The sequence below is a fragment of the Pleurodeles waltl genome, chromosome 10 (assembly GCF_031143425.1).
Source record: "Pleurodeles waltl isolate 20211129_DDA chromosome 10, aPleWal1.hap1.20221129, whole genome shotgun sequence".
In the NCBI taxonomy this organism is placed as follows: domain Eukaryota; kingdom Metazoa; phylum Chordata; class Amphibia; order Caudata; family Salamandridae; genus Pleurodeles; species Pleurodeles waltl.
In genome coordinates this window covers 107,774,489-108,062,846 of record NC_090449.1, presented here as the reverse complement: position 1 = coordinate 108,062,846, position 288,358 = coordinate 107,774,489, and the positions used below count along the sequence as shown (strand labels likewise).

Genomic DNA, 288,358 nt, shown 5'->3' with positions numbered 1-288,358 from the left:
TATACCTAATGTTACTCTATGGGCCAACCTTTGTCCTATCCCCATTGTTACTCTACAAGCAAGCTACATTCAGATACCCAGGATCACTCTATGGGTCAGCCATTGTCGTGGCTAATGTTACTCTCTGAAGAGACTGTCACGACCTGAACGCTTCTTACCACTGTAATCTGCCAGTCTCTGGGCACCACCAGGTTTCTTGCTTGTTCTAGAGTGACCAAGGTAGGGGCGACCCTTTCCAGTAGCCACAGCGCTGCCGATAATAGAACACCAAGCAGGCAGTAACCTCCAGAAGAAGTCCCAGAGGAAAAAAAACAAATTTGGAAAAAAACCTCAGATCAAGGAACTTGTAAAAAAAAAAATATATAAGAAAAGAAAAAGTGAGGCACAAAAAGTCTGGAACCAAAACTGCAGACAGGAAAAGCAGGTGAAGTCCAAAATCACAGGATAGAGGAGCGAGGAGCACAACTGGAACCAAAGTGTTTGCAACACAAGGAACAGAAGACCAACTCTGCTTAAATACTGACATACAGGTAGTGACATGCAGGAAGTAATGAAGACACCATTTTGGATTGGGAAAAGCCACATTAAAGCAAATGGAAAAATAGCTGTGGTATAAAAAGTAGGGAGCAAAGCATGCAGGGAAGGAAACACAGACTCCTGGGAAAGGGAAAATATGGCCAAGAAGAAACAAAAAAGAAAAAGAGAAAAAAGAAGAAAAGAAGAAAAACAGTAAAAAAACAAGTAAGTAAAGCTAGGGGGGGTAAAAGGTGGGCACAGCGTGAAACAGAGACCAAAAGGAAAGTTTCAGTTCGCGCTGCGGCCCACAAAACAGGTTGCGACCCAAAAAGCAGCAGATATGGCAGTCCCAGATGCGGACCGACGATCTGACCGTGGCACGCAAGTGGGACGCCGCCGGTCTTCACAGCGTCACAAAGACATTGAATTTGCTCAACACAATGTGATCCCTAGTTCAAAGATTTCAACTGGCTCAAAAGCTTTTTGGGTGAGTTCACGACCTGCAGTCAATAGGGCAGAGGTGCCACAGAACAAGAAACATTTCACCCAGTTGCATTTCATTTTTGTTCTGGGTGGAAACTCAATGGTTTATGACCATGTGCTGTAACTTCTAAGAAGACACTTCCAGTATCTTATCCATTAAACCCACCAGCCATACTGAATTGGGGGAGGGGTCACATTCACGATCAAAATTAAATGGGCCAGGTCAGGCAAAGTCTCAATGACCTGTTAATCCGATTACTGATTTTCTGAGGTTCTGCTAGTCTGCATCCATGCAGTGCAGGGGCAGCTGTGAGAGGTTTAAGAGGTCTCAAGTGAATATGGGGCAGGGCTGATGGGATGAGTAAGCGCCCATGAAGATGTGCCCCGGGAGTGCCAATCTTGTGCGTCCCTATTTAAGAACAGAAAGCCCATGGTCAGGATGGTTCCGTTAGCAAATACATCCTTGGGACCTAGGACACCTTCTGGACTCGCTGAGTCTACAACAGGGACTGGGAACTGGGGTATAAAGTGGACCTAGAATGAGAGGCCTCATTGGGTGGGCTTTGCAAAGGTCATATGCTCACAGGATTTTAATTTGTTTAGGCTAGAATTGCTTAGGTCAAAACATTAAATCTGTGTCTCTGTTATGAGATGTTCTGTTTATTCTCTGTTGGTGGCCCCTCTAGTCCCAGGCTTCCTCTTTGTACCACGTGACTGGATTTTTGACTTTGCTGCCCCCTTTCCAATCTCTCCTCAGCTTCTGTCCCTGTAGCCCTGCCATCTTTAGACACAATTGGGAGGGCTCTACTGGGCATACTTGCAGGGACTACCCCATGCTCACATCCTCTTTTTATGTGTTTATGCTACAATTATCACGGGCAAAACAGTGTCAGTCATGGTTTATTGTATGTATATTCGGAGATGGGCCCTCTCTACTGTTTTGTGCTTCCCTCTGGTTCCAGACCTCTACTTCACTTTGCTTGATGGAGACTTTGAGTCTCTACCTCCCCTTCCACCAACCCTCTCCTCCCCCTGTCCCTACAATATTTAGGCAGGACCCAGAGGGAGCAAAACTATTGTATAAGTGTAGCACACAGCCAGCAGCACACAGCCGAGAGGTGCCTTTCATTTTTAAAAAGCGTACTCTTGTGTTCTTGAGCTTTATTTTACTTCGTGCTTCTTGTGATCTATTTAAGTTTTACCACTTTGTGCTGTAGGAATGCTTTCTGTTCCACCACAGTCCATACCGTTTGAGTGGAGAAAGCCTTACTTATTGTCTGCCATTACTCTCAGGTTAGCAGTTCAGCTGCTCTTTTCTGGCCAGCTACTAAAGCCGATGCTGGCGACAATGGGCAGTGGATGCCCGCAGGCAGTGCACCAAAGGCAAGCCCATCTGCGCCCATCCACACATGCTCTTCGCCAGGAGTCCTGCCCTTCCCACACCAGGAGATAGATACCCCACCACACTTACTGATTCATCTAAACCCTTACTAAACATTGATTTCAAAATAGAGTCTGTGCGCCCTTAGGTAACTGTTGTAATGCCTCATTTCCACCATTGTTAGAAGGCCCTGTGGCATGCTTACATTGCTCAATTCATTGCCATATGATTTACGAACTGTTGCTCACACATTTAGGCCATCGGATATTTATTACTCACGCATGTCAATGCATACTTCTACAGATGCACTGAGCACAATACCCCTCACTTTAGACTCCTACGCCAATACCCATTTTAACAGCTTCCTCTGCAATGTTAGGTCCCTGCCTAAGCATGTATTTGAATCTGGGATTTGCTCTCCACATTGTCACCAGAGGTAGGCTTTCTAACTGAAACATGGCTGAGTTCCACCACTCTACCAGACATCACTTTAGCTCTCCATTACTACTATTGCTTGCTTAGACTGGACAGAGAAGACAGGGTAGGTGGTGGAATCGCCATGGCTTATAAAGACTCGATTAATCTCTTTTTAATAGATATTTTACTAGGTGACTGGACCGAGCCATGCATCTTTAAACGTGAACTCTCACCCAATGAATGTTGGAAATGCGCTTCAGTTTATCACCCACCAGGCACCAAAAAATATTTTAGTCAGCTCCTAACAGAATATATATTGCCACCTATGTCATGACACCTCAACAGTTTCTTCTGTTAGGAGATTTTAACCATCATGGAGAAGAGTCTCTAAACGTGGAAGTTGTAGAACTAGTTGAGGATTTAGCCACGTGTGGCTTATGTCTGAAAGTTAGTGAATCCACACAAACAGCAGGGCATACTTTACGTCTAATTTTCACTAACTCTGTATTTTTTATATGTGACCCTCCCAAAACCCTACTTTGTACTGATCACTCAATAATATATTTCCAGATTCCTAAGGCAACATAGGGGGAAAAGCCCATAATGAGGTATCTAGATATTGGCGAAAAATCACATCTGACTAATTTGCTGAGAAGTTTGAGTTTAATACTATTTCCTCAAACTCAGATGTTGATCAAGCCCTGCAAGATTATCTTAACACCGTAAATTCACCTTTTGATGAGATTGCACCTCGGAACGCAGGCTATGCTAGTAAGCATCGCCATCATGCGGCCTGGTAAACCACTAAATTAGGGAGAGAGAAAACCACTTGTGAAAGATTGGAGAGACGGTGGCGTCCCACTCACACTCTACATGATAAGGAGGCCTACAGAGCATCGAATACAAACAAAGAAGGGCTAATATGTCGGGAGTGTTTAGAGAAAAGTTGGTCCTGTGTACGGAACTCCCATCATAATACCAAAAAACCAAAAGTACACAGTTCCCTAACCCAGGGGTAGGTTATCCACCCGGTGGCCACACAAGCAGGTTGACTATACAAGCCTGGGCCACTGATGCTTATCGCTATCCCGATGGGCCCATCCTTTAATACAAGGAGGGTTTTTGTGGTACGAAGAAATCCTGTATTGGGTTATAACATGTGGATTAGGTACGTTTTTTGGTCCTGACGAATCGCACCGATCTTAACAGACATTTTTTGCGAGAAACATGTTGACCCCGATGATAGAAGTATAGTTAGTTCTGTACTCTAACTCTCCACATTCCCCTAATTCAGGGACTGACAGTTTTTTTGTTTCTGAGGGTGGACTAGACATTACTTCTAACCCTTAACCACACTCTGTTTTTAATTATGAAAGGGGTCTGGGTTGATTAAATACAATATTTCCAGACCTCTAGCCATTTTTATTTTCACATACCCATATACCAATCCCACATACTAGCACTCAGCTACCGGCATTCTTTACACTCAAAAGATCTCCGGCAAAGAGCCCCCACGAGGGGCCAGTCAGGCATTGCAGTGCCGGCCTGACGAGGAGCAAAAGCCCGATGATGAAGCATGTCACCATTTGGTGAGTGAGGGCTCTTGTTCTAATAAGAGCAGACTCATAGACTCGATTACTTACTATTTACATTTGTACTAGTCTATGGCTGGAACTGTGTACTTTTGTTTTTTTGGCCTACAGAGCATCCCTATCAATGTATCGCAGCAAAATTAAAAGAGCTTGTAAAGCTCATATCTCCTATCAGATTGATCAGACTAGAAACTCACCTAAGGAGTTCATCAAATCACTTAATATTTCTATAAAGCCTAATGCCTCATCTTAAGAAGTTCATGCTTCTCAAGCATTATGTGATTCCTCGATCACTTTAAGAAAAGAATTGAAACTATATATCAGAACTTTTCCAATTCTCTTGAGCAAGCATATGTGGAGAATAATCCTAATACATCTTCCTCTAATGGTGTTATCAGTCTAAGAAAGTTTAATACCATCTTGACTGAGTCTGTTCAGAAACCTCTTGCATCAGCAAAATCGGGATCTCCTCTGGATATTTGCCCTCTAAGGATCTCTGCAATCCTTTCAAAACAGCTTGTCCCCTATATTTGTTCTTTATTCATCCTTTCAATTGATTCTGGGAAGATTCCCCAGATCCTAAAAGCAGCACAGGTCAAACCTAATCAAAAGGTGGCTCATATGCCTCCTACAAATCTTACTATCGACCTATTTAGCTGTTTCCTTTATTAAGCAAGTTGTTAAAGGGACACATCAACAAACAAATTATGGACCACCTAGAAACAAACAAGATTCTTGACCCAACACAATCAGTGTTTAGACCTCATCATAATACAGAGACATCCCTAGTTGCTGTCATAAACCACATCAGACGTTCTCTTGATGTGAATATACCATCCATACTTGTGCTGCTGGATTTATCTGCAGCGTTCGATACTTAGTCTCACCCTAGGTTGTTCCATAGATTACATGAGATCAGAATGCAAGGGAGAGCACAAAAGTGGCTTGCTGACGTTGACGTTGTAACAAATCAAACTCAAACCATGATTCTGGGCTGTTATCAATCTAGCACCAAAGTGCTGGACAAGGGGCATGCCTCAAGCATCTTGTCTTAGCCTTACACTCTTTAATATCTTGTTGCACCCCTTGCTAAAATAGTCAAGCCTTTTGGATTTGAAATATTATCCTATGCTGATGATACACAGCTAATAATCACTTTTAATAAAGAACTGAACCAAGCTAAAAATCACTTTTCAGCTGAGATGAAATCAATTGCCACTTGGATGACTGATAACTGCCTTCAGTTAAATACTGGAAAAACAGAAATTATGTTGTTTGGTAAGGCCCAACAACTTTGGGCCCCGGATTCGTGGCCTTATGAATTTGGCACTGCCCCTACCCCTCCACAGGTAGTAAAGAACTTAGGTGTACGAATCAATCAATTTCTCACTATGAAAGAGCAGGTTCTGTCCATCACAGGTACCTGCTTTCATACCATATTCCTGCTGAGGAGAGCTTTCCCTTACCTCCCTCTTTCGGCGAGGAAAACAGTGGTACAGGCTCTTGTCATTTCCCGTTTGAATTATGGCAATGCCTTATTGGCCTCAGTAGATGAGATTGTCCAAAACATTGAAGCTCTCCATTTGGGGTGGTTTCGACTCCCCTTCTACACTCCTTACATTGGCTACCAATTGAGAAAATAATTATCTTCAAAATTTGCTGTTTGACCCATAATTCTTTGACTGGGAAAGGATCCAGCTATCTTAATTCACGGCTCACCCATCATCTCGCATCTAGACTTCTAAGATCAAGTGACAAGGCTTTACTTACTGTCCTTCGGATCAGAAAATCTCACACAGGGTGCAGATCCTTTCCCAGCCCCCTAAATACTGGAATAAGCTGCCTTAAAATTTCGAACTTGCACTGATCATGCCAAATTTAGGAAACTACTGAAGACAATATTGTTTTAAGTTTTTCTTTCTTTCTACCTTTGTCTCAGCTCTGTGCTGGGATACCCCTCCGGGGGTGATTCATGTGCACTATAAATTAAACTAATAATAATGATAATAATATAAGCTGTAAGATGTCCCTCATGAGGAAATGGATGCTGAGTGCACCAATATGGAAGTAGCATATTGACACATGGTCTTCATGTGTTTAGGGTAGGCATGGTTAGGGAAGAAAACTTGTGTGCATGATAATTTATTATGTGTCCATTCTGATGTAGGATATTTCTACTCTGTTACTCTGTTGTTACTCCTCATCAGACCTCAGCCTCCTCTGTGCCCTGTGTGAAAGGGACTTCAATCTCCTCCTTCACTTCAGCTCTGGCCCCACCATCTCTAGACGTTAGCACCTACCCTCCCTTTGGCAGCGCCAGACCACTTAACTTACCAGAGTGTCCAGGTAAATGTCGGAGACGATATGGTCTTCTTCCATGATTGGCTTTGGAACGAGTCAAGGTCATAAATGCAGCTTATAGTATCCCTATATCCACTCCATTAACAGCTCTCTCTTGTTCCTTTCACGTTCTTAACCTAACTACTAATTCAACATGTTTAATGAACAATATCCCCTCACCCAGATCCAACAGCTCCTTCTCCTGCGGAGAACCAAAGGACATTTAATAACACTAGCTGTATAATCACCATTCCTATGGGCTACTCCATGTCATTCCTTGATGACTCTGTATAGCAAGGAATTGACTGGTTCTATAATGCCCAAACACACAACTGGTACGTACGCCGGCTGGTCACATAATGATCACTTCTCGGATGCCCTATGGTTGACCCCTTAGAGCCAGATGCATAGTTTCAGTTGGCAACAATTAGGGTTCAGTGGGCCCCTCAGGCCTCTGGGCCCACTGAACCCTCATTATTCATCTATTTAATAGTTGGAACAACAGCCAGAATGCCCATTTCCTTCCTTGCACTAAGGATCATGACATACTGCCTACACTACTGATTAGAGCATATACATGGCTGGTTGAGTGCTCCCTAATGCTTTTGCCTGGACTCCTCATGGCTGCTTCCATAAAGCCCATTCCTATGGGTTACTCCCAGCCTTTCCTATGGGTGGATCCTGCCACTGGTGGATCAACCCCTATGACCAAGTACAGCCACTGGTTGTCTAACACCCATTCCTGTGGTCTGCTCTCCGACACTCCAGGTAGGACTCCTCAGACTAAGTATCATGCCGATTATATAATGCCCATTCCAAAAAGATGCTCCTCAAGAGCTCCTGAGTAGAACCCCCAAAGAATATACTATGCTTGGGAGTACAAGGGCGATTTATTTGAGTTACTCCATTGCTGTTCTTGAGTAGATCTTGAAAGCATATACTACGACTTGTTGCATATTGACTACTCACTTGGGATGTTCCTCTATCACTACTGTGTGGACTGTAGGATTTATACTTGAATCAAAGGAAGCATGCACCCTAAAGGAGTGCTTCATACTCAATGTGTATGATGTAGTGTACTCTAAAATGGTATGTATCAGCATGCTTGCATAATTGTGTCTGTTCTCAAATGTTTCATGAAAACTTGCACTAGTGCATCCTCACACTTTTGGTGACACGAGTTGAGCTGTCTCTGCAATGTGTACATGACACAAAACACTTCCCACACAGATCTCAAAGCATTTACACACTGTCCATTAATGCACCCAATCTAATTCCTAAGTGGTCTATCTCTTACTTCTTTTAATCTCAGCATCACGCTTATCTAAAGCGAAAATGTTTAATCTGTGTAATCTTAGGGATAACTATTTTATTTAACCTCTTTGATGCATTGTCGGCCATTGGCCAACACTGGAGAGGGTTGGAAGGGCCTCCGTGGTGCTCTGTACTAGAGGGTTTCCCTTTATTCCCCTCAGGTTCAGACTGCTGGGGAAGAGCTTACCGGGTAGCATCAGCTTTTTTTTGTATGAAATGATGATCATCAAACAGAGTGCGCTGATGTTATTTCATACAAAAGTGAAAGTAAAACAATTCACTGAATTAGTGCTTAGGGGAAACCTCAGCTCCCGAGCACTGATTCTTATTGGAGAGGTATTGTTGAAAAGGGAGAATATGCCTTCCAATGGTACCTCTGTCCAGTGGATCCCTGTTTGGGGATCGTCACAAGAGGGCGATCCCCAAGCAGGGATCCATCCACTAGACACCAGGGAAAAGGGGAACAGCCCTTTGAACAAGGGCTTGTGATGACCCTTAATTTTCTATACCAGCCTTTTTGCGCCCCCGCGGGGCAGAAGTGGGTAACTGCTCCCACTAGGCTACAGGACTTAATTTTTTAAATAATTTATTGGAAGACTTAGTGGAATGCTGAATGGAAGGATGTTTGTGGCTCTGTGTAGACTGCAGAACTTTCCATCACAAAAATGTTTCACACATATGACCCCTTGCCGAATTCAGAATTTTGACCACTTTTCAGAAATATATAGCTTGCCTGGATCACCCATGGATATCACACTGGTTTCCACCGCAAACTGGTAGTAGGTTGAGAGCACAAAAAGTAGGGAACATGTACTGCATCTTTGAAAAATGGCAAAACAGTTTTTTTTTTTCAGCTGTGCATGTTACTGAAATCTGGGAAGATGGTAACTTTAGCACAGCAAACTATTTGTTAATGTCATTTTTATGAAAAATACACTTTTTTCCTATTTTTCCAAAAAAACTCAACATTTAGCGATATTTCAACTATTTTCTCGGTCACCTCCAGGGAAATCCACAAACCCCTGGTACCTTTAGAATCCCCAGGATGTTGGAAAAAAAGGACATACATTTGTTGTGGATACCTTATGTGGACAGAAAGTTATGGATCCCTAAGCACAAACTAATCCTAATAGCCAAAAAAGAGCTCAAGCATGGGGGGAGAAAGGTCCAGCTTCTAAGGGGTTAAATATGAGCCTATATCTGTAGACCCCAACTCTGTTTTTCTGTGTTTGTGTAATTATGAAGTCAGCATAAAATAGTTCTAAAAAAGATGTTTTAACTGACTAGTTTGTTGGTTATTGTTACAGGCATGTTTGATGATAAAAGGATGTGTCACTGTGCTTAAGGACAGCCTGGGCTGATTAAATTATGCAATTCTGTGGCTGTGGTGTTTTCCCATTATTATGAATTTGCCACACTTACCACATTAATCAATCAACTTCTGAATAATATGCAGATTTTGACAAATACATTTTTTCCAGCTCAAATGGATCGAAAGTTACTAAGAATGCTGCTACGCATGCTGCTGCACAGTGGCAGACCTGTGCTGCAGTGGCAAGTCATTTGTCAGTCGCTGATTGCTGTATTTAGGAGTTATAATGATAATTATGAGATCAAACATTTGCCCACACAGTATTGACAAGTGTAAAAATAACAAAATAGTAAAGTAATACAGCCACAAAAAAGTGCTGCCTTACACTGCATGCGTAACATGTCCTTGCTGCTTAATTTAGGCGACTCTGCTGCTTAATTTGTTCCACCGTTGCCACATAATTCCAGTGGCCCCGAGGATGGTCCTCACTGCTCCATGACATTTACTTTAATGTTATCTGTGTCAGATTAGATAGTTATTTTCCCTGTTGTGGATCCCATGTCTGTTGATTTGATTTACAGTGATATCATCATCAGGTTAAAGCTTGTGTAATTTCACGTGACCACATTATTAATCAATCAATCAACCTGGATTAATAAAGCACAGCTATTCACCCGATAGGGTATCCAGGTGCTTGCAGGTCCCGTAGGTTTATTCGAACAGCCTGGTCTTGAGGGCCATTCGGAATTCCGGAAGTGAGGTGATGGTCCGGAGGTGTGTGGGGAGGCTGTTCCAGGTTTATGCTGCAACATGAGAAAAGGCATGTCCACTTCTGCTTCAGTAGTTGTTTGGAGTATGAGCAAGGGAAAGGGAGGCAGAACGTAGTCTACTCAGCAGTTGGTGGAAGTTCAGGCGGTGGTTAATGTACACGGGTAATTGGTTGTGTAGTTCTTGCAGCAGCTTGAATTTGCATCTCTTCCATGTGGGGAACCAGTGGAGTTGCCGGAGGTGGGTATGATGCGGGTTCGTCAGGGAAGGTCGAGGATGAGTCTGGCTGTGGTGTTCTGTATAGTCTGAAGTCTCCGTAGGAGATGTGAAGAGATTCCTACATAGAGGGCGTTGCCGTAGTCCAGTCGGCTGGTGATGAAGGCATGTGTGACAGTGTGTCTCGTGTAGAGGTAGCCACTTGAAGATCTTTCGTAACATGCGCAAAGTGAGGAAGCAGGTGGAAGAGATGGTGTTGATCGGTGATTTTATGGTGAGCTTGTTGTCCCCGAGGTTTCTGTAGTGGTCGGAGGGAGTGGGTCTTAGTTCTGATGACCACCAGGAGTTGTTTCTTCTGTTGCTGCTCATGCTAAGTAGTAGTTCAGAAACCAGACAAATCCTCTTTTTGGCTCCAGGTGTTTTCAAGTATGATACATCCTTCTAACGATTTAGTTGACAGGTATGCATCCATCAGACCTGCAAAGGAGAAGCAGCTGAATGGGGCTTGGGCAGTAGGGAGCCCACAAGAAGAAAATGGCAAAGCTCAACGGAGCCCTGGAACACACAAAAAAGACACTCTACCAGCATTTACTATTGTATGCCACTTGTAGTTATGCCCCAGCACGTGACATTGGAATCTATGGGCCAGATGTAGGTAGTTAAAAATTAGCGACTCGCAAATTGCGATTATTTGCGACTCGCAATTTCAGACTCGCTAACTGCAATGCAGGTAGAAAGTGCAAGGACAATTTGCGGCTCGCACACGGAGTCGCACCGCAGATAGCGAGTCCGCTTTTTGCGACCGCGCAAAAAACGGACTCGCAATTTGCAAGTGGGTGTCGCAAATAGCGACTGTGCTGAAAATTGAATGCAGGTGCTGCAGAACACTCTGGAAAACACTTCAGAACACTCTGGAAAACACTTCCTGTCACATGATGATGACATCACAGCCAGAAAGTTTACAAATACACCTGGGAGGAGGGAGGACCACACCCATTTCAACTTCAGCACAGCAAACAAACAGAGCTCCTGCAACCATGGCTGAAAATCTAAGGAAGAGGAAACTTAAGTTTGCTGAAAAGGAGTTGGAGGTGCTGACTGATGAGTGCTGTCAGCACCATGACAAGCTGTTTGGCAGGGCAGCCCTCACCGTGCCAGAGACAGAGAAGAGAAGACTCTGGCAGGAGATCCAGGACAAAGTCAACTCCCTGGGGGTCAGCCACCGGAGTGTGGAAGAATTGAAGAAAAGGTGGTATGACCTTCGCTCCCGGACCAAGGAGAGGGTGGCAGAGCGGCTCCGGGAGATGAGAGGCACAGGAGGGGGACCATCGACCACCACCCACACCCCTGGAGGAAAGGGTAGAAGAGACCCTAGAGCCTGAGGCTGTAAGCGGGATGGGAGATCTGGACACCTCTGAGCCAGGACCATCAACCGGTGAGTACCATGTGACATGCATGTACCCTCATCAATGCCATACCCCCACCCACCTTGTACACAGGAGCATGCACAACCAAGATAGCTCCATTTCAGAGTAGCAAACACCAGACTGATGCATTATGGGCAATGTAGTCAAGAAGGCAGTTCATAGGCAATAGTTTATTAGGAAGTTGATAACAGATAGTAGACAATGACAGTGTGTTCCCTATGTCCCACAGGTCTCCCACAAGACACCCCCACCAGCCCAAGCAGCCAGGGGTCACTGGTCAGCCAGCACACACAGGAGAGAACAGGACCAGCCACCACTGCTACCTGCACCACCGACACCATGTGCCCTCAGGAAACACCTGTTGCAGTAGTGGTGTGTGAGCCTGCACCACGTACGAGCCAGAGTGCCACAGGAGACAACACAGGGCCTCCACCGCTTCGCAGGCGACGTGGAACATCAACATCAGAGCGGCAGGCAGAGTCAGGGCATGCCTCCACATCACCAACCGAGGCCGCACTTCTACGGGGTCAGCGCCGGCAAAACCAAGAATTAAGGAGGATTAGTGGGGCATTGCGGCGCTTTGAACACAATCATGCCAACAGTATGCAGCAGGTACAATCGGAGTTGCAGGTGATCAGTACCAACGCGGGTGACCTTGCACTCTCCATGCGCCAACTAGTGGCAGGACTGCTAACGCAGACTGACAGTGCACGGCGCAGGGACCGCCTGCTGCTGCAACGCCTGGACAGGATGTCCTCCTCTATAGCAAGGCTGGCTGTGAACACAACAGGGCTGTCTAGGCACACAGTCAGCCTCCAGGTGGACATGGGCCACTTTGCTGGTGACGTGGCACGGGGACTGGGCCGTCTCAGCCATGCAATAGACCTCATGGAGGCACGGCAGGTGGCCAGGGGCACAGGCGACACGCCACAGGACAGTGAGGAGGGCTCCACTGCTGACAGTGGAGGCCTCCTCACTGTCAGCAGTGTCTCTGCCGGTGACACAAGGGTGCTTCCCAGTGGAAGCACAAGGCAGAGCACTGCTGACCCCCCTAGTACCAGCCAGGCTGGCCGAGCCCACCGTAGGGTGTGTGCTCCACACTGTCCTTGGGGTTGGGGCACATGACGTCAATGTGTCCCATGCCAGGTGGACTATTGAAGCCCCTGAACTGTTCCTATTGTACATAGTTTTGTTATTTGCACTTATTAAATCACTTGTTCTTTCCACTTAACACATGGACTCTTTGTTTGTTACATTGGTGAGTATGGTAAAAGTTGGCATGTACCTTCCAAAGTATTGGTTTGCAATGTGTTCCCGTCTCAGTCTGCCTTGATTTGCGATGCTCCTATCCCCATGATGGCGATGTGGTTGCTCTTGCTCTTCATCCTCCGAATCTGGGTCTTCAGGGGTGAGAGGTAGCCCACGTCTGGTGGAAATGTTGTGCAGTATAGCGCATGCAACAATTATTTTAAAAGCTGTTATTGGGGTATACTGGAGGGAACCTCCACTTCGGTGGAGACATCTGAACCTTGATTCAGCAGTCCAAAGGTACGTTCAATTATGTTCCTGGTCCTCTTATGTGCACTGTTGTATCGCCTCTCTGTCTCATTGCTGGGTGTTAAGTACGGAGTTAGTATCCATGGACGTAGTGCATATGCACTGTCACCTGTTTGGCACAAAAAAGTACAATGTTAGCTCGGCATGGATGGTTTGCACCTTGACCTGTGTGCATGTCTTCAAGGTGTATTCAGCTCTACCTAGGAGGTATCCGTCTCCAAACTCCCCATGTTCATTTCATAGCGTTGGTGTATCCCACTGTGCCTAAAAATGTAGGAGTCATGAGTACTGCCTGGAAATTTGGCAACCATGTCAGTGATGACATAATGGGCGTCACATACCACCTGTATGTTGAGTGAGTGGGTACACTTCCTATTGCGGAACAGATATTCCAGGTTTGCAGGAGGGCATATTTGTATATGTGTCCCATCTACACACCCTATGACATGGGGGAAGTTGGCAATCCTGTAAAATTCCAACTTGGTGCTGTTGATTTCTGCCTCATTCCTGGGTAGGTATATGTATCGGGACATGTGTGTGAGTAAGGCATCTAGGAAAGCCCTAAAGAACCGTGATAGTGCACTTTGGGATACCCTACCTGCCACAGCAATGACCCCCTGATAGCTACCCGAGGCCAAGAGGTGCAGTGAGCATAGCACTTGCACATGCGTAGGGATGGCGCAGCCGCGCACAGTCTGGCGTTCTAGCTGTGATTTGAGTAATTCTATTAAATCTAGTATAGCTGCGCTGCTGAGTCTGTATTTATCATATATTTCCTCCTCAGTTTGCTGGAAGAGTGTCTGCCTTGTTCTGTATATCTTCTCCTGTCTCTGGCTCCGCCTCCTCTGCTGGGCGACATAGGCTCTCCTCCTCACTGCTACCAGGTACATCTCCGCAATCTTGAGTAACCCAGATGCCTTCTGGGTCCTTTTTTATACTTTGGTTATGGTTACCACCTGCTCTGAGTTAGTGGTAAATTGGAAGTGCAAAATTGACTTTTTGCGACTAGTCGCAATTTGCGAGTTACTATTGCATATGGTTTGCAACTCGCAAATTGCGACTTGCGAGTCGGTAACAGCTTGCGTCGCATTTTGCGAGTCGGAAATGGGATTATTGCATCCCATTTCGATTTTGCGGGGTCACAAATTGCAAATCGGGCCATTTGCGACTCGCTAAAGTTTGCTTCAGCTGGCCCTATATACCTGTAATAATGCTGTCATGAGGCAACCATCTGTATCAAACAAGACTATATAAAAGGCTTATTGTTTGCAATAGTAAATGTCTGATGAGCCTATTTTGCACGTACGTGTGTATTTACAATAGGACACCCAGTCATACTGTTTGATAACCTATCGCGCTAGTCCTGCTTAACCTCTTGGGTGCCTTGGACGAGATGATCTCGTCCAAGGCTACAGTTCCCCTGTGCCTTGGACGAGATGATCTCGTCCATGGCACAGGGGAACTTGGGGGCGCGCTAGCGCCCCCCCGTGCACCCCCCTTCCCCCCCCCAAGTCGGGGATGGAAGGGGAAGACCTTCCCCTTCCACCCCCGACCCCCCCACCCCCCCTGTGACGTCAGCGCGCGCGCGCTGATGTGTCACAGGGGCCTCCCTCGTCGCGCTGGAAGCTCTGCTTCCAGCACGATTGAAAAAGAAATGCAAAAGCATTTCTTTTTCAATCACTTGGGAGGCCCGGAGGGGCTTCAAAGGGAAGGAAAAGTATTTCCTTCCCTTTGAAGTCCCTCCGAGGGTTTCAAAAGCCGGATTGCTTGCAATCCGGCTTTTGAAACCCCACTAGACACCAGGGATTTTTTTTTTTTTCTTTGAAATTGACAAAAGGGAGCGACCCCTTGGGCAAGGGTCGCTCCCAGGGGGGGCATTTTTTTGAAAAGGCCTTTTCTGCCCCCAGGGGGGGCAGAAACCTCTAGGCACCAGGGACCATTTTATTTTTTTTTTATTTTTTTTTTTGTTTCATTTTTTTTTATTGAGGTGGGGAGCGACCCCTTAGGCAAGGGTCGCTCCCCTTGGGGGAAAATTATATTTTGGCCATTTCTGCCCCCCTTGGGGGCAGATTGGCCTATTTTGATGAGGCCAATCTGCCCCCAAGGGGGGTAGAAACCACTAGACACCAGGGATTTTTTTTTTTTTTATTGTTATTGACAAAAGGGAGCGACCCCTTGGGCAAGGGTCGCTCCCAGGGGGGGCATATTTTCGGGAAGGCCTTTTCTGCCCCCCCTGGGGGCAGATCGGCCTACTATCAGGCCGATCTGCCCCCAGGGGGGGCAGAAACCTCTAGGCACCAGGGACCATTTTTTTTTTTTTTTTTTCATTTTTTCTTTTTTTTTGGTGGGGAGCGACCCCTTAGGCAAGGGTCGCTCCCCTTGGGGGAAAATTATATTTTGCCCATTTCTGCCCCCCTTGGGGGCAGATTGGCCTATTTTGATGAGGCCAATCTGCCCCCAAGGGGGGTAGAAACCACTAGACACCAGGGAGTTTTTTCTTTGCGTGAATTTCACGCAAAGGGAGCGACCCCTTAGGCAAGGGTCGCTCCCTGGGGGGGAGGGCAATTTATTTTAGGCCATTTCTGCCCCCCCTGGGGGCAGATCGGCCTATTATTAGGCCGATCTGCCCCCAGGGGGGGAAGAAACCTCTAGGCGCCAGGGCAAATTTTTTTGGGGTGTTTTTTTTTTTTGTTCTTTCTTTTTTTTAGAGATGGGGAGCGACCCATCAGGCAAGGGTCGCTCCCCTGGGGGGCAAATTGTATTTAGACCATTTCTGCCCCCCTGGGGGCAGATTGGCCGATTTTAGGTCAATCTGCCCCCAAGGGGGCAGAAATCACTAGGCACCGGGGATTTGTGTTTTGGCGCCAATGTCACGCAGGGGGAGCGACCCCGTAGGCAAGGGTCGCTCCCGGGGGGGGGGGGTGGGGATTGGGGGGGGCTTATTTATTTTAGGCCATTTCTGCCCCCCCGGGGGACAGATCGGCCTATTATTAGGCCGAACTGCCCCCGGGGGGGGGGGCAGAACACTCTAGGCGCCAGGGCAATTTTTTTTGTGTGTTTTTTTTTTTTGTTGTTTCTTTTTTTAGAGATGGGGAGCGACCCATCAGGCAAGGGTCGCTCCCCTGCGGGGGCAAATTGTATTTAGACCATTTCTGCCCCCCTGGGGGCAGATTGGCCAATTTTAGGTCAATCTGCCCCCAAGGGGGCAGAAACCACTAGGCACCGGGGATTTGTTTTTTGGCGCCAATGTCACGCAGGGGGAGCGACCCCGTAGGCAAGGGTCGCTCCCGGGGGGGGGGGGGGGGGTTGGGGGGGCAAATTTATTTTAGGCCATTTCTGCCCCCCCGGGGGACAGATCGGCCTATTATTAGGCCGAACTGCCCCTGGGGGGGGGGGGGGCAGAACACTCTAGGCGCCAGGGCAATTTTTTTTTTGTGTTTTTTTTATTTTTTTGTTTCTTTTTTTAGAGATGGGGAGCGACCCATCAGGCAAGGGTCGCTCTCCTGGGGGGGCAAATTGTATTTAGACCATTTCTGCCCCCCTGGGGGCAGATTGGCCAATTTTAGGTCAATCCGCCCCCAAGGGGGCAGAAACCACTAGGCACCGGGGATTTGTTTTTTGGCGCCAATGTCACGCAGGGGGAGCGACCCCGTAGGCAAGGGTCGCTCCCGGGGGGGGGTGGGTGTTGGGGGGGCAAATTTATTTTAGGCCATTTCTGCCCCCCCGGGGGGCAGATCGGCCTATTATTAGGCCGATCTGCCCCCGGGGGGGGGGGCAGAAACCTCTAGGCGCCAGGGGAATTTTTCTTTTTTTTCTTTTTTTTTTTTCTTTGGTTTTTTTTTTAGAGATGGGGAGCGACCCATCAGGCAAAAGTCGCTCCCCTGGGGGACAAATTGTATTTAGGCCATTTCTGCCCCCCTTGGGGGCAGATTGGCTGAGTTTAGGTCAACCTGCCCCCAAGGGGGCACAAACCACTAGGCACCGGGGATTTGTTTTTTGGTGCCAATGTCACGCAGGGGGAGCGACCCCGTAGGCAAGGGTCGCTCCCGGCGGGGGAGGGTGGGGGTTGGGGGGGCAAATTTATTTTAGGGCATTTCTGCCCCCCCCCCCCCTGGGGCCGGCTGAGCTACAGGCCAAACACCACAGGTAGGCACCTTGCAAAAAACACCTCTGTTTTCTGTGAAAAAATATGTTGTGTCCACGTTGTGTTTTGGGCCATTTCCTTTTGTGGGCGCTAGGCCTACCCACAGAAGTGATGTACCATTTTTATCGAGAGACTTAGGGGAACGCTGGGTGGAAGGAAATTTGTGGCTCCTCTCAGACTCCAGAACTTTCTGTCACCGAAATGAGAGGAAAAAGTGTTTTTTGGGCCAAATTTTGATGTTTGCAAAGGATTCTGGGTAACATAACCTGGTCAGAGCCCCGCAAGTCACCCCATCTTGGATTCCCCTGGGTTTCTAGTTTTCAAAAATGCACTGGTTTGCTAGGTTTCCTCAGGTGTCGGCTGAGCTACAGGCCAAAATCCACAGGTAGGCACTGCTTTTTATAAAAAAATGTGATGTGTCCACGTTGTGTTTTGGGCCCTTTCCTTTCGTGGGCGCTAGTCCTACCCACACAAGTGAGGTATCATTTTTATCGGGAGACTTGGGGGAACGCTGGGTAGAAGGAAATTTGTGGCTCCTCTCAGATTCCAGAACTTTCTGCCACAGAAATGTGAGTAACATGTGTATTTTTAGCCAAATTTTGAGGTTTGCAAAGGATTCTGGGTAACAGAACCTGGTCCGAGCCCCGCAAGTCACCCCTCCTTGGATTCCCCTAGGTCTCTAGTTTTCAGAAATGCACAGGTTTGGTAGGTTTCCCTAGGTGCCGGCTGAGCTAGAGGCCAAAACCTACAGGTAGGCACTTCGCAAAAAACACCTCTGTTTTTTTCCAAAATTTAGGATGTGTCCACGTTGCGCTTTAGGGTGTTTCCTGTCGCCGGCGCTAGGCCTACCCACGCAAGTGAGGTATCATTTTTATCGGGAGACTTGGGGGAACGCTGGGTGGAAGGAAATTTGTAGCTCCTCTCAGATTCCAGAACTTTCTGCCACAGAAATGTGAGGGACATGTGTTTTTTTAGCCAAATTTTGAGGTTTGCAAAGGATTCTGGGTAACAGAACCTGGTCCGAGCCCCGCAAGTCACCCCTCCTTGGATTCCCCTAGGTCTCTAGTTTTCAGAAATGCACAGGTTTGGTAGGTTTCCCTAGGTGCCGGCTGAGCTAGAGGCCAAAATCTACAGGTAGGCACTTCGCAAAAAACACCTCTGTTTTTTTCCAAAATTTAGGATGTGTCCACGTTGCGCTTTGGGGTGTTTCCTGTCGCCGGCGCTAGGCCTACCCACGCAAGTGAGGTATCATTTTTATCGGGAGACTTGGGGGAACATAGATTAGCAAAACAAGTGCTATTGCCCCTTGTCTTTCTCTACATTTTTTCCTTCCAAATATAGGAGAGTGTGTAAAAAAGACATCTATTTGAGAAATTCCCTATAATTCACATGCTTGTATGGTCACCCCGGAATTCAGAGATGTGCAAATAACCACTGCTCCTCGGCACCTTATCTTGTGCCCTTTTTGGAAATGCAAAGGTTTTCTTGATAGCAATTTTTTACTCTTTATATTTCAGCAAATGAATTGCTGTATACCCGGTATAGAATGAAAACGCACTGCAGGGTGCAGCTCATTTATTGGCTCTGGGTTCCTCGTTTCTTGATGAACCTACAAGCCCTATATATCCCCGCAACCAGAGGAGTCCAGCAGACGTAACGGTATATTGCTTTCCATAATCTGACATTGCAGGGAAAAGTTACAGAGTAAAACATAGAGAAAAATTGATGTGTTTTTCACCTCAATTTCAATATTTTTCTTTTTCAGCTGTTATTTTCTGTAGGAAACCCTTGTAGGATCTACACAAATGACCCCTTGCTGAATTCAGAATTTTGTCTACTTTTCAGAAATGGTTAGGTTTCTGGGATCCAGCATTGGTTTCATGCCCATTCCTGTCACTGACTGGAAGGAGGCTGAAAGCACAAAAAATTGCAAAAATGGGGTATGCCCCAGTAAAATGCCAAAATTGTGTTGAAAAATTGGGTTTTCTGATTCAAGTCTGCCTGTTCCTGAAAGCTAGGAAGCTGCTGAGTTTAGCACTACAAACCCTTTGTTGATGCCATTTTCGGGGGGAAATCCACAAGCCTTCTTCTGCAGCCACTTTTTCCATTTCTTTTAAAAAAAACGAAATTTTCACTGTATTTTGGCCAATTTCTTGGCCTCCTTCAAGGGAACCCACAAAGTCGGGGTACCTCTAGAATCCCTAGGATGTTGGAAAAAAAGGACGCAAATTTGGCTTGGTTAGCTTATGTGAACAAAAAGTTATGAGGGCCTAAGCGCGAACTGCCCCAAATAGGCAAAAAAAAGGCCTGGCACAGGAGGGGGAAAAGGCCTGGCAGCGAAGGGGTTAAGAAATCCTACAGCAAGCCCATGAAATATCAAATTTCCCCTGGCGAAATGGCAATTCAATCATCAGAGGAAAAGGTACTGTCACAGCCTGGAGGGGGAAATGTTGATGATACACATGGTGAATGAAGAAACATCAGAGTCACGACCGAGAAATGACGCTGACATCATCGACGTGCGCAGGCGGGCACACGGGATACACCGGCAAGTCACTGTCAGCTGACAAACTAGGGACGTCCTCCGCGCTCTGGAAGCGGCTCGGCCAGAAGGGTTGAAAAGGGTAGAAAATGCAAGTCACCGTTTGGGAAAGAGTGTGATTCTACCAGTAAAGCCGCTGGACCCACCAAGGGAATCTATTGTATTGTGGCACGCGCAAATATGATTTCCGTAGCTGATCTTTAAATGTTGTATTGGACAGGTACAAAACACCTAGCAAAGTACCATGGTACTGTGGATGTCTACAGTACAAATGCGGAAGCCATGTTTGAAGGCCACGAAAGATGACAGTTGCTAAGATTTTCTGAAGCTGTTGTACTGGAATCCGCATCCGTTTTCCAAACACTTTAAGAAATTGTCGATATTCTTTATAGTGTATCTTATTTTTGTTTTATTCACCGTAGCATTAGATTTAGGTGTGTTTAAACATTCAGCAATTATTATTCCATTTTGTGTCTGTTTTTCACGAAACCCGTTTACCCCTTCGTGGTGTACACAGTTTATTATTTTGACCACGTGGGCACTTACCAGTCAAGGGTGGCCAGCGTATGTATTCACCTGACGTTCAGTCTTATTTGTCCTTTAACGACATTTCTGGCTAGGTGTGCCTAGGACGCGGACGTTCTCGTTGCCATAGAAACAGCTAAACAATTCTGTTTGTCACCCTCACGGTTGACGTCATTTGTGCGACGTGATACAGCAGAGAAGGCGTGGCTGCCCAGCAAACAGCGGCCCTGGAAACAGCTGGAATGCTCTCTGTGTATGTGGATATTAAGTTTGCACGAGCTATGACTCAGCACATGCGGATGTATAAATGCAGCAGGCGTGACAGTTTCGGAGACTACAGGCTCAAAAGAAGAACGAGGACTTTCAGCAGCCAACTGAGGGCAGTTTCCAGGTTACCCCGTCTAGAGACATCGATTAGGATCTCACTGTACACAGGTAGACTTTCAAGAACGCGCAGCTTGGAAGACCCGAAGCAGCCTGACCATCATACTAACAGGGGTGAGCTTCTTTATAGAGTTTTTTTTTTTTTTTTTAGACGTTATTGAGCTGAGCTATTTGTAGGTGGTATCTCTTTTCTGTCTGCTTGCCGAATAAGAAAATTAATGTAGCAGCAAAAATGTATATATTTTTTAAATCCTCTCCCTGTAGGCATATTCTCGTTAACCAAAGTTATACTGGGACAGAACAGAAAAACTTTCTCTAGAGGACTCCCTTCGATCTAGAAAAGTCACTAAAATACTGGATGTATTGCTATTCCAGAAGGGGAACCTACTTACCTATTCATTATGTATGTAATGTATGTATGCATGTATATATATATATATACTACAATTCATTCTGTATGTGTTTATATATAGATACACACTATACAACAGTATTCATAACATCCACGATATATTAATTTCCTAAAATAAAAATAAAGGAATGGTTTAAAAAATATATTTAAAAACTAACAGAAAAGAAAGGAAAAAAGGAGACAGAAGCAATTATAAAATGGAAAAAACTGTCATACAATGAAACACTGGAAGAAACTATGCAAGTAATTCTCGTCTCCAATTGGGATGGATATATATATATATATACATATACATCCGAGAAATTAAAATAAAAGTTGTTTCTGCAAATGAGAATGTTGTTTTCTTACATTGCTTGTTTTAAAACAGACCAATGTCTTAAGGCAGGCAGAATGCTATAAGTTGTCTATAATATGTTCGCTATTTGCCTTAGCGACTCATCTTCAGACGTAGAGTAGGATATCTGTGCAATTCTGTAGCCAGTGTCGATACTACTTTAAGCCATAAATTAAGGATGGAAAGCCTCTGCTGCTGGAAAAGGACAGGTACACGGTCCCATAAAGGATGTAATGGTACTAGGCACGGTACAGATCGCCACACTTAAGGCCCTGGAGTGCTCCACTTCAGGTGCTTGATCTGTGGTCACCTTGATGCTTCTGGGTTATATTCTGGTGAGCTGAGCAGCAAAGTCATCATGGCGTCTAGATGACTCACATCCTCAAAACAAACACCTCGCAGACCTCACTTGGCTGGAGCTTGTTCTCTGTCTGAAGGCTACTCAACAGGCAGTAATGTCTCCCTTCTTCAGTAGGTCTTCGCCTTACGTTCTGGCCTGTACCTGGTGGTAAGAGAAAAAGTAAACAGAAGGTTCGTGGTTCATAAACCTTACTGAACTGGTCCTTGGCGTTTCCATCAGGAGTCCCGACTAATGGGTGGATGAGGCCAGTATTTATCCTGCTTTGGCGACACTGGCAGGAAGACAGGGCCACTCATGTTCTGTGGCCTGCTGTCACAATTAAAGACGTTTAGTGTGTTGGGGCTGTTCTACTCTTAAACCACAAAATGGGTAAATTTAAGGGCAAACTTGTTTCAAAAAGTAAAAAGCCCTTCTCTTTGGACACCATGCATACTCCCAGGATTTCCAGAAGGGAGTGCGGTGCTGCTAACATCTGGGCAGACAGATATGACTGCCTCAGCCAAACCCTTGTGGTTGTTCAGTGACATGAGGTGGGAGGGGCGTCCACCTGCAATGACAGGCACAATCGGGCCAGCAAGGAGGAAGATGTATAGTTCCCCAGCTCAGAAGACATACAAAAGAGCTCTGGGACGAATCGTCCAGACAGCAGGATGCGGGTGTTCACCTCTACATAGGACAAAGGACGTATTTTGCCTAGGCATTTACAATGTTCTCCGTTTCCACACTACATACAATTTCCCAGTCACATTCCACTGCCAAACATGTATGTTTCTATCTCTTCAAAAATAGATGAGGATCGACACCAGTCGATTTATTTATTGTTTTCAAAAGTGTCGCGCATGTAAACTGCCCACAGGTAAATGGTATTGCACCCCTCAGCCTTGTGCACCGCTAGTGAATGGCGCAGAGTTCTGGCCACTATAGGGAGAAAAAAAGGCGGGCCAGAAAGTGTGGAACTGGTTGGGGCTTACGCCCATATTTATACTTTTTTAGCACCGCATTTGCGCTGCTTTTTGACGCAAAAAACGGCGCAAACTAACAAAATACAATTGGGGCATATTTATACTCCGTTTGCGCTGAAATTGCGTCGTTTTTTTTGATGCAATTTCAACGCAAAACTAACTCCATATTTATACTTTGGTGTTAGATGCGTCTAGCGCCAAAGTCCATGGAGTTAGCATCATTTTTTAGCGTGGACACCTACTTTGCGTTAATTATATGCAAGGTAGGCGTTCCCGTCTAAAAAATCGACTCCGAGGCATGTGCGTGGGATTTATACTCCCGGGCAAAAATCACGCCCGGGAGTGGGCGGGTCAAAAAAAATGACGTACGGCCGCTTTTGCGCCGTTTTTTAGCGCCTGCAAAAGGCAGGCGTTAAGGGACCTGTGGGCTCTGAAGAAGCCCAGAGGTGCCCTCCCATGCCCCCAGGGACACCCCCTGTCACCCATGCCCACCCCAGGAGGACACCCAAGGCTGGTGGGACCCATCCCAGGGACATTAAGGTAAGTTCAGGTAAGTGTTTTTTTTTTTTTTTTTTTTTTTTTTTTTGTGGCATAGGGGGGCCTGATTTGTGGCCCCCTACATGCCACTATGCCCAATGACCATGCCCAGGGGACAGAAGTCCCCTGGGCATGGCCATTGGGCAAGGGGGCATGACTCCTGTCTTTGCTAAGACAGGAGTCATTTCTATGGGGGTTGGGAGTGAAAAAAAATGGCGCAAATCGGGTTGAGGCGCAAAAATTGCCTCAACCTGACTTGCCCCATTTCTTGACGCCCAAGCTCCATATCCCCCTACGCCGGCGCTGCCTGGTGTACGTCGTTTTTTTTAACCCACATCAGACGGCGCCGGCGGCTAATGTCATTCAATAAATACGGCGCCCGCATGGCGCTTCAGAATGGCGTTAGCCGGAGCTAATTTTTTTGACGCAGTTTTGCGTCAAAAAGTATAAATATGGGCCAATTGTGTTTTGTAAGTTTGCGCCGATTTTGCGTCAAAAAACGACGTAAATGCGGCGCTAAAAAAGTATAAATATGGGTAATGTTTTCTTGCAGTCTGTGACTTTTGTTCCTACATATAGGATTAAATATTGGAACGCGCTACTGATACCCTCTTTAACACTATACAAAAGTTGTGCTTCTCTCTTTTGTCAACAGTACGAGCTGGTCCCGGGCAGTCTCTGATTATTTTAAGGAATTGTCTTCAAGGGAGAAATCCGTATCAAGGATGAATATGAGCAATTTTGCATTTGGGGAAAGTTGATGTGCGAATCTGTCTGTTTCAATGACAGATATGGTTGCTGGACTTGCCAGTTGCTAAAAACAAAGAAGAGGAATACAGCCCTCCTTTGGTCAGATACACACTTAACATGGCATTTTATTACAACCTATCAATATCAAAGCCTACAATTAACAACATAATTTTTAATCTGGATTCCACAATGCAGCCACACACAGGTCTTTTATTTTGTCTGATTCAAGAATATCTAATTTAGTATTCAAGATTTTTATATGGGTTGCTTCTGCCTACAGTGCTTTGCTCATGAATATACCCCTTCACTGAGAGTGCAGTAGGCTCCAGTGCTAAACATTGATCAATGCCAGTCATCGGCACATAAATGCGGATCTTAAAATGTGTTCTTTAAAAGTGTAAATAATATACTGTTAGTCTGCTAACATAAATTCTGAAATATAGAATGCCTGATTGAGGGTTTGTTTGTTTTTGTAGGGAACTTGTGACACCACCCATTTCTTAAAGAGGACCAAGGGAGTCTTCGCAAAAACTTCTCTTAAAATGGAGTTTCCAGACTTGGGAAAACATTGTTCAGAAAAGACATGCAAACAGCTGGGTAAGAAACTGTAAACTATATACATAAACACTTCTACAAGCTGTAACAAAAAAATGTTCTCTTAAACACATATTCTGGTACTCATGCGAGTATCATAGACATTTCTGCTTCCATACTAACCCAAAGTGGAGCAGTTCAATTATTTATGTTGAAAAGGGTGTTGCTCGTACAGGACTGGCATGAACGTTTTCCCAGAACTCTACTCATTTAAATGTTCTGCCAGTGACTATGACGAGCGAGAGAAAAGGGAAACGGAATGAGGAAAGGGGTAGATGGTGCTGAAAAATTCAAGTGCTAATACCTTTGATATAATCTATATTGCAAGTTTATTATTTTACCTTTCTGATGCAACCTCACCTGTAGGTTTAGGCCTTCAGATGCCTGAGGGCCCCCCAAAAATATTGTGGCCTGGATTCCCCGTCAGCAACACTACGTTTATGAGCCAAGTTCCTGCCTGAACACCTTATGTGATTTGTACTGAAGGGGCAGTGGAAATCCACTGTTCCATTTAAAAGAAGTGCCTGTTACTGAAACATACAGTTTTGGGTTGCTACGTGAAATGCCCCTACTATTTCTTCAATCTCAGAACCAAAGAAATCAGCACAGAACTCACCAACAATCTCAACGCTTCCAGAAACCCTCAGCCGACCCCAGCAAACTCAGAAATTACCACCCCATCTTGCTATTTCCATTCCCCACCAAAGTCATTGAGAAGGCAATCAATCACCAGCTCACCTAACACCTTGGAAAAATATAACTTGCTCAACACCTCACAATCAGGCTTTTGCACTGACCAGAGCACCGAGACTGCCCTGATCGCCTCCACCTACGACATCAGATCACTCCTCGACCGGGGTGATATTGCAGCCCTGATCCACCTCAACTTCTCAGCAGCATTCATCACCATATCCCACCACACCTTCATCAAAAGACTCCACCACATCAGCGTCCAGGGGGACGCCCTGAAATGGATCGCATCCTTTCTCGCAGGACCGAATCGAGGAATCCACCTACTGCCCTTCACCTCAGATTTCAAGAGCATCATCTGTGGGTTACACCAAGGATCAACCCTCAGTCCCTCCCTGTTCAAAACCTGCATGACACACCTTGCCTATATCATCAGAACCCATACACTCAACATCATATCCTACGCAGACGACACCCAATGCATCCTCTCGCTCGCACCGAATATCCCTCCACCAAACTTCCTTAAAGCCATGACCAGTGTCGCCAACTGGAAGAGGACCAACTGCTTGAAGCTCAACATGGACAAGACAGAATTGATGATCTTCAGAAAGAACACCTCCCCATGCAACACCTAATGGTCCACTAAGCTCAGACCCACACCCACACACCACGCCCATAACCTCGGCATTATCCTCAACAGAAAACTCACTATGAAGCAGCAAATCAATGTAGTCGCCTCCTCCTGCTTCCACCCCCCCCCCCCCCCACTTGCACTGAAAAATCTTCAGATGGATCCCCATCATCACCAGAAAGACCATCGCATAGGCCTTCATCACCAACTGGTTAGACTACGGAAACATGCTCTACATGGGTATTGCGGCCCAAACTCTTCAAGAGACTCCAGACCATATGGAACGCAGAAGACGTCATTCTCAACCTGTCTAAATGGACCTGCATCATCCCCCATCTCAGGAATCTCCTTTGGCTTCCCATCCAGAAAGCTGCCAGTTCAAGATACTGACATATGCCTACAAGGCCCTACATGACCAGGGACCAGCATACATCAACCACCACCTGAGCGTCCACCAACCTGCCAGACACCTGCTCTCCGCCTTTCTCGCAGGCACCCCACCTTCGGCGAAGCCACAGCAGAGGTCGTTATTTCTCCTACCTCACCGCCAAGGCCTGGAAGGACCTACCCCTCCACCTACAAACGTCGCCCTCCCTGGCAGAATTCAGAAAGGGAGTCAAGATCTGGCTTTATGACTGAGACCATCAAAACCTCATCGGCTGGATACCCTCCAGGGTGAAGAGCAGTGCTTTATAAATAATGATTGATTAATTGGTTCATTGACTTAGTTTTAATATTTGCGGCGGAGAAGCATTATTTCATAACATTAATCAATTAATTTGCTTTATTTTTGCAGATTTTCTGCCCTTTAAATGTGATGCATGCAAAGACGTGTTCTGCAAAAATCACTTCAAGTATGACCAGCACAAGTGCATCTCTGCATACAAGAAGGTAGCATTGCCAAAGCTTGTTGGCTCATCCTATTATTTATTTGTCTGTACTCAGATTATTACGAAAAAGGAAACTCCACAACAAATGTTTTTTAAGGTACAATCTTCTCGCAGCAGGAACTTTTTCATGGCTTGCACGATTAAATGTTTACATGTAAATGCATTTAACATACATGGCATGGTAACACTGTACAAAGCAGTGCTTCTATGTTCTACTACATCTTAATAGGGCCCACCGCCATCAAATAAAGATCCACCTTCATAAATATGTTTTCTTTGCTCTTATACCAGTTTGTTCAGTAATCAGAATTTTGCTTACTAGTGATTAGTATTTAGCTCAAATAGCACTTTCCCCAAGGTGGGGTTAAATGTTGTGGAATACACCTGGGTAAAGCCTGGTTTGTATCAGGACATGCTGGGCCTTATGGCCAATTTTGAAGTATAAAACGTGTAGTTGGCACAGTCGCAGCCATTGAATTATGAACCCCTTGATTTCATCTTTACCTTTTAAGATCTTTCTGAGTTCCAATACCAGTAGGCGATTATTTTTATTTTTTAGGGAGGGAACAGCTGAGGGTGCGACCCATGTACTGTGTTAGGGGTACCGGCAGTGTGTATATCTCCTACACACGCAAAATCCTGACTGCACAAAATTACGAGTTAACTTCGTAAGAAGTAGTTTCTGGTCCGTTACTAGATAGTACAGCAATTGCAGGCTGGAAATAGTATACCCAGTGGATTACAAATTAGCTTAAAAGTAAACTTATTTTTTTAATTGAAATACCGATTTTGGGTTGGACATACATATGAATTTCATTATTTAGTCATCCATGTTATTATCTTCCAAAATTGTAAACATTGAAGTTAAGTCCCTAAAACTTTGAATAGCCTCACAATTTTTTATGTTTATGGCTAAATCTAGCTGCTATGTTTTGTACCAATTCTTAAATGCCAGAGAATTGCAAGTCAGGCTCCCATATTATTGCTTTTTCAATGTATAGTTAGTCTCTTTAGTTGAATAGATTAGGATCAGAATGATTAACTGTTTTGCCACTGACCTCCTCGCCTACATACTCCATTTATAGTCTATTGATTGCAATGCAAATCCTTCATTCCCTGTCGTTGTAAACAAATCAAAATATCTTATTCCATTTAACAAATACAACCATAAAAGAACATAAAACATTAAATAAACAGCCATGCTTCACATCTTAATAAAAAAAAACAGATAGTTTGACAAAAAGACAACAATCCCAGCACAGTTATGTCCCTTATTAAAGGTTGCTTTAAAATAAATTAAATAAAACACAATGACGACTAAAAGCATATCTCCCTAAAAGAATCAGGCCACATTTCCTTCAGCTATTTCCGTGGGCTACATAACAACCCATAATTTTCATGCTTTTCAAAGAAATTTTAAAAAACGGCAAACAGTATGGAAAACAGATAGCCTATCAAGCCGCTGCAAATACAAAATAGCGTCTGTACACCTATAAAAAGGCCAGTAATTTCAGAACATGTTAAGGACAACTAAGAAAGAAGAGTCTATAAAATTTACAAAAAAACAAAGTGCATCAAAGACTGTACGGCCGTCCCGTCACAAGGGCGGGCGGCAGTCAACTCCCCCCAAGGATTTAAATCTTCAGTGAAACACAACAGACGCCAGACTGTACCTGACCTGAACTTAAAAAGAAGTGACGTTTCCCAGCGTGAAAGTTCTAGGTGCAAATGAGAAGCCATTTCACAGGAGGCTTGAAAAATATAATAATCTAATTACACTTGTTAATGGCACCCGCCATTCTTAATGAACTACTGTACTCTTCATAATAAGATTTAACTAGCTTCTTGTAGGGCTTTTGTAGGTTAGTTGGAGTTGTAAACATTTCATGGACCCCAATATATGTAAGTGCCTTATTGACATATTTCAGCCAAGGTATTGACAGGCTCTTTTCAAGACTGAGACAGTCCATGATAGCCTTCCTGTTAAACTTTTGTTCCATGCTAGTCCTTACTTTAAACCCACAACAGAAGTGGTGCCAACTTAACTCCGTCAGAGACGTAGCACTGATTAAGCTCTGAATGCAGAATGGAATTAGAAGTAGTTGGGGGAAGATTAAGGAGCCGCCTGCAAATCCGATTTTCCTCCACTTGTATGGGAGAGGTGTTAGAGGAGCCCCACACCCCGTAATATGCTGTGGGGACACACTGCAAGTTATACATTTTTATGTAAGGAGGGAAAAGACCTCTGTGAGGTCAAATGAGGCTCCTGCAACGCTGCTTAACCTTAAACGGGTGGCGCAGACCTGAGGCTGCCAAGAGCAAGAGGAATCAAAGATGACGCCCAGAAAACTGAAGTTTTGAACAGAGCTCATGGACTGATCTAAGATATTAGGGACCCCAAACTTCTCTTCCCTGGGCAACATGCCATTATATGGGATTTCCCAAAGTTTGTTGTCAGATTAAAGTTCTCCATAAAACTAATGAAGGATTCAACTAAAATACATGTGGCTTTCGGAGTGCAGGCCATTAAAACGGCATTGTCGGCATACAACAACACAGGGACTAAGACATTAGCTATTTTAGGTACGTCTGTGGTAGCTACCCTCAGGTAATCACTTCATCCATGTATGTAAATTATCAACAGCAAAGGGTCCAAAATACACCCCTGCTCCACTACCCTGCCTAAGGGAAAACACCTCTGTGATATCCCCTGACCAACCAAATCTAACCCTCACCCCTAGATTCTCATGGAGGGTGTGGAAGACGTTCACCAATGGAACATCCACCCCCAAATCTAGAAGGGTTAACCACAACTTGATCCTGCCTACTTTATCAAAAGAGATGGACAGGTCTATATAGGCAAGATAAGCAGACAGCACTTGGCAGTAGCTTACTTTCCTGATCAGATGTAAATTTAGACAATGCTCCACTGAACCTGACACAGGTCGAAGACCGTACTAGCAGCGGGATAAAATGTAGTTGAGGTTAGCCCAGGTCTGCAAACGGTTCAAAATTACTCTTCCCAACAATCTTCACGTGCTGTCAGTGAGATGGGGCGGTAGCATTATGATGATCCCTGATCTTTTATTTTTTAAAAAGGGACTATGATTGCTGGAGCCCAGGAATTGGGTATCTCGGTGCATAAAGCATTATTAAACAGATTTGCCAGTAGAGTGCCCTATAGTTCAATATTACATTTTAGGAGAGATTTTAGGAGATCCATGGGTATCCCATCTGGCTCAGGGCTATTCCACCTGAGTTGTGTTTGCTACCTCTACATCCTTAAGAGAGGTCTGAAATGGAGGGGGAGTGCTCTTATCCTTGGCTAACTGATAAATTGAGGAAAAGTGCCTGACCCATTCTGCGGCAGGAATATGACAAACTAACCAATCAAAGGACGGTACATCCCTTTGACGTAGTCTGTTGACTTAGCGACCTGTTGTAGATAGTTTGTGAGGTTCAGCTCAACCCACTGATTGTGATTTGAGCATGCAAGTGTCCTTTAAAAATCCTTTCTTGCTATTGGTTAATATGACTCTTTGTCCCACCTTTTTTTCTTTTTGGTCTCCTCACAGGAGATCAGACCAACCACTATCTAAATACACTTCTCATCATTTAATGATGTTTTCAGGAACTATGATCTTTCAGCTCGAGCACTGGAGAGGAGTGCTGTCTTTCCGAGCTCTGTTGTAAACAGGGCTGTAAATCTTTGTTGCAACATCTCCCTCCCAATGCCTCTCAAGCCATAAAAGACCAGCTGTTGTGGCCCAATCGGAACTACTGCGAAGGGTGCTCTGTAGCTCAGAGAGGGCAGGCGAGCTCTCTTTTATAAAAATCTCTAGGTATACCTCAAGTTTCTTTCATTTTTTTTTTTTAGATATATTTTAGAATAAATATTCTTAGGATCATGTTATTGCGTTCAGAGTAATACTTTGAAATTACAAGAGCAATCTGGAGATTTAAAAAAAACTCCAACATGGTTCACTTTTTTCTTATTAACCCACAGGGGTGTCTGCCCAGCTGACACAAAGTTGACTGGTAATTTCACTAAAGCAATCTGGAGATATAAAATATCCCCGACAAGGTTCATTTTTTTTTACTAACCCGCAAAGATGTCTGCCCAGCTGACACTGAGTTGACTGGTAGTTTTACAAACACAGGTATATGCTGTTAGGAGCCCAAATGCACGAGCCCGGCATTCTACCAACCATACTGTGCACGCGTCTGTCTGCTGAAAGTTTTCCTGGCAGACTTCATTACCCCACCCCCCTCTCTTTCGCGTTCAACAGATGGTGAGCGGTGACAGCAGCTGTCGGGGTGGAGGATGAATGGTCCAGCCTTCCCCATCTTCGACAGCAAGGAGAGAGCTCTGAAACTCGGAGAGAGCTTCAAGAAGAAGCCACGCTGTGGCTTCCACACCATCCGATGTAACAATCCATCAGAAAGTCATTGACATTGCTTTAAGAAAGAAATGCAGCACATACACACCAGTTATTGTTATAACAAGACACTGGCATATTATGTTGAGGTACAAATATATCATTTTAAAAGTACATGTAGTAGTGATATGTGCCAGTTAACCCTGTTTACATGTGCATTGTGAGTGAAGCTTTATTTTGGATGTGGAAAACATAAGAAATGTCCTGCCCAAGTCATATTTGCTGAGTCACTCCACGGATGAGTAGATGGTTTGGCATTGATTATTGGCTGATTTTGCTTTTCGGCAGCTTGTTGGGATCCTCCTCTTCTTTTTTTATTTATATTACGCAGTTTATTCCTGTTTTTAAAAAGCTGCACAGCTTCCCATATTTTTATTTAATTTGGTGTAAGCTTGTAATGTTTTAAAAATAATGGCTTTTTCACATTTTAAAACTAAGGATGTCTTATAGTGTATTTTTAACTTTACGAAATAAACAAATTTAGGGAGAAAACAAACAAACAAACAACTAATATTGAAGACAACTGCTTCCCAGCTTCAAAACTAACGTAGTCTCTGTGGGACGTTTGAAATCATGTTGTTTATAGTAACCTACTCAATTTGTATTCCACATATGCTGCTGCAACAAAGATAGGGATCTTTACAACAAGGCTAATTTGTCTTTATTATCCTGTCGTGGTTTCCTTTTGGGGAACGTTGCAAAACTATTGAAAGTTTCTCATTTACGCATCTTTCTTTTTGTAACAAAAAAAAATAGCGAATGGATTACAAATATTTTGACCTGTTATGTTTAAAATCAGCTTTTGTGTAAGTCAAAGGCAGCACTCATTTAAACGTATGTATTCTTTAAGTAGCACTTGTTGAAAGGTGCCCACATGACACGAGCAGACAAAGCAGCTGGGTACAAGACATCTGTTACTGCTGTTCTTTATTTTATGTATCTATTTTGGTCTCAAAGGGTTAATTTATTTTAGAAACAGAGCGTGTGGGCAAATTTTTTTAATAGTTATTTTACATGCACTTTAATGTAGCAATGCTTTATTTTGAAGTTGCCTTTGTTTAATACCCTTAATAGCAACAACAATGGGCTTGGCAGCTTCATATATTTATTTTAGTCTCTGAAGCAACCTGAAAAGAAAGTGCTGCTACATGGTAGTACAAAGAAAATAGCGAGTACAACAATGTTAACAGCACTGTTTTGGTTAAACATTAAGGGCTTAATTTACAAGAATCGACCCACAATTTACCCACATAATTTCACTCCACACCACATACATACACTCCAAACCAATACTCATTTACAACGCCAGTAGCTCTAATTTCTGCAAATGCAAAACCTATTCCATTACCTCTAAATTAAAAAAAAAACCTTCTCCTACATCATTGTAACAAGCAATCTATTTTATATTACACTCTAGTACTATTGTCCACAATGTCTTGGGTACTTTCCAATCCATATCATATGATCTCTTTTCTTTCCCCACTCCTCTGCTCCAATCTATCATAACTACAATATTCTCATCCCAAACATACAATAATCTTGAATGCCCATCTGATATTTTCACATCTACTTCTTTAATACCTCCAAATGTAACTTTTATATGATAGCATCTATACTTTTAATACCCTACATCACATCCCCTTACATTGTCAATAAATAGAAACTGGAACACATTTGGAGTTACTTTAAGATCACTTTTATACACAGCTTTTACAAAAGGGATAGAGATCCCATTTCTCGAACTAATCACTTGGTTACTATTATGTTTTTTATCTAAAGGTGCCTACTTATACTGCTCTCAAAAAAGCCTTTATACATCAGGTGTCTTCAAAAGTTTTGGTAATAAGAAATAGTTATATTCAATAAAAATCATCAAGAACTAGTAGTCCTATTACTTTTGTAGTACTAACTATATCAAACAAGATTACATTAGTGGTCTTCATATACCACATTACTACCAGCACTAATCACCACAATGCATCAGTCATTTTTACCAGCAAAACGTTTATAAAAAACGGTAGCAATAAGGAATAATTTATCATATGTAATATATATCAGCCCTAACTGTAATACTTCTAGTACCAAAATAGCACCATCTTTAAAAAGATTCACCAGTGCACATAATTTATCAGGCAAATTATCAGCTTTACATATATTTTGGAAATCAAGCCACAATGCTCTACAACATGGCTTCCGCCTCAAGTTCATTCACCAGTTTCTAAATAATCTACCTATCCCTCTCTATTTTCCTTTCTAGCTGTACTTTTCTGTGAGGGAAGCTTGCATTGTACCTTCCCTGTGAGCAAAGCTTGCATTGTACCTTTTATGTAAAGGAAGCTTGCATTGTACCTTCTATGTAAAGGAAGCTTCCACCAGTACCTAAATAAAATACCTATCCCTCTTTTTCTACCTTTCTATTAATTCTGTGCAGCTCTCACCCATATATATATCTTCACCATGCCACATAATTCCACTACACAAATACACTCCGTACCACACAATTCCACAACTAACAATTAAAATACAAACTACATATTTCCACTCCATACCACATACACCCCCCCCAACACTCCAAACCAAAACACATAAATAAAAGACAGTCATTTACAACGCCAATAGCTCTAACTCTCGCAAATGCAGGAACTATTGTTTTGCAAATGGTTGTTCTCTGAGGCAGCTCACTCTAATAGGCCCCAATCCCTGTTTAAAAAATTATTTTTTGATGACACAATAATAGCCTCTTCCGGCCTCCCGCGCCACCATAGTACCCCTTGGCTGCTCAGAAAGAGACTTCCTCAGGCGATGATTAGCCACAGAGCACAGGCCCTCGAACCAATGTGGGTATCTGGAGTTAGGGCGAAAGGGTTTTAACAAAAAAGTCTTAATACATAAGCAAAAATGCTGAAAAAACACCAATAGAGCATCACCTGTGTTTTCAGATAAACACCCCACGAATACTGGCAGATGTCTTTTTAAAAGAGAGCTTAACATGGCCTTTGGATCCTTAAGTGACCATACGAGTCGCAAACCATCACTAGAGTGTTGGTTAATTACAATGCCTGCTACAGGCCCATTATCCCCACCAATGGAAAAGTCCCTTCTAGGCGTAAGTCTATGGTGCATTTAATAAGCCATGGACAAAAGCTTCTTGGGGCAAAGACGTAGTCAATGACCAAAGACCGCCCAAGACTTTTTTGTTAAAACCCTTTCGCCCTAACTCCAGCTACCCACATTGGTTCGATGTCCTGTGCTCTGTGGCTAATCCTCGCCTGAGGAAGTCCCTTTCTGAGCAGCCTAGAGGTTGTCCTAGATGTGGCCTGTTAGATGCTTCCTTTCTACACTTGGCCTTGTACTGTAAGATGGTACCAGGATACTCGCAGGAGGTAGTTGGTAAAGTAGAGGAGGTAAGAGGATTGGGGCTAGAAGTAATGCCTGTGACATGCCTTCTAAGAGTGGTGAGGAGGCCGCGGGGCAGGACTATCCCATACAAACTCACACAGTTGGCCTTGGTGTTGGCCAAACACAGGGTGGCCATTGGTTGGATGAGTGCCCGGTGCCCTTCCATCCCTTGCTGGATCTGAGATTTGATGGAATGGGGTGCTGCTGAAGAACAATATATGCGCAGGACATAGATAGGGGAGGGGGCACTTATGGATGTGATCGCATGGGGGACATTACTGGTTCGGTTCACTGGTGTTTGAAGAGTTAAGTACAGAGCGGAGTATGGATGAGGATGACTGTTTAAGTGCTCCTTGTTTTGAATAGAGGAGCAACAACCAACTGTGGTGAGGTTGCATATATGGGATTCGTAAGATATGTAAGACTTGGTCTCAGGTAGATCCTTCTCGATGGGTAGGTGGAGTGTAATTTCTGCTGCAGAGGGTGTTATAAATTCTTATTCCAGACTGTGTGTTTAATCCGTCCTATGGAAATGTGATAAAAATTAGAAGAGACTGTAATCTTTTGCATTGATACGCACTGAACTGTAATGTTTTTGTTGGTTACGTTTTCAAAACTCAATAAAAACAGAGTTATAAAAAGAAATATCACAATTCTGATGGCTATTTGTTAACCTCAGCAGGTGTCTTTTTAAAATGTATTAATATTGTTTTATTTTAATAGGACATACAGGTTCCAGTTTGTCCAATGTGCAATGTCCCCATCCCAGTCAAAAAGGGTGAAGTGCCAGATGTTGTTGTTGGAGAGCACATTGCTAGAAGCTGTAAATCGGATTCTCAGCGTAAACATAAGGTAAATAATGTTATCATTTGCTGCTGATTATGTGTTTATGATTTCATGCAGAATTTGGAGATGTTGTATTTTATGGATCAACTGTTTGTTTCATTTTAAGTCAAATACAAGAGAAAAATATATCCTTGCCTACAACCCGGAGGCTGGCCCATGATCCACTAACCCCGACACGCAGCACATTCTTTTAACTATAGGAAGGAAATGGCCCAGGCAGGCCCAGTCTCGACAGGGATACATTTAGTTTCTGGACCAAATCTCTGAGTATTGCTGCAGTGGCAGCCCATTCAGTCACCAAGCCTCAAGACATAAGTATATACCAGGGCACACCATGTACATCCTATTTGCTTCCGTATGTATTAATGAAGAGTCCAATTCGAAAAAAATGTGTGGTCGCGTTTATTGTTCATTCAAAAATATTCCATAAGGTAGTATCCATCATACATCAAGAGAAACAACAGCCAACACGTGTTTCGTCAACATGACTTCCTCAAGGCAGTGGAAAATGAGTTTCCAATTATCAAAGGTTTCGAAGAAGTAAATTCGAATGCACCAAGGCGTCCTATTGGTGCAATTCTTGAGACCAAGACTCGAGACTTGGCGATAGAACGACTTCACATACACTGACAGGCTTATCATGGTCGTGTCCGTTTCATTTAAATCTACCTGACTCCTACCTAATTATCATTTTCGAATTGGAATCTTCATTGATACATACGGAAGCAAATTGGATGTACATGGTGTGCCCTGGTATATACTTATGAACTTTCCAGCATCATATGTTTTTCATATGATGCTATCTGCATTCTTGGTGGCTGAATGCTCACCAGTTGGACACCCATCAAGTTACCTGTTAGTAACATATTGACTGAGTTATCTTGATTACAATACATATATGTATAGGAGGTGCGAACATTGTACACAGCCAATTTTCTTTGTTGTTTACCAAGCCTCAAGACCTTCAGATAGTTTGGGCCATGAGAGGTCTCTCAATTTAGAAAGAAGAAGTTGAAAGTTGCCCTTATTACCCGTAATGCCTTTTTATTTGTTTTTGGAGCTCATTGGAGTTGCTATATTTTAGAGGCAAACTAAAGATTTTTCTATTCAGATATGCACTTGACTGAGCTTCAGTATTATTCTATTGTCGGCCTTTTCTTCTTTGATGCTTCACCCAATGATTTTGAAGCATGGACAACATCTGCCCCATGAGACTAAGATAACACCAAGTAAAGATCTTAAGAAATATGCCCTAATTTGGGTGATTTTTGAGCCACTATCTGTGATGAGTAGCACATAGGTTTCTAACATTCCAACATTTTACTGTAAAGAAAATGAGAATAAAGCAGGAGTGAATGATGCAGTTGACATACTGCATAGCTTTAACATTTAAGCAATATACATGAAGCTCAAGATTATAGGTCCAGAAGAGATGAATGTTGTTGTTTGACAGGTATCTCATAGTCAGTAAACTAAATTCTCTCTAGGTGACATTTCCGTCTGTATTCAGAGCCTGCCTTTAACTGGTTGTGAAGTAGCCTGTGGGTACTCTGGTCTGATATTATTTGTGAGTTGTCCGGTTTTAGTGAACTAGGTTACCAAGATTGTCAAAAAATGTAATTGCATCAAACAGCAGAGAAAGGTTTTGTGGCCTAGCCATACAGGATAGTCAGAATGTATACTTGTATAATCGAGCCGGCATAAGGGCGGTGCTACCAGTGCCACTGTACCTGGCGCCAGGGGGCTGGGCACCAAAAACCTTGCAGTGGGAACACCGTTGTCCCTCCTTTATTTCCACGGTGTTGGTCCTCGAGGAAATAGACTGACAACAGTATTCCCGCCATCGCGGTTGACGTAGCCTAAGCGCCAGCCAATGCGCTGCACTGCTGTGTATTTACAAAATCACAGACCACCAGCTTAGTTTGAGCCTTTTGCAGACCGGAAAAAGTGGTGTTCCTTTCCGTGATATGATTAACAGCAAAGGCAACTCCGCTCTTGGCGGTGCAGATATTGTCAGTTTGATCACTTAAATTGCCCAGAGTGTTCACATGACATCCACCTGCTTCTTTTTGAATTCCATTTTTATACTTCTAAAATGCAACTCCACTCGCAAAAAAGCTTTCTAGAAAGTAACGTTTTAGTTGGTGCAATTTTTCAGATTTGTGGCATGCTGTAAGACAGTGGTTCCCAACCTGTGGTCCGGGGACCCCTGGGGGTCCGCGAAGCCTCCTCAGGGGGTCCGCAACTGCTTAGAAAATTAAATAATATCAACATATTAGGTCCTCAGCTTTCAGTAGCGGGGTCCCCGGATTCCAAGAAAGATTCAGTGGGGGTCCCCGGGCTCCAGTAATGATAAAGTGGGGGTCCGCAAAATTAAAAAGGTTGGGAACCACTGCTCTAAGATGTTAAACCTGTGCATTAATGCCACATAAAACGGTAAGATTACAATTGCATAATTGTACAAAAAAAAACGTTGTTTCCTGTCTTGATGAATGGCTTGTAAGGGTGACATCACATGTTGGCCTCTATTGCTGTAGCAGACATTTCAATAAAATGTGACCTCCCAAACACCAGTAAAATTTGATTCCTGAGGTTTATTTTTGCTATCCCCAAACAGTAGAATACAAAAACACCCTCATAAAAATTGAGAGAAACAACATATATTACTAACAAATGTTAGATGCTGTTGTTACACAAACTTTTAGCCAACAGACTAATTATTTGCTGATATTAATATGACATTAAAGTACATGCTGGAAGGATCGGAGTTTTATCTAGTGACAGCTTTTGCTCACCATCAAGTAGTGCAGAGAGACGGTTCATATGCCTGCTTAAAAGAACGTGTTCCCCGCAGATCACGGAACTGTATTATGTGGCTTGCTCAGTGAGTTACTGCTTTTGTCACAGAGATGCTTTTGTTACTTGCTGTTGATAAGTTACAATCCTAGGATAGCACAATAACCTCTGAACCGTCATCAAGGAGTTCAGATGCATGTAAACTGCATGGTAAGGGTTAGAACGCTATGTTTTTTCCCTTAGTTTTTCATTGTACTAATGTTGCTAAAAAGGGTTTGTGTGGGTAGAAATGCATTCTTATTAGTAAAGCCTACCTCAACCACTGTGGTATATTTTAAATCCTGAGCTTGTGTTATTCAACACCAAACATTCTTAAACATATACTGGATGCTGGTATAGGTGACATGTGATTCCTACACAATGTAATCCTCCTTGTGTGTATAACATTTCCTATAAAATGATTTACACAAGATTCATTGTTTCTGTATAATGAGTGTGTGATCTGAGGTGCTCTAACACTTACACTGGTATGACTAGAACAAAACAAATGAAATGAATGTGAGAGGGCCTATGGAGAGATGAGGCCTCGTTGGATGTTGGCAGCGGGGGATTCCGTGGAGAGGGAGGTTCTTTGTGGGCGTTGCCAAAAGGTCTGTTGCGCCACCAGCGCTAAAGCCACTCTTGTATGTAGTAATCTTACAGAAATGTCTGCCTTCGGTTTGATGTACGACTAGTTCACTTACTACCTTAAAATGGTAATTTAAAAGATGAATTGTGGTTCATGCATATGTCTTTGATCACAATGCTGTTTCTTTCATCAGTAATTATTATTATTAAAGAACCCAGCATTATAATTCACAGTAAGGTATTTGAAATGTGCTCATGAATCTGTTCTCTTACTACCTTTCTGACAGATCTTCAAGAACAAGTGCTTAAAGCCAGGGTGCAAAAGGAAAGAACTCATCAAAGTGGTATGCGATCACTGTCAAGAGAATTTTTGTATTAAACACAGACATCCATCGGATCACAGTTGCAGAGGCAGCATTCCTCCTCTCTCAAAAGCAGGGTGAGATTACCTGTAGTGATTGTTGATTTCTAGGGATTATTAGCCCCGCTGATACTCTCACCTTTAGATTTTTGCTGGCTTCTACTGGAAAGTGCACTATCTTAGTGACATCTTTGTTTTCCAGACGTGCAGCTATAGTGAGAGCAGAAGCAACCTCTGACGCAGCATCTGCAGTGCGTGAAACCCCCACTCACCAACCATATCAGCCAATCAGGTATAAACCAATAGACTTTACCAGTTGCCTCTTTTGGGTTGACCCAAGCAAGCTGATCTCTCTTAAGATTCGTTAATGATTTGGATTAACATGTTAGGCTGTTAGAAACTATTTATTAATTTTGTAGGTTTGGACGTTCTACAAGACAGAATGAAATATTTTAAAACTGAATTCATCTGAAGGATATTAATTGCCAATAATGTTTCCTGCATGCAGTTCCCAATGGGTTGCTACTAGTGCTTATGGCATTCGATGTGACTGTGACTAAATATATAAAATAGCTTTTGCGACTTCTTCATTGACGTAGGCACTACATGTGCATATTATGTACTCTCTCTATAATGGGACAGTCAAGGGGTGGGTGTTGCTGGAAATTATGTAACATGTATATTTCTAATAATGAACACAGCTCTCCCTTCTGCTTTCAGTGCTTCAGTGTTGCCCAGAAGCTGTGGTATGTCGTATGCTGCCACCTGGCAGAAAGGATTGGTAAGTGCATCCTAATCTATCCGCCTTCTCCTTGAGCTCCACTGCAGTGTGACATTGTGCTTTATCTTCTAAAGGGGCAGCATCGATGCTCCACTGGGACACCAGTGTGTAAGAGGCGAGCACTGCTGTGCCCTGTCAGTGAGGACGCCTGGGAGGCAGTGCACTTCTTTTGCTTGCCTCCGATGCTGAAATGAAGAATCTGGGAGAACCCCATTCTTAGTTTCACTCGAGAACACCGTTACAGATCAAAGTTTTACTAACACACGATGCTTTTTGATTTAAAAAAAAACAAAAAAAAAACACATTGCAGGTCAGTGGCAGCATTGGACTCCTTAGATGCTGGATCAAACCTTCGCATGAAGGCTTAGTAGTTAGGCTTACCTGAGAATCGACCATCAAGTATTCTCGTGCAGAGAAGTGCAAGTACTGATCCCTACGTACTCTCCTCGCATCGGTGTTCAATGAACATTTCCCAGTGGTCCTTTTGGGCTCAGCCTGCAGAAAAGCACCTAGCATCTATTTATACGAAACTTGGAGTGAAGTAAGCTGCCCCTTGGCACCTGAATTTAAGAACATCAGGGGCAGTACAACCAAAAGGATCAAGCGGCATCAGGCCCTGGGCAGAGGATGTTCTATACATTTGTTGAGCAGACTTAAGTGAGGAGACTGGTACTTAGTACCTTACTAAAAAGCCTAAGGTCCAACGAGGATGGGAAGATGCAGTCTCTATTCTGTAATTTATGGTCTTGCACTGGAATGATTACAGTTTTGGTATGAATAAACTATGAAACAGTTCGGATTTTAGGGTTCGAGCTGGGATGTGTGTAGGTGTACTATGATATGTTTAGGAATAGGTAGGGTATAAAGGTGGTAGGGTTTTTAGGGGTCTGGAAGGGTATATTTACATAACATCTGTAGCACGAACTAAAGTAATCCAAACGAATTGGACAATTAATCTGAAGTAAAGCATCCAATCTAACCATATGGGAGCTAAATGTATCTGATCAGATGACGTAATCCTATCTCAGCTTTCCTGTGATCAAAAATATGATGTAATTTATTAGGGATTCGGAGACGACAGGTTAAATAGTTTCTTGGATTTAAAACAAACCCGTCTATCTTGAGTCAAAACCATGGATGTGTTCTGTGAACATCCACCATCTTTCCTTCACATAAGGTGACTGTGGCTCTAGTGCGAGCTTCCATATCGGGCACAACAGGTACATCAGTAGTGCAAGCTTCCTATAGAGACTAGGTGCATGCGTCGCAGGATCAGCTAAACAAGTTTGTCAGCAGCCGAAAAAAAAGTTATACTCAGCACCTGTGTTTGAACGATTGTGGTTTTAAAACGTGTATGAGTGCAAAAAGAAGGTCTCAAACTTATTTGTCTACATTAATATGAAAAGGTGTTTTTTTAAAGACAAGAAATTGTTTTTCTGATCATCGAAAGTTAAACAATCTCGGGCTTTTAAAAATGAGTAAAGAAGCGATCCTCATTCGATAGCTCAGAAATGTGGACGCTGACAGACTGCAGAAGCTCCCACATTTGAAACCGTGTCAGGCTGTAGCAGATGAAGGCTGTGGAGGGGCTGGTTATTCTTTTTGGACTATAAAAGGGGAGGTGAGCAGTGGTGGCCAGCGGTGGAACTGAATCATGCTCTTTGGTAAGGAGAGTAGGAATGAAGAAAAATAAAACTGCTGTAATTGTAAATGAGTGTGACTGACCTGTGTTAAACTATCTTTTCTAGAGTGAAGAGGAAGTGCTGAAGAGAGTCCTGGAGTTATCCCTTGCAGAAGCCACACAGAGTCATTCGCAAACACCTAGGTACAGACCTGAAAGAGATTGCTGCTGCTTCTCTAAATCATAATTTCCTCCATATAAAAAAATCACACAATTAATGAGTCAGTTTCTTGTGCACCTGGGGTTAGTCAGATTTGTGGTATCCGGGCATCATAATTAACAGACTGTTCAGGTCTAATTGCGTTCTGATTTCATGCACTCCAAAAAAGGCTTTTTCTAGGGTTCATTACCTCCATGAACTCACACTGACTCTTAAAATAAACTTATTTGTCTTTTTTCTCTTCTGCCTCACTCTCTTTAAACTGCCAAAATCCATGAGGCTAGATCCACTGTTGCGCTATACACCAGTAGTCGCAACTCTCAAAAGCCACCTTTAGATTGTTCAGAAATCTCTTTTCTGACATCCAACACGAACACCCCATTACTAGTTGGCCCACAACCAATGACAATATAGTGCTAAATACCCAACAATAATCATTGCACCATGTTTGACTCCCCAGGTACCAAATCATGACTATCCAATTGTGGTATGCGACACTCGAGATGAACGACAACAAAAGAAAAATCTATCAACTCTAGCTGCACTGGCCCCAACTCGTGCAAACAACATCTCTAAGTTGACTTCTGTGTCAATACCATTGCCCAGCAGCTCAGTGAGATCAAGGAGCTCAAACATTTGATTAATACCCTCCAACATTTTGTATCTTATCCATATCTTCGTACCTTATTCTAGGTCAGGCTTGGTACCAAAATAAGCTTGCAACATTTAACACTTCCAGCGCTTGATTTAGATCTTGATGGACTGGGTTGCTCTGTCACAAACGTCGTGGAGATCCCTTCCACAGTATTACGATCCATTATATCCTATGGAAATTGTGATATGGTAGACGGAATAACCGTCACGTTTGTGACAGAGTAATCTCATCTACCAAGGTCTAAATCAGGCCCTTAATCTAATAAATCAACACTTCCCCCCCCGTTCCCCTCCGCCTTTACAACCAAAGTGTACTGTGTTGCATCCACCATGCGACATCCTTCTCTGACACTGAAAATTCAGACCATGAACCCACTTGGCCTAATCAACTCTCAAAAAGAGATTTATTTTTTGATTCCCCGTTGATGGCTCCCAGGTGCCATGTAGTCCTCAACATCAACTTCCCTCTCAATATTTTCTCTCCTCGCTAAAAATGGTCTGGCTTAAAAATCACAACCCTACCTCCCTCCTTTGGTGACTGATGAATTACTCAACTATCACTGCATTGCTCACAATCTATTACAGTAGGAACAATACAGAGAATGGCAACTACAGAGCCACATGGATTCTTCAAACATGAAAAGCAGGATTTAACCCTTGTTTGAACATGGAATCTGCAAAGATCTGGGTACCTACCAGTGCCCTCAAGGATCGCTTACACCGAGTGATTCTCGGCTAGTAAGCAAAAACAGTTTTTATGCAGTGAACACAATAAGTAATGCTGCTCGTCAATCAAGAGTGTTGGACTAGTTTTATGCTGAGACTTTGCCAACCTTAAGATGTTCAGGGTAAGAAGCTATTGTGCAGCACTATTACCACACCACTATCAGTAATGGACGTGAAGCAGCTGCCTGTCATTAATAATTCTAAAGCTCTTCCTTGTATTTTGTGTTGTACCGTGCACCATTTTCTAGAAGGGAGGTAGTATTATTGAGAATTTAAATTTGAAATTAAGTATTTTGTCTAATTTGAAAGTAAGCATTTTAACTAAGTCAGTTTCTTATTCCACAGCTTCCAGCAGGAAGATGCGGCATCCCAAGTTTCTTCTACCAGTCTGGATGAGTGCATACAATCGCAAAGCAAGAAAAAAGCTGTGACGGGAAAATAGATCTGTCTGGCCATCAGCAGATGACAGAACTCTGTACATATTTCTTGAAGACACGGCTCGGGCTGCTGGACTTTCCACAAGTGCCATAATGGATCCGTGTAATATGCGACCGGACTAAGGACTGGCAGCATTTATCTGTACATAAGGAAAGAGGCCATCCACAATTGGCTAGTCTTTGATTTTATAGTCCTCAAATCAGCAACTCGCCTATTATTAGCTAAAAAGAGGAAATTATGCTGCTGCCTTAGATACTCATGTGGAATCTGTTTTCTATGTACATAAGCATTTTGGGAACCCACACGATAAACAAGAACATATGTATTTTTAAATGCATTCCATTTCTTGTTGATTAATGCATTAGAGCTATACATTTGGATAAACCTTTTTTATTTTTTTTATACAGTTCAGTTTAAACCCAGGGGGGTTTCAGGGCTTTGTATTACATGTATTAGTCGCATTGTTGTACAGTGAAAATTCGATGACGTGCAGAATATATGGGGATAGGGGTTTGTGTGCATTCCGTTTTAAGAAAGATAATATGATTTTAAAATAAATCCTTAAAAGTAATTTTAAAAAAATCAGTGTACTAGTGTTTGATTTAATAGCCAGCAAACATCCTATTAAGAAATGGTATATAATGTAATGTGAAATACTCTTTTGCCATTCAAATACTGGTGGCTAAGAAACTGTTTTTTTAACTTGCTTTGAGGTGCAAGTGCAGAAGGCCTAACAGTAATTTGAACTGAATTATTGTTATGCTGCTTATTATGAAGCTGGTAATCCATTTGTGTACATTTCTAAGTCAAATCTGTCAATAACCAGATTTGTGATTTGTGTTACCAACAAAGACATTATTTCATGAATCAGCCAGATCAAACAAGCACACTTTTATGGATACTCGTGTGAACTGTTTCTCAATTTGAAGCAAATATAATTATCACACAGCTTTTGAAACAGAAATGTAGAATTGTCTGTTCAGAATAAAATGCACCAATCAGATTTGTTTTTTTTCCTTTTTTGTACAATCTATACATAAAAAAATCTTACTATGAAACAGTTCATAAACTTAAAGGGAGATATTAGATCTCTTGGGAAGGGGGCGAGTGAAGTGACACAGTTCAGTGTGCCTCGACTGTCAAATATGATAGTCCACCACAGAGAAGGCAGAGTTCTCCCCACATACAATTACCGGAGTAGTGAAGGTTTACATTATTATAACAGATGCTTAGAAAAGCCCATGAGCCCACAGTGGCTTGGTGCGCGACCAAGTTTTGTTTCTTTTTCAAATTCTCCTAGTATTGATGTTCTGCCACAATCACACGGGGTGGAGTTTAGCAAAACCTCCTTACCCCTGAAACAGATTATCCTACACTTGTTTCGTCCTTTAAGAAGTGGGTATCTGGAACAGACAGTCTTTGCCTTGGCGATAATATTGATGTGACGATGAAAGCTTTGTCTGAAGGCATCTCAACCACACAATAGGCCTCTGTAGACCTTCTCTTGCGCGGTCTTCCTTCCAGCAAGAACGGGGTACCCTTCCGGTTTCAACTTGCAATTTAAGATATCGCCAGTGTAGTTATATTTTGTAATCAGTGACTGCCCCATTTGAAGTAACAAATAGATGCAAACATTGAATTAGATTCTTGCTGTCCTATATCACACTGCAATCATATAATATGCATACTTCACGTGTTCCACAACGTGCATTGAGCCTTCACAAATGTTCACTCTTTCTGCACCCTGTAAAAATATATTTACCTACAAGATGTTAATTACAAATTAAACTTTTTTTTTTACCGTGAAAATCTTTTGTTAATGTTTTTTATTTAGAAAATATTGACTACAGATCTCTTCCAAGAACAGTTACCTGGAATCCACCACCAGGTACAGGCATCTAGAATGTTTCCTCTGAACCCTTTTTCAAGCACAGGACGTTGCACTTCTTTTAAAACCAACTGTCAATGGGGGATGGAAAGCATAAGGTTAAGAAAATGTAACTTCGGTTTTCCAGGTAAGTCAAAATCATTAGTTGTTGGTGAATACAATTTTAAATAGTAAATATTTATTTCATTCTCTTGTGGAAGAAAGCTGTATTTTCTGTACCAGTGGGATCTCATGTGTAATATGTGTCAAAACATCCCGAGAAAACGCCACATAATTTGCCTTTATTTGTATAATAATACGCCTCTCCATGTTGTGTAATCTGTTCCGCAGTATGACAGTGATGTGTTTTCCAGGAGCGGCGGAGCGTGCTCTCTTCCCTTATTCTGGTTGCACACTAGATTGAGCACTTGTCTCAGTCAATTGATTTACCTTTTGGTGAAATCTCTGTTGGGTAATAACGATTTGCCAATCTATTTGGTAAAGTGTATCAGAAAACACAAATGGGAGAATAAAACAAGTGTTCCCACAAATGCTTTAAGAGATGAGGGACCCCACATATTATATGTATCTATCTCACACAAACTAAACCAAGCAATATCAAGAATGCACACCCCTCCGGACATCCATAGCCCAAGTATAGAGAATGGCTTGATTGGTCAGGGGCATTTGCTTAGGTTTTTCACCTCCTCTGCCTCTTCTACCAGTCAGATAGAAGATGCTCCAAGCCTTAATGGCAGTGGTCCTAGGTGCTTCAACATGGGCCGTTCAGCCCTAGTTTTCCTTCTGCTATAGATGGCAGAATATCAGTTGTGCAAGTTATCACAGTTAAGTCAAGAGGGAGTCTAACTTTCAAGGCCAAACCTCTAGAAGCTAAATTTTGCAATTTAGTTAATTGAAGTTTTCAAATGAGTGTATGGACGTTTTTAGAGAAGCACCATACCAATCTATTAGGGCATGTTGTGCTCTAGTAGTTGAGAAAACTTTTACGCAAAACAATGTATGACAGCACATTTGGACCATTTTTGGTATTAAAGAAAGCCAGACTGATGAGCCCATTTGAACTGACTTGGTGCCAGTTGTAGTAGATTTATAAGATGTCCTGTGTCCATTTTGTAGATTTCCTGTCATAGAGACATTCAGCTCTCAAGAGTAGCTCTTCAGGAGCCATCTTTGAACTCGACTGATTGATTGATTAATGGGCTCATCATTTGAATGGCTGTACTTGCATTCATTGCACACGCTTACATGGAAGGGGGTTTTCTTGGTGGCAATAAGTTAATTGTGCAGCGTCATGAGGTTTCAAGCTTTTTCAACGGAAGAACCAAGTTTAATACGGAGGGTGGGATGGTGATGCGTACTCGCATAAGCTTTTTTCCTGCAGGTGACCTCGCCATTTCTCAATCTATTAAACTACTAATGTTTTTTACTGATCCACGTAATGTGGCATAAACTGATTGGACTAGACCAATTAAAAAAATATAAATCGTTTAGAAAAAAAATATAAAGTTATAAACATTAATTTAAAACAGCTAAATCTAGTCCAGCGGGCAAAACAATTTAATGCAAGATGAAGCCTATGTCCCTGTGCATTATTGGTTTTAGGTGACGTGATCACGAGTCATTCGGCGCATGCCCAAACTGAAACAAAAATATTCAGAGAAAAATACATTTTAATATTCCGAACTCAACACTAGATGGCGGCACAGTGCATGGCATTTGAATCAACCACAGTAAACATTACAGATCAGTTGTTAGAACTTAGTAGTTTCCTTTTTGAGGGTCAAACAGTTATTGTGCATATAACGTATACCACTTAAAATGTATGAGAAAACAAGCTTACATGTAAACATTTATAACATTTATTGTAATACATAAGTGACTTTTTATTCTGTGACATCACAGCTATTATAAAAATGTGTCTTCGATTTCGAGTTTATTCTATGTTCTCAAAAAAGGGTTACTATAGGCAACCCCTTTCACTAAAACACATCCCTGCAGAAAAATATTCTACAATTGATATTTATTACCAAGTGTCTCAATAAGCATTACTTTAGGATTGAAGACATCCGACGGTAAGGTGCAAAATGTTAATTCTTTTTCTAAACTCAGTATCCTTTTCAAGTACCTGCCAAATTTGAACACTGTGATGTAAGCATAAATAAAACAATATCCACTGTACCTTTCTGCTTGACCAACCCCCAAAGTGGTGATCCCTTTTTTTGCTATTTGGGGTAGTTTGGGCTTAAGGCTCCATAACTTTTTCCCCACATAAGCTATCCATGCCAAATTTGCGTCCCTTTCTCCCACAAAAACCTGGGATTCTAAAGGTAATCGGGGTGTGTGACCAAGAAATTAACCAAAATACAGCTAACCTTTGTTTTTTTGGGGGGAAAATGGGAAAAAGGTGCTGCAGAAGAAAGCATCTGTTTTTTCCCCCTGCAAATGGCATCAAAAAGGGGTTGTGGTGCTAAAAATCACCATCTTCCCAGCTTCCAGGACAGGGAGACTTGAATTAGAAAACCACATTTTTCAACAGTTTTAGCATTTTACCGGGACATACCCCATTTTAACTGTTTGTGCTTTCAGCCTCCTTCAGTTAGTGACAGAAATGAGTGTGAAATCAAAGGGGGATCCCGGACAGCTATACATTTATAAAAAGTAGACAATTCTGAATTTAGCAAGGGGTCATTTGTGTAGATCCTTCAAGGTTTTCCTATGGAAAGTAACAGTTGAAATAAAAAAATATTGAAAATGAGTAAAAAAAACAGCCATTTTGGTCTACATTTTTATCTGTTATTTTTTCCAGGTGTGGCCAATTTTCAAAAGCAATACACCGTTTTGCCTTCTAGACACGTCTGGTTGTTGGGATATATAGGGCTTCTAGGTTCAAGAAGAACCAAAGGTACTCAGAGCCAATAAATGAGCAGCACCTTGCAATGGGTTTTCATTGTCTACCGGGTGTATAGCAATTACTTTGGTAAAATATAAAGAGTGAAAAAGAGGTATCAAGGAACCCTAAACATTTCTAAAATGGGCACAATACATGGAGTTTAGAAGCAGTGGTTATTTGCACATCTCTGGATTTGGGGGTCCCAATATTAGCATGTGTACTATAGGGTATTTCTGAAAATGACTTCTTTCGTATATATTGTCTTAAATATGGAAGGCGAAAATACAAAGAAGGACAATTGATAATAACACTTGCTATTCTGTGTTCCCCAAAGTCTCCAGATAAAAATGGTACCTCACTTGTGTGGGTGGGCCTAGTGCCCGTGACAGGAAACGTCCCAAAACCCAACTCTGACACATCACATTTTCCCACTGAAAACTGAAGTGCCTAGCAGTGGATTTTACCTTATACCTCATCCGGCTCCTAGGGAAACCTGTACATTTTTTAAACTAGACACTGGGTAATCCAGGATGGGGTGACTTGTGGTGCAGTCACCAGGTTCTGCCACCCAGAATCCTTTGCATACTTCAACTTTTGTCTAAAAAACAAATTTTCCTCACATTTTGGGGCTGCAAAGTTCTGCAATCTGAGGGGAGTCACAAACTTCCATCTTGTGGGGCTCTCACCTGGTTCTACCACCCAGAATCCTTTACAAACCTCAACATTTGGCTAAAATACAAAACCTTTTTCTGCACATTTCGGAGATGGAAAGTTCTGGAATCTGAGGGGAAACACTAACTTCCTTTCTCCCTGCATTTCCCCAGGTCCCCTGATAAAAATGTTACCTTGCTTGTGTGGGTAGGCCAACTGCCTGCGACAGGGAAGGATCCCAAACCTATTGTGGTGATAATGATAACGAAGGTCAGTGTACTAATTAGTCCTGGGATCGGGAACCATTTAGGGAAACCAATCAAACCCAGACATTTATGAAAAGTAGACATCAAGGGTAGTCTAGGGAGGTATTGCTTGTGAGGATTCCCCAAAGTTTTTTTCCACAGAATGCCCTGCAAAGGTAAAACATTGTATAAAAGCACTATTTTTCCTTGCATTTCTGTGAACTACAGAAATTTGCAGGGATCCACAAACTGCTTACCACCCAGCATTCCCCAACTTATCCTGATTAAAACGCTACCCCACTGGTGTGCCCTGGCTTAGTGTCCATAATAGGAATGGATGACACAACAGTTAATGGTAGTCCTTACATCAGGGCTACTGTTGACCCTTGGGTGATCCATTCCTGACGCAGACACTAAGCACAGGCACACAAGTAGGGTAGTGTTTTTATCAGCACAAACGCTGGGGGGGGGGGGTAGGAATTTTGTTAATCCCTTCATATTCCTGTAGTTCGCGTGACAGAAATGCAGGAAAAACAGAGTTTTTATTCAACATATCACTTTTGAAGGGTATTTTGAATAAGATAATTTTAGGGAATCCACACAAGCCACACCCCAGTGGACTCCCACAGGAGTCTAGTTTCCAGAAATGTCTGGATTTGGCAGGCTTCCCTATATGGCCGCCGAGCCCAGGACCAAAAATGCAGGTGCCCATCTTACAAAACCAGGTTGTTTTGTGACAGATTATTTTGATGTCTCCACAATATGATGTGGGCCCGTGAGAAGATGGGAGTTACCCAAACCACGCGAGTGGTTCAGTAGGACTGCAAGGTGGGTTTCAGCACTAACCCTGTTTTGAGCGTAAGGCCCAAAAATATCTTCAACTCTGCCAGTGCAGTGGGAGTCCACTGGCGTGTCCTAGAACAAGGCCCTAGAGTGCCTCCATGCTCCCCCAAAAATTGTTTGCCCCACAAATTGCTGAAGGTAGTCAGCATCCAAAAAGAGATGGACATAGTCAATTGGCAAAAAGTTGTCTATATCTACTTTACAACCAGTTTCACCAGTAAAAGGTGAAATTTGGGGCAAAACTAAATTGGGGGCTGCCAAGAGAGCACTCTGCCTGTGCTTGCCGCCGCATGCACTTGCTCTCTGGGTTGGCCTAACCCACTGTTGCCCCACTGCACAGACTGTGCTTGCAAAGGAACAGCACAACTGTCCTCTTCGTCTCACTCAGAATCACAGGAAGAGGAGTCACCGGATGGGACTCCGCTGACTGAAAAATCACTCCCAGAATTCTGCTCATTTGTCCTCTCCCTCAGATGCTGTCGCAGCATCTGCTGACTCTGATCCTGCCTCAGAGATGTCCTCCATAACCGGAGTTTGGGCTTGAGCAGCAGCCATCCAAACGAGACACCACCTCTGCTACTAGCTAAACTGTCGCTCTAAAACACTAACCTACGTAGAAGACAGATAAGGTCAGAAAATTGCTGGTGGGTGTGCGTGATGTGTGCAGCAGTAAATGTCAGTCACCCTACCTTCGCTTCTTCCTTCAATCAGCAGGTTCTCTGAAGACACTGAAAAAACCCAAAAAAGACACACTAACTTCACCTTGCCACATACCTATCAAAACAGCATTTAGCGCTGGTGGCCCCCAGTCCCCAACAATTTTTGGTGCTCCCACTCCCATGACCTCCAGATTCCCTCACTATCACCCGGCAAAAGTGCCCTTCATCTCTCCATAGCCCTCCTCGCACATACATTTCATTTGTTTTGCAGCTCAGGTAACGACTGGCTTTACTAATCCACTCAGCTATTCACATAAAATACAGATCTGTTCTTTGCAGTAGGCATATAAACCACCTGCGCTACTTTATGGCATCAAAACCAAGCGTTAACTTGACATTGTTATTGCTGCCTAAAAGCTAGGGTCGAAAGGCGTCAGTTGGAGTATGTGCGTTGCTTTGCATTGAGAATTAATAAAATTGGTGATGGAAGAAATCCCTGGAGTGCAGCATTATTCTGGTGATGTGTACATGTTACAGAGAAATGGTCGCCCTCCCAGGGGTAAATCCTTGGCATCTAGTGGGGTTTCCTGGACGTGGATCACAGCCGGGAAACCCTTTCAGGAAGACCTTGTTTGAAACAAAGCACCAGCGGATTTTTAAAACCCCTCCCTGGAGTCAGCTAATGGTCATGGCCCGCCATTGGCCGACACACACATCGATAGTTAACTTACATTTAAATTTGTAAGGCTTTGTGTTCTGCATTAAAAAGCCTTTTGCCAGATCATCTGGGATTTGCATCAATCAGAGTAAGATTTTCACTGTTTCAGTACCTGAGCACACAAATTAACAGTTACAAGGTGACCAGTTAATATTTACAAAGTTTATGTGAACTCCAAGATTTATTTTTGTAAACATTTTATTAGTTTTAACATAAAACAACCACAGGTACTGTGCAGCATTCCACATTTTATTGGAATCATACAATATTTGTTAGGAAACAAGTTAGTTACTGAGGTGCAAGATCCAACAGAAGGGGCTGAAACATAAATTTTTCTTAACTTGCTTATTAGTTTACACCCTGCAATACTAGCCCCACTATCTTAATCCTAGATTAAATCCTTGTTGGTGTTTGCAGGGACAAACCAGCAAACACCTATGTTTCAATTGATGCAGAGGTGCATTCTCTTCCAAACTTGCATCTATGGGAATTTCTCCCCACTCCACTGGGCTCCTGATTTGCACACTGCCCCTTGGCTTTGTTATCCCCATCACCATTTAAGACTGCATGGGTCTTCCTCTGCTGTTTGGTCCTTCATAAGGCCATTTTGAATCCATTCAGCAAGTTCGAGTGGCATTTCATTAGAGAGCGAGATACTGACTCTAGACTGTACCTTTCCTTTTTTGATTTTACCAGATCATATCATCTCAAGAGTTCCCCAATCCTCTCTTACAGACTAATCTGTTTGTTCCAGAACTGCTCCTAAGCTCGCTTCCTCCACACAGGAACCAAATCGGGTCAGTTTCACTCTCAACATGGGGGCACCTTACATATCTTGTCCCTTCTTTCTACTCACTCCACCAAACATCTGTCAAGTCCTCTGGAAGGCCCCAGTTACTTAGGAGCAGTCTTCTTTCTGTAGCTGTACTTACCAACTCCAACAGCCTTTGTAGGCAACAGCCGTTGTGTGGGCACTATCTTAGCCCAGAGGCCAGGTTAACAGGAACTCAAATACCTCTGGGGCAATCCCAACCATCTGTCAAAAGGAACAGTGGCCTTCAGCCACTGAAATAGGGGTGACCTGCATGCCTAGATGGAAAACCTGATCTACACTTGACCTCTCCAGGTGAGCAGAAATTGGTATTTTTCACCTGTGGCCGTAATTAAAACATATTGAAGTGGAATTCAAGAGTTCAGTATATTTGTTCTGTAAGTTGTTTATTTTGCAATCTAGGTATGATGTAACAAGGAATAGTTTATCAAGGTATATGTTATCCAGCAATAAGCTGAGCTTTGGTTGCCAAAAAAGATGGATGAAAGTTAAACTGCACTGCACTGCGAGTTGTTGTAGACCTTGAAAAGCTTGACCAATGCATGGTCTTTTTAGGTCTGGCCTAGATACAACTTTAATAGTGTTGCAAGGTCATGTAATAATAAACAAAATACTACATGAAATACACAAATATATACACAGGAGTTTTGGGGTAGCTATCTTCATAAATTGCTCTGTTCTACTAACTTCACATTTTACATCTACCTAAAGCAATGGACCAGCTATGGCCATTGTCTCTTATGCACTCTTACTGACAGCATCATTCCTGATCACATTTACCTAATAGAAGTGCACTCCAGTACCAGGTCTCATGATTCAATACCTTGTTTTAAAATGGCACCATAAGGAGTCACTGAGTAAACAAGACTTACCATCTCTACCACTTACTATCTCAAGTTCCATGTAATGGGCACTGTAATTCATTGTTACAGGAGAGTCCTGAAAGCACAAGAATTTTCTTGAGCACATCAGCAACAACAACTGAAAAGTACATCTCTTTATTCGCGCTTACTTCTTGTGGACATTCATGGGCTTCCAATTAGGGTAATGAAAGATGAAATACCACAACAGTCTGCCAGTCAACTTTCAAAACGTAGACATTTTTTGCTACAATTCTAGAGCCGCATTTTGTTTTGTCCTCTGTGCATATTCCAGTTCTTTTTATACATATCTGTGTTTGGAAGAACTCTTGTACCAGAGGTGACCGGACATGCTGTATTGAAGGTGGATGGTTCAGACGTACTCTTTGTAAATCCCCTCTGACCTGTCGCCACTATAGACACTCTACTGCTCTAAAGCATTTCTATTACATTAGAGTGAGCCTGACAGTATCAAACCTAGAATGATAAATTTACTCTTCTACCACTTTTTAACAAATTAGGACCCAAGTCACACCACTCCCTATTCCACACAAAGGACCAGTTTCTCATTGAATTGAGTTAGCTCTCAGGACAGCCAAGTCATATGTTGACACCCCACTTCCATCTCAGGATCCATTTTAGATAAAATTTTGTGTGATCTCAAGATACTTAAATCGCATAAGCCTGAAACGAATGTCAAGCCATTTCCTTAGTGTTACTGTTCAACATGTGTTCATTCATAATATTCAAACGCAAGCCCAAGCTTTTCCCCAATTTCTCACACAGTATGTATGTATGTCATATTCATAAAGCGCATTCCGACTCACAAAGAGCATCGAAGCGCTGGTATCAAAGGTGAGGAAAGAGGAGAAAAAAAAAGACAAGAAAAAGGAACCCCCCCGAAAGAATAACCAAACAAAAACTAGAAACTAACTAAGGAAAGCAGGCCAAGAACCAAACAGAAGCTATTGGGGATATAGCCAAGTTTTGGCCATTTAGGCCAGTAAGGTTCACAAGATTCAGAAATTCCTCCTCAAGGCTCCTCATGTTAGCAGCAATCCTAAACCTAACCACGTAATTAAGAAATGTGCCTAATAGCGCCAGCCTATTGCCACTAAATTAGCATACATTAAGAAACATTTGCCCCACAAATTCTATGCCTTGCAAAATAGCTCAAGTATCTCAGAAGGCTGCATGGACCACCAGCTGTGATAGACTATCAGGCCCACCCTCATCTCCCAGATCCCTACATATACTTTTGAAAACCCCATTCTCACACTACAACACACTTTAATTTTTCAGCCTACTATAAAATCTGCAGAAATCTTGAGCTCCTAATCCTCCTTTTCATATGGGAACCTGAGGTGTGGAACGTTATGAAATATCTACTAGTCCAAAAGACAGGATGTTTCAGAACTTCACTTACTCTGTCAGAAAATCCACTTGTGCTTCAAGAAATGCTGTGACAAATTGATTCTAAGCATGTCAAAGCTCTGATAACCTCTTTGTTGGGTATCATATTAAATCAGGGCCTATGTTCAAGGCTCTGATTTTCTACCCTCCCACAATTCTACATGCAGGGGTTGGAAGTAGGCGGGTAGCAGTATTTCCAGGGTTGGAAAGGCCTGGTAGTCAGTGCAAAACAAGAAACTAACATGTTTAAGGGTATTTAATCAATTCTCTTCAATCACTTCCTTCACAGGAGAAAAAAATCTGAAATGTAGTGTTAACACGGGTAGGAGTAAAGCTTGTTTGCAAGGTGGGAAAAAGGCAGTGTAGGGAACAAGAATTTGCAATTGCTTCGCAGACTTTCACATCAGTAACTGTTGTGAATCCTAGTTTGTTTTAATGGGAAACAGGAGTTAGCTTTGCCTTTGGCTTGCAGACTCATGCCACCCTCACCTAGTGACTTTTACCCTACTTAGCTTGCTCTGTTTTAGCACATTTATTTAATTATATCTTTTATGATGGCTGCCTTATTTCTAGTTAGGCCAATGTTTTAGTTTCACGTTATCAGTGCCACCGCGCTAAGGCATCAATATCAAGCGACAAAGATAAACGAAAACTAGGTGTTCACATTATGTACTTTCCCTCTTCACGCCTTTGAGGAAATTGTTTACATAAATTACCATCCCAAGCATGTCATGTTATCTATTGTTTGGGAACAAATCTACGTTAGGGGTGCAAGCAGATCTGTATAAATGCACCTCACTTAGATACTCAGAGGGATTCCGACCAGATGCCATTGCTGCTATCGATGCGGCAAGTCACCTAGACGCTGACCCAGTCTTCATATTCTCAGGGAGTCTGAGCTAGAGACCTCATTTCAAGGTAACGAGTGTTGGGGGGCTCTTCTCATGGATACGGCATTGGCAGATTAGGTATAACACCTAACTCTCTTTTAGGTAAGAGATTAGGTTCACATTATTAGGTTACTAGGACATATATTACATCTCATGTCATTGCAAGATGGTGGGGGTCTTTGTATTGATGACTCGTCTTTACCATTCTGTTTCTTGCATTATTTATTATACTAATCATTGCAGCCCATGCAACTTAATCTCTGTTTAACCACGACACTCCCTGAGATGACACACTCTTGAGTCTATGCGTAAAGGCTGCCACAAATCACCTTTTACTGTTTGGGTTTTTGGTGAAGTGCTGCTTGTGAGCTGGGAGGATTGGGACGACAGTTGCGATTTGTTGTACGATGGGCACAGTCGCCTACAAGCATAAGTACTGCCATCCTTAAACCAGCAGTCTTGCCTAGAGCATGCTATGAATATGGTTTCCAGCCTTGCTCCTGTAACCTCTTGTAAATTTCAGAAAGTTGCAAATCTGCACCAATGCAAAGAAACCTTTGAATTCATGTTTTTGTGACTTTAAGAAACCAGTATCAAATTTATTTTAATGCTGTCATTATGGTTTAAGACACATTCTCCATTATTTATCTTTATTTTAAATACTGGTCTGCATCACACTTGCTTTGCTAGATAATACCTTTGGTATTGTTATTTGACATTGCACAATAGCATAGAAAAAATATTTTTAGGTGCTATTTTTTGCATGCATATTACTTTGAAAGGAAATCTTGTTTTTTAACTATGCATGTATTTTCCGGTAATCAGGATCCCTTCTGAGTGCATGATAAATAGCTTACATTTTACAAATGTGTACATGTTGTTTACTGGATCCGTGATCAATAATGCAAGCTGAGCTCACAATATTTATTTAGTGCACCCTAATAGTTAAAGTTGTGAATTAATGAATCATATATACACTTATGAACAGATCATACATATGGATACAAACCTTTCCTGAGTTGCAGACCATCCTTTCACAGACCTGTACTGTGGTAATGTAAACTGGCAGCAAACGGTTTGTGCTGCAGGGGGGGGACCAGCCTACTTATCAAAAAGAGAAAATATATATGAAACCTTGTTGTCCTTGATCAAAAACAGGATGGCCTGGGTCTTGGACAACAGGAATTCCTTTCTGGTATCATATCTGACTATACTCAAAACTGTTTGTGGGACCAGCGTAATCTTGCCAACTAGTTAAAGCACAAATACAGCCCAGAAACATCACCACCAATTTTGGTAACCCTCCCTCAATGCTCAAACCTAAACATATCCTACTCCTCCTCTTAGTGTATTTGGTCCAACAAGAACTAGAACGAGACTACTTCTACATTCAGCCCAGGTGCTAACTATGCCAATCCTGCACACTCTGAAACTGGAGAAGGGGTGATTTAGATAAATGAACTTGCAGACCAGAATGATACAAAGGCCTTCCATCACCTCCATAATGTCAGGTACAGTATCTACAGGATGATAAGCTTATAAAAGTGTGGTTGGCTTAAAGAGAGAGATGACAGGCTTGATCCCCGATGCTGCTTCTCATCAACTCATCAACTCTGGTTAAGAGGTCAACAACTAACAGACAAGTGGAGAAAATTGGGTAGCCTTTGTCACATTCCCTTATGGAAAGTCCAATCATAAGAAGCCATTGCATTGGTTTAATATTTAGCTTTCTATGCATAAAAATTGGCTCAAATACCATAATTTTGCTGAAAATGTATCATACAATCAAGTCAAAATACTTTAGGGCATCAGTGATTAAAAGGGCATGAGTAGGTTTTCAAATGATCTAGTCCACTACTACAATGAGCCTGCACAATTTGAGAGTGATCACCCGGCATACATCTTAGAATGATATATTCTTCACCTATTATCAACAGTGGCTGATAAAACCCACATTCTAAATGATTATGCTTAGTTTTTATACTAGTATTGTGATGGCTTCCCTCATGGAGGACGGCAGCTCCCATCTCTTCATTCCTTCACTGTATATATTAACTGCTGTTGAATTAACAGGTTGTTGAAAACATCATGGAAATTCATCAGTAGCCATCCCAACACAGGGATTTTCCTCCACTCATATTTTGTACAGCTCAATAATCCCCTTCCTCTGCGATGGCCCTTCCTGTTGCTTATTCTGTTGTGACAGCAACTGCAGAAACAAAGCCTCCTCCAAGAAAAATGTGCTCAGGGCCTAACCAAACACTTGGCTATACATTTTTTAAATATCTTAATATAGTCAGATTTTTTTTTTGGGGGGGGGGCGTGGCTTAGGAAGTCAAGATAGCGGTCGCACTCTAAAAGTGCTCACAGAGCCCTCCGTCATCTATGGTGCCATGATTTGTGCCCCACTCTCCCCTCACACTCTCCTGTGTCATTTTTTATTTTCAATGGCGAGGCAGCCCTATACATCGGCTCCCCTTGGAGGTGAATGTGGCCGTCTGAACATGGCTGCCGGCAATCACTAACTGCAGCCTCATGTAAACGAAAGAGATTACGGCGAGAGACTGCTGTGCCGCAGGTGAGGGTACCTGGGTTCCAGCACCCCTGCAGAGGCCTGCAGACGTCTGGGAGATTTTCTCCTCCGGTGCTGCCCACTCTCTGCTCTAACCACTGCTCCTGGTCGACGGATCAGACCGGGGACTCCTCCCCAGTGAGTGTGGCCCCCGAGAGTGCCCAGCTCCCCCCCCAGCACAACACCACTGGCTGCCTGTGGGAGGCAGTGGAGGGGTAAGGAGAGGCCCCGATCGCTGCCAAACTGTCTGCTTGCCTGCCCGCCATACACCTTTCGGCCTAATTAGTGGCTTTGAGCCCCCGACTGCCCTTCCTCCTTCCCGCAGCATCTTTGGGGATCCTGTCTGGCTGGAGGGGAGGACTCGTTACAGTCTCAATGCGGGGGGAGGGCCTCAGTTGAGACCTTGCTAGACCTTTGAGTGATGAGGCTGGACGTGGGGAGCCAGGGCTCTAAAAAGTTGTCAGTGAGAGGCCCCCTTGCACAGCGTACTATGGGACACATTTTCTGAAACTACTTCAGCCCACCCTTTCACCGCTGCACAACACGGACGTTGGGGTGAGCTGCAGTCCCGGCACCACAGAGGTGAGGGGTATGGGCCTACCTAGTCACACACCTGATTTTGGAAAAGAGGCTGCCTCAGACAAAACCGATTGGACAGACTTATGGGATGGCGCTACTCCCCTCTCCCTTCCCCAAAGCTCTCGGAGTGGCTGGTCAGGTAAAGAGGCATCAGTGAATTACACATGGGCACCCTTTGCTCGCTCCTATGACGCTCTGTCATAAACCTGGGGTTCACCACCACAATATGGACCTGCTGCATTATCTCCGATTGCTGCTACATGAATATCCTCCTCTCGCATTCCTCTCATGTGGCGCTGCAAAGTGAACCCTGCACGGGGCCCGGCAATAAGTTCAGTACGCTCCTCACTTCTGGCTGATTGGGCATAACTACCTTCTCCGGCATCCTCTTCTGAACTACACAAGGAAACCAGGAGCCCGAGGCTCTAAAGACAAGATGCCAGCCAGTTGGGCATTGCCTCTCCCTTATCCAGCAAGAGTCCCCTCCTGGATTCTCGGCTGCTCATGCTGCCACGACAAGCAGGCTGAGTCTTTGGAAGACGAGACCGTAAGCCATGTACAAAGATATATCAGCGCGTTCAACGTCCTCACAAACCCACATGGACCAATACATCACTGGCCCCACTGCTGGCGCTGCTGGAGAAGGCACAGTAGGGAAAGCGCTGGCGACCTTGCCACCATCCTCCAAGCCATTCAATCCTCCCAGTCAGTAGAATAAACTAAAATTGGTGAGGTACGAGAAGACGTTGTCTTACTCTGTCAAGACCTCCGTAGCGCTGCAGCAAGGATCACAGAGACTGAATCCCAGCTTTCCACAGTAGAGAACAAAGTCACAACTCTTAAATCCCAAGTGACAAGCCTTCTCGCACGCACAATGGAACTTCATCGTCGTGCTGAAGATGCAAGGAACTGGTCCCGGCACAACAATATGCGACTGATCAGCATACCCAAAGGCAAGGAACCGGGGTAAGCTGCTGACTTTTTAGAAACCTGGATGCATCCGATCATCTGTTGCCCTTGTTTGCAGTCGAACAAGCCCACCGAGCTCTGGCTCCCAGGCCACCCCAAGGTGCACTTACTTGGCCGGTAATAGCCCATATCTTTAATTTCTGTATCAGAGATGTAATTCCTCCAGAGGGCTGCGCTCACCTGCAGCTTCGTTGTGGGGATACTAAGGTCCTCCTCTTTCCTGACTACACTTGTGATGTCCAACAGCGACGCCGCTCGTACACAGTCAAGCAGAAGTTGAGGGAAATTCGGACTCCAATATCATCTCCTCTTTCCTGCAAGGCTCCGAGTGATCCATGCAAACAAAACTCACTTCTTTGGTACCCTGAGACTGCCTGGCAGTGGCTCACGGAGGAGCATCCCCACCGAGAACCTGCAAAGGTCCCCACATAAACTTCCAGCATTCCAACATCTGCTGCCGATGGGCCGAAACCCAGACCGCAGCCCAGGCAGACCTGCTCACAGAAGCGGCACCATGGCCTGGTCTAACTCCTCCTCACACTCTACACGAGCTGGAGGCAGACATCTGTCCCAGTCATTGACAAAGCAAATACCCAACGCGTAAGAACGCCAATCACCCTGTGAAGGAGTCCCCAATGAGACACCACCTGTACCAATGGACCGCAGTGATGAATCTGATCTTTCTCGCAGTCCTACATTCTGACTCTACCGCAGTAGCCCATTTGTGGGGGCACAGAATACTATCCTTAACTGAAACCCTTTACAATTGTAATCCGATCTGACAGTTATCCTTTATAGAGGAGGGGTCCAACACTTCCCTGTTAGTTCCAGTTTTTAAAGAGGGGCCACGGATGCTTCTGGGGGTAAAGTATGGGGTGCGTATTGGGACTCAGTATAGGTTTGATGTTTCATTTGTTATCAGTACAGCCTTGTTTATCAGCTGGTTTCCTCAGTTTTATTTTCATGCAGGCACACTACTGTTCCTACACAACTCACATGATGCATTCTGGGTTGCACCGGGTGACGCGTGCTACCACTTTGCCTACCACTTGCTGGACGAGTTGAGATAATCTATATCTCCTCGTCCTGCTTCTTTGCAATCTACAGCATTCCCACCATGGCAACCTTCAGAGAACATACTTAGAATGTTAATGGTCTTTTAGACCGAGTGAAGCGCACAGCAGTTCACACCTTTGAAAACCAATACTCTCCAGTTGTCCTAGTACTACAGGAGACTGACCTCTTGGGCAACCACTGTCCTTTCCCAGCCCATAAAGGATATGATAGGGTCTTCCACACGAGATATAACCGAGGGATCCGGAGCGGTGGCTATAATGTTACAATGGTCCTTTCACATGGTCTCCCGCAGGGTGAGGGACCCTCTTGGTCGCTTTTTGGCCCTTACGTATACACCTGAAGGGTGCATCATCAATCTAGTGAGTATATGGCCCTTCATACCTTCCTTCAAGACCTCGCTACACACCTACTAGATCTCACGCAGGGTTTGACCTTGATATGAGGCGACTTTAACGTGGTCCCTGTCCCCGAATTTGATGTCTCGGGACCCCGCTCTGCATTTTGGCACCCTGGCGCTTGCCCTTTCTGATTGGGCCAACTCACCTGTCCTGTGCAATGTGTGGCAGATATGGCACAGAGGCATTCGCAATTCACACGTGTCTGCAGCACATCACACTCACTCTCGAATTGATCTGGTTTTTATGCCCACACTAGGCTCCCACAGTGTCACCCAACTCCAAATTCTGTCAAGAGGCATTTCTGACCATCCCTGATTCTCCCCCTCAACTTGGCTTCTCCAGCGGCAGCGTGCATCTGTTGCGACGCCTCAATGCATGGTATTTGCAAGACAAATCATATGTTCGCACCTGTGGTGTGGAATTTCAGACTTATTTTAGCAACAATGAGGGCTCAGTCTCTTCTGCCGGTACTTTCTGAGCCACCAGCAAAGCAACCCTACGAAGATTTGCTAAAGAATATCTAAGTATACATGAGCGAGCCCACTCACTTCATATCACCCAATTAGAGGCTCATGCCATCTGCCTTGAGACTCGGATCGCAGCAGGCCCAGGCGAGGACACAACCCGAAAACTTTGCTTCTTAAGAGACGAAATACACCATCAATCTCTCAAAGCTGCCAAACGTGTAAGGCACGCCACAACAGCTAAAATATATGGTTGGGGAGACAGAAACGGTAAACTTTTGTACTGGCTCACCTCCCATGACCAAACTGCTAGGATTGTGCCTGAAATTATTGATGACCGGGGCAATGAAGTACACACACTGCCTGAGGTGACACAAAACGGTGACACTAAACTTTTCCCAATACTGTCGCATACTGTATGCGGCCCCACCCAGGGAAGACGTTGACTTCTCACAGAATGACCCCCCCCCCCCCTCCCAGCCAACTGTCCCGGAGGGCGGCTCAGTTGGGCATACCTTTCACAGCCGTAAAAATAGCCACAGCTTTATCAGGGATGACCCGGGGGCAAAACTCCTGTCACGGACGGCTTTCCTACTGAATATTATACTACCTTTAAAGAAATTCTATCCCTTAAACTGATTGTCCTCTATACGGAGGTAGAGCAAGAAGGCACCTTCCCACAAAAGTTAGATACAGCGACAATCGTAGTGACCCAGACAACTTAACTCCCTCCACCTCCTGTGCAGCTTTTCGCCTTATCTCCCTCCTAAACTGTGAGGTCAAAATCTTTGCCACCACACTAGCTGTTCAGCTTAAACGCACCCTTCCCACTTTGATACATCCCAATCAATGCAGCTTTATGCCAGCCCGCAGCACAAGGCGTTGCATTGGACGTCTCCACATTGCCCAGGCCCACCAACATCGGCACACCGCTGACCTAGCGCTACTTTTCCTTGATTTTGAAAAAATGTTTGATATGGTGGACTGGGGCTGTCTGGGAAACAGTATTGGTGCATGCTAGACTGGGACCCCGTTTTTACAAAACTTGTTCAAGTCCTTTATTCTAACCCTACATCGAGGGTATAAATTAATGGGACCCTATTGCACGCCTTCCCTATCGGGCTGGAAACCAGGCAGGGTTTCCCCCTATCTTCCCCTCCCCCCTTTTTGCTCTCAAGCCATTAGCACTCCTGATCCACAGACGCTCAGATCTAGAGTTGGAAATGGGGGCAGGGAAATTAATACTGCATTGTTTTATATGCAGACAATGTCCTTCTCTACCTGGCTAACCCTGTCTCCACCAGTCCCTGGTGTCTTCACATCCGCCATTGCTTTGAGGTGGCCTCAGGCCTTCGAATGAACTCCTCCAAATCAGTGTTGATGCCCTTGGCCCCATCCCGGGACTGCTTTGATTGCCAAACTGATATTCTTATCTGCTGTCTTAGCATCAAATACCTAGGCATCTGGGTGACACTGCACCCTGATCTTACCTGGTGTTTAAACCTAAAACCTCTGGTGAGGAAAGAGAAGCAGAACCTTGCCAAATGGTAGTCTCTCCCTTTAAACGTAATGGGCCCTATTGCTCTCTATAAAATGCTGATCTTGCCATGGTTCCTCTATGTATTTTAAAATACCACACTTACCATACCGCAGGTGTGGTTCAGAATCCAGGACAGGATTGCAGCCTCATTCCTATGGCAGGGCTCTCAACCACAAATTGTCCTAGGACGGAGGCCTAGGGATGACCAACTTGTACCTATATTATCTGGCCTCCCATCTTGTGATCCACGACTGTTTTAATGAAGGCTGATCAGAACCACCTATTGCCTGCAACTGGCCCTCATGGGTTTCTCCCAAATTCTAGCTATGTTTTATGCTTCCCTGAACATACTGCCGCAGTCACCAAGACAATTTTGTTGGTCTGGAGGGCTGCCTTGCACCATACTCAATGGGCAAATAAACTACACAACAAACACCTCACTGGCATGGCACCTGGATTTGTGAATCTGCAGGATTAAAAGGCTTTGAGAAATGGGACCTCATCTGACTGTCACAGCTGAGGGGCATCTGGTCAGGGACACACAAAAGATAATGTCAAGAACATCAACATACTTACGCACTTGCAACTAAACAATTTTATAAATATTTTCAGCTATGTCACGCCATCCATATTCAGGTCTCCTGGACTGACCCACTTCCGGAGGTCAGCCCCCTAGATGCCAAACCCCTCATGGGGTGACTAGGCAAAAGAGGGATGTCCTAAATCTACAAGACGCTGATCATAAATACCATGGGTAACCTAGACCACCTCAGAACTCGGTGGGAGGACTGGCTAGGCCCCTTTGAGAATGATGAGTGGAGGGACATATTAATGGCACCAAGGACTCTTATTTCCTCCAGTCTGCACCTGATCCAGGCTTATTATTTATACACTGCTTACCTCTCCCTGCTTAGACTACATCAAGCACATCTTCTGCCTGAGCCTGTTTGTCCCTGCTTAGGCACTGCCCCGGCCGACTTACCATATGGTTTGGGTATGTCCTCAGATTCAAAATTACAGGTCCGCTATAGCGGGTAAGCCATCCCACCGTCTCCCCTGGTGATTTTGTTGGGGGTTCACATTGGCGTTGGAGGTACAAGAGACGATCAGGCGTTCTGGGCATGGCCCTGCTGATAGCCAAGTAGGACACTGCAACTCACTGGAAAGCCTGTGCCCCTCTCATAGTGGCACCTGGGGGTTGACTGGTGTGCCCAACAAGAAAAATCAGTCTATGAGGCTCGGGCTGCCCCAGTAAACATGGTCGAGTATGGGGGGAAATGGCTGGGACAAATATCTTAAGGTTGCATCTGTTGAAGGATTTGATGTGCTACCTGGTTCTACCATATTTTTTATTTGATAACTGTGTTCCTTGTTATGAAAGGTAACAGCTTTGTCCCATGTGCTGCCTGAATAACCCAGTTTTTATTACGAACAGCTTAATAAAATTTGTTATAAAAATATGAGCTGGATTACAGCTTCCTGTTGACATTTCACAGTTGCATCCTGTTGCCTCCCCAGTGTGATCACTCTAGTCACCATCTTTTGCTATCAGCTAGGAGAATGCCCCCCATACCTCTATGTTGCTAACCTAATGCATTATCTAACAAAGGCTCACAGTTATGATATTTTCAGCTATTCAATTCACATTATTAGGTTTGATGAAAGTCCTGCTAATGTTAACAAACATACAAATAATAAAACATGCAAACAAATTACATAGAAAACTACAAGTACCTTAAAATTACATCTGAAGAAAATATTTAAAATACTTTAACATTCTATAGCTACTTCGAATTTAACACATTTTAAAGCTTGTTAGAATTAATATCCCACTAACGTATGTTAAAAAAAAAAAGTCAAATTCTTTAAGGCTGAGCATACAAATAAAATGTGTCATTTTCTATACTACCAGACTGTCTCTCAAAGACTATAAGGGAGCTCATCAGCCTTTTTTACTCTTCAAGCGATTCCAGCAATTTCCACTTTTTAATCTTGTTCTTACCATCTTCATCCAGTTTCTTCCGGATCAAGAACTATTTAACCTATGCCATTCTCACCACATGAGGAAGACAGAGCTTATTTTAGAACATATAATCAGTCGGAGTATGAAGCAAAAACTGCTCATTCAAGCCCAAGACCTTCCAAGATTAAATCAATAAACATTGCTCAACCAACTGCTGTTACACTCCAGAAATACTTTCAATTCGCTCCAAGCATCTAGCAATGTGCTAAAATCCCATCCACAGCATAGTAAAACATTGAAATGGTAAGAAGCACATCTCTCATGATGGAAGAATCTAGGCTGGTCAATGATTGGAGCATTGACATTAGAAGTGAAACCCTATAATTGTCAAGCACCCAACACTTTCAAACACACCTCCTTGTTTCATCGTTGAATATTTAAAGGCTCCATTATTACTAGAAATTAGAAGTTCCTCAGAATATGACAACATGTACCAGGAAACATGTAAAGGACACCTTTTGGTCTTATGTCAACGGAGAGCTATTGCATAGCTCATCGATTGGTATTTTGACTTTGGATTTTTTGAACATAAAAGATACACCTAATTTCAAACAATTTTTGGATGAGATCGGTCCTCCACTGGCAAAAACACTATACTTACAGTTTAGGTATGGGGTCTTACAGACTAATGCATACACATGCAATTGGGGAGGGGTAAAAGGTTGTGAATTGTGCACTCTCTGTACTCTAGGGGCTAAAGAAGATGTTGTTCATCTACTCTTCTTTTGCCCAGTATATAAGAAACCAAGGGATCGTTGGATCAAACCCGTTTGTAAATATGTGGGGGTTAGATCCTACAAAGAAGCAGAGCGCATATTCCAGTCTAATACTTCACAATTAGTGGTGTTTGGCACGAGTAGATTTTTATTCAATGTGTACCTTATTAGAAAACGACTTGGTCACAAACTGTAATATTTTGTTAGGTGGCCCGCTCTTTCCCTTCATTGTATAGGTATATGATGCACTGTTCCTTCGAGCCAAGTTAATTAGTTTTTTAGTTCTGGCTTTTAATTAATTTATAAATTGTTATTTATATTTTTATATGCGGTACTGCTTAATCATGGAGACATCCATATATTTCTTGCCAATTGTATGTATTGTATCTTATATTTAATTGTGAAATGTATATATGTATGTTGTATTTATCTCTTGTCTTGACTTTTATGGCAATATTTGCCGAAATAAAGTTTAACGAGTTACAACGAGTTACTAGAAATTAGCAAGCCGTCTTCCATGTCCCCTTGAAGCTTTGATGCTTCCTTTCTTCAGAGTTCTATACTGCAGTATAAGGACCCGCGCATTCGTCCTCTGCAGAAACTACAAAATATAATTTTTTTCTATGGTCTTATTTAGGCTTTCTGTCAAATAAGAACTGTAGTATATCTGGAACAAATATCCTTTCTGAACATGCCATAACCATTCCTTACACAGGAATGGTTTCAGTTTTCAGTGTCTCGCCAGGTCACCATAAATCAGAGCTTTCCTTATCAATGAGCAATCTTCCAGGAGACAACACATATGGCAATTGTTTTTTTTACCCTATTACACTCCATCAACCGTAGGTACAGGTTCTTGTTTTTTAACCTATAAGTCAAGTTATAGAGAGATAATATTTCTTTTGTATAGCAACTCCACTGCATCATAGTAGATTCATTGCTTTTCTAGTCAAAGATCTTGGAGCTTGGGGTGAGATGGCTTTTGATGTTCTGACAGAAATCACTCACAGGGTATAAACATGTTTCCTCTGTGCAGGTGGATGAGCTCAGCTGTTGATGCTTCACAAATGATGGTTGCATCCTGAGGTTGAGCAGCACATTTTTAGACTGTGGTAAGAATCCTGGTTGCATCTTTTCACCACAGTCGAGTGCACCCTGTTAAACCTTCTGTGCACTGGTGAGCCTAACAAAAGTCTATCATCGTGGGCACCACATATCTGAGCGCAGGAGCATTGCTTTTTAAGCTTCCAGATCCAGTATGGCACCTTGGGGTATTCTAAAGGGGTGTAATCTGGAGTTAGAAGTATCCATCAGAAAGTTTATTTTCATCCATATGAGATCTTAATAGCACCTGTTATGTCAAATGGAGGCCAAATGAAGTCTCCTGGAGCACGACACAATGCAGTCAGTAGACTGTTCAGTGCCACTTAGTCACAAGCTCTAATATGGTCTCCATCCAGGACAGTGAAACTCATAAGGCCCACTGATGTTCACTTTACAGATGCAAACAACCCCTCCCATCTGTATGGTAATGATGACATAGTACTGACCATCTCAACCAATGCAATTTCTGTAGCCCCACCTATAAGCTGTTTTCCACTCATGGCTTTTATCTGGGTCAGGAAATTCGACATTACTGTTGGATTAAGACACTGGATACTGCTGGAAACCGGAAGTTCATACCTTTCTACCAAACCTTTATAGCATTAAAACAATCTCTCTGGCGCTGTAACTCATAAAAGTTATGATAGCTTAGCGATTCTGAGAAGCCAAACTGAAATTTACTAGAATAAAACAAAAAAATCAGTTCCCACACATCTGCCTGGAAAGGCTTCGCAGGAGCTGTCATTTCGCTATGGAACTCTAACACTCATGCTATGGAAGCAAGAACACCTGCTCTGGTTTTCCTTACAGCTACAAATATTCCTCTTCAAACTTGTTAAGGACATGATCTACATTTGAAATTCTGCACTGCATTTTTATATATTTTTTCCTGCTTTTTTTTAAATCCTATCTCAGAGTTTGTTTTAGAAAAGTCATATTTATCTTGAGTTTGTTACAATTAAATAAGGACAGCCACTCTGTACACTGCATCCACAAGGCTACATATTAACAGTCCAGATTGGGTACTGCTCCCTCCATTAAACTCTCTTAATCCTCTTCTGCTCTTAAAATGCTTGATGTCAGGGTGATGCTTTCAAATTTGGCTAGCCATGAGCAAGCTACTCCCATCCACAAACCACTAAACACAACACACAAAGGAAGCATTCCCTCTTCCCGGTCCCGGGCGACTGCTCTGCCGGTAGGTCTTCACCCGCCCAAATACACAATTCTCACAGCTAAACCTTCCAATGCACATGTCAGAGTTTACACATTCAATAATATGGTGAAGTAGGCAGATAGCTTCCATAAACATAGAAGGAATCACTCTGAAACAGACCAGGCCCAATGCCCCCACTCTGCTCATGATACTCTAGCAAATCATTAGAGGTAAAGGGCAGCAAATCAAGCAAATGAGCTTCCCTTCTTCTCTTGCTGTGTTTGACGGTTTAAATCTGATTAGTCTGCATATTTTAATTGTACTTTTGCAGTGTTACAGAGCAGTGGAAAGCTAATATCCGTTGCCACCATGACCATGCTCTGTGTGGTTGTACCTTCTCAAGCGTAGCCACCATGACCATGCTCTGTGTGGTTGTACCTTCTCAAGCCTACGGGTTGCAGAGGCCATTTTGAGCACTCCCACTTGCAGAGATGGCCCTGAGGATCATTGGATTTGCAGTTTCAAACATACTCATGAATGAAAAAAGCACTAGGGAACTTCTGCAGATATATGAAAAAAGGCAAAATGAGACAGCTAGTACACGTAGATGGAATATTTCACTCTCGCTGACACTCTGGGAAACCAAGGTGTGCATTCTCACAACTTCAAAGAGGATACTATATATCATTATTTCTGGATTACTGCCATGGTACCTTTCTTTGCTTCATAAGTTTATTGTACTTTCCCCGTAATTGAAGAGTATCACAGAACACCGCTATGTAATGAATTTGCCAGGCTCTTTGAGACTCAAAGGTGTGGTAAGGGGAGGACACCTAAATGGCCTTACACCTTATGATCCAACTTCACATGTTAAACAACATTTCAACACCTATTTCTTATTTAGTACTTTGTTAAATTTATTTAGGTGATGCTGTCTGCCCAAATTTAGGCTTTTTAATCTATACTTTTCTCCCATTCCTTCTTGCTCTGCCTACTTCTTTCTCTTGTGTGAGATTTTCATCTGAATCTTCTGAGGAACAGGCTGCTCACACGGTGCTTCATTATTTTACTTAGATAATTTATGTTGAAACCACGTGTCTTGTCCTATAAATGTTCTCCAAGGACAGAACGGCTATTACACACATAAATGTGTTCCTGCTGTTATTGCACGGCTTGTAGTGCTAGGGCCTCAGGACAGCAATGCCAGAAAGCTGCATTGATCTCACAATATTTCTGAAGACTGCACAGTCTATCACCATTAAGAAGTTCCTTGAGCACAGGTCCCTAGGAACAGTAAGCAGCCATCTTCAAGGGCATTCCACTGCAAGCACCCTCAGAAGGTGCAAGAGCTCAGAATTCCCGAAGCTTAGCAGCTAAATTATTTTGTATGTGCCTCCATCTACAGACCAAACTATCACTTAGATATTGAGGAGGCACTTGGATCCAAGTGTCCCTGCCTGGAACAGAGGATCAAGGGAAAACATAACACAATGGAGAGCCATACAGAGAGATAAGGCACAAGATAGGAAACCACTACACGACTTCAAGGTGCTGCTATCTTAACAGGTATACAGAGATGTCGGGTAGTAGGACTGTATGCCAGTGTTCTAGGACGAATATCTGTCACAAATCTCTCCACATCAAGATTTTGTGTTGTCTACTTAATGAAAACAGTAGCAACTGAATTACCAAAACATCTCATGCCACCTCACTGCCAACACTTAATTCAGGAAATACAGAAGACGTCTTACGTACCAAAAGCTTAAAGGCAATATTTGATCTAGTCATACCGATTGTTCTGAGCAACTCCTCCATCAGGCAATGCAAAAACCATTTGGAGGAGAGAATTCGAGGTTGTCTGATACAAGTCCATTCACTAAGCCAGATTTACAAACAAGATTTTGTAGTATGTAAAGTAGCAGTACTATTATTTACATGTGTAAATCTCCACTTCCACCTCTACCATCTGTTCTATGGGAGCATCCTTCCACAGGTAAGTTTACTAATTTTAAGCAAATGTGGAAGGAACCAGGGGAGTGGCTGGAAAGAGATGCATACATATTACCATTTTCTTTGGGGGGGGGGTGGGTTGGGGGTGAGGGTGTGTGTAGAGAGTAGTAAGGAGGGATTTTTAAGGAGGGGCATACTCCCACCCAGAAAAGAAAGACTATTGTAAAACAGTTTTCATTTATTAGACACTAATTATTAATTTAGGTGCATTGGTTAGCATGGTTGGGCTGCAATTTGCTGCCCTGAACATCTTTCATATTTACGGAAAGAGAAAAGTGTCTGTTTATTGTACGTGTACGTACTTTCCTCTGCATGTATCTTAATCCAGAAAATCTCGGACGTTACTGCCTTAAACAAGGCCTTCTGCTAATACAAATATAATGATTTATTTCCCTCCTGTAGAAGATGTTGCTTTTAGTACAGATCCTCAATGCTGCTTAGCCGAAGCTCTGCATTGAAGGAAAAGAAAACCATTGTCCATAATGTGCAAGCTCACATCCTTAATTATGCACTGCCCTAACCAATAGGCTGTAAAAGGAAGTAGGTGTTGCAGGGACGTCATAGAAACTAGTCTGACAGAAGCAATGGTTCAGCTACAATTGCCAAAGTAAAATTATGTTATGAAATGTGTGTGCTTTCTGTAGCAAAATTATTATAAAATGACCTGCTATTTCGAGATGAGCCAGATATTTTACAATGTTTTTTTCTGTGGGAACATTGCTCTGACTATCTTTCACTGTAGATTTGCTTTCAGACTCTACTAGCAGAGATATTTGCTCTATCTGAGACCTTTGACTTGAGATTTATTGTTCTGCCCTGACAGCTGTTTGAGCTTTTCTTTGGAGACAGAACTGTCAGCCTGCTTGCTTATATAAGTGCTTTACTAACTACTTTGCTTTCTGCCACGAAACTATATTTTTTGAATAAACACGAGAGGATAACTTTAAGAATTTTGTAATGTGCAGTTCCTTGCATGATTCTTTCCACACCATTGGACACGGAGCCCAAAACAAATGTGTGCACCACCAGTGAGCAGATCTCGATTTTGGATATTTTATTAAATGTCAAAAAGCTACCACTTTACGGCACAGGGAAATGGGAGGGCAGTGAGGAATCTGCATTTAGATATTTACCAGAAATAGCCTTACCGAAGATCAGTAACTTATTCTTCTGCTGGACACTTCTAACCGTGGATTCCTCACCTGTAGGACAGACACCAAAACAATACCTTCCAAGGGTGGAGGGTGGGGTTTAGGGGTCTGTGTAATGGGCTCAGACATAAAAAAAAGTCCTGCAGGACCATCGGGAGAAATCCCTTTCCCATCAGACTTGGCTGTCAAGGCGGTAGTGTTTCATGATCATGTGCACCTATGCCCATGCCCAGTGATGGATTGCCCAACATGGAAAGGATGCCATGACTTTTGGCAGAAAGGCTGCTAGAGTCCTCATCACCAACTTGTCCACAATACGTGTGTACAGCGATTGTACCGAAAGAGCCAGGAGTCACTCACACAATGAGCTGAAGTGGTCACATTAAGGAAGACCGTCTTTAGTGTCAGAAGACACAACAAGCAACTGTGCAGCAACTTGAAGAGATTACACATGAGAAATTAAACTGGTGTCCCAGGTGCTGGGCTCACTGAGATGTCTTATTCCACTGCAGACCCCACATACGCCACCCCGTGTAGTAGACAAGCAGTATGCAGGACGCTAACAACTGCTCTAACCTAGTTTCAGGACCAAGGATGAAACATCGGGATGATAGCCCGAATGTCCTAGACTCACTGTGATAGAGGAAAGACCCTGGAATGCACTCTCCTTTGTAGCTCTAAGTCTTGGAGGAGTCCGGTGCAACTTTGGCACGTTGATCAAGAACACAGATGCAGGAGGTTTGGCGTTGTCTGGAGGGAGCCCCCGACTGACTGTAGCAAGCCTGCCTTCAACAGCCAGTCAGAGGTAGTGGAAAACTGGTACCACTAACCTCTAAAAATGGGAGGCTACCACTGGCATCACTTTAGTGAACACCTGAGGGGCGTTGGTGAGGCCGAAGAGGAGCACAGCAAACTGAAAATGCTCTTGGCCTACCTTCAAATGCGCATAACATCTGTAAGACTGGCGTAAGAAAGTACACATCCTGCAGGTCCAAGGCCACCATTCAGTCTCTCAGGTCTAGGGCAGACAGAACATGGGCATTATGAACATTTTAAATTTGCACTTCTTTAGGAAGGCGTTCAGAGGGTGGAGATCTATGATCAGCCAAGCCCTTTATCCTTTGCCTCGAGGAACTAACAAGAGTAAAAATTCATCCTCTTTTTTTTACCACGAGGAAATAGCAAGAGTAACAATCTATCCCCCATTCTGAGTCTTGAACCATCTCCATAGAGCCTTTGGAAAGCAGTTAGCACTTCTATCAGAATGGATAGGTGCTCCTCTGAAAAATGCTCAAATGTCGAGAAAGTTGCGGCGGGCGGAAAGAAACAGTAAAGCATAGTCTTGCAGAACAATCTAGAGAACCCAGCTGTCGATTGTGATGGATTGCAACCCTGGAAGAAAGAGCTGGATCTTGCCTCCCACAGGGTGGTTGTGCACCACACTAATGGCAAACTAATGTGGCTTGGAGAAACCATAGGGGAGGGAGCTGGGAAGTCTGGTACCCATGGTGAATTGCGAGTTGCTTGCCAGTTCCACAGTGATGAAAGGACTGGGGTGATTGCAGTGAAGGCTTGGATGGCAACCCTCTAAAGCTGCCTAAGAAAGTCTGCAACTGATGAGCAAACTTTCTGGGAGTGGTTGACAGGCCCAAGGAATGCATGTAGCCCAGTTTTCTTAAAAAGTACAATGTCAGAATCAGATTTTCACTAACAAGGTTGAAACCATCAAAAGGCATATCCATAAAGGATTCCTGTACATCACCCAAAAAACCTGTGTATCGCACTCAAGCACAGCAACAGAGCACTACACTAGTGCCAACTGCTCAACACAAGCAATCTGTAGTATATTGGCTTCGCCAGCATTCACCATATTTGGGTGCAACCAGACCATCTTGGTTTGAGGCAAGAGCCCTTAAGTTTACCCGGGACCAACGGCAAGATCTTACTGGGTCTGTCCCAGGGGCTAGGCATATACTGACCTAATCAGCAAACTGAATTGACAACTTTATGGTTAGGCTGGCTGAAGAACACATTTGTTTCCCACTGCCTTGATCATTTTTGACTTCCTGTCTCGAGGATTGTGGTGGCGGTCTAGTCTCCGTCATGATGAATGTATTATGGTTAGACTTGCTTGTGGAGCTTAGACCACCAAATTCTCAGGAGGATGATGCTGCGTACGAAAATCAGGTTTGCCGGATGCTGGTGTATGGCATCTTGCAGTCATGACCGGAGACCAAGCACTAAAGCCATACCTCATGGGGGGTCCATTACGGACATCTGTTTTTAGCAGTCTTAACATGAAGCCTGTAGTTTTAGGATGGGCACTGTTACCGTGCACAATGGATTAGTTTGGAAATTGGTCAAATACTGATAAGAGTGAGCAGAGCTCTGGATCTGTGTCCAAAGGCACAGAAAGAAAGAAACTGATGTTGGATCATCTACTCGCACTTAAATACAAAGTCAATGCAGAGCTGCACTGTGCCACTGAGTGGTGGGAGCACGGCTCTGAACAGCTTCAGGATCCAGTCTGGCACCTAAGGAATATTCTACAGATGAGGAATCTATGGTTAGAAGTATCCATCACAATTTACTTTTTTCAATTTGGCAAATTTGCAACACCCAAAGTCACTTTCCAACTTACACTAGAACCACATACCAACTGGACAGTCTCAAATCTTATCAAATGGAAACTTTATGTTGAACAACAAATGAGAAAGAGAGACCTCTAACATCTGATGGAAATATCCTTGCAAAATTAAGGGACAAAATGAACGTCTGAGACAGATCCTGTAAGCTGAGCAATGCTTCCTTCTGAAATCTGTGGTTCATGCATTAAAAAACAAACTCAGCTAAAAGTTTAAAACAAGCAACCAATTAATTAAATATTGTAACAAAAAAAAATGAAGAAGAGTCTCAAAAGATATGGGAGAAAAAACACTTTTTAGTAAAACTGAGGACCCTTTTCATGAGTTCTTAAAAGCCTCTCTATAATATAACAAATACATTTTCATCAGTATTGACTCGCACATTGTTACTTTGAAACATTTAGTTACAAAAACATTTAGTTAGAAAACATTTAATTTGGAAATAGACATAAAATTCCAACTTTAATCATAGCATAACTTAACAGAATTACTTAATAGACCTGTTTTAAAACTAAATGTAATGGTTCACAATTCTTATCTATAAGGTCTCACTAAATTATTCAAACTACATGAATCCCAAAGTTAAAGTGTAGGAATGTCAACCTGTAGTTAAAAAAAAATATTAAAAAATCTGTTTATAGGTCCAATTTTATTAGGACATGTGGCATTGCCAGTTTAGTTCTGCAGAAACGTCTTCTCTTATAACAAATGTCCATCTGAGCACAAATAAAACTCAAATTGATTATACATTACATTTTGTTCTAAGGGCCTGTGACCATTTTATTCTTCAATACTAATGGAAATTATTATAATACAAATAAGCTTGAATTTGGTGGGATCCAACTCTGGCTTCTAAGGCTCTAAAACAGCAGTAGGATTCCTTAATGGTTTGGGGACAGGCTCCTAAAGTGACAGAATTACCTATAATTAGTATATACTGTGAGCCTACAGGACAATGCATTTCTTGACTACAACTACCAGACATGGGCCGAAGAGAGCGAAGGAGGAATCACACAAGTTTCTTTTTTATTATGGAAATCCACCTCAGCCTTCTCAGTAATAGGATTTCTGGTGACAGGCATGACACTTATGAAGCAAAAGTGGACAAAACCTTTTTTCCAACTCTGACAATAAGATACGTTATGAAATCTACAACCTGACTGTGATATTGTGCAATTGTAACAAGTCACTATCAGATCAGAAAACATTAACGACTTTGAGACTGTCTGCATATTGATGATGGTAAAATGGTTTTTATTTTCAGCAAGCTGAGGATTCAAAATAATTTTTCCACCTTATTCCAAAACTGACGAGCAGCATGTGATGGGTTCATTCAGACAGGAAGAAACTGCAGTAAATCTGTATCCTTCCATAGTGAGACTGGCACCAAGGAAAGCCTAAGTCCAACACCACATTTGTTTCCAAGACTTAAAAATCTATTTAAAGTATGAATGGAAACTTCCACATTTACTAAGTCCTAAGGAAAATCTTGGTTTCAACGTCTGCTTGTCCTCCTTCCCGATGAGGGGGCTGAACCTCTCCTTTCTCTCTGAGATGTGGATGGGTCTTTCTGAGATGTGGATGGGTCTTTCTGTGATGTGGATGGCTCCTCTGACGGTTGCTGTGGAGGATGCTGGGAATCAGAACGAGCAATGTCTGCGTTAAAAAGAGAAAGAGTTTGTTACTCTTTGGGCTAGGTTAATATTCTAATTCTAAAGACTGAAAAGGTGGAGTGGGAAGAAATCACCTAAAATTCTTTCTGTGACAAGATTATTTCTATTCCATACATTAAAACCTTTAGTCCACCTTGCTGTCCGGATATTACTTTTTCCCCCGTCTCTTATTTGTGAAGACGTTGGATCATTTGTTCATGCCATTTGTCTTCTTTGTCAAAACTCATAAATAAATGGATTTCCCCTTTGTCAGGCCAGCTAAAGGGCCTGTGTAACTCAGAGGCAGTAAAGTAATCCGTGTAAGAAAGATTACTACGGTAATTGGAAACACAAGAACTAGGAAATACTGCAAGCTCAGTGAACTAACTACCATGACCCTCCTCTTTTAGTTTTGACTTTCAGGAGGCAGCATAGCAGAACAGTTAAAGGTATTTCTTGAAGGGTGGAAAATGGTAAGGAAGGCAGCACATGCATCACTCACTATAAAAATATCAAGCCCTCTTAATATAATAAAAAATAAATTAAAAAAAGGAACAGCACTTATATTATCAAGTCAACATCAATACGGCCAGTAACTTCAGTAAGTTGTATGGTATTAACATTTTTCTCTGAATGCTATTACTATAATACTATTTCACTGTCCCTGGTCAAGGGATACAATATTAGGCTAATCCGACCGCTACGACCACCAAGCAGTGTCTGGTTGTAAGCATTCTTTATTGGCAATGTTTGATACATTATTCAGGCTTCAGGATGGCCTCTTCAAACAGCTTCAGAGGAGCACACACAAGCACCAACACTACTTTTCAGCAGTCACACAGTTCAGTGTCTGCCTGTTGTAGGACTGGCAGTCAAGGCCGCACCGGAAGAGCAAAAAAAGGAGTGGCACAGGTACGAGATACAGCAAGAGTGTCTACTCCGTGGTAAAAGTTCTTAGGTACAACATGTCTTGCTTCATCTGAGGTGCACAAAAAAAAGAGTAGTAATGCAGTGTGTAGCACGTAGGATTGAATGGACATCAGTCACAGAAGAATGTACAAAGTAGGCTTTGGGAGGCTCACACAATCTTCGTTTGTTTGCGAAGTAGCTCTCAAGCAGGAATAGAAGGCTGAAGTACAGGCCCTTCAGGAGCTGCTCACAGGTGTAGGGTGTACCTGCAGGTTAGTGATCCATACAGGCTCTATGTCTCAGCCATTCATAAGGCAAGATTCAGGTGGAATTTGGGCTCTGGCTGAAAATGAAGATAATCTACATACAAGTTGTCCACTTCTGTGGCAGCAACGGCAACATTTTTAACTCAGTCCTAAGGAAATAGTCCATAACAGGGGCAGATGGAGGAATATGGAAGTGGTGAGGCGTAAAACCAGTTAAAGAGCTTTGTTGAACAAGTCAGCTACCTAGAGGAGAATTTTCCAGTACAATTTCTGTAATGCAAGGTCAGCAACTAAGGGGCAGACTTGGTTAATACGGAAGGCAGCAGTCTACTTCAAAGCGGTCATATCTCGTAATGAATTCTCTAAATAGACATGAATAGCCAACATTAGTCATTATAAGATATGAGAGTGCCTTGAAATACAGGACCTCAGGATGTGCTTTTTGTGTACAGCACACATATTCCAATGTGCTTTCTTATGGAAGAAATTGGGGTATTAGTTGAGGGTGGTGAGAACCCTTGTCAAATACTCATCACAATCCTTGTCAGAGTGAACATTAAAAGTCACTAAATAAACCTCTGCTGAACCCTCTAGTAGCTTGGCACAAATGCCATCAGGCTTAACTTAGAGGCACTGTGTGACGTATTTATGTAGCACACAATAATAACGTAATAAAATGAAAACACAACACAAGAAAAATCCCAAACCTATTAAGAAAAATAGAGTAAATTTGAATAAATAAAATGACACCTACATGTAAAAAATTAAGTATGTAGAACCGAAGTTATGAATTTCCAAAAACTTAAGGTTCAAAACAGCATCAAAAGGTATGAAAAGCCAACTTTGATATTTGATCGGGCGGGACCAGGCTAAAGCTACAAGTTCAGGCTAATCTCATTTGAGCGCAGGCCCAGGACCAGGTTCATCCGCTGGAAGTTTTACTTTCTAAATTCCATGCGAGGTTGGTGCAGCTCTTCTTTGTTTAACGTAGGAACTCGTGAGGCTTTTGGGCAGGGGCTGCACAGCTCTGCATTGGTATGTGCTGGTTTCGGGGAAGCCTTCAGGGAGAGCTGTGTGGCGCAGCTGTCATGGGCCCTGCGTTGTATCCGGCGAGGCTTCCGGGGGGAGCTGCACAGCTCAGCACAGCTCTGCACTGCATCCGGTGACACCTTCGGGGAGGAGCTGCCTGGCTCTATGAGGCTCTGTGCTGGATCCAAGTAAACCTTTAGGTAGGCTAGGAGGAGTGCACTATGACTGGAGCCAAGGGACCAGGACCCATGAGTCAGTCAGTTGGGGGTCAGGGCTCACAGAAGCCAAGAGGGGGTCAGGTTGGGTCCAGTTAGGTCTAATCAGCTGGGAAGCAGGAAAGGCATCTATAAATTTATCAATCATTGGATTCACTTCTGGGACCCTGGGTTCAAGGCAAACAGTCCTCATCTTACCTCAGGCTTCAGATAGCAGGGCAGTTCTTCTTCTGAGTCTTCACAGGTCCAGCAGTGTTCTGATTTCAGTTCTGTTACTTTTATGTCCAGTGCCAGCCTCTGCAGCAGGGACACCCCTTTGTCTAACTCTTAAACTGGTTTTAGTCAGTCATACCCCCCCCCCTCCTTTCCTCTGGGGGTGTGGCTCCTACCTGGCTAGAGAAACAAAGGCACAAGCAGGCCTGTTGTCAGGTTCTCCTGGGTGGACCAGGACACGCTGCTTTGAAGAATAATCAGGGTAGGGGCACAGCTCCTCTACAACCATCATGCCAGGAAGCCCCTCACCTCCCCACACCCAGGTCCTTTGTCCACTGTCTAGGAGGAATATGCAGCTCACACCAGAGAGCCAGCAGGGGTCAGTTAACACTTGGACACTGGCAGAAAGGCAGTTTTAGGTTTAGATAGAAAAATGCCAACTTTCTAAAAATGTCATTTTAGAAATAGCATTTTAAAGTCTGAGTTTACCATTAGGCTGGATTTTAAATTCCTATTACAATGAGTCCTTGAATCTTATTTCTAGCTCCAATAAGGTATGCATTACAAGGAGTTACTTGCAGCATTTCATTTTCAGGCCCCAGGTGCACAAGTACCATATATTAGGCACTTTTACCAAGTTTAAAAGTAAGAGAACAAGCAGTCAACTGCTGCTTAGCATGAGTAGTGTGGAGGGCCCTATGGCCAACAAAAACAGTTTCAACTAAAGAAGGCAAAAATCTAAGGGAGAACAAGGCGAAAATGAAAATTTCCCACAAAAGCTTTTTTTTGTACAGCGCACATCCTGAGCTCATGTATTTCAAGGAGCTCTTAGTTCTGCTTATGAAAAGGATTACTTATTAACAACACACATTCTGATATGTATGCATCACTTTGCACTTGTGAGTTTTACAGGTGGGAAAGCCACCGAAGGCTCAAACTAGATAACTGACTGGCTCAGCTTCAGGTCCTCTTGAACTGTTGAGCTCAAAACAAGCCGGACTTTCATGGAACTTGTGCCTTGCCACCGCACTATAAAGTTGCACACCAAGCAATAAAGAAAATGCATTAACTCTCTATAGGCGAACAAGATACCCATCTAGAGGCTAAATTGCTCAATGTGAAAGCCCAAAAACTGGAATCAACCCTGGCTTCCCTACTTGACCACGTTGTGTGATCGGAGGCAAATGTTATTTCACCAAGCCTTGTTTTTTATATCATCACATAAGGGAGCACCTTCAAATAAATGAGTTCAGGAGGTGCGCTGTACAAAAGCCGCTTGCGTTTGAGTTCATGGATTATAATGTTGCTGCCTGTATAATAAGAATCAAGGCCGCATGCAGGGCATACATAACAGACTTGCCTTTTCACTCACTAGTGGCATTGCTGTCAGGTGGGTGGGAATGTCTAACTGCATCTCCAAAAAAACATCACTTTTTATAAACGTCTTTCAATGCAGTTAGATTTTCTACATACTAAGGTGAAAAGCTCGGCCACGCTGAAGCAATATACTTTTTGAATTTCGACGAGACTTCCATAGTTTTACCTGCTACTCGTGGCACTATTTACATGGTAAACCGTTTTAGAGCGTGATTCATGAACAGGCTCCTATAGCCAAGCCAAAAACACGGATGTGCGCTACACAAAGAGGAATAATTTTCATTAGCACATACGGCAGCGCCTTGAAACACATGCTCTCAAAAAGTACGGCACGATAAGGAATCCGTTTTGTACAGCGCACATCCTGAGCTTGTGTATTTCAAGGCATTCTCATATCTGCTACGGAATGCAGGCGGCAGAGGCAGGCAAGAGGGCCCCGTCGACTTTAGCGCTGGTGTCACAGATTCAACACACTAGTTCAACTCTGGAGCTCTCGCTCCAACTGCTCAAATGCTGTAAATGGATATATCTGATGCAGCAGAGGCATCCACTGTGTATATGTATACAGCATACAGGTAATTCGAGTCGGGATATGAAAGTCTCATCACTGATGTCAAAGCACATGCTCATCACGGGCTGGCCGCCCCTTGCACACAGGCCTTCTGTAACCTCACCCATTCCTACCTCATCTTGCATGGCGGTAAGAGTTATGCTCGCTGGCAACTAGAAAGTGTGGTGTGGCAGCATCACAGCCACCAATGATTGACGTGTACCCAAGGGAAGTACAGGGCTGATGCCCTAAGTGCCCGGGCTCCTTTAAAATGTGACATTGATGCACATCATCAGTGGGTGGTGCCTGAGGACACCAAAGTTTTGTAGGGCAGGGCCATCATAAGATCAGCCCTTGGCTGCTTAAGAGAATCCCACACAATAAAAGCACAATACTTGCACATGTTCATTAGCATATGCGAGTCTGAAAACTGCCTGGCTAACTGCCGTGTAAGCAAAAGCATGACAGTCAGATAGGCCCAGACACTATTTTAATATAAAGTGGATGGTAATTCCTATTAGCAATTACCACCCCTATGACTCAAATAATTGCAAGGGTGGAGCCCACACACCCAGTATAAGCAGCCACCATGGTCCTTACTCATAAGAGTGAAACAGCCAAGACTACTACTAGTGTGTGGATCTCCCCAATATCAAAAGGGAAGGAATAGTTTCTTACCTATAACTCCAGTTCTCTCATAGGGGTATTTCCAAGATAGTCATAATCGGTGAATACTTCCGCCTGCCTGCGGGGACCCCGGAGCACTTTTTCCAATATAACTTTTTAAGTGTTCATGTTCGTCTTACTTCAGGGAGGCCTTCAAAGTCACTTAAGAATGTCCATATGCAGCCTAGAGGAAAGGCTACAGTGTCCAAATTTCTTCATCTAGTTTGCTTTAAAAAGGAGAAAGTTAAGGCACATGCATTCAAATGCATGAATGAGTTGACAATTTAGGAGAAAAAGTATTTCACAAACCTTTTTTATAATGCAAAACAATGATGGAGGAGTGCAGGGCAGTGTAGTCCATAGGCTGCCATTATCAATGAAGAAAAGGAGACTGACTAAGAACAGCCAGTCCTAAGGCATCCCATCATACCTAGAGTTAGGCAGTTACCTCAGTTCTTTTTGTAGGCAGTCATCGCTGAAAGTCGTGGTATACCCGAGATATTATTCGGTCTACTCCACTGGGGAGGAGGGAGGGTTGCTTATGACTATCACGGAAATACCCCTACGAGAGAACTGGAGTTACAGGTAATAAACTATTCCTTCTCTCGTAGGGGATTTCCATTTATCGTCAGAAGCGGTGAATAAAATAGCAAGCCCATCCCAGAAACAGCAGGGGAGTAGACCGAAAAATATAGGAATGCGCTATACAGCAAAGAGGGTCCTGAGAGAAGCTTGTCCCACTTGAGCATCTATTCTGGCATCAGAGTCAAGACAGTAATGTTTAGTGAATGTGTGAACAAACTTCCATGTCGCAGCCCTGCAGATATCTGCCAGAGGAACATTCATCAAGGCGGTCGTGGCCGAATTGCCTCTGGAAGAATGCGCTCTTGGTTTACCAGCTAGAGATTTGTTAGCTAACTGGTAGCAGTAAAGAATACAGGAGACAACCCACTGAGAGACTGACTGTTTAGAGGTGGCCAGCCCGGTACGAACCGGCCCATAATTGACAAATAAGTGTTGTGATTTTCTAATAGATTTGGTTTTGTCTAAATAGAATTTAAAAACCCTCTTTACGTCTAGAGAGTGTAGTGCCTTCTCAGCTGGAGTTTTGAAAAAGTTGGTAAGGAAATTGTCTGGTTGACATGAAAGTCAGAGATAACCATGGGTAAGAATTTAGGATGTGTACACATCATTACTTTGGAGGAGTGGAACACTGTGTAGGACTCATGAGCACAGAGAGCCTGAATCTCCCTAACTCTCCGTGTTGATGTCACTGCCACAAGGAAAGCCGTTTTCCAAGTGAGGTGTTGGAGAGATGATTTGTGTATGGGCTCGAATGGATGATGCATGAGACGTGAAAGAACCACGTTCAGCTTCCATGGTGGAGAGGACGCCTGAGTGGTGGGAAAACATTCTTTTGTCCCTCTAGAAAACCTTTTATGACTGACAAATGAAGGAAAGAGGTTTGTGAAGGACCTTTTCTGTATGCAGTCAAAGCTGCCACATAGACTTTAACAGAAGAGAACTGTAAACAAGATTTTGCTAAATGTAACAAATATGGCAGGATGCCATCCTCCTAGCAAGATGCAGGGTCTATCTTCTTGGATGAACACCAGATGCAAAATCTCTCCCATTTGGAGGCATAAGCAACTCTTGTGGAAGGTCATTTTGCCTCTTTCAGAATTTCCATACAGTCCTGTGGAAGATGTAAGGGCCCCTACTGCACTAGCTCAGGAGCCATGCTGCCAAACTCAAGGAGGAGAGATTGGGGTGTCTCATCTGACCTCCGAATTTCGTCAGGAGGTCTGGTCTGCATGGAACCCTAAGATGTGGTCGGAGCAACCGGTGAAGGAGGTCCGGGAACCACCATTGCCTCTGCCATTCCAGGGAAATGAGGATCATTCTGGCTGAGGTCACTGAGGACTGCTGGGATCAGGGGAATTGGTGGAAAAACGTACAGAAACTTGTTGGACAAGTCTATCCACAGAGCATTCCCCAGAGATTCTGGATGGTAAAATCTGGCGGCTAAGCCTCAGCATTTTTGGTTGTCCGCTGTGGCGAAAAGGTTGATAGAAGGTGTGCCCCACAAGCAGAATACATCTTGAACAACGTCTTGGTTCAGGACCCACTTGTGGTTCTCGTCTAAAACCATGCTGAAGGCATCCGCTTGCATGTTCTGAACTCCTGGAAGGTGAGTTGCTATTATCTTTATATTCCTGGCCAGGAGCCAGTGCCATATTGTCTGGGCCTCTTGAGACAAGACTCTGGATTTGGTTCCCCTCTGCTTGTTCAGGTAATACATGGTGATTGTATTGTCAGTCTGGACAAGCAGGGTGTCAGTGTTGAAAGAAGGGAGAAAGGCTTTGAGGGCAAGGTGAACCACACGTAGCTCGAGGAGACTGATGTGGTAAGACCTTTCCCTCAGAGACCAGAGATCTTGTATTTTAAGGTGATCCATACGAGCTCCCTACCCGAGGAGAGAAGCATCCGTGACGATGGTCTGAGACGGAGCATGTGGACGAAAAGGCATTCCTTGTTGCAGACTGGTTGGAAAGCACCACCAACTAAGAGATTGGAGTGCATGGGTGGATAGACTGATTCTGTCTTCCCAGTTTCCGTCCGTTGATTCCATTGGTCCTCCAGGCACTCCTGGAGAGGTCGCATGTGGGGGCGAGCGTTGGGAGTTAGGCAAATGTAGGAGGCCATGGAGCCTAGAAGTGAGGAAACTGTGGGGCGATGGAGTCTTGAGCACGCAGCACTTCTGTAGTATCGATAACTGTTGTTCCTCCGAAGGATATATACTTTTCCCTGCAGCATGTCTATGGTAGCTCCTAAGTAGTGCAGTATCTAGGCAGGTTTTGTCGTGGACTTGGAGAAATTGACATGAAAACCTAGGCGATACTGAAGATCGCATGTCCAATTGAAGTGCAGATGGGCTTCTGGAAAGGTGGCTGCCTTGATAAGCCAGTCCCCCATTTATGGGTAGATAAACATTGGGTGCTTTCGAAGATGTGCTGCTACAACAGCCATGCATTTGGAGAAAGTTCTGGGTGCTGACTTGAGACCAAATGGAAGGACAGTGTAATGGTAGTGTTGTTTCCCCACCACAAATCGCAGGAACTTTCTATGTTTTATCGCAATGTGGATATGAAAGTAGGCATTGTGTAGGTAGACTGAAGAAAGCCAGTCCCCTTGGTGAATTTGGGGATATATTTGGTTAGGGCCAGCATCCTGAACTTTTCCTTTTTGATCTAATGGTTGGCAACCTTCAGGTCTAGAATGGGTCTGAATTCCTTTTTGTACTTTTTTAGGACCAGAAAGTATCTTGAATAAATGCCTTTTCCTCTCTAGGTGGGAGGAACTGGTTCTATCACTTTCTTTTCTAGCAATATGGAAACTTCCGCCTTTAGGAGGGTGAGGTGAAAAGTGGTTGCCCTTGGCGGAATACTTGGCGGTGGAGTGGAAAATCTGAGACGATAACCATTCTGCATAATGTTTACGACCCAAGTGGCTGTTGTAATTCGTTGCCACTCCAAGTGACTGGTGAAGGCCCTATCATATCTTCCCAAGAGGGCTGTTGAGGTTGCTGCTTTCGGATGTTGCCGGAGAACTACATACTTTGCGGCCTGCCAAATCCACCTTTCTACTCTCTTTGTCTGGCGGAGAGGTAGCGGACGGAGAAGTGGCGTGAGATTTACGGGCTGCAAGGATCACCACTGAATCAGGTGAAGGGTCGGAGCGCAGAAACAAAGGGTCTTGTTCAGGAGGAAGGTACTTTTTTAGCAGTCTGGAAGGAGCAGACTTTGTCGTGGCCAGTGTATGGAAGACTTCCATGGCAGGTTCTAGAAGACCCGGTACCAGAGGAAGTAAAAGTCTTGAGGCCGAACGTTGCTGTAGCGTTTAAAAAATGACTGAAGTAGTTGTTGTCGGGACAGCCATTGGAATGTTAAGTTTTGCTGCGCCTCAAACTAAGATTTCCTGAAAGGTATTAACGTCGTCCACTGGGGACGTACAAGGTTTGAGGTGAGTCAGATAGAGTAGGTGAATAGTTTCTGGCAGACGATGAGGAGTCTCCGTGGTAGCGTCAGAAAGAACGTGACCTTGACCTTTGTCGCGATCTGTGATAAGTGCCTTGATCTTGTAGAACGGCCAGATGCATGATAGCTATGGTGTGAACAGTGGCGCGATCTTGAGTGCGGTCTAGGAGCTGGAGTGACGCTAGGTGCTTGAGGCACCGAAGTGGTGTAGGTGTCTGGAGCAGCAGAGAAGCCAACAATGGGGCAGGCAGATCTTGAGGATGCAGAGTTGCAGCCTGAGGAAGAGAGGTAGTGGGAGGTGGAGACGGAGATGAAGGAAGGAGAACCAGCGAAGGAGAAACTTCCCTGCAACGCTGTGACTCAGACAAGGAATAAATCCTTCTCCTTTTAGAAGTTTTGTGTCCTCACCGTCGAGGGACTCTTCGACGTTGACCTCTCCGTTCGTCATCGATGTACCGACAGCAACCTAGACTTAGACGTCGGACTGTGACGGCAACGTTTCCTTCATCGTGACGTCGAATCTACCGATGTTGACACACTCCTCGAAGTCGTGCGGCGAGCATCGAGTCCTCGACATCATGGTGCGGTGTCTTGACGTCATGCACTCTCTTGACATCGTGCGACGTCGATCCAGACTTGGACGGCTAATATGTGGGCGCCGTAACTACTCTCGACGTCGATCTCGTCGACGGGGACCGAAAGCATTTTCTGCTTTAAAAACACCTCTCAGACCTTCCACGTTCACTGGAGGCTGAGGGAAGAGCTATGGTGGAAGACTGACCTTCACCTCGCCCAGAGGTCCCACTGGCTTCTTGCTGGCATAGCCTTTGTGATTTTCCTTGAAGGCGAATCTTCTCCCTGTCGCGCAGGGTACGTCTGGAAAATGTCCTGCAGATATTACAAGGCAGGAAGGTGTGAGGATGGTGGACAGATCAAACAGACATTATGCAAGTCTGTTTTGGCTTTTTTCCTGCCACATCTTGGGCATTTGTCGAACGGAGAAGGCATTTTTTCTGAGAAAAAAAGCCTTATTCCAGTCAGAAAAAGACCAAATTGAAGAAAGAAAGTCAAAAGATGTCGAGTGAAACAGTTGTCACTGAAAATTTCACAGATTTTTGGGAGAAAAAACCTAAAAAGGTCGAGCTCAAAGCTGTCAGTAAGAGACTGAAAAAAGAACCGAGGTAACGGCCTCACTCTAGGCATGATGGGATACAGGAGGACTGGCTGTACTTAAAGTCACAGTCTCCTTTTTCTTCATTGATAATGGCAGCCTATGGGCTACACTGCCTTGCACTCCATAATTGTTTTGCATTATAAAAAGGTTTGTGAAAAACTTTCTCCTGAATTTTCAGTTCATTCATGCATTTGAATGCATGTGCCGTAACTTTGTCCTTTTTTAAGCACACTGGATAAAGAATTTTGGATACTGTAGCCATATCTCTAGGCTGCATACGGACATTAAGTGACTTTGCAGGCATTCCTGAAGTAAGGTGAACATGAACACTTAAGAAGCTATATTGAAAAAAGTGCTCTGGGGTCCCCGCAGGCGGGCGGAACTATTCACCGCTTATGACTATACATGGAAATCCCCTACAAGAGAACACGGTTATGCTGTAGGGGCAGTACAGAGGCTGCTAGCCAAAATCCAGCTATCTAGTCAAACTGAAAGTCAGTTCTAAACATTTCAGGGAACCACTCAGCTCAAAGTCCATTTTCCTGTGCCATACCTCCTTGGCAACCAGCTTCAGGTACAACAAAACTCCTTCCCAGTAGTGTTCTCAGACTGCTCCTTCTCAGCAACAGAAGCTAAAAGATTTGAGAGGTTCTTCTCTGTAAAAGGCATGTAGTCTTTGCCCTGTCTTCGAGGCATTCCTCCCTCTATTTATCGATGTGCACAGGTCATGAGCTTGCCTGCAGAAAACGGCTTTGCACAAGTCCATTATCCTCTAAGAAAATTCAAGCAAGAGTTGCACATACATTACAGAAGGAGGGGATATTCTAAGGAGCAGCACATGTGGGCATTCAGGGAAAAGGAAAAAATAGAAATCTTTACCATCACTACACCTATTGGCCACCCTTACAGTCTCAAGAGCTACATACACCCAGTGAGAAACGCAAAATGGGTCTCCACTTCATGTACCAGGGCACTCTTATGCACATTCCAAGAACAAACATGAGGAATGAGGTACCTCATCCTGAGATGGTACATGGATTTACCTGGGAAAAAGAGTAAGCACTCTCCTCACAGGAGCTCTTTCAAAAACAAAAAGACATGTACTCCACTACTATAATCAACTGCCACCAACCATTATAATGTCATAGCCTGGTCCTGGGGCAGTGGCACGACAACTTACAAAGTGTACACCTTTTGGTTGATCCCAATCCCTCACAGATTCTAGTGCAGTGGCAGTGAGCAACATGCCAAAAGTAACTTGCGATATAAGTCTCCTGCACAAGAAACTATAAAGTGCCTATCAGAATTATAAAATGAGCAGCAAGTTGTTGTAAGGACACAGTGATTGGAACTTTCCATTGTACATTGCCTGCTGAAACTACGCACATCATTCTTGCTAGTTAATCATATATATAAACGTGCCTCGAAAATTCTACTCGCCATGGCAGGTCAAATTTTATCAGGTCGAGCTATTTTTAGGATCCACCTGACTCTTCTGGTGAGTTGACATTGAACAGGTGTTCTGTTCAGTCAAAGTGGAGGAGGCCTTTAAATCTTTTTCTTGCCACATTTGATCTGTGTTCAGAGGTCAAGTCAGTTTGTCTTACAATTAATTTTCATCCTGACTGCAGAGCTCCAGGATTTTGAGAGTTTTTTCATAACACACATTTAAATAGTTAAGTCAACTGTACAAACTTTTCAAAATATATTTCAGTAGTTGTAAAAGCCCTTTGTTTATACTTGTGTGATGAAAAAAATATTTTAATTGGAAAACAAATCAGAACACTGAACTTGATCATGTGCAAAGAATAAATGTTTTCCAAGCCCCGATTTTCACGGATTTGTTAATACATTAGATTGTTTTATCAATGAAGCTGCAAGTCAGTGGGAAGTTTTTGGACATTTCATGGAAATGTTCTCTCCATAAATGACACTGTGCAACCACATCATGCTTCAGAAATAAATGTATTAAAAATTACTGTTTAAGCGCAAACCTAGAAACACTCCTGCCCTGGTAGCAATGCTAGTAGCAAACTAAGAGACAAGTAATGGATCATGTGCCCCCCATTTGTGGGCTAGATTTTTGTTTTTATACATGGAGCAAACGTTTAGTACATTTAATCAAACAAAGAAGTTTTCTGTACAGCAGGAATGCTGAGCTCACACATTTGGTGTTACACTATGTGAGAATGAAGAAAAAGGTGACTGTAAAGAATTTGCCCAGGATCACACATTTGAAACCTGTTTACGGGTCAAAAACATTACAGTTACACTCAAGTACAATATTCAAGTTACTTGTAACATTTTTATGATTTTTCGAGGCCTGATACATAAATATATATATATATATGGAAAATGTCACTTACCCAGTGTACATCTGTTCGTGGCATGTTCCGCTGCAGATTCACATACTGTGCACTGTTCCTGCCATCTAGTGTTGGGCTCGAAGTGTTACAAGTTGTTTTTCTTAGAAGAAGTCTTTTCGAGTCACAGGACCGAGTGACTCCTCCCTTTCGTCTCCATTGCGCATGGGCATTGACTCCATCTTAGATTGTTTTCCCGCAGAGGGTAAGGTAGGAGTGATAGAGTGAGAATAGTAAAGATGTACATGCAATGGGATAGAGATGTATGTACAAAGTTGAGGTAAAGGAATATTTATTTACATATGTACAATTTTTAATTGCAACTTAAACAGCTACAGTCTTCAGGGGAGGTGGAAGGGCGCATGTGAATCTGCAGCAGAACATGCCACGAACAGATGTACAATGGGTAAGTGACATTTTCCGTTCAGTGGCATGTGTAGCTGCAGATACACATGCTGTGTATAGACTACAAAGCAGTAATCCCCCCCAAAGCGGTGGTCAGCCTGGAGGAGTTGAAGTTGTTTGAAATAATGTTCTTAGTACAGCCTGTCCTACTGTGGCTTGTTGTGTTGCTAACACATCTACACAGTAATGTTTGGTAAAAGTATGAGGTGTGAACCAAGTGGCTGCCTTACAAATCTCTGTCATTGGTATGCTCCTTTCTTTTTAGTGGAGTGTGCCTTTGGTGTAATGAGTAGTTGTCTTTTAGCTCTCAGGTAACAAGTTTGTATACATTTCACTATCCATCTGGCTATGCCTTGTTTGGATATAGGGTTACCAGTATGGGGTTTCTGGAATGCGACAAACAACTGTTTAGTTTTACAAAATGCTTTTGTTCTGTCGATATAATACATTAGAGCTCTTTTTATATCTAAAAAAAATATGCAGTGCTCTTTCTGCCACTGAGTCTGGCTGTGGGAAGAAGACTGGGAGTTCCACTGTTTGGTTTAAATGAAACAGTGAAATGACTTTTGGTAGAAAATGTTGATATGTGCGAGAACAACTTTATGTTTCTGTACTTGTATAAAGGGTTCTTCAATAGTGAAAGCCTGTATTTCACTAACTCTTCGTAATGAAGTGATTGCTACTAGAAATGCCACTTTCCAAGTTAAGAATTGGATCTGACAAGTGTGCATGGGTTCAAAAGGTGGACCCATGAATCGCGTAAGTACAATATTAATATTCCACGAGGGTACTGATGGAGTTCTTGGAGGTATGATTCGTTTTAGTCCTTCCATGAAGGCTTTAATGACTGGTATCCTAAATAGGGATTTTGTGTGTTTAATTTGCAAATCAGCCGAAATTGCAGTGAGGTGTATTTTGATGGATGAAAAGGCTAGATTTGCTTTTTGTAGGTGTAGTAAATATCCTACGATGTCTTGTATGGACGCATCCAACGGTGTGATGTGTTTTGCTTGGCAGTAGAAGACGAATCTTTTCCATTTTTTAGCATAACAATGTCTGGTGGTAGGTTTTCTTGCCTGTTTAATGACTTCCATACAATCGTTTGGAAGATTTAGATAGCCAAACTCTAAGATTTCAGGTGCCAGATTGGTAGATTGAGCATTGCTGGATTGGGGTGTCTGATTTGCTGTTTGTGTTGCGTTAACAGATCTGGTTTGTTTGGAAGCTTGACGTGAGGTACTACTGAGAAGTCCAACAGTGTGGTGTACCACGGTTGGCGTTGCCCACGTTGGTGCTATAAGTATTAGTTTGAGTTTGTTTTGCCGCAGTTTGTTGACTATAAATGGAATGAGTGGGAGAGGGGGAAAAGCATAAGCAAATATCCCTGACCAGTTGATCTATAGAGCATTGCCCTTGGACTGAGGGTGTGGGTACCTGGACGCGAAGTTTTGGCATTTTGCATTTTGGTTTGTGGCGAACAGATCTATGTCTGGTGTCCCCCACTGACGAAAGTGTCTTTGTAGTACCTGGGGATGTACTTCCCACTCGTGAGTTTGCTGGTGATCCTGACTGAGATTGTCTGCTAATTGATTGTGAATCCCTGGAATGTATTGAACTATTAGGCAAATTTTGTTGTGAACTGCCCAATGCCAAATTTTTTGTGCTAGGAGGCAGTGTTGCGATGAGTGTATTCCCCCCTGTTTGTTTAAGTAGTACATCGTTGTCATATTGTCTGTTTTGACAATGTGTTTGTGAGCCAGAAGAGGTTTTAGTGCTAGAAAGACTGCTGACAGCTCTAAGTGATTTATGTGTAGCTGTTTTTGCTTTTTGTCCCACTGTCCTTGTATACTGTGATTGTCGAGGTGTGCTCCCCACCCAATCATTGATGCATCTGTTATGAGAATGGCGTGAAGCACAGGGTCTTGAAAAGGCCGCCCCTTGTTTAAATTTGTGGGATTCCACCACTGAAGCGAATAGTGTGTTTGGCGGTTCATCAACACTAGATCTTGGAGATGACCCTGTGCCTGCGACCATTGTTTTGCACGGCACTGCTGTGAGGGCCGCATGTGTAACCGTGCGTTTGGGACAATTGTGATGCATGATGCCATCATGCCTAGGAGTTTCATTACAAATCTGACTGTGTAATGCTGATTTGGTTGCATTTTTGTCACCACGGTGTGGAATGATTGCACCCTTTGTGGGCTTGGACTTGCAATCGCTTTTTGAGTGTAGCTCCCAAGTACTGCTGAATTTGGGATGGTTGCAAGTGTGATTTTTGATAATTTATCGAAAACCCTAGTGTGTGTAGGGTATCTATTACATAACGTGTGTGATGTTGACACTGTTCTTGAGTGTTGGCCTTTATTAGCCAATCATCGAGATATGGCAATACATGCATGTGTTGTCTCCTTTTATGCTGCTACTATGGCAAGGCATTTTGTAAATACTCTGGGGGCTGTTGTTATCCCGAAGGGTAATACCTTGAATTGGTAATGTTTTCCTTGTATAACAAACCTGAGGTATTTTCTGTGAGATGGATGGATGGGTATGTGAAAATACGCATCTTTTAAATCCAGTGTTGACATGTATTCTACCTGTTTCACTAATGGGACCACATCTTGTAGTGTCACCATGTGGAAGTGTTCTGATTTGATGTATAGGTTGAGAGTCCTGAGATCTAACATTGGTCTTAGTGTTTTGTCCTTTTTGGGAATAAGGAAGTACAGGGAATAGACCCCTTTTCCTTTTTGTTGATGAGGTACTAGTTATATGGCTTGTTTTGTTAATAGTGCTTGCACCTCTGTTTGTAACATTGTTAGATGTTGCGACGATAGTTTGTGCGCTTTTGGGGGAATAGATGGAGGAAAATGTGTGAATTCTATGCAGTAACCATGTTGGATAATTGATAGTACCCATGTGTCCGTTGTGTGTTTGACCATTGATTGTGGAACATTTCCAGTCTTCCTCCCACAGGGGATGGGTGTTGGGGAAAGGTGATGGCAAAGTCACTGCTTGTTCTTAGTGGCTTGCTTTGTAGTTTGGAATTTCCCCCTGGATTTAGGAAATTGCCCTCTGAAGGTCCCTCGAAACCCCCCTCTTTGATATTGTGATTGATATGAGGGCTTTGTCTGTGAGGTGGGTGGTTCTGATGGCTGTGGCCTGAAACCCCCCTATACTGCGGCTTCCTAAATGTCCCTCTGTATTGGGATGAGTAAAGCGCTCCCATCGCTTTGGCTGCATCCGTATCCTTTTTCATTTTTTCTATGGCTGTGTCCACTTGTGTGCCGAATAGCTGTTGCTGGTTGAATGGCATGTTGAGGACCGCCTGTTGAATTTCAGGTTTAAAACCTGATGATCTAAGCCATGCATGGCGTCTAATTGTAACTGCAGTTTATTGTTCTTGCGGCAGTATTAGCTGAATCTAACGCAGACCTTATCTGGTTATTTGTTATTGCCTGTCCCTCCCTCTACTACCTGCTGAGCTCTTTTTTGGTATTCTTTTGGGAGATGTTGAATGATGTTGCTTATCTCATCCCAATGAGCTCTGTCATATCTTGCGAGGAGGGCCTGTGAGTTCGCTATGCGCCACTGATTGGCTGCTTGTGACGCTACACTCTTTCCTGCCGCATCAAACTTTTCACTCTATTTATCTGGAGGGGGTGCATCTCCAGATGATTGCGAGTTGGCCCTCTTCCTCGCCACGCTTACCACTACCGAATCTGGGGGCAGCTGTTGCGTGATAAATACCGGGTCAGAAGGTGGTGGTTTATATTTCTTTTCTACCCTTGGTGTTATGGCCCTTCCTTTAACCGGCTCCCGAAAAATCTGTTGGGCATGTTTGAGCATACATGGGAGCATGGGTAGACTTTGGTAAGATGTATGTGTTGAGGACAACGTATTAAAAAGAAAGTCGTCCTCTAGTGGTTCAGTGTGCATGCTTACATTGTGGAAAGCTGCAGCCCTAGCCAAAACCTGTGTGTGTAGGAGGTGCTATCTTCAGGTGGAGAGAGTTTAGACGGATAGCACTCCGGGCTATTGTCTGACACAGGGTCATCATAAAGATCCCACGGGTCTGTCTCTTGATGTGACTGCACACTGTGTGTGGGTGACTGTGCAGTGGGTGTAGCAAGAGGAGAAACAGTTCTTTAAGGAGAATGAGGAGGAGAATGTGCTGGGGAAAACTGGCGTGGCGGAGATTGCTCTCCTGGCACTTTAGCCTTTGGCTGATCAGTGTCCAAACGTCCTTGGAAAGCCAGCTTCCTTTTAAATTTGAGGGGCGGTGCGGTGAGGATCTTGCCAGTATCCTTGTGGATCTGTATCCTGGCTTGTCTGTCATCAAATTCCTCCATTTGTTGAAGTTCTTCCTCAAATCTGCGGCTTTCTTTCATCTGTTTAGAAAGTCCATGTTCCTCAGTATATGAGACTCTTTTCGGTACCGAAATGCCCACGGTGATAGTAGGCCTCAGTTCCAAAAGTGTCTTTCGGGGTTTCGATTCGACGAGTCGATGTCAAACTTTTTCGGAGACTGTGTCTCGACTCGAGTCCGAAGACTTCGATGTGGGTGTGGCCTTTTTCGGTGCCGAAGGTGTTGCTTGATCACCGCTTGATTTCATCTGGGTAGAGCCATGGCCTTCCGGCAGTGGCATCCCCGAGGCCTTTTGTTTGGTCTTGGTTTGGGTTTGGGTTGGGGCAGGCGTACTTACATGCTGGCCTGCTGTCGTGGTCGGTACGTGTCGGTTTCGCCCGAATCAGATTCTTGAATGGAGATGGCTATCTCCTCTTCTTCAGCGTCGAGGTGTTCGGTGCTCTTTGACACCATTTGTAGTTGTCTCGCTGTTCGATCCCTCAAGGTCTTCTTGGAACGGAAGGACCTGCAGGCCTCACAAGTATCCTCTCGGTGATCTGGTGACAAACACAGATTACAGACCCGATGTTGATCAGTGTATGGATACTTTGCGTGGCACTGAGGGCAGAATCAGAACGGGGTCCCGTCTATGAGGCTTCAACGCTACTTGTGGTCAGGCAGACCAGGCCCAGGATGGGCGCGGGTGCCCCGAAGGGCAACCGAAGGTGTGTTTCGCCAGTGCCGAGATGTCGATGCAAGAAGGGGTGCGATCGAGAACAATACTGATGATTTTCGGCGATTTCTGAAGTTTTCCGAATCGAATAACCGGAGCGAAGAGGAACACGTTCGAACCCGATGGCGGAAAGAAAACAATCTAAGATGGAGTCGATGCCCATGCGCAATGGAGCCGAAAGGGAGGAGTCACTCGGTTCCGTGACTCGAAAAGACTTCTTTGAAGAAAAACAACTTGTAACACTCCGAGCCCAACACTAGATGGCAGGAAGAGTGCACAGCATGTGTATCTGCAGCTACACATGCCACTGAACATATATATATATATATACACACACACACATATATATATGTATATATAGCATCGAAAAAAATCATAAAAATGTATATAGATATATCTATACATATTTATCTAGCATGAGTTATTAAGTATGAACCATGCTGAATAGAAATACGATGAGTGACTGAAGAAAGCCCCAAAACTATCAATCAGAATTTTAGGTGTGTAAAAATGCCCATCCTACAGAGACAATCTCCTGAAGGGAAGGACCCAGAAAAATACATTGTCAAATCATATGTGACACAGCCTGATTCCTAATATAGATGACAAACCACACACACAGATACACACAATGAATACTAAACTATTTTTAATATAAAAATATTCTAAGTATTCATGGCTGCGTTGTCAGCAAATATATTGCCAATGTAATATGCTACATGTATGCATCATCCACAGCTTAGACCAGACTAAGCTACTCACATTGGTTGCATATAGCTTGAAAATTGCTTTTTAACATTTTTAATAATAGCTGAAATATATACGCACTAATCTTGATAGGTAAAAATACATTTAATAGCACGACATACAGTGGGCTCAGGGTTACAATTTTCCAGTCAATATATGCACTATTAAAACAAAGTCAAGATAGGTGTAATTTTACTAAAATTAACCATGACCATATATATTTTGAGAATAAGATCTCCTCCAAAACAATAAGGTTAAATCGTGATATTGAGGCACAATCCCTCCCAGTGGTATCAGGAGAAGACTGAAACCGAAGTGTATACTTGTTCATTCAATTGAACATGAAACTTTCAGATACAATTTCATTTCTTTTAAGAAAATTAAAAGCTAGAAAGTAGACACTGCATCAATGATGACCATGTATTATGATAACATATATCTTGACAGAACTAGAACAACACCTTGCATGTGTAATTTCAATATTGTTTGCCCCTGGAACAGTAACTGCCGCAAACCATCACTCTCCTCTGCCACCTGTGTGTTAACCTCTCTATAGAAACCTTTTCCCAACAGACTGGACGGACATAGATAGGAACTGAATGATAATTAGCACATCATATCCAAGCATGATTTTCCTTTATGCTACTCTTTCCTGTGTCCTTACATAATCAAGCACTACTAAACATTCCCTCTGGTTACAGGCTGAATTGGTCAAAATCCTCTCAAGTAGTAGTCCACTTGTCCTCTCTCATGCCACATCCCACAAGTAGCCAGTGTACTCATTTTCCAACGTATCCAAACTAAGTTTCTTATTTTGACACCTTCATAATAAAAAGTAAATCCTGGTGTGAAAGTTCCAGTTCCACAGTCAGAGTGCCTCCTCTATGCTGTCTAGTGCAGGATTTGTTAGAGTCGCCATACCACCATCTATGTCCACGGATACTGCCATTTATTGAGCCCTCCTTCCAAGTTTTGTTCATGCAACAGAGTTCAAAGCACTTTCACAGACACCATCCCAACAAGTTTGAGTCTTATAATATCCTTCTTGAGATACCTCTGGAACATGAACGACATAAAAACTGCTGAAACTAAAATCCTCCATCTTGGCTGCTTCTGCTCTAGGAACAGCGTATCGCCACACTTACTTCGAATAAATGTTGAAGCATCAAGCAGGAGCTGGATTCCAATCCTCCACTGTCATCAGTACACTTTTTAATTCCCGTTCAAAACATTCACAGCCCCAGTGGCCCAACTTCAGTACCCCAAGTAATTTTCTCACTCCCAACATGACATTCATGATAAAAGACCCTCCTTCAAAAGTATACTGCGCTTGTGCAGTATTCTGCTACTGGAGACTCTTCTTGTTCTACACAGCCCAAAATCAATCCTTCATAAACTTCGTTCAAACTACAGGCCTCCTCGGCATCGAACTGCCCACAGTGCAAGATCCTAACAGGTGTGTCTGTGCACTGTTTCTCCTTAACACATTTCCCTTTGCCAAAACCCAGTTCTGTCACTGGGGTAACAGGTTTGTGTAGCACCTAGGAGTAACTGCTGTGAGTGCCAGACCCAGCATCCAATCCCCATGATTTCTCCATTTCCCAAAGGGTCACCCCCTGCAGGCAGAGGAACCTTTCCTGTGTGCTACTTCGTAGTCTCCATGTTTGTCATCTGCAGGACTGATTCACCCATTGAAGGTCAGGTTTCCATGGTAAGCATCCCATTTCTGAGACTCCTTGGTTCCCGGATAACACTGGTGGTCTGCCATTAAGTGCAGGTTTCACTCTCCTTCGGGTAGCCTAAAGTTTCAACATTTACAAGTGGCCTAATGGTCATTAGGCCTTTTATATCATGCAGTGAATTTCAAAAGACCAACTTTTTGATAACTCAACAACGTAACAGTTCCAATTTAATATACAATTAAAAGAGGAGATGCGCAATTTCTGTAGCTATTTAAAAGTTACTCCAAAGTTACAATTATGCACATAGTCAACTTGCCCTACTAACCAGTATTAAGTTCTAGATAATAGTGGTCCTCAACACGACTACCTGGCTGAGACAGCAGTGCTCTCCTTTCCTGTTACTTATTATCCTGTCCTGCTCCTACTGCAGCCAATTTAAGATGAATTAAAATTATTTGTGTTTATGAAGACCTGGCAAAGCTAATTCATATTTCTGTAGCTAAAACTATTCTTACCACTAAAGTAAATAGTATATTAGGTAAGTTAAGTAAGTTACCTATACTCTATTCAAATGCGGGCATGAAGATCTCAACTATTTGGCTTTTTAGACTGAAAACAAATAATTGGAAACCTTTATCTCAATATAGGGATGTTTAAAGAGATCTTCACATTATTAGAGATTTGACTTCCAAATAATTCTCCACTCCGATTCCAACTATTTTTGTCCTACATACAGTGGGCTTCGTCTTACCATTTTGCAGACAGTGTACAGACCATCAGATTCACTGGCACTAAAATATACACCAACAAAACAAAGTCTAGGTAGGTGTAACGTTACTAATATTAACTCTCCCATGACCATGTTTTGCAGTAGATCCTATTCTCACCATATATCTGAAGGTCGAATTGCGATACTGAGGCATAATCCCTCTCAGTGGTATCAGCAAAAGAGTGACACCGAAGTGTATAGGTGCTCACTCAATTGAACATAAAACTTTCAGATAACAATTTTATTTATTTTAAATAAATGAAAATCTACAAAGTAGATACTGCATCGATAATTACCATGTATTCTGATAAAATAACCTGATTTCCCTAAAAATTGATTAGTAGAAAAGTGAGATTTCTAAATTGTATTTCAAACCCAATTTTAACAAACTATGTCATGCAAATGTTTCAGTAACCATGTATTTACCGTATGAAACAGAATGGCATTAACGTTTGTCGCAACAGGACACAACAAGCATTTGCAATGTAATGGGTCTCGCGTTTGCTCGAGTTAAAGCTATTAGTGTTGTAAACTCCTAACCGGACTTTTCTTGCCTCAAACTGAAAAGCAAAACAGTTTCACATAAGCAAGCCAACGGCCACCATGAGCGTAAAGCAAACACACAAAAGTAAACAGAAGTTCGCTCGCAGTGAAACCTATCGGCAAAAGTGCAATTATCTATATAACTGGCAAAAGTGTGAATATACATGTAATAGGGTCAATGTCATGCAAAGCGCTCTACTACTGCCTAGCGAGATCGCGCTGCCTAAGAAATAAAGAGAAAAAGCAGTCCAGAAGCGATGCGGAAAGCATGGAGCCTTGTATGTTTTCAGTAGTTGGCTGGTGTGCTCAAAGCCGGGTAAACACTGGAAAAGGCACGAGTTAGGCATGCTTTCACTAATCAAGTCAAGCAAATTTATAAAGGCAGGCCCACGAAACCAACCAAACCAATGGGTTTGACATGAGTGTGGTTAAAAGCCCATAGAGAGATTACACCAAGGACTGAGCGCTTTGCACTCAACCCTAAACGTGTTGCAAGTATACAGAACTGTTATCAAGGAATCTTTAGGCCACAAAAGTTATACAACCAAAGCAAATTCGTAGTAACCAGCCCACTCATGTGGATCACGTTGTCACTCATAACTACATTATCTTCCAATACCACAAAAAGAATATCAACAAGAATTATTATGACTTGTTTACTTCATAGACTTGGCTCATAGTAGGTTAAGCAGTGTGAAACGGCTTATCATTGTTTGGATTTCCAGTCGGTGATAAAAATCAACAAATGAACTAAGCTTTTAACTTACCTGGGATCTCATGAGGCCAGAATTCACTGCAGCTTGGACAATGGGGTTCAGTTTGACCTTTGAAGTATTTGGCAACACAGGGCAAATGCATTTGGATGCCACAGGTCTCGCAGGTCTGCCTCTGGAAATAATCAACATTCACAATGTAATAATGATTCCTCAAAAATCTCATTAAAATACTTTAATCTTACAACCAAAATAACCCATCTCATAGGAAATCTTAGAACTGATGCATAACAATTACACTTAAACGACTACAACATTCTACATTCATTTCATAGGCAGAGTTACAGTAATGAAGTGGAGTAATGAAGAGTAATACCCAAAAGCATATATAAACAAGCCATCATCCTTTAATGAAACTACAACAAATTGATATTTTTCAGTAATCACTTCCATATCTATACAAGACAGTTACACTACAGCAGACCCTTACTAGTCACCCATACACTCACCAGTTGTTGAACCACACACGAAACAAATGCACGTTATTTTATTTTTTTAATTTATAACACCCCGCTGCTACCCTCAAAAGTGCATCTTGGTGGTAGAGATTTAGCTAATTGAGGAGAAAAGGGAGATTAGCCCGGTTTAAAAAAATGCAAAATTGGAGATTCAGTGAATTATGAATAGTGAGCGGATTCCGGGTTTTAAAAGCTGGGTAGGAAAAAGGCCGACTGCTGGTGCTGCATCAATGGATGCAGAAGACAACTGATTATCAGAACTTAACATTTATGAAGGTATATGGGCGTTAAGCAGTTGCAGAAGATCATGCCGGCATTATATAAAGCATAGGGAGCGAAACACAGGACTTTGAATAAGGCATCCCTTTGCACTGGGAAACAGTGCAAGCTCCTGAGGTGCTGCGATAAGTGAGCACCTGCAGGCAAGTTGAAGATGGGTCCAGAGAAGTAGCTTTGAACTATCTGAAGACAGTGCTTAAAAAATCAGAAAGAGAGAGATACATTGAATTGTCATAATCCAGACATGAGGAAATAAGTGCCTGGACTGAGGCAGACTGGAAAATATTTTTTGTAGCATTTTCAAGAGAGTAAAGCAACTGTGGTGACTTTCTTTGACTTTATTAATCAGAGAGATGTTTGTCCCTAGATTCCTAACAGGTTTGACAGGGGATGGGGTGAAAACCCATAGCTCTTTGGGCCACCAATGCATTGAACATAAGGCACATACATTGCTGATCATGAGGATCTCGGTCCTGCCCCTCTTTAAAACAGTTTGATTTCGTCCAAGGTGTGATTGATACCTTGCGGGGTCTATATATCTAAAAAATTGTTAGAAATAGATGAGAATCATCTGAGTGTCATCTGCATATGGAAGAATGTCAAATCCAAATGATCTGAAAAGGCTGGGTAGAGTGGGGATGTAAACGGGTGGGGCTGAGCAAAGAGCCATAAGGGATTCCCCACCTGCTAGGGGTGGGTGGCAAGAAATAATGAAGTACAGAAATATACTATAGATCTAGAAAAGAACTGGATAAATTAAAAGCGTCCTTGCATATTCTCAAGTTGAAAAGTCGTCTTAGTAATGTGTAATTCAACACGGCAATGAATGCCGCCCTGAGATCGAGGAGGAAAAGGGTGCTACAGAACCCACTGATCCAATAACTTGCAGAGATTATCTGTGGCAATTACCAGTGCAGATTGTCCTACGACAGTCCCCGTACACTGGATTGAGAGACAGAAAAAAAGAGCGAATGTTACACAAGCAAATCCTGTAGTACTGAACAGGCAAAATGCCCATCCCAATAGTATGTGGCACCAGTGGTGAGGGAAATGCACATTGCTGCTTTACACCACTCATACACTTCTCACTAGGGCGGGTTTGGCAGATTTTGCTTTGGCAGAGTGAGCTTGTGTTCCCTCAGATGGCTCCCTCCTTGCTGCAGCGGAGCACACCTTTATGCATACAAGAATTAAATGAGAAAATGGGCTACCTTTCCGTTCTTTTTGCCGGTGTAACCTATAAAGATCTGATCCCCCTCATCTGATCTCTTTAGTGCAGTCAATGTAGATGCTGGACATACATCTAGGGTCCAGCCTGTACAGTCTTTCTCTTCATCCTTTTTTGGGGGAGATGGGGGATAAAAAAGTGGGTAGGGTAATAGACTGACTGAGATGGAAGAAAGACACTATATTTGGTGGGAATGCCACCGTAGTCCAAACAACTAACTTGCCTAGGAAGAAACATGTAAAATGCGAATGATCACTCAAGGCCTACAGCTCGACAAGGCAACAGCAACTAACCTTACCATTTTGAAGGTTAAGAACCGCAAGTGGGGACCTTGTAAAGGCTCAAACGGAGCCCCCATCAAGAAAGTTAAACCTAAGTTCAAGTTCCATTGGGGGACAATGAAAGACTGGTAGAAATACATTTGTCACCACTTTTGAAAGGAGAATGACGACCAATGACTTGAATAAGGACAGCTAATCTGACTAGCTTAAACAATCCCCCATGGCTCCTTGCAATGGATACTAGAGGGCAGAAAACAATGTGCAGTGGAAATAGGAACACCTGGTAGAAACATCAAAAACATGTTCCAAACATCCTAATCCTCTGTGGGAGGATAGTATCTTCAAATACTGACCCTAAGAACAGGAGGCACTGGGAGGGCTCCAGGTGAGACCTGCCTACATTGATTAAAAATCGCAAGTTGAAAAACAAAGATGGTGTTCCTTGTAAGTGGAGCACCAGCATCTGCTTTCAGCAGTCAGTCACTGAATTAAGGATATACAGCAATTCCCGAACTCCTGAGATGAGCCGTCACCACCTCCACCACTCTTGTGGTGACTCAGTCGATATTAGGCCTAATGGAGGGAATGCAAACTGGAAGTGGACCCACTATAACAGCAGGTACTTCTTGTGTGACTGCAGGACTGGGATGAAAAAAAAAAGGCATCCTACAAGTTGAGAGACTATGTAATTTTCTGCATCCAACACCTGAAGGACCTGATCTCAAGACAGCATCTCAAATGTCACCATTGATAAGAAGAGATTTAAGAGCCTGAGGTCAACGATCAGAGGAAGACCCTCCTTTTTGTAATCAAGAAGTACCAAGAATAGCACCCCTGTTCTTTTTCCTGCTCTGACACCGAACCATTTCTTAATTCTGCAGCAAGGCTACCACTTCCTGCTGCAAGATGCTTAGTTTTGCTAGCACCAGGGTAGGGTGTACACCTTTCCTATATGTGGTAAGGCCCATAGGTCTGTAGTAATTGCCCCATGGCCCACAGAAAATAAGTACCCTGTCCTTCCACTGGATGTACATGTTCCTTACGACCAAACAGCTGAGCCTTCCCTCTTGGTGCTGGACAGGAGGACCAAACCTCTGTCCTTTTCCTCTTCCTCTGTACTGGCACATAGTAAGATTAAGTTTCTGATTTTGGGAGGTCAAAGAAATCTGGTGCTGTTTGTTGACATAGGCCTAAGAAAAATGGTTTTGGTTTGCAAAATGTGTCCTTCCTTCAAGCTTGGAGGCGTAATGATCTAGCTTTAGATCGCCCCTTCTTGAACTATTACAAAGCAGCGCCCACCTTCGGGTCAAAAAGTTCCATCAAAAGGAAGGTCAGTTTAAGTGTTTTGGACGTCCCTGGAATAGCTGGAAGAATGGAGCCAAGAATGTCTATACAGGGAGATCGAGACACTCATGGACCTAGCAATGGAACCTGCTGTGTCCAATTCAGATTTTACTATGTGATGGGTAGCATCTAGTCCGCTGTGAACTACCTCAGCAATTGTTCGAGGTTGTCTGGTAGGCTCGGAACACCATTTCCAATAGGGCATTTGTGCAGCAGAAAAGAAAACATGTTACATTCAAGGATCTAAACCCTAGAACCCCTAGACTCCTAATTTTATTGGTTGGAGTTGATCTTTTTAGTGCATCTGTTTAAATGATAGGACAATGCTCTATTGAGGGAAGCAGAGGTTCTATATTATTTGCCGCTTTTTCAGAATTGCATTAAAAAAGGCTATTCCTGGTGAAGCTGGACATAGGGCTGGATCTACGCCTGTTTCAGTAGGAAGGTCAAACCCACTCCTTCATGAAGAGCTGCGAGGTCTGTGGAACCAGAAGTGGGGAAGGGTCTGCAACTTATGCCCGAACATAATCTTGATCGGTCAGATCAAAATGTGGTTGCAGTAAACAGCAGGTGTCCTCTCTGTACTGTTCCTCCTCAATGAGTTTTTGGCTCTTCAAGCTTGATTTTGGTTTTCTGACTCGGGGTGTAAAGCGGGATGGAGTGAAGGTCGTACCCTAGTCCTGAGGATGAATTCAGCATCAGTGCCGGTGCTGGGATAGTAGCAGAAGGCAATGTAGCATTGGAAACCACCTTCTGAAGGAAACGTGCCAATGAAACATTTGTCACCTGAAGACAGCCAAATAGAGTCCCATATGGGCCAAAGGGCCCTGGAGGTGCACCAGAGGATGCAGCTGCCTTCTGAAATATTTCTAGCATCACTTAGAGGAGTGATGTTGGATCTGTTCCCTGTGCCGGAAACACAGGGTAGTCCAGTGTCGTTGCTTAGAAAGGAGGAGGCGGGGGTATGTTCCGTTAATGCCAATAGTTGGAAAAGCCAGTTCAGGGCACTAGTTGTGGCTGTGGAGAAGACTGGGTCTAAGGAGAAGTCCTTGGAGGAGTCCTAGCCTTTGATTTGGCTCTCCTGAGAGAAGAATAAGAGTGCTTCTCCTTTCTTTTTCTGATGAATACTTTTTCCATTCAAAGATTTTGATGATACATAGGAACCCAGAGGAGGGCTTTGAACTTGATGCTCCAGTGAATTCTGCGGTCTTTTTTTAGCCCTAGACATAAAAAGTTTCCCCACTGCTTTTTCACTGCCTTTGGATTCATCTTCAAGCAAAGATTACACCTAAACGAGACATATTTCAAACTGAGACACCACAGGCAATAATTGTATGGATCTGTAATGGACATTTGTGTACCACATCTTCAACAGTGTTTGAACTCTGACTTTTTAGGGTGATGAAATTATCACCTGTACTGCATCAAATCCCTTTCCTCCCATGAGCTGGAGAGCAGCTAAATTCCTCGTCAAAATGGGCAGATCAAACAGAACTCACATGGAGAAGCCAGAGAGCTATGGTAAAAACTTTTAGATCCAGTCTGTGCCTGAGATATTCAAAGGTGAAGAATAAGCAGGTAGGGTTATTCATCAGAAAACATTTTTTTTGCAAAATATGCTGATGCATGCCTTTAGCTATAGCCTGTAGGAAATGGATCAAAGGCTATAGTCAAAAATCCTTGCAAATATCTTTTCTAAACCAGAAAGGAATCACCAGTTAGTGGCAAAAGCCCACTTCCAGTACATCTTTGATTTCTGTCCAGCTGTGTTGACTGTCCTTGACTAGTTATTGCAACTTTAGAGAAAACAATATCACTGCCACCCCTTGACTTATCTGCACAAACCTAGTCAGTATTAAACTTAAATGGTTAAATCGTTTTGGGGAAAAGTTTCACAAATGTTCATCATACTTGGTTAAAACTATAAGTAATCCAGAAACAATTAATTTAAAATGAAACAAAAACTACAACGTTGCTATCACTTCAACTGCAACTCACGCCCTTACCCCTACTGCATGTCACAAATGACATCATAAAATCACGTAATTGTTTTTTGTTCTAACTGAATCATCACACAGGACATGGACTTGTTCATAAACTTTATGTAGCATACATGTGGTACGGTTTTTATTGCAATACCCTTCACATTCAAACAATCCATTTGCACATGCCCTGTCCAATACCCTTGCCTGCAGTAACCTCAGCCATGACATCTCCACAGTCCCCTTGGCCAATCGGTGATTTGTAAGAGTAGTATCTCCTCTAATCCACAACTGAAACAATATAGGTATACCGGTAAATAAGGCAGACCAAAAAACAGATGCCTCTAGCTATAATGAACCCTAAGCAGGTGAAGTAACTGGGAGGAACGTTTACCACAGAAAACAATAATGGCGGCGTTAAAGGTGTGTGATGTTAGTCTGAGCTAAAGTTTAGTAAACCATATTTTAATGAAGCGTACACAAAGCATTATACACTGGACACTTAATGCAAAAGTCCACTGTGGCATTCTGAACTCAGACATCCTTTCTTCGTTTGCAAGTTCTTTTGAACTATTAGCTTTACACTACGTGAATTCAGATTTTGAGGGGATGTTGTATGTATTTGTCCCGCTAGCAGAGTTCTAGACTCTGCTGCTCTGGAAATACTACCTTGTTTATAGCAAGAGTAGGCTATGAACCTCTTCAGGTTGTGGAGAGACTTACTTTTGGAGGCAACTGGCAATCGAGGCATTTCACCTCCCATCTTGGAGAAGCACACAGTAGGCTGTGGCACCCACCTTCATGCATCGGCTGATGGTCTATCCAGGTTTCTTTTGCTGAGCGAATGTTCCCTAACAATTTTTGGTGGAAACTATTTTGGAGACACCAACACTATAAACTCCACCCCTTGATTAATATGTGTGAACCTTTACAAATTCAAACTTGGGTAGGTATGTTTTTTGGAAAGAGTGGGGGAGCTGAGGGGTCTTTTGCAGATTCGACAAGCAGGAAATAAAGCAAGATAAGTCTCAGACAAGAGTGTCTTTGGCCAAATAAATTTTAAGCACAAAAACTTGGATGCATATTCATTGTGTTAACACAATCGGGCGAAGATTTTTTAAACATCAAACATTGGAAGTCATTTTTACATGTATGCATGAATGGGCTGAGCCAGGCAGATGGAATAGAATGGAAAACAGATCGGCATATAACATTGCTGTAAAATCAAATATTTTGTCACAGCCAATGGAAGAAACACCATCCTCTGTACTGCAAACATCAAACAGCAGTGTAAGAAAAGAGGAAAGAAAATGAAACATTCAGAGTATTGTTAAAGATTAACTGAGCAAGCCGCTGAAGAATGTCCGACTACACAAATCTAATCAAATAATGGTTAAAATGACATCCGACATGCTACAGTGCTGATGTTCGGCTTGCACGCCACTTTATGGAAGTTGGACTCACAAATGTCAGATTAATAATACCTACACTTATGAACTGATCTTCAGAAATTAACTTTCTGGCAAAAATGAACTGCAGACCTCTTTAAGGGAAAGGACATTCCTCTCAGTTTTCTTGCCTTCTGCGTGCCAGTGCCACCCTTGTTTGCATTCCCCCTGAGGAATGAAGTGGCCGTTCCCTTAACAGTTACCTCCTCCTCCCACACCCCCCATCATGTTTGTTCATTTTGTCTTGTTAGGAACCCCTGCCAACCATTCTTTGCTCCCCTCCGTTTTTGCATCAGACATTGTTCCAATCCTCTTTCTGCCCCTTACCCAGTGTCTTTCCCCACTTCAGCACCCTTTTCCCTTTCCTCCTTACATCAATTTCTTAGGCGCTTTACTTATTTCCTCTGGCTCCTCTGATTCTACTTCTCGCAAAGATCAGTATATGCACAGAAAACAAACTACCTGGGATTATGTTACTAACCAAGCAGCTTGGATAAGTTACACGTAGACAACGCACCCCAATGTACCGCACAAGTTACTTTTGGTCGCTGATAACACAAACAACACTGAAGAAACCACTGCTATCAGTAAATATTACATTACCATTGCTATGATTGTCACAGTCCCTTAAAATAGTTGTTATAGCGTGCTTCTTCAGAAACTAGATGTCCATGTAAAGAAGAATTAAAAAATAAAGGCTGTTGAACTTCAACACACTTTTAGTTCATACCCTTAAACCTTTAATGGCAGCTGTAAAGCTGAACCTGCAGTACTACTGACAACATACAGTTATCCCAGCAATTGATACAGACAGAAAGGCGGCTAGATTTACACTGTCACCAAATTAATGTGGAAAAAAGCAATCATTTGGAGATTGATGGATGCCCACCATGTCGTCGTTTTGGAAGTGATTTCACCAGTCAGCACATTTGTAATGACATCAAGTTTAAGGTTATAATTCACCCCCCAGTTCCCCCCACAAATATGCATGATAAGTCACTACATTAAGCCAATGCTTAGGTATACTTTTTGGGAACATTTAGTGCAATCAAACATGGCCACGTATATTAGGAATCAAAAACAAAGTACATTTTCTGTGAAGCATTCATTTCAATCATAACTACTTAGTTGCCCTGGTCTGCATGTGTGTCTCTACTTGCGTCAAGCTCTGTCTTGCTCTTTCGACCGAAAGCAGCTGCACCTTAAGTAGCATTGGAACTCGAAAAACAGGATAATCAGACCCTGTAAGGGATAGTTATAGCAGTATTGGGACGGTGCACCCGTGTGAATAATTGGCCAAGACCAAACGTGCTTCACTGCAACAATTCAGCAAGTGCGAATATTAATTCTAGACTGGGGTCTCCAATCGTTTCTTAATAAGAGAACCTCAAGTGGAATGAAAGTCATACTGAGCTGCTGATATTTGAGTCCACCTCAGATAAGATAACAGTGGCCCTCTAGTAAATTTAGCAATATTGTCAGCAGTGATTACCTCAAAGAAGGATTGCAAGAGATAATGTAAAACAAGCATTGCCAAAGCTGATATGTTTCGCGTGTGCGAATTTTATTAACTTTGACAATGTTTTTCACATATTGCAGAGCAGCTGAGCTGCAGTGAAACATGGCTGAAAGTTAGAAGAAAAGTGCTACGAAATGGACAACAATGCTAGCAGTGTCAGTGTTTTTTCTTTATTATAAGCCATGTTGCACGCAACTCAACTGCTGTGCGAAATGTAAAAAGCATTGACGAAGTCAACAGATTTCCTATAGGCAAAACCTATTGTCTTTGCCAGTGCTTGTTATAGTTGCATAGAGCACACATGTAACTGTTATACTGCTCACAGAATCAACGTCTGAGTCTTAACAGCTGCTCTTTAATTCTTACATTTGGACACTGAGTTGTGAAGATAAAATACATATTTAATTTCCTTGCAGGCATAAAATATTTATGTTTACAAGCATGTTTTCACATGCACAAAAGCACCACATGCAGCTGTAATACCCGAATCGTTTGAATAGGATAACATTTCTCCATTTCATATTAATGCATGTCCTGTGAGACCTTATATGTCTCATTTATCTCATTATTTTATACAAACGCTCTCATCAGTTAGTTCAGGATTATAATTAATTAGCAGCTTCACAGTACTTATTTGTGCTCGCGCAAACTTGCAAACTCGATTCCTGAATTTAAAAATGAATAATTATTTGAGCTATCTCGTACTTAATTTTGAGATGCATGTTTTAGAACATCACATACAAGCGCGGGCGACTGCAACTGATAGATACAGAATTTCAATCGTACTTGGGTTTTTGGTGTAACAAACTTTGTATCTTAATAAAAAAATGCTTTAGTTATTTCATCTCTTTATAATGCTTCAATTACGTTTCTTTGTATAAAGATCATTTCATTGCTTGAAAGCAGGCACGAAACGTGTTGTGCCAAACAATTCAAAACTGAAACATTTATCTTGTCTTACTCATGTTCAACATAACTACCAGCTGATGTGTTGATTTTGTACATCTACTGGGTCTCCATGCATTCACCAGGAGACTTCCGAAAGAAAATACATTTTTTTTTAGACATTTACCACATACACTCAGTTGAAATTGTATGCCTTTTCTTTGTAGAACTAATATTTTTTCCTTAAACGTTTAAATAGTTTTGGTCTTCCCCTTTCACATACATTAAATGCACTACTTGGCCAGATTAGTAATTACTTAGACTAGGAAATTACACACAGAGCTGGAACATTTCAAAATACCTGCATTTGAGTCTTGGCATCACCATAACATATGTTGATCTTAGGCAGGTCACACTTTTAATGGCCCATTCAGTCAAAACTTCTGCAACTGTTGGCACAAATGATAAACATTTCTTCACAGGAAAGTAAAATCCATTCTTTAATACAATTCTCAACAGTGCTTTGCATCGTATTTGGCACAGACTGTCAAAGCTAAACTATGTGCTTTGAACATCAAAGTGAAAATGCGGAAGGCAAGCATTGTTGAGATTGTGTTAAAGGATGGATACCTCTTTTTTGTGAAGAGATCTTATCATTTGTTTCAACAAATTCTTAAGTCTCGACTGTGAATGAGTCAACAGTGTAAAGTGTCCAAGATCACCATACGTCAGCTCAAATGCGGGTTTTGTCCTTTGAAATGTTTGTGCTTTGTGTGTGATGTTCCAGTCTGTAAAGAGTAATTACTAATGTGGCCTGGAGTGCATTTAATGTATGTGAAAGGAGAACCAAAAAATTGAAAACGTATACGGGAAGAAAGATTATAGCTACAAGGAAACAATGGTGGTGCAGCGGTGGGATAAGACACTTGCAATTGCCTTACCAGTCTGTCACTGGTAACTTTCCACAGAAAAGTCCACCACCAGTCTATAGGGCAAACTACACTCATGACGAGGATCACTAGACTTCTAGTTTAAGAAAGTTGGGGAGTGTGGCATAGCCGTTTCTCTATACCCTTTGGAAAGTCTAGTTACTTAGAGTAGGTAGGTGCACCCACACTACTCTAGGCAAGAATGTCTTCAGACTCAGTATGAGGGATATACCTTCCAGGAACTGAGGGAGATGTGTGATTCCAGGAAGCTGAAGATAGGGAGAAATCCCAACAAGTCTCTCCTCATAGGATTGCTTCTCCAGGCTGATGACCCAAACCCTGCAGACCAGGTGTGAGAGGAGGAAGAGACCGACCCCCCAGTTTTAGATAGGGTAGACCTAGACTTCACTGAGGGGGGTCAAGAAGAAACTGTGGAACACACCAGTCCACACCAGAACACACTGCACTCATGGCAGTGTAAAAGGGAGACACACCAGAAGGTCCATTTTCATTCCCAGAAGCTTGGTGCAAAGGATCTCCAGGAGGAAGGATAGGTCCTTCTTAGCTGTCTAAACCCATGTCTCTAGGACCTCTCATGAGGGGTCCCTAGATCGGGAATACCACATGCTGAAGTTCGACCAGGTCAAACTGAGAATGCAGCAGCAACAGTTAGCACTAGAGAGGGTGGCCCTGGCAGAGAATTTGGGGCTAACACCCCATGGTGGTAGCCACACCTTTAGGGACACCAGGGTCACGGAGGCCTCCTATGACTCCAGGAACCCAAGCAAAAATGTCCCACCTTACAAGGTTGGTGATATCCACAGGTGGTTCACTGACTTGGAGAGGGCCTGTAAAGTTCAGAGGGTCCCTCAAAGACGGTGGGCAGCCATCTTGTAGCTTTCCTTTTCTGATAAAAGCAGGGACAAACTCCTCACTCTCAGAGAAGAGGATGCAGATAACTATGAGGCACTTAAGAATGCACTCCTTCATATATTTGGCTTGACAGAGGAGTACAGAATCAAACTCAGGGAGACTAGGAAGGAGTCCTCTCAGGATTGGGTAGATTTTATAGACTGCTATGTCAAGTACCTGGAAGGTTGGCTACACAGCAGCAATGCACACATATTCAGGGCTTGCATAATCTTCTTGTGAGAGCACATTTTTAATAACTGCACATTGGATATACTGCATCAGTTCCTGGTGGACTCCGATCTGACCTTTCCCCAAGAATTGGGTAAGCAGGCAAACAAATAGGTTTGCTCCAGGAAGGGTAGGAAAGCTTCCACAGGGGATGACCTCAAAAAGAAGGATTCTTCCAAGAATCATGACAAGGGTGGGGACAAATCTAAACAAAAGAAGGTGTCTTCACCAGGCTGACAAACCTCTTCTGGGGGTCTAAGTCCTCTTCCTCTTACCACAAGAAACCTTGGTGCTACCCATGTGGACAGAAAGGCCAAAGGGCAGGTGACAGCACCTGTCCTAAACCAAGCACCAAGCCTGCTACTACAACTATCATTTCTACTTCTAGTACCCCCCACTTTTTGCCTGTTTTTCAGTGTGTTTAGACTGTCTTCACTGGGATCCTGCTAACCAGGACCCAGTGTTTGTGCTCTCCTACAAATGTGGTTATATATAAACACGCTTTATTCGGTCCATTGGCCTTCAAAGCAATATACGACAGTACATAATCCTTAATTAAATACATCATCAATATAGTATAATATAAAAATAGTAAAAACATTAACATACAAACCTAAACAGTACAAATTACAGTTACAAATTCAACTATTTTTGGTTAAAATACGTCGTATATTCCAAGCTGCAACTAAAAATTTACTAACTGCTAAAACTAAATCATTAGATTTATTGGGTTTTAAAACCCTTAATGAGTGATTACAGCTAGTTAAGCCCAATTCTAAGCAGGTTTCACGGATCCACTTTGACCGCGGGATAAAATAAGCAGGGCAAAAAAACAAAGTGCTCAATGGACTCTTTCGCGCAATCGCACGCAGGGCACATATCAGTTTTAGAGGGCTGTCCCCATTCACTCATCAAGGATAATAAGGGCAATCCTCCAAATCGAAATCTTGCATATAGACTTTTACCCAGTAGATTTGGTATAATATCAAGATAGGGCTCATACTGCGGGAACCACTTAAAATCAAGAAAGGAATCCGTCAACCGACCATAAGAGTTACAAGTTATGTAATTGTCCCTGATATAGGACCAATAAGTTGTCTTCAGGACATTTTTATGTGGTTGCTTTGGTACCCTTTAAACCCCACAAATGGCATACTGGTGTATTCCCTGTATGTTCCTAGTATATGGTACTTTGGCACCCAGGGCACTGGTGCAACACGGATCCCCATGGGCTTCTGCATGTATTAGGACACCCAGGGGAGCCTATGCAAACTATGTCTGCAGGCCTGCCATTGCAGCCTGCAAGAAAAGGTGCATGCACCTTTTCAGTGCTGGTCCCTGCACCAGGTCACTTCAAGTCACCCTTATGGTAGGCCTTCCTAGCCCAGAGGGTAGGGTGCAGGTGCCTGTGTGTGAATGTGACTGCACCCCTGCATGAGCAGATATGCCCCTATGAACTCCAGTTCCTACGCACTGGACTTCATAAGTGCCATTTTACCCGTGTACTTGCCACAGGTCCAGGTCCAGGTCCTGTGGTCCAGCTACATAATGGTAACTCTGAACCTAGTCATGTTTGGTATCAAACATGTCAGAATCATACACCCCAAAGCTAATGCCAGTATTGGTGGCATGATTTCATGCACTCTGAGGACTCCCCAGTACTGCTCCTGCCAGTCTTACAGGGTTTGTGGGCAGCCTACGCTACTGCAGCCCCTCAGACAGGTTTCTGTCGTACTGCTGCTTGACCAGCTCAAGCAGGGGAAGGCAGAACAAAATATGTTGTGTAGAAAAAGGGAGGCAACACTCTCTCTCTCTCTCTCTTGGAAATAGGTGTTACATGGCTGGGGAGGGGTAGCCTCCCCCACACCACCAACTTGCTTTGAAGGGAACATTTGTTGTCGTCCTTTCATAATCTGGTTTGCACTAATCTAGGAAACGCCAGTCCCTGCTCTTGTGCAAACGCACCCAAAGGAAAGGGGAGTGACCACTACCCTGCCATCACCACCCCAGGGTTGGTGCCCAGAGCTCCTCCAGGTGGCCACTTGATTCTGCCATCTTGAAAACAAGATGTGCAGCGATCTCTGGGAGCATCTGGTTGGTCAGGACAGATGAATGACATCAGTGACCCTCTTTGATAGGTGGACACCCTGCAAAGTGACCAATCCCCCTGGTAGGGCTATTTGGGGACTCCCTTGCGGGCAGGTCTCTATATTCGGCGTGCAAGGTTCCACCAGGACTTCTCTGCAACAACCTCTTCTGGCCACCGGAACCACTGCTGGACTCTTCAGGAACCAAACAAGCCAGCAACTCCCAAGACGACCTCGCCTTGCAACACTGTTTTTCTGGCTCCTTCCAGCAATTGCAACATTTTCATGGCAGCCGGATCCTCTGGGGTCAGCAGGACTTCAGTTGCACCAAAGGAGCAAGAAGGAATCTCCCTTGGAGTGAAGGAGTCACTCCCCTGCATCCACAGACACCTAAAGCAATGACGACTGGCTGCTGGGATCTTCTGCCATCCGGCTCCAGGAAGAATCTTCAAAACAGGTGGTGGGTCTGCAGCTCTTCCTTTACTCCAACTGGCATTTGCCAATGCTTGTTGGTGGTCCTCCAGAGCAAATGCAACCCCACAACCTACGCAAGACATCATCCGCATGACTCCAAGGTCTTCTCTGCAGCTCCTGGGCTCCACAGCTGACCTTCATCTTCCCTCATCAACCTGGTTCTTCATCCACAGGAGGGTGGGTAGCGGCTCCTGCCTCTCCTGTTTGGACTGTCCCCTTCTTTTCCAGTAACTCATCTTCCAGAATCCACAGCTGGGTTCCACCGGACTGGTCCTGGTCTTGCAATCTTCCTCTTTCTAAGTACTCTTGTTAGTCTTTGGGAAGACCAGGTGTAGGAAACTGGTCCATTGTTTGCAGTACCCCTTCCCATTTTTTGCATTATTTTTTATGCTAACTTGACTGAGTGTGTGCTGGGACCCTGCTATCCAGGCCCCACCACCTGTGTTCTTTCCCTAAAACTGTGCCATTGTTCACAATTGGCAGACCCCTAGCCCACAGCTAAAACCCTTGGAAAAAGTACCAGTGGTACCAAGGGCCCTGTGACCAAGGAGGGACCCTAAGGTATGTAGCATATATTATGCCACCCTAAGGGACCACTCACCAAACACATGCACACTGCCAATGCATGCCTGTATGTGCTGATGGGGAGAAAAAGGTAAAGTCGACATGACACCCCCCTCAGGGTGCCATGCCCACAACCCACTGGACTGTGGCAGAGGTAAGTTACCCCACTAGCACGCCCTACAGCCAAAAGGCAGAGTGCACTATACCACAGGTGAGGGCATAGCTGCATGAGAAATATGCCCCATCAGAGTCTAGGTCCACTCTAAGACTTTGTAAGTGCAGTGCAGCCATATTAAGTACATGGGCTGGGAGTTTGTCATCACGAACTCCACAACTCCATGATGGCTACAATGAAGTCTGGGAAGTTTGGTATCAAACTTCTCAGCACAATAAACCCTCACTGAAAAACAAGGAGTGACCACTTAAGCTGGGACCACCCCTAAGGTGTCCAGAGCTGAAGTGACCGCTCCCAGCAGAATCCTCCATCTTGGTTTGGAGGACAGGGACCAATAGGGTCAGGTCTGTGTCCCCCTCCCCAAAGGTAGTGAACACCAGAAGGGTACAGTCACCCTCAGGAACAGTAGCCATTGGCTACTGACCCCGGACACGCCCCTAAACCCAGGATTTAAGGGCCTCCCTGAACCCAGCTCACCAGATTCCTGGCGACCTCAAAAAGAAGAAAGAAGTAAGAAAAAGGACTACTAAGCTGAAACCCAGCAGAGAAGACTCAAGACACCAACTGACTTGGCCCCAGCCCTACAGGCCTGTCTTCAGCTTCTGAAGCCCTGCTACAAGAGGAGACGGATCCTGCAAGACCAGCAACCTCTTCAAAGCATCAAGAAGACAGCCTGCACCCAGGAGGACCAAGATCTTCCGTGGACAGCGGCCCTGTCCAGAAAGCAACTCCAACAAAGGACTCCAGAACTGCCCTGGATCAGCGAGTCCTGCCCACTCTGCACCAGAGGTCTGCTCTCTTAAGATGCGGGTACTTAACTGCAAGCAGGCCTGATTCAGAGTGCCCCCAGCCTCTATATTAGCCCATGTTAAATCAACCTCAACTTTGACCTCTGCACCAGGCTGGCCATATGTTGTGGGTGTTTGGGGTTACCTTGAACCCCAACCTGTGGACATCCTAACCCCCAGAGACTGGAACTGTAAGTCTTGTATATAACTTGAAACTGTGCTAACTTTTGGTCCTCACTAGAATTGTTTCTGAAAATTGCACTGTCAACCTTTAAAACTGATTATTGCTATTTATTCAAAAACGTTTTAAGTTGCCAAATAGAAATAAAGTGGTGTTGTTACATATGTTTGATACTTACTTACAAATGTACTTACCTGCAAACTGAATATTGTGATTCTAGAAATAAAGTAACAAAATATATTTTTGCTATATAAAACAATTTGCCTGGAGTTAGTCACTGAGTGTGTGCTTTATTTATTGCCTGTGTGTGTACAACAAATGCTTTGCACTACCCTCTGATAAGCCTAACTGCTCGACCTCACTACCACAAAAGAGAGCATTAGTATTATCTACTTTAGCCTCAGTTAAGCTTCTGGGGAACCCCTGGACTCTGTGCACACTATCTCATTTTGATGTAGTATATACAGAGCCAGCTTCCTACACCAGGTACTTACCTCTGCTCTCCTGGTCGCTGGGGGTCACTTCGGTACTCACCTCGTGGGGTCCCGAGCTCTCCCAGCTCCCCTCTAACTACTCCATATGCTTGGGTGGGGGACTTCACTTTGCATTCCACAATTTTAGTATATAGTTTGGCCCCCTATAGGGCTGTAACAATTTTTCACTAATTTTTGCCAATGCTTGTTGTTTATATAGGTTACCGCCTAATAATTAATGTGTATATATGTGTGTGTGTGTATATATATATATATATATATATATATATCGAAAATGTCACTTACCCAGTGTACATCTGTTCGTGGCATGTTCTGCTGCAGATTCACATGCTGTGCACTGTTCCTGCCATCTAGTGTTGGGCTCGGAGTGTTACAAGTTGTTTTTTCTTCGAAGAAGTCTTTTCGAGTCACGGGCCCGAGTGACTCCTCCCTTTCGGCTCCATTGCGCATGGGCATCAACTCCATCTTAGATTGTTTTCCCGCATAGGGTGAGGTAGGAGTGGTATAATGAGAATAGTAAAGATGTCCATGCAATGGAATAGATATGTATGCACATAGTTTGTGTTAAAGGAATGTTTATTTAGATATATACAATTTCTAATTGCAACTTAAACGGCCACAGGCTCCCTGGGAGGTGGGAGGGCGCATGTGAATCTGCAGCGGAACATGCCATGAACAGATGTATACTGGGTAAGTGACATTTTCCGTTCTATGGCATGTGTAGCTGCAGATACACATGCTGTGCATAGACTGCAAAGCAGTAATCCTCCCAAAAGCGGTGGTCAGCCTGTAGGAGTTGAAGTTGTTTGAAATAATGTTCTTAGTACAGCCTGTCCTACTGTGGCTTGTTGTGTTGGTAACACATCTACACAGTAGTGTTTGGTAAACGTATGAGGTGTAGACCAAGTGGCTGCCTTACAAATTTCTGACATTGGTATGTTACCTAGAAAGGCCATTGTTGCTCCTTTCTTCCTAGTGGAGTGTGCCTTTGGTGTAATGAATAGCTCTCTTTTAGCTTTTAGGTAACAAGTTTGTATGCATTCGACTATCCCTCTGGCTATGCCCTGTTTGGATATTGAGTTACCAGTATGGGGTTTTTGGAAAGCGACGAACAATTGCTTAGTTTTACGAAATGAGAGCCTGGCTGTGGAAAGAAGACTGGGAGCTCCACACTTTGGTTTAAATGAAACGGTGAAATGACTTTTGGCAGAAATTTGGGATTTGTGCTGAGAACCACTTTATGTTTGTGTACTTGTATAAAGGGTTCTTCGATAGTGAACGCCTGTATTTCGCTAACTCTTCGTAGTGAAATGATGGCTATTAGAAATGCTATCTTTCAAGTTAAGAATTGGATTTGGCATGAATGCATGGGTTCAAAAGGTGGACCCATGAGTCGTGTAAGTATAATAGTAAGATTTCATGAGGTCACCGTTGGAGTTCTTGGGGGTATGATCCTTTTTAGTCCTTCCATAAAGGCTTTAATAACTGGTATTCTAAAAAGTGATTTTGTGTGTTTAAACTGCAAGTAAGCAGAGATTGCAGTGAGATGAATTTCGATGGAAGAAAAAGCGGGATTTGCTTTTTGTAGGTGTAGTAAATAACTCACAATGTCTTGTATGGAGGCATCGAAGGGTGTGATTTGGTTTGCTTGACAGTAGAAAACAAACCTTTTCCATTTATTAGCATAGCAATGCCTTGTGGTAGGTTTTATTGCCTGTTTAATGACTTCCATACACTCATTTGGAAGATTTAGATAGCCAAACTCTAAGACTTCAGGAGCCAGATTGCTAGGTTGAGCGTTGCTGGATTGGGGTGTCTGATCTGTTGTTTGTGTTGGGTTAACAGATCTGTTCTGTTTGGGAGTTTGATGTGAGGTACTACTGAGAGGTCCAACAGTGTGGTGTACTACGGCTGGCATGCCCACGTTGGTGCTATGAGTATTAGTTTGAGTTTGTTTTGACTTAGTTTGTTGACTAGGAAAGGAATGAGTGGGAGAGGGGGAAAAGCGTAAGCAAATGTCCCTGACCAATTGATCCATAGAGCATTGCCCTTGGACTGAGGGTGTGGGTAACTGGATGCGAAGTTTTGGCGTTTTGTTGCGAACAGATCTATGTCTGGTGTCCCCCAGTGGTGAAACTATTCTTGTAGTATCTGGGGATTCATTTCCCACTCGTGAGTTTGCTGGTGATCTCGACTGAGATTGTCGCCTAATTGATTGTGAATGCCTGGAATATATTACGCTATTAGGCGAATGTTGTTGTGAATTGCCCAATGCCAAATCTTTTGTGCTAGGAGGCATAGTTGTGATGAGTGTGTTTGTTTGTTTAGGTAGTACATTGTTGTCATATTATCTGTTTTGACAAGAATGTGTTTGTGAACTAGAAGAGGTTGAAAAGCTTTCAGTGCTAGGAAGACCGCTAGCAGTTCTAAGTGATTTATGTGCAGTTGTCTTTGTTGACTGTCCCATTGCCCTTGTTTATTGTGATTGTTGGTGTGCTCCCCACCAAATCATTGACGCATCTGTTGTGAGAATGGCGTGAGGCACAGGATCTTGAAAAAGCCACCCTTTGTTTAAATTTACAGGGTTCCACCACTGAAGCGTATAGTGTGTTTGGCAGTCTATCAACACTAGATCTTGGAGTTGACCCTGTGCCTGCGCCCATTGTTTTGCAAGGCACTGCTGTAAGGGCTGCATGTGTAGTCTTGCGTTTGGGACAATTGCGACGCATGATGCCATCATGCCTAAGATTTTCATGACAAATCTGACTGTGTAGTGCTGATTTGGCTGTATGTTTGATACCATGGTTTGGAATGATTGATCTCTTTGTGGGCTTGGAGTGGCAATTGCTCTTTGTGTGTTGAGTGTTGCTCCCAAGTACTGTTGTAGTTGGGATGGTTGTACCTGAGATTTTTGGTGATTTATGGAGAACCCTAGTTTGTGTAGGGTATTTATTACGTACTGTGTGTGATTTTGACACCGAGTGTTGGCTTTTATTGGCCAATCGTCGAGATATGGGAATACGTGCTTGTGATGTCTCCTTATATGAGCTGCTACTACAGCGAGGCATTTTGTAAATACTCTGGGTTCTGCTGTTATCCCGAAGGGCAATACCTTGAAATGGTAATGTTTGCCCTGTATGACAAACCTGAGGTATTTTCTGTGAGATGGATGGGTATATGGAAATACGCATCTTTTAGATCCAATGTTGACATGTATTCTCCCTGTTTTAGTAAGGGGACTACATCTTGTAGTGTGACCATGTGGAAGTGTTCTAATTTGATGAATAGGTTTAGAGTTCTGAGGTCTAAAATTGGTCTTAGTGTTTTGTCCTTTTTGGGAATAAGGAAATATAGGGAATAAACCCCTGTTCCTTTTTGTTGGTGAGGTACTAGTTCTATGGCTTGTTTTGTTAATAGTGCTTGCACTTCTACCTGTAACATGTCTAGATGTTGCGCCAACAGTTTGTGCGCTCTTGGAGGAATATCTGGAGGGAAATGTGTGAATTCTATACAGTAGCCATGTTGGATAATTGATAGGACCCATGTGTCCGTGGTTATGTCTGACCAATGTTTTTTGGTAAAATGTTAGTCTTCCCCCACTGGTGATGTGGGTTGGGGAAGGGTGACAGTCAAGTCACTGTTTGTTACTAGTGGCCTGCTTGGTGGGCTGAAACTTTCCCCTTGATCTTGGGAATTGTCCCCTGATGGAGCCGCGAAACCCCCACTCTTATTGGGACTGGTAGGTGGGTTTTGCTTGAGAGGTGGATGCCTATGAAGGCTGTTGTCTAAACCCTCCCCTAAATTGCAGTTTCCTGAATGTTCCTCTATATTGACAGGAGGAGAGCGCGCCCATGGCTTTGGCCGTGTTAGTGTCCTCCTTCATCTTTTCGATGGCAGTGTCAACTTGTGGCCCAAACAGTTGTTGCTGGTCAAATGACATGTTCAGTACTGCCTGCTGTATCTCAGGTTTGAACCCTGAGGACCTTAGCCAAGCGTGCCGTCTAATTGTGACTGCAGTGTTCACAGTTCTTGCGGCAGTATCTGCAGAGTCCAATGCGATCGACTTTGATTGCTGGATATCGCTTGCCCTTCCTCTACCACCTGTTGAGCCCATTTTTTAAATCCCTTGGGGAGATGCTGGATGATACCACTCATCTCATCCCATTGAGCCCGGTCATAACGTGCGAGGAGGGCTTGTGAATTAGCGATACGCCACTGGTTGGCAGCCTATGACGCCACTCTCTTTCCCGCAGCGTCAAATTTGTGACTCTCTTTATCTGGAGGTGGTGCATCTCCCGATGATTGTGAGCTGGCTCTTTTTCTTGCAGCACCAACCACTACAGAGTCCGGTGGGAGCTGTTGCGTGATGAACACTGGGTCAGACGGGGGTGGTTTGTACTTTTTTTCCACCCGCGGTGTGTTGGCTTTTCCTTTTACTGGCTCTTGAAAAACTTGCTGAACATGTTTCAGCATGCCTGGTAGCATAGGCAGGCTCTGGTATGAGGCGTGCGTGGAGGCCAGGGTATTAAAGAGGAACTCATCCTCCAATGGCTCAGAATGCATACTAACATTATGGAATGCAACAGCCCTGGCCAAGACTTGGTTGTACGAGGTGCTATCCTCCGGTGGAGAGGGTTTTGAGGGGTAGCACTCAGGGCTATTGTCCGAGACAGGGGGATCGTAGATGTCCCAGGGGTCAACATCATCTTGCGTTTGCACAGTATGTGTGGGTGACTGTGCAGTGGGTGTACCAATTGGTGACCTTGTCCTTTGTGGCGAATGCAGGGGAGAAAGTTCTGGTGAAAAATGGCGGGTTGGTGATTTTTCCCTAGCCACTTTAGCCCTTGGCTGATCAGTCTCAGTCTCTGATTGTGTTTGGAAAGCCAGCTTTCTCTTGAATTTTAGAGGAGGGGCAGTTTGGTTCTTTCCAGTGTCTTTATGGATTTGTATCCATGCCTGCGTTTGGTCAAACTCTTCAATTTGAAGCTCCTCTTCAAACCTGTGCCTCTCTTTCAGCTGTTTAGAGAGCCCATGTTACACTGTGTAAGAGGTCTTTTTCGGTTCCGAAGCCGGTTTTCTCGGCACCGAAACGCCCATGGTGATGGATGGCCTTGGCTCCGAAAGGCTCTTTTGAGGCTTGGTCGATTCGAGATTTTTCGACACCGGGTTCTCGGCTCGAGTCGGAAGACTTCAGCACGATTTTGGCCTTTTTCAGTGCCGAAGGTGTTGCTTGATCACCACTTTGTTGTTTATGGGTCGAGCCATGGCCTTCAGGCAGTGGCGTCCCCGAGGCTTTATGTTTCTTCGGTTGACTGTGGGGTTGGGTCAGGGCAGGCGTACTCACTTGTTGGCCTGCTGTAGGCAGTCGGTCTCCATCGGAGTCGACTGAGTCCGATCCCTGGATGGAGATAGCCATCTCCTCCTCTTCGACATCGAGATGTTCCAAAGATTTCGACGCCATCTGCAGCCGCCTCGCCCTCCGATCCCTCAGGGTCTTTTTAGATCGAAAGGACTTGCAGGCCTCGCAAGTATCTTCCCTGTGCTCCGGTGACAGACACAGATTACAGACCCGATGCTGGTCTGTATATGGATACTTAGCGTGTCACCTCGGACAGAAACGGAAAGGGGTCCAGTCCATTAGGCTTCGACGACGTCTGTGGTCGAGCCGACCAGGCTTCAACTGGGCGCGGAAGCCCCGAAGGGCCACCAAAATGGTTGTCTCGTCGATGTCGATGGAAGATGTTTCCCGATCGTAAACAATACCGACGCTTTTCGATGATTTTTATTTTTTCCCCGATTCGAATCACGGAGTGAAGAGGAACACGTCCGAACCCGATGGCGGAAAGAAAACAATCTAAGATGGAGTTGATGCCCATGCGCAATGGAGCCGGAAAAAAAAAACAACTTGTTAAACTCCGAGCCCAACACTAGATGGCAGGAACAGTGCACAACATGTTTATCTGCAGCTACACATGCCATTGAACATTATATATATATATATATATATATATACACATACATACACATATGGTGTGTGTACTTACCTCCAGTTGGGGGACTGCCTACGAGTAATCTAGTTCAGTGTTACTATAATAAAGTACCTTTATTCTTGCAATACTATGTGGTTCCTTTCAGGTGTGATAAGTTGCTGCGTGACTGCTGAGGTATTGCAAGTGCTTTACACTCTTCCTAGTTAATTCTCGGCTGCTCACCAAAACGACTACTAGAGAGACCTGGCTTCCTAGACACTGTTCTTATTCACTAATAGCGGCTGCCTGGACCTGGTATAAGGTGCAAACACCATAGGTGACCACAACACAAGAGGCCAGCTTCCTACATTGGTGGCAGCGGTGGGATGTCCTATTGCCTTGCCTCTTCGCCTACAGGGAAGTTCCATAAAAGGGAGTGGGCTACAGCCCCTTTGAGCTTTTGTTTGGACATCCTGTTAGGGGTCCACTTGCCCTTGTGAGGGAAAGTTGGGAGCAACCCCCCCCCCCCCCCCCAGCCCCCAAACAGGACATAGATCATGTATTGGGCCTCAGATCCAGGATGGCTGAGTACATGAGGAGGGCATCTAAAAACCTTGAGGCCAGCCAAGAACTGCAAAAGCAGTGGCATGACCGAAAGGCTGTACTGGCTGTTTACCAGCCAGGACAAAAGGTATACGTCCTGGAACCTGTGGCTGATAAGCGGAGTGGTCCTCACACTATTGGAGAAGAAAGGTGAGGTCACCTACTTGGTGGACCTAGGCACTCCTGGAAGCCCCCACAGAGTGCTTCATGTGAATCGCCTAAAGCCTTACTATGATAGGGCTGACATGACACGGCTCCTGGCCACTGATGAAGGTCAGGAGGAAAAGAGTGACCCTCTAACTGACCTCTTCTCCCACAATCCTGTAGATAGCTCAGTAGAGGTAGTAGATCTTGCCAACTGCCTCTCTGACCAGCCAAAGGATGACTGTAGGAATCTCCTGGGTCAGGTCTCTAAACTGTTTTCCCTCACTCCTGGTCAAACAACATGGTGTGAACACACCATTGACACTGGTAACAGTCTGCCTGTAAAAAGTAAAATATATAGGCAGCCTAATCATGTAAGGGACTGCATCAAAGCTGAAGCGCAAAATATGCTCTATCTAGGAGTCATGGCGCCTTCAGACAGCCGCGGGGCTAGTCCTGCAGTCTTGGTGCCCAAGCCTCACTCTCAAAATGGTAAAAGAGAGGGGAGGTTCTGTGTTGCATACAGAGGCTCAATACAGTCACCAGGACGATGCTCATCCCATCCCTAGGGCAGATGAGCTGATAGATACTCTGGCTGCTGCCAAGTATCTTAGCATATTTGATGTGGCTGCTGTATACTGGCATTTCAAATGATCAGGGGATGCCAACCCTAAAACAGCATTCTCAACACCTAGCGGGCATTATCACTTCACAGTGATGCCCTTTGGTTTGAAGAATGCCCTTGCAACATTTCAAAGGTTGGTGAACAAGTTCTCAAAGGCATGGGAAGCTTTAGTGCAGCATATCTAGATGATATAGCTGTCTTTAGATCCACCTGGAAGGATTACCTAGTGCACCTTGGAAATGTACTTGTGGCCCTGAAAAAGACAGCCCTCATTATCAAGGCATCAAAACGCCAGATAGGGCAGGGCAAAGTGGTTTATTTGGGCCACCTGGTAGGTGGAGGACGAAATCAGCCACTCCAGGACAAAATCCAGACAATCTTTGATTGGGTTGCCCCTACCACTCAAACCCAAGTGAGACCCTTCTTAGGCCTGACTGGATACTAGAGGACGTTCATTAAAGGTTATGGCTCCATTGTAGCCTCCTTAAATGACCTCACATCCAAGAGGATGGCAAAGAAGGTCTTGTGGACAGCTAGCTGCAAGAAGGCCTTTGATGACCTGAAACAGGCCATGTGCTCTGCTCCCATTCTGAGAAGCCCTGATTACTCCAAACAATTAATTGTCCAAACAGATGTGTCTGAAGTAGGATAGGGGGAGTTCTGCCACAAATGAATGAAGAGGGTCAGGATCAAACTGTTGCTTTGATAAGTAGAAGGTTGGCCCCCAGAGAGAAGTGTTGGGCAGCCATTGAGAGGGAGGCCTTTGTTGTGGTATGGGCCTTTAAGAAGCTGAGGCCATACTTGTTTGACACTCACTTCCTTGTTCAGACCACAAGTCCATCCCTATGGCTTAAACAGATGAAAGGAGAAAACCCCAAATTGTTGATGTGGTCCATCTCCCTACAGGGAATGGACTATAAAGTGGAACATAGACCTGGGAGCAATCACTTCAATGCATTTGGACTCTGCAGATATTTCCACTTAAACAATGAAGTCTCGACTAGGCAAGGTTAGTCTTATTGTCCTTCATTTGGAGGTTTTGTGTAGGAAAGTCACTCTTTTTGGCATGGTTACCCCCACTTTTTGCCTGTATATCGATGTGTTTAGACTGTTTTCACTGGGATCCTGCTAACCAGGACCCTAGTGATTGTGCTTTCCTCCAAATTTGGTTGCTTTGGTATCCTTTCCACGCCACAATTGTAACTGGCAGACTGGTGTACCCGTGTAAGTCCCTAGTATATGGTACTTAGTTACCCAGGGCATTGGTACACCAGGGGTGCCATGGGCTGCAGCATGTATTATGCCACCAATGGGAGCCCATGCAAACTGTCTGCAGGCCTGCCATTGCAGCCTGCGTGAAAAGGTGCAAGTACCCTTTCACTGCTGGTCACTGCACCAGGTCACTGTAAGTCCCCCCTACGGTAGACCTTCCTAGCCCAGAGGGTAGGGTGCAGATGACTGTGTGAGGGCACCAGTGCATAAGCAGAGATGCCCATTACGAACTCCAATTCCAATGCACTGGACTTCGTAAGTGCGGGGAAGCCATTTTACCCAGCTCCCGGGCTGCAGTGTATATGTTAAATCCCAATGTTTAATTTTTCCCATCAGAAGTCTCTTGGTGAATGCATTGAAACGCAGTAGATGTAGAAAATCAATACGAAATAGACACCCGTTCAAATAATTTGTGCATTACAGTTGCATGCGGTGCTTTTGCAAGTATGAAAACGAATTTGCAAACAAATACTTTGTCTGCAAAGAAATAAAACATGGATTTTATATTCATAAATCGTGGTGTCCAAAATTAAAGAGTAATTCGAATAGCAACTGTTAAGAATCAAACCGGAACTCCACGAGCAATGTAACAGTTACATGTGCTCTCTTTGTAACTATAACGACATGTTCCAAATGCAGACACCACTAGAAGCTTGATATTCTAATGAATCCAAAAAAGAAATTCTGTGAGTGAGAACGTGAAAAAAATAATCAAATGAGTACACAAGAAATATATATAAAAAAAGGTGTGTTTTGAAAAATGCAACCCTTGCAGACACCAAAGAAGCTGAATAGTAAAAAATAATCTACATAAGATGTTTAAAAGAATCCAAGCAGTGCAGCTTCACAAATAACACACAGTCAACAAACTAGCATGAAGACAAAGAAAAGAGTAGGTCCATGAAAAGGGCATAAAAGCTTAAAAAGGAAGGAGCAGATGGTCCAGGCTCCACCGTAAAGAAAACTAGACAAAAAAAAAAATCCCAGCAAAAAAAATCCCACAGCCAATAAAAGCTAGGAAAGCAGAGTGACAAGCAGACCAACAAACAGTAGGTAGGGGCGAGCTGCAAGTCCCTTTAAAAAATAAAAATAAATATATATATTTTTTTAAATTACAAGAGTTCACAAGCACAGGGCAAGCGTGGTGCAGGTGAAACCTAAAAAGGCCTAAACATTTGGAAAGCCTTTACATAGGTAATACGTGACACAAATAGCTGCAATTTCCCAGGCACCAAAGTGATACTAGTAGTCTCCTTAATGCCACCTGATTTATTATTCGGATATTAGTTATACATTTATTGTATAAAGTTAACCATTTTTGGCTAAACATCAGCTTATAGGTTCTGAAAATAAATACATTTCCTTCTCAAATACAAGTTTTTGAGTTTAAGTATTCATATGTTAATTCAACCAATCAAATTCAGTGGACTGGGCTGCACACAGAAGAGCTACTATTATCTCACGATTTGCTCATTGGAGAAGCCTGTTCAAGACAATATAATGAGAAACTAATAGTATCAGATTTCATTTATGAAATGGGAAGCAGGGAGGGAGAAATAGTTTATCTTCAGATGCCTGGACGACTTATTGTGAAATGAAAATTGTAAACATACCTGAATTACTATACTGTGGCAGATGTTGCACATTCCGACTACATCTTGATATGCAGTGCGGATGTAGTGATCCATCTCCATTATGCAGCGAGTACTTAATGTGTAGTCTCCTTCTTTCTAAATGAGAAACAGTAAATGTGTATTATTCCGTGTTATGTCCTTTTTTGGTTATTACTCCTGGAAACAAGAACTTCATTGAAAATAAATTATACACAATGACTGCGTCACTCGCTTTCCATTCTGTTTCATAGAACATGTTTCATTCCAGCACTACGAGTGCAACATCTGCTAAAACTGTTCCTGGTAAACAGACGATATTTTTTTTTAGAAGAAAGATACTAAACTGGTGAAGAAATTTAAATTCTGCCCTTAATGGTCAAAAGTAACAGGTTTCTTTACCTGGAGCACAAAGGGGTGTAAAGAGGTTACCAAACTGACTTCCACTGCCTGGAGTGAAAAAAATGGCCCCAAGCCTGAATGCGCTTCTCACTGTTGGTTAAATCACATACCAAAGGTGGCAAGTCAGTAGCCCACTATGTACTTTATACATTCAACAAATACAATAAAAAGAAGGCAAATTCATGCTATAAATCAACTGCTAAATACTATACAAGAAAACCTTTTCTCGTGGGAATGGTTTCTGGAACAGTCATTGAATTCTGGAGGTCAACCTGAGCTAAGTAACTGGGCAGCAGGGCTACAGTTCAGGATGCGGGCAAGCGGCAGAGGTGAAACCCCGACTGTAATGTGGCTCTAGACTTTTTAAGGCCGTGCGGGTGTGCCAGTGGGAAAAAGTCAAAGCCAACCCTTTATTGCCAATTAGCTGGACAGAAATGGTAGAACTATGCAGCCTATCGAGCTCATACGACTTGTCCTGTGCTCGTTGCCAATTCAGTCAGTACTTGTAGCTGACGGGTACCGAGATCCTGCTCTCCGCAGAATGGCACATGGCCTTGATTTCCGGTTGATGAAAGGAGGCCTGCAGTTTTCGGTGATCTCAGTCCGACACCTTCCACAAGCACCAAGAGTAAACTCCAAAATAAAAGGGAAGGAACTGCACAGGGACACTCACTTCAATCAGCCACTTATCTTGCACAAAGCTCTGGAGGACTTGCTCAGCTTCCTTTTTCTTCATTTTCTTAGTCTGCAGTTGGTCAGTTAAATTCAAAATGCTCGTAGAAGAAACCAAGCCGTTGTCAGACATGATTATAAGATCCATCTGAAAATACACAACATGAAAACATAAGTTTTGTTGAAATGCAAAATTATGTTGGTATGATAAGTATAAGGTGCAAGTACTTGGTCTTCAGCAGGCCGGGTTTGGTGCAGTCACATAACATTTGATTTCTCAGTAAATCAACAGACACGGACACAATCCAGCATGCTTAAAACTCGGGGATGTGCAAAACTTGGGAGATTGTTAAGATTTAAGGCACTTTCACTTTGACATTATCCAAGTACATTACATTACACTTCTAATGTACATTAAATGTAAATGTTCTCATTTATACTTCTGTGTGGAAAGGAAATTACAAAAACTATCTCATTGTGGCTAATGAAATGTCCTGATAAAGACGGTCGCTACTCCTTAATGTTGATGGGATTATGAGTGTGTTGCTTTACATTTTTATAGTTGTTCAGCTGTCGAACTCGCTGCGCGGGAAGCTAGATCAGGTATGACTCCCCAGAACCAAGGCAGAGAAGAACACAATGGTACCATCATGCTGTAGTAAGCTATGCAACTGGGAAGAAAGGTCCATGCCCCTGTTCCTCTCCAGGACATGACATCACTTAAGCAGCCAGGTGGGAAGAGATAGGAAGCACAATTCCTGACTCACAGAGGACATGCAACACGTTAAACAGTAATAAAATAGAAACACAACACAAGAAAAACCTCACACCAATTTAGGACAAAAAGAGAAGAATTTCATAAATTATTTGAGAAGAAATCGATAAAAAAAAAACAGTAGAACTGGAGATATGCAATATTAAAGATTTAAGTGGAAATAGTACATAAAATTACAAAGCGCCAACTGGTGCTATCCGGTCACGCCAGACTGGGACCAAGTCATAAGTTCAGGCCAAAAAACATGGAGTGCGGGCCTGTCATAGGGACCCAAGATAGGCACACTGAACAAACTACCTTAAATCCCGGTGTGCGGTCAGAGCGAGGCTTCTCGTCAACTGGCAGTGGTTTCAATGAAGCTGTGCTGTGAGGCTTTGCGTTGGTTCTGGTGAGCTGTGCAGCACAGCTTGGGGCTTGGCAGGGGCTTTGCGAAGAGGGGCTTCATATGTTGCTTGGGGACCACATTTGTTTTGTGCTGACCAAGCACATTCAGGCCCGCTCCATGGGTCTAGGACTAAGGTTACACCACTTTTGGTGGAGAGGGGGGTGGGTGAGGGGGGGAATACAAGACACAGCACGCTGTTTTCAGATGCAGAGTTCAAGGTGGTTGGAGCTTTTTCTGTTTCTGCAGGCACCAAATGGATTGGAGCAGTAAATGGCAACTTTCTAAAAGTGGCATTGTCACAATTTTGAGCTGGTTGAAATCCAACTTTACCATTAAAATGGGCTATAAACTACAATTCTTTAGACACCAACATCTACAGTCCTAACTGCTCTCAATTGAAAGTTATCACTTATTAAATGTAATAAGCTACCACAATGTTATCCTATGGAAGATGTAGGCCTTATAGTAGTGAAAAACAAATTTAAAAGTTTTTCAGTACCAGGACATGTAAATGTTACAAGTGCAGGTCTAACATTTTACTGAAAAACTCTTAAATTTGTTTTTCGCTACCTTATGAGCTACTGAAGATCTAACCTGTCTGACCACTGAGTCTGCACTGGTCTCAATCTCAGTTTTAATTTAAAATTTGATAGGGCACAGTACAAGGTACAATACAACTGGCAAAGCACTACGGCCTGGCTCACTGGCTGCATGATTTAATCAATCCGAGACTCACTCAGTCTGGCTGCGGCCTCTGAGATACCAGTGGTCTGTTACTGTGGTGCATTATCACAAAGCAGTATCCACACGTGAATTCGGGGGGCAGAGCTTTGCCTGTTATGTCTGGCAAGCCACGCCTGCCCACTGTGACCATGCAGAGTGATTGACTCTTGATGCAGGCACTGGCAGCGGGTGACAGTTTAAGGTTTTGTTTTTCCTGGTGCCAGCCAGTGCGTGATTCAAGTGCGTGATTTCATGAGGTGGGACAGAGGTGTCACAGTTTGTAGCCACACAAGCTGTATGTCAGAAGATGTATGTTTTAGTTCTGAAGGACAACCCAGGCACTGGCAGGCAATGATTGCAGCCGGATCAAAAAGGGAGGATCACCATGTGACCTGCTCTCATGTGGGAGTTGTGTGGTACCCGGTTGCTGCCGAATTTCATAGATCACCTCCACCTGACCTGCCCATGTGTTGGGGGTGGAGAGGGAAGGCAGAAGCATATAGTTGTCGTCTGGTTACACCGGTCTCTGGAGCACTTCACTGTCTTTAAAGACAGCCACTACCTGCTCTGTGACAGATTCCTCTGCCGCCCTCAAAGATGACCATAGATCAGCGTTGCAGGCAGCAAGCAGTCACCAAACTGAGTCCTAGGCCAAGGAAGGAAAAGAGCATTTGCAGCCGCCTCATAGCGTGATGTGAGCAGCAGAGCACCAGCTTTCACTGAGGCCACAGAAGAAGCACAGAAAGACAACTATGTACGACTGATGCCTGCATCCAGCATTCACATGAAGCCGGTAAACTGGCAGCAGCCTGCTCTCCTCTGAGAGAGATTCAGTCTCTGCCTACAGAGCAATACCAGCAGAGCAGCACAGTAAGCACCAGCAGCAAGACCAAGTTCAGATAAGGATATACATGATTCTCTTGAAGCACTTTGTGGGGAACCAAGTAGGTATGTCAAATGCTTAGTGCATTAAAGTCAAGTAGTAGTATAAGATACTTCGGCCATGAGGTGCAGCTTCCATGTGTAATCCTTTCTGAATTATGCGTGGCCTTATTCCACACTGTGGTGTTACTCAGAGGTGTCTGTATCTATAAAACACTGTATACTTTAGCAGTTGACACACAAACGAAATGACCTATCAAATGTGTTTATGTGGATGCTTTTCCAATTTGAACCTTCACTTGAAAAATCTTGGCCAGGATAAAGTAGTTATCCTTTAATGAAATTGGGTAAACAGTTTCTCAATCTTCATTTATCCTATTTTTAAAAGAAAGTAGACCGTGCTGCCTTCTACTATTGTTCAAATGTTCACAAGATAAAGCATTTTGTGCTGTTAGTTTACAACTGACTGACTAAACTGATTTTTTTTTTTTTTAAACACCACATTAAAGAAATATTGCTTCCTCTTTAAAGGTCGAGCACATAATTGAAGTTACTTGACCTGCATGTTATGTAATATTTTAAAGATTTTTATGCCTTTTCTGGTCTAAGGTCAGCCATTGTGGTTAGTGACCTTCCACTTCAGGGCCTTTACAGCAGTTTCAGGGCTTTTTGGAGCTTTCCAGGTCTCAAAAGTGGGCCATTTGAGATATTTCTTTCTTTACATGGTAATTATTGCTTAGTTTTAACCATGACCGTTCACTCTGACAGCAAAATGTCACTCCTACACACACTAAAATCACTGGAATGTCGCACACAAGCAATCTGAAAACGTAGCAGCTATGTGCCACTCATTGGTTGTCACCTCACCAGCCAACTTTGGTCCACTGCGAGATGCATGGGAAGGAGATTGGGGGGTCCACTAATGGATGATGGCTGGAGAGAAGCACATGCTTCCGCTCTGGAGACAGCTATAAGTTTGCAGTTTGAGGTTATACAGTTTATGTATGTACATACGGCCTACTATACATGCAATAGGCTGTGGAGAATGGAAGTGGTATTCTGACATTTGTAGAAAAGTGATCCCTTTTGGGAAAGGGTGCTAGCATGCCTGGAGAGGGAGCTGGGCTGGAAGCTCCGCAGAAATCCACAATTCACTTTATTATACATTACAACCGATATAGATAGCAAAAGGCACAAATTGGTCCTGCTGTAGCAGGGTCTAGTAGTGGCCATAAGAGATATCGCCAGAGTTTGAAGGAAGCAGAGACCCAGTTACTGGAGGGGCGAGAGGGGGAATGGACCATTGTATCAGCCTGAATAAACCTATATACAAGGCAAGATGGTGCCCACAAAAACATCACAACATTTTGTCAGACTGGTGCCATCACAGAGGCATCTTTCTAGAAGCGAGCAGGGCCAGCTCCAACATTTAAGAGTGAAATCATGGTTTTGGAACATAGACATCCACATGTCACCATGGAATGTTTAAGTATAGACTTTGCACTTTTCTATTAGATGTGTTGTGCGCATAAAGTAGTTTCAATATCTAAATATCACTTCATTTGCATAATGTGACTATAATAATCAAATAAAAAAAAAAACTTAATGATAAAGGATTCCCAACCCAGGCAGGTTTATGATAAAGGATTCCCAACCCAGGCTTGTGGTATTGTTTGGCTGGCCCTATACAAAGATATCTTGGACTGTTCAGCAATCTGAATAGATGAAACTCCTATAGTAGCAGGCGGCTTATAAAAGTCTGTGTTGTAGTCTCATTCTTGCATCTTGTACAGATGATCCACTAAAAATGCACCTATTTCCATGTCACCAAAAGGTATACTGTGGGCTCAGTCCACGACATTAAAAACTAACAAGGCACTGCCAAAGGAAGATGAGCAGAAGAGCTCTTAGACACTCACTGAAAAGGCAAAATATGTACAAAGCCTGCAGCTTGTCAATGTGGTGACTAACATCCGGATTAGACTTGACTTTTTAGTTTCTGAACAACTAGAGGAAAATTACTTTTCGAAATAAGTATTCACTAACTGTGTGTGATAGTCATTCCTCATATAAGAAAAGAACATGCTAACAGCAAAAGAACTAGGATTTCAGTTGAATCCTCCAGTGACTTCTGGTCTATTACCACCTTCAGCGAAGTCAACAATTAAAGGTAAGTAGATAATGATTTATAACTAGACCCGAGAGGTATCCAGGTGCAGTTAAGAACACAGATTAAATAATAAGTACTAATTTATGCGGACAGACAGGACAACGTAAAGATTTTAGTAACTTTTCTGAAAAAGAACCATGCAGAGTGTTCTCCTGTAGCAAAGAAAAGAGGTTCCCATACTTTTGTCACAGAATATAACAATGCACATGTTTTGCTTCATGCACAGCAAATATCAGATACAGGTGCCAGAGACTGACTGAGGAGGATCAAAGAGTATCTTACTGCTCAATTTTTTAAAAAGCCAGGTTGGCGTAGTGCAAGACTATTTGTCAGCTGAAGATAGTTCATGATGTTAAAGAAGGCAGTGAGTTTAGCGTGTGGTGGGGTATCTCATCACAGTATATAAGGTGAAAGAACTGTGCTTCAGTGTTCTAAATGTTTTGTTGCTTCTCCAATGTGTTTCTCCAAGTGTACAGCAATTCCACTGTTTATCCATGGCGATATTGTTGCCCGAATAAACATTTGCTTGCAGCTAAAAGAGCGAAGAGGGAGGATCATAAGCAGGACCTTTAATGAGACAAAACATCTGAAAATCATTATTTTCACCGGGGATATAAACGCTATAAAGCAATAACAAATGAAGCCCCAATTAGGACCAAAGAGAAAGAGGTTACGCCTGAGGCATGTCAGAAGACCACGCATAACTTGACAAGGAGTTGGATGTACTATTAACAATCTTAATGGTGTTTTGAGGCATTAAGACAGTAGATGCCTGGAAGCGGTCAATGAAGTGAAAGTAATGATGTACAACTTACTTACCTTTGGTAACAAAATATCTGGTAGAGAGATATTCTAGTTGCAGATTCCTTACCTTAGAATTTTGCCCCAGGCATCAGACTGGATCCGGAGATTTTTCTTCAAGCAATACCCTTGCACGTCAGTAGGTGGCGTCGGTCGAATCCGCAGGCGTTGTGGTCGCCGTGATGACATCGGGAGAAGTACGTAGACGCCGCCCTCGCGCAGCGACAGCAGTTTCTTTTAACGACTTTCCACACCACAGCGCAGAGCCGCAAAGAACACTGAGATTGGTGCTCCAGAGCTAAGGACCTGAAAGGGGGAATCCCTGTCCTAGAAATCAGTTCGCAAGCGGGGAGGATGGGTGGGCTGTGAGGAATCTGCAACTAGAATATGTCTCTACCAGATATTTCGTTACCGAAGGTAAGTAACTTGTACAACTGATATAGTTGCAGATTCCTTAGAATAGATACCCAAGCAATGCCATCCTCAGTGGTGAGCTGCGAACCGAGATCATAGTAGAAAGTCCTACAGGACTGAATGACCAAAATAGCAGTCTCAACGGACCTGACTATCCAGGCTGTAATGCTTAGCAAGCGTGTGCAGGGATGCCCACATAGCTGCCTGGCAGATATCCAGGACAGGAACTCCGCGTGCTAATGCAGTGGAAGCAGCAGTTGCTCTGATGGAATAAGCACACAAGCCTTCAGGAGGTTGCTTCTTGGCCAAAGCGAAGAACATTTTGATGCAACAAAGCACCCATCGAGAGATGGTATGCTTTTGCACCGCCTTCACTTTTTTTGCACCCACATAGCCAAGAGTTGATCGTCCACCCGGAAATCTTTAGTATGATTGAGGTAGAACACCAGTGCTCTTTTTGGGTCCAGACAGTGGAGTCTCTCCTCCTCATGGGAAGGATGTGGGGGTGCATAGAAGGTAGGCAAAGTGATGGACTGGCCTACATGAAAGGGCGTAACCACCTTAGGAAGGAAGGAAGCTCTAGTGCCTAATACTACTTTGTCAGGGTGTACAGACAAGTAAGGAGGCTTTGAGGAAAGGGCCTGAAGCTCACTCACCCTGCGAGCAGTGGTGATAGCGACCAGAAAGACAGTTTTGAAGGTGAGGAGCTGCAAGGGACAATTATGCATTATCAAAGGGGGTACACATCAAATAAGTAAGTACAAGATTAAGGTCCCACTGAGGCATGATAAATGGAGTGGGGGGAAATAAGTGGGTGAGCTCTTTTAGGAAGTGTAGGAAGTTGGCTCTGTATATACTATTTCAAAGTAAGAAATAGTGTGCACAGAGTCCAAGGGTTCCGCTTAGAGGTAAGAGAGTGGCAAAAGTAGATAATTCTAATGCTCTATTTTGTGGTAGTGTGGTCGAGCAGTAGGCTTATCAGAGGGTAGTGTTAAGCATTTGTTGTACACACACAGGCAATAAATGAGGAACACACACTCAAAGACTTACTCCGGGCCAATAGGTTTTTATATTGAAAAATATATTTTCTTAGTTTATTTTAAGAACCACAGGTTCAAGATTTACAGTTAATACTTTAAATGTAAGGTACTTCACTTAGATACTTTAGGACCTTTGAATGTAAACAATATCATGTACAGTCTTTGTAAAAATGGCAATAAGCTATTTTCAAAGTGGACACAGTGCAAAAATCAACAGTTCCTGGGGGAGGTAAGTAAAGGTTAGTTTTGAAAGTAAGTAAAACACTTACAAGTCTCAAGTTTGGGGCATAGGCCGCCCACAGTTGGGGGTTCAAGGCAACCCCAAAGTTACCGGTCAGGTGCAGAGGTCAAAGAGGTGCCCAAAACACATAGGTGCCTATGGGGAATAGGGGTGCTCCGGTTCCAGTCTGCCAGCAGGTAAGTACTTGCATCCACGGGGGCAGACCAGGGGGGTTTTGTAGAGCACCCGGAGGAGGGAGGGAGGGTGGGGGGCACGAGAAGGCACACAGAGTACACCCTCAGCTGCACAGGGGCGGCCTGGTGCAGTGAGCAAAGCAGGCGTCGGGTTTTAGATTGAAAACAATGGAGGGACCCGGGGGTCACTCTAGTGTTGCAGGCAGGAACAGGGGGTCTTCTCGGGACAGCCACCACCTGGGCTAAGCAGAGGGTCGCCTGGGAGTCGCTCTTGCACTGATGTTCGGTTCCTTCAGGTCCTGGGGGCTGCGGGTGCAGTGTTGGTTCCAGGCGTCGGGTCCCTTGTTACAGGCAGTTGTGGACAGGGGGAGCAGCCTCTGGATTCTCTCTGCAGGCGTCGCTGTGGGGGCCCAGGGGGGTCGTCTCTGGTTACTCACGGGCTCGCAGTCGCCGGGGAGTCCTCCCTGAGGTGTTGGTTTTCTGCAGGTCGAGCCGGGGGCGTCGGGTGCAGAGTGTGAAGTCTCACGCTTCCGGCGGGAAACAAAGTCTTTGGAGGTTGCTTCTTTGTTGTGAAGAAGTTGCAGGATTTTGAACAGGGCTGCTGTTCACGGGAGTTTCTTGGTCCTGTAGTCCAGGGCAGTCCTCTGAGGCTTCAGAGGTCGCTGGTCCCTGTCAGATGCGCCGTTGGAGCAGGTTTTCGAAGTTGGAGACAGGCCGGTAAGGCTGGGGCCAAATCAGTTGTCTTCTTCCTCCTTCTCTGCAGGCTTGTAGGTCAGCAGTCCTCCTTTCTTCAGGTTGCAGGAATCTGATTTGCTGGGAGCCCCTAAATACTGAATTTAGGGGTGTGTTTAGGTCTGTGAGGGCAGTAGCCAATGGCTACTGTCCTTGAGGGTGGCTACACCCTCTTTGTGCCTCCTCCCTGTGGGGAGGAGGGCACATCCCTAATCCTATTGGGGGAATCCTCCAAACTCAAGATGGAGGATTTCTCAAGGCAGGGGTCAACCTCAGCTCAGGACACCTTAGGGGCTGTCCTGACTGGCCAGTGACGACTCCTTGTTTTTCTCATTATCTCCTCCAGCTTTGCCGCCAAAAGTGGGGGCAGTGGCCGGAGGGGCAGGCATCTCCACTAGCTGGGATGCCCTGGGGCGCTGTAACAAAAGGGGTGAGCCTTTGAGGCTCACCGCCCGGTGTTACAGTTCCTGCAGGGTGAGATGAGAAGCACCTCCACCCAGTACAGGCTTTGTTCCTGGCCACAGAGTGACAAAGGCAATCTCCCTATGTGGCCTGCAACATGTCTGGTTGTGTGGCAGGCTGGCAGGAACTGGTCAGCCTACACTAGAAGTCGGGTATGTTTTCAGGGGGCATCTCTAAGATGCCCTCTGGGTGTATTTTACAATAAATTGCACACTGGCATCATGTGCATTTATTGTGCTGAGAAGTTTGATACCAAACTTTCCAGTTTTCAATGTAGCCATTATGGAACTGTGGAGTTTGTGTCTGACAAACTCCCAGACCATATACTCTTATGGCTACCCTGCACTTACAATGTCTAAGGTTTTGCTTAGACACTGTAGGGGCATAGTGCTCATGCACATATGCCCTCACCTGTGGTATAGTGCACCCTGCCTTAGGGCTGTAAGGTCTGCTAGAGGGGTGACTTACCTATGCCACAGGCAGTGTGAGGTTGGCATGGCACTCTGAGGGGAGTGCCATGTCGACTTAGTCATTTTCTCCCCACCAGCACAAACAAGCTGTGAAGCAGTGTGCATGTGCTGAGTGAGGGGTCCCTTCCCAAGGGTAACATAAGACATGCTGCAGCCCTTAGAGACCTTCCCTGGCATCAGGGCCCTTGGTACACGTTACAAGGGACTTACCTGAGTGCCAGGGTTGTGCCAATTGTGGAGACAAAGGTATAGTTTAGGGAAAAAACACTGGTGCTGGGGCCTGGTTAGCAGGGTCCCAACACACTTTCAAATCATAACTTAGCATCAGCAAAGGCAAAAGTTTTAGGGGGTAACCATGCCACGGAGGCATTTCCTTACAGGAACCTACTCACAATAGCAGATTTAAAGAGTGAGGGCTGATCAGGTAGCCTAAGAAAGGCTGAAATGGCAGATAACTACCCTTTAAGGGTGCCCAAAGCAGAGCTCTTCTGGGCTAAAGAAAGAATGAACAGAAGAACTTCTGACAGAGGGGCAGAAAGGGGATAAACAGATTTGTTGGTACACCATGCCACAAATTTATTCCGACAGGCATATACAGTTTTAGTCGATGGACGCCTGGCTGCCAAGATAACATTGCAGACTTCGGGTGGAAGGGTAAAAGCCGGCAACTGTTGCCGCTCAATCTCCACGCATGAAGGCGGATGTTGGACAGGTTCGAGTGAAGAACCGTCCCCTGTTGCTGCGACAGAAGATCCGCCCGAAGAGGCAGTCTGAGTGGAGGATCGATGGACATGCTCAATAGCTCTGGATATCACACTCCTCAAGCCCAGTTCGGAGCCACCAAGATGACTTGGGCCCGGTCGTTCTTGATTTTCTTGAGAACTCTGTGCAGAAGAGGGATAGGCGCAAAGGCGTAAAGGAGGCCAGAGCGCCACTTGAGATGAAAAGCGTCTTAGCGAGTGCCGCCTTGGAAACTCAAACTAGCAAAACAGCTGTCATTGCGCGTTCTCTGCGGAGGTGAACAGATCTAACTAAGGCTCTCCCAACTGCTGAAAGAGACCTTGCGCCACCTCTGGATGGAGACGCCATTTGTGATCGGCTGTGCATCGACAGCTGAGTTCGTCTGCTCTGGCGTTGAGGGATCCCGCCAGATGTTGAACCATCAGGGTAATGCCCTGATCTTCCAGCCATGTCCAGAGGCGTAGTGCCCTCCTGACAAAGGGTCCAGGACCCTACTCCACCCTGTTTGTTGGAGTACCACATGGCGGTAGTATTGGCCGTGAACACCTGCACTACTTTCCCTTTGAGAGAGGGAAGGAATGCTTTCAACAAAAGCCTGATCGCCCGGAGCTCCAACAGGTTTATATGGAGCCCGGACTCCGCCGGAGCCTCTCCCATGTGGCCACCCCAACCCAGAAGTGACTCATCTGTCACTATGGAGAAATCTGGTTGGGGAAGGGAGAGGGATATGCTGTGGACCCAATTTGGATTCGAAAGCCACACTGCAGATTGTTCGCAGTTCCGTCCGAAATCTGGACCAGATCGGATAAATTCCCCTGATGCTGCGCCCACTGGAACTTCAGGTCACACTGCAGAGCCCGCATATGCCATCTGGCATGTGTTACTAGCAGGAGGCTATGATGCCCAGACGCCTCAGAGTCAATCTCACCAAAACCCAAGACCAAGGCCGAAAGATCAGAATCATAGCCTGAATGTCTTGGACTCGTTTGTAGGGAGGATAAGCCCAATACTGCACTATGTCCAGAACTGCCCCAATAAAAGGGAGCGACTGAGAGTGAGTCATGGGTGACTTCGGCACGTTGATAGTGAAACCCTGCCTGTGTAGGAGGTTCGCCGTAGTCTGAAGGTGGGAGACGACTTTCTGGGGCGAGTCCGCCTTCAACAGCCAGTCGTCGAGGTAAGGGAAGTCTGAAAACCCTAACCTGTGCAGATGAGCTGCAACCACCGCCATCACTTTCGTGAACACCCAAGAGGCACTGGTAAGGCCTAAGGGGAGCACAGTAAATGGAAAGTGCTCATGAACTACCACGAATCGTAGGTAACGTCTGTGGACAGGCAGGATGGGGATGTGGAAATGAGTGTCCTACAAGTCCAACGCTACCATCCAGTCTCCCGGGTCTAAGGCAGACCGAACCTGAGCCAGGTGGTGCCATAAGGCCACTGTCGTAGCAACCGACCTGCCCAGAGAGTCGGTCGAATCCAGCCCACAACGGATTGTGAAGTTGGCCGTGTCTCTTCCATCGTTCACTGCATGGGAGACTATAGCACGGGCCTCCTCCAGTATCTGCGGCAGGACTTGCGCAACCGTATCCCACAAGGAGTGGGTATAGCGGCCCAAAAGGCATGCGGTGTTCACAGACCACAGCGCTAGACTGGAGGAAGAAAACAACTTCTTGCCAAACTGTTCCAGCCTTTTGGATTCCCTACCCAGGGGTGCGGAAGGGAACGCGCCTGAAGAAGAGGACGCCGAGATGACAAGACTCTCAGGCGTGGGGTGTTGGGACAGGAATTTAGGATCGCTCGGAGCAGCGTGCGATAGTCCTATTCACAGGAGCCCCTGTGTTGGGTTTGGACCATGTACCCAAAAGGACATCGGTGAGGGCTTCATTAAATGGCAAAAGGGGTTCTAAAGTAGAAGCCCAAGGCTGAAGCACCTCCGCCAGGAGATTAGACCTGACCTCTACAGTAGGAAGCTCAAGGCAGAGGACCTCAGCTGCCCTACTGACCACCATACCATAAGTTGCTCCCTCCGCCGTAGCCACAGTAGGAGGAGACAGCACGCCAGCGTCAGGAGAAGTACCCAGACAACTGGCTTCGCCCAATTCCTGTGCCCAGTCCATAGCAGGGTCATCCTGGTATTCATAAGGGTCAAGGGACCCCTGCAAATCCTCCCCATATTCGTACCCATAAGAAAAAGGGTCCGAATCCGACCTGGGGCGAATAGGCCCCACCGAAGCTGAAGTCGGCCGACGCTGCTCCGACTCAGTCATCGGGGTTAAGAATTGGGTCGACGTCGATCGTGGGCACCACCGACGTCGGGAGCGTCGATAATCGACCCAGCTCCGGGGAAGGTCTCAAGGGTGCGGCCGGTGCAGATCCGCGCACGGATCCGGAGGTGACCTTAGTGGCCGGGGCCGAAGCAGCCGGCACGGAACCCGAAGGTCCCTCAGCCGAACCCCTTGGGCCCGAAGGCACCGTATTAGGGTCAGTCTGCCAAATATGAAGCGCATGGCCTTGTAAAACTTAGTTGGGCGGGGGTCGTTCCGGCCCTGGGAAACTCGGGGAAGCGCAGAGCCGACCCAGATGCAGGCTCCGAGGACGGAGGCCTAGTCCGTGGACGCTTTTCCCGTGTTGCATCGGCCGAGATCCAGTCTGACACCTGGGGAAAAATTCTAAGGTAAGGAATCTGCAACTAGAAGTCTCTATCAGATGATCAGCTGTGCATCCAGGTGAATACAGTGTAGAGAATATTTAGTTTAGCTTTAGAAGTCAAAACAGAAGGTCCTAATGAGTCGTGCTATCACAACTACATGAAAATTAAAAAACACTGGGCTAGCAGAAGCACTGTGTTGGAGCTTCAGTTTGGTTAAAAAGTTGGGAGATTAACTGGTGTTGCCTTTAAACTGACCTTTGATGAGGCACTTACTTTATGTGTACCTAATTTTCAGCCTTTGCCACCTTAGCAGGTACACTGACTGTTTATTTGGGACGCCTTAGGTTTCTCACACAATGACTAGACATGTAGGTTCTTGGAGTGGAGTCTTTATTAGGTAATTTATTTTCTTGAAGAGGGCTTTCTAACCTTGGTGTATGCCACAGGGTGTTCAGCAGCAGGTGTAGCTCCTACGTCTAGCATCAGGAAAGCCTCCCAATTCCCAAAAGAACTTCCTCTACTCAATATTATTACTCATATTCTCCTCTTTTTTTGAGGGTGCCCCACAATCACGGTCAGAGTTATTTACCCGTTAATTAAGTCACTACTTAGCCTGCATAGACCTCTGCACACTGGGAGATGGTCTCAGACTTTTTCACTCCATTCTCCGGGACAAACTAATTCCAGGTTATGTGGACCACTTTAGAAACAGATCGACAGAGGCAGGCAGGGAATTTGTATGGATATGTATGTCTGTGTCCAAAAAGGATGGAATGCTACGGATGAGAAACTAACACTGGCCTGACAGGCTGGGCTCAGATAACTGCATTACCTGGAAACAAAATTACAAAACTAAATTTGTAATGACAAACACAAAGCTAAACAAATGTAAAGAAGCAGCATCTGCCTATTTTTTTCAGTTCACCACTTTCCCTCTTTCACTCCCAGTTGCTATAAATGTCAGCCCTACCGCCACTGGCTCCTATTCTGTCAAAATCAGGATCCACCCATCTTAAATAAATTGGTATCCAGGATGACCACCTCCTAGTGGTCACAGAAAACACCCGGTCTGAAAAAGACTGCAAGTAGAGAGTTCACTGAAGTTCTGCAAGTCACAGCCCTCTCTTCTCTTGAATGCCAGCGTTTGCAAATGGTTTTCTCCACACTGCCTCAACTACATCCTTTACATTTGATGTGGCAGTCCAACTATACCATTAGGCACATCAATGTCTGGGTTACGCACAGATGAGTAACATCAATGTCTAGGGTACCCATTGCTGAGCACTGTGGACACCACAAGCCGAAAACAAGCAGCGCTTGCTGAGCGGCACGATCCCTTAATGAGGGCATCAGCATTCGCAAATGAATACCCACACCACTTCTGAAAGGCAGGGCAACTAGCTTCTAGCTACAGCATCCCAAACGTCCCACTTAAGAAAAGCCTGACGCAGCCATAAGGACCCTGCATAAAATCTCCTTTTCCTCAAAGTTCATGGTGCCCTAGTACAGAAAGTGAGTTAGCCAACACACCCACTCAGGAAGTGAGGTAGCTCATCATGGAAAATGTGGTGTCCACACACTGCTTATGGGCAGAGTTAAATCTTGTGCAAGGCAAGAGATGCTCTTATATTTCAGGGAGGAACAACCAGAGTTTATATGTGTGTTCCTGTACTCAGCAGTATACGAGTTGAATAGGACAACATTCTAGCACATCAACCACAGGTGGCATTAGCCATGGTTTGATCTCTGTCGCTTAAGATCACACCACCCAGTCTTACATGCATAATTACAGAGAGAGAGAGAATGACGGGTGGACGCTTTGTACTTCTGGTAGGCAGGAAACTCGAATATACTTGTATCCCAAACTCCTGGGTGTGTTCTGAGGAATATTCAGAGGAAGACGGCAGTCTTCATCGTCTGCGTCCCTTATTGGCATAGACATGTTTTTTTCTTTTTTTGTCCCAAAAGGCACTGTCTTTCTTTTTGTTATGTATATAAGACACAAGACTTCAAACTTCCAACATTTTGCCTGTCTTCAGATCAGGAACGAAATTATATTCCCTTAATGTTCATAGGACTTTATTCTTTCACCTCAGTCATACAACTTCCTTTAGGAAGTTTGAGTCTTGTTTGAGTGCCATAGGGACAAGCAGGAAAAGGCAAGTGGTCTACTTCCAATAACAGCTGATGGCTACTGTCAGCAACTGCTGAGGTATAACTAGCGGAGGGAGTAATTGGTTCTCCTGTGGGATATAAGCTGAAGGTGTGTCAGCCTACCCAGACCCATGTAAGTGTGTCTCTCGGGAGGGGAAGGATGCTGGGCTGGTACTTGGAACTTTCAACACATCTGCACAACACTGAGGCCTTCAGTTGTAACACACACCATCTTTCAGTAAAGAGGGTCATGGTGTAGTTTCATAGTATATTCAGTCTTATCTTCTTGGATATATGCATGCACCAGCAGGGAAGGAGCTCCTTCTGCCTGCTGTATCTTTACTATGTGTTAGGGAAGACTGGTGAGCAAAGGATGGTCCAATTGCTTACTGATAACATTCACTGCTCACAGCCCATGTCTTCCTCATCAGAGTACTTTTGCCAGCCTCCACAGCCCCTACATCTTCCTTTCCCAGAGTTAGGGTTTGGGATACAGACAAGATTCACATAACTCTACACTTTATGGGGAAGGAAAAGTAAAAACATTGAAGTGTATCAATTATAAATGTTACAATTCGATGGACTTTTCTTCAGCAAACTTGGTAAATAAAGCAGACAGTCACAAACTGAGGCGGACATCACTTTGTGAGGACAGTGACAAGGAAAACTAGAACTCATACTAATGAAGACTGCCAGTTGTGTAGTTTGACCATTGATATAGGCTAGTCAAATACTAAATATAGGACATTCTCATCTTAGTAGCCGACTATCAAATTAAAGATGCCTTTCATAAGCATTTGTTAATTAAGCCCCCAAAACAAGCCAAAGTTAACAACGTTGGTAAACATAGGTTGGGTGCAAGCAAAAACAAATGGAAATAACCTTCACCTCCACCTTCGGGGTTTATTCAAATAAGACATGTTGCTGGATTTCAAATGTGTCATGCAAGGAATGCATGAAATATAATCTGATTCATACTGTTGTGTAGGTTCTCATTATCCTAATGAGACTACTGGATTTGGGCGGCAGAATCACTTGTATTGAAGGGACTGAGTCTGATCCCGCACCATGTGATGCCTGTCGGCCTAATCCGGGTTTGTTCTGGCTAACTAGCAGTGTCTCATCTCCACCCAAGAGCAGGGATGATTGGGGCCACCGGGCGCATGACAGAGGACTCCTCAGGGGAATCGTGGTCACTCAGATCTCATCAGTTTCTCTCAGTTACGTTAGTCCCACGTGTACAAGGACAATCAAAGGCAGAGTAAAGTTCAATTAAGTTTTATTGAAGTAACTGCATCTTAGACAATAAGGCATGTATTGCAATAACCAGCACAATAGGATTAAAATTGTGACAAGGAGAGTAAAACACAAGAATAATGCTACCATATTGTCACTAAGGTCTTTAAGGATAGTTCCTACCTAAGCTAGGTTAGAGCACAGAATGTTAAGCTCTATTTCTGCCTGTCAGGTTCACCCTGGGAAGACATCATCCCTCATACTTGAGCAAGTGGCCTGCAGTCTCCATAAGCAGCTGCAGCGAGGCAATTAGCAATCGGCATAGAGTCGTGGTCATCTGGCTGGAATCTCCTTCTAACGTACATGTGTCAAAGTAGTGTTTTTATAATAAAACATCTGATGTTCCAAGAAAGGATGCCCACGAAAGAGTGTGTATGTTTCTGCAAACACTGGAGACAAAGCGTACCACCTGTGCCAGCAACCTATCTTACTGCAGCCTTGAGAGAAGCACAGACTGAAAGAAATGGCTTGTTAAAGAACATAGGGCCTGATTCTAACTTTGGAGGACGGTGTTAAACCGTCCCAAAAGTGGCGGATATACCACCTACCGTATTACGAGTCCATTATATCCTATGGAACTCGTAATACGGTAGGTGGTATATCCGCCACTTTTGGGACGGTTTAACACCGTCCTCCAAAGTTAGAATCAGGCCCATAGTGCTGATCTAGGCGAAGAACAGCTAAATAGAGAAAATAAAACAAGATCGCAAATGTAGCTACTGTTAAAGTAATATAACGAAGCTTAAATAAAATATATCTAGGTTAACGTGCACAGCGGCAGGCCTAGGTTGCTAAACTAATGAATAATAAAACTATAGCTAAAATGACTACATGACAATACCTGCCACTCTGTCCAGACCAAATTAAGAAATGCACTTAAAATAAGCAACCAAGACTAACCTAGCTTTATTGATCAAGTTCATGTCTGATGCTTCAAAGAGATTTTGGCAAGCAAACCCTTTGTTAAGCAAATGTTCGATTGCTATGGCAACGAGGTTATTTAGACATGCCATTCTGGTGAGCTGGCAGAGTGGGTTTCACCTACTATGAACTGTCATATGAAAAATATCATTACAGGCTCAAGAGATATGTTCTAGCCTTCCATAGCCATACCAGAGGCATTCATGACGTTTATAAAGGCAGTAGTAAAACATCCAGTACGTTACCAGTGTTTAAGTGTATGAACAATAATATAACAGAGGTAAGTTAGCATCAGTTGTACTTTAAATATGACAATACCATTGGTTTTGAAGCTATTGATGGTTACTGTTTTTGACACTCATACTGCACATTAAGTCATTAGTATAGCATCACAGTTCATTTTGATAGTACAGGGACGACTTTCCAAATTATTGAGAGGTTTCTATCACAAACTACAGTAATGTAATTTAAGATGAAGATGCAACTCGGGTCGTATGGCAATTGATCTGATCACGTCCACTAGTAATGTTTCATGTGGCATAGCAGTTGACCACATCACCCATCCTGCTTGCCAATTAGTAGTCAATTTCCAAACGGCAACCATGTCACAAATATTAGTCATGGCATACTTTTGAATGTAAAATTGTGGCATTGCTCCATGAAGTCCAGGTTGTAGCCACGTCATATCAAGACGGGTTGGAGAATCCCACGGTCAACAGCCCAGTGCGCCTAAAGGTGTAACACTAGCTCTGAAATTAGTGGAAGGAATTATAGTCAAGCTCAATGCACCAGCGAGGTGAAGTGGTGTATATGGGCTACAGAAGGCATCCTGCTTTCAAAGGCAGAGTTATCTCTCAACTCTCCATTAAGGGTCAATAAGCCAAGAGTTGGCACCGCCATCGAAGTGTCAAGGAGACTCCTCTTCTCCTCAGGTTAGTGCTAGGGCGTAAGCTAACTTTTGGTCTCAGAAATAAAAATGTAAGAGATTTCATGGGCCTGGGTTTATGAGGGTGTAAGTTCCCTGTAACCCATCTTTAGGTTAGTAAAGTACGTTGCCATTTTTAAGCCTGAGTTACCCTTTTTGAAGCCATCTTCGAGATTAACTATTTCCATACCTTAAGCTGTACCTAAATTCTCCATTCAAACTATGAATGGGACACTTCTGAGTTTGTGAACTATCTTCCCACTACTGAGCCCCCATTTCCCAACTACTGCTAAGCCTCGGGGATACCCTCATAACAAAGTCTGAGCTACTTCCAACTTTCACAAACTGCTTGCCTCTTTCTATCTGAGCATGTAGGTCGTTCCTTTTCAGCTCTGAACAATTCTTGCACTGATAACTGAGCTTATAAGCCACTGCCTACGTCCGAGTTTATTATACCTACCAGCAATATTTATATTTTGTTTTTTTCTAAATGCCACTGAAAAAAAACACTAGAGACTGAACAGCTAGATATATGGCTTGCCACTGATCTATCACTCAAACACTGGATCAGTAGCTCTAGCTCCATTGGAAACCCCTTCATATTATCCTTTAACTTTAGTCAACGTCCATACTGTTTGTCTTCATGTCACTTATTAACTTTTACTCTCCCAAAGATGTAAATGTACACTACGGGTAATAATGTGTAAATGCTGGCGTGTTTGCTAAAGGCTTGTAGCCGAGTTAAATAATTTTAATTGGACTTGTATTTATCTCAGCCACTGGCAGTGTGTAAGCCCATAATTCAAGTACTACTTCTAGCACTGTGTCCCAGTAAAAGCACACTTGCAAGTGGAATTTCGAAAGAAGGTACTTTCGACAACTGAAAACCTCTAATATCTTCTAACAAAAAGAGTAGTGCAAACGTGTGCATGCTCACAAACGTATGAGCAGATGTAAGCATCTGGAAAGCAGAAACTGTGGTCCAGTATGGTGGGGCAGGGTGTGGGTGGGGAACTGCTGAAAACTCCCATAAGTAAAGGGGTTTAGGAGAGAGATTCACGCATCAATGTTATTTTTACCATATATTAATGAGGAGGCAATAGAACTTAGAAATACAATTTATTTATTTAAGTGGATTCCCAAAGTTGAGTTCAGTTCTTGATCCAAATGTCATTCACAGATAAAGCAGAAATAGTTTCCAGGACCCTAGCCAGTGTACATAAGGTAATAATGGGATAACTCACTGTATAGTTTTCCACCACTAGTATACATTTCAGTCCACATTTTTCAGCGGGAGGCGTAAGATTACAGATCGATAACTATTTGACTACCCTCATTTCTAACTCCAGTTTGAAGAATGACTGCTGGAGTAGGCATCAAGAAAAAAAAAAATGTGTGGATCTTTTGCATAGTGGATTGCCAATTCTTAATTTATCCACGAGATCTTGTGATCCGATAACTATGCTGTGCCTTCATGTATTTAGGGCGTCAACTTGTTTACTGCAGCTGCATAGTTCAGAATTGGGCCAAAAAGAGAAAAACTATTCAACTAAAAGTTAAGCCAGAAGGGAATCTGGGCAACCAAGAAAATGTCTGGCTTCCCTTACCTTTTTTCCCCCAGAGATGGGATTTTGACAAACGTTGGCATTTAAAAATTTAGCAGTCCGAGTTAGTATACTGGCAAGTTTCATGTTAATCTGCACATAAGGTCAAAAGTTATAAACAAATCAAAAACATCCCTTCTCAATGGAAAGTGCAAATGAACCATATCTACAGAGTGGCAACCACCAATGTATATTACACAGTAATACCCAACACCAAAAATGTCCCCCATTCCCCAAATCGCAAGGGAGACACTTGAAGCAGAATAAAAACACAGGGGGTCCCTGCGAATTGACCTCGACTAAAAATAAAGTGCACAGAGTCAAAGTCCTATCTCATAAGTCTGAGGACTTGGTAGACTTAGCAACGAGGGCTGGACATCCCATGATATCCCAAACTATTTTACCTTTTGAAGGCAATTTGAGGGGCTGGTTGGGAGGAAGAAGATCAGAAAGGGTGCAACAGCCAAGATGCTCACCTGCTGCTCTTGGAAGGGCAGATCTGAGTGATGGGGGTCTTTAGGACTCCCATTCCCTTTGGAGTGTCTTTACCCTGCTTGATATTATCAAGCATGGAATTGCCTAATCGACTAAGCACGCCAGGTCACTACAACATAATACTGGAGTTCATCCCCATGAACTGGTATCAGCAGAATCCAATGCACACCCAGTTTTTTGGAAATTATTTTTTCTTCTGCCACCAGTTACTGATGCCTCTAATAATGGGCTTCAGTGATGCCAGTCATAACTGGAGAACAGCTGCAGCGAACTAGAGATCCTCCATTGTATGGCTGTCCCCCACAACCACTCAATTGCCAGCAGCCTCAAACTTCTTACTTTCTTTATCTGGGGGAGGAACAGCCCCCGTCGCCGGAGGTAAAGCTCTTTTCTTAAGGCTCCTATAGTCGCACATAGCGGTGTTGGCTACAGCCCAAGCATCCAAACCCCACAGGCAGTTGGTTATAGGGCCTGGCCATAGGCCTGCTCTTGTGTCCATCTCCAAGTAAGCCATCCACAGTAGGGGACTTCTTGGGGCAGGGGTTAGGTGCAGGACCCGAGGGAAGGCCATAAGTTGCAAGGATGAAAATAAAGATCATCATAAAAAAAATATTTACGATTTACTTGTCAAAAGACAGAACTGTTCTGGTCCAAACATGCACATCTTACACCAATCCTAAGGACAGTGTATAAAATAAAATATTGAATGCAATGTCGGATTTTAATTACTCATCAATAGTAGTTTGACTGATAAAATAAGAACTATGGACTGCGAACAGACTCAGAATACAAAAGTACCCTGTTTAGGTTTATTATTGAAAACTGTTTTGGATTTGGATTTAATTTTTAAATATGTTGTGTGATTTAAATTTTACATCTGTTTTCAGATGCAGAGTTCAAGGTGGTTGGAGCCTTTTCTGTTTCTGAGGTTTCTGATCAGTAGGTCAGCCAACTAGCCCTTCGAGTCAACTCTACTGATCCTGGGTTCCAGGATAAAGATACAGTCCTTCTCACTAAGGCTGCCGGGTAATAAAATAGCAGTCCTTGCAGAGCAGCACAGCAGTCCTTCTGCGTCTTCCACAGGTCCAGAGGTGTACTGAAGAGTTGTCTCTGTGGATTCACAATTTATACCTGGTGCCTATTTTGAAGGAGGACAAAGGTCTAGCGATTTCCACCACCAGAGGTGCTTGGAATATCCTGCCTCCCTGTCGTAGCCCCAGACTGTCTGGAGTCACAAAGGACTAGTGTCATACCCTTTGTGAGTGCTCAGGCACAGCCATTGTGATTGGCAAATGTAGGTGACAGCTCATCCCCACCTCATCAAGTCAGAGATAAGCCCATTCCGCCATCTGATATTTCCCTTTGATTCTCTATCTTGGAGCAATACACAAAGACAACTGCCAAGTACTCCTAGTCAGGACACCCGTAAACCAGCTGCAGGCACCAAATAGATTAGAGCAGTAAATGACAACTTTCTAAAAGCGGCATTTTCACAATTTTGAGCTGGTTGAAATCCAACTTTACCTTTAAAATGGTCTATAAACTACAATTCTTTAGACACCAAACTCTACAGTCCTAACTGTTCTCAATTGTAAGTTATCGCTTATTAAATGTAATAAAGTAACACAATGTTATCCTATGAAAGACGTAGGCCTTATAGTAGTGAAAAATAAATTTAAGAGTTTTTCAGTACCAGGACTTGTAAAAGTTAAAAGTGCATGTCTAACATTTAACTCTGCAAGCTACCCAATGAGCTACTGAAGGTCTAACCTGTCTGACCACTGAGCCTGCATATTGGCCTCAATCTCAGTTTAATTTCAAAATTTGATAGGGCACAGTACAAGGTACAATACAACTGGCACAGCACCACGGCCTGGCTCACTGGCTGCATGATTTAATCAATCCAAGACTCACTCAGTCTGGCTGCGGCCTCGGAGATACAATGTGGCCTGTTACTGTGGCGCGTTACTGCAAGAGCAAAACAAGACGTTATTCTGAGTGATTATCACAAGGCAGTATTCACACGTGAATTCAAGGGACAGAGCTTTGCTTGTTATGTCTGGCAAGCGACACCTGCCCACTGTGACCAAGCAGGGTGATTGACTCTTGATGCAGGCACTGGCAGCGGCTGACAGTTTAAGGTTTTGTTTTTCCTGGGGCCAGCGGCTGCGTGATTCAAGTGAGTGATGCCACACGAGCTGTATGTCAGAAGATGTATGTTTTAGTTCTGTAAGGACACCCCAGGCACTGGCAGGCAATGATTGCAGCCGGATCAAAAAAGGACGATCACCATGTGGCCTGCTCTCATGTGGGAGTTGTGGGGTACATTTTTACTGTTGAATTTCATAGATCACCTCCACCTGACCAGTCCACGTGTTCGGGGTGGAGAGGTAGGGCAGAGGCACATAGTTGTCATATGGTTACACCGGTCTCTGTCTGGAGCACTTCACTGTCTTTAAAATCAGCCACTACCTGCTCTGTCAAAGATTCCTCTGCAGCCCCCAAAGATGACCATAGATCAGCGTTGTAGGCAGCAAGCAGTCACCGAACTGAGTCCTAGGCCAAGGACAGAAAGGAGCATCTGCAGCCGCCTCCTAGTGTGATGTGAGCAGAAGAGCACCAGCTTTCACTGAGGCCACAGAGGAAGCACAGAAAAACAACTATGGATGACTGATGCCTGTAGCCAGTATTCACATGAAGCCGGTAAACGTGCAGCAGCCTGCTCTCCTCTGGGAGAGCTTCCGTCTCCACCTACAGAGCAATACCAGCAGAGCAGCACAGTAAGCACCAGCAGCAAGACCAAGTTCAGATAAGGATACAAATGATTCTCTTGAAGCACTTTGTGGCGAACCAAGTAGGTATGTCAAATGCTTAGTGCATTAAAGTCAAGTAGTAGTAGTATAAGATACTTCGGCCATGAGGTGCAGCTTCCATGTGTAATCCTTTCTGAATTATGCGTGGCCTTATTCCACACTGTGGTGTTACACAGAGAGGTGCCTGCATTATTAAAACACTGTATACTTGAGAGCAGTTGACACACAAACGAAATGTGTTTATGTGGATGCTTTTCCAATTTGAACCTTCACTTGAAAAGTCTTGACCAGGATAAAGTAGTTATCCTTTAATGAAATTGGGTAAACAGTTTCTCAATCTTCATTTATCCTATTTTTAAAAGAAAGTAGACCGTGTTGCCTTCTACTATTGTTGAAATGTTCAAGGCATTTTCTGCTGTTAGTTTACAACTGACTATGAACAAACTGATTTTTTTTTTTTTTTTAAACACAAAATAAATAAAAAATATTGCTTCCTCTTTAACCCCTTCTGTGCCCAGGACGTAATGGTTACGTCCTGAGGCACAGTGCTGCTGTGCCCAGGACGTAACCATTACGTCCTGTGCACAGAGCCTAGAGGGAGCGCTAGCGGTCCCTCTGTGGGGTTCCCCCCCACACCCCTCCCCCCCAAGTCAGGGATGGAAGGGGAAGCCCTTCCCCTTCCACCCCCGACCCACCCAACCCCCCCTGTGACGTCAGCGCGCGAGCGCGCGCTGATTAGTCACAGGGTCTCCCCCATCGCGCTGGAAGCAGAGCTTCCAGCGCGATTGAAAGAGAAATGCTTTTGCATTTCTCTTTCAATCCCATGGGGGAGGCCCCGAGAGGCTTCAAAAGGAAGGAAATGTATTTCCTTCCCTTTGAAGTCTCTCACAGGGTTTCAAAAGCCGGATTGCTTGCAATCCGCTTTTGAAACCCCACTAGACACCAGGGATTTTTTTTTCTTTTTCTGAAACTGTCAAAAGGGAGCGACCCCTTGGGCAAGGGTCGCTCCCAGGGGGGGCATTTTTTTGGGAAGGCCTTTTCTACCCCCCCTGGGGGCAGAAACCTCTAGGCACCAGGGATCATTTCTTTTTTTTTTTCCTTTTTGTTATGTTTTCTTTTTGTTTTAGGTGGGGAGCGACCCCTTAGGCAAGGGTCGCTCCCCTAGGGGGCAAATTATATTTAGGCCATTTCTGCCCCCCCTATTTTGATGAGGCCAATCTGCCCCCAAGGGGGGCAGAAACCATTAGACAACAGGGACTTTTTTTTTATTTGCGTGAATTTCACGCAAGGGGAGCGACCCCTTAGGCAAGGGTCGCTCCGTAGGGGGGAATTATTTTAGGCCATTTCTGCCCCCCTGGGGGGTAGATCAGCCTATTTTGATTAGGCTGATCTGCCCCCAAGGGGGGCAGAAACCACTAGGCACCAGGCATTTTTTTTTTTTTTTTTTTTTACAGATGGGGAGCGACCCCTTTGACAAGGGTCGCTCCCCTGGAGGGGCGAATTGTATTTAGGCCATTTCTGCCCGCTTTGGGGGCAGATCGGCCGATTTTAGGTCAATCTGCCCCCAAGGGGGGCAGAAACCACTAGGAACCAGGGATCTTTTTTTTGCGCCGTCACGCAAGGGGAGCGACCTTGTAGGCAAGGGTCGCTCCCCGGGGTGGGTGGGGGGGGGGGCAAATTTATTTTAGGCCATCTCTGCCCCCTTGGGGGCAGATCGGCCTATTGGTATTAGGCCGATCTGCCCCCAGGGGGGCAGAAACCTCTAGGCGCCAGGGCAAATTTTTTTTTTGTGTTTTTTTTTTTGTTTGTTTATTTTTTTAGAGATGGGGAGCGACCCATCAGGCAAGGGTCGCTCCCCTGGGGGGCAAATTGTATTTAGACCATTTCTGCCCCCCTTGGGGGCAGAGTGGTCGATTTTAGGTCAATCTGCCCCCAAGGGGGCAGAAACCACTAGGCACCGGGGATTTGTTTTTTGGCGCCAATGTCACGCAGGGGGAGCGACCCCGTAGCCAAGGGTCGCTCCCGGGGGGGGGGGGGTCAAATTTATTTTAGGGCATTTCTGAGCTAGAGGCCAAAATCCACAGGTAGGCACTTTGCAAAAAACATGTTGTGTCCATGTTGTGTTTTGGGCCATTTCCTTTCGTGGGCGCTAGGCCTACCCACACAAGTGAGGTACCATTTTTATCGAGAGACTTAGGGGAACGCTGGGTGGAAGGAAATTTGTGGCTCCTCTCTGATTCCAGAACTTTCTGTCACCGAAATGAGAGGAAAAAGTGTTTTTTGGCCAAATTTTGATGTTTGCAAAGGATTCTGGGTAACAGAACCTGGTCGGAGCCCCGCAAGTCATCCCATCTTGGATTCCCCTAGGTCTCTAGTTTTCAAAAATGCGCTGGTTTGCTAGGTTTCCCCAGGTGCCGGCTGAACTAGAGGCCAAAATCCACAGGTAGGCACTGTTTTCTATGAAAAAATGTGATGTGTCCACCTTGTGTTTTGGGCCATTTCCTGTCGCGAGCGCTAGGCCTACCCACACAAGTGAGGAATCATTTTTATCGGGAGACTTGGGGGAACGCTGGGTGGAAGGAAAATTGTGGCTCCTCTCAGATTCCAGAACTTTCTGCCACAGAAATGTGAGGAACGTGTTTTTGTAGCCAAATTTTGAGGTTTGCAAAGGATTCTGGGTAACAGAACCTGGTCCGAGCCACACAAGTCACCCCATCTTGGATTCCCCTAGGTCTCTAGGTTTCAGAAATGCACAGGTTTGGTAGGTTTCCCTAGGTGGCGGCTGAGCTACAGGCCAAAATCTACAGGTAGGCACTTTGCAAAAAATACCTCTGTTTTCCTTCAAAAATTTGGATGTGTCCACGTTGCGCTTTGGGGCGTTTCCTGTCGCAGGCGCTAGGCCTACCCACACAAGTGAGGTATCATTTTTATCGGGAGACGTGGGGGAACGCTGGGTGGAATTAAATTTGTGGCTCCTCTCAGATTCCAGAACTTTCTGCCACAGAAATGTGAGGAACATGTGTTTTTTTAGCCAAATTTTGAGGTTTGCAAAGGATTCTGGGTAACAGAACTTTGTCCGAGCCACACAAGTCACCCCATCTTGGATTCCCCTAGGTCTCTAGTTTTCAGAAATGCACAGGTTTGGTAGTTTTCCCTAGGTGCCGGCTGAGCTAGAGGCCAAAATCTACAGGTAGGCACTTTGCTAAAAACAGCTCTGTTTTCTGTGATGTGTCCACGTTGTGTTTTGGGGCATATCCTGTCGCGGGCGCTAGGCCTACCCACACAAGTGAGGTATCATTTTTATCGGGAGACTTGGGGGAACATAGAATAGCAAAACAAGTGTTATTGCCCCTTGTCTTTCTCTACATTTTTCCCTTCCAAATGTAAGAAAGTGTGTAAAAAAAGACGTCTATTTGAGAAATGCCCTGTAATTCACATGCTAGTATGGGCACCCCGGAATTCAGAGATGTGCAAATAACCACTGCTTCTCAACACCTTATCTTGTGCCCATTTTGGAAATACAAAGGTTTTCTTGAAAGCTATTTTTTACTCTTTATATTTCAGCAAATAAATTGCTGTATACCTGGCATAGAATGAAAACCCACTGCAGGGTGCAGGTCATTTATTGGCTCTGGGTACCTAGAGTTCTTGATGAACCTACAAGCCCTATATAAACCCGCAACCAGAAGAGTCCAGCAGACGTAACGGTATATTGCTTTCGAAAATCTGACATTGCAGGAAAAAGTTACAGAGTAAAACGTAGAGAAAAAGTTATGTTTTTTTCACCTCAATTTCAATATTTTTCTTTTTCAGTTGTTATTTTCTGTAGGAAACCCTTGTAGGATCTACACAAATTACCCCTTGCTGAATTCAGAATTATGTCTACTTTTCAGAAATGTTGCGGTTTCTGGGATCCAGCGTTGGTTTCATGCCCATTTCTGTCACTGACTGGAAGGAGGCTGAAAGCACAAAAAATCGTAAAAATGGGGTATGCCCCAGTAAAATGCCAAAATTGTGTAGAAAAATTGGGTTTTCTGATTCAAGTCTGCCTGTTCCTGAAAGCTGGGAAGCTGGTGATTTTAGCACCGCAAACCCTTTGTTGATGCCCTTTTCAGGGAAAAAAACACAAGCCTTCTTCTACAGGCCCTTTTTCCCATTGTTTTGAAAAAAAACGAAATTTTCAACGTATTTTGGCTAATTTCTTGGCCTCCTTCTGGAGAACCCACAAAGTCTGGGTACCTCTAGAATCCCTAGGATGTTGGAAAAAAAGGACGCAAATTTGGCGTGGGTAGCTTATGTGAACAAAAAGTTATTAGGGCCTAAGCGCGAACTGCTCCAAAAAGCAAAAAAAGGCTCGGCACAGGAGGGGGAAAAGGCCTGGCAGCGAAGGGGTTAAAGGTCGAGCACATATTTGAAGTTACTTCACCTGCATGTTAAGTAATATTTTAAAGATTGTGGACTTTTCTGGTCTAAGGTCAGCCACTGTGGCTAGTGACCGTTCACTTCAGGGCTTTTGCAGCAGTTTCAGGGCTTGGAGATTTTCAGGTCTCAAAAGTGGGCCATTTGAGATATTCATTTCTTTACATGGTAATTATTACTTAGTTTTAACCATGACAGTTCACTCATTGACAGCAAAATGTCACTCCTACGCACACATAAAATCACTGGAATGTCGCACACAAGCAATCTGAAAACTTAGCAGCTATGTGCCACTCATTGGTTGTCACCTCACCAGCCAACTATGGTCCACTGCGAGATGCATGGGAAGGAGATCGGGGTCCACTAATGGATGATGACTGGTGAGAAGCACAAGCTTCCGCTCGGCAGACAAGCATCCCCTCAAGTCTGCAGTTTGAGGCTCTACAGTTTATGCATGTACATAGGGCCTACTATACATGCGATAGGCTGTGGAGGATGGAAGTGGTATCCTGACAGTTGTTTGAGATGACAGAGTGGACCTGGTGCATACCGTTTGGGCCTGTAGAAAAGTGATCCCTTTTGGGAAAGGGTGCTTGCATGCCTTGAGCGGTGCTGGGAGCTCCACAGAAATCCACAGTTCACTTTATTATACATTACAATTGATATGGATAGAAAAAGGCACAAATTGGTCCTGCTGTAGTTGGGTCCAGTAGTGGCCATAAGAGATATGGCCAGAGTTTGGAGGAAGCAGAGACCCAGTTACTGGAGGGGCGAGAGGGGGAATGGACCATTGTATCAGCCTGAATAAACCTATATACAAGGCAAGATGGTGCCCACAAAAACATCACAAAATTTTGTCAGACTGGTGCCATCACAGAGGCATCTTTCTAGAAGCGAGCAGGGCCAGCTCCAAAATTCAAGAGAGTGAAATCATGGTTTTGGAACATAAACATTCCATGGTGACATGTGGATATCTAAATATAGACTATGCAGTTTTCTATTAGATTTGTTGTGTGCATAAAGTAGTTTTAATATCTAAATATCACTTCATTTGCATAATGTGACTATAATAATCAAATTCAAAAAAAGGGTTAATGATAAAGGATTCCCCGACCCAGGCAGATTTATGATAAAGGATTCCCAACCCAGGCTTGTGGTTTGGTTTGGCTGGCCCTACACAAAGATATATTTGACTGTTCAGCAATCTGAATAGATGAAACTCCCATAGTAGTAGGCGGCTTATAAAAGTCTGTGTTGTAGTCTCATTCTTGCATCTTGTACAGATGATCCACTAAAAATGCACCTATTTCCATGTCACCAAAAGGTATACTGTGGGATCAGTCCACGACATAAAAAACTAACAAGGCACTGCCAAAGGAAGATGAGCAGAAGAGCTCTTAGACACTCACTGAAAAGGGAAAATATGTACAAAGCCTGCAGCTTGTCAATGTGGTGACCAAAATCAGGACTTGGCTTTTTAGTTTATGAACTAGAGGAAAATTACTTTTCGAAATAAGTATTCACTAACAGTGAGTGATAGTCGTTCCTCATAAGGAAAGAACATGCTAACACCAAAAGAACTAGGATTTCACTTGAATCCTCCAGTGACTTCTGGTCTATTACCACCTTCAGGGAAGTCACCAATTAAAGGTTAAGTAGATAATGATTTATAACTGGACCCGAGAGGTATCCAGGTGCAATTAAGAACACAGATTAGATAATAAGTACTCATTTATGCCGAGAGAGAGGACAACGTAAAGATTTTAGGTACTTTTCTGAAAAAGAACCATGCAGAGTGTTCTCCTGTAGCAAAGAAAAGAGGTTCCCATACTTTTGTCACAGAATATAACAATGCACATGTTTTGCATCATGCACAGCAAATGGCAGACATAGGGGCCAGAGACTGACTGAGGACGATCAAAGAGTATCTTACTGCTCAATTTTGAAAAAAGCCAGGTTGGCGTAGTGCAAGACCATTTGTCAGCTGAAGATAGTTCTTAATGATTAAGAAGGCAGTGAATTTAGCATGTGGTGGGGTATCTCATCACAGTACATAAGGTGAAAGAACTGTGCTTCAGTGTTCTCAATGTGTTGTTGCTTCTCCAATGTGTTCTTCAAAACACCAAAGTGTGGCAAATCCATTGTTTATCCATGGTGATATAGTTGCCCGAATAAACATTTGCTTGCAGCTAAGAGAGAGAAGAGGGAGGATCATAAGCTGGACCTTTAATGAGAAGAAACACCAGAAAATCATTATTTTCACCTGGGATATAAAGGATAAAAAGCATTAACAAATGAAGCCCCAATTAGGACCAAAGAGAAAGAGGTTACGGCTGAGGCATGTCAGAAGACCACGCATAACTTGACAAGGAGTTGGATGTACTATTGACAATCTTAATGGTGTTTTGAAGCATTAAGACAGTAGATGCCGGGAAGCGGTCAATGAAGTGAAAGTGGTTGATGATCGGCTGTGCATCTGGGTGAATATAGTGCAGAGAATATTCAGTTTAGGTACAGAAGTCAATAATAAGTCATGCTATCGCAACTACATAAAAATTCAAAAACACTGGGCTAGCAGAAGCACTGTGTTGGAGCTTCGGTTTGGTTGAGAAGTTGGGAGATTAACTGGTGTTGCCTTTACACTGACCTTTGACGAGGCACTTCATTTATGTGCACCTCATTTTGAGACTTTGCCACCTTAGTAGGCACACTGACTTCATTCGGGACGCCTTAGGTTTCTCACACAATGACTAGACATGTAGGTTCTTGGAGTGGGGCATTTATAAGGTAATTTATTTTCTTGAAGAGGGCTTTCTACCCTTGGTGTATGCCACAGGGCATTCAGCAGCCCCGGGTGTAGCTCCTATGTCTAGCATCAGGAAAGCCTCCCATTATGAAAAGAATTTCTTCTACTCAACATTACTACTCATTCTCCTCTTCTTTTGAGGGTGCCCCCCTATCCCAGTCAGAGTTATTTACCCGTTAATTAAATCACTACTTAGCCTGCATAGACCTTTCCACACTAGGAGATGGTCTCAGACTTTTTCACTCTATTCTCCGGGACTAACTAGTTCCAGGTTATGTGGACCACTTTAGAAACAGATCGACGGAGGCAGGCAGGGAATTTGTATTGATATGTAGGTCTGTGTCCAAAAAGGATAGAATGCTACGGATCAGAAACTAATACTGGCCTGACAGGCTGGGCTCAGATAACTGCAATACCTATAAACAAAATTACAAAACTAAATTTGTAACAAACACAAAGCTAAACAAATGTAAAGAAGCAGCATCTGCCTATTTTTTCACTTTCCCTCTTTCACTCCCATTTGCTATAAATCTATGTCTAGGGTACCCATTGCTGAGCACGGTGGACACCACAAACCGAAAACAAGCAGCGCTTGCTGAGCGGCACATCCCCTTAATGAGTGCATCAGCATTCGTGAATGAATAACCACACCACTTCTGAAAGGCAGGGCAACTAGCTTCTAGCTACAGCGTCCCAAACATCCCACTTGAGAAAGCCTGACGCAGCCATAGGGACCCTGCATAAAATCTCCTTTTCCTCAAGGTTCATGATGTCCTAGTACAGAAAATAAGTTAGCCAACACAACCAGTCAGGAAGTGCGGTAGCTCATCATGGAAGATGTGATGTGCACACACAATGCTTATGGGCAGAGTTAAATCATGTGCAAGCAAGAGATGCTCTTATATTTCAGGAAGGAACAACCTACGTTTAGCTGTGTGTTCCTGTACTCAGCAGTATCAGAGTTGAACAGGACAATATTCTAGCACATCAATGACAGGTGGATTAGCCATGGTTGGATCTCTGTCGCTTAAGATCACACCACCCAGTCTTACATGCATAATTCCATAGAGAGCATGACGGACGAACGCCTTGTACTTCTGGTAGGCAGGAAACCCGAATATACTTGTATCCCAAACTCCTGGGTGTGTTCTGAGGAATATTCAGAGGAAGATAGCAGTCTTCGTCGTCTGCGTCCCTTATTGGCAACGAAAACATGTTTTTTCTTTTTTTGTCCCAAAAGACATTGTCTTCCTTTCTGTTCTGTATATAAGACACAAGACATGTAACTTCCAACCTTTTGCCTGTCTTCAGATCAGGAACGAAACTTGTATTCCCTTAATGTTCATAGGACTTTATTCTTTCACCTCGGCCATACAACTTCCTTCAGGAAATCTAAGTCTTATTTGAGTGCCATAGGGACAAGCAGGAAAAGGCAAGTGGTCTACTTCCAATAACAGCCGATGGCTACTGTCAGCAACTGCTGAGGTATAGCTAGCGGAGGGAGTAATTGGTTCTCCTGTGGGATATATGCTGAAGGTGTGTCAGCCTACCCGGACCCATGTAAGTGTGTCTCTCGGGAGGAGAAGGATGCTGGGCTGGTACTTGGAGCTTTCAACACATCTGCACAACACTGAGGTGTTCAGTTGTATCACACACCATCTTTCAGTAAAGAGGGTAATGGTTTGGTTTCAGTGTATATTCAGTCTTAGCTTCTTGGGTTCTTAGATATATGCATGCACCAGCAGGGAAGGAGCTCCTTCTGCTTGCTGTATCTTTACTATGTGTTGAGGAAGACTGGTGAGCAAAGGATGGCCCAACTGCTTACTGATAACGCTCATTACTCAGAGCCCATGTCTTCATCATAGTATTTTGCCAGCGTCCTCAGCCCCTACATCTTCCTTTCCCAGAGTTAGGGCTTGGGATGCACACAAGATTCACATAACTCTACACTTTATGGGGAAGAAAAAGTAAAAACATTTAAGTGTATCAATTAACAATGTTACAATTTGATGGATTTTTTTTCCAGCAAATCTGCTGAATAAAGCAGACTGCCACAAACTGATGCTGACTTCACCTTGTGAGGACAGTGACAAGGAAAACTAGAACTCATACTAATGAAAACCCCTCAGTTGTGTAGTTTGACCACTGATTTAGGCTAGTCAAATACTAAATATACAACATTCTCTCCTTGGTAGCCAATAATCAAATTAAAGATGCCCTTTCTTAAGCATTTGTTAATTAAGCCCCCAATACAAACCAAAGGTAACTGCATTGGCAAACATAGGTTAGGTGCAAGCAAAAACAAATGGAAATAATCTTCACCTCCACCTTTGGGGTTAATTCAAATAAGACATGTTGCTGGATTGTAAACGTGTCATGCAAGAAATGCACAAAATGTAACCGGTTTCTTACTGTTGTGTAGGTTCTCATTATCCTAATGAGACTACTGGATTCGGGCGGCGGAATCACTTGTACTGCGGGGACTGAATCTGATCTCACACCTTGTGACGCCTGTTGGCCTAATTCGGGTTTGTTCCGGCTAACTAGAAGTGCCTCATATCCACCCAAGAGCAGGGATGATTGGGGTAACTGGGCGCATGACAGAGGACTCTTCAGGGGAATCGTGGTCACTCAGATCTCATCCGTTTCTCTCAGTTACGTTAGTCTCAGGTGTGCAAGGACAATCAGAGGCAGAGTAAAGTTCAATTAAGTTTTACTGAAGTAACTGCATCTTAGACAAGAAGGCATGTATTGCAATAACTAGGACGATGAAGCACAATAGGATCAAAATTGTGACAAGGAGAGTAAAACACAAGAATAATGCTACCATATGGTCACTAAGGTCTTTAAGGATAGTTCCTACCTAAGCTAGAGCACAGCATGTTAAGCTCTAACTCTGCCTGTCAGGTTCCCCCTGGGAAGACATCATCCCTCTACCTGAGCAAGTGGCCTGTAGTCTACATAAGCAGCTGCAGCGAGGCAATCAGCAATCGGCATAGAGTCGTGGTCATCGGGCTGGAATCTCCCTCTAACGTACATGTGTCAAAGTAGTGTTTTTATAATAAAACATCTGATGTTCCAAGAAAGGATCCCCACATAAGAGTGTGTATGTTTCTGCGAACATTGGAGACAAAGCGTACCACTTTTGCCGGCAACCTATCTTACTGCAGCCTTGACAAAAAGCACAGAAAGAAAGAAATGTCTTGTTTAAGAACATAGTGCTGATCTAGGCGAAGAACAGCTAGATAGAGAAGATAAAACAAGACCGCAAATGTAGCTACTATTAAATTATTATAATGAAGCTAAAATAAAACACATCTAGGTTAACGTGCACAGCGGCAGGCCTAGGTTGCTAAAATAATGTATATGAAACTATAGCTAAATTGGCTACATGACAATACCTGCCACTTGGTCCAGGACAAATTAAGAAATGCACTTAAAATAAAATAGGCAACCAAGACTAGCCTAGCTTTATTGATCAAGTTCATGTCTGATGCTTCAAAGAGATTTGGGCAACCAAACCCTTTTTTAAACAAATGTTCGATTGCTATGGCAACGAGGTTATTTAGACATGCCATTCTGGTGAGCTGGCAGAGTGGGTTTCACCTACTTTGAACTGTCATATGAAAAATATCTTTACAGGCTCAAGAGATATGTTCTAGCCTTACATAGCCATACCATGGGCATTCATGACGTTTATAAAGGCTGTAGTAAAACATCCAGAACGTTACCAGTGTTAAATGTTAAAGTGTTAAAGTGTACAAAAATAATATAACAGAGGGGTAAGTTGGTATCAGTGGTACTTTAAATATGGCAATACCATTTGTTTTAAAGATATTGATGGTATGGTTACTGTTTTTGACACTAATACTGCACATTAAGTCATTAGTATAGCATCACAGTTCATTTTGGTAGTCCAGGGACGACTTTCCAAATTATTGAGAGGTTTCTATCACAAACTAGAGTAATGTAATTTAAGATGAAGATGCAACTTGGGTCGTATGGAAATTGATCTGATCACGTCCACTAGTAATGTTTCATGTGGCATAGCAGTTGACAACATCACACATCCTGCTTGCCAATTAGCAGTCAATTTCCAAACGGCAACCATGTCACAAATATTAGTCATGGCATACTTTTGAATGTAAAATTGTGGCATTGCTCCATGAAGTCCAGGTTGTAGCCACGTCATATCAAGACGTGTTGGAGAATCCCACGGTCACAGCCCAGTGCGCCTAAAGGTGTAACACTAGCTCTGAAATTAGTGGAAGGAATTATAGTCAAGCTCAATGCACCAGCGAGGTGAAGTGGTGTTTATGGGCTACAGAAGGCATCCTGCTTTCAAAGGCAGAGTTCTCTCTCAACTCTCCATTAACTGTCAATAAGCCAAGAGTTGGTACCGCCATCAAAGTGACAAGGAGACTCCTCTTCTCCTCAGATTAGTGCTAGGGCGTAAGCTAACTTTTAGTCTCAGAAATAAAAATGTAAGAGATTTCATGGGCCTGGGTTTATGAGGGTGTAAGTTCCCTGTAACCAATCTTTAGGTTAGTAAAGTACGTTGCCATTTTTAAGCCTGGGAGTTACCCTTTTTGAAGCCATCTTCGAAAATGTTTAACTAGCTCCATACCTTAAGCTGTACATACATTCTCCATTCGAACTATGAATGGGACACTTCTGAGTTTGTGAGCTATCTTCCCACTACTGATCCAGAGAGTTACTCCCCATTTCCCAACTACTGCTAAGCCTCGGGGATACCCTCATGACAAAGTCTGTGAGCTACTTCAAACTTTCACAAACTGCTTGCCTCTTTCTATCTGAGCATGTAGGTCGTTCCTTTTCAGCTCTGAACAATTCTTGCACTGATCACTGTGCTTATAAGCCACTGCCTACGTCCGAGTTTATTATACCTACCAGCAATATTTATATTTTGTTTTTTCTAAATGCCACTGAAAAAAAACATTAGAGACTGAACAGCTAGATATATGGCTTGCCACTGATCTATCACTCAAACACTGGATGAGTAGCTCTAGCTCCAGCAAACCCCTTCATATTATCCTTTAACTTTAGTCACCGTCCATACTGTTTGTCTTCATGTCACTTATTAACTTTTACTCTCCCAAAGATGTAAATGTACACTACGGGTAATAATGTGTAAATGCTGGCGTGTTTGCTAAAGGCTTGTAGCCGAATCAAATACTTTTAATTGGACTTGTATCTATCTCAGCCACTGGCAGTGTGTAAGCCCATAATTCAAGTACTACTTCTAGCACTGTGTCCCAGTAAAAGCACACTTGCAAGTGGAATGTCGAAAGAAGGTACTTTCGATAACTGAAAACCTCTATTATCTTCTAACAAAAAGAGTAGTGCAAACGTGTGCATGCTCACAAACGTATGAGCAGATGTAAGCATCTGGAAAGCAGAAACTGTGGTACAGTATGGTGGGGCAGGGTGTGGGTGGGGAACTGCTGAAAACTCCCATAAGTAAAGGGGTTTAGGAGAGAGATTCACGCATCAATGTTATTTTTACCATATATAAATGAGGAGGCAATAGAACTTAGAAATAAAATGTATTTATTTAAGAAGATTCCCAAAGTTGAGTTCAGGTCTTGATCCAAATTTTCTTATTCACAGATAAAGCAGAAATAGTTTCCAGGACCCTAGCCAGTGTACATAAAGTAATAATGGGATAACTGACTGTATAGTTTTCCACCACTAGTATGAATTTCAGTCCACATTTTTCAGCAGGAGGAATTTTACAGATCGATAACGATTTGACTAGCCTCATTTATAATTCCAGTTTGAAGAATGCCTGCTGGAGTAGTCATCAAGAAAAAAAATGTCGTGGACCTTTTGCATAGTGGAGTATCAATTCTTAATATATCCACGAGATCTTGTGATCCGATAACCACGTTGTGCCTTCATGTATTTAGGGCGTCAACTTGTTTACTGGAGCTGCATAGTTCAGAATTGGACCAAAAAGAGAAAAACTATTAAACTAAAAGTTAAGCCAGAAGGGAATCTGGGCAACCAAGAAAATGTCTGGCAGAATAAAAACACAGGGGTCCCTGCGAACTGACCTCGTCTAAAAATTAAGTGTGCCGAGTTAGAGTGCTATCTCATAAGTCTGAGGACTTGGTAGACTTAGCAACGAGGGCTGGAAATCCCATGACGTCTGCAAACTATTTTACCTTTTGACGGCAATTTGAGGGGCTGGTTGGGAGGAAGATCGTAAAGGGTGAAACAGCCAAGATGCTCACCTGCTGCTTTTAGAAGGCAGATATGAGTGATGGGGGTCTTTAGGACTCCCATTCCCTTTGGAGTGTCTTTGTCCTGCTTGATATTATCAAGCATGGAATTGCCTAATCGACTAAGCACGCCAGGTCACCACAACATAATACTGGAGTTCATCCCCATGAACTGGTATCAGCAGAATCCAATCCACACCCAGTTTTTTGGAAATTATTTTTTCTTCTGCCACCAGTCACTGATGCCTCTAGTAATGGGCTTCAGTGATGCCAGTCATAACTGGAGAACAGCTGTAGCGAACTGGAGAACCTTGATTGTATGGCTGTCCCCCACAACCACTCAGTTGGCAGCAGCATCAAACGTCTTACTTTCTTTATCTGGGTGAGGAGCAGCTACTGTCGCCTGAGGCGAGGCTCTTTTCTTAAGGCTCCTATAGTCGCACATAGCTGTGTTGGCTACTGCCCCAGCATCCAAACCCCACAGGCAGTTGGGTAAAGGGCCTGGCCATAGGCCTGCTCCTGAGTCCATCTCCAAGTAAGCCATCCACAGTAGGGGATCGCTTGTGGGAGGGGTTAGGTGCAGGACCCGAGGGAAGGCCATAAGATGCAAGATTGAAAATAAAGGGCTTCATATAAAAAATATTTACGATTTACTGATCAAAAGACAGAAACAGAGTTCCTGTTCTGGTCCAAACATGCACATCCTACCCCAATCCTAAGGACAGTGTTTAAAATAAAATATTAAATGCAAGGTCTGATTTTAATTACTTAGCAATGAATCGAATGTGAATAAATGTTGTTCAAGGGTATAATGATTGTTCATACACAAAGTAGTTTGATTAATTAAGAACTATGGACAGGGAACAGACTCCGAATACAAAAGTCCCTTGTTTAGGTTTATTAGTGAAAACTGTTTTGGATTTGGATTTATTCTTAAATATGTTGGTGTGGTTTTAATTTTACTTAAGTGAAAAGGATGTTACTCTGCATATTTCAAGAAAGAATGATTTTGTTAAAATGCACTTTTCTATTAAAAAACAGATTCAATGTCAGGACGGGGCAGAAGATTATGCCGGATCATTCTTCACTTTGTTTTCAGCAACCATTTAACAACTACATTTCACAAGAAACCTTAGGAAAAAAAGGAAACAACAACTGTCAAGGCAATAGTCGGGGTCCTCTCTCATAGTCGATTGTCCCTTTTGCTGCCTTCTCTTTCTTTGGTGCTCCAGCAGCAAGATAATTACCTCCGGCCCCTGGCTATATCATTATGTGTTTTTTGGACAGTTTAGCCCTATTTAGTGTTTAACCTTAACTACTCGTTTGTTGCAGCGCAGCCGCGGGAACACTGGTCTGTCTTCTGCGGCCACTTTCCTGATTTTAGCTGGCGCCAGTGACGCGCGTGGTGCGGTCCTCTGACCCCTAAAGGGCACTGCGCTCAACAGGAAAGCACGAGTCTTGCGCATCGCATATCTCGACCGGCGCGCTCAAAACTTCATTATGGAGCAGACTGGGTGGGAGGGGCGGGGGAGTCACCGTCTGGAAGCCTGCTTAAGTGTCCAAAGTGCCTGGAGTCTTGACAGCCCGGGGGTGGGGGTCTGATTTCATTAGTACGGCGTGTAGCGCAATCACGCTGAGGTGATAACACACTCGTTGACTCGGAGTACACTAGCTCAGGTGCTTTCCTACCCTGAATTCCGTTTGGGTGTGTAGTGTGCCTGGGAGAACTTACTTTGACTCCTTGGCCTCAAGGCCATTCCAACTGCTTTGGGACACCCCCCTACCACCCGCATCTGCATTCTACTAGCCTGGATATCCAGAGCCGGTGACTACATTGGGGAACGCCCAAAAAGACACCGATATTTGCCCTTGAAATCACATTCTTACATTAGGAAAACTCCAATAAGGCAATACCCCTTAAAATTTATTTTTCATTGGGCATCATGAGCGACAGAGGAGTCGTATGTGGAGGGGGATAGCATGACCTCTCTCTCTCCATAGATGATCACTTTTGGGAGGTAATACGGGTGCCTCTATCTCGAATTCAGTGACGCAGGCAGTAGCGCCCCTAAAGCAGAAACCTAGACATGGCAGAATGCTATTTTGGGCCTCTCCATGCAAGGGAAGACATTTCAGGGGCCTTGCTGTCGTTACCTCTTGGGCCACCTAGTTTCCCAGCTCTAGACACAAAGAGCAAACATGGCCAGGCTCCTGGCATGGATTTGGATGCCTTTGCAAGGTTGAAACAAGCCTTCATGGACCATTCCCAACGCCTGCCTACAAATCCTATACCGGTGTCCTTGCACGGCCCTTCAGACCTCCCAACTGCTGACACTGCCATGCCCCATAGGCCACCGACTCCTGTAGAAGCAACAGATGCCCCCTCTGTTTCCAATTCAGAACCTGACTCAGGCTCTGGTCTGTGGCATCTCTCTCCTACTCCCAAGGCACCCTGTGACGAGATGCCAGGGAGCTTTGACATCACCCCCCTTCCACCCCTTCCCCCTCCCCCCGAAATCCCATAAGATATGCGGGACCGAGGTACACTCCTATATACCCGTTCTGCAAAGTGCTTCCTAGCTGAGAAGGTCGTGGCCTACATAGTGAGGAGACTGCGCAAGCCCTTAGAAGTCCACAGCTGCCTACGAATACGCCCGCTCGTCACTGGGTAATAAGGTGGCATTGACACATGAAATCACTGCCCACTTGGTCACATTTCTGGTAAAATATTTTCCAGACCCCAAGGAAGGCACTGATCGGTCATGGCGGGCTTGCTAGGATACATTCCTGGACCTCTCACGTGAATGCTGGATACGGCAGAGGACACCAAAGCCTCTGGTACCCTAATATCTCCTGAGGTGCTAGCAGGGTGAGCCCAAAGGGCCATCATATTTTGGGACAACGAGAACTGAGCCCCCCTCGACTAAGAGGCATAGATCACTCCTCATCAAAATTGACCCCAAACTGGGGGAACTCACCATCTCGGAGGTGGACCCAATTGTCCATGGGGAGCTGTTTGGCGACCCATTTAAACTGGAGTTAGGCAAATTCGTAGCAACATTTAACTCCCTGGACAAGGCTCAGGCTTCTATTAAAAATCATTTTTACACCCCTGGTTTTCACCGGAGCTGGTCAAGGCAGGTGGTGCTCAGCGGGCCACTTCCAGACACACGCTCCCAGCAGAGGCTACTATGGTGGTCTAACACATTAGCAGGACTCCTCCCACTTGAGCAGTTTTTACCCTACCAGTGGTACCCCAGGCATCGGGGTTCCAGGGGCGGCCATGGAGGATGCAGCAACCACAGATCCTCCAAAGGTTAGTGTCTTCTTATTTCCTGGTTAACGTCTGGGGAGGCAAACTGAAAAAAATCCTACACAACTGAGCAATACTCACATCAGATTAATGGGTTTACTAGGTTTCTATTTAGAATTTTACGGTTCACATTTCCAACGGGCTCCACCTACCCCGCTGGTATTCTGTGCAGCAGATGGTGGACTACTCGCCATGGGCACGACTGCAAAAGTCACCTCGCCCTGTAGGTTTCTTAAGAAGCCTATTTCTAGTGGGCAAGAGGGACAGTGGCCAATGCCCTGTCATCAATGTAAAGGAGTTCAAGAGTGGCTGGTGTTCCGCCACTTCAAAATGGAGGGCATCCACCGTCTTAGAGATCTCCTTCAACTCAACGACTGGATGGTGTGGCTCGACCTCAAAGACGTAAACCTAACTTTCCTGATTTTCCCAACTCATTACTGCATCCTTCAATTCCAATGACTTGGTACGGCGGACTTACGAGTTCACAACCCTCCCTTTCGGTTTGTCATCCAGCTCATGGTGTTTCAGCAAGGTGATGCGCCCCATGTTTGAGTACCTCAAAGCCCGGGGAATACAGCTCATTGTTTACCTGGACGACATTCTCCTCCTAGACCAATGTCCACAGGCTCTTGCAGTACACCTCTAAATGGCAGTCTCCCGTTTGGAATCCCTGGGCTTCATTATTAATCTTACAGAGTCATCCCTGGTTCCCTCTCAATCTCTCGTAATCCTGGGTTTTGTGGTGGATTCAAATGATGCTACGCTCAGCCTCCTCTCTCCTAAGGTCAACAAGATTAGATACGAGAGCCGCCGGATGTTATCCAAATAATCCACCTCACTCAGACAGACAAATTGCCAGAGTGGTGGGACTATCCTCATCCTCAATCCAGGACATATTCCCGGGGCCTCTACACTACCTGGCACTCCAGTGTCTCAAAGCTTTTCACCTTTGGAGGGGACTTTCATACTCTCAGGTAGTACCTCTGTCACAGGAGGCCAAGGAGGAGATTCAGTGGAGGTTAGCCCATATGGAGACGTGGAATGGTCTAACAATATTAAGCTCCCTCCCAGACAATGTTAGAATCCGATGCACCAGATGTGAGGAGTTCTCCACAGGAGGACAATAGCCATCTCACGAAAAATCCCTTCAGATCAATAGCCTAGACCTCCTGGCAGGTTCATTTGTGGTCAGGTGTTGGACCAAGGACCAAGTGCACTACTGCATTCTGCTAAAGATAGACCGTATAGCGGCATTGCGGTACATCAACCATTTGGGTAGAAGGCTCTCTCAGACTTGACTAGAACTTTTTGGGACTACTGTCTTGAGCACCAGACTTCCGTAACAGTAGAACACCATCTGGGAAAATCCAACCAGGTTGCCGACCGGCATTCCTGTTTCCTTTAGGACATGAGTCTCTGGAAACAGAACCCAGCAGTCTTCTGGGCTCTTCAGGTCAGCTGGGAGACCATTCTTGGTGGACCTCTTCCCATCTGGATCACCAGCTACCCAAATGCTTCAGCTGGAGACTGATCCTGGGGCGACAGTGACCACCGTTTTTCTTCAGGACTGGTACTCTGAGATGGGTTACATGTTTTCCCCGTTTTGCCATGATCATGAGGCTTTCAGCTCAGGTTCCAAGACTACAGGCGGATTTGGTGGTAGTAACCCCAATTTAGAGATCGCAAGTTTGGAGAAACCCAAGATAGTTCAAGAAGAACAGGATACCCTTCTTTCTGGATCCCCTCCGGATCACATCACCTAATCCTGGAGGGGCCTCAATCTTTTATGACGAGGAGGATTACCTCGAACACTGGAAAGTCCCAGGTCTTTTGCAACAAGCTGCATCCCTCCTTTAGAAGACATGGACTGACATACCATTAAATGTTAACGATCAGCTTGGTCCCGATGACTGAGCTGGTGTCAAAGACACTTGGATCCAGTGGGGGCCAATGTTGTCCATGTCCTGAATTTTCTGGCTTCATTGGCTTCTGAGGGCCTAGCTTACTGGCCAATCAATATGTTTAGATCAGAGATTTTGGCTTGTCATGCCCATGTTGGTGATCCCCAAACCGGAGAACACCCCCAGTCCGCATCTTGCTATGGGACATTAGGCTGTGCCTTTCTTCAGAGCTTAGACACTCAGTCCTTTGGGACGTAAACAGGGTTCTGAAATTATTCTAGTCCTGGCAATCCAACAAGTACCTTTCAAGGAAGGCATGATCGGCCAAACTGGCCACTCTTCTGTGCTGTAGACAGGTCTCGTTCGTGAAAGCGCTGGACTTAACAGGCAGAGTATTTACCCCAGAGGGGTTTACTTTCTATATTTCACGAAAGACAAAATGTAATTCACATGTGTCTCTTATCCTTCCTTTTCAGATTCCCCTAAGCTGTGTGCGGTCAGATGTATTAAAACCTATGACAGGGGAACTCCATCCACATGGGGAAAAGCAACATTTAATCGCCCTCAAGAAGCCTCAAAATGCAGTCTCTTTGCCTACCATCACTAGATGGGTTAAATGGACCATGCAGGAGGCTGGCACTGATACAAAGATTGTTGGTGCTCACTCAGTGAGAGGAGCCATGGCATCAAAAACGTTTTTTCTGGGGGTGAGGTTCAAGGATATCCTTAACCCCGCAAACTGGTCCTCTGGTTCTACTCTTAAGATTTTACTTTAAGCCAGTTCCTAGCATTTGTGACTGATGAGCTTTAAACTAGCATAATCCTAGCCTCCAGTCCTAACATAAATTGACACATTTACTAGCTAACATAAGGAAAAGTTATATACCTGTAGACATAATTCTGCATTGTAGGAATCTTCATTGAAGTCATAAACCTTGAATAAATCTGTGCTGCCTGCCGGACCTCAGAACACCTTCAACATATATATTTTAAGAGTCCAGGAATATATCTGCATAGTGCTCGTCACTCGAAGTCATTTTCCATATAAAGTCAGAATAGACAGTCAGATGCATTTCCTGGAGAATTCTGGTGGAGAACAGCAGACTATGTACTAAAAAGGGCCTTTTTGGACACTTGCAACACATTGTCATAGAAGGCTGCCCAATAGCAGATGCAGCATAGGAAGGAAAAGACAGCCTTATAGGCCAACACTGGGAACCTCCCACTGAATCATTATTGTAATCTGGGGAACACCCACTAAGTCATTACTAAAAGCTGGGGATCTAATCTGTTAATATTTAATTTCTGAGCAGTAGCAGAACCCCTGAGGAGGCTTCGCAGACCCCCCCCACAAGGGTGCCTGAACCACAGGTTTCGCAACTGCTCTCTATGCCACTCTACTACACTGCTCTGACACACTACTCCACAACACTGCACTCTTTGCCACTGAACTCTATGCCACTGAACTATGCACTACTCCATTGTATGCCACTGCACTGTACTGTACAGCACACTACTCTACATCTCTCTATGATACTCTACACCACTCTGTGACTGCACTCTATGCCACTTGAGTCTACTCTGCACTCTATGCCACTCAAGTCCGCACCACTGTTCTACTCTACGCCACTCGACACCACTCTACGTCACCGGACTCGCACCACTCTACTCCACGTCACAGGACTCTGCACCACTCTACCATGGACCACTCTAATCTACACCACTGCATTCTACGAAGCTGAATTGTAGGCTGCTGAATTCAATGCCACTGCACTCAATCCCACTGCATTCAACCCTACTATACTCTGCACCACTCTACACCAGTCTACACTGTCTCTCCAGTATATGCCACTCTACGCGACTCCACACTATGCCACTCCAATACACGCCACTCTGCCACTCCATGCCACTGTTCTCTATGCCACTAACTTTTAGCCATGCTGAACAGCAGCCACGCTGGTGTACTACAACATGGCTAAAACACATTTGCAAAGACAATAGCTCTTGCATGGGAGAGACCTATTGGCTTTGGCAATGCCTGTTTTGCAGTGTGGACATGTAAAAATCCCAGGTGAAATCCGACCGACTTCACATTGCCCGACTGAAAGCACTTGCACCCAAACATTTCTTAAAAATAATATATTTTTAGGGGGGTGTAACAACCTAACACCACCCCCTCCCCTTACCCAGAGCTATGCCCATGGCTGCAATATCCTTATCTTTCACCATGCCAGTCCCACACACACTGCGTCTGCTCTAAGTTATGTTCACAAAGACCACAGAGGTGGAAAGTAAGCACAATATGTAGTAACTGATCTTCTCATTTCAGCGGTTTTGCAGAAGTTTCAAAATATTATTATTATTATTTTTTTTTGTATTATTTTTTTTTAGAGTTTCTCATTGCTCAAAGGGCATAATTTAAATAAAAAATAAAAAAAAAGATATTTCCATGCACTTCAATGCTTCGGTTTACTTACGAAAAAGTGTCCTCGTAAGTATCCACATATTTGGCAGTTGAATGTCACTCATAAGAGCAGTGAAACTATGGAAATGTCGCATAAAAGCAATCTGAAAACTAGGCAGCTATTGAGAAGAAAAATGAAGACACAAAGCCATCCAATCCATTGCAAGTATTGGACATGAAACTAAATATATAAATATTGGAAATAACAGGTCTGCCTGCAGAGCTGAACCTTTCTGTAGACGAGATCTAATAATGTTAAGTCAAACAATGGCAATGCAAAAGTCCTGGCGTGCTTTTTAGAAGAATGTAGCAAATGTCAGGTATGTTGAAAAAATATCGACATAGAAGTTAATGCTTTTATTTAGTTGTACACTATATTTGAACTGAGATACATTTATACACACACTAATCGTACTAGACTGTACATAAGAAATTGGGATTATAAGACTTTTAAAGAGGACTGTAAGCAAATCAAGTTGTAATTTTCTAATTAAATGTTACTTACGTGTTCATTTGCTTAGTTTATAATGCAAATCTTGTAATTTTACGGCAATGCAAGTCGGCAGAGTAGGAGAGAGAGAAGGGGAAGAGTGTTACTAGAAATGTGACAGCATTTTAAAATATTATGGTGTAATGCTATCTGTATTTAACCACAGACTCAATCTTGACCACAGACTCACATCAGTGGAGCCGGGGTTTTCCAACACCGAGCTTGTTTTCCACAAAGAACGTGTTTGCGCTTTTTCCCCAACAGCAACGGGTTGCACTGTACAGTAACGTAACATGAGGGATGTGGACAGCAGACGTGATAAAACAGTGTCAGCTTGGGAATGTTTTCGATCTTTTCAGTACGGAAATGTACTGCTCATCTGTCTCTGGAATATGCATCGGGGCAGGGCCCATTAATTTGCGTGTTTCGACGCAGACCGCACAAATTTCATAATTTACTCAAAGGGAGGGGGAGGTCGCCAGAACCTTCCACTTGGGTTTAAGGTATATAAGGTGGGGAAGCTTGGCATCGAGGCAGCAAGAACTAATTTTGGGGGTGGACGCACTGCCCAAATGAAATCTCATCGGGGAATGTTGTTCTCTCTCAGCTGTCCAGGGTTCGTCAGATTGACATTGGCAAGGATGATGTTGGATTCCATACCCATGGTGATGCATTTTTATTCTTAATTATCTAGCTTGGGGGTGTGTGTGTGTGTGTGTGTATATATATATATATATATATATATATATATATATATATATATATATATATATTCACTGCATATATTCATTGTTGATGTATTGCATTTTTAGGTCTGTCAATATTTAACTGCTGTATTTAGCATTTACACATTTTACTGCATTCAAGTTAAATGTTCATATTTCGTGTGCTTTTATTTGATATCTGGGAAGTGCCTTAATAAATGCATTATTCAAACTAAGTGCTGCATTCCTTGACACCGTTCCCTCTCAGTTTGAAGCAAAACAGAGCATATAGTTACTTTTTAATGTAGGGATGAAGTGTTACTATGAGTTGAAGTTGACAGAACTGTACTTTAAATATGCTTAGTGTTAATGTTTATAATAGAAAGTAGTTGAGACTATCCATATGTTGTTAATCTTATTTTATTGTAACATGCACTACAAGTGTTTGTGAAGTATTATTCTTGGTGCCTGAATTTTGCTTGCTAGATGGTGCCTGAATGTTAATTTCTGATACTGCAAACGCATAGCTTTTGGGAACTAAATTACAAAGCTTAAAATTTCCAGTATGCAGCTGTTGCATAAGACTATTTCAAATGTATTAAGGAAGAGTCTGAATACTTCTTCAGTGTTGTCAAGTTAAACCTAACTTGCCCTTCTTTAATTAAACCGCCACCTTGGGGCAGGAATAAGATATAAGCAATATAGAGTTAGCTTAGGTACAGTAGGTACGGGAGTGTGGTAAGGTAGTTGTAGGTAGGTTAGGTATGTGAGGGGTGACTTAGGAAGGTATTGTAAATTAGGTATGACAAACCACCCAATGGCCAGAGGGATGATCTAGGCCTCTTTTCAAGATTGTATGCTGCATGGTGTGTATTTTTAAAAAGTCCGAAGATTATATGAGTTTGCGTTCTAAGTGGTGAACGGTATTACAACAAACAAATGCATAGAAAACGCTTCTGACAAAGAGCAAATATGTTCATTACAACTTTGTGATAGCCTAAGTGCGTGCACATAAATACTGTGAACAAGGTACAAGTTACTTACATTCGGTAACTAAATATCTGGTAGAGACATATTCTAGTTGCCGATTCCTTACCTTAGAATTTACCCCCCAGGTGTCAGACTGGATCTGGAGTTTTTTTTCTTTGAGCAATACCCTTGTGCGTTGGTAGGTGGTGTCAGTCGAATCGTAGTCACTGTGATGACACCGGGAGTAGTACATAGATGCCGCTTCAGCACAGTGACATCAGTTTCTTTTAATGACTTTCCACGCCAAAGCGCTGAGCTGCTAAGACACTGAGATTGGTGCTCCAGAGCTAAGGCCCTGAATGGGGAATCCCTGTCCCTAGAAATCAGTTTGCAAGGGGGGAGGATGGGTGGGTCGGTAAGCAATCTGCAACTAGAATATGTCTCTACCAGATATTTCGTTACCAAAGGGACGTAACTTGTACATCTGATTGAGACCTCTAGTTGCAGATTCCTTACCTTAGAATAGATACCCAAGCAATGCCATCCTCGGGGGTGGGATGCAAACCAAGATCATACTAGAAAGTCCTGCAGGACCGAATGACCAATGTAGCCGTCCCAACGGACCTCACTGTCCAGGCAGTAATGTTTAGCAAATGTGTGCAGGGATGCCCACATAGCTGCCTGGCAGATATCTAGGACAGGAACTTCATGTGCTAATGCAGTGGAAGTAGCAGTTCCTCTGGTGGAATGAGCGTGCAAGCCCTCAGAGGGTTGCTTCTTGGCCAAAGCGTAGAACATCTTGATGCAAAGAAGTACCCATAAGAGATGGTACGTTTTTGGACTGCCTTCCCTTTCTTTGCAACCACATACCCGACAAAGAGTTGATTGTCCATCTGGAAATCTTTAGTACGATTTAGATAGAACGCCAACGCTCTTTTTGGGTCCAGACGGTGGAGTCTCTCCTCACGGGAAGGATGTGGGGGGGCGTAAAAAGTAGGCAAGGTGATGGACTGGCCTACATGAAAAGGCCTAACAACCTTAGGAAGGAAGGAAGCCTTAGTAAGCAACACCACTTTGTCAGGGTGCACAGAGAAGAATGGAGGCTTGGAAGAAGGAGCTTGAAGCTCACTCACTCTGCGAGCAGAAGTGATGGCAACAAGAAAGACAGTCTTGAAAGTGGGGAGCCGTAAAGGGCAATTGTGCATCGGCTCAAAGAGAGTACACGTTAAGTAAGGACAAGATTGAAGTCCAACTGAAGCATGATAAATGGAGTGGGAGGAAATAAATGGGTGAGACCTTTAAGGAATCTATTCACAATAGGAGATTTAAAGAGTGAGGGCTGATCAGGTAGCCTAAGAAAGGCCGAAATGTCAGATAAATACATTTTAAGGGTGCCCAAAGCAGAGCCCTGCTGGGCCAAAGAAAGAATGAACAAAGAACCTCAGATAGCAGAGGGGGAATCAACAGATTTGTTGGTACACCATGCCACAAATTTATGCCAACAACAGGCATATACCGTTTTGGTGGAGGGACACCTGGCTGCCGAGATAACATCACAGACTTCGGGTGGAAGATCAAAAGTCGTGAACTGCCTCCGTTCAATCTCCACACATGAAGGCGGAGATTGGACAGGTTCGGATGGAGAATCGTCCCCTGTTGCTGTGACAGAAGATGCATCCGAAGAGGCAGTCTGAGTGGAGGATTGGTGGCCATGCTCAAAAGCTCTGGATACCATTCTCTGTGCCCAGGCCGGAGCCACCAAGATAACTTGGGCCCGGTTGTACCTTATTTTCTTGTGAACTCTGGGCAGAAAGTGGTATAGGCGGAAAGGAGGCCGGAGTTCCACTCGAGACGAAAAGCGTCTCCGAGCGAGTGCCATCTTGTAAACTCCAACGCACAAAACAGCTGACATTGCACGTTCTCTGCGGAGGCGAACAGATCTAACCAAGGCTCTCCCCACTGCTGAAAGAGACCTTGCAACACCTCCGGATGGAGGAGACATTCGTGATCGGCTGTGCATCGTCCGCTCTGGTGTTGAGACAACCAGCCAGATGTTGAACCACCATGGTAATTCGCCTGATGTTCCAGCCATGTCCAGCGGCATAGTGCCTCCCGACAAAGGGTCCAGGACCATACCCCGCCCTGTTTGTTGCAGTACCACATGGCGGTAGTATTGTCTGTGAACATTTGCACTACTTTCCCTTTGAGAGAGGGAAGAAATGCTTTCAATGCAAGCCTGATGGCCCAGAGCTCCAGAAGATTGATATGGAGCCCAGACTCCGCCGGAGACCAGAGACCTTGAATCTCCGCCTCTCCCATGTAGTCGCCCCAACCCAGAAGCGACGCATCTGTCACTATGGATAGATCTGGCTGGGGAAGGGAGAGGGATCTGCTGTGGACCCAATGCGGATTCGAAAGCCATCACTGCAGGTCTTTCGCAGTCCCCTCCGAGATCTGGACCATGTCGGCGAGAGTCCCCTGATGCTGCGCCCACTGGAACGTCAAGTCCCACTGCAAAGCCAGCATATGCCATCTGGCATGTGGCATGTGTCACTAGCAGGATGCAGGAGGCCATGAAGCCCAGCAGCGTCAGAGTCAGTCTCACCGAAACCCAAGACAGAGACTGAAAGATCAGAATCATAGCCTGAATATCTTTGACTCTCTTTTCAGGGGGAGGATACACCCGAAACTGCACTGTGTCCAGAACAGCTCCGATGAAAGGGAGGGCCTGAGAGGGAGTCAGGTGTGATTTTGGCACATTAACAGTGAACCCCTGCGTGTACAGGAGGCTCGCTGTAGTCTCAAAGTGGGAGATGACTTTCTGGGGCTAGTCCGCCTTCAACAGCCAGTCGTCGAGGCAAGGGAAGACCGAGACCTCTAACCTGCGCAGATGAGCTGCAATCTCTGCCATCACTTCCGTGAACACCCAAGGGGTATCGGTAAGGCCGAAGGGGAGCACGGTAAACTGAGCTCGTGACCTACCACCAATCACAGGTAATATCTGTGGGCAGGCAGGATGGGGATGTGAAAATAAGCATCCTGCAAGTCCAACACTACCATCCAGTCTCCCTGGTCTAAGGCAGACAGGACCTGAGCCAGGGTGTGCATTTTCAATTTCTCTTTCTTGAGAAAGTAGTTGAGGTCCCGAAGGTCTAGGATAGGACATAAGCTCTTGTCCTTTTATGGCACTAGAAAGTAGCAGGAATAACAACCACGACTTACTTCTGGCACAGGGACCATTTCTAGGGCTGCCTGGCGGAGAAGTGCCGAATTATCCTACCGAAGTTGGCTGATTGATGGAGGCATGGCTGGTGAGGGAATAGCCCTTTCGAACTATCTGCAAAACCCACCTGTCCGTAGTGATGGAATCCCAGTGGGGCACGGGATGGCGAATCCTGCCACCAACTGGAGTGGGAAGACAGACTAGGATTGTTTGGAGGCTGCAGCGGGGGCAGGGTTGGACTGGGCAGACTTCTGGTTCCCTGTCCCACATGGGATTCTGCGTCCCTGGCCACGCAGCGGCTGAACAGCATGGGTGTCACGGTGGCTGGGTGGGGGACGCAACAGGGAGCCCCTTCCATGGCCACGAAATGGGTGAAAGGCGGACTGTTGGGGGGTGAGGGGCAGCGGAAAGGCCAAAGGATCAAGCCGTAGCTGGGAATCCTTGAATCTCTCCAAGGCAGAGTCCGCCTTGTGTCCAAAGAGACAGGAGCCTTCTAAGGGCATATCCTTAAGAGACTGTTGGACATCCCCCGGAATACCAGAAGTATAGGATTGGCGTCTCAAGGCCACTGACGTAGCAACCAATCTGCCCAGAGAATCGGTCATGTCCAGCACACATCGGATCGTGAACTTCGCTGCGTCTCTCCCATCGTTGACAGCTTGGGAGACGATAGCACGGGCCTCCTCTGGTATCTGTGGCAGAAGGTGCGCAACCGTATACCACAGAGAGTGGGTATAGCGGCCCAAAAGGCATGCAGGGTTCATGGACCGCAGCACAAGACTGGAGGAAGAAAACATCTTCTCAAATTGTTCCAGCCTTTTTGATTCCCTGTCCAAGGGTGCAGAAGGGAATGCCCCTGAGGAAGAGGAAGCCTGGATGACAAGACTCTCAGGCGTGGGGTGTTGGGACAGGAACTTAGGGTTGATAGTCATGTTCACAGGAGCCCCTGTGTTGGGTTTGGACCAAGTACCCAAAAGGACACCAGTGAGGGCTTCACTGAATGCACAAGGGGCTCAGATGTGGAAGCCCCTGGCTGAAGCACCTCAGTCAGGAGATTGGACCGGACCTGTACAGTAGGTAGCTCGAGGCCAAGGACCTCAGCCGCCCTCTTGCCCACCACAGCATAAGTGGCTCCCTCCGCTGTAGCCACGGTAGTAGGAGACAGCATGCCAGCGTCTAGAGAAGTGTCCAGTCCACTGGCCTCGCCCAATTCCTGTGCCCTGTCCAAAGATGGGTCATCATGTTATTCATAAGGGTCCAGGGATTCCTCCAATCTTTCCACACATTCGTACCCATAAGGAAAAGGGCCCAAATCCAACATGAGGTGAGTAGGCACCATCAAAGACAGAGGCGGCAGTGTCCGACACCGTTCCGATTCAGAGTCGTCAGGTATAAGGATCGGGTCGATGGTGGGCACCACCGATATCAGGAGCGTCAACAATCGAACCAGCGCCGGGAAAGGTTTCAGTGGTACAAATGGCGTGGGTGCGGATCCGCGAGTATGCGGAGGGGACCTCAGTGGCCGAAGCCGCCAGCACGGAACCTGAAGGCCCCTCGACTGAACCCCTTGGGCCCTAAAGCACTGTATTGGGGTTGGCCTGCCCAAAAATGAGGCGCATGGCCTCATAAAACTCCTTTAATTGGGCAGGGGTCGCTCTGGCTCCCAGAAATTCGGGGAAGTGCAGAGCGGACCCAGAAGCTGGATCCGAAGATAGAGGCCTCGAACGTCGATGCTCCTCCTGCGTCGCATCAGCCGAGCGACGGGGTGAAGTCGAAGGGCAACAGGACCGCTTCGATGACGACTTCTTCTTACCTGTGCCCGAAAATTTGGAGGAATAAGAATGGTGCTGGCTCCGCGAATGGTCTCAAGACCTTCCCCTCGAATGAGACTGGGACCTACGCAGTCGAGCGCCGGGCTGTCATGAGCTTCAGGGACCACTCCCTCAAGACCTTCAGGTGCATGGCCCAACACTCTGAGCACAACTTTGGGTCGTGGTCGCGCTCCAAGCACCACAATCAGACCTGATGCAAATCCGTCACCGACATTATGCGGTGACAGTCCTCGCACAGCTTGAAATCTCTTCGGGGACATCTCGACGCACCAAAAAACTCAACAAAACGGTCGAACTCTGTCAAAGAGAGACCAGGGTAGCTCTCTCCGGATCAGCACCTGACGCAAAAAGAAAAGAACTGACGTCACTGCACTGAGGCTGCGTCTATGTACTACTCCCGATGTCATCGACACCCGCAGAGTCGACTGATGCTACCTACCGACGCGCAAGGGTATTGCTCGAAGAAAAAATCTCCGGATCCAGTCTGATGCCTGAGGGAAAAGTCTAAGGTAAGGAACCTGCAACTAGAAGTCACTATCAGATACATCTTTAAATTCTACACTGTGTCATGACAGGAAAGTAAAACAAATGAACAAACAAGAACAATTAGTAAATAGTACAGTGTATTTATGACAGGCTAAGGCATTCAAACGATTCATTTACGAAAGAATAAAACAAAGCAGCAATACAAATGTCATCACCTCAACAAAGTACATATAAAAATTTTTTTTTAAAAACACGATTGCTCTCAATTACAGGCTACATGTCAGACATCTTTGGCAGTCTAAAAAAAAAATGGCTATTAAATACCTATCCCCAAAAATCTAGTAGGGAGACAAATGGAACAAAGCAGACGTCTAAAAATTTAACGTGCTTCGTGAAAAGCACATAAAAAAATGACAAACAATGGAAAATACACAAGAGCTAATGGCTGAAGGGGGGTGACCGAAAGCCTACTCCTTTTCTTTGCTTCCTATTTTAATTTTATTTTTAGGAAGAATTAATGATATGAGCTCTGCAGACCAAAAAAATGCATGTGATAAATAAAGAATACGGTAGCAGAGTGAAAGTAAAGCTAGCATTTGCACAACAAAGTCTCATGAGTACAATATAAAAAACACACAAGCAAACTCCATGAACAGAATACCAAACAGTCCTTCTGTTCTACACCCTGCCAAATGTGGGTAAACATATATTTTGTTCTACTGAACAACAAATGAAATGAACAAAGCGTAGAGCCATGGAGTAAGAACATGTACACATTCCAACAGTTGCAAATTAATAGAATGGCAGATATGCAACATATCCTGTACCTTCTTCAGTCTGGGAATTTCATAACACAAAACTCAAACTAAATAAAAGGCATTTCAACAATACCAATGTACAAATAGAAAAAGGTGTGATGGCACACGAAGGGACACAGCACACAAGCACCAAACATGTCAACTTTGCAGGTGATTTTGAATTAATAGGGGTAAAAATCAGCCCTGTGGTCTGTAACACAAAATGGACAAAAACACATCCTGAGCATTACAGTTACTTGATCTGAAATATGTGGCACCTATTTTAGTCTAAAAACAGCTATCGAGATTGTTGCTGGCACAAACCATGGTTAGAAGAAGCTTGATGCCAACATACCACACAAAAGATCACAGACAACATGTTGAGTACAAGAGACAAGAATGACAAGCATGACATTAGGCTAGGCTTGGGAGAACATGGCGGCCGGCTAGGTAGCAGGCCATGGGAGAACTCCGCTGAGCTCAGAAAGGCTGAGTGTTTGAACGCGATGTAAGGCAGCGCAACATGGGCGAACCTGGGCTTGCCCTGCACGCCTGGGCAGATTGGATTTGAAAGCAAGAGGGGGAGCAACGGTGGAGGGGATACAGCGTGGAGGAGGCTCAGAGTATGCCGCACCCACACCCTGGTCTCGAGCAGCACTCAACGTGGGGGAGAGGCGTCCATGAGAATTCCCTTCCGGCGGAAAGGCGGCAGGGGCAGCACATGCAGTAAAAAGACAGCAGGAAATGGAGAAGCGTCTCGGCTCTTGCTGGTAATGAATATTGCTCTACAAGAGCAAGGTATCTTGTGCCCCTCTGTTTTGGTTGCAGTCTAGCCTGGGAGCGCTGCTAAGTCAATAGGGGCTATGAATAACGTTATGTATGGCTCCAGTTGGGCGATCAGTAATAAACGGGAAGGGGGTGCTGCAGTGGTGAATAAGTCCTGTCCAGCTTATTCCCTAAGAAGCAGCAGGAGGATTATTGGGGCCAAAGGAAAACTAGCTTCTGTCGGGGGCAAGGCCTCCCATAGAATAACTAACCCTGGTAGTCAGGAGGATCACGTTAGTAGCATTTGCAGAGGTAAAGACAAAATTACCCCTAACTTGAGAGGCGGGAGGCCACTGAGTAAGAGGCTTAGGATTACCCCTTCTCTAAAAGCATATTTTAGAGACTTGCCAAGTTCATCAGATATGGGGGGGGCAAGAGCTTGTACAGCAAGACGCACATATGGACAAGGCTGTCGAGCAGCAGTATGAGTTTAAGAGTAAACCAAGTTGCTCAAATAGAGTGTAGCCTAAAGCTTGTCAAGGCCCTCTTGCTGATTTTACAGGCGGGGCGTTGAGTGATCATCAGGGGCCCAAGGTGGACAAGATATTAAGGATGGATGGGGGCAACCAGATGCAGGATCGAAGGCCCAGGACTATAAACCTCCTGGGCGAGACTCCTTCAGGATTGCCAGCAGGGGGTGAGGAAGGGAAGGAGTGGGGTTTTGGTAGAAGAGCCGCTCAGCCAGTCTATAGCAGGAATGCTAAGAGCCCTATCTATGGAGGTCAGGGGTGGTTTTAAGTTTTAAGACCTTGAACACTAATCAGAAGGAGATAAGAGGTCTACGTGAGGACCTTGGTAAAAAGATCGATGAGTTGGAAGGGAGGACTGCTGCCCTTGAGGAAGTGGTAGGTGGCCTGAAGATCGTGGCAGAAAAAAAATAAGGAGGAAATTCAAAGTTGAGTCTTTGGCGAACAATCAGAGAAGGAATAACTTGAGATTTTTAAGGGTCCCTGAGGGTGTGGAATGTGGCAACCTGAAAGGATTTGTTGTTCGCTTGATTAAACAAGGTGTGCAAGTTGAAGATAAAGATGAAAGATGTAAGCCTGTGTCTAGTGGGGATACCCTGAGGTGGTATCGCCTAGAGAAAGTAAGTGGGGTGGGTTCTCCCAGGAATCATAGGTTCGGGTTAAGCTGGGGATGGTTGGGGAGGAAGGGGGGGGATGGTACTCACTGGGTGGGGAGCATGGGGAGAAATCCTCATTCGAAAGGGGTGGCTTCAGGGGGTTATCCGAGCTTGGATTGAAGGTAGAATATAGATGAGGGTAAATGAGTTGAGAGTCCGGTCTTGGAACATTAACAGTTTAAGCTTAGGGATCAGGCAAAGAAGACTGTTGCAATCCCTAAGAGATGCCCAAGCTAATGAGCTGGTTCTGCAAGAAACATTTGTCTAATGAAGAGTGTATTAAGTTGTTCAAACCATGTAGATGGCTACAACAGATAGTAAGTACTGGCAAGGCCGAGGGTAGTAAAGGGGAGCTATCTTAATCAAAAACCATCCCAACATTTCCTTCCGGGGGGGTGGGGGTAGTGCATAAGGCAGGCGGGTAATCAGGGAATTGGTAGCATTTCATTCTGCATTTACTCTGGTGGGCCATTACGGGCCTAATAAGGATGGCACCGCTCCTTTGATTGATTTATTCTGAAATTTGTTGCAATTCTCTGATCCTATAATATGGATGGGGGATTTTAATGTAGTGCTAAACCATGAATTAGACAGATCCTCAGGCAGCAGATCAAAAACTAATGAAAAATGCAATCTCAAGTGTTATCTATGATGTCTCAGTTGAGGTTGCACGATATATGGTGAGACAGGATGGGGCTAAAACGAGGATATAAGTATAACAAAAAATATAGACATCAATCTGGATTGATTATGTTTTAGTAGATTGGAGCTTCAGGGAGAGCGTAGAGGAGGTAGCACATGTTGGGGCACACTTATCAGACCACTAAGCAGTTAGTCTGAGGATTCGGTTAAGGGGGAAGGAAGCCCAGAGTAGGTGGACTCTAGACAGAACTACTACTGGATGAGGATGTTGTAGCAAAATTAAGAGCCGATACAGAGGAGTTTTTTTTTTTAACCTTAATGCAGGGTCGACGTCACCAGTTTTGGTCTGGGATGCGCTTTTTTGAGAAGAAGACTGATGAGGGTGGCCTCCATCAAAAGGAAGGCATATAAAGAAGAGATCAGTTGGTTGGAAGAACGTATGCAGCAAGTGGAGCAAGAGCTGACATCTGGATCGCAATGAGGGGGGAAATTGAGTAATTGCATAAGTTAGATCAAGAACTACGATACAAGCTTGCAGCAGTGATAGATAAGCGAGTCAAGAAGAGATGTGAAGTGAATAGGATGCAGCATTTTGAATATGGGGAAAACTGCGGTAAATTGTTGGCCTGGAAGTTAAAAACGGACCTAGTTAGGAAGAAGGTGATAGAAATACGTGGTAAGAAATCCAGGGGTATTAGTAGGAGTAATGAGGAGATTAGGAAAGCCTTTCGGAGTTACTTTAAGGAACTTTATACAGAAAGCTTAGCAGTGGTTAAGACATGGTTAAAGGATTTAGGTCTAACTGCTTTGAGCAAGGAGGACAATAAAGTCCTGAATGAATATATAGGACATGCCAAAGTGGAGCGGGGTATACAGATTGGGAAATTAGGAAAAACGCCAGGCCTAGATGGGTTACCCTTTGAAGTTTACAGAGTCCTAGGAAACAGTATAACAAAAATCTTAGCAGGATTGAGCAATTATATCTTAGAAGACGATGGTAGGCCTCCTCCTTCTTGGAAGGAGGCTATTATCACATTAATCTTAAAACCAGGGAAAGACCCTAAGTGTTGCGACTCATTTAGGCTGATTTCTCTGTTAAACTAGGATTATAAAATTTTTGCAAAAGTTTTGTCGGATAGATTAAGTGGAGTTTTAGGAAGGCTGATACATAAAGACCAAGAAGGGTTTTTAAAAGGTTGAAACATGCACGAGTTGACACAGAGTGGGATAGGCTCAATAGACTCAGATGCCACAAAGGCGTTTTACAGGGTCAACTGGATATATCCGAGTACCCTCTGCGAGGTTTCAAATGTTTTTTATTTGGGGGGGGGGGGGGTAGGGGGGGAGAGGAAGGAGGGCTTTATTAGGGCATTGCAGAAGATATATCAAAATTCGGATGCAAGAGTTCTGGTTATTGGTTTCCTAACTCACCCTTTTAAAATTAGAAGAGGAACAAGGCAGGGGTGTCCATTATCCCCACTGCTATTTAACCTGTATATAGAGCCCCTGGCCTGTAAAATTAGAGAAGAGCTTAGGGTAGCTCTGTTTAGATGTGGGAACTGGTGCAGGAAGGTCTCTTTATATGCAGACAATTCAATTGTGTATACAGCAAACTTAAAGCAAACTTTACTAGCCCTGGAAGAACGGACAGCGGAATTTGGGGAGATTGCCTGATATGCGGTTAATAATGGAAAAACTGAAGTTATGGCTTGGAATATGCACGTGGAGAGAGTCCCAATTAAGAAGTTGAAATATTTGGGGATTACTATTACCCAAGATATAAATGTATATCCAAAATTAAATTCATGAAGGTTATGAGGGACTCCTGCAGACTAATAAAGACTTGAGACAATTTACCCTTCACTATTTTAGGGAGGGTTAACTTAGTTAAGATGATGACACTGCTCAAACTTTTATTCATTTTTAATGCGGTGCCTCTGATGTATAACAAAGAGTGGTTGGGCAAGCTACTGGGAAATATTTATAGTTTTATATGGGCCTCCAAGGGAGTGCGTATTGCTTGGAAGAAACTGAAAAGGAAGAAGGAGAAAGGGGGAATTAGCTTTGCCTGATCCTAAATATTATGCTTAGGTGTTCTTTAAAAATATGAGAGGGTTATGGAACGAGTCAGGGGTGTCTGAGCTGGGGCAGATTCTGAAAGTAATGAAGGAAATTAGCCATGGAGTACAGGTGGGCTTCTAATACAAATTTGGAGATCCCACATTTTTCAAAAAGGTGATATTTAAGATAATGAACGATTCGCTAAAACTTTGGTATGCGGTACGTAGAGTCACCAAGCTACCATATTATAGTAAGTATGCGTACCTTTGAAAGAGGCAGGGTTTTTGCAATGGGGTCAATTGTGCAATAAAGGGGACTTGATTTCATACTAGGACCTTAATATGGAGATGGATGGGAAGCTCTCTAAATTTAAATATCTTCAACTAATGAGCTGGGTGAAGTGTGTTATAGAGGAGGTGGGTGGCTCAAACGAGGTGTAAGGGCTACTACATCAGAATGCCCCTTCAACGAAAGAAGTGGCAAGATGGTACTGGTCGATGAGGGAAGTTGCAGATGGAGAATTCATCATGCCAGAAGAAATCTGGGGAGATTACTTGCCAGGATTACAGGTAAGAATTATGGCAAGTATCCACTACTCTGTTGTATGCTACAGTCAAATACTCCTGTCTAAGAAGAAATCATTTGTTTTCAATCCATAGGGCCTTTTGGACCCCAGATAAGTTATCCAAACTGGCGCAAGGTAACTTGGTTAGTTGTAAAAAATATGGCCTGGATTCTGTTGTTGATCGACATATGTTTTTGAAGTGCCATCAGCTCAGCCTGTTCTGCAAAGAGGTCGGTGAAGCAATGAATCAAATTAGTTCTATCAATTGTCAGGTAAGCCCCCTTCTAGTTATTTTTGGATGCTTGCTGGATCTAACGAAGTTAAATAAGGACAGTGCTAAATTGCTTTTCTATATGATATTAGCCAGGTTAGAGCTATGTAAGAGAAGGATTAGTGCTTCCCCTCCGAGTGAAAAGACTTGCTTATTTATAATTTAACACTTGATGTGAAGGTGAAAGAGGAGGAGGACAAGAAATATACATTTTGGGGTTCATTAAAAACAAATGGCTAGAAAGGCAATAATTAGTCTGTCCTATGATTATACTAACCGTTGGTCTTGAGAACTGCTCTGGAGGTGGGCTGTAAAGCTTGTACTAATCAGAGATTCAGACCAATCCGGACAAGAGCCTCCTAGGGGAGATCGGATATGAACTAAATGGGCCCCTAGATAAGGTCTCCGAGGAGACATCTTGTTGCCGGTCAAGTGAATGAGGACAATATAAAAATTTTAAAAAAGCATAACATTCGGCTAGGACCCCTTAATAACACAGAAGGCTACATAATGAATGCAATTTGTACATCTGTTGCAACTCGCAATTATGTCATATTATGCTTTCATACACCCAAGCAGGTATATATTGAACTGAAAATCATAACGAAACTCATTATGTACAAGAGAAGCACCAAAATCCTTCCTACAACTCACCACTAAAAGAACATCACACGTGCTATGCTCAATCCTCAAATCACTCTTGCAACTACTATACAAGCAACCAATGCAAGGTCACTGTTCATAAAGGACCACCTGCATAAAAACAAACTAGGGATTTATTTAAACCCAACAGTGATATGGAGAAGGAAAGGAAGCATGCTGGAGAAAGAAGCACCTTCCAAATGAATGACAAACAGCTTCAAATCAAAAAGGATCAGCAGCTGAAATGACTGCCAGACCTAACAACGCAAAAGCCCTAACTAGGATGCCATCAAGACAGCGCAGAAGTAGGCTTGAGACGCACTACACCTAGACCACATGTTGCCAGAAGAAACAGAACAGAGCATCAGTGAATTAAGTAGCAAACAGAAGGCTGTTCCCGAATTGGTCAGTTTTACAAAGATAGTATTAAAATAATTACTGAAAAAAAATTCGTAGTTCTGTGTTCTCTCGATTTGCACTGACAGAATACGTATGTCATTGCCAGGTAGATGATATCACCTTGCTTTGCAGAAACTTCCTTATTTCTTAGATTCAGAATGTTTTAAGGGATCTTTCAGGAACGCAATGCTTAAAATTTGATTCATATTTATTAAATACATTTTTATTGAAGCAAGAACACCTCCAATATGCATCGAGATACAGCCTTTTACTTTACTTTTGTTCATTTACTGTGAATCAACAGTTAAAATAAATCCGTAAACATACAAAGTTAAGATAATCCTGCAAAACAAAAACAATTTTGTTGCAGGAAGAACTGAATTCTGTTTCTTCACTGTAGGTTGATTACTGATTTAGGGTTTGGTGGGTGCTACTACATCAGTCAGGGTGGGAGGGAACATTACCTTCGCCACCCTGATGAATTACTGTCTGCCAAACTTAAAGATGATCATCGCTCCAGTAGGCATCTCTGTACATTTAAAGGAAGCACCGTCACAGCAGTTTGTTTTACGGCATAAAAGGTTTGGTGGACAGATGCCATCAGTTTTGATAGCTTTTGACCAAACCTTTCAAACGTTTTTGCTTTTCAGAAACAAATTCACAAAGTAGGAGTTTTTTGTGAAAAACAAAACACCACTGAGCATTACGGTATGGGAGTTTTCTACCAGGGTGTCGGGATCATTGTTTTATTTCTGCCCCTCACTGCCAGGTATTTCCCAGAGGTGACCGACCGAAAAAGGGCATTAAACAGTCTGCACCAAATAGAGTGGGGCTGTAATATTCTTCCTCAGACAGCCCCTACTCCGTCGGCCCATAGGAGGAAGCTGTTGCCAGAATGAAGGGAGACTGTGGATGGAAAACCAAGGTGCTTCTATCTCTAAACAACTCATAAGGACCATGAGCTTTTCGTTTGTTACACAGTACCCTTACCAACAAACCGTAAACTAGGCCTAAAGTTTCTTTGATGGCACACTACTAAAACATCAATTAACCACTTTGTGCAGAACAAAGGCCACACTAATTTGCTTTTCTACCTTAAAAACCAAAGCTTTAAACTTACTGTTTTCCTGAACAGTTCTAGCTCATTTTCTGCATAGTCCGATGCCATTTTTGTAATCTCGGTTTCTGCAAGATTTACCTAGAAAAGTAGAGATTAAACAAGTGAAAATGACAGTAGGTTTACAGCAGAACAAACAATATAATTACAAAAAAGACAGTTTATGTAAAGAGAAACCAACGATGCACGGAATATATTTTATAGTCTTATACACACATCTAGTAGTATTCAAATTTTATGGAGCCTCATGAAGTGGCATTTACCGTGGGCACCCATACTGTGCGCGTTCACTTCACTAACTTCATGTTATGCCAGCTATATCCTTGAATAGCATAAATCTATTACAATTAAGTTATATTTAATCTAATGTCCTCTTTGGGTAAACAGCATTGAAATCCAAACCTTAATACTCAAAAACACTGGACAAAAATGTCCTGTAGAAATTCCTGTTGTGGGTTTATGATTACATAAAAGCCTGCCATTTCGGTTTCCTCAGAAAATGTAGACATTTTTCCTCCAGTTGAACTGTTCAGTCTTCGAATTCATTTCATTACTGCTGCTGTCCCTCAAAATTCTTGAAAAAGAAACCAGTCAATTTGACTCTCATGAAGATCGTGATTTATTTTACTTACACCAGTAGGCTTTCGCCCACTTCATAGCACTGAAGCTGCTTTGGTATCATTCCTTGACAATCTCAAGCTTCTGGTTTACCAGGGAGGCATGGCGATATTGGTCGTCCTTGATCTTTCAAGTGTCTAAGACACAGTGACTCATAACATTCTCCTTTCCCAGTGTTCAGAAATTGTACCATGCCTTACATTACGGACCAGGCATTAGCCATATCATGCTGACTGCACACAAGCTACCCATCTTCTCTCCTAGTCCTTCTCCATTCAACGTCTGTATTACTCATTTGGCCAAGCTTGCCTGCTCCTTTGTCGCTCTTGATAGCCTATGCCGACGACACACAGATCCTTCTAAGTCTTGACTCATCTGTGCCCAATTTCTGCTCCAGTTTCACTCTGTTCATCAGCTATGATCCCTTGTCTGAGATACAAGTCATTTTTAATTGTCGGCAAAGGCCTTTTCGTTTAGTCAGCAGATTGGTGGTGACCTGGTCCCAACACACATTTGGGAGTTATTTTTAATAGCTCTCTCTCTCATACTCCACTGATCAACAAAGTCTCTTCTATCTAGTTTTTCCACCTGATATGGCCTCAGAAAATCACTTCTTTTTTTGCCTCTATTAGCCAGGAAAAATGGAGTCCAGGCAGTTATACATGTTACTCAAACACACTCCACCTCGGATGTCATTCCTTTTGTTGCTCATCTCTAGAGAATTCACAAAGCTGAAAATGTGGTCATTTGTAGCTCCCATGCCATACTCCTAGTTTATCTTGATTGCCTGCCTGTCCCACACAGTATCAGATTAAAATCATCCCATTTAGGGGCATCATTCTTTTCACACTACTGGACCCCACTGTTTACAAACGAAATTACTGCATTAGACATACCCATGTTATTTGGGTCATCTCCTCTACACCCCTTAAGGGACCTCTCACCCATAAGTATAGGGTGAATTTAGGGCAGCCATATAAAAGTACGCTTCAAATCCACCTTATCACCTAAATACAATTGCTGGAACAAAAGTTATGTTTTTTATATTTATTAATGGTGTATATGTTTGCTCCTACTCAGAGGGGAAAAACCTTGACTCCTAAGCGAGTATCCTGCATTATTATTTTTTTCATTTCTTTTAGTCTATGTGTTTCACGTGCTGACTTTAAACCAAGAATACACGAATAGCCACACTAGAATGAAAAAGAGATCATACAGTCCTGATGAACGCCTCCTAACCACAGAATCAAGAAAGAAGGCTCAAAAATGCTGTCTAAGAAACATGATGGTGGGATAATACTCTTCCTCACATCCATATATGCAGTTTTTAATCTTGCTGGAAAACAATAAATTATTTAGGGTCTTTTCCAAGACCATTTTACTTACAGTAACCAAAGGCACAACAAATATATAAAGTGCTCCCACTTGTCTTGACAGAAAAGTCGAGATGTGAAGTTCGATAATTAAACAGGCCACTAGTTGTGGGTGAGGGTTGTTCTTTCCAAACAAAAATATTTTGTGTTCCAAACAAACTTTTTCATAAGTTTGTTAAAGCATACTATATTGTTGTGCAGCAATTGTAATTAAGTCACAATGTGTTTCATTGTGCCATAATTGTCAACTGACTTTAGAGGGGAGGTGGGCTCCACCCTCATGTTTTTTACCAACCATCATTAGTGTAGAAGGAATGGAAAGAAGGAATCTGGGAGTCGCCTATAGAGACCACCCAAGACAGACGTTGTAAAAGACAGACCACATGACAGAGACAAGACAGTCTTTCTCCTCAGCCCAATTATCATTTGGGGAGTTTTAAATTGGTCGTTAATACGTGGTAAATAAAGCACCCCTGACCGGGTAATAAGACTAGGATTAATACATACAGTGAAACATTATAACAGCCAGTCTAACAATTTGGCCCATTTTGAAACTGCAACTGAAACATAAGGACTGCCCACATTCTGATTCCCCAACCTACTGGGAGTGTGCTGCTCGTAGAAAATGGGACAAAGATCTACATACACAGCAGATATTTAATAAAGGGTTGTTTGCCTTAAGAAAGCCCCAGATTCAATAAAAATGAAAACTATGGTCCTCTGCCTCAGGTAACTTATGTTCATTTTTTAAGGTTAGTATAATAATATTAAGGTATATTCCAATGTTTGCAGACAAAACCAACACGATGCTAAAAAAATAAAAATGAGAAATTTGAATGGAGCAGGACTATTAGATGGAGTTTATAGAACTGAAACGGGGGATTGCATGTGCTCTAAATTATTTTGGTATACAAAAATGTGCACCTTAAGCATGGATGCTAGCAATGCTGGTTTGGTGACAGAATTAATACAATTGAGCAATAGCATATACGTAACCATCGCGTATGCTTCCAGAACCTCTAGAAACAGAAAAATAAAAATCACCATACAAAAGAGAACGAGGCGCTAGTGTCCTGGTTGGGTATTAAGCGCAATAAAACACGTGAACTATCCCTAGAAAAATTGGCTAAATAAAAACAAACATAACATTAAGGAAGGGATGCAACTTCCTTTGAGCGCATAAACTGTAAGAATGTGTAAAACAATTTGCTGTGGGCATGTAGATCCATTACCACATTGACGCTAAAAGAAATGTCTTATGGATTAATACGAGGCAGGAAAACGGGTAAGTAAGCTCCGGTGCTTGGTTGGATGAAGAAGTGAAGCAGTAAGAAAAAAATTTAAGGCGTTGTCAACGATGACGAATAAGTGGCCGATGGGAACTGAAAAAACGTGAAAGGATCCTAGAGAGACCTGGTGAGAGTACAGTAAGAAAGATTTACAAGAAAAGGACTGTTTAAGTTAATTATCACTGAAGATCACGAGGATGGATGAATACACGGATATTTTGAGTGGTGGCAATGGGTGAAATCGGAAAAAAAGTGGTCAAGTTGCAAGAATGTGTGATGGAAACCGAGATGTACAGGGGTTTGAAGAATGGCACCAGAAAGTAAAGAGGAGTTTAAGAGTCCATTCCTAAAGTCAGGTGCTGCAGAGGGTGGTGGTTAGGAGACTCCACAGATGTCCCATTGCCATGGAAGGGAGTGCTATGCTATTTCAACTCCAGAGTTATAATAAAAGGTGACTCCCCTCCATTGTAATTAAATTATACCTATTCAATATGATGGGACTGAAATACTATAGATTGTGTTTACTGAACCCACCAACATGGGCTTTGCACTTTCCAACTTTCTTTACTGTATCTCGTACTCATGTAACCATTGCTGTGATGCTCCTACTTTTTCCTCTGTTTGCTTCCCTCTTCCAATGAAGATCCTCTGGTTAACATATATGTGCAATATTATACTTACAATAAAAAAGCCTCCTTTCAGTTGCGACATGTTCAGCGCTAGTATGAAACATTATAACTGTGTAATGCCTGTCTACTTCCAGCCCAATATATATATTCTATGGTTGCCATGGAGTTAGGGATATATTATCAACTTCCAGATTGTAATCTATTGAATAACACTACTGCAGTCAAGATATAAATGCATACCATATCAGCCTATGTCTCCAATGTGTAGGACATGTACAGCTGTCTTGATTTTAGTTGTTGTGCTTGCTCTCTAGCGAGCACACAGTAAAAAATGTTTTAAAAGAAAAAAGTGTGTTTACTCTTAAGATATTGTGGGGGTTGGATTACCAAATAAGAATTGCAGCTGAGTACTTAAGTACAATTCTCAATCTGTTGTTAGTTTTGTTTTAAAGATCACTGTTTAACTCTGTTAAGTAATGTAAATACGTGACTGTGAATAGTTTATATAGCTTCTCAATGAAGGTATAATATGATTTTACATAATTTACCTCACAGGTTTTTATTTGTAAACGTTGTGTAATATTTTTGAAAATTCAATTTTCATTTTTCTGGGGGAAGAGAACTGTTAAACACAAACACATATGTGTGGCACTTTAGAAGTACACTAAATCTGCAACAATTCATGTGAAGTTCTAGGGTTCCAGGATAGCCTGCTGGCTCCCTCCCTACAAGTTGGTACTGAAACCATAGATACCACAAACCTTACCAGACTCTGCTTCATTTAAAACACCTTACAAAGTTCTTAAGAATCACTAATAAACACATGAAATGATTCACGGAGAGTGAAGGTACCTACACAACAATGTAACTTTTTGAAAACACTTTAGTGAATTGATGTAAATCTTGCAGCTCAAACCTGTTGTAACCCCCCCCCCCCCAATGGAAAACGTTTTTTGCACTTAGCAAATACATTATATGGGGAATGGAACTGTCAAACATGCTTGGGAAGACTTTGTGGCATTGTAAATTACGCATAAGTATAGAAAAAAGTGATGGATGGAATTAATCTCAGCCACTGGTAAATAATTTGTTGAGCTGCATTCAAAGTCATTGCTATTTTGCACACCAGGCCACCTCAGTTTGGACGCAGCCATATGCAAATCAGTCTTCCCCCTGCTCCAATAGGGCAGTCCAACATGAACTGCCTTGCCAGGCCTTCCCTGAAACGGAACACAAACCACCCAAGACAAGTTTTGCCCCAATTAGGGCTTGTTACAGAGACCTTGAAAAATCATTAAAATGTTACTAGTCCTGCAGGTCAAAGTAACTTGAATATTCTACTTGACCTAACTGAAATATGCTTGACCCGTAAACTGGTTCCAAGATGTGTGATCCTAGGTGAGTATTTTATTTTACAGAACCACCATTTTTCTTCCTTCCTTCCAATATGCGAGTTCAGCATTTCTGCTGTACAAAAACAAACCTCTTGCTTGATTAAATAGACTAAGGGTTTGCTCCATGTTTAATAAGAACTTAACACATATATAGGATACACGTGAACCCTGAAGGGCTCTTCCTTTACTAATAGCATTGCAATCAGAGCAGGAGTGTTTCTCAGTTTATGTTTGAACACTCCCTTTTAATAAATATATTACTAAAGCATGATGTGGTAGCGCACGGTCATTTCCAGTCAGTAAATTTCCCATTGAAATTGCTAAAAACTTTCCCACTGACTTGCAGCTTTACTGATAAAACTATATAACAATAATCTGTAAAAACTGGGTTTCAGAAAACATGCATCATTTTCACATCCCCAAGAAAAGTGTTCCAATTAGTTTTCATCCTTCTGAAATATTTTTTTCATCTCAAGTATAAAAAAATTGTTTTTCACAAATACTAAAATTTTGAAATGTTTGTAGAGTTGACTTATTAGTTAAAGGTTGTATAACGAAAAATCTCACAACCTACCGCATTCATGTCTCTCTTTGTACAGCAGGTCATGGAGTTCACTTTACAGAATCCTTGAACTCTGCAGTCAGGTAAGTAAACTAACTTCTGAACTCAAAAGGTATGGGAGCTATAAAGATGCCTTTAAATCTTTTCATCTTGTCGCATTTGCTCCCAGTGAATAGAACACCTGTTCTTTGTCTACTCACCAGAATGGGGAAGTAGATCCTAAATATAGCTCGACATGATAAAATCTGTCTCGCGAAAGCGAGTAGACTTCTCGAGGTGGGTGCAACTTGGCTCCAGCGGCACATTGAAGTAAATTACAGGCATTCTTTTTTCTCATTTTAGTGATATTGGTTTGATCTCTCAGATAATGAAAGGCTGAGGTTGCTTTGCAAGATTCCAACGTGTAACCTGGGTTTTCATACGCAACTGGTTGTATACACATCTATTATGCATTATATAGATTAAACAAAAATAAAATAAAAACATACTCTACCTACCCTAGGAGAAGACAAAACCGTACTTGTATTAACTTTACATTTAATTATTTAATATGGATTTCATATAGCACTCCCCGTCCTTGGAGTAAGTGTGGGCCTACGTTTTTTTGTTGTTTTTTTTAATTTTACAATAAAAAACACTGGCCTGCAATGGAGTCTGGTAGTGTGGATCACCATAAATGTTTCCCCCTCCATTAGAGGGCTGTTCACATCAAAAATAAGAAGGCGAGCTCTCCAGGCTCTCCTTTTCTTTCTATCAGTCTCATTCAAGGACTTGGTGGCACAAAGCATAAATGAGACATTTACAAGAAGAGGAGTCGAGAAAATAGCAGAAGCAAAAAGCAGCCCTGGAAGTTTCCCCTAAATCCTTTAATCTAACTTCGACTTTCAGGCAGAGGAGTAACAGGCTACCAGCACATACAGCATGTGTTTTCAATAGTTTAACATCCTCTATTTTCAAGATATATTACACTCAAGCTACCCACGTATTAGGCAGTGAGAGACATAAGCCTGCATTAGTAGGATGAGGTGTGTCTGTTTGATGGGCTGGCTATAGCACCGATGAGTGTGTGGCAAGAGTGAGCCTCCAAAAGATGGGTTTTTAAGACATCTTTTGCCTGGACCCTGCAAATGCCCGATTCAAGGTTTGGGAATTGTCTCGAACTCCTGGCCCTCTAATGGTGATGAGCTGGACTTGACGGTTAGGGCAGTATGATGAAATGCCTTGGATGCCGGATGGTCATAGTGTACGTCAACGTCTGTCAATCAATCAACATTTATAAAGTGCAGCCTATCACCCATGGGGTCTCAAGGCACTAGCTGGTTGTCACGGGTCAGTCCAAGAGCCAGGTCTTGAGGTCCTTCCTGAACTGAGCCAACGATGGTGCCTGAGGTGGAGCGGCATCCTGTTCCAGGTCTGCGAGGTATGAGAAGGATCTTTCTCGAGCTGTGTTTTTCTGGATCCTGGGGATGTAAGAGTGGGCCAGCTGTGCTGAGCAGAGTTGCCTGGAGGGGGGTGTAGGAGGAGAGGTGATGGTTGAGGTAGGCAAATCCAATGTTGTGCCTAGGTCAGGAGTTTGAAGGTGATTCGTTTCTTGATGTGGAGCCAGTGTAGGTCTCTCAGGTGGGCGGAGATGTGGCTGTGGATGTCCAGGATCAGTCTGGCCGTGGCATTCTGTAGTTTCTGGAGTGCTGCTTGGAATTTTTTGTTGATTCTGGCATAGAGTACTTTGCCTTAGTCTAATTTACTGATGACGAGCGCCTGAATGACTGTTCTGCTTGTGTCCATGGGGATCAACTTGAAAGTCTTCCAGAGCAGGCAAAGGGTGTGGAGGCATGATGAGGAGACGGTGTTGACTTGGCAGGTCATGGATAGTGATGAGTCGACAACGATGCAGAGGTTGCGGGCACAGTGGGTCGGAGATGGGACAGTTCCGAGGCTACTGGGCCACCAGGAGTCATCCCAGGAGGAAGTGGCAGGACCCAGGATGAGGATTGCCATCTTGTCAGAGTTGGAAGCAGCTGTACCTCATCCAGTCAGCGACTACCTTCGTTGTGAAAGTTAATTTTCGCTGTATATGGTTCGTCTGTGAGGGAGAGAATGAGCTGTGTGTCATCGGCGTATGAGACAATGTTGTGCCTGTGGTGTCTGACAATCTCGGCGAGCGGGATCATGTAGATGTTGAAGAGAGTGGGGCTCGGGGAACTCCCCATCTGGTTTCCATCAGCTTAAAGGTGAAAGGTGGGAACCTGGCTATCTGTTTTCGGTCAGTGAGGAAGGAGCGGATCCATTCCAGGGCTTTGACACAGATGCCGATGTCGTGTAGTCTGGTGCACAGGATGGTGTGGGAGTCAGTGTCAAAGGTGACAGAGTTCAAGGGGGATGAGGGCAGCTGTCTCGCCATGGTCCAGCAGGGTGCGGATGTCATCTGTGGCAGGTCGGAGTGCGGTTTTGGTGCTGGGGTGGCTCCTGAATCCAAATTGCGAGGGGTAGAGGATGTGGTTGGCTTACGGTGAGCTGTGCATTGATTGTTTTTTAGCTTACCTTGGGTGGAAAATGGAGCAGTGAGAAAGGTCTGTAGTTTTTCAGCTCTGTAGAGTCTGAGGAAGGTTTCTTCAGGAGGGGCTTTATCTCTGCGTGTTTCCAGGCATCAGGGAAGGTGGGGTTTCGATGAAGCATTTGATGGTGCGGAATAGCTCGGGAGTGGTGGTGGGGCAAGGGTCCATGGGTGGCCCAGAGTGGGTGGTGTTCATGAGTTTGAGGAGGGTCCAGTGTTCCATGATCGTTTGGTGATGAGCGCCATGATCATGCTGTGGTGCCAGGAAGGGGGGGCCCTAAGAGTCCTTCGCTTGCAAATCTTTCGTAGATGTCCTGAATTTCCCAGTGGAAGAAGGTGGGGATATTGTTGCCGGGAGGGGGGCAGGGGGGCCTTCGCTTGCAAATCTTTCATAGATGTCCTGAATGTTCCAGTGGAAGAAGGTGGGGAGACTGTTGCAGAGGTCTTGGGAGGGTGGGATGTTTGTGGGGTCCGTGTCAGGTTTTGTGAATTCCTTGATTATGGTAAAAAGTTCCTTGCTGTTGTGCGCTTTGGTGTGGAGTCTCTCCTGAATGGCTGATTTACTCGTTGATCTGATGAGCTGCTGGTGTGATGTGACAGTGTCTTTGAAGGCTTTGTCGTCTGTGCATTCTTGCTGTTTCTCCACTTTCTCTCAAGTCACCTGCATGCCCTCTTGGATTCTTGAAGTTGGAGGAGAACCAGCTGGGTCTCCTGTGGTGGTGATTGCCGGCAAGTTTCCTTAGGGAGGGGCTAGGGTGTTGGGCACAGTCAATGATCCATTGGTGGAGGTTGTGGTAAGCTGGGCTCTGGTGACTTTGGTCCAGTTACTGTGCGGAGGGCGGTGGGCTTGGTGGTTGTCGACCATCTTGGTGAAGGAGAAGTGGACGCAGTAGTGGTTGATCCAGTGGAGATCGGAGGTGTGTGGGAAGGAGATGTGGTCTCCAGTGGAGAAGACGGGGTCAAGGGTGTGTCCTGCTGAGTGCGTGGGGAGGTTGACCCACTGCTTGAGTCAGAGTGTAGCGAGGTTCTCCATGAGGGTTGAGGTCAGGGCTCGAAAAATCCACTCGACCACTCGCATTGGCGAGTCTTATTTGTTCAGGTCGAGCTATTTTCAATACTTACTCCTCCCTTCTGGTGAGTTGACACTGAACAGGTGTTCTGTTTAGTTGAAAAGTGGAGGGGCAATAAAAGATGCCTTTAAATCTGGTTCTTATGTCACATTTGCTCTGTGTTCACAGACAGAGGTCAAAAGTCAGTTGCTCTTACAATTAATTTTCCTTCTGACTGCAGAGTTTGGTCTTTGCAAGGTGAACCGTTTGACCTGCTGCTTAGAATGTAAAATAAAAGGATTTAAGGTGTCATGTTTTTCCTAACACACAACATTTAAATGACTAAGGCCCTCATTACAACATTAGTGGTAAAAGCCACTTACCACCGTGCAGAAGACCGCCAACACACCGTCGCGGCAGCGGAATTCCGCCACGGTCATTATGACCCACAGCTCGGAATCCACCAAAACTGAGACACCCACACAAGTCCGCCACACCAAAGGTCAGTGATAAACTGGCAATAACAAAACCTCCACCCTCACGCCAACAGAAATATGCCCACACTATCACAACCCACGAATCCACACAGCGGTCTTTCAACTGCGGTATTCCAATGGCGGTACACACCGCCGCGCTCAAAATACACACACATTTACAAAACACTACCACATTGGACAATTCAAAATACACACACCTGATACACCTAAACACACCATTCCCACACACTCACACCACTATAAAACACACACCCACATCACCCACAAACCCCTACTACCACAATTGCGACAGAAGGCCAAAGAGAGACACTACAATCTACAACCAAGCATCCACAGGCACACAATACCATCACCCACATAACATCCACGCACCTCACACAACACACCACTAAATATCACCCCACATATCACTACACACACCACCCCACACCACCCCATGGCACGGCAAAGACACCCCAGGTTCTCTGAGGAGGAGCTCAGGGTCATGGTGGAGGAAATCATCCAGGTAGAGCCACAGCTATTCGGATCACAGGTGCAGCACACCTCCATAGCTAGGAAGATGGAGCTATGGCGAAGAATAGTGGACAGGGTCAACGCAGTGGGACAGCACCCAAGAAATAGGGATGACATCAGGAAGAGGTGGAACGACCTACCGGGGAAGGTGCGTTCCGTGGTCTCAAGACACCACCTTGCGGTTCAGAGGACTGGCGGCCGACCCCCACCTCCTCCCCCACAACTTACAATATGGGAGGAGCAAGTCTTGGCCATTCTGCATCCTGAGGGCCTCGAAGGAGTAGCTGGAGGAATGGACTCTGGTAAGTCAAACCTTAACTACTATATCCCCCACCCTACCTGCATGCCATCACATACCCCCACCCTCGCCCTCACCCCCATCACTCCTACTCCTCACAAATGTCCCAATATCAAAAACCACACATCCCAACACCAAGCCCTGCATGCAACAACAAAGCATGGACACCCATCACCAATGCATGGCCACTGCACATACTCATACACCCCCCTAAACCATCATCACACAAGGTCCCACACAGGAATGCAAGCACTGGGGTACACGGTCACCCACAGATTGCACACCATGGTACACCCAGATGCAATCCGCACAGGAGGGTCCACACATGTCCACACCAACAGAAGAGGCCCACAGTGATGACAGCAGCTCTGTCCAACTGGATCTAGACAACCAGCCCGGCCCATCTGGGACCTCGGGACAGTCGGTTCCCCTCACACTGGCACAGGCCACTACAGAGCTTGCTCCCTCTGGAAACACCAGCACAGCACCCACCCAGCAGGCCCATACCTCTGTCCCCAGAACACGTCAATCAGCAGTGTGTCCACCACTACAGGGAACCCAGGCTAACCCACCACCCCAACAACAACAGGGACCTGGGGGCAGTGGCAGTGTGCACACCGTTCAGGGGACAGAGGCCCACTTTATTTGGGAAACAGGAGGTTTAAGGCGGCTAGGAATTAGCCTTCTCGCCAAACAGGCAACATCTATCTAACAACATTTACACCAGAGAGGCCTGTACGTTACCAGAAAAGCCCGTGGATCGCATCCATTCAAAACGCTGAAGCAACACACCAGGTTGATTGCTCTGCTCCAACAGTTGGTGGTGTCCAGTCCAGAACCAATAATTAATCTGGTCGTGTCCTGACCATTGTGGATGGTTTGAGTCCGGTTGGCTCAAAATTCCTTTCGGACTGGCACAACATCTTGATTACCATGTCCCTTTAAGCAAGGGAATCTCACCAGCTAACAGCTGGAATTGACTAACCAGAGGTCTTGGTTAGTCGCTGAAAACATCGGTTTCCTGAATGCCTCAATTCTCCTCTACTCTGGAGGTGGAGTGGCTTGTAGGCAACAAATTGGGGTTCACCTAGTTTGTGGAAGCCTAAACCACTGGACTTTCTCATGTATGGTGATATATCAACAAGTTAGAGAGACCTGTGGTACCTGCCTACCTGCCTCTTCAGTGGAGGACAGGAAAAAGGTTTAGACTAGGTACGTAAAACGATTTCAGTTGGGGCGTGATTGAATGGCAGTAAAGGTTCAGAAGAAGTCTACCCAGATTGCAAAACGTTTGTTAACAAGTTAGTCTTAATGTCCATAGAGGGCAGCTGTAAGTCTAAAACCTCCACTGCACGTCTGATCACCACAGCAAAGGAAACAGTTTTCCATTGAATTGATGGTCCAGTGTTACAGCACACACTAGTGCCCATAGAAGTGTCCAACCCACTGTCCTCATGCAAATTCATGCTTAAACTGCCATCATAGTGTGGGAGTAAAAAAGGCCCCATCTTCATAGTCGTGTCAAAGCTAATGACTCTGATCAGTTGGAAACAAAAACAAAAAATGCTGGAAAGCTGGGGTGCTGCTCCGAGGTAATGGCGTGGTTTTTATGAGCCGGATTGAAATGGGACTGGGTGCATATTCGGAATGCAACATCAATTGGAGTTGAGATGAATTCGGATGGAAGTTGATGCCAAATTCACTGGCATGGATTTTGGTGCCAAAATAGAAGATGGCTCCAATGTCAGAGTGAAACTAGAGATGAGGTAAAGAGCCTGCTGGCAGTAGGCCGACTTGAAGCTTCCATAGATCTTTGGAGCCCAAAGGGGTGCTAGAGATGGCTGAAGAAAGCGCCAAAGTTTCGCAACATGACTTTTCAATAGGCCTCACTCTGTTGTAATGGTGCCAGTGGCCTCGGGAACTAGAGATTTATCTGGATCAGTTGCAGAATCTGTAACTTAGCAAAACTTAGCAGGGAACAGAGAGTGAGATTGAGGGGCAAACTCAGGTCCTAGTGACTTCTCAGTTTGAGAGTTCTGGGACTGGGAAGAATCCTGCTAGGTCTTCCTGTGCTTCCGCTTCGACTTACCGGAAGACTTGGACCACAATGACCACCTGTCATTACAACAGCCCAGGGAGCAGGAACAAGTCCACAACCTCAACTCTGAATGGGAGCAGGACTTCACTGGAATATTTTGGTATTCTGCAATGTACAGCTTTGCCTCACGTTCCTGGATCCCCTTCGGATTCATAAGGGCACACTTCTTACAGGACTTGGAGTCAGGCCCCGAACCCAAACACCAGAGGCATACTTTATGAGGGGTCCGTCAAAGACATTTGTTTGCGACAGTGCCTACAAGGTTTAAACACTGTAGGAGGGTGCATAGTTCTCTTGAATACTGGGAAAAAATAATTTTGAGAAATAACTTGTCAATTGACAAGGAAAAGCACGGAGCAAACGCTGGATCTGTGTACAAAGGCATGGAAAGAGACAAACATATGTAGCCTTGCTGGACATCACTTCCAGGCTAGAATAAAGTCAACATGTACACACACGGCGCCAAAACTGGGGCATGGAAGCAGTGCTGTTTACATTTTTGGGATTCAGTAGGGCACCTGGGGATATTCCAAAGTTGAGGAATCTGCAGTTAGATGTATCCATCAGAATCCCTGACTGCACTGCAGCCTCTGAGTTTAAATTACAAAGTAATTTCATCTTTGAAGATTTATTTTCACGCCATACGTCTTTAGGTGCTAACCACCATTTTTGCCTATATTTTTTCATGAAGGTAGAAGATTTTACTTTGTCGAGATGTGTCCATTCTTACCTAGATTCTCAGCCATTATATAAGAATTGTTTGAAGGTGTCCTTATTGAAAAGGTAACAAGTCATAAAAAGACCAACAAACAAAAAATTTTTTTTTATATTTTATCTTCCAGAGCCTCATTTCATGGATAGATGCAGTGGTCGAAGAACACCACCTGCAGGTTAAAGAGCACTGTTGCGTGTGAGCATTCTTTTATATGTTTTGATAATGTTAAAGTACAGTTTCAGCCTGTGATCCCTTGAGACACACAAGCAGGTAAGAGTAGCACCTTTACTCCTAATCTCAACCTGGCCTTAACTAAGGTTTGACTGTCTGCAAAATAAAATATCCTAATACCTGTTACTTCGTGATTTTTGGTAGCTCTCATTGGATCATTTGGATTCTGATCCTGTTGGTTCCGCACTTCCTTGTTGCACCAACATTTTTACTGCTCAATCCTCTAAAATCCCCATCATTGCCCTCTTTGCAGCAGCTTTTTTCTGTTTATCTTCCACTCTTGCTTTTCTCTCCAATCCCCCCTTGCATGATCCCATCACCCCACCCACACATCTAACATTTACAGGTTCTGCTCTCTTTCCTTTGCTCGGTTTTTCCTCTTTGCGGCCTCTGTTTTTTCTGTTTATCTATCTCCCACTCTGTCCTCTCTTTCCTTTCCCACTTCAAGCAGCCCCTAGAGAGATCCCACATTTCCTCCTCACTACTTCATCTTTTATAGGCTCTGCTTTCCCTCTTTGCACCCTGTTTTTATTTTCTTCTAACCAGCAAACTGTGTCCCCTTGCCTCTTCACTCACAGGCCTCGACGGACTACCCGAGTCTGCTTATCAGCCTGATAGCCATGAACTCTTCAGAGTATAATCAAAGAGCCTTTAGAGCTACAGTTCAGCTTTTCTGTGACAAATTGTGCTTCTGTTAATAATAAACATTTGGGACTGTTTGTGCAATTGAGCCTGCCATTAACAAACCGTTACTTCTGCAATATCCAGTTTTCGCACTTCCCTCGACCTCTATTCATTCCACTCACCGTACCCGCTCTCCCAGACACAGGTTGTGTAATAGAAAGCTGATAACACCCCTCCTCCAGTAACCCTCAGTTTGTGGTTGCTGGGCAGCCATTAGACTGGGCCTGCAGTGGAGCTTGAGAGGCTGAGAGAGGGTCACGTAACCTCACCAGCAGTCTTTACCAGCCCTCCTCACTAAGGCATCATATCCCAGGTGGAGAGGGCCAGGGAAGAGGAGGCAATGGTGACTTGCCTGTTTGGGCCTGGGAGTCTAGGACCAGAAATACCACCAGTTTCTCAACAGATACTAATAAACCAGAAGGCATTCACAGCAACTAACATGCCCGGATTCTTTTGCTGTGTAGCCATTTTAGTTATAGCTCCATACACGTTATTTTAGCACACTAGGCCTGCCGCTGTGCACTTTAACCTAGATATATTTTATGAGCTTCATTTATTATTTTAACAATAGCCACATTTGTGGTCTTGTTGTATTTCGCTCTATCTAGCTGTTCTTGGCTTAGGCCTGCACTGTGTTCTTAAACAAGCACTCTGTGCTTCTCTCAAGGCTACAGTAAGATAGGTTGCCAGTGAACGTGGTAACATTTTGTCTCTGGTATTCATAGAAACATACATATCCTTACGTAGTGACATTTTCTCAGAACATCAGCTGTTTTATTATAAAAACACTTCCCTGTCCCATACTCGTTAGAGGGAGATTCCAGCCAGATGTCCACGACTGTATGCTGATTGCTGAACGCTTCGCTACGCAGACTTCAGGCCTTTGCTCAGGTATGAGGGATGATGTTTTACCAGGGGAACCTGAAGGGCAGAACTAGAGCTTAACATGCTGTGCTCTACTATAGTGTAGGCAGGAATTAGTCTATTGACTCTAGTGACAATATGGTAGCGTTATTTCTATGCTTTACTCTTAGTCACAATTTTAATTCTGTCAAGCTTCATCGTCCTGGTTATTGCAGTACATGCTTTAATGTCTAAAATGCAGTCGCTTCATTAAAACCTTATGGAAACATATACTGACTCTGCTTGTCATTGTGTATGTGAAACTAATGTAACAGGGAAACGGATGAAATCTGAGTAACCACGATTTCCTTGAGGAGTCAATTGTGTCATGCGCTCGGCAGCCCAATCATCCCTGCTCTTGGGTAGAGATGAGGCACTGCTAGTTAGCTGGAGCAAAACCCGGATTGGGGCAATAGGTGTCACCTGTAGTGGATAAAGACTCAGTCTCCCACACTGCAGGTGATTCTACCGTTCAAATCCAGTAGTCTCATTGGAATAATGAGAGCCTACACGGCACTCTTTGACCCCCCAAAAATTAAAAAAAATTAAAACTACCACTTTCAGCAAACAAGGTCTTCAACCTACCTTCCCCCATCAAACAATATCCAGCTATACAAAACACTCCTACATACCCTTCTAAACATACAAAGCCCCACTCTTACACAAATCACAAATCTGAGCTAAACATTGGACAGGTATGGTGGCACGCAATTTGTCTCGCAACTGGGGTTGACTGGACTAGCAGATTTCTCAGTTAAACAGTTTAAGTCCCCACAGCCAATGATGGTGTCGTAACAGTAGCTAGATTTAACTTCTATCCCCATTATACCACTAACCCACACAGTACATATCCATACTCCCCTAAACCTCACATACCCTGCCATTACTCACAAAATCCATCCACTATCCTCTGCCAACGCAACGTATTGCCCATGCCAGTCCTCTCTCATTCATACCCTCCCCTTAAACAACCCGTCTCTTCTTTCCACCGAAAGCTCAGGACCACACTCTCCATAAACCTACCTCTGCCATCCTGCTCAACCAACTAAATCTTCATTTATCTCCGTTCCCAATCCTCAGAGACTCTTCTTTAAATCTCACCCTCCAAACTCCACAAAGCACATCACTTTACATTCAAACCGTCTCAAGTCACTACACCAATATATCACAAAGTACACCAACCAAAACAGACCTAAACAACCACACCTTTGTCCATAAGACAATTCAGACTTTCCAAAACGTCCACCCATCCCAAATACCCACACACATCCACTATGCACTTAATTCTCACCCATTTCTACTTAGTTTCCAACACCAAACAATCAGCCCAAAAATACACAACATGAGTCACTTACCTGTATCAACCACTGTAAAAACCAGTCCCTCATGCTCCATAGCCACCCCTCAACCATACATAACCCTTCTGCATTCAACATGCACAAAAGAAAGCCAGTCCATCCAACTCTTCATAATTTCACTTCCCCTTGTCTATCGCACAGCAAGCCTACTATTCAAAAACTACACAGCCCATGCCATCAATTCCAACCAGTTTCCTTACCAGCGACACACATACCATATTAAATACCTTGTAAGTCTCTTGGACAAGGATAACAACAACCAAAATCCACTTGCATTACATCCTGCTACAGCAAACAAAATAATCAATAAAATTCCACCTTCAACCTCCAAGGGCAATATTCACCCACCCACAGCAAAAAAAAAACACCACATTCAAAACACTGTCCTTGAACTACCTACTAAAGAAATGCATGTTCTATGTCCAAAAACAAGTGCCACATCTTTCAACTATTGACAGACACACAATCTGATTTACTTGTCATAACTGAATCATGGCTGGGGGAAGATGTAGCCCAAGTATTGCATGAAGTTGATCTACTAGGCTAACAAATTGTTATACAAAACATGCATAAGCAAAAGAGGGGGCTTTGCAGTCATATTTAAGGAAACTACAATTCTCACCAATTCAGAGGATATTTCCTTACAGGGTTCTGAGATCATCCTTGTCAGATGCAAACCTACACTAACCTTTTATTCTTACTCCTTGTATAAAGACTTCCACCTAGCAATGAAACATTCCCAGACAAACTTTCAAACCTACTTACAAAATACTCAAACACCATAGGTGGCCTGGACCAGGTCTCAAAAAATCCACTCAACCACCCGCTATGGCAAGTCATTTTTATTCAGGTTGAGGTATTTTTAGGACTTACTCGCTCCTTCTGGCAAGTTGACAAAGAACAGGTGTTGAGTTCAGTCAGAAAGCGAAGAAGCAATAAAAGATGCCTTTAAACCTTGTTCTTGTATGTCACATTTGCTCTGTGTTCAAAGTCAAAAACCAGTTTGTCTTACAATACATTTTTACTTCTGACTGCTTTCCTTCTGACTGCAGAGTTCCAGGATGCTGTAAGGTGAACAATCAAAAGACTGATTTTCAGTTATTTGGCTTTCAACAGTCAAGGCCTTCTTAAAATGTTTTCTACATCCCGCAATACAGAGAAGTTCACAGATTACTCACAGTAGTGACTCTTGTACTGGCAGTCCTTAGTCATCTTTCCTCAAGTCTCAAGGGATGTACTTGGCCCTTGCAAAGCACCAGCACATCTGTTACTTAGAAAAGGCTTAAATGTGATGGGAAAACAAAGCAGATGCACAGCAGAAAGGCTCCATTCCGTAATGGGGTGGACTAACTCGTATTTGCTGGAATATACACCCCTGCCCTTCTTCCAGACTCATGAAAATATTAGATAAGCAGAAAGAATAAAAAGGGGCTTACTGATCATTTGGAAACTTTTAGGCAAGTAAATAGGGTCTGATGTACAAAGCCCTTTTGTGACTGTAAACTCTACGATTTGAAAAATGACTAGGTTTGCAATCGCAAAATGGCTTTTCCTAATGTTCAAGGCTTTTGTGATCCTTTCTGAATCACAAATATGAAGTAGCGTAAAAGAGGTGCCCCCCCCACCTCCTGTTTCTGATACAGAGATATATGTATCAATGGTTTATGACCACAACAGAGTCTGAAAAACCATTGCTGAGTTACTGACCTCCAGGTTGGGATGGTAACTGATTTGAAAAGGGAAGGTGTCCCATTTGTGAATGGTCTCATTGGCTCTATAGCAGGGAGCAGGCAGCGGTTCAGGTGACCACTTTCAGCTCTCTGATACCATCCCAAACAGATCATTTTTAATGGATGTTTCCCAATTTGGGAAAGCAGGAACAGAGGTCTTCTGTCTCTTGCAGGGCACCATCCCTGCATTTGCAGCAGCAAATTGCGATGAGACAAATTATTATTCTGTAGGCAGGCTGTTCTGTGATTCCCTCTAAATGTACAATTTGCAATGCAAGCTATTAGTGGATAGGCTGCATCACAAATCACGTTCCTACTTGCAAACCAGTTGGCTCGCAAATTGCATATCCTGGGCTTGCTAATGATCATAGTACATTAGGCTCGTGGTGTCTGCAGAACATGCAAGGAGATTAACTACTTTGAGCACAAGAGCAACAAAAATCCTGACTTAAGTAAATTTACAAAGACACACACAGCAAGTTTAACCAATCCAATTTTTTACTTTGAAAACATCACATGAGGATCCCTAGCGGTACAAATTCGGTACAGTTCTCAATTGCCAGAAACAATGGATTAAGTAGCCTGGTTCTCTCCATAGCCAAAAACGCTTGAGCAAGAGGTATCATTTTCTTCCTGTTGCCAGACTGGGCCCTACACATAAGACTTCCATGGCAATACGTAACAAGGGCTTTCCAGAGCTTCACCAACAGACCAGTTAGGAGACCCCCAAACCATCTCTTTATTCTCATGTGTAAAACAAAAGGCCCTTGGGGTCATCCTGAAGAGATTTAAAAAAAAAAAAAATACAGGCCGAAATGCATTGACATTCACCAAGAGGCTGACCCACCACAGGGCTTGAAAAATGGACTTGACCACTTGCTATGCCAAGTCATTTGATCAGGTCGAGCTAGTTTTAGGACTCCCCCTCCCCCCTCCCCCTTTTCTGGCAAGTTGACAAAGAACAGGTGTTCTCTGTTCAGTCAGAAAATGGAGGGGCAATAAAAGATGGCTTTAAATCTTGTTCTTGTATGTCATATTTACTCTGTGTTCACAGACAGAGGTCAAAAGTCAGTTTGTCTTACAATTAATTTTCCTTCTGACTGGAGAGTTCCATGATTTTGTATGGTGAACTGTCTGACCTGCTGTTAAGAGAATGAAATAAAAGGCTATAGGGTGTCGCGTGTTTCCTAATACACAACATTTAAATGACTAAGTCAACTGTGCAAACATTTCACAATGTATGTCAGTAGCTGTGAAAGCCCATTTTGCTGTACTTGTGTGAGGAAAAACATATTTTAAAGGGATGAAAACAAATCAGAATACTTTACGTGTTGATGTGCAAAGGAAATGTTTTCTGAAACCTAACTTTCACAGGTTGGTAATACACTATATAGTTTTAACAGTAAAGCTGCAAGTTAGTGGAAAGGCTTTTGGACTTTTTTTGGAAATGTACTGTGTCTAGATTACAGTATCCTACCACATCAAGGTTTAGTAATATATTTGTTTAAAAGTGAGTGTTTAAACAAACTAAGAAACCTCCTGCCTTGATGGCAATGCTATTAGTAAACTAAAAGCACATCATGTGATATGTGCCCCCTATATGTAGGCTAGATTCTTGTGATACATGGAGCAGACTTTAGTCTACTTAAACAAGAGGTTTTTTCGAATTGTAAAAAATGCTGCGCTCACATATATGAAGGTGCAATCATATGTGAGAACGAAGAAAAAGGAGACGCTAAACTATTTTCCCAAGATCACACAATTTGAGACCCGTTCACGGGTCAAGAACATTACAGTTAGGTCAAGTAGATTATTCAAGTTACTTGACCTGCAGGTCTGGTAACATTTTAATGATTTTTTTGAGGCCTGCATACTGTTTGACAAGTCTAATATGCCGCACTGCAGAATTATCCTCACTAGCCTTAACTCACTCAATGCAGAACAGCTGATTCTCAATCCCACACAAATTGCAGAACACACCTTAAATGGAATTTTTCACCCACCCAGACTGAGTCATGGTCAAAAGGGTTACTTCAGTCATGTGGTCAGACCACCACCTGGTTGCCTTCGAAAACAAAACGGGCACAACTCACCCCAGCTAAATTCAGTTTACCCGCACCTGCATATTTATCTTGAAGCAAGATTAATTTTGAAGGCTTAAATCAAGGCTTACATCCAACACAGACCTGGACACAATAAATTCATAAAGATAGCTCAATAAAGTTTTTGACATCTTAATCCCACAAAACACAACAAAAGAAAATAGGCCCCTTGGATTAATGCAGATTTCCAAAAAGGTAAAACAAACTACTTTGGTTCAACACACCTGGCTCAAATCAAACAACCCCAAGACAAAACACACCTACACAAGCATGACAGATTGTACAAGTCAACAATCAAAAAAGCCAACAAAAAATACTTAAACATAATCTAGAACGCCAAATGCCTCAATAAAATGTTTTTAAAATAAAACCACAGAATTTCACAATTCCAAGTGCACTGAAGTAACTTATCACATTTGACAGCAGACATGCCGAATTCATAAGGCAAAGAAAAATCAAGCAGCACTAACCCTCTTCCAACTTAACACAGCCTCTGCATGCTGTCAAAGAGCGTTCACCGGCTGATTTTCTGTATCTTATCAAAACATGCAGGACAGCAGGTTGCCCCTCTGATCCTTGTGCCCCACAAATCTCCAAAAACATTCTGCTAACCATCCTCAGCAGTCACTTCAGTCAGAATACTTAACAACTCCTTAACAGGAATTTTTCCTGAAGACTTAATGGAAAAAAAATAAAAAAATACACCAGTTACTAAAGAAAACCCATAAGACTCCGAAAATTACAGACCTATAAGAAATGAACCATTCCTGAGCAAATATAGAAGGAGCAGTGTCACCCAAATGTCATAATTTTTTAAAAGAAACTCCCTACTTTCAGATTTGCAAAGGTGAAGTGACAAGCATTTTAAATGAGATTACACTGAGAGCCCATATGGCACGCTCCTTCTCACCAAACCATAAACAAGAACGTAATGCCTGATAACTGTGGCTGGACTCCAAAATCACCTTTACACCAGAAGAGTGTCAATGATGGACGCTGTTATAAATTAGGTCTCTAGTTGGCAGTCGGTTTGCACCCTGGCCAAGTAGGGACCCTTATTCAAGTCAGGATAAGGGAGATACCCACTTAGATAACCCCTTAGACAACCCCTGCTCACCCCCCTTGGTAGCTTGGCACGAGCAGTCAGGCTTAACTCTGAAGCAATGTGTAAAGCACTTGCAAATGACAGTAATGCAGTGAAAACACTACAAAAGGCATACCACACCAGTTTTAGAAAAAACAGCAAATATTTATCTGTGTAAAACAAGACCAAAACGATAAAAATCCAACATACAGTGCTAAAGATGTAAGAGTTATCTTAAAAATACAGTTCCTTGAAGTCAATAGCTCCACCTAGTGCTATCACGGCATCGTGATCAACAAAACCAACAGTTCAAGCCAGCCGCTGCATCACAGGCCAGCTACGGTGTTGAGAAGACCCGCAAACAGTGCCTTGGATTTGCAGGGTGTCGTGAACCTCGCAGTGAGCTCCAGAAAGTGGTGTCGCGGTGTCCGTTCCGGAGTCTGTGAGGGAGTCATCGGGCCCTTGAGGTCACACGCGTTGCGATCGAACTCCGGGCTGAAGTCGTCAGGAGCGCTGGTATGGATGGCGTCAGGGCTGCCGTGCGAAGCGGGACAATATGACGTGCGGTGCCCACTGGTCATGGTGCAGGCAGCGGCTCGGTGACGGCGTCCAGCGACGTCAGTGGGATCAGGGCTGCGGTGTGGGGCGGTGCAACGTGCGGTGTCCACAGTTCACAGTGCAGGCAGCGGCATAGTTGTCATTGCTAAAGCGCTAAAGTCAGTAGGCCCAAGCCACCGGTGTGGGACGGGACGGTGCTCCCTAACCCTCACGAGCGGTGTCTATAGGCCACGGTGCAGGCAGGGATGCCTGGTGACGACACTGGAGTCAATGGTGCTGGCGTCGATGGACTGGGGCTGCAGTGCGGGACGGGACGGTGCTCCTCACAAGCAGTGTCCACAGGCCATGGTGCAGGCAGCGGCGCCTGCGTCAGCAGGAGCAGCGGCAGCCCAGGCTGATGTGTGAGCAGGCGGAATGCCGCAATGCGGGGCCCACAGGTCACGGTGCGAGCAGCGTCTCCGTGAACTCGTCCGATGACGGCGTCGGTGAGACCAGGGTCGTGGTGTGAAGCGGGGCAGTGCGGCTCTGTGCAGCATTGACAGGTCATGGTGCAGGCCAGCGGCTTCGATGACAGCGTTGCAGTGGTTTCTCCTCTTGAACAGCACAAAACACACAGTACCCAGTACTGCAGGTCAAGGAAATTGACATCTTTGGTGTCCCTGAGACTTCCAACAGGAGGCAATCTCTACTCCAAGCCCTTGGAGAACTTTCTCAAGCAGGACATCCAGCAAAGATTGCCCTTTGCACTCTTATCAGGCAGAAGCAGCAACTGCAGGCCACTCCAGCAAAGCAATCCAGCAAAGGAACAGTACTCCTCCTTCAGCTCTTCTCCTGAGCAGAGGTTCCTCTTGATTCCAGAAAGATTCTCAAAGTCTGGGGTTTTGGGTCTTCTTCTTACACCCCTTTCTGCCTTTGAAGTTGGATAACTTCAAAGCAAAGTCTCAAGTGTGGGACGGGACGGTGCTCCCTGACCCTCACGAGCGGTGTCTATAGGCCACTGTGCAGGCAGGGATGCCTGGTGACGACACTGGAGTCAATGGTGCTGGCGTCGATGGACTGGGGCTGCAGTGCGGGACGGGACGGTGCTCCTCACAAGCAGTGTCCACAGGCCATAATGCAGGCAGCGGCGCCTGTGTCAGCAGGAGCAGCGGCAGGAGCAGCAGCCCGGGCTGATGTGTGAGTAGGCGATGCCGCAATGCGGGGCCCACAGGTCACAGTGCGAGCAGCGTCTCCGTGAACTCGTCCGATGATGGCGTCGGTGAGACCAGGGTCGTGGTGTGAAGCGGGGCAGTGCGGCTCCGTGCAGCATTGACAGGTCACGGTACAGGCCTGCGGCTTCGGTGACAGCATTGCAGTGGTTTCTCCTCTTGAACAGCACAAAACACACAGTACCCAGTACTGCAGGTCAAGGAAACTGACATCTTTGGTGTCCCTGAGACTTCCAACAGGAGGCAATCTCTACTCCAAGCCCTAGGAGAACTTTCTCAAGCAGGACATCCAGCAAAGTTTGCCCTTTGCACTCTTATCAGGCAGAAGCAACAACTGCAGGCCACTCCAGCAAAGCAATCCAGCAAAGGAACAATACTCCTCCTCCAGCTCTTCAGCTCTTCTCCTGAGCAGAGGTTCCTCTTGATTCCAGAAAGATTCTCAAAGTCTGGGGTTTTGGGTCTTCTTCTTACGCCCCATTCTGCCTTTGAAGTTGGATAAATTCAAAGCAAAGTCTCAAGTGTTTGCCAGATCCTTCCTTGTCCATGCTAGACCCCAGACACACACCAGGGGGGCAGAGACTGCAGTGTGTGAGGGCAGGCACAGTCATTTCAAGTGTGAACAACCATTCCTCCCTCCCCTCTAGCTCAGATGGCTCATCAGGATATGCAGGCTACACCCGCCCCCTTTTGCGAAACTGTCTAGAGAGGTGCAAAACAGTCCAACTGTCAAACTGACCCAGACAGACAATGCACAAACAGGCAGAGTCACAGAATGGTTTAAGCAAGAAAATGCCTACTTTCTGAAAGTGGTATTTTCAAATAGATAATTTAAAAACCAACTTCACTAAAAGATGTATTTTTAAATTGTGAGTTCAGACACCCTAAACTCCACATTTTTATTTGCTCTCAAAGGGAATCTGCGCTTTAAGGATTTTAAAAGGCAGCCCCCATGTTAACCTATAAGAGAGATAGGCCTTGCACAGTGAAAACTAAAATTTGGAAGTATTTCACTGTTAGGACATAAAACACACTAGAGTATGTCCTACCTTAAACATACACTGCACCTTGCCCCTGGGGCTACCGAGGGCATACCCTAGGGGTGCCAGACATGACGTAAAAGGGAAGGTTTCGGCCTGGCAAGTGGGTACACTTGTCAAGTCGAATTGTCAGTTTAAAACTGCACACACAGACTGCAGCCGCAGGTCTGAGCCATGTTTGCAGGCCTACTAATGTGGGTGGCACAACAGGTGCTGCAGGCCCACTAGTAGTACTTGTTTTACTAGCCCTGGGCACCTACATTGCACTTTACTAGGGACTTACCGGTAAATCGAATATGCCAATCATGGATAAACTAATCAACAGTACAATTTACCTAGGGAACATTTGCACTTTAGCACTGATTGGCAGTGGTAAAGTGCACAGAGACAATAAACCAGCAAAATCAGACCATAAGAACTAAGAAGAAGATGACAAAAAGTTTGAGGATAACCCTGCAAAAAGGGTAATTTCCAACAGACGCACATTACATAGAAACCCTGCTGATGTGTGATCTATCATGGAAGTACAATACAGCTAAACAATATACATCAATTATAGAAACTCTACTGGTGTGTTCACTTAACCACCACTCAATGGAAAGCACACAAGCAGTTAGTAATCACACCTGGTCTGACAGCTTACAAAAACAGTTTAGTTTCACACCAGCATCTCTACGACACAAATCTTGGTGGTTGTCACCAACCCCCTCTGCCTGTTTCTGAGTTTGTCTCCCTCTGGCCCAGCAAGGGTCTCACTACGATTTCTTGAGTTACTGACTTGGCCATTTAAGAGAATAGCCAGCCATTAACCAATGACCAACAACTATTTCTCATATGTTTCCTTCTAGTCTTGAGACTAAAATATAACTTGTTTTAACCCTAACTGGCTCATTGTTGAGCCACATGGCTGCCAGAGAAATCAACTGGAATAGCGAGTAAAAACTAATGTATTACATAATTAGTTTTGATATAAAGAGCTGAGGTTTCAAACTGGGGATGAATAGAGGTTTCATATTTAAACAGCACTATGCTGCCGTCATGAGGAAGAGCGACCTTTGGGTACACTGGTTTGAGTGTCTTCTGTAAATGAAGGTTCAATCAATGTTTTAAGTATGAAATATGTGGAATAGTGAGTTTGCGGACATGAGACTGGTTATTTTGCATCAGAGCGACAGTGTACTGATAACAGAATAGTTATCATGAAGACAGAAATGGGACATCACAACCAAATAAGGAGGCAGCCCTTTCAAATCCACACACTGACCCCATTTCCGAGGACCGTAAGTAAGAATGCAGAGGAGTGACAGTCATTGAAGGATGTTATTAGCAACGCAGTCACAAAATGCAGTGGAGATGGACACATTACAGGTCTTTTAACACACAGCAAGGGGTCCCTTGCTTACACCAGCGTAAATAGTTTAAGAATGCCAGTCTGGCTGTAGAGGAAATATGGTATCCACTATAACCAGCACTAGTAATGGTATGTAATAATTTTTTAGCAGTGGTCAAAATTTTACAGATCTTGTACCTATCTAAAAATTGAAGATCTCCCGAAACCCCATATTGACTTTTGACCCCTTTAACACTCATGACTCTTCATGGCTGATTTTATATCAAGACAAATTAGATGACTGAAAGTAGATTTAAAGCAACAGAGAAGTAAAAAAAAAAAAGTGGAGGTAAAAATGTTATTGCTAACAAGAAAGATTATGCAAATACTAAAATGCAGATGTGAAACAAAGTTTTAGTTTTTACCTCTAGTTCTGTGAATCATACAGAGACAAATTAGTCCACAAGCTAACCCCTTCTTCCTCTTGATACCTAACCCTATCCCACACTTTATATAATGATCTCTCTGCCAATTTTAGGGAGTGTGGGATCCGATATGTCTTCGCCTATAACACTCTTCTACTGCACCTCCTTTTAATAACTATTATTTAAGCCTTCTATCATTCTAACACTACCTCAAAACCTAACCCTAACCCCACCATAACTCCATCCCCCAAGCCAAACCTAACACTTAAACCTGCCATCGCTCATAACCACAATGCCTTCTCTTATATCATACCTTAGTCAAAACATAATCCATCCCCTAAGGTAAATCAAACCCCAACCCATTCCCAAAACTCATGCCTCTTACCCTAATCGTAGGCTTTATCCTTACTCTAACCCATAAGTCTTCCCTTACATTATCCCTCACACATATCCTACTCTGGCCCTAACCATAGCAAAAACTTAACCCAAAATGTCTTCCTAACCACATCCTTTACATCATATCTTACCTCCCATTTCTTTCTGCATATTTTAATTCCAATTTATTTATTGCAAAGGCCAAGCTCACCTACACTTCTTCATATCGATCTCCCAAATCTGGTATATTTTCCAAACCTGGCTACGTAAGCCAAATTGTTCAAGGCCCTGTCAAGAGCAAATCTTCTTCACCGCGAATGGCAAAGATGGGACATCTCCTCCATACAGTACCCGCCAGGGTCTGCCACAATAAGGAGCAAGGGCATAAGTAAATGAAAGTTAAACTCACCTAACATTTATATTGAAATTGAGCTGAAAAAAACACAGCCATTTCTGTCCACGTTTTCTTCTGTAAATTTTTCCAGCTATGGCAGATTTTTTTAAGCAATATACCGTTACGTCTGCTGGACTCTTCTGGTTGCTGGGATACATAGGCATTGTAGGTTCATCAGGAACCCTGTACCCAGCGCCAATAAATGAGCTGCACCTTGCAATGTGTTTTTATTGTATATCGGGTATACTGCGATTCATTTGGTAAAATATAAAGAATGAAAAATAGGTATCAAGGAAACCTTTGTATTTCCAAAATGGGCACAAGAGAAGGTGTTGCGAAGCAGTGGTTATTTGCACATCTCTGAATTCGGGGGTCCCCATACTACCATGCAAATTACAGAGCACTTCTCAAATACACTTCTTTCTTACACTGCCTTACATTTGGAAGGAAAAAACGTAAAGAAAGACAAGGGGCAGTAACACTTGTTCTTCTATTCTGTGTTCTCCCATGTCTCCTGATAAAAATGGTACCTTACTTGTGTGGGTGGGCCTAGTGCCCGCAACAGGAAACGCCCCCCCCCTCCAAAAAAAAAAAAAACATGGACACATCGCATTTTTACATTGAAATCTGACTTTTGTTTTTATTTTTTTAAAGTGCCTAGCTGTGGCTTTTGGCCTCTAGCTCAGCCGGCACCTAGGAAAACCTAGCAAACCTGGGCATTTTTGAAAACTAGACTCCTAGAGGAACCCAGGATGGAATAACTTGGCGCTCGCACCAGGTTCTGTTACCAGAATCCCTTGCAAACCTCAAAATTTGTCTGAAAAAACACCTTTACTCACATTTCGGTGCTCCAAAATTCTGGAATCAGAGAGGAGCCACAAACTTCCTTCCACCCACCATTCCCCTAAGTCTCCCAATAAAAATGGTACCTCACTTGTGTGGGTAGACCTACTGCCTGTGAGAGGGATGGGTCCAAAACACTACGTTGACAAATCAAATTTTTCTTATGAAAACTGACCTGTTTTTTGCAAAGTGCCTAGCTGTGGATTTTGGCCTCTAGCTCATCCGGCACCTATGGAAACCTAGCAAATCTGGGTATTTCTGAAAACTAGACACCTAGGGGAATGCAGGATGGGGTAACTTGTGGCGCTCTCACCAAGTTCTGTTACCGAAAATCCTTTCCAAACCACACAATTTAGCACACACAAAAAACACTTTTTCCTCACATTTTGTTGCTGCAAAGTTCTGGAATCTGCTGGGAGCCACAGACGTCCTTCTACCCAGCATTTCCCCACATCTCCAGACTGGACACAGTTTCAGATTTAGCAACCAAACTGTCCAGTATTTCTATATTTGGAGATCTGAACATCTGGTTTAATAAACCCAATATGACTCAACCTATTGCTATCACATCTGGTCTAAATACACCCACCTTAAAGCAGATCATCTGACGCCACCCTATAGCAGGCCATACAATGGATGCAATTTTCTCCACTAACCACCATCCCACAAAACTCACTTGTTACGTGGAACAATCATCGTATCACCTAATTCAAGATCTCAAAACATCAACTAAAGCCCAACTTCCGTGTAGAACTAAAGACAGAGTAAGAAATTTAAAAACATGCAGGAGTTTGAATTGTTCCTACCAATAAATACTGAACAGGGAACAAACTCAGTGGAAAAACTACCTGTATGGGTGTCTTCTGATTTTGACATATTATTCCCCAAAACAAATTCAGAACAAGGCAACAAGGAGAACACACTTTAATCTTTTTCAGCTCCCATTTGTCTAAAGGACAAATCTAACACTTTCACCGTAGGTTGCTTAAGTCCAAAAACACTGTCAGTGGTGTGGAATTTCTTTAGCCCTACACCCAGGACATATTGTTCGTGGTCAAGGACAACAAGTTTTTATATTTGTTTTGTCCTTACAAAATGTAGGCCCCCCCACCCCTGCAGCACAAACACTTTTTCTGCCAGTTTACAGCACCGCATTATGGATCGGGGAAGGGTATCGACTACAGAAAGATAACATCTGTGTCCATATGTAAATGCTGTTTGAATTTGTATTTATGGTTCATTATTACAAAGCCTTTATTTTTAGGGTGCAGGCGCTAAGGAAATGTTGTAAGTTCAGACAGCACTAATGATAGCAGTTACAGGTATAAAAACGTGAACACACATTTTCAAAGTTTAACAATATGAGGCTACGAACAATGCTCCCAGAATGTTTTCCGATTAGGTGCAAATACTTGCAAAAACTTGAAAGCAATAGTGAGGATTCTTTGTTTTAAAAATCAAAAAGTTCATTAAAAATTGCAACTAGGAAAAGAGAAACGTTATCTCTGCCGCACAATATCTAACCACAATCTGTTATTGCTTACTCTGGACTGGCGAAGAGAACGCCCCCTGATACCAGACTGACGACAATGTAGAATCATTAGAAAACTGTGCTTTCCAGCAAACCATCTGAGACGCAATTAAATATATATATATTTTTTTTTACACATAATACAGGCTCAACCTCCTCTCGAGCACAGGAGTGGGAGGCGTACAAGGGGACTGTCAGGGGCCAATGTGTGGCCGGAATAATGGGGGTTAGGAAATCCATAGAGGGAGAACTCGATAAACACGAGACGACATTGAGGACCCTGGAGCGCAATAGACCAGATAACCCAGACTTGGCCCCTAGCATATCCAAGACTAAGAATAAAATAGCAGTGTCCCTGGAAAAACTCAGATGTTTTAACCATAAGAAATATATCGTTAGACAGCACGCGGAAGGAGACAGAGCGGGGGCCTTATTAGCTTGGCTTGCGGCTCAACCGAGACAACAATCGCTTGTGATGGAGATAGTGGATACGGAGGGAAGGAGAATATACGGTCAGGGAGAGCTCAATGCTAGCTTTGCCGAATACTATTTGGCACTATGCCCCCCCCCCGCAGGGCCCCTAAAGCCCAGACAGTTGAGACGCCTGGAAAGTATCAGACTTCAGACCCTGGTAGGGGATGGCCAACAGACACTGGGGGAGGATATAACCCCTCGGGAGGTGACCGTTGCGGTGGAGACAATGGCCAGAGGGAAGGTACCAGGGGCAGATGGTCTGCCAGCAAAATTTTTCAAAGCATACATAGATCTTTTGGCGCCACGACTGAGTGACCTATATAAAGAGGCACTCGAGACCGGCAGCCTACCCCGTTCCACAAGCGAAGCCACCGTTGTCCCACTGCCAAAACAGGGCCGCCCGCCCACAGATGTACGGTCATACCGTCCTTTATCCATGCTTAACATGGATTATAAAATATTAGGTCGCATCCTCGCCACAAGATTATTGCCCCACATGGAAAAATTGACCCACCCCGATCAGACAGGTTTTATTCCAAACCGCAGCACCGCCATTAACATCAGGAGACTGATTAGGATAATGAACTCAGGCTCCCCAAATCTCAGGACCGCTGCAATTATAGTGGTAGATATAGAAAAAGCATTCAACAGCCTTAGATGGGATTACCTGGAGGCAGTGATGAAACAGATTGATTTGGGCCCGGGATTCCTTAGATGGTCGAAGTTGTTTTATTCATCCCCCACAGCACGAGTTCGCACAGGCCGAACAATATCTAGCTAATACAGAATTGGAAGGGGCACTAGGCAAGGATGCTCCCTATCGCCAATGCTGTTTGCCATTGCAATGGAGCCTCTGGCAGACAGCCAGAACTGGGGAGCACTACAAAAGGACTAACCATAGGAAATAAGACGCACCAGATCGCACTCTATGCGGACAACATGATAATATTCCTGAGAGATCCAAATAAGGATCTGCCTGGAGCCATGACCCTGCTGGAGTGGTTTGGTGATGTGTCTGGGCTCCGCATTAACTGGCAGAAATCCCTCATCTTTCCATTGCAGAGGGGGACCTCCCAGATCACAAAAGTCCGGGGTTTTGGATGGTCCTCGACCGCCTTTCGCTTTCTGGGCGTCAAGATATACCATGATCTGAGGGACCTCTTAGAGGGCAATGTGAATAGTCTGATACGGAAACTAAGAGCAGATGCCCAATTCTGGAAGACACTGCCGCTATCGGTGATCAGTCGAGTAGCCCTAGTGAAGATAGTGGCTCTGCCGAGACTGCTGTATGGCTTCTCAACCTTGCCCGTACTGATCCCCCGATCATCCTTCAAGGAGATTGACTCTATTCTTACTAGCCTTATTTGGAGGGCGGGACGTCACAGACTGGCCCTGCACAAACTCCAGCGACCCACAGAGGAGGGGGCGACTGGCGGCTCCAGACATGATACTACCTGGCAGGCCAGCTTCAGTGGCTGGCTAAAGAATGGCATGTGGCGACCTCAGGGGCAGCCGGGGAACCTCCTTGCAGGGATACTCCTCGCCCCTGAGGGAAAGAGGGAGACGAGATTGCTCAACCTTCGGGTCATAAGTACCTGTTGGAAGCGTAGCCTACAGCGCACACGAACCACATCCCCATACTCACCGAATCTCCCACTGGCATGCCTGACCCTGTTTCCTGGGGTGAACTCCATAGAGGGGAATCACAAAACTAGGGACATATAGTCTTACCGTGGTGGGGGATCTCTTCAAAGACGGAGAGCTCATGACATATGCAGACATGATGACACTACGGAATGCCACCGGGGATGTTCCTCATGCACAGGTCGTTAATAGCACTAATACAGTGACATTGGAAACAGGGATTGAGGGAAACCCCCCCCCCACACATGCTGGATGCCTGGTCATCTGCACAATAGGGGGGATAAGAAGGTGGTATCTACAATTTACAAAACACTACAAAAAGACATGATCCCCTCTCGAAAAACTAAAGACCCTTTGGCAAGAGGACACTGAGGAACACATAGATGATGCACACTTGGGAAACATCACAACCCATGTTTACAAAGTATCTAGGAATGCCCGTTTTAAACTGATTAATTTATACATATATCACAGAGCATATCTCAGCAAAACTAGCACCAATGTTTAACATGAACAATGCATGCCCTGGATGCGCAGAGCAAAAGGCGGACCTGATACATATGCTATGGAAGTGTAGAGCTTTAAAACAATACTGGGACGAGGTCATACACGACATTATGATAGTGACAAATAGGAAGCTCGGAACCTCCCCAGTGGTGACATTACTGGGGGATTTTCCCAGACCTCACTCGAAGAAAACCACAACTAAATACATAGACCTAGCATTGATCCTGGCAAAAAGGGAGATCACAATGCACTGGAAGGACCCCAGAGGCCCACAAGCATCTAGATGGCGGGACACACTAATCAAATGGGCCGAAGCAGAGGGAGAGGCACTACACCAGGAAACGGCAAGAGGGGGCAGGAGCATAGAAGGGGTGCAGCAGTGGGACCGCCTGCTCGATCGCTTAAAGGACACAACAGCTGACTCTCGGGAACAGAGCGCATCCACGGAAGAGTCAGATGCGGCTGAGAACAGTATCATTAACCCACACAGAGACTAGTGCCATGCCAGGCAATCCCTGGGTGGGACTCAGGATGACAATGTCCAGGAGAAAAGGAGCACTAGGAACTGAGCCGACATAGGAGCATGGGGTTGGGGGAGGGTGTTGAGGGACAAGCTGTTTTTTGATTGTTGATAACATGATAATAAAAATATATATAAAAAAAACCTAGGAAAAAAAAATGTTAGCTAAACTAATGTGAAACTTTAGGTACCATATCTTGAAGCATAATGTTGTAAAACGTGTTAATGCATGCTAGTATTTCCCAAAAAATATATCCATAATTGGGGGGAGGGGGAGAAATCAATGTAACCAGTTTTAACAAGATTATTGGAAACATGAAAATAAACAAGCAGTGTCAAATCTGGTAGGTTCTACATTGGTCGTCAGCCTTTTGTTTTTTTGACAGGGCTTTGTAAAACGTTATTGTTATGGAAGCTGCCTGGCCTTCACTATTCTAACTAACACTGGCAAAAAGCACAAATATTTTAGCCTAAAAAACACTCATTCCAACAGTAGTTCTTGACATTAAACAAAACTATTTTGTGTGCCAATGTGCTCCTTGTGAAAGAGCACAATGCTGTCACTCATAGTGAAGCCAGCCAACAGACAGAGAGAATTTTAATAACAAAAAGTCTGAGTTAATGCAAGACCTAATTAGGGGCCCAATTCTTAAGAAAGTCACAAAAGTGCACCAATGGTATATGTCCTTGCATTGGTGCTTACTCGGGGTGGTGGAATTTAATATAATAAAATATCTACTTGTCCAAGGTACAGGTTGCTTCATAAATCTACTTGTCCTTTAAAACAAAAGCAAAAAACAAACAAAAAAAAAAACACTTGCCCCTTTGGTGTCATGTAGTGCAGCGACAATTGTGGCAGCTATCTCATTCTGTGAGAGCTTTGATAATAGCCTCTCTGATTATGCCAGCGCTAATACTACAGTACTGCTTGAATACCAGGAATTTCAAGCCCTACTACAGCAATTTAGATTTTTGCCACCTCTCTGCAGATCTACAGACTGGTGCTGGAGGAAACAGTAAGCAATAGCTCCAGGGCTGGAATGGCTTTGAACCTAGTAAAATGCATGTTAAGGATTTTCACCAGCTCGTCTCTAATCTTTTCCCATACCAAGAAAGGTTGGAAATTTACTTCTGACAAGGGCAGAAGCACTTCTAGGATTGGGAAAAGACGTGGCTTGGGGGGGGGGGGTTTGACTTGTAATTGTTCAATAGATTTTCGCATGAGCAAACCTACACATCTATATTTGCTCATGCTAAAATACAGTTCAAAAATATGTTCTAGGAGTACGATTTCCTGGTCTACTTAACGTAAAATTGTTGTGAATTCATGAAAGACACTAATGCAAAGACATATAGTTCGGGTGAACTTTCTTTGGGAATAGGGCCCCCAATTAGCTCTGGCGTTAACCAAGACATTTTGTTTTTATTAAAATGATATTTCGCTCTATAAATCTAGCGGCTAGCTTTGCTGTGAGCGATAGCTGTCTGCTCTTTCACAATGAGCATATTGCTTTTTGAGACCAGTTTTTTTTGTTGCTAATGTTGGATACAATGGTGAGGGCCTTACAGGTGTATAATGGAACACATGCACCAAGCATGCATGCCTGAACAACGCGGTCAGAACAACGACCGCGTAGTTTACACAAATGCCTTTACAACGATTTTTAGTTGTAAAGGCGTGTGTGGAATGGCAAGCGTGGTTTTCGCATGCCATCCCCCCACCTGCCCTAAAAATACCACTACCGCCCTAAAAATAAAACTACCCCGACCGCACTAAAAATAAAACTACCCTGACCGCCCTGCTCCTAAAAACTACTGATATCATTACCCACCCTGAGCCCTAAAACCTACCCCGGTCTCCCCACCCACCCTAAAAACAACTGCCCCCAACATAAATATAAAACTACCCTGCCCCTAAAAACATAAATTACCCCAACCCCTCACTCCCACCCTACAAATGAAACAACCCCGATACCCACCCACAAAATACAACCACTACTGATAGCCGAAGGGTTTGTGCTGCAGCAGGTTGGGCCTACTTGTTCCAATTACAAAATAAACTTGAAAACTTGTTGTCCTTGACCCTAAACAATATGTCCTGGGTGTCAGGCTACAGGAATTCCACATCCCTGCCTACAGCCTCAGTTTGTATATCTGTGAAAACGTGGCAAAATAATGGGTGTTCTAGTATTCAAACCCTACTACAGTATGAGCTGTGGCATAATAAGATAGGCTATTATCTGAGCCCTTATATAATTAGATTGCTGCTATAATTTGTGGCCGCACTACATGGCACCAAAGGGGCAAGTGGATTTTGATTTAGGGCAAGTAGATTTATGAAGCAACCTGTCCCTTGGACAAGTAAATAAATTCCATGCCCCTGTATTCAAGACCTAGGTGCCTACACAGACACAATGAAGTGTACACAGCAGGCACAAAAAGGCCGTAAAAATAGACTACTCAAAGCATCAAAATTTTGCAATCCAAAGAGCTATCAAACCTCCATCCAAGTTTTACAAGACTTCTGCAATAAACTTGCAATGTATTACCTAACAAAACAGACACACTTGTTTCTTACCTAAGAACAAAGAGAAACAACAGCTCCCGTGTTATGCAGCCCAACACAATCACAGGAGATACTCAATCTACATCTGTATCAGCTTTCCAAGAAATTATAACTTCAAAATGTGAAGACCTGCCCCCACATATTTACAAAAAGATCCTCCAATCAACATCGGCAGCCATCCCTGTCTGAAATGTTATCACTAATTCCTTAAAAAATAACTTTCATAGCGATATTTAAAAAAAGACATACATATGCAAACTACTTGAGAACAACAAACTGTGCAATCAATACCCAATAGCTACAGACTATGCTCCAATGTACCTTAGAACAAACTTCTCTCAAACTGGTAATCAGGATTCCGCCAAGGGACGAGAAAAAAAATCTGCCCCAATCACAATTTGGGATGACCTACAACATGGTCAACACAAATGGTGCAGCTGCACTACTAATCCTTCAGCAGCTTTTAACACAATACACCATGATCTAAACAACATATATCAGATTCATATACCACCTTTCTATTCAAATCCTAACTGCATAAAAACAGGATTTGCACATCGTTCTATCATTTAATCTCTCCTTTCCAAAATATACATGAACACTACAAAACGTTGTCTACAGTTTAAAACTCAGCTGCTTTGACTGTGCAGACAGATAATTCTCAAACTGGAAAACCCTAAGGTACTAGGAATATCAAAACTTAACATTTGCCTTATACCTATGGATAACATAGAATCACCCCATGCTGAATGCTTTAAAAAATGAAATACTGACCTGAGGTGAATGCACAACTTATGGCTCTATATCTTTCTGGCCAGTAGAACTGGGACCCCTCCCCTCAACCCCCCCACCAAAAATAGCTACTAGTGTGAAAATCTAAGAAGCTTCCCAATCAACTTTCTACTCAATGACAGCACTTTGACACCTTTCTATGTTGAGGTTCCTCAAAAGATGCAAGCAACAGCACTGCTCATTCTCTCCTAACTTGACTATGCTAATAGACTACACTACAATATTCAACTATCGAAGGGCAACAAAAAAACTGAGCAGCTGAACTACTTCTGTGGGTAAAAATAAGAACCCAGTCCTGAAGCATCTACACTGGCTCCCAATAGCAAGAAGGTCCTCTTTCAAACTACCAAGATTTACACACACAGCTATCAATGGCAAAGGACCAATATTAATTCAAGCAAAAACAAAAAAATACTCGCAAACCAGGCGCATACGTTCCAGACCTGCACACACTTAATTCCCCACTTATAGAAAGCAAACCATTGGTGTCACTACTGTTTCCATTCAATCCACAACACCACAGAATTCCCTATATGCAAAGATCACAGCCACTGAAAATTACTTAGTGCTTATAAGGATGGTTAAGACCTGGGTTTTCACAATGTAATTCAACAAAGTATTCACACATTCTCCTTTTACGCCTACAGAGAGATATCCTCAAGACTCTCTAAGATCAAGGAAGCAAAATCTCTAAAAACAAATTGTACTGGAGAAGGCCCTGCAGGTCCTCCAGCAAAAGAGATGTTGTTACACTCAGAAGGCAGTTTCTTAATAGTGATGATAGGTTATGCAACCATAGCTATGAACAACGAAATCTTTTAATAGTCAAGAAAGATGATTAAAACGGGTAAAACTCTGGCTGGGTAGCGAAAATAAGTTCATGCAAATTCCTGAACTGAGAGTGTTTGTGGGAATTTCTCTAAACATGAAACCTTCGTTAAGAAAATGGTTAGAGGGGGTTACAGCCAAGCCATCTCAGAGATGACAGCATCACTCTTTCCAAGTGATCTTCTAAACTGCCTTTGCCGCCAGGTCATGAAAGGAGATCAGCCGCCAACAAAAACATTAAATGAAAAAAAAAATATATATATATATATATATATTAATAAATATACCTTCCAATAAAAAAAAAACAGGGCAAAGGGCGATTGCATACAAATCTCACAAAACGTACAAAAAATGTAAAAGGTATAAAGTAAAAGGTATATTAATATAGCCTGGTGTCTGTCAAATTGGGTACAGAGGAGCTACGGTACACGACCCTGCGGCCAACCTCCAGTGTCAGAGGCCAAGAGCTGCAGTGGTCAGACTGAGATCCAGGCCAAAGGTTGTACGTAGTCACAATGGGAGGTTGGCCATAAGCCCTTACCACAGGCCAGGAATTGCAGCCATCTATTCCTGTGCATAACCAATATATTATGAAAATACATAAAAGGTAATTGTGCGAAATGGTGCCTTACTGTCATCGAAGTGCTCTGGTGACATAGAATACCACGTAGCCGAAGGCCGAATGGATTGTAAATGTCAACAGAACCCCCTTTCCCCCAAATCATTCATACAATCAGGAATTGGTAGTGCTCCTGTCATCGATACGGGCATGGTTCATAGCTCAGGGCCAAATTGTTAAGATGACATTCACACGGTGGAAGAGTCAAAGCATGGTTTCATATGGACGTTAACGCCACCATAATGCTCCTGTAGAGGCAGCAACCAGTACATAACTACCCAACTCAAATCAAGCAGGCGAATAAAGCACCACAGTTACAATGCCTTAGCAATAAGATAACAAGTACCCTGTCAGCCCATCCGGAATATGAAGAGCAGTGTGGCCACTCAGTACCTCCAGGAAAACAAGGTGACTTAATCGGGTAGATACTTAAAGGCATCAATGAATACATGACTTTGAAAAAAGGTTGGAGTCAACAACAAGAAACGAGTATCTTATCTGTTTACAGGACATTGGCAAACAAACATCAGTTGGTTCATGTACCAAAATACCTTCAAGTGCTCCACGCATCTGCTCCTGTGTAGGTCCTAGACAAGGTCGGGAGTGCATCAGTGGAAGGTGTATTGAAAGGGCAGGCTTCATTACTCGAAATACAGAAGCATAGTGGATTCTGAACTCCATGATCTGCTTCACTAATGTAATCTGTAACCCCTAACTGCTCAGTGAGCTAGGAAATGCAAAATAATGGCCCAACAGTGGAAGACTAGGAAAGTACATTCAGAACCTGAGCATGAAGAGCACGTTTTTAAAACTGTGGTGCTTTGCTTGTTAGTTGCAAAATACAAGGAAAAGTCTTTGCTTCTATGAGGAGTCCAACCCCAACCATATAGCAAAGACCAACTCCGCTCATAGTTACAATTCCACGGAGTAACACTTGTGTGTAGTCACATGTTGGAAGCCATATTATTGTATCGTATTCAACTGTTCCCACATTAGACTCTTAGAATACAAGTGCAGTGTTGTCAGCTTTAGGCTCCAGAAGTGTGCAGCACAAAAATCTTAAAGCACAACAGTAAGTGAGAGGCTGTGTGGCAGCCCAAGTAGACAACTTGGAGGGAACAGCGCGTACTTCCTATTTTCAGTGAGGTGCATCCCACAGTACTGTTTTTATGTTCTACCCTCAGTGGCTGGCCGAGCGATGCCCTATGCCCATCATTCCAATATCACATGCGATTAATTTCACCATGATTAATACCCTTACCAGTGCATAGTGTCTCCTTCCATCATCCTCCGACATTCCCTTCCTGATCTGCATAAACAAAGGCTGAAGCTGAGTGTTGATGACATTGATGAAGTCATCCAGTTTGTCATGGGCGTAGTGCACTATAGTATAAGAAACAAATAAGTTTCATTATACCATTTTTACATTCTTAAGGCCTAATCAGTCTTCAACAAGACATACGACTCAGAGTGCAGATATTAGCTGTGAAAACATACTTAATGTCTCTTCTCCATAAGCAAAACAACTCCGAAGTAGCAGGTTAGCATCGAAGAAAAGACAACAGGGAGTGAAAAACCAATAAATTATAAATTACAGTGTCTGAAAGTGAAAAGAAACATGAAGCCAAGCAGAAGTCACACATAAATGTTTTGAAGCGTCACCAAACCTTTCAGACAGCATCACGGCACAGCAGTGTCAACAGTTCTTATCTTCATTCAAAAGGAAGCTAGATTTAACTTCATAACTGTGTCTCTTTTTATTACATATAAACAATGCAAGTTTTCAAGTCTGGCTTATGGATAATGGCTAAAAGTCAAATAGATGTGATTCGAAAAGTGAATTACTGGCTTTGTGTACAGTTGAAATGCCAGCAGCATGCTTCGAAATTGGAATTTAGCTTCTGCACATGGCATCCGGCGCTTTTACTCATCACACCTTGACAAAAATCAGTTGAGCCAAGCAATGCATCACCAGAACCAAGGCACAGCAAGTTGCTTACAATTTTTACATCCCATCAGGACCCTGGTCACCGGTGAACTGGGCGCAGACTCTTGGTTCCCTGAAACTCCACCAAGGACAGTTACTTGGGTGGGACTCTTGGTGTTGGGTCTTTGATACACGAAATTGTACTATGCTTGGCTGGAAACACAGCAGCTGAGGTTGCAGCTCAAAGAGGTTATCCAGTCCTGAATCCTGAGTTACATAAACAAAGGGCAGTTCATATTATAGCAAAGGTTCCTGTACTGTCTTCTTGTCTGGCACATTTTTTCCCATCCACTGTGACTTTCTTGGTAAACATTGTAGTAAAGTCAGAGAGTCACAAAAACCCTTGAGTCAACCCAAGCGCAGCCCTGGAGGATAACGTAGGCCATAGGGCCAAATGTTTAATAAACATGCTGGAGGCTGATGGTGCCACCTGCCAAAGGTTAAGGCAAGAGTTTCTAGACCCAATCTGACTCCAGGGAGGAATTTAAAAGGCGATAAACCTGTGGATAGTAGATGCTGTGTCCAATAGTGATCTTCCCCCCCCTCTCACCCCCCGTTACCTTCCCTATCAAGCTGGCATACACCTTGGATGAGATGATGGCTGCCTTTAATGCTAGGCGCCAGGCCCAGACTTCATCCCTGTAGATCTGTTTAAAGCCAACGTGACCCTATGGGGGACATTGCTTACTCAAGCCCTGAATGCGTGCTATCTAGTTGGCCTATTGAAATCCTGGAGGGAATCAATAATTGTCGCAATCTTCAAAAAGGGAGATAGACATAGTCCAACTTGCTACCGTCCTATCTCTCTCCTTGACTCAATGCTAAAAGTGGCAGACCGCGTTATCTTGAACAGACTACAGGAACGGGCCCAGGACAAGAATGTTTTATCGGACTTCGAGTATGGGTTCCGGGAGAGAGTAGGTACTGCAGAACAGAGTCTAAACCTAAGCATGCTGATCGAGAAATACACCACTATCAAACAAGGGAGATTGTACCTAGTCTTTGTTGATTTAACTGCTGCCGACTGTACTTCATAGCAAATTGTGGGCTATCATGGGGAACATGGGTGTGGAATTACCGATCATACAATTTCTCAGGGAAACATATCATGGATGCAGCGCCAGAGTGTAATACGGACTATTTGGAATAGAGGGGTGTACCGCAGGGTTGTGTTCTGGCACCCTTTCTCTTCTCCCTACACATTAATAATACATTACCCAGACTATCTGCCAATTGTAACAACCTGCCCCAAATAGGTTCCCGTCCCATCCCGGCCCTTTTATATGCTGATGATGCGGTCCTAATAGCCTGATCCCCCCTTGCACTGCAATAGTTACTAACATGTTTTGTGTCCTATATAGAGGAACTGGGGCTACTAGTTAACAAAAGCAAGACACTTGCTATGAGGTGTGGGAAAGCGTTACCGAAAACTCCCAGTCTCATGATAATTCCTACCTGGGGATCATGTTTGACATAAAAGGGACGTGGCAAGTGGCAATTAGAACCAGAGGGCTACACTTCCAGAAAACTATTTCAGCCTTATGCATACTTATACTTATTAGTATCGCCCCAAGGGAGATACTAAGTGTATAAGGCCAAATGTATGTCAACAGCCATGTATGGGCTGGCCTTTGGAGGCATGTAAACAGTGTCTCCCTACCATTGATGGAGAATGCCTTCCTGAAGTATCTTCTTTCTCTCCCACAGAGTAGTCCATCACACGCATGCCACTTGTAATTAGGGGTCCCGCTAATTTTAAACCTAGTCAAAACCCAATTGATCTTGCTACGGCACAAGATATGGACTTTTGATTATACAAAGCAGAACCAAGAGATTATACGGGATTGCCTCAGGTCCTCTAATGTAGGAAAAGTAAAATGGTTGGGCTAATTAAAAAAATGTATGAGTGATCTAGGACACCCAGACTACTACTATAAACCAGAAACACGAGCTGTCACTAGAAAAAAAAAACTAAAGAAAGACTGCTTGTTGCATCTAAAGGAACTAAGTCTAACCGCTGAACCTCTTAAGCCAAGTGTTCTTAAAAAACAGCTGACCTTAACCTGGGATGCAACTATATCTAAAGGAGGTGAGCAACGAACAGCACAGATTCGTTTTGACCAGGTTTAGGCTAGATCGTTTCCATCACTTGGTGAGTTATCCAACCATAAACGACTGGTCGAGGCCTATGGCCAAATGCCGTGTGACACAGCCACTGAGCAAAGTTCTTTCCATACGATTCTATTCTGTTCACTGTATATCTCGCCTAGAAAGAGACTATTGCTGCAATTACTGAGATCCATGAATTTGAGACAATGTTGACCAGCTTATGTGTTCCTACAGTCTTTGCAAATCATGTACATCTGTATCATCATGTCTAAATTCCTATGGGCTATCCTTAGACACAGAAAAACAATACATTTTGCTAGCGACTGAGAAGTAAATTCCATAACTATTGCCACATGCAACCAGCTGGGTGATCTTAATCATTTTTACTGTTTTATTCCTTGCTTTTTATGATAGTATTCTGAACAGTTAGTGTGTGTGTATATATATATATATAAATATATATATATATATATTTCCCTTTTAATATTTTTTGCACAGTTTTTAATTACAAAACACTGTATTTTACAGTTTTATTTTGTCTCAACACCATCCATTCTACCCGAGTCTTAATGCTTTACTCATATGTTTGGTTCGTGGTTACTGTATTTTGTTTTCTGTAAGTATGCTTTTAAGGCAAACATCTGTTGAATAAAGCTTATTTGATTTGATTGTCTTTTACACAGTCTTCTATAAAAATGGACTGGAAACTATACAGAAATACTGTTTCCTTACAGACTATTCAAGCATTGATTACTGGCTCGTCCAATAGGCTGTAATTCAGTTCCACATGTCCTAATAAATGGACTATAGACCAATCAATAACCTTGTAAACTGATTACATAACTTCTACAAATATCTCACAAAGTCACCCTGATCAGCGCTGCGGCAATGTCTGGGCTAGATTACTGCAACAGCATGTACCCCGGACTAAAAACTAAGATACTCGCCAAACACCAGTGAGTCCAAAACCTTATGTTCCGGTTTTCGCTGCCATTGAGAAATGGGAAACTGGACGGAGACAGGGTAGTGGTTCAGAAAAAGCTGCTTACAGCATCACTTGTGCCATCCCCTCATTCCCACATGCTGCATGTGGTTCTATGTGCCAGAGGCCTATGAAATGGCCAGCAATTGGGTGCTCAAGGGACATAAAAGAGGCAAACCAGCTTCATGGACCTGTACAGCTGGTGTGCAGTGAGGATGGAGCTTCTAACCCACAGTCCAATAGTAACCTACATCTTGAGCTGTCAGTAACTGCCCATCCATTCTCGTGTGCAATATGAGCATGAACCCTAGAACGATGACTTGTGCTGGGGGTCACTGCAAAGAGAAAGGGAGCAGGGGACGGGCGAGAGGGTAGTAGACCTGCTGCATGCACTGCACAACCCATCACACAACCTTGTACTATCAATACATCAACTCTCAAAACTCACCACCTTCAAAGCAACTAACCTTATTATCATCCTACAGTTTATTGCTACACTTGAGTCTCGTGCCTTGTCATTTATGGGCCCCTAACTAATAATCGTACACCCAAAATTATGCTGGTGTCTCCATTTGAATCAGCAGTGAACCTTGCATTGACCAATCTTAAATAGCAACTCATTTCCTGATAATACACATAAACCATTTGCATTCCTCATCCTGTTGAACCCCATTTAGAGATTTTGATATCTAATACTCTTTTTCTAGTCTTGGCTGTGGCCAACTCGCCGAAAATTATGGGATATATTGTGGTATGGGCTATCCAGCACATTTTGCCATGGTTCAGAGTGTTAATCTTCAAAGCACTCAACGTTTAACAGAGTTGTTCTGTACCAAGGTTTTTGTAATGCTTGATCAGGGTGAGCAAGGGACAAGGGCCCCATTTCTGCTGTGGGTGATGGGAAAGTATTTCAGGTTTGAGAGGTGGAGATAGAGAAGCACGTCCAAGTCTGTGGAAGGACCAATAGGTTAGTGTGTGTCCAGTTCTTGTGGAAACACAAGGTAAAGTGAGTGTTTCGCTGTATACGTTGGCAGCTCACAGTCTCGTTAAAACTAACACTTTCAATGCTTTCAAGGTACACAGTTGCCATCAGATCCAGTGCCGTACACAGTGAAATATAAATCACTTTACCAATATGAAGTGACAGGAGTTTTTTTTATTTTTTTAATTAGCACTATATATTTGTAAAGTGTTGGCCTTTAGCAACGTGAAGTGTGTGTTTGTTAATGAATAAAATTAACTTTTTGGGTCCGATTTATTGGTGCGTGTGCCAATATTATCAAAATGGTGTAATCTTCAGAGGAAAAAAAAAGCGTAAGGAGACAAAACATCAATACCCCAAACCCATCAGATAGTGTCAGTCACATGCGGACCTGCCATTGGTCACTGTAACCGTCAGTCATGAAGTGGAGTTTTCTTCTTCTAAAACAAAGAAATTGGAAGAGCAGTACTATACATCCACTAAGTACAAGTGCACTCTTCTTTCCCCTGTATTTCACACCGCGGATCTTCATTGGAAGCCTCCAGTGTGCTATCCTGTACAGCCTCTAGTAGCCAGAGGAGATTCCCTGGAAGCATCAAAGTTGAATTCTGAAAAACCTAAACCTGCTGGAGCACAACCGGGTGGCATGGAGTTGCTGTGGGCAGGCAGGAGCCTCCCATCTCACGACACCCCACCCAGCAGGAGCAAATCTGAATGCCATAACAGCCGGGGCAGCTCTCTCCGCGCTGAGCTGTCTGCACTAATAACCCAGACATCATCCCTGAACTATGCTGTGCTACAGCCTGGAGTTCCTCCTAGCCGTGACTCATGCATAAGTCTCACAGCTGGCCCAGTTCTCAAGCAACAGTAAAGATCAGCCTGAATGCGACATTGCAAAGGCATTACATTCAACATCAGAAAGAACTAACCACTCTGAAGACATGTGCAAGTCTAGTTTTATGCACTGCTTTGTAATGGCTAACTAACACTGCTTTGCGTAAACTAACGAAAATGACATGGTCAATCTAAATCTGATGAGTCAAGAGTCTGTCCAGCAGTCTCTGGAAGCCCTAAGAAATGCACAGCTTGGTGGTTTGCAGAGAGAGGAAAACAGATTAATTAGTCACAACTGAAAAGTTATTTTATTGTTCTGGCAGACAAGGATTTGCTGCCTGTGTGAGTTATTAGATATCACGGATTTTAATGGTTTTACATGTAACGAAGTACTACTGACCGACCATGTTAGATTCTAAAGGAAGATTGGTTGACTTTCAGCTTTTAATCAGTGTATTTTAAAGTGTGGCATGTTTTGAATTATTTGTGAAATGTTTTATGGTTTTAATTAACTGTAATAAATATTTACTTACTATATTGGCCTTAATTGTTACATAAAAGGGATCTAAGATATTAGAAGATAATGCCCAGTATCGCAGTTTTGTGTAATGGGGACTAGAACACAGCTCTCTCTGCAATTAACTTTACCAATACATGTACTCCACTTCATCACCTCCCCAATAGGAAAATGGTGCATTAAAAATATATTTAAAAAAAAATATTTTTTCTCATCTTAAGACTTTGTGAAGAGATACCTTTTCTGCAAGACAAGTGGATAGGTTCAAGGAGTGTTGATTTCCAGGACCAGCGTTTTGTAGAAAAGATTATACCGCGCTTTCGTCACTGTTAATTCTGACCAGAGCACTGATAAATACAAAGTATGATGTTAGGCATGCTCGAGGGACAGCGAGAAAATTGGGGCTGGAGGAGATTTTCTTTCTTACTTTAAAGCGGGCACTTGAACATTTTTTAATGAAATGTACTTGTTTTTAGAAGATACGTTGTAAAAAAGATGTAGTGTTCCTGACGCAGGGATACATAGAAAAAACAACAAGTGATGGACGGAATGCTGAACATTGTCAAACATTCACCCCCACTACAGTGATCTGGGCCTAAATCCATCGTTTTTTTGCAGCCCATGCCATTCCAGTTTGGACCCAGCCATATGCAAATCAGTCTTGACCCTGTTCCCCATGGGAACAGTCCAGCCCGAACTGCTAGGCCAGGTCTTCCCTCGACTGGAAACAAGCACCCCGAAACCGGTCCCAGGATGCTTGTTTCCGGTCCAGTGAGGACCTGGCTTGGCAGTTAGGGCTGGACTGTTCCCATGAGGAACAGGGTCAAGACTGATTTGCATATGGCTGGGTCCAAACTGGGGTGGCATGGTGAGCAAAAGAACTATTGACTAAACCCAGATCTGTGACTGGGGGTGAGTGAGTGACAATGTTCAGCATTCCGTCCATCACTTGTTGTTTTTGCTTTGTCGCCCTAAGTGGGAAGGGTATGCCCAGACGTGGGTCCCGTGCTTCCCATGCCACTGGATTCAAGATAGCCTGGCTGATGAGGGGTGAAACCCCCCCCGGTCCCAGGATGCTTGTTTCCGGTCCAGTGAGGACCTGGCTTGGCAGTTCGGGCTGGACTGTTCCCATGAGGAACAGGGTCAAGACTGATTTGCATATGGCTGGGTCCAAACTGGGGTGGCATGGTGAGACAAGGAACGATGGATTAGGGGGTGAGTGTTTGACAATGTTCAGCATTCCGTCCATCACTTGTTGTTTTTGCTTTGTCGCCATAAGTGGGAAGGGTATGCCCAGACGTGGGTCGCGTGCTTCCCATGCCACTGGATTCAAGCTAGCCTGGCTGATGAGGGGTGAAACCCCGAAACCGGTCCCAGGATGCTTGTTTCTGTGACTGGGGGTGAGTGTTTGACAATGTTCAGCATTCCGTCCATCACTTGTTGTTTTTGCAGGGATACATAGAGACATCACAGATGACCACATGAGTTCTAGTTTCGAAATCAATAACCTATCAGTCTTCTGAAAAACAGCTAATAAGTGATCCATCCTGTAAACTATCACTAGGTTGCATCCAGGGACTTGTGGTTGCACTATTAACATTTAGGTCAGATTAGAATTTGCACGGTACTGCTGGGGTGTAAATTCCACATACAGCAATAATGTTGCCATGTGGTAGCACCACGCCAGTACTTTCAGCCCCATGGAATGGGGAGTAACCACTTGTAGCTGGATTAACCAGTCAAAGAAACACGAAATTCGCAAAATTTTGTGAGGCTTAATGAACACATTTGCACTTGCTCCAAGCAGGTGGTAAATGTATGCAGGGGCGGGCGTGTAAGCAGAAAATGTTGGGGGGTGTGGGATATACGGGATGGAAGGAGAGATTTAGATCTGACAGGAGGTGCACTGTTTGATGTGTCCTACCAGAAAAAAAAAAATTGGACAGAAGCTTGCCAACTGCAATTAAAGCTTCAGGCAATTTTACAGGGTGGAACTTGGACCCATTTGCAAAACCTGTTAAAACAGGGTCCAGGAACACACAGAATCAGGCATTGTGTAATTCCATGAATAAATTCATTTCTGCCTGGCTCATGAGCAGGGGCCAGATATCAAAGTATAAGGGGGTGCTACTGGCAGAAAAGCAGGGACTGGCTAAAGTTTTCTCATGAAACGTGGTCACTCACAGAATGGCCCTGTAAAATGCGTAGGTATTAGTGGCAGTCATGCTCATGACAAAAAGCCAGAAGTCACCTATGTAATAATCTTATTGGATGCAGCAACGACTGTAGGCCCGAGATTGCCTGATCGTTTGGTGATACTACTTAACAAAACCAAATATATTATGTATTCCTCTGTGTTAATTAGGGAGAGCGACACAACTGTCAAGTGGTGCCATGTCATGTGCAATACATTCAGCAAGTTCTGATTTAGTTTTAGGACAAGATCACCATGCAGCATAGTATTTTTGAATTCAGAACGTGCACAGTTAAAAAACGAAAGTAAAAGTCCCAGAATGCGACCCTCTGGTAGCAATCAAGCTGAATGGTTGCTACCGAGTCAGGAATGTTGAGGGAGTCACCTATGACAAGAAACCACTCGACAGCAATGGTAACTTGCACTGAAGCCACTTTTAAGAACGTAGTGATACAAGGCCTTGAAAAGAATCAAGGTTTGTCTGAGGACTTGTGCATGGTGCGAGATGCTTACCCAGGTATGGCCTTTCAGTTGACATTGCTTTTCAGATCTGCTTTTTCAATTCACAGTCAAGACTACAGATCTATAATACAGAAATCAAAGCTGCAGGATGAATTCTGCCCTACACGGTGCTTCACTACAATGCCAACATCTGTCCACATTAGGTGCTTGAATAGATGATGCCCAAACCCTCCTTAAGGCTTTCACATATTACGGAGTCTTTGAGTGAACGGGTTTACTTTATTGTACCTAACTAAGTGCCACTGGCCTCATAACGTTTTTAGGTTTGATAATAATCGTGTTTGTACCAATCACGGCAACTTATTGCAATCTGTATGGAGAGAAGGCCAAAGGGACCATCCCTCCCTGCCTTCGGACACTAGTTGTTTTAAGTGTCCAGGGCCACTGATAAACAATGTCTGAACGGATACTTGTGGGTATACCATACATGTGTGAACTACGACTGTGCAACCTTTATCAATGTGTGTGGATGTTGTGTGATTTTTTGCATTCACTGTATACAAGTCTAACATATTGGCTTTGCCAGTGAACGTTACTTTTAGTTGACAAGGTGTCGGCCACTAGCATAATAATATGGTCCAGCTGCCTAATATTCTGTGAGTAGACTGGGCTGAGACTAGACCCATCAATGCTAAAAGATCAGTGGCATTTTATTAGATGGGAGAAGGCCGCTGCTTAGTTTGAGAAGACGCCCACGGTGGATCTCAAGTGCTTTCCGGGCCTCTAAATGTACCACATGTCAGTTCAAGGTGGGAAATGCAGATGTAAGATTATACCATGATCATTTAGCCAACTTGGCAGAATAAATTATATTTAAATGTGTGCTACCCAATGCTCTACCTTGTGTAAAGCTCTCAGTGATCAATGTCACTTGAGCCAAACAAATTAAGTGAGAATTAGGATTTGCTTAATCGCTTATGTTTTCCTTATACTCAACACAATTTCTTTAAATTAGCATGCTGTTATCGGCCTTCACCTAGACCGCCTATTGAACTAGTGGGATTCCATATGCACAAACTGATGTGACAGTGTGAGGGTCGGTACAGTACTGATATTTTGCTTTCAGCCCAAAACAACGTGGATTCTGATTGTTTTGAACTGTAGATAGAGCAAATGGCAAGCAAGCACATTTTTGTTTGAAGATGGGTGTCACGAAGCTTGTTTCATATATGCCAGTCGGTAAAGTCATACTGGAGGCTAACTACTGATTCCCTAACTGTAATGTTTAAATTATCAAATAAATTGAAATCAACAGAGGCCACTCAGCAATGACTCCGTTTACCTTACAAAGAAATAAGGTATGCAAAAAAATCCCTTCGGAGAAAGAATCCAAACTTGCACAACCACTTACAGATATGTTTCAAATGAGTGACATTTACCCACTCTCCATCTCTCAACCAATTAACTATTGCCCATAATATAAATATGTCCGCTTACATTATTAGCAAGTCGGCTTACATGATAACAAAAATATTTTCAAAGGTAAGAGTGAATATGGGCTTTACCCACAACCAAAATGGCGCAGCAGGAAAAAAAAATGGTGGGATGCAGGTACTCATTTCATAAAGTTGCTGGTAGGTGCAGAAGGATCCACCAATAACGGAATAAGAAAGTCATTATAAATATTTGCGTTTTGTTACTGTGATTGATGATGCAAAAAAAAAAAGAAAAAACACACAAAAAAACACTTAAAATCAACTGCATTACAGAAATGTACAAACTATCAGTTCTGAGAACGGTAAATACTCAGCCCGGAAAACCCTCGATCCTTTGGTACATAGAGGGAAATAAAGAAAAAAAAATGCATGGAGGTAGAGGGGAGGTAGAGGGATACACAGGTGGCCTGCAGGGAGAAGTGCTAAAGGGAAGGTGGTCGAGCACAGAGATACTGCAAAGGCATACAGAGGGGGGGGGCAGGGAGCATAAATGGTAATGAAGGGCCTGGGAGGTCCAGATAGAGGGTGCGGGGACAAGGAAACATACACCATTACATATACATCCCACAATCATCATATGTGAAGTCGCACAACCACACGTCTAAACAACCAAAATCGTACCCCAGCACATCAAGTTATAAGGCCACAAAACCCACATCATATTCCAACGCCCACAGTCATACTCCAACAAATCCAATTGCCATACATCATGAATACTCTTCACACATGCAAGCGTCATACACCAACACACCAGCCCACCATCACAGGCTGACACAAGCATCATAAGTACACACAACCCATTACATGAGAACAATCACCATTATATGTCTTCAAAACAAACATATCACAATACATTCAACCAGGCATGCATCCACACAACCAGCATCAAATGCTAACACACCAACTATTACACAGTAATACAATCACCAGTAGGCCTCGAAAAATCATTAAAATGTTACTAGACCTGCAGGTCGAGTAACTTGAATAATCTACTCGACCATATCTGCGAAATACTTGACCCGTAAATGGGTCTCAAATTTTGTGTTCCTAGTCAAATATTTTAGTTTACAGAGTTGCCTTTTTCTTCATTGTCACATATGAGTGCACCCTCAAATTTGTGAGCTCAGCATTTCTGCTACACAAAAAACTTTGTTTGATTAAATAGTATAAATGTTTACTCCATCTATCAAAAGAATCAAGCCCACATATAGGGAACACATGATCCATTACTTGCCTCTTAGTTTACTAATAGCATTGTCATCTGGGCAGGAGTGTTTCTCAGTTCATGTTTAAACACTCACTTTTAATATATGTATTACTAAAGCATGATGTAATTGCACACTGTCACATACAGGCAGAACATTTCCAAAAAATGTCCAAAAACCCTCCCACTAACTTGCAGCTTTACTGATAAAACTATGTAATGTATTAACAATTTGTAAAAATCGGGTTGCAGAAAACATATTTATTCTTTACACAACCAAGTGTTCTGATTTGTTTTCATCCTATTAAGATAAAAATTCATCACACAGAAGTACAAACAATGGTCTTTCACAACTACTGAAATGTATTTTGGAAATGTTTGTACAGTTAACTAACTACTTAAATGTTGTGTGTTGGGAATAACCTGACAAAATCCTGGATCTCTGCAGTGAGAAAGAAAATTAATTGTGTAAGACAAACTGACGTATGACCTCTGTCTCTGAACACAGCAAATGTGACAAAAAGATTTAAAGGCTTCTTTATTGATCCTCCACCATCTGACTTAACAGAACACATGTTCTTTGTCAACAGGCCAGAAGGGGCCGGTACGTCCGAAAAATAGCTTCACCTGATAAATTATGACTTGCCATAGCGTTTGGTCCAGTGGATTTGTTTAGGCCGACTATGATGCATCCATTCAAACAACATGGCACCATTATAAGCCAACACAGCAACCATTGTCCATTCACACAACTATCACCTTAAGCCAAGATACTGCCATCATACAAACATTACTTAATCCTACTATTTCTGCTATGCCATCAAAGGAAAAGATTATGAGAACCTTATCAGGTCTGACTCATCCTCCAAAAGAGATATAACTGCATATCAAAAAAAAAATCTTGAAAAGCTTGGCTATTACTCAAATTGTGACTTAAGTAAATCCTCACTACTGTACCAAAATTGTATTCTGAAAGAGAATACTTCTGCATTGAATGATGTAAAATACATTGTGCATACAGGAAGTTCATACCAAGCTATACTTGCCTTTATGTACTTCGCAGCAGTGTCTGTGAAGAGCTCTAGCTTCTGATCCTTCCATTATACCATGAGACATCAAGACCTGGATGAATCTGCGGTGACTGTCAGTCATCTGAGCCGCCATAGCTACACGTAACAGTTTCAAAGCTTAAAAAACACATAGGCAGCAGTGAATGCAACAGAAGAACAATTGCAATGAAATCTGAAAGCAACCGTGTAACCAGTGAACAAACATGTCATTTCTGAGGTTGTATATATAAATGGCATGCACACATAGGAAAAAAAGCAGAGGGACTTTTAGTCAAACAAGTGCTGGGGTATTTCAAGTTCAACAGATGGGATGCAGATCAATCCAATTTCTCAAGTGGTCTCTGACATTTTAAACAACCTCCATGTTAGACTCAAGGACCTGCCAAAGAAACTCCAACTGATCCCCAATATTTTGCCCATCTAATTCCCCTACTTACCTTCTTGCACATTGATATCCGATACTGCTTTAAACCAGGGCATAGTATGCATTCCAGACATTTCATTATATTAAATATCTTTAAAATGGTTTTATTAAGCAATCAAAAATAACACTGCTGAACCCATTTTAAAAGAATCAAAAGTAACTACAATCAAAAGACTGATTTTCAGCTCTTTGGCTTTCATCAGCCTCTTCCAATCTTTTCTACATCCCGCAATACAGAGAAGTTTACAGATTACTCACAGTAGTGACTCTTGTACTGGCAGTCCTTAGTCATCTTCCCTCAATTCTCAAGGGATGTACTTGGCCCTTGCAAAGCACCAGCACATCCGTTACTTAGAAAGGGCTTAAATGTGACGGGAAAACAAAGCAGATGCACAGCAGAAAGACTCCATTCAGTAATGGGGTGGACTAACTCGTGCTTGCTGGAATATACACCACTGCCCTTCTTCCAGAGTCATGAAAATATTAGAAAAGCAGAAAGAATAAAAAGGGGCTTACCAATCATTTGGAACATTTTAAGCAAGTAAATAGGGTCTGACGTACAAAGCCCTTTTGTGACTGTAATCCCTGCAATTTGAAAAATTACTAGGTTTGCAATCACAAAATGGCTTTTCCTAATGTTTCAAGGCTTTTGTGATTCTTTCTGAATCACAAATGATAAGTGGTGTACAAAAGGTGCCCACCACCTCCTGTTTCTGATACAGAGAGATATGTATCAATGGTTTATGACCACAACAGAGACTGAAAAACCATTGCTGAGTTACTGACCTCCAGGTTGGGATGGTAACTGATTTGAAAGGGGAAGGTGTCCCATTTGTGAATGGTTTCATTGGCTCTGTAGGAGGGAGCAGGCAGCGGTTCAGGGGACCACTTCCATCTCTCGGATACCTTCCCAAACAGATAATTTTTAAATGGATGTTTCCCCATTTGGGATTGCAGGGACAGAGGTCTGCTCTCTTTTGCAGGTCACCATCCCTGCACTTGCAGCAGCAAATTGCGATGAGCCAAATTAATATTCAGTAGGCAGGCCGTTTTGTGATTCCCTCTGAATATACAATTTGCAATGCGAGCTATTAGTAGATAGCCTGTATCACAAATCGCATTCCTATTTGCAAACCAGTTGGTTCGCAAATTGCGTATCCTTGGCTTGCTAATGATCATAGCACATCAGGCTCGCGGTGTCTGCAGAACATGCAAGGAGATTTACTACTTTGAGCACAAGAGAAACTAAAATCCTGATTTAAGTAAGTTTACACAAACACACACATCAGGTTTAACCAATACACTTTTTCACTTTGAAAACATCACATGAGGATCTCTAGCGGTACAAATTAGGTACGGTTCTCAATTGCAAGACTCAATGGATGAAATAGCCTCGTTCTCTCCATAGCCAAAAACGCTTCAGCAACAGGCATCCTTTTCTTCCTGTTGCCAGACTGGGCCCTACACATAAGACTTCCATGGCAATACATAACAAGGGCTCTTCGGAGCTTTACCAACAGACTAGCTGGGAGACCCCCAAAGCATCTCTTTATTCTCATGTGTAAAACAAAAGGCCCTTGGGATCATCCCGAAGAGATTAAAAACAAATATAAAAAAAAAACATCTACAGGCCGAAATGCACTGGCATTCCATAAGAGGCTGACCCACCACAGGGCTTGAAAAATGGACTTGACTACTTGCTATGGCATGTCTTTTGATCAGGTCGAGCTAGTTTTAGGACCCGCCCCCTCCCCTCTTTCTGGCGAGTTGATAAAGAATAGGTGTTCTGATTTTCTTTCTGACTGCAGAGTTCCCTGATTTTGTATGGTGAACTGTCTGACCTGCCGTTTAGAGTGTGAAATAAAAGCCTATATGGTGTCAGGTTTTTCTTAAAACATATTCAAATGACTAAATCAACCGTACAAACATTTCAAAATATATATCAGTAGTTGTGAAAGGCCATTTTTTGTATTTCTGTGTGATGAAAAAGTACTTTAATAGGATGAAAAAAAATCAGAATACTTCGTGTTGATGTGCAAAAGATATGTTTTCTGAAACTCAATTTTCACATAATATTAATACACTATAGAGTTTTATAAGTAAAGCTGCAAGTTAGTGGAAAGGTTTTTGAACATTTCTTGGAAATGTACTGTGTGTAGATGACAGTATACTACCACACCATTGTTTAGTAATATATATTTTTTAAAGTGAGTGTTTAAACAAACTGAAAAACACTCCTGCCTGATGGCAATGCAATTAGTGAACTAAAAGCAAGTCATGTGTCCCCTATATCTGGGCTAGATTCTTGTGATACATGCAGCAAACTTTAGTCTACTTAATCAAACAAAAGAGGTTTTTTATACCACAGAATTGCTGAAGTCACATATTTGAAGGTGCAAACATATCTGAGAATGAAGAAAAAGCAGACTCAACCATTTGCGTAGGTTCATACAATTTAAGACCCGTTTACAGGTCGAGTACATTACTGTTAGGTCGAATAGATTATTCAAGTTACTCGACCGACAGGTCTAGTAACATTTTTATGATTTTTTTAGGCCTGCACCATAAAAAAAAAAAAAACTTAAATAATTGTGTACTTTGTTTTGGGTGACTGTGTTTTGGACACAACTTCAGTCCTTTAATTGTCTATTATGAAATTAACGCCACACCTCAAATAAGCAAAAATCAGGTCTAGGTGCACTTTAATATTCACTCCCTAGGACACTATAAATTGGTCGAACAAATGTATAGGGACCCACAGGAATGTAATTAGATTGTTCAACAATTGAATGTTTGCAAGGACAAATATTGACAAGCCTAATATAGTGACAAAGAAAAAAAACATAAGTTTTTAAATGAAACATTTACATTTTGTTACTTTAAATAGATCTGTACCAAAAAAGGAAATGTAGAATTAATTACAATAATGTTTAACGATATTACGAAAGTAGCGGTGATTAATTAGCGGCTACGATATCTACGCCCATTTACAGGTTGTTAATCTTTCCTCGTCCAGCAATAAAGATAAACATGTGAGGAGAAACGCACTGAACGTCTTTTAAATTACGTTAAAGGGAAAGTGGAACGAGACCAATGAAACTTGGGTGAACGTCCTACAGAATGACTACAACCTTTAAAACTAGAGTAGACAAGTCCAGAGAAAAGGTTATAAAAGCCTTAGTGATTTGCTTTTTGCTGGAAAATGTCCACACGCCCACTGGATTCCACCAGTTTGTTCAATGAATGCGGGGCTTTAGTTCCATCAATCGGCACCTAGAGATATTTTATACGAACTCACAGAAGAGATGTTCTTCTCTTGAAGAAAATTTCGGGAAAAAAAACGGTGAAAAATGTGGATTGAAACAGCAATATTAAAACCCCATTTTTGGAAAACAAAAAATGAGATTAAAAAAGACGTGTTGGACCAACAACCCGTCAAGGAAGAGGAAAGAGTGGAGTCTGCGGGTCGCATCATGAGGCAACAGAACAAGAGGTAAATGCACTTTATGAGTACAATGCAGATAGCCCCCTTGAATGGGGCGCTACCATAAGTAACATCTTCCTTCTCAGGACAACTGGTTTGCTATAATAGCTCTCTGGAGTATTGCACAGGGTTTCACTACTGAACTGCGGTGTCTCTAGTGAGACCGTGCGACACAGTGGTCCTTCCTTATGTGAAGCCATGCAGAGCCCCAGAAGAGACCCGCAACAATACACGAATTACGTAAAGATTTCTAACAGTGGCTTCCAGATAGTAGCTACCTTTTAGGTTCTAGCAGGGGTGCCGCTTTACGCTTGTGCTGCCTGCTATGATGAAGCAGAGATAGAACCATTGCACCTTCAATACTTACGGGTCTTCTAGGCGCTCAGCAATTCAAGCATTAGAACAGCGCCTTGAGTCTAATTTTGGCTGCTGTTACCCGTCTACTTTCTTTCTTACAGGCTGCCTCGGAGGTTATTATGTAGGTGTCATAATGTGACGCCTCGTTAGATGAGGAGCATCGGTAAAGCGCGACTGAGCGTGCAGATCACAGAGCCAATAAACGTAGAGTGGGGCTGCGCGACAGGGTTAATGAATGAAGTGACTGTAGCTACATAGTTCACAGCAGCGAATGAAATGGAAAAATAAGAGTGCTGGTGCTTACTACTCAGAGTACCTGGTTGCTACTTAGAAGTGCCAGTACTCAGCCCCATCATGCGTATTGCACCCATGCTGAAAAGTGCAGTTACTCAGCACTTACTAGTACCTGCTCATTTAAACCACCGCCAAATAAAATTGGTCAGCATGGCTCACTTTTCCGTTCCGAAACATGTGGCACCAATAACATCGATACAGCCACTTGAAGAAGCAAGCGACCTAAATGGTCTAACAGCTAACGTGTTTAACAACGCATACAAAAGGAGAAGTAAGCAGAGGAAGATATTTATTCATTACCCACGCGGTAACGTCAATGAGTGAGATCAGGACCACGACCTCAGCAATGTCCACCACCAGTTAGCTACGCACCCTAACCGCACATGAACCACTTCACCCTAACGCGTGATTCACTTTACTGCTCGTTCAAGGGGGCCAAGTGCCCGTAAATTTCGTACTTCCGGGTCGAACCACAACCAACCCCACCATCTAACATATTCTAATAGTGGAAGTAGTAAAATGGTTTAAGATTGGAGCTTTGGTAGTACTTTAGCCAATCCTAACATGCTGCCAAAAATCTGACTAGCTCATTGGCTGAGGAGTCGGCGCCTTTCAGCCTCCATAAACCCCGCCCGAATTTCCTCAGATCTAGTTGCGTCCCCGAGCTAGATTTTCAAGCCAGCGTAGTTCAGGTGTTCCAGGTTGGGAAACCATTGATCGAAGTGTTTAAAGAAAAGTATGGGAACTGACGTCCTGGGTACAATGGGGGCGTTATCAGCGAGTGTATGCTCATACCTTAAATGAAAAATAAATGCAACTTAAATGTATCTGTGGGAAATGCTTTTTTTAACGATACTTTAGCTCGGTTGGTTAATGCGATCACTTAAAGTGTCTGCGCGTGACCGAATGGTCATTGATTTGAATTCTGATCAGTTCACTGGGCAAATTGGGATGTGTGTTTATAGTAGCAAGAGATCCAAGCCGGCAACAGAAACCGGTATGAATAAGTCGTCAGTTTTAAAATGTGTCAAGTTGCACACAGGATAAATAATCTGTCGCAAAATGTAGTGTCATTTTGTTTACATGTTTACAGTTATTCCAAAAGTTATGTTGTTAGTAATAAGCTGATTGCACCCAGGCAAAACTTTTTTTGTAATAGATTTTCATTAAAAGGGCACATTTCAGATTTTATATCTGGACCGGAGGCGAGGATTTTGCAGTCCTTTCTTCACTTTATTACAAACAGCAAGTTCAAAGTTCAAACATGATCGAGAACACAATAAGACTTCAAACCCCATGATGCCCACAAGTAACCATGGCAACCCATAACCAATCCAGCGTCCAATACAAAGAGTATATAAGTAGCTGACGGGCTCAGTCTTTCCTCTTTCTTCACTGCTGCCTGTCGGGTAAGTCCTCGCTCCTTCTCGTTTGTTTCATGGGGTTTGACTGTGCAGCAAGCGTTGCCTTGTTGCCTTGTGTTTACTGCTGTCGATACACAAGTGCATTCCTCGCATACCAGCCATTTTTTGAGTTGCGCGGTAGGCTTCAGCCCGAGCGCGTGGTGCGGTGACACCTTATCACCGCTAGGGGCGCACGTACACGTCCCTCTGAGATAGTTTGATTCAGCGCTTCTCGCGCTGTGTTTCTCGATCGCGTCTGGGCCTTTCAGGATCCCGCCCTCGGGATTCCTGATTTTCTGTGGCCCCCAACCCTGGCCGACACCGCGCTGCTGTACGGGCATGAATTACCTGCTTCCTATTTTCCCTTAGGGGATCCTTTACGGTTTGGTTTCTCTATCTACATATTTTCTGAATTTCAGAGCACGGCGAGGGGGCTGCCCTGTTTATTCTAGGTTGGGTGTTTTTCTGTGCTCTCACCCCTTCTATTGACACCCCTACTGAGGGTAGGTGGCATATTTTACTGGTCTGGCCCTGGGTCCTACTCCACCCTAATTGATTCTGTTAGAATTTTTTTCCTGGTGTATATCTATACATTCTTTAGCCTGGGGATGTCCTCGTCCACTCCTTCCATGGATTCTTTTGTGGTCTTTTGTGTTACGCTCCCTCTTTGGGGACGGAGGAAGTTTGGCCTCCCCAATGCCACCTTCCTGAAGGCATGGACAGATTACTTTCGTAGGCGGCGGCGAAAGCCTTAGCACCCCTGCAGGATAGGGTGCATAGGCTAATGGACTAGGTGTCCAATTTGTCTGGTGTACTGGGAGATCTAGACCCACAGGCTGGTATCTCGAAGACCTCTTCTTCCTCTCTGAAGCTTGACGCGGGGCACCTGCAAATTTCGCCAGATTAAGGGAAGCTTTTTCCAAGAGTGCGTGAACTCTTGCTCCTGTACCCCAAGGGAGGATGTTATGCCCGGAGAGCATGGCAGCTCTGCTGCCCTTGCGCTGGATCCCTTTGTGGGATCGCCCCGTTTGTGGGGGGGGGGTGACTCCAATGATGGGGGCTCATCGGACGATGGTCGCGTTATGGGTAGACCTTGACGCCCATCCGCGAATATCTCCAGTGTAGATGAAGAATGTTTGGTCTCTAATATGTTTGATCTGGAGGGCATATACCATCCTCGGTCCTCCCAGTGGGTCCCCAATCCTAAAGTGGCAGCTTATGTCGCTAAGGCCATCCGCCATTCTTTTGAAAAGGAACTTCGGGCCCTCCTTCGGGCGGAATGTCCCAGGCCTGCGCTTGGAGACAAGGTGGCGGCTACGCCTTCTATGGACCCTAAATTATGTACTTTCTTCTCCAAGTACATGCGTGACCTCAAGAAGGGGATCGATCGTTCCTGGCGGGCCTGTCAGGATAAACTTTTAGATGTCCTGGGGCCCTTGACCAAGATTATTGAATTGGCTGATTCGGCCAAGGTCTTAGGGGAACCGTTGCGGATGGATCTGGTTGCTGGAATGGCACAAATGGCGGTCTGTTGCCCTCTCCTGATCAAGATTGCCCCCAAATTAGGGGAGTTGGCGACGTCTGAGGTAGGCGCGGTAGCCCAGGGCAATCTCTTTGGGGACCCCTTCATGAAGGAGCTAGGGAGATTTGTATCCACCTTCTCTGCTTTGGACAAGGCACAGTCCTCGATGCGCAATATTTTTCCAGGAAAGGTTTTCTCTGGGGCCAGACGAGGCAGGGGCTGCTTCTCCGGCCGTTCCCTGCAGGACGGCCCCTCCAGAGCTCAAGGATGACGCAACAACGGCTGGAGTGACGGTCAACAGGAGGCCTTCTTCCCCAACAGAGGTCCTGGTAGAGGGCGTTTCTCCCATTTCAACAGAGGAGGTTCCAATACTCAGGGAGGAAGCACTGGTGAGCATTCCCCTTTTTTCCGATGTTTACAGGCCTATGAAGCTGTAACGGAGGAGGATAGGCCTCCAGGAGAGAGACAACCCTTGATTACTATCAAGAAACCGTTTAAAGCAGTGGCTTCCCCTACTATAGCCAGGTGGCTTCGCTGGCTCATGTCTGAAGCTGGGATTGACATTAGGCGTTTCTGAGCTCATTTCACTAGAGGGGAGATGGCTTCTAAAGCTATTCAAGCAGGTGGTAGGTTGGAGGACATCATGAATGCAGCGGATTGGTCCTCCAAATCAGTTTTCAAGAGATTTTATTTTAAACTGATTCATGAAGCAGCATCTTTGGTGATGAGTAAGCTTGGAACTTGCATAATCCTCACCTCCGGTCCTGATATAGAATGAAAAATGTCCTAGCTACTGTGAAGGAAACTTCTATTAAGGACACGAGGCGAGGATTATCCCTCCCTCATACTATGACAGTATTACCCACCCGATATTGATTTACCTTGCCTTTTGCTTCTGAGTGGATTCCTCTTTTACAGGTCAGTGGTATTTTTCCTATCTGTTGGAGGCTTGTTGATTATATGTATGTTATTGATGACTCACTTGGTGATACCTTGATATGTACTTTGTTGTCTCAATGATTTTTTCTTTCCATTTATCAACATGATATTGTATTCTTGTGGGATTGTTTGCTTATGATATGACTCTGTTTGCTGTTATCTGATCACTTATTTGTTTTGTAGGAGGTGATTCCAAAGGTGAATGAGATTGCGAGTATCTTAACTTCCTTCAGTGAAGAAGAGGAAGGACTATGCCCGTCTGCTACATCTATACTCTTTGTTATGGACACTGGATTGGTTATGGGTTGCCATGGTTACTTGTGGGCATCATGGGGTTTGAAGTTTTATTGTGTTCTCGATCATGTTTGAACTTTGAACTTGCTGTTTGTAATAAAGTGGAGAAAGGACTGCATAATCCTCACCTCCGTGTCCTTAATAGAATTGAAAGTTTCCTTCATGGTAGCTAGGACATTTTTCATTCTATCAATAAAGCCTTTTCTGGCTCCCATGCAGCCCTTACATTACGGGAACCGTGGCTTGAATGGTTGTTTCTTCTTTAATTGCCTCTCCCTTCTCTCATTTTATGTAGAGGAGTCCTTTCATCTCTCGCTTCAACCTGCATTAACTTAACCATTCAGGGACTTTTTTTTTTTAAAGTACGAGTAATGTTTTGATCAAATTAATAAAGCTTGGTAACAGAGTTCACATAGTCCCCTGTTCACGTCGACCTCTGGCTGAGACACTATATTGTTCGATGATGCCCTGATTCACAGCAATGTGCTTTCACTCTTAAGAATATCTTCTGATAGACACATGAATATCAGCTAGCTAATTACATTTAGTTGGTACTAGTAGCTGGTTGAACATTTTTTTCTTTAATGCTGGTGAATATATCTAAAAATCACAATGCACCAAATAGTATATAACATCATAGATGCATTGTATTTTCGTCTTTGACAGTCATCCTGGTTATGCACAGATTGTTCCTTTGAACAATCAATTTAATTTTACCCAAAGCCAGCACAGCCACTTCAAAGCCATTCTAGCCGCATTTACATCCACCAGAACTAGGCTTCCTGTCCCAATCCCCTCTTCCCCCTTTCATAATATAAACCATTCATCCTTGGTCAGTGCATTCAAGCACCATAGATATCCACCCAGCCCAGCCAGTTCAAAGTAATATAGCTCCATGTTAATCAACCCGAACCAGCATAGTTTATTTTTTTTACCAGCCTGATCAGTATTTTAAAGTCCCATCCAGCACAAACATTAACACAAATCACATAAACCTGGTATTTTCTTCTCTTCTCATTGCACACTTAAAACAGCAGACATAAGAAGGAAGTGCTTTAAAATGTGTTCTAGAGCTTCCTTAATGATCCATGATAATTATTAAAGCAAGCAAAGACAGGAACTCAGTGTTAAAAAAATAATAATATATATGTTTTTGTATAAAGTCCTGTTTATCATATGCAGGTTTTTGCTGAAATTCAAAACATGAAGAAATGGCTGGTATTATTCTCTGTGAAAGAAGGTGATACTACTAGCCTACCCCAGGCCACCTTAACCCCATTCACATCCCTGTTCATCTCACCTGCGCCAAGAGACACAAGTGCCACCCCAATGAGTCACTGACAGGATGAGCCAGGAAGTCTTCATCTGGCTGGATGAGACTGGGGGTGCCCAGGTGGTGCTCTAAAGTGCTGAATATTGAATGAGAGAGGTCAGGCCTGACATGGCTTATTGTGCTTCAGACTGTATGGGTGCATGCCAACATTTTGAATGTGTTAAGAGGGAGATTTTGAAAAAAACAATTGGAGGGTTTGCTTTTCCACCTTGACTGACTTTGAAGCAGAAGATATTTAATGTGGGATACTCATAAAATAAAGCCATTTGGGGCTTAAACATTGGGAGCCTACTGCCTGCTTCAGGTCTTTTGGCACCTATGCATAGAGTACTCCCCATTATTGCTGCTACAGAGTTTGAGCCCCCAGCCAGTTGTACAGCCAGCTTGGACTGTCAAGAGTCCATTCATCGGTGTATATGTTTTTGCATGTTACAGTGGTTAGAGAAGGGCAAGTGGTAGTGCAGTGTTGTTCAGCAGCTGAACCACATCCAGCCAAATCATGTCCAGTGGCCTGTGAAAATAGCAGGTGATAATTAAATTATTGGCCTGCATCCTAACCAGTCAATAACTGTGGGCCAGGACATGCTTAAATCCAGGTGACGGAAGATTGCATGTTTATGTTGCACAGCACCAATTAAAGCCACTTGTTTTAGGAGTGAGGGATGGGTTGTGCCTGGAGGAAGCACTCTTTTTCTTGTGATAGTGCAATAATTCTATGTCAGGACCAGAGGCTCTGATTAATATTCTATTTCTTTACTGTTTACATCACACAGGCCAATCAAAACATTTTACAAACATTAACTACATTTCCCATGAACAATTTGGGTATGACTCCTCACACCAATCACCTTGTTAGACCATACTTAAATACGATCAGCACCATCTTTTTGCCTCTTACTTTACTGCTTCACTGAAGAGATAAGTGTTGTCATGTTACTGTTTATTTCATGTAGAATTGCTATAGTGCTTGTAAGTTTGATCAGAGAGGCATGTGTCTCTCATACACTGTCTGAGCCACGTGCAGCGATGAAGCATTCCAACCTCATCAATTATTATTTGCTTACTGCAACACCACAACACCCACTTCTAATTGTCTTCTTTTAATACTCCAAGCAGGCTGCGATCACCCATGTGCGCATCGCCCCTCCACGTTTCAGCACAGAGGGTTCATGCCACTGCGCAGGCTGTAAAAACAGAGCTTATCTCAGCACTGCTGTTCATTGCATTAATCTAACTAGTTCTGCCTGCATTGACCCCCCTAAACGCCCATGAAGCATACATATTCTCCAGGGATGTAATAATTCTAATAGGGCTTTCTTTCCAGGAGCTGAAGATACCTCCCTCCACACTTGATTTAGTTGACTAAGTAGCACTCTGTGGGGTTGCTCTTCTCTATTGTCCATTGGACAAGAAACACTGGTTATGGGCAATTCTCAGTTTTATTGTTTGGATGAGGGCAGAGGATATTACTAGGCCTGGGCAGAGTTCACAGAGTCAGACTCCATAGAATTCCTCGGATTTGAAAAAAAACTCTGGAATTCTGCAGAGGCAGAGTTCCTTGACCGGTGGAGTCCTGAATGCACCTGATCTCAGAAGCGCTATGCAGGGTCGGGCCTGGTCCACCAGGCCCAACCCTGCTTAGTGCTTCAGAGATCGGGCACATTCGAGAGAGGGATGTAGGCAGTGATAGCTGCCGTTTCAGGCCTCTTGTGCACCGGCCTGTCCTGTGTGCAGTGCACACAGGGCAGGCCAGTGCACAAGAGGCCCAAAACAGCAGCTTTCTTTCATTGCCTACATCTCTGACCTGAATTCAGGCCAGGGCCGTAGGCAGCAAAAGCTGCCAGGCCTCTTGTGCACCGGCCAACCCGGTGTGCACTGCACACAGGACAGGGCAGTGCACAACAACCCGGAAATGGCAGCTTTCACTGCCTACTGCCCTGGCCTAAATCCAGGCACCATTGTGCACAAACAACGAAAAAGAGACCAGGACTTACCTGGGTCTTTCAGATGGCCCTCCTCTCCTCCTCGTCCAATGGCGACGAGTCTGCAGCAGCTGCCTCCCTCTGGTCTCTCCTCCGGTGCGTGCTGCAGCCCAGTTATGGGCTGCACAGCGCAATGACAGACTGTCTGCGCTTGCACTGTGCAGCCCATAACTGGGCTGCAACGGGTACCAGGTGAGCTCCGCTCCCCTGGCGGGGCTAGCAGAGATTTTGGACTAACTCTGCCCTATAAGCAGAGCGCAGAGTTCCAAAAACTCCGTTAGCTCTGCCAACGATGCAGAGCTCCCCACACACCCTTAGATATTACAAGGGCGACACAGAGGTCTCTTTAGAAAATGACCTAATGGAAGCATTAGACAGTTCTGTCTAACGGTTTGTGGATAGACACTTGGCACCAGCCCTACAGCCATGCACCAACCAACTTGAACGCTATGCTCAGCACCAGGGTTATGAGAACACAGGCTAACTATCTGGGTCAATGACAGATGTTTCTGAACTAGAGCTAGCTAAGGTCAGGAAGAATGATAGGAGCTGGGTGCATTCTACTGCATTAGAGAAGCTTTTGAAGACCTTTTTGGAAGATCAGGGCTATGCACTCTTCACTGCTCCGCAGAATGTGTTGGTGTCGAAATCTCCAGACACATTCGATGATGCAGACTATCTGTCCATGCACTCTTATTCCTCCCAAGAACCCCTATTCTCTGGAATAGTGAAACGAAAATGTAAGTCACATGGTGCATCTCAAATTGATCAGAATCCTTCATCGGTCCTCATAGTATCACCTAAAGAGTTTTTGGGGCCCTGGGCAAGAGAGATTTTGGGAGTGCTTTTTCAGAACAACTTTTAATTTTATTACCCATTTTTTGCAATTTTAAGCCTCCATGATGCCAAACAAACTTTGAGAAGTGCGGGTAAATCCAAAACAGGTGAACTATGCCTTGCCAGGGCCCACAACTTCCTTTGGATGAAATCAGGGAAAGAGAGACAGCGGTAGAAGTAGGAGAGAGGTTGATATACAGAAATGGACAGCAAGAGAGAAAGTTTACTTTTCTAGGAAGCTCTTTGGAAGGAACCTAGGCAATTGCCCACTTTGCCCATGCCTTAAAACACTACTGGGTCCTCACATTCGACAATGATGAAATTACACACCTATGATCGTTGGACTGGATGCCATCGCTGGAGGTGGACAGCTATGTGCAGGCCTGGCTGCACAAAGATTTTGATAAACCTGTCCGACCGGCTGAAAGCACAATGTCCCACACCAACTCTCAAAGTGGTGGGGACCGCAAAGGTGTACCCCGCCTTCAGGAAGAAGTTCACCAGGGATCCTTTGAAGGGTCTGGACGGATCCTGGCATGCTTGTTAGGATAAACTACTAGACATGTCTGGTCTGCTCACAAAAATTTTGAGCTCGCAGCCCAGGCAAAAGTATCAGGAACAATAATTGACCCAAACATTTTAAAGGGTTGGGCTCAACAGGCCATGTGTCAATCAGGGAACTCTAATATCCACATTTCTTCAGAAAGGAGACATTGTATCCACATGAGCATTGACTCCCCAGCTCACAGAGCTAGCCTTACTATTTTGTGATCCTTTGTCAAGGGTCTTGGCAAGTTTGTCAACACATTTGCACCTCTTGACAAGGTTCAGTCCTCCCGCAAGAAAATGTGTTCGTCTGGCCTTTTTGGCCAGCCTGGATATTGCAGGGGCCGAGCGTTTGGCCAGTCCTCCTTTCAAGGCCCCCATTGAGTTTCTCCGTTAGGCACAGGCAGAGGATGGTATGATGGGTACAGAGAGAGAACCTTCTTCCTATCCAGAGACGGCCACAAGATATATATCAGATGTGGATATAGGGGTCAATCTCCAGGGAGTTCGTGAACCAATTTTATAGGTAAACTTTATTTCTTTATACAGTGCTATTGTGGGGGGCACGGAATGTTATTACCTTAACAATTGATAGATAATGATACAGGATGCCTGGGTGCTGGGTGCTGGAAATGATGCAGGGCTCCAAGCTCGAATTTTACACTTCCCAGAGGAAACAAGTGCTCCCCAGACTTTTGATTTTTTTCCCCTACCAGATCAAAATTTCACTTAACAAGAGATTCAAGGCCTTCTGTCAAAAGAGGCAATTTGCAGGTCACAACCACACCCCAGAAGTTTTTGTAGCTATGCCTTTTTGGTTCTGAAAAAGGTTGATGGAACCAAATTGGTGTTAAATCTGAGAGAGGTCAATTCCTGCATAGTGTACAGTCATTTCAAGATGGAAAGCATGCATCTTTTGAGGGATTCATTTCGGAAGTACAATTGATGATCACACTAGATCTGAAAAACGCTTACTTGACCATTCCAATTTTCGCCTCTCACAGACGGTTTCTGCAATTCATCTGGTGAGATCGATAGTGCAAATACTAGGTCCTTCCCTTTGGCCTCTCCTCTGGTGTTTCACTAGAGTGATGAAACGAGTAGTTGAGGCCATTAATGCCAGGGGAGAGTGTCCAATAATTTACCTAGACAACTTGATTATCATGGCCCAAAATCAAAATATGGTCAGGATTCACCTTTCTTGGATGATTCATTTATTGCAAAATTTACATTTCATGATCTGTGTGGCAAAAGCAGTTTTGATACTAGCACAGACCATAGAATTCCTAGGTTTTCAGGTGAATTCTGTTTTTGCTTCTCGCTTCAAAAATACGGGAAAAATTCCAACCAAAAATGTCAAAAAGGTTGTTTCCTTCCAAACACCTGGTATTGTTACAGCTATTAGCACAGATTGTAAAATTAGTGGCTTCTTCAATCCAGGCAATTTTTCCGGGACCCCTGTATTAACAGGGCAGCAACGGTTGAGAATTCAACATCTTTGGTTCATGTTATCCCCAGAGGCAAGCAAAGAAATTTCTTGGTGGCTAGCTCACATGAGAGCATGGAATTGCAGAGCCATTTTTGGGAGTATGTCAGAGGTGACAATAGATTGGGATGCTAGCATATTGGGTTGGAGAGTGTGCTGTAGCCCAGTGTTCACAGGGGGCAGATGGTTGGAGGAGGAGTTGTGTCTACATATCAATTGCCTGGAGCTTCAGTCAGGCTCTTTTTTTTTGGCATCAAGCAGTTGTCTTCCCAGAAAGCCAGTTGTTGCAGCCTTGTGAAGATGGACAATATTTTGGCAGTTCACTATAATAACAAGCTGGGCAGAATACAATCCCAGCTGGTAGCGGAGCTAGCAAAGGATTTCTGGCATTATTACCTGCAACATCGGATCTCAATAGTAGCGGAATAAATTCCATGACAGCAGAATGTGGGAGCAGATTAAAACTCCAGATATGTGAGAGTCAACAGCAACTGGAGACTTCTTCCGCAAGTGTTTCAGGATCTAATTCAGTCATGGGGTCTGAGTCATATGGACCTGTTTACATCCATACTGAAAAACGCAGCTGGGGAGAGTCTTTAGTTGGAGGCCTGATCGGCAGCTTAGCCGAAGGATGTATGTCTGCAGAATTGGAAGGGGAATTCGCATAATGCATTCCCTGCTCTTCATGATGAAATTGAGGGTCAAGGTTCAGGTGATTTTGGAAGTCACTCGCATATGCCATGCTTGCATGCCAGACTTCTTCCTTCAGTAGAGATCCTTGATTAGTCAGATAGTACTCAGAAGAGATGTTCTTCTGCTTGGTCAGAGTGGTTGCATTGGTGCAACAAATGGGGTGCAGATCCAGTGGAGGCAGACCTCTCTCTAATCATGCATTATTTAGCAGCTGGTGGCCCGGCTTATAGAACAGTAAATAATTTCTGATGGCCATTTCAGCAGGATACCATCACGTGGATGGTTGAGAAGATCCTCTAATCTGTAGGCTTATGAACAGGGTCAAGTTTACCAACCCTCCAAAGCCACAAAATACAGTCTTATGGGATGTGTTCTTAGTGTTATGGTTTCTGCAACGAATGCCGGATAACTTGAATATTTTGCAAAAACATTTTCAGCTAAATTGACAATGTCATTATGCATGGTTTTTATGTAAAATATTATCAGATGTGAGCGGATTGGACATTACAGATAGAGTGTTTTTTTATTTGAAGGGGTACAGTTTCACATTGTACTAAATGTAATTTGAAATGTATTATGTGTCTAGCTCTTCCAAATAATTACCAACTATCTGTGGTGAATTCTTTAAATGCTTATGAGTGTTCTACTAGAGAGTTCAGCCATGTTTCTGGGGCCAATGGATGATTGCCCTCCAGAAGCCTTTTTGTCCAGTTTCTACATCTACCTTGGCCCAATGGGTTCAGTGGTTATTATCTGGCATTGATAGATCTGCTTTTGGAGCACGTTCTGCCAGAGCGGCTGTGTCACCAAATTCCTTTGCCTTAGGGACTTGTTTGAAAGCTATTATGAGGGCTGCGGGTTGGACCTCTGAGCCTATTTCTAAAGACTTTTAAATAAACCTATTGCATCTGTGGCTTCTGTTGTTGTGGGGCAGCTTTGAAGAAGCATAATCAGAGCATCTAGTCCTAACGTAGAATAAAAGATTTTCTAGCTTACGTGTCAAGAACTTTCCACTCTAGTAAGGACTCAATGGTAAGACAGTTATTGCTGCTTTGTGATGTTGGCATTTGTATATTTTACCCTCCCTTTAATAGTCAACCTTTGACAACCAATGGAGGCATGGCTTAGGGATATTTTTCTCTTTTAGAAGGAGACAAGAAGCAGTAGTGAGAGAACGCTTCGCTCAGGGAAGTTTCAGAGTTTTGACGGTTGCCAATGTTGGAAATCTTGTTCAGATCCCCAACAGCAGCTCTTAATGGCTTCGTAAGACACTGGTCCAAAATAAGAACATAACTGAGTTGGGACCCTTTTTGGTAGTCCTGCAGTTTGTTGGACATTTGGACAGATTTGCACAGAAAGATGGATCTGATTGTTTCAAGAATTATCTAACACCATGACTGATGGGTGGTGTGAGGTGTCATACCAAAAATGTATATGGGAACATGAGAAATATAGCTAACGTTTTGAAAACGTTTTGATTGGCTACTGTGGTGTAAACAGTAAAGAAAGGAAAGCATAACCCTCACCTCCATGTCCTTAATAGAACTGAAAATTATTGAGGCATATCCTAGCATTTTCTTTTTATTGTAACAACTACTTAGCCAGGCCCAAGCCATCGCCATAGCAAAAGCATATCAAAGAGTTTACTCACGTAAATGGAGCCCATCCAGAGGTGCACAGGTCAATCTTCAACTGTCAACTCAAGAATCATGTCACATACTACAGTACACAGCAAAACTTTCTATATTCGAATTGGCAAATAAACAAGCTTTGTAAATGTACAACAAACAGAGTATGAAAGAATTACCTCTAAGATACCACGAATGTCTTGACGTGGGCAAGCCAGGAAAAACATACAAAGGGAGCTTATACAAGTGGAGGCATATAGATAGTCGGCATGTAAAGTATACAACAAAGGACAGGAAAAAAAACAAGCTAAGGATTTGTTCATAGTAAAATAGATTATTTTTCAAATGCTGGTGTAACTTCAGTACATTAGATCCATCAACACTAGTACTTTAAATGGGCCTGTACTCACTGATGTTGAGTACTAGCACTTTTCAATTTTCTGCTGTTGAGTACCATAGATTCTTTTTAAACAAAGAGTACTAGCATTCATAGAGGGCCAGTAGCAGTGCAGGTGCTACTCAGCTCCAGTCTACTAGAAGAATAGTGTGAGCAATCCAGGGACCTAGCTGACCTACAGGCTTGATTCTTGCTTATCTGGAAGGGCATTGTAACCGGGTTATGAGTTCCCCGGTTACAGAGGCGGTGCCCTATCTGCCAGGGCCCTGGGGGCACTGGTGAGTGCAGCTGAAATCCTCAAAAGGGGAGTGGTCGACGCACGCGGCGCGCAAGGCGGGTAGAAACCGGAGAAGCCGAAGGAGAGCAAGGAGAGAGTCGCAAACACCGCAAGAAGGAACCAAAGACGTCGGAGTCCAAACCCCAGCAACGCGGATCCTGGTGCAACAGACGAACGCACTTTCCCGCCACGTCCCTGGAGGGACTTTGCGGTCGCAGGTACGTTTCTGCCTTCATGTCCACTGCAACACTCGGGAGAGGCGTGGGAGCGGGGTTGGTGGGAAACGGGGCACCTGGGACTCTTGGTGAAAGGCCTCTAACATAACGGGCACTTTCAGGAAGGCTCAGGAGAGAGTTGTTGTTTATTTTTCATTTTTTTTCCCATCACTTATGTGTGTAAACCGCCGAACACCACACTAATAACACAGAGAGGGACTGTGAAGTTAACAGCCTGCAGAGCAGGCCAACAAGATTTTCTTAAGGAAGAACCTAGAACCTATTCCACGAGCGGGTGATTGTTTGGGAGTTAATAAAAGGGAACCCCTGTATCCCCACCAACAACTCTACCACCTAACTAATCCTAACCCACAGGTCCCAGAACCCACACTTACCTTCTCTTTTCCTTTCTTTCCCAGCGCTTCCAACGTCCAAAACCTCTGTCTCCTCTGGGCCTAGTCGAACTGCGGAACAAATGTCGCTGGATGGAAGACACATAAAAGAAGGAGAGAATAACAAGTTGTAATTATAGAGAAGAATAACAGACAGGAAATAAAAAAACCTACAGAACATCCCAAGGACAGAAATATAAGAGACAATATAAGAGACTCACTACCAGGGACGGGAGAAGGGGATAAATCCCATAAAGGAAATAAAATAACCACGTTGAAGCACCACAACTTCAACTCAGAGCCATTTATTCTCTTGACCCCTACCAAGCCCTATAACCCCACCTCCTACAGTGGTGTCAGAAGTGGGATAGTGACACAGAAGACAAGTCGGTGCTCAGAAAATGGAGGTGAAGCCCACAATTGAAGACATGACACAGCAACTGGCGGAGGGGCAACGCCACCTCCAAGTAGTGTGGGAGGAACACCAAAGGGAGGCGAGGACAGACCGAGAAACCCTCTAAAGCACGCAAATAGGAAGGAGTGTTCCCTTCCTATTTGCGAGTCGCACTGGTATGCATTTATATTTGCGACCGCGAATGCGGTTGCAAATGAAAGCGCAGTTACCTTCCACTTGAAGTGGATGGTAACCCAGGCGCAAACGGGAAGGGGTCCCATGCGACCCCTTCCCGTTTGTGTCTGCCACAAAAAATAATTTTTCAGAGCAGGCAGTGGTCTAATAGACCACTACCTGCCCTGAAAAATACCGAAACTAAAGGTTTCGGGTTTTTTTCAAAGTGCAGCTCATTTTCCTTTAAGGAAAACGGGTTACACTTTGAAAAAAAAAACTGCTTTATTTAAAAGCAGTCACGGACATGGTCATGATCAACGAACTCCGCGCCTTCAACCCCGGCCCCTCCACTGAATGCTACCGGGCATCCCCGAAGCACACTAAAGGACCTTTTTCCTGCCGTACCTGCAACTTCTCCTGCATCAGAACGACCAATCCAACTACGAAAACATCCAACCCCAACCACCTGAACTGCATCCTCATCAACACCCGCTCCGCACGGAAACACGCCATCGAGCTCTGGGATTTGCTCGATACCACTGCTCCTGACGTGGCTTTCCTGACCGAAACCTGGTGGAACGACTCCTCGTCTCCGGACATCGCCATCGCCATACCGGACGGATACAAAATCACCAGACGAGATCGAACCAACGGAATCGGCGGCGGAATAGCCATCGCTCACAAAGCTACCCTCAAAATCCACACCCACTCGGACGACACCCTCAGGACAGCCGAACACCTCCACTTCCAGATCCACACGGACCCCAACACGACCCTCAGAGGAACCCTCATTTACCGCCCTCCAGGACCAAGACCCCCCTTCAACGACACCATCGCCGACCTTGCAAGCACCCACGCCCTCGCTTCCCCGGATTACATCCTCCTGGGAGATCTGAACTACCATCTGGAAAATGCCAACGACGTCAACACCGCGTCACTGACCTCCAACCTCCTCAACCTCGGTCTCCGCCAGCTAGTCAACACACCTACCCACATCGCCGGACACACCCTTGACCCCCTCTTCACCTCTAGCAACCACATTTCCTTCAGCCACACCTCCGAACTCCACTGGACTGACCATCACTGTGTCCATTTCACCTATAAGAAAACCACAGAGCAACACCGCATCCAGCTACCTCCCCACCGCCGCTGGGGCAAAATCACCCAAGAACAACTGACCAACACCCTCGTCAACAACCTTCCACCCGACGCAATCGACCCGAGCACAGCCGCCATCAACCTCCATCAATGGATCCTCGACTGCGCCAACACCCTTGCCCCTCTCAAGAAACCCACCACCACCCAAGGAAAGAGAAAACCAGCCTGGTTCACAGACGATCTCACCACCTCCAAAAGCAACTGCCAGAAACTCAAAAAGAAATGGATCCAAGAACGCACACCCGACAACCTCGCCGCCCTCAAAAACGCCAACCGCGAACACCACCAACGGATCCGCACCGCCAAGCGCGCCCACTTCACCGAACGCATCAACAACAACGCCCACGACTGCAAAGAACTATTCGGCATCGTGAAGGAACTCTCCAATCCGAAAGCCAACTCCAACGACATCCCGCCCTCCCAGAAACTCTGCGACGACCTCTCCACCTTCTTCCACCAGAAAATCACCACCATCCACGACAGCTTCATCACCGGTCCACCGCCAGACCCCACCCCCGTCGTCTCCTCCCGCGACTGCCGCCTCACCGCCTGGACCCACGTGGACGAGGCAGAAACCATAGCAACCATGAACACCATCCACTCAGGCTCCCCCACGGACCCCTGCCCCCACCATGTTTTCAACTCAGCAAACGCCACCATCGCCCCCGAACTCCGCAAGATCATCAACCTCTCCTTCACTTCTGCCACCTTCCCGGACAGCTGGAAACACGCAGAAATCCAACCCCTCCTCAAAAAACCCAAGGCTGACCCCAACGACCTCAAAAACTTCCGTCCGATCTCTCTCCTCCCTTTTCCAGCGAAAGTCATCGAGAAGATCGTCAACACTCAGCTCACCCACTTCCTCGAAGACAATTCCATCCTGGACCCCTCACAATCCGGATTCAGACGAAACCACAGCACTGAGACCGCCCTCCTCGCCGCCACAGATGACATCAGACATCAAATGGACAACGGCGAAACCTCAGCCCTCATCCTCCTCGACCTATCAGCCGCTTTTGACACCGTCTGCCACCGCACCCTACTGACCCGCCTCCAGGAAGCCGGCATCCAAGATAAAGCCCTCCACTGGATCTCATCCTTCCTCTCCGACAGAACGCAGAGAGTCCGTCTCTCCCCTTTCCGCTCCAAAGCCACCAACCTCATCTGCGGCGTCCCCCAAGGATCCTCCCTCAGCCCCACGTTGTTCAACATCTACATGGCCCCCCTCGCTCAACTGGCCCGCCAACATCATCTCAGCATCATCTCCTACGCCGACGATACCCAGCTCGTCCTCTCCCTGACCAAAGACCCGCTCACCGCCAAAACAAACCTCCACGAGGGACTAAAATCTATCGCCGATTGGATGAACAACAGTCGCCTGAAACTCAACTCCGACAAGACGGAAGTCCTCATCCTCGGACGCACTCCCTCGGCCTGGAACGACTCATGGTGGCCCTCCGTCCTCGGACCCCCACCCACCCCTGCCAGCCACGCAAGAAACCTCGGCTTCATCCTGGACTCCGCCCTCACCATGTCCAAACAGGTCAGCGCCGTCTCCTCCTCCTGTTTCAACACCCTCCGAATGCTCCGCAGAATTTTCAAGTGGATTCCAACAGAAACCAGAAAGACGGTGACCCAGGCCCTCGTCAGCAGCAGACTTGAGTACGGCAACGCACTCTACACAGGCATCCCAACCAAAGACATCAAACGCCTCCAACGTATCCAAAATGCCTCCGCCCGACTGATCCTCAACATACCCCGCCGAAGTCACATCTCCCCTCACCTAAAGGAACTCCACTGGCTCCCGGTAGACAAGAGGATCACCTTCAAACTCCTGACCCACGCTCACAAGGCACTTCACAACACCGGACCCTCCTACCTCAACACCAGACTTCACTTCTACACCCCAACACGTCAACTCCGATCCGCCAACCTCGCCCTCGCCATCGTACCCCGAATCCAGCGCAAGACATCCGGCGGCAGATCCTTCTCCTTCCTCGCCGCCAAGACCTGGAACTCTCTCCCCACATCCCTTCGCCAGACCCAGGACCTCCTCGCATTCAGAAGGCTCCTCAAGACCTGGCTCTTCGACCGATAAACCAGCAGCGCTCCCCTCCCCCCCCCCCAGCGCCTCGAAACCCTGACGGGTACATAGCGCGCTTTATAAATACTATGATTGATTGATTGATTGATTGGTCTGCTGTTCCCAGCAGGCCACCATCCCCGTGAGTGCCCTGAATCGCTATGGGGTCGCAAATTGTGACCCACCTCAATAATATTAATGAGGTGGGTCTTTGCGACCCCATAGCGACTCGCAGAAGGTGTCTGAGACACCTTTCTGCATTCCAAATTGCGAGTTGCAATTTGCGAGTCGCTGGGACTCGCAAATTGCAACTCGCAATTTGGAACCTACCTACATCTGGCCCTAAGTTCTGTCCTCCAAAAGTATCAAGATGGGGAAGATCTGGATGCGTTCTTTATCAACTTTGAGAGGGTGGCAACGTCCGCCTCTTGGCCTGAAGAGCGATGGGGACAGTATGTGGCTCCCTTGTTGACAGGTACTCTGCAAGCGGCCTATCAGGCGGTTAAACCTGGGGGAACTACCCCTGACTCTGAAATAAAGAAAAGCATATTGGAACGTGTCGGTTTCAACACAGAACATTATAAGCTTAAATTTAGGAAAACCAGGTGGGGTCCATCTGAAAACCCCTGGGCACTATACTATTGGGTGAAGGACTTGGGACTAAAGTGGTTGGGTCCTATAGGTACAGAAAGGGAAGACATTATACAAACCATTCTCCTAGAACAATACTTGGAGGCATTACCAGCAGTCACCCGCAATAGGATCAAGCAACACCCCAATGTAGACACTACGACTGCAATTGATCTAGCCTGTGCCTATCATCGATCTGCTGATTTCAGACCTGGGCCCACCAAGGGAGTCACCCCAGCCAGTCGACCCAGCACTTCCCTTTTCCGTCCTGTCCCCAGGATGAACACCGAAGAAGGGGTAGGCCCCAGAATCACGGATAAATACCCGAGCCAACAACTCCAATGCTATAGTTGTGGAGAATGGGGGCACATTGCCCGTATGTGTCCCAACAAGGAAGAGAAACCGGAGCCTATGGAAATTGGTGTTAATTGGGGAAGGGTTTTTTATATGTGGAAGGATAATACAACATATATAAGGGACATGGTGGTTAATGGACGTCCGACTATCGTACTGGTTGATTCAGGCTGTAGCCAGTCTGTCATCCGGGCCAGCCTGGTGAACTAACCCACCTTTAACCCCGGTGTTACTGTATCCATATGTTGCATTCATGGGGACATGAGAGAGTATCCGTTGACTCCTGTCTCCCTTGAATGGGGAGAAAGAGGAGATATCATAAAAATGGGTATCATTGAGAACTTGCTGGAAGAAGTCATCATGGGCACTGATTACGTACATTTTGCTGACCTTTTGAAAAGCATACAATGCACCAGTCAGACGGATCCATGGTGGAAGGAGGCACCCTTCACTAAAGAACCGATCAGCCCGGGGAAAGCACGTTACAAACCCAGTAAGACGGAGAAAAGAGAGGGAAGAAAAGTATACCAAACTAAGGAAGGAAACCAGAAAAGGGTAAATGTAAGGAAAGTCGTGGTTACTACCATTCCCCCCTTCCGTAGTAGCCAAAGGGAAGACCCTACCCTTCAACATGCCTGGAGAGCAGCTAAGTCCGAGATAACGGGGGAAGCGGGTCCCTAATTTCTAGTACAAAAATACCTCCTTTATAGGATCACAAACAACAACAACCAGGAGAAGAAACAGCTTGTGGTCCCAGAACCCTATTGCATACAGGCTTTACACTTAGCACATAGCCACATGGGGGGGCGACACTTCGGAAGAGAAAAAACAGAAGAATACCTGTTACGTCCATTTTATTGGCCTGGGGTATTCTCCCACATCCGCTGCTTTTGCCAGCAATGTCCTAAATGCCAGTTAGTTGACCCCGGTACTAGAAAGAGGGCACCCCTACATCCACTACCCATCATCGACATTCCCTTTTCACGAATAGGCATGGATCTGGTTGGACCCCTTATTCCCTCCTCGAAAGGGTATACCTATATCCTTGTACTTGTAGATTATGCGACCTGATGCCCGGAGGCTATACCACTCTCTAGCATGAACACCAAGAGTATAGCCCATGCCATGGTTGGGTTTTTCTCACAAGTAGGGTTTCCCAAGGAAATCCTGACAGACCAGGGAACCTCATGTCAAACCTCATGACTCAAATATGTCAGTTCATAGGGGTAAAAAACATAAGGACCTCTGTATACCACCCCCAAACAGACGGCCTTATGGAAAGGTATAACCGCACACTAAAAACACTTTTGAAAAAAACTACCTCGGAATCAGGCAAAGATTGGGATAAGAAGCTACCCCTTGTCCTTTACGCAATAAGGACTCATGTACAGACCTCTACAGGCAATAGCCCCTTCGAGCTAGTGTTCGGTCGACAGCCACGAACCCTGCTAGATATGGTCGCAGAGCTGTGGGAGGAAAAGGAAGGAGGAGAAAAAGCCCTATTAGAGTACACCCAGCAACTTAAATTCCAGATCCAAACCGTTTGGGAAGACGTGCGGCTACACCTAGAGAAAGCACAGGATAAACAAAAACGATAGTATGATAGGAACACCCAGCTTCAGACAACTGGAGATAAGGTCCTTATCCTGCTTCCTAGTTCAGATAATAAACTGTTAGTGAAGTGGCAAGGACCGTATAGAGTACTAGGAGTGGTAACTCCTGTGACCTATACGATTGAATTATCAGAAAATCCCCCAAAAACCCAAATATATCATACTTACCTGCTAAAGAAATGGGAAGAACCTGACAAGACCCCCCGATTCCGGCAACAGGGTTTCTCATAAACACAGTAAAAGAACTAGAAATTGGGTTGTGTCCAACCGATTAGGAGACAAAACCCGAAGCACCTTGCATAAATACTTCCCTCCTACCGGATCAACGGAAGCAAATAAATCTCCTCCTTTCCAAACTTAAAACGTTATTTTCCTCCAGACCTGGGAGGACTACCCTGACTCAGCACCTTATCAAAACCCAACCCGGGAAAGTCATCCGGCTTCGACCTTATAGGATTCCCGAGGCTCGAAAACAAGTCGTAGAGCAGGAAATAGAGAAAATGTTACAAATGGGTGTCATAGAACCCTCAGTTAGCCCATGGTGTTCCCCAGTCGTTCTTGTACCCAAGCCAGATGGGTCCATCCATTTTTGTATAGATTTCAGACAGTTAAATGCCATATCACAATTTGACACTTACCCTATCCCACGATTAGATGAACTCATAGAACGACTGGGAGAGGCCTGTTAAATTTCCACCCTAGATCTCACTAAGGGATACTGGCAGATCCCTTTATCACCTGGGGACAAAGAGAAGATGGCTTTCTCCACACCCTCAGGTCTCTATCATTTTACTGTACTCCCTTTCGGGTTACATGGGGCACCAGCAACCTTGCAAAGATTCATGGACACCTTATTATGGCATCATAACACTTATGCTGCCGCAAATCTTGATGACATAGTGGTTTACAGCGAAACATGGTCTGAGCACCTGATTCATCTAGACAATGTTTTCTCCCTATTACAACAAGCAGGACTTACAGCGAATCCCTCAAAATGTTGCCTAGCATGTAATAAAATTGCATACGTTGGCTATTATATAGGAGAAGGTCTGATTAAACCACAAATGAGCAAAGTAGAAGCTATCCTACGAATACCTCCCCCATCCACAAAAAAAGAATTACGCTCCTTTCTAGGGTTAGTGGGTTACTACCGAAGGTTTATTCCCCACTACTCCACCGTAGCAACCCCTGTAACCGATCTTTTAAGAAAAGGGCAGCCCACGAGGATAACAAGCATGACCCCATCCCAACAAAACAGTTATTCCATCCTACAAAATAGTCTCACTACTGAACCAGTATTGCGGTATCCCGACTTCCACAAACCATTCTATCTCCAGACAGATGTCCCACCAGTCGGGACTTGGAACTGTCCCCTTCTAGGGGAGAGGTGTGTAACTGGGTTATGAGTTCCCCGGTTACAGAGGTGGACCCCATCCCTATCTGCCAGTGCCCCGGGGGCACTGGTGAGCGCAGCGACCCACAAGAAAACAACTCGATCCCGGATATCCGGGAACTGAAATCCTCAAAAGGGGAGTGGCCGACGCGTGCGGTGCGCAAGACGGGAGAAACTGGAGAAACCGAAGGTGAGAGAGGAGAGAGACGCCAAACGCAGCAAGAAGGAACCAAAGACGTCGGAGTCAAAAACCCGGCAACGCGGATCCTGCCGCAACAGATGAACACACTTTCCTGCTACGTCCCTGGAGGGAAGTGGCTGTCGCAGGTACGTTCCTGCCTTCGTGTCCGCTGCAATACTCTACTCAAGAGAGGCATGGGAGTGGGGTTGGTGGGGAACGGGGCACCTGGGACTCTTGGTGAAAGGCCTCTTACATAACGGCCACTTTCAGGAAGGCTTGGGAGAGAGTTGTTTATTTTGTAATTTTTTTTTTCCCCCATCACTTACGTGTGTAAACCGCTGATCATCACACTAATAACACAGAGAGAGACTGTGAAGTTAACAGCCCTGCAGAGCACGCCACTAAGTTTCTCTTAAGGAAAAACCTAAAACTTATTCCACGAGCGGGAGATCATTTTGGAGTTAATAAAAGGGATCCCCTGTATCCCCACCCACCACACCACCACCTTACTAATCTTAACCCACAGGTCCCAGAACCCACAATTACCTTCTCTTTTCCTTTCTTTCCCGGCGCTTCCAACGTCCAAAACAGCTGTCTCCTCTAGGCCTAATTGAACTGCGGATCAAATGTCGCCAGATGGAAGACACCTAAAAAAAGGAGAGAATAACAAGTTGCAATTATTGAGAAGAATAACAGACAGGAAATAAGAAAACCTACAGAACATCCCAAGGACAGATCTGAGGAAGCAAGAACCCTGCCTGTCACAGACTTAGCACTGATATCCCACAAGCAGTCTTGCACACACACTGGAAACACTGAGTAAATGCATGCAAAAGAAAAGTTCCCAATCAAATAACAACACCAGTTGTGTTTGGGCGAAAGTATGTTGCTGTTTTGATTGATATGATAATGGGTTGACTTAGAGGCAGTTCAAGGGCAGCCAATGATGATATGACCTAAGCAGACAGTCCTCTTGATTAGCCAATGAGCACCAGGAATGTGCAGCACCCTGTGCTCAACCCGTAGGGTTCACCCCAAATCTGGACCCAAAGTTCAGGAAAATGTACTCACGAGCAGAAGCGGCGCATTACCAGGGAGGTTCCTAATTGCTCAGGCTTACAGCTGGCATGGAACTAATGGAGTGACAGCGCTTTTATCTTGGGGTCCTGCCACAAGGACTTTGGTGCTATTGGCAACAAGCCTTTGGTTGGCTCTATAAATTTGCCAAGCCTCAAGGGTGACGCCTGCCTGCACTGAGGCTCATCACCATTATTCGTATTGTTAAGTCCATTTACTTTGAGCTGTTCCATTTGCCGAGCTCCCTTGTAGCCACCACTAGTAGGAGCTGATATCTGCCTGTACCTTAAAAACAGATCACTTGTACACAACATTAGTGATTTTCTCTGTGAAGGCTGGAGTTGGTTACCCTGATACCCATATCTATTGGAAATTATTGTACTGGTGGGAGGATATAACCAGGGGATACCTATTCAAATGACAGGAGCACGATATGCTGCCCCACCTGTCTCTCCACTGAAAATGCCTGCAGAAATCCTCCTGCCACACTTGTGAATCACTGCTATGCAAAGTGGTGCACGCCAAGTTACTATCCTATGACCAACCCTGTTACTGGCAGTGTGATACTCTCTTATAAGAGATATGAGATATCCTTATGTAGGAGCACAGTGACATGCCAGTGACATCAGTGTAGATCGCTCACATTCACGCCTGTGCTCCATATTTGTAGGTTTTTAAAATATTTATATATTATTTTTATTTGACCAATTCTGTTCAGATGCCACCTGCATGTGAAATGCGCTGTTGGGAGGCAGCTCTTCATATCGGAGCAGATGTCTGGCTTATGTAATCAGCACCTGTTCATCTCCTGTCCATGTGTGTGTGAGCTCGACTCTCTAAATTGGAAAGGGACACTTGTATATGGCTCCTCTTTAAGCTCATACCTTATGCTACCAGCTCCACTTGGTGTAATTCCATTTATCTGAATGGCCACAAAGAGCAGTGAAATCTGTGTCTTAACGATGCAGCTGTGCTGCATGACTTAGACAATGAGAAATAGCCATAAGTACACTGAGATGCTAAAATCTACTACACAACCCAGCCCATAAAAGGTACACAGCCCTGTTAGGATGTGAAGCAGTTCAAGGTCATCAGGTGACAACCATAATTGATATATATACTGTGTGCTATTAACAGCTCATCTCTCCTGGCCACATTCTTAGCCCTGCCTCTAGTAATCTGTGGAGTTTGGTTAGCACCTGCACTTACTTTTCCATATTTTAAGCACCGATCAATACATTAAACTGTGTTAGCGTTAGTAGTTAGTTTAAACATTTATTTTTCCCCACCTCTAGTGCCCTGATAACACTGATCTGAGTGAACCAAGCCATACCAGCCCTGTTATATATGGCTAATATTTTTTATCGTTTAAAAAAACCTACACAATTGATGTTTAAATACTACACAAATATTCAATTGAATTTGGCCAGGGTTGTCTTAGATTTTAGGCCCAGGTAAAATATTGTTAAGTGAAGTAAACTGATTTGAATTAGATTGCAAACTTTGTGGGGATCCTGAACTGAATTTCTCCAAGGTGGACTCCCATATGATACTCAAAATGTTAATCAGTGAAGTAAAGCGATTTGAATAGGATCACACAATTTGTGGGGAAGGTGGCAGCTGAACCCAGTTTTCTTGTTTACACACTGTGCTATTGAGCCACTGGACAAATATTTTCCTTTCTGTCCCTTCACCACTGATAGACAATGCTCTGTGTTAAAGTATTTCTTTAACTAATTTAGACTATTAGGTTCCATTAATACAGTTATCACATGTTAACTCTATATTTATGTATAAAATGACAAAATATGCTTCTTGAACAACTTTAAGGGAAGGCAGGAGATTATTTCTTATACATTAATGTTGAGCCTTCCCCTGGGTTAACCAACCGTAAAGAGAGAGAGAGAAAGAGAGTTGGTCAATACCTCAATGATGGCAACTACTACATTGGTTAGCAAACCAAAGCGTATTTAGACTTCTCACAGGCCTTCAGTGAGGCATAGATGCTGATTGCAATTCAGGCCAGCTGCAGAAACACAAACAGAAAGCACCATTTTCGATTTTGTGCACTCTGATGTCTGCATCTAGTAATATTTGTCTTTTAAAACAGCAATAGAGATGTAAAAAACCTGGTGCCCATATTGATCAGGCAGCCTGGTAAAACACTTGACACCAATGACGGTTGAAGGCTGCAATTGTCAGACACAGAAGGTACAACACGTCATTTCACTAAAATACTCAGTACTAAACATCCCTTAACACTCCACCATTTTCCAATCAGTCTCTCTGTTCATTGCAACTCTGCACTGTATAGTAGATTTCCACAAGGCCTCCTTACCTTTTTTCCTGTGGCTTTGGGGAAAATGAAGTCTAATTCGTCAAGTTCTTTCTCCTTCAAGGTACTGTTGCTGGTTTTAATTTTAATTTTGTAGTTCTTACATTGGCTAGTGCTATGGTCCTAGACATCATTGATTCTTGGTTGGAAGTAGTCTATCAGGCCACTAAGTTCATAAGCTACTGCTATAGATTTGATGCAGCTCATACAGAATGATGGACAGCTTTTTAACCTAAGGGTTGCTGTAAGAAAGTGAACTGTTAATTGTGGATGGTAGTTCACTACGAGTAATAAAGGGCTTGATTTAAATGTTGCCGGAGAAAGAACTCCGTTGCAACAGTGATGGAGTTCTCCCCCTGCCAACATTACAGTCTGCCCGCCCAATTTTGATTCAGTTGGACCATAGTTTGATGATGGCAGAGACTACTCCGTCTTCGGCGTGGTCAAACTTCTCCAATGATGGAGTAAGGGCTTCCGAGAATTGACTATATGTCGGTCCATCTAATTTAGAAGGGTGGACATTTGGCCTTTTTTTTCAATGTCCGTCACCGCCAGAAAAAACCTGGCAGTAGGGGGCATAGAAAAGTGCTCAAACTCCCACCCCTCGCCACAGGAGGAAGTTCCCTTGGTGAGGGGACATTTTGTTTTTTAATTTTCAAATAGAAAATCATGCTTTGGGATTTTCTTTTTCAAATTAAAAAGAAATTAAACTTTACCATTCGAAGCAGCAGTTCATAAAATGTTACAATGTATTGAAATCCACCTTGCGGACAGTATTAATGCTTGAAATGTCTGCTTACAGGCATTTCAAAATTTGGAAGGAGGCATCTCTGCCAGGACGACTGAGTAATTTACTCTGCTGCAAACATCAAACTGTGGCCCTGACCCTTTAGGTCCAGGCAAGGCTTTTTGTAATTTAAACCTGTGCTCAATCCTTGGTATCTATAGCACATAGCCGAAGGCTTAACATAAAGACAATATGTAAAGCTTTTAGAGGTACCAAAATCATCAGTTTATAAGAACTTAAAAAACAAAATTAAACCAAAACACCAAAAAAACAGTAAGAGAACTGTAGATATGATTTTTAAAAAAAATTATGGCAAAAAGGGCAGAGAAAAAGTAAAGCGCCAATCAGTAATCACTGTACATGGTTGACTGGACCTAAGCACAATTTCAGGCCGACTGTGATGGAGTGCTGGTCAGCTGCACCAGGCTGGTTCATCCTGCTCAAAGATGTTACCTTCTGACCTAAGGCCTCATTATGAATGTGGCAGACTGAGGACCACCACAGTGACGGTCGGGCGCCACACTCCAGGCAGTCCGACCACCACATTACAACTCTGGTGGGCGGACCCGCCAGGAGGCCACCATCCCGGCCAGGAACATTGTTCCCGATGCTGACAGCGGTCTGAGTTGTACTTAGCGCCACTGTGCTGACTACAACTCAGCTTTCTGCCAGCCTTTCCATGGCAGTCACCCCACCATGGAAAGGCTGGCAGAAAGCCAGGGCCAGGGGCCACAGGGGGCCCGCTGCACTGCCCATGCCCAAGGCATCTCTTAAGGGAGCTGAGACCAATATCGTAGCACTGCTCCCACTGGTCAGCCCAGCAGGAATGCGTAATACAATGTTCCCACAGGTCAGCCTGGTGGAGACATTGTAATACGCTTGTGGAGGACCCCACTGCTATGACGGTGGTGTCCTCCCCACGAGTTTGGCGGTTGGCTCGTCTGACCACCAAACTCATAATGAGTCCCTAAATCTCTGAAATGAAAGTCAAAATCCTTCAGTGGGGCAAGGCAGTGAGCTGTATTAAAGCAACGTAATTTCATAGTCAAATAGGTATTGATAGAGGCCGCTCTGAAGCTGTTGGTTTTGGCCAGAAAAGTTCAGAGCAGGAGAAGTCAAATTTCGTGCTCATGGGAGTCCTCATGTCACCCTGATACTTTTAGTACCTTCTCCTGGTCGTTATTTCTACCTTCAGACTTAGTCTGTTTTTTTTAGAGCTGAGATTCCTTCTGTGGGAAAGGCAGCAAGTTGTATTCAGTAAGGGCGTATTGTAGTCAGACTGGCTTGTCACTAGGGTCTGCTGAGCTGGATTTCCAGGTGTTAAAACACTCCTGGCAGGTCCAACCTGTTGCCCATCGAGGTAGCACCTTGAGCAGATTTACTTGCATACTTCGTTCCACTACTCCTGGAAGTCCACCATTTTTCCCAGATTTCAGAATAGCTCTTTCTGGATACCACAAATGCTCCTAGGACATCAGGGACACCAATTAGGGATCAAGACATCAGGGGCACTGATTAGGGATCAGGACTCACTCCTTTAGAAGTCTCCGGTTCTCTTCCAGGGGCAACCGGTGCCTGGTCACTTCAGGAAAGAGGCCTCATAGCTTTTTATTTCCCTATAGTAACACAGGAGATCAGCCAACCGACCCTTGGAGACCACTTCTTTATCTTCAATACAGTTGGGAGCAGGTCTCCATCTTCAGATTTCCTCACAGGTCTCAGACAGTAGGTGCAGTCTTTCATCTATTCTTCCACCGATCCAGAAAGTGTTCTAATGAACTAAGGGCATGAGACCAGATCTCTATACTTTACTAACCAGTCGATAGAGGTGGCTTCAGGACATTCCTTAACCAATGGGGAAAAAGTTCCCCAGGGTTACCTAACCCACTTTTACAGCACATCCTGTTTGCCTGTCTGCAGACTAGCCCAAAGTGCAATAATCTAAGGGTAATCCAAGATTGCATAAGACTTCTGCTCTTGGCAGGAGCTTCTGTGCCAGGCATAGGTGTGTTTATGGAAATCAGCAGACTCATCCTCTTAAGCTACACCAAATGAATTCTGGGACCAGCTTCCCCTCCCACAGGGCTGGTCCTCAATTACTTACCCTAGGTTTAAAGAACAAAGTCCTCCCCATTCTTATGATACCCCATGCACAAAATTAAGAATGGGCAGGATTTATCTCTGTCCCTTTCAGGACGTTCCTGGACCTCCCCTGCTGCTCTTTCAGAGCTGTTGGGGGTCATCTGCCCTACACCCAAGCCATCCTGTCACCAGTCCTAAGCCATTGGTCTGTTCCGGCAGCAGGCTTCACACATAATTAAGTCAAACACTGACACAGTAGCTGCTGGCAGACTAATGCAAATTAGCCTCTAAGAGCTTAAGTCGGGAAAAGGTAACTTTCTAAAAGTTACTTTTTCTAAATCTTTAATAAAATCTAGCCTTACCATTAGATTAGAGTTTTAATAAATATTAGAAATAGTGATTGAATCATTTTTCCTCTGCCAAAGGGGTTATTTCGACAGGTCGGGGTGCAAGTTTAAATTGCAGCAGTCAGACTATATTGGTAGGTCTAAAGCCATGTTTTCCTTATCACACTAGTGGATGGCACAATAAGCATGGCACTCCACAGGTGACATTTAACTTTCCTTACCATGGGTGTAGTTTCAATACAAGATATTACGGTTTTACAGTATAGTTAACTATGCCAATCGGGAATACATTCACTATTTCTGTAGTTTAGTTATACCAAATGTCAACATGTAATGTATTACATTTTTACTCTGGTAATATAGCGATATATTTCTTGGCATGACGTGACAGCACATAGGGGGTTATTCTAACTTTGGAGGAGTGTTAATCCGTCCCAAAAGTGACGGTAAAGTGACGGATATACCACCAGCCGTATTACGAGTTCCATAGGATATAATGGACTCGTAATACGGCTGGTGGTAAATCCGTCACTTTTCCGTCACTTCTGGGACGGATTAACACCTCCTCCAAAGTTAGAATAACCCCCATAGTTTACAGACAGAGTTGCATTTACCATGCTTTCCTCACTAGCAGCTGCCAACTCCAAGTTGGAGAGCCCTGTCAAAATGTAGGCATGATGCAACAGGGAACTACTTATTAAAGAAGAGTTAAATATACTCATGAAAATGTCAGTGAAGGAAACGAGGTATCTACTGATTCAACAGTAACCTCAGTCCCCTTTGGATTCCCACAGGTGTTTTATGACTCATGGAATGCATGTCCAGTACGCAACATAGTTATCGCTAAAACATCCCTCCGGCCATGCTGCCCTTCCTCCTCTCTCACCACATCTGCATATATGCTTTATGCCATGCTCTTCTTCCATGCGTATTTTTTTATAAACGCAGGTACTCAATCGGATCCAGAGCACATCTTCATTGCATAATGTGAGGATCCAAAAAACGTAATCATCTCTGTCACCTTAACTATGGAAATGACTTGAAATTTGACCTTTGCACTGTAATGATTTAAGTCTGATTCTGCATTTATTATGCGCCTGCTGTGAATCATATGACCACTTAGCTTGGGTTTGACGCAGTTTCTATCTATTGCTGGGCTTCGGCAGCTCTAAGAAGGTCTTACCTCAATCACAGGGCACACTGTTTCTTTCTATGCAAGATACGATCTTATAAAACCATTGACTGCAGATACCCAAGGAAAGAAGCCAAGAGAGATGGAAAAATGAGAAGACTGCTTCAAACTATGTATGGAGGATCCATGCCCTTCTCTCTGCACAAAACATTCATTTAAAACAAGATAAATATCTGCAAACATTTTCTTACACCTTTTTTAAAAGAAATTGTTTAATGTTATTACATTTTTCTGATTTTAAAAGTCAGAGTAGATCACAAAAACAAAAGAGGAACATCGTAATGGGGTTCGAGAGCTCTAGATTGAAGACTAACACTAATATCTTATTATCTGTCTCACCTTTCTGTTGGTCTGCCCTCCCATGGCTTATTAGAGGGGGACTTCAGTTGCAGTCTGAAGGTGCATTTAGATAGATTGTACCCTCCTTTGCTTTACACGCTTACTAGCTACAATGCCGAGCAAGTAGGGCAGTGGTTGACCTACACCCAATGCATAGGGAATACTCCTATTCTCCAATATGATCTAAACGTTTGATTGGACTCCACTGATTGCCCACCTACATTACACCGTCATAGTCCCTCATGCTGAATGTCACATCAAACTTGTCTCTGCCATAATCCCGTGCTACTGCACCTCGTGTGGGGTAGATACATCTCCCCGTCCCTGCTTGGAAACTACAGCACCCCGCATCAGAAGCTACAGTTTTTATAGAGAGAACCTGCAAGGCCATGCTACACTACTTTGACAACCATAGGGGCTCTACATCAGCCAGGCTTACTGTTTGGGGTGCTTCCAAGACTGTTAGAAGGATCACTCTGGTCAAGCTGTGATAAAAGTCTGCCAGACAGTAGCACAGGAACCACACATGAGAAAAATCCCTCGAAGCTCTTGAACGCCAAACAATTACAGATGCCACCTGCTATAGTGTTACTTGACAGCAGGGAACACCATGTGCAATTACTTGGAACACTCCATTGCATAGATTTCAAAGCTCTCTTAGCAAAGTACACAATGAGTGGGACAAATCGGGCTCCTTACTCGCCTGGTTAATTAAACATGATACATCCAAAACTCCTGTTTCCGCTATCTGAGTCAAACATTGTAGTTCATTCACAATATGACATCCACTCGGCTTTCCTCTCTGGCTACATTATACTATCCTGAGGTCTCCACATGACAAATTAGCATAACTGAGTTCTTAGATGCATTAGAACTCCCTAGCCTAGAATCAATCAACAGCCACATAACAGAGCAGACGATACGCAGGGAAATCCGTGACTTTGCTACAGGTAAATCCCCAGGATTAGATGTACCCTCAGTTGAGTTTTACAATACTTATCTAGACCTCTTAACTCCACGACTGGTGGAACTGTATAACATCCCTTCAAGAGGTACACTAACCTCTTCCACGCGGTATTAGTCTCCATCCCTAAACCGGGCCGTGATCCGCTGGACGTTAGCTTCTACAGGTCCTTAGCCATCTCAAACAACAGTTGCAAGATTTTGAGTGATGTCTTGGCCACAGGATTGCTCCCACATATGCCACAGTTGGTTCAACCAGAACAAAACAGCTTTCATCCTGGACAATCCACAGTGCTCAATTTATGCCGGTTACGCAGGCTGTTAGAAAAAGGAAAGACTGAATTTCCTTATGCTGTATGCCTCATTTTAGACTTAGAAAAAGCATTTGATATGCTAGTCTGGGGTTGCCTGTTTGTAGTGCTCCCTCGTTTTAGCTTTGGGAACAAAGTATTGCAAATAATTGCATTGCTCTACTAAGAGCCGACTGCAAAGGTTAAAACTGGTCTGTGTATTTTGGATTCTCTTGCCATTAAATAGGACACACAACAAGGTTTCCGCCTCTCATCACTGCTATACGCCTGCGCTCCATACGTCAAGAGTCAGGGCGTCACGCTAGCTAAAGAGACCCATATAGTGTGATTATACACTGATGATGTGCAGGTATATATTAGGCACATCCTTGGGGCATATCTGCTGTTGCACAAATCTTGACATTCTTTAAAATAATTTCGAGCCTTGGCCTTAACTGGACAAAATCCTATCTGTTTCCACTAAGTCCTGATTGCCCCAGATGTACAGAGATAGATGGGCACAGATAGTATGGGGTAGCTCGAATTTTAAATACATTGGCATCAATATCTTCCATTCTAATGTCGAAGTGCTTGATGGTTACATACGTCGGGCAATTTCCTCACTCAAGATCTAGATCAGCTTCTGGAAACCCCTCCCTCTCACAATCCCGGGTCGGGTGGCCCTCGTGTTGCGAGAATATTATGTTATTTTACTAATTTGACTCACCAAGTGCCTTCAAACATATTTTGTATGTATTGTTGATGAGGTGCTTGATATGTAATACAGGGAGAGTTTCTTTATCCAAGCTGAAGCTGCCAACGGGTTACGGTGGCCTGGGTGCTACAGATTTTGAACACTACTAATTAGCGGCACCACTACAAAGGCCCTCACACTGGTCAGCTGGGAAATTCCTACCTGCGACGGGTCGTCAACCACACCGTAGGGCCTTAGACTCAATTCGGGAACTATTCCTGCCACATGCTAATTTATCTTGTATACATGACTATATACAGTCCAGGATAGCTACTGAGGGGCTTTGTCTTTCTTACATATGATCACGTACTATGCTCCTGGGATTCCTTTGCAAAGTTTGCAGTGCTTTCAAGACAGTGTTACACCCACCTTGGCAGAAGCTTGGGAAAGCTCTATATTGCATTTTGTGGATGATTTATTTCAATAAAGATCCCTTCTCTCAACTTATTAGTTGAACAGTATGGCCTCCAAGTTGGCCAGTATGTAGCACACAGATGTCTTGCAGTGGCCTTCAAAGATCTCTGGGATATTTCCCAGGCAGGACTGTCCGCCTATCCTTTACTAGAAGCCCTTTACACAATAGGATCTGGTAGAAAGCTGATCTCCTGGTTTGTTCGATTTATCCCTCATCAGACTAGCTCTCCATTAATGGACTTGCGCAAGAACTGGGAATCAGACTTTGGTTATACCTTTAAACAAAAGGTGTGGGTTACTTAAGGAAATGCCTCTTTTTTTATGGTCACCCCCAAGTTTATTGACTAACGCTGTTGGTTTTTGGACTCTGACAGTGCACTGAGGGCTAATAGCCAGACCTCAGCCCCAGTGCCCTGACCCCAAAGTGTATGTCAAATTAGCTGTAACCAATTGGAAATAGCTAGCTTACCTGTAAGTCACTAGTATGTGGTTTCCTGGTACCCAGCACATGTAAGTTTGAGGGGCACTCCAGGACTTGCAGCACTAGTTGTGCCACCCTGTGGGTCCCCCCAAGTAAAGCAAGCCCCGCTGTCTGCCACGGCAGACTTGTAGAGCAGACCTGTACTGCTAGCACGACTTTGCCATTTAAAACATTGGCAAAGCCACCACTTCCCCTGGGTATGTGTGCAAGTCACCTCTCTGGCAGGCCTACTGAGCCCTAAAGGCAGAGTGCAACACATGACAGTCAGGACATGTACCTTACATGTCCTGACAGAAAAACACACAAAAAAAAACATTTTTAATTTGGAAAGGCTTGGTTGCTGAGTACCAGGCTACCTGCTGACTTCTCAGCAGTGCTGACTCCGGAACGGTGCAACCAAAGTGGGCACTCCAAGGTATTATATAACTTGTTACAGTAAGCCAGACTTGTATCTGAAGCCGGAATTAATGTAACTTGTTGTAGTGTCCAGCTCTACCAAAGCTACCTCTTTGTTGCCTTTAAAATTTGTGTGCCTTCCTGGGCACACATATAGCCTGCTACACTAGACAGCTTTCTGCCCTCCTGGAGAGTCAAGCCAACCACTCTCAGGAAGGAAAACAATGAGGAGCTGCAGGTTAGGGAGGTGTCGCCTTCTTAATGCAGGAAGCCACTTAAGTGTAAGCCCCTAAAGGCAGGCTTCAAAGGTGATGCCACCTTTAATGGGCAAATGTGTAACACCCTTATTGAGAAGGACAAGCCGGGATAGGGTATCAGAGATGGGGAAACCAGCTCTCAAACTGGTTTCTCCAGGGGTGTGTAGCCCTTACATAGCCACACCCTTGGGGTGGGCTAGGGAGGTCTGAACACCAAGAGAGGGTCTCACCATCTTGGAAGTGGACAGAATGGTGCATTGTGGGATAGCCAGATGCCACACTCTGCAGGAAGTCGACATCAGGTGGGACGGAACCTGGTAGCCCACTGGCTACCAACCACAACCTGTCCTGAGGTCACTTTCTAAGCATAAGAAGGGCACCCTTGACACCCAAACCTCAGATCTCGGCCAGGTTGGAAGAAGGACCAAAAAAGGACTGCCCTGCTGCAGCGAGACTCCAAGGGCTAGTTGACTGGCCTCCTGTTCGCAGCACAGTTACACAACAGCTGAAGAAGTCTGCTGGGACAAGTGCTAGCCCAAAGTCCCAACCTGCAACACCCGCCAGATGCAGCACCAGCGATCAGGACCGTTGCACCTGAGTATGCTGAATCTGGGAGTCCTTTCAAGGGGTTGCTGGAACCCTCAGTAGGTGAATTATTGATTAAAAAAGGATTGGCCTGTGACCGCAACAACGGGCGTCTGGCAGTCCAGTGGCAACTGGACTTTGGCCAGACCGCAGAGGACTTCATGGGACATCGACCCTACAACCCTATCACCATCTTTGCAGACCAAGGAATCCCTGCAGAAAGACCCCCAAGGGCCGCATCACCTCCACAGCATCCTTGGAGCATCTTCAGCATAACTTCATCCCTTGCATCAGGACCACTCTATAGGAATCCAGTGCAAGGCAGATAAAGTGCTCAGAACTGCTGGAGGACTGCTTCTTCTGGGATGGTAACTGCTCTTGAGGAACTGCCTAGTCCCCTGACTAGCTCCCGGCCAGAGTTGGTTGCCCCAAGAACTTCTAATCAACTTCATTGACACTTACCTACGTTTTCCTTGAAAAAGTTTTCAAGTATTACATTTATTGAGTTTGCCAAACCTTGATTGTGGTTGAGTAAAATTGCTTTGATTTGTTATTGCTTGTAAAATCAAAATCTCTGAAACATTCTGGTGGATCATTTTCGTTTTACTGCCTAAATTCTTATAAAATATAGTCTATTTTTATAAATTAGTGTTGTGTCAATTTCTTCTTCAATTGTTTTGGTTCTCTTTTAATACGTTACACTTATTCCTCTGTGTAAGCCTTGCTGCTCAGTGCCAGTGCTACACAGGGGTGAGCGGAGGGTCTTACAGACAAAATCTAAGAGTCCTACAGGGGTTTGGAATTGTATTACACAGTAAGGTCGCACAACCACACCATATAATATACCCCATTTGCTAACAGTTACATTGGTAGCTCACCCACAAAATATCTTGCCTAATGCCAGGGTTCAATTTATTCAATTTAATATGTTTCACAGCTCTTACTTAAATCCAGCGATTTTAACCTAAATGAATGCGATGCAAGATCTAACTGCCCTCAATTGTCATGCTTCCATTTTCTGGCAATAATGGCATTACTCCTAGTCCTACTCCCTCGCCTTCCTTTTAACCAATGAGGCCTCCCGCCTGCCCCCTAGACCCTCCCTTCCCCTTTTAAACCCCCCCACCACCCTTATCCCCTCCTGTACAAAAACCAAGCCCAAGCCGCAACTCGGACAGTCCGTACAGGGAGGGCGGGAGGGAACGGAAAAGGAAGGCGAGGGAGTAGGACTAGGAGTAATGCCATTATCGCCAGAAAATGGAAGCATTACCTCCCGTCCCTCCCTCGCCTTCCTTTTAACCAATGAGACATAGCAAGAAAACACACAGGAGATGGACACCGAGTTGCAAGACCTTTATTTAATATCCTGCACCAAGATCACCCAAAATCCTACCCCTATTACCTCATAGAGGATAAGACTCAGTGACCTATCACCGACTCCAAACTACCCAAGTCCGACAGCCTGTAATGACGCACAAACGTCGAAGGAGAAGCCCAAGTGTCGGCCCTGCAAATTTCCACCACTGAAGTCCCCTGAAGCTCCGCCACCGTAGCCGCCATACCCCTTGTAGATTGACCCTGAATCCCTTGAGGAGGAACCACCCCTTTCAAGGAATAGGCCAACAGGATTAACGATCTCACCCACCGACTCAAGGAAGCCGTGGAAGGTTTCTCACCTTTGCGTGCCGGACCAAAATTAACAAAAAGCGAATCCGCCTTACGAAAAGGAGCCACCACCCGCAGATACTCCAACAAAACCCTGCGGACATCCAACGAATGCAAACGGACCTCCTCCCTCGAGGAGGGATTTGGACAAAATGAAGGAAGGATGACCTCCTGACGTGCATGGAACGAAGAATTGACTTTCGGAATAAAGGAAGGCACCGAAACCAGAACCACCCTATCGTGAAAAACCTTACAAAAATGAAAGGAACAAGCCAAAGCCCCCAATTCCCCTAACCGACGAGCCGAAGTAATGGCCACCAAAAAGAACGTCTTCAAGGATAGATGGCGAAAATCACACTCCCCCAATGGTTCAAAGGGGGCATCCGTCAACACATCCAAAACCAAAGAAAGATCCCATGAAGGAAAAGAACGTACAGGGCGAGGAAACAAATTAATAAGACCTTGAAAAAATCTAGGCATCAAGCGCCCTTCATCCTGAAGATTATGCCACGGCCCTCTGAATGCCTGAAAATCCGCCCACTGAACCCATAGAGATGCCACCGACAACCCCAAATGAGCACCGTCCTGCAGAAACTGCATCACCTCAAAGATAGACGCGCAAGTAGGATCCAACTCATGACTCAAGCACCAAGAAGAAAAAACCTTCCACTGTCTACCATAAGAAAGTAAAGTGGAATGCCGCCTGGAAGCCAGTAAGGTAGAACTCAAAGCCACAGGAACCCCCAGACCTGTCAAGCCCCGTCGTTCAACTTCCAGGCCGTCAAGTGTAACCTCCTTAATGACCCCAATGGGAGACAGGGAAACTCCAGGGGAGACGGACAAAGAGGCAGAGACCACATCCTCCCGTCTGTCATCAGCCTCAACAACGGGAACCAGTTCGCCCGCGGCCAAAGTGGCGCAATTAGGATAACCCTGGACCCCAGATCCCTCACCCGTAACAGAAAAGACCTTATCAGTTGAAACGGTGGGAACGCATACAAAAGGCCCCTCGGCCAAGGACATGACATCCCGTCCACCTCCCAGGCCCTGGGACACCGAAACCGGGAGCAGAAGCGATCCACCTTCGCATTCTCTGTAGACGCAAACACATCCAGAACTGGTAGCCCCCAAAGCCGAACCAGATGCCGAAACAGAGACTTCCGGCGCGAGAAAAGTTGAGAGGAAGGAATCACCCTGCTCAGTAGATCCGCCCGAACATTGACCACCCCCCGAATGTACTTAGCCCTGAGAGAAGGAACCCACTCCTGAGCCCACACAAAAATCTCCCTGGCTAGACTGAACAGGGCCCTCGACCTGGTCCCCCCTTGCCGGTTGACATAAGCCTTGGCCACTAAGTTGTCTGTCCGAACCAGAACCGCCGCTCCCCTCAGGGAACCCTGGAAATGGACCAGAGCCAGTAATACAGCTCTCAATTCGCGCCAATACGACAACCGACTCGCCTCCCGAGTGGACCAAAACCCCTGAATCTGAGCCGACCACATCCACGCACCCCAACCGGAGAGGCTGGCATCCGTAGTCACCACCACGGGTCTCAGAGGTGACAAAGAAACCCCTACCCGCAGATGGTCTGCATTCAACCACCATCGCAACTCCCTGCGAATCAATCCGTACCCCGGAACCCTGTCCCTCAGAGAACCGGACCCTGGCGCCCACCTTCTCAAGAACCATGTCATCAAGCACAGGAGATGGAACCGCGCCCAAGGAACCAGAAATATCACAGATGCTAAATGACCCTGCAGACGCAACCATAGAAGAGCTCAGGGGGCAGGCAGTAACACCACCTTCTTTACCAAAGCCTGGAGTACACCCAACCTTTTTTCTGACACCGTCACCAAGCCTAAAGAGTCTGAAACCGAGCCCCCAGAAAAACCAGATCCTGGGATGGAACTAAATCTGACTTCTCCCAGTTGATTAAAAACCTGTGGTTTTGCAGGACCCCCAGAACTTGGGCCACCTGCCTCTGCAACAGGACTCGTGACTGGGCATGAATCAAGATGTCGTCCAGATAAGGATGCAGAAACACCCCCTCTGAATGTAGCAAAGCCACCAGGGGGGCCAGCACCTTCGTAAAAATTTGATGAGATGATTTTAGACCGAAAGGTAGAACGCAAAACTGATAGTGCTCCAGACCCACAGCAAACCTCAGGAACTTCTGAGAAGATCTCGCCACAGGCAAGTGCAGGTAAGCATCCTGCAGATCCAGTGACACTAGAAAGTCCCCTTGCCTGACCAATGGAAAAATAGTCTGAATGGACAGCATGCAGAAATGCACCGTCCTGATCCAAGCATTCACCTCCTTCAGATTGAGCACCGGTCGAAATCCCCCTGAAACTTTCTGCACAAGAAACAAGACCGAATAAGTGCCCTGACCCCGTTCGTCCAGCGGAACGTGGGAAATGGCCCCTTTGACCAGCAAGTCCTGTACTCCGTCCAATAATGCTCTTCTCCGTGACCCCCCTGAAGGCAGAGGGGTGGGACGTACCCCTGAATCTGGAGGTACCACCACAAAATCGATGACATAACCATTGGCCACAATGTCTAGAACCCAACGATCGTTGACACTGTCCTCCCAAGCTGAAAGAAAGTGACTCAGTCTTCCCCCAACCGGCCCTACGCCAGGCCCACAGTGATTGTCAGGACCCCTTCTTGAACCCACCCCGGGTCGCAGGAGCAGACTTTTTAGGAGGAAAACGCAGCTGAAAACGCCATTTCCTAAATGAAAAGGATTTGGTATCCCTATTAGGAGAAGATCGGGAATGCTTCTTCCACCCTCTACCCGAAGTAGAACCCCCTTTATAAGGTAAGGCATGCTTCCGTTCTTTAAATGCTTTGGAAAGCATGGATGGCAATTGCTCTCCAAACAAGCTACGACCTTCAAATGGCAGTCTCAACAAGGCCGCCTTTTCCCCTGGGTCAGCCTTCCAGGAACGTAACCAGAGGGACCTACGAGCCCCAATCAAAGCCCCAGAGGCCAGAGCCGAAGTACGGACCACATCTGAAGACACATCAGCCAACAATCTGGCCTGCTGCTCCATACCAGCCAGGAGCTCTGAACATTCCGCCCCTTCTTGAACAGCCACCGCCAGCTTATCAAAGTCTTGTACCAACGACTGTGACGCATAAGCAGAATAAATCCCTGCCCTCAGCGCCAGATTCTCAGCAGCAAATGCCATTTTAAGACCTGAATCCACTTTACGCTCCGTGGCATCCGTAGGCACACAATCCTCCGGATAAACTGCAGTTTTGCCAATCAGAGTAGCTAAAATTGAATCCAGGCGGACCGACTGAGGCAATACCTCCTCACCTTCAAGCAAGTAAAGTTTCTGTAGGAATCGTGGAACTTGAGCCTTATCCACTTCCTTCCATTCACGAAACACCATATCCTTCACAGGTCCCTGAAAAGGCATGGCAAACTTAGAAGGTGTCTGATATTGAGGAAATAAGTGAGAATCCGAGTTTGAAGGCTGAAACACTGGGAAACCCAAATTGTCCCGAACATGTGCCATCACCTCCCACATTTCTTCTCTGGAAACATATTTCCCCCCAGATGACGTAGACGGGGCCTCATCCTCACTGTCTGACGAGGACTTCCTTGCATCTACCGATGTATGAGCAATCTTGGCCTGACCAGTCCTGGCCATGCCTGCTTGAAGAGCCCTGGTAACATCAATCATATCCTGCACTTCCTCTCTGCTCATGAGGGGAGTACCCCTACCCGGTAACTGTGAGCTCTCAGGAGTAGAAATGCCAGCCGCACCTCCCTCCTCAGAGGAGGAAGAAGAGACAATCCTACGTCTTTTTGCTGGAACCTTAGGCATGTTCAACATCCAAATAATACTGTCTCCCACCTAAATGCACTCCCCATATATAGGAACCTGGACCTCCCCCAACAGGGATCCACCAATCACTAAAAAGGTCAAAATTCATGTCCAAAACCATAAAAACCTCGGGCAGAACGCCCGTCCTACCTGCAGAGCATTCACACATCGCATTCCCTCCGTTCCCCACGGCTCCGCGGCGCGGAAACCCAGAAACCGATGCCCCAGCCACAGAATGCCGGCTGACCCAGTCAGCCGGCCCCCAGTACATGCCTCCCGAGCAGCCCTGCTGCTCGTCAAAGACGCGACCAGCTGTAGCACTCCTCGCGGAGCTCCGCGTCCCGAGGAGTGCCTCCATCGTAGACCTCCAGGCCCCGCCGTGCAGGTAAAAAGGGAAAAGAAAACGTCTAGCGTGGGCTAGACAAAAGAACAGGAGGGGATAAGGGTGGTGGGGGGGTTTAAAAGGGGAAGGGAGGGTCTAGGGGGGAGGCAGGAGGCCTCATTGGTTAAAAGGAAGGCGAGGGAGGGACGGGAGGTAATACTCCTGATGCAGATTTTAAACATATGTTCTGGCGCTGCCCTGTGGTTGCTGGGTTTTGATATGAGTTTACAGCAGTTCTTACAACTATAATGGGCAGGCAAGGACTACATAAACCAGAATGTTACGTGCAAGGTCAGTACAGCCGCCCACAAACCGGCAAAATTGGTAATAGATTTTTGGATCCTATCTTTGTTTTGGCACATAACTTACTTATTATGCATTGGAAAGCCTCCGCTCTGCCTTGGAAAGTTTACTGGCATGCCACACTGCTCTGCTTGGCTGAAATAAATTTGGCCTGTTCGCAGAGGGAGGAGGTACGAGGTTTATGCCACCGCTCTATTGCAGTGGCGTAACGAAACTTGAGGGGACCCCCCCTGCACAGTATGAAGGGGCCTCCCTCCAGACTCACTAAAGATCTCTCAGGCCAAAATACTGTGCTGAAGGGGCCCCTTTGAGCTCCGGCCCCCCGCACCACGGGGGCCTTTGTTACACCACTGCTGTATTGCTCCTGGGTGGGACAACATGGTTCCTGCATTCAAGCATCAGGTACAAGATCCCTCTAAACTGTCATCCATTATTTATGCCGCTGAATGCTTTTTTGCCCCCATTTGGAGAAAATACTTGAGTGGCCCCTTCATTGCCAATATGTCAGTGAGCTGTAACCTCATAGAATATTAATGTATGTCCTCTTGAGGACTTCGAATTTGTATCAGTTTATCCCTTCCTCTACATAAAGGATTGACGTACTACAACTCAAAAATCCCTTGATCTCACACAGGGTGCGACTCACCTGACATTTCTCATCATGGCACCCATTGGATGTCGGCTTGTGGTCCCGGCAGGTTTATTGTTTTGTTGTGGTTTAAAGTTTCACTTGGGGCGGCTTATAGATACCTATTGAACTACTGTCACTGCTGCCATACTCAACTGTTTGATAATGCCTAGATGTGGTTGTGCTGTATTCCTACGACTTTATGTACCATTGTTTGTAACTTCTGAAAACAACAACAAATGGTTTATGTAAAAAACTGGTCTTATCTAACATTATTGGAGGGAAAAATGAACGGATGTGTAGAAGCAGCAGGAATTATGAGTCTGTGGTAAACTATGACTTTGTGCATGACGTAAGCTGATGTGGGGTTCTGTATTCCTGTCAACCTCTTGACTAAAAAATGCTGGTGAAGTCAGGTTAACAGGGTAATCCCATTAAAGTGAAATAGGAATGAACAGTTTTTGGAGAGTGATACAAATATGAAAAGGGGGTGACCCCATTAAAATCTATGGAGGGATTTTTTTTTGTCAGGCGGTTGAACAGAAGTAAAAAGTGGATGACATCTGCCAAATGCTGGTGAGTTGACAGGTATGGGTCTATGGAACACGGTAGACAGTCCATTGTGGCAAATTACAGTAGCAGGATGTGAATGTCCTTTGTCCTCCAATATGTTCCCTCCTTCAGATTTTAAAATTTGAGAATGTATGACAACATAACAGAGAGATAGTTTAAAATAAAGTTGTTGAAATAGGATGATAAACATCAAATGTGTGGGGATCTCTCTCATTAAATATTTTCTCAGTTTAAATAAAAACTTCACACTGTGATAACTGGGTGTGAAACATAGGTTGGTAAAAAACATTAGTATGAATATGTATGTTTAGCTAGTTTCATGCAGCGTGCTCCGAAGGACATGGAGTGAATTTCACAGCAGCTGTTGTAGCAGCTCCACACCCTTGCATGACCCCTTTCATTCAATCAATCAATCAAGGCATTTGTAAAGGGCACTACTCACCGGTGAGGGTCTCAAGGTGCTGAGGGAGTGGGGGTAGGGGCTGCTACTGCTCGAACAGCCAAGTCTTGAGGTGTCTCCTGAAGGTAAGTAGGTCCTGTGTTTGTCGCAGGTGGGTGGGAAGAGTGTTCCATGTCTTGGCGGCGAGATGGGAGAATGATCTGCCGCTGGAGGTTGTTCTTTGAATGCGTGGGATGGTGGCGAGGGCAAGGTCAGTGGAGCGAAGCTGTTGGGTCGGGGTGTAGAAGGAGAGCCATCTGTTGAGGTATTCCGGTCCGGTGTTGTGCAGTGCTTTGTGAGCATGGGAGAGGAGTTTGAACGTGATTCTCTTGTTGATGGGGAGTCAGTGCAGGTCTCTCAGGTGGGCTGTGATGTGGATGTGGCGGGGATGTCCAGGATGAGGAGTGTTTTGTTTTATCATCCAGATTTTAATGTTAGCACTCCAGTTCTTTATTGGAACTGAATGGCACAGATTATAGACATAGAAGACAGGCTTTATGTACAAACAATAAGACTGACGGGTGTCATAGATGGGTTCATCTTAGCAAGTTGTTTGGCTGAAAGCAACACAATAATTCAATGCAGTCATGTGACAGGATGTTGCTGCATGGAGCTCCACTACTGTCAGAAACTGATAGGATCATGCAGCACTGCCTCTGATTCTATTCTTGGTTCCTCAGTGGTCTGTGCAAGAAATGTTCATGTAACATAAAAACTAGAGTGTTGCTGAACTGGGGTGAGGGCCATAAGACTGGATTTTGACAAAAAGGAGAAACATATCAGTGTTTGTGTGCTCTTAAACTGGTATCTATTGATTGCTGAATTAATAAGAAAACATTCTTATTGTGGATAGAAAGCTGCCCAGCACAACATGTTCTAAAACAAAGTTATGGATGGAAAATGAGTTACCCATCAAGGGATGCCCTGGGTGAGAGGAGGTTGTTGGACGTTTCTCAGGCATCTTGAGTAGGTGGTGCCACCCGACATGCAGGTTGTACTATGTGACAGGCATTAGGTCGAGCTAGGGCAAAGAGGGCACTTGTGGGGTTAAGGGGCACTGTTCAGGAAGACGCTGTTTGATTGCTCCTTTACTGGCACATCGCTTGGCCAGATTTAGGTTTCTTTATTTTCTAGGTAGAGCAGATGGGTGGGATATTAGCAGGGGCGTAACTAGACCCGAACTTAGGGTGCAGTCTAAGATTTCTAGCAGTAGTGGCAGAGCCAGCTTCAGAGCCAGGGTGCTCCTATGAGGAATTTAGCACTGTTAAATGTTGCATTTTAATGCATACTGTGGTACTAAACCTCAAAGTACATGAAATTTTATGTTTGTGTTTCTGGCCCCATCAGTAAATGGTCTTGGCCCAGTTGAATTGATTGCAGTATAATAAGACTTAAAAATATTTTGTAAGTAATTTGGCTTATTGCCCCACCACTTGCACTGCATTTGAAAATTGGAGGATAATGGTGCCCTTAAGTACATTTGTTGAGTTAGTGTTCTGTTCATACTGTGTTTTACCAACATATGATTCCTATACAATATTTGCAGGATAGGAGATTGGTGCACAAAACGCCTCAAGTACTGTCATGGGCAAGACTACTCATGTCTCTGCATTGTAACAAAAAGGCTATTGAATCTGCACTCCTTCATAATACAGAGCAGACCAGAAATCCAGCTCCCAATAAATATTCATGGAACTGATAAGTCTGAGATGCAACTCACATTTGGCATGAGGTTGGTTGCATACCAACTCAAAGCATCAAAACAGATCATCAAGTGTGCATATCCATGGTGTTGCAACAGCAAACACCAACTACCTAAACATGTACATACCAGTTTAAATTGGTAGCGGCAGAATATATCATTGGTGATGAAAGGTCTGCCAGCAGTGCATGAAGAATGCCTGAGCTGGTTCCTTGAATTATTTATAAATATTTTTACTGATGGCCCAGTAGGGGTAATTTTTTATGGTTTTGTACAAGGTGGAAGTGTTATGAAATAAATGTTATGTAATGGTGTAACAAGTTTCTTGCAGGAACAAATAGCAAATGCATACAATGGGGATCTAAAAAGAGTGGCAGGGCTTAGTAATAGAACATAAACGAAAAGGGTTTTAAATCTACAAAAGTAATCCATGCGAGGAAAAGAGACTGGCAGAAATACTAGGGTCTACCATGTTGTGCTATTCAGGGAAGTGGGCACTAGAAAGGCACAACAATCCTAATCTCAATATCATCTGATTTTTCAGAGGTAGAGGAATGGCTTTCCTGAGTGGGGAGCATGTACTCCAAGACAGTAAACACCTGCATTTAGTAATTTCTGTATGAAAAATTGCCATTTTGCTTACCTTACGTTCTACCAATAGTCCTCAGACATAATTAAAGAGGTGACATTTCCTGACTTGATTGCCTCCAGCAGCCCAGCTCCCTATTACCCCCACCCTCCCTTTCCACATATCTTTCTTCACCTGTGAACACACAGCATAAGGTAGGCCATAGGGAGAGTCATGGGAGCTCTCACCAATGACATAATGGAGAAGGGAAACCAATTCATGACTCTCAATGTCTCTCTCTGCCTGGCCTGCTTCAGTACTTCTTCAACAGTGCACCAATTGCTAAATCTATGTAATTTTCTGATCATATCCATTTATCCCACACATATATCAATTTACCTCTCCTGTTCTTCCTGCACTCTCCTACTCCCCAATATCGCTCCAGTTCCTTCCCTCTGTGTTTGTTGGTCAGACTCTTTTGGCTAGTTACTCATGAAGTACCATTTCCTCTGGTTTGTGGAAGAGCACACCATCAGCAAGGCACCTTTCTCATTCCCCTTTAATTTGTCTTCCCCTTTCCTCTCTCTAGGTTGTTCTTTCCTATTTCTCCTTCTCCCTCTTCCATTCCTCAGTGTTTTGAGGTCTCTTTATGCTTGTTTAAAGATCTATATAAATAAGAAACATAACCTCTTGGAACAGGCAGGGTGAACAACTAAAGACCATTTGCTTTGACATTCTAAGGTACTTACGTTAAAGAGTGACATTTTTCTCTCACTTGCTATCATGCATGATGTTACAATCTCTTTGGCTTTCATCTGTCCCATGGTGGTCTGTGCACAGCAGAAAGATGGATAGCTAGTTCATTCAGAGAGATTAATATATCTTACATCCCTTCATCACTCCATTTTTCTCTCCCTCACCTCTCAATCATACTGTCCATTTTCCCGTTGTCATACATCACTCATATTTCCTTCACTGTCCCTCATCTGGTATTGCCCTTCCTTTTTCATCTACATTTTTCAAGTGGATTCCATGTGGATTTTGCATCTGACTGTCAGAAATGTGGCTAATATAAATGAAACGGTTATCGGTAGTCAGATTGTCACCAAGCCTCCGCTAGAAAACAGATCAGCATTAATGTCTCTCTCCAGTCTCAGGGTTAACAGGCTGGCAGTAAAGACCGCTACATTATGAGTGTAGCGGGTTGGCCACTGCCAATCCGCCACATCTCCGCTCATACCGCCAGGGTGGTCAGACCCACTGGGCAGGAGATGAGCATCTCGGACCCGGCAGTCCACAGAAGACCGCCGGCGGTATTAGGAGCCGCCTTTCCACCAGGGTTTCCGCAGCGGTAGCACCACCATGAAAACCCTGTCAGAAAGGCTACTGGTGACAGGGAATTTCTTCCCTGTCACCGGCACACAACCACCCCCCCCCCCCAGCAAGCACAATACCACCCTCCAACGCCCTCCCGCCTCCAGGTACAGCGCCCCCTACCTCCCCGCGTACATGCACACGCACACAGATACCCACACGCACACCTTATACACTCATTCACCAACACTGACATACACGCATTCACTCATATGCATCCATACACGCATTCACCACAACACCGATACTCGCACTCACTCCAACATTCATTCATGCAAACACACACGCACACACACTTACCTTCATACACGCACTCACTCCAACATTCATTCACACTGACATTCATACACGCATACACACACACATTCATACACGCACTCACTCCAACATTCATTCACACTGGCATTCATACACGCATACACACACACATTCATACATGCGCTCACTCCAACATTCATACATGCATACACACACGCATACAACCACGCA

At 44.1% G+C, this 288,358-nt stretch overlaps 2 protein-coding genes and 1 long non-coding RNA gene across 8 annotated transcripts; 2 read left to right on the top strand and 1 right to left on the bottom strand.

The window, feature by feature from the left end:
- Nucleotides 1–20,725: 20,725 nt before the first annotated feature.
- Nucleotides 20,726–45,792, top strand: ZFAND2A (zinc finger AN1-type containing 2A). Its single transcript, XM_069209898.1, has 9 exons — nucleotides 20,726–21,032; nucleotides 24,751–24,871; nucleotides 26,986–27,080; nucleotides 35,641–35,769; nucleotides 39,474–39,625; nucleotides 39,750–39,839; nucleotides 40,268–40,328; nucleotides 42,077–42,153; nucleotides 43,895–45,792. Exons 2-9 carry the CDS (start codon nucleotides 24,817–24,819, stop codon nucleotides 43,989–43,991), a joined length of 756 nt encoding a protein of 251 aa, XP_069065999.1. The 5' UTR covers nucleotides 20,726–21,032; nucleotides 24,751–24,816; the 3' UTR covers nucleotides 43,992–45,792.
- A 29,721-nt stretch (nucleotides 45,793–75,513) lies between these two features.
- Nucleotides 75,514–242,648, bottom strand: NSMCE1 (NSE1 homolog, SMC5-SMC6 complex component). Of its 6 annotated transcripts, none has more exons than XM_069209892.1 (8): nucleotides 242,474–242,648; nucleotides 237,591–237,731; nucleotides 225,039–225,160; nucleotides 186,449–186,526; nucleotides 126,283–126,429; nucleotides 125,211–125,327; nucleotides 98,723–98,843; nucleotides 75,514–75,936 (listed from the first exon to the last, which is right to left on the bottom strand). In XM_069209892.1, exons 2-8 carry the CDS (start codon nucleotides 237,706–237,708, stop codon nucleotides 75,776–75,778), a joined length of 864 nt encoding a protein of 287 aa, XP_069065993.1. In that variant the 5' UTR covers nucleotides 237,709–237,731; nucleotides 242,474–242,648; the 3' UTR covers nucleotides 75,514–75,775. The 6 variants fall into 6 exon arrangements, with proteins under 6 accessions (XP_069065993.1, XP_069065994.1, XP_069065998.1 ...); XM_069209893.1 differs by having other exon boundaries at nucleotides 242,478–242,648; XM_069209897.1 differs by having other exon boundaries at nucleotides 237,591–237,710; nucleotides 242,478–242,648.
- A 902-nt stretch (nucleotides 242,649–243,550) lies between these two features.
- On the top strand, nucleotides 243,551–246,567 carry LOC138261179 (uncharacterized). The gene is made up of 2 exons (XR_011199049.1): nucleotides 243,551–243,582; nucleotides 246,221–246,567. It is a non-coding gene; the product is annotated as an uncharacterized lncRNA (long non-coding RNA).
- The last annotated feature ends 41,791 nt before the right edge of the window (nucleotides 246,568–288,358 follow it).

What these genes read in the sequence shown, in the direction of transcription:
- ZFAND2A (XM_069209898.1), top strand. Translation starts at nt 24,817, where the DNA reads ATGGAGTTTCCAGACTTGGGAAAACATTGTTCAGAAAAGACATGCAAA. An exon ending in ATTCTCAGCGTAAACATAAG is followed by an intron (nt 35,770 to 39,473) that starts GTAAATAATGTT and finishes CCTTTCTGACAG; the next exon opens with ATCTTCAAGAACAAGTGCTT. An exon ending in CCTCCTCTCTCAAAAGCAGG is followed by an intron (nt 39,626 to 39,749) that starts GTGAGATTACCT and finishes TTTGTTTTCCAG; the next exon opens with ACGTGCAGCTATAGTGAGAG.
- NSMCE1 (XM_069209892.1), bottom strand. Translation starts at nt 237,708, where the DNA reads ATGGCGGCTCAGATGACTGACAGTCACCGCAGATTCATCCAGGTCTTG. An exon ending in CTGCTGCGAAGTACATAAAG is followed by an intron (nt 225,161 to 237,590) that starts GCAAGTATAGCT and finishes CTTATACTATAG; the next exon opens with TGCACTACGCCCATGACAAA. An exon ending in CTGGCCTCATGAGATCCCAG is followed by an intron (nt 75,937 to 98,722) that starts GTAAGTTAAAAG and finishes TTTTTAACGCAG; the next exon opens with ACATTGCTCGTTCTGATTCC.